General features: G+C 36.0%; 1 non-coding gene and 1 pseudogene across 1 annotated transcript; one reads left to right on the forward strand and one right to left on the reverse strand.

Annotated features, from left to right (window-relative positions):
• Nucleotides 1-78359: 78359 nt before the first annotated feature.
• Nucleotides 78360-78478, forward strand: LOC121443481. Its single transcript, XR_005973670.1, has one exon. It is a non-coding gene; the product is annotated as a 5S ribosomal RNA (ribosomal RNA).
• A 33196-nt stretch (nucleotides 78479-111674) lies between these two features.
• Nucleotides 111675-112796, reverse strand: LOC121443463 (annotated as a pseudogene).
• Nucleotides 112797-288358: the final 175562 nt, after the last annotated feature.

A 288358-nucleotide genomic window follows, 5' to 3' on the forward strand; every position in this document is an offset into this window, starting at 1 on the left:
AAGAAAATTGTGTTTTCTAATTCAATTTATGTGCCAGCAAATTGATGATGCCACTGTTTTTAATAAGTGAGAAATAATCTATTGTGTAAATGTAACACATTTTCTTTATCCATTCTTTGATTAAAAGAAATCGGGTTTTTTTTTCCAGGTTCTGGTTATTACAAATAAAACTGCTATGAACATAGTTTAGTAAGTGTCCTTGTCGAATGATAGAATGTATTTGGGTATATGCCCTAAAGTGGTATTATTGGGTTTTTAGGTAGATTGATTCCCAAATTTCTAAGAAACAACCATGTTGTACAATATTATTTTAAGGTGTGTTAGATTTGTTTGTGCCATGGGACATTTGTTTAATGACACAAAGATGTGTTCCATTCTTGTAGGTTGCATTTTTTTAATTCTGTGAATCTGTGTTACTTTACCTGATTGCTCTAATAAAGAGTTGAATGGCCAATAGGAAGGCAGGAGAAAGGATAGGCAGGGCTAACAGAGGGAATAAATGGGAGGAGAAATCTGGGAAGAAAAGATCTAGGATCAAGAGAAGGAGGAGGACTCCAGGGGTCAGCTACCCAGCTACATAGGAGTCATGGAGTAAGAAGCAAAGAAAGGTATATAGGATAAATATTTAAAGCCCAGAAATAAAAGATACATGGGGTAATTTAAGAAAATCTGACTAGGAACAAGCCAAGCTATGTCTGGGAATTAATAAACTGTGTGTGATTTATTTGGAAGCTTTGTGGTAGGCCCCCAAAAAGCAAAAGAGTAAAACATCAACAACAGTTTGGCATATCAATGTGAGTCTGTATGTCCAGAGGTTCTGAGGGGAAAATAAAAGAAATACATGGATCCTTTAACAAACTCTGTGGAGAGCAGAGTACTTTAACAGCCTTTTTCACATAAATTAGAAACAATAAGTAAAAAAAAATGCCTGCACTGTGCATGGCACTGGCATTTCAGAGTTAGGGGGTTGAATGCAATACCTAATTAAAGGAACCTCTGACTGGGCCATGAGCTCTAGGCTTGGCTCTCTTGAACCTAGAATGAGGTGGAACTGTTGATAGAGCCATGTGGAGGACCTAGTTGTTGCCTAGCAGTTTAAGGTTTGCTGACAAGTTCGAAAAAGTCTAAAAGATACACAGTAAAAGAGGTCTAGATAGAAGAACCTCTAAACAGGTTCCAGGATGTTTTACAATGTGTATAGGCTTAAGAAATAAAAAAATGGGTACAGAAGGTCATAGAAAGAAAGACATAATTAAAAATCAGTGTGGGATCATGGTCTGTATTCTGTCAATTATATTTTAAATAAATGCTGATTGGCCAGTAGCCAGGCAGGAAGTATAGTTGGGACAACCAGACAGGAGGTAGAGGCAGGTCAAGGAGAACAGGAAAATTCTGGGAAGAGGACACAGTCCTGGCCTGGTCACAAAAGAAGCAAGATGTGACTGCCTTGCTGAAAAAGATACCGAGTCATGTGGCTAACATATACTAGAATGAACTAATATAAGTTATAAGAGTTAATAAGAAGCCTGAGATAAAGGGCCAATCAGTTTATAGTTAATGTAGACCTGTGGGTGATTTCTTTGGGACTTAACAATTGCAGGAACCAGGCAGGACAGAAAACCCTGACAACAAAAAATAATAAAGTTAATTCTGTAAAGAGAGATTAAAAGTAGTATAAAATGCCACATAAGATAGGAAATATACCCAGAGTCTGTATCCTGTATTTTATTGTTGATTTTGAATTTTTTGAATGCTGATAAGCAAAAGAGAGCTGATGAAAGACATGGGATTGAAAGAGGGACTGTTGAGATAAACCAGTCGTATACTTTAGGTCTGTATTAACTTAAAAATGGAAGTCAAAAAGTATATTTGTGAAATGGAATTCAAAATTCTTTGGAGAAGAGAATTTGCTTTTGTTTCTACAGAAAACACGTGGTTGTGGATATGTTCTAGATTACTATAGATAAGGTTTGATCAATGGAGACCTCCTGAAACTTTACAGGAAATATTTATCAACAAAGGTTATGCTTGTCTTCCCAGGACTTGTCCATTATCTTGATTTAATCTGGGACTCCTAAAAATGTCTTCACCTACAGACAAGAAACAGTCTGGAAAACATGATGTCCAGATTCCCAAGAGATGGGGTGGGTGGTCTTTGGTTATTTGGTGTATTATAGATGTTTGTTATCATTTAGGAGAATATAGTATATTGATATAAATTTAAAGTTATTTTTGTTACATTATATATATGTTTCTACTATTATTTCAGATATTGTGTCTATACAGTTTATTTAAAAATGTAAAGTAAAATTCTAAGTTTTTGAATGTTATTATTAAAAATTATTTAGTATAATCAAAAAACATAGGTTAGTAGTTAGTCATCTATAACAATCAAATTTATAGATGTATTGTGCATGTTTTTAAGATTGTGCAGATATATTTCTAATAGATAAATGTTCTTCAAACACTTCAAAGCCCTATGTAATATGGCATTTAAAATGTTTTGTTAACTTAGGGCTTTTCATAACAATGAGGCACATCTTCTCCTGGCAGCACCAATTTACTCTGGAGACGATGATGGACATCACATAAATTCCTTATGGATATTGCTTTCAATTGACAAGGCTTGTCATTTGGGTAAAATATTACTATTGCTTAGACTGCTTGACAGTATGCTGTTTACATTTCCCTGTGAATCCTCTATGTAAAGTAAAATTCTAAGTTTTTGAATGTTATTACTACAAGCTATTTAAGAATTTTTTTGTAATTTAGTGTTTTTTTTTGACCAAGGACTTTATTTCTTCTATCATATCTTTAATTTCTGATATACTCTCTTTTATCTCCTATATTCTATTAGTAATGCTTGTATCTGTAGTTCTTGTTTGCTTACCCATTTCCAGAATTCCCTCCACTTATGTTTTTTTTATTGCTTCTATTTCCATTTTCAGGTCTTGAAAAATTCCCTTCAACTGTTTGTTTTTATTGGATTTCTTGTCATTCTTTAAGGGCTTTTTTATTTTTTCCATTTTTTGTTGTCTTTTCCTCAATTCCTTTAAGGGAGTTTTTTTCATTTTCTCTTTAAAATCCTCTATAATATTTATAAATTGGGTTTTAGGTTTTAGGGCATAATGGACCATACTAGTAAAAGCATGCAAGACACTGGCATTGAGAATGATGTAGATTATAATAGCCTGGCTCAAGAAGTTTCAGACAGAAAGAATATTATAAGTGGCCTATAGATTGTTCTTGTTATAGTTTTGCAAAGAATGTGTCTGCTTTCTGGCCTTGTCCAAAACAGTCTGTGTGTGGCTAAATTGAGGAGTTTTGGGTTAAGAACACTGACAGAGATTTCAAGACAGCCTAGTACTGACTGTGTCCTGTGGTTATTAGTGGTCCCTCTTATGCAATGTATAATGGAAAAGAGAAAGCTGAGCAAGAAAAATACAAATGTACAATTTTAAGAGAAAAGGAATACTAGGAAATGTAATATTGGAGCCAAGTCCAGTGCTTAAGGAGATTAAAAGTTTAAGGTAAAGCCTAATGTTAAATGGAATAAAGGGATCAGTGGCCTGAGGGCATGACCATATTCAGGTATGTTTCCAGCTTATAGAAAGGAATTAAATGAAAGCTTAAGTCATGAAGAAACCATCATCAACAGAATGGTGGTAGAAATGTATCTGAATGAGAGGGTCAAGGAAGCAGAAGAATATGGCAGCTTTAGCCGTGTGGTTTGGCTCTAGGGTCATGAATATAAGAAAGAGATTGTGTCATCTTCCTTTGCAAATAAGGGAAGCTGCTAAGTTTAAGCATGTATCAGAGGTTTTCCTGAATGGAGGCCCAGAGAGACTATCATGAAAAACTGAAGGTAAAGCCTGGATTGTGTTGGAAACACCACAATGTTGGAGATTCCAGAGTTGTGGGATACCTACTAAGGAAAGCTGCTAATAGGGAGTGGAACAAGCCCAAACGAGAGAAGTTTGTTTCAACCAACAATACTGAAAGAATTGGAGATCTGAAGACTGTTTTGACATAGACATAGAGATGCAGTGCTTGAAGTTTGCTTTGCTGGTTTTCAATCACAGTATTTTCTCAGTATGTTTTTTTCCCTTCTGTTTGGCATGGGAATGTATCCTGTTCCATTATATGTTAGAAGTATGTGATTTTGATTTTTATGGGGTTTACATTTAAGAGACTCTGAACTTCTGACTTTTAAATAGTATTGAGAATGTGAAAAAATGGGGACTTTTGAAGTTGGACTAAATGCATTTTGCATTATATTATGACTATAGTAAGCCAATAAGTCATAGGATGTGGAATGTGGTGATTTGAGTAAGAATTGCCACCAATAGGTTCATATATCTGAATGCTTAAACACCAAGAATTTGACATATTTGAAAGGATTAAAAGGAATAGATGTGATCTTATTAGAGGAAGTTCATCATTGGGGTGGGCTTTGAGGTTTTAAAAGCTCATGCCAAGCCTAGATTTGCTTTCTGCCTGTGGATCAGAATGCAAGACTCTGAGCTACTGCTCCAGTGCCATGCTTGCCACCATGTTCCCTGCCATGATGATAATAAACTAAGCCTCTGAAATTGTAAGCAAGCCGCCAGTTACACATTATTATTCATAACATTTGCCTTGGTCTTGGTGCTGCTTCAGGGCAATAGAACAGTGACTAAAGACAGTGGATCTTGGGTATCACCCATAACCCAAGTGTTAAAGACTTGTTATCCAGCCCATAATATTACAGGAATTGGAAGAAATTGTTAAGACATGAAGTTTATTGAAAGGAAGTTAAGTCATTGATTGGATCCATGTCAAGGGAACACTGTCTCTTCCTCCTCCTCTTGCTTTACTTTTCTACTATCATAAGCTAAGTAATGTGCAATTGCACATTTTCCACCATTATGTATTACTTTTGCACAGGCACAAAAGCAAAAGAGCCAACTGACCATGAATTGAAACCTCTATAACTCTTGAAAAAACAAACTTTTCGTCATCCAAAATTAATTATCTTGGGTATTTTATTACAGTAGTCAAAATTTATCACATGATAAAGGAAACACAAAGCTTTAAGTATGAATTATAGTTAACTTCAGTAAGACTGATACAAGAGGAAACACAATAAAGATCATTTCAATAAATTTTACTAAAGTGTGAACCACTAGTCATTCAGTAATGAAGGAATAAAACAGAAATAAAACATGGTATTACTACCCTTAAAATTATAATATAGGTAAATAATAGGACCAGACTTACAAAATCTTAAAGAACAATGCCATAGTCTTGTCTGTTTTCCTACTTTCCCATAGCCTGTCTGGCACTGAATAGAAAAGTCATTACTATTTTTATTCTATTATTGTTTTATATGCATGGGTATTTTTTTTACTTGCATATACCTATGCACATGCATTCCTGGTGCTAAAAAATGCCAGAAGATGGGTCTGGGCCCCTGTTATTAGAGTTACAGGCCGTTTAAGCCACCATGTGGATATTTGGAATTGAACTCAGGTACTCTGAAAGAACAGTCAGCGCTCTTAATCCAGCCAGTGATTACTGCTTTCTAAGTAAATAAATAGCTGAAAAATAAGAAGTATATACAGTATAATTTAACAAGGGAAAACCCAGTCCTTCTTGCAATAATCAGGCAATGATTCATGGAGAAAAAAATCAAATTAACTTTTATGGAGAATATTTAAAAAAATATTGTCAATGACAAATATGTTTAAAATATTGCCAATATTTAAAACAGTAAAGAAGGTAATTGGGGAGCAAATATATGTGCAGTAAGTATATGTATTAAGTACTTTTCTTAAAAGTTGTGACAAGATTCTTGACAAAACCTATGTGAAGAAGAAGGAGTTTATTGAGGATTACAGTTTAAGAAGGAATACAGTCTATAAGAGCAGCAAAATCATGGGGGAAATAGTAAAAGTTGTCTAGTCATATTGTATATATAGCTGGGAAGCAAGCATGCAGGAAGTATGGCCCAACTATCAAACCTCAAGGTCTGCCACTAATAACTCACTTCCTCCAGTGAATTGCTGCTGTCTAAACTCTCCAAAACCTTCCAAAATAGAGCCATCATCTGGATACAAGTTGTTTAGATAAATAAAATAGGGATAGATATTGCACTTTCAAACCAAGGAATTATACATAAGCATGTGTGTTTGGTATAGATAAAATTGACTCATAAGGCCACATGGTTTATTTGGGGATCAATCAGGATAAAAAAAAATTGTTGTGGTTACACGGTAGGAAGACCTAATGATATTCAGCAGAGCACTGGATCATGAGGTCAGGTATTGACTATTAATGACAGTTGAATAGTTTTTTGTCTAGCAAAAAATGATACCACAGAGTTAACTTAGAAGATGCATTTATTGTATATTCTGACACAGATTTCAAAGAGAGCGAAAGTGTGAAAAATAAATAGTGAATGTTCTGAAATCTTAGAAAGAGGAATAACACTCCTGAGTGTAGTAGTTCAGGAAAGTTTCACAGGATGAAAAAAGTTAATCTTAAAATGATACTCACTTACTGAAAAGGGGATTTTAAGATAAAGCTTCTCTATTGGTTTGCACTAAAGAAAAATAGTTTTTGTATGGAATAATTATAATTTGCAAATCTGAATACATAACAATATAACATTGTCATATAAAGGATTATTGTCAGTTATCATGCTTGTACTTTTGTGAAATAGACCACTCTTAAAATAGTCATAACAGTCAAGAAACTTTAGAGACTATAGCAATGCATATTTAGAAATGAAATATAATATACAGCAACAAGTGACTAAGTTGGTAACTTCCTCACTTTTTATATTACATCTCTTTCTGAAGGTCAGTAAACCTCCACTTAAGTATTTAGGTCATTGGTTGAAAGACTAATATTTCCGTCATGTTGTTTCTTTGAACCTTAAGTTAGGTGCACAAATTTGAAGGCAGTAACATTGGAAAATTACTAAATTATATGGCACTGGAGAGATATTACAAGGAAATTCTGATATTTCACTGCAAAATATTGCCAATTATGGTAGCTGTCAATTTAACAATAGGCTTATTCACTATGGTGTTTGACTAATGTGAAATTATTCAGTTGGCTACCTTGTAGTTGGCCTATTTTTGTGTCCAATTAGTATGCTAATAATGGTAATTATGTTTTATACTGCATGTCTCATCACCTAGAGGGTTTTTAAAATGATAAAATAATGAGAATAAACAAGCTGATGCTGACATTCAGTGGGCCATTCTAATTACTTACTGAGAGCACACTGGGGAATCAACACTCAACCAGAGAAAATGATTCTTGCTTACTTTGTTAAAACTACTCTTTCCAAAGAGCAGTTAGAGTTTGCTGCTGTTCCTGTTATCATTGAGCTATTTTACTTCCCATCTCTTTTTTGTTGTCTATGTTTATTTTCTGTACTCATTTTTGAAAAGATAATCATTTACAGTCAGTCTTTGTGACTAGTATCTCTGTTAGATGGCAGAAAACAAAAAATGATAAGTCCAATTGTATATTTTTAAACCCAATATCTATGATTTCCTTTCTAATTTTTTAGAAAAGAACAAACACACAGAAAAACAACATTTCTATCACAGCTATTTTTGTACTTACAATAATATGAGAGGATTATTTGTGAAAGCCCTCAAAAAGATAACTGAATTTGCTTATACACCAGAAAAACATACTTGTAAGTATATAAATATAAAATTCTACTTTAGAATAGCATGCTTTGATAGTTAATATAATAGCTCAGTGTATAAAGCTACTTGTGACAAGCTCTGATGACTGAGTTTAATCCATGGAATCCATATAATGGAAGAAGAGAACTGAATCCTGTAAGTCCTCTTCTGACCTGCAAATATATCATTGATCATATACATATTCCTGCCAATAAATGGATATAAGAGTAATAAAAATAAAATATCAAGTTTTTTAGATAGCTACAGGATTTTTAGTAGTCAGTCTGATAATTTTGCATATTATAATTACTGTAAAACTGTTTGTACATTTCAAATTATAATATATAAGTATTAAATGTGTAATTTATAAATCAAAATATATAAGATTATTCTTTATGCCACTCATCCTTTAACAATATTCTTATATGGAGCATGGAACTTAGTTCATTCTTTGAATTAGTTAAAGTTAAACTTGTTGTCGGGACAGCCATAAAAATAATAGTTGAATAACTTTCCAATTTCATTTAATTGTTTCTTGCAGTAAATCAAAGAGAATTTTATTTCTAGGCAGGTTCATGAAAAAATTCAATACTCATATAATGAGCAACTCTGTCATAGTGCTCATATTGATTCTGTTGCTTGAGTTTTAGACATTTCAACTACAAAAAACAGGGTATTGAGTAGTTTTAGAGCTTCTCATATGTTGTATATATTATATACAAAGTACTATTAGAATTTTATTGATGATGTTTTATGATTCAGTTTTGAAAATATTGAATTAACTCAGTATAAGGTTTTTATTTTTAAACAGGGGACTTCTTAGATTACTTAATATGCAAATGTGTTGCTGGAGAAAATGCTCGGTGGCTAAGAGCACTGACTACTAGTGCTAGATAGTTTTATGTCAACTAGACATAAACTGTAGTCATTTGAGATGAGGGAACATCAATTAAGAAAATGCTTCCATAAGATCTTGTTGTAAGCAAGCCTTTAAGACATTTTCTTAATTAGTGATTGATGGATCTGGGACTAGTCCCTTGTGGGTGATACTATCCCTGGACTGATGGTTGTGGATTCTGTAAAAAAGCAGGCTGAACAAGCCATGGGGAACAAGCCAGTGAGCAGCACCCTTCTGTAGCCTCTGCATCAATTCTTACCTTCATGTTCTTACCCTGTTTGAGTTGCTGTCCTCACTTCCCTGTATGATGAACCACTATGCAGAAGTGTAAGCCAAATAAACCCTTTCTTTGCCAACTAGCTTTTGATAATGGTGTGTTGACCAAGTTTCTGTATTGCCTGGTTTCTGTCCTCCCACCAAGTTCCACAGTCATTTAGCCCCAAAGAAAATCATACAGAGGTCTACATAAGTTATAAACTGTTTGTCACATTATCTCAGGCTTCTTATTAACTCTTATAACTTATATTAGTCCATTATTCTTATCTATGTTAGCCACATGGCTCGGTATCTTTTTCAGCGGGGTAGGTCACATCTTCCTTCTTCCATGGTCTGGGAAGGACTGCAGAGGAATGGGCTTCCTCCTTTCCAGAATTATCCTGTTCCCATTGACCCACCTCTACTTCCTGTCTGATTGTCCCAACTATAATTCCTACCTGGCTACTGGCCAAATAGTGTTTATTTAAAACATAATTGACAGAATATAGACAATTGTCCCACACCACTTCCCCCATTTTAAAAAAATACCAAGAACATCCATAGTCTTTTTTTGGGGAATATGGGCATAGTTTTTCTGGCTACTTCCTGCTGGTTGGCGGCACTGATAATCTTATGGAGACCTAAAGAAAATTTAGAATTGTGATCAAGTCCTGACTGGAGTATCCTATGAGGCTTGATCATCTCAGGCAGCAGACTTGAATCTGTTCTGGATGTAGAACTCAGACATCCATGTCATCTGTTCCTACTAGAGATTTTTCAGGTGGCCTTCCTTGATCAAACCTGATTTTTCTTAACTCAGAATAAATCCACAGCCTCTCATTTCCTGTGGAAACAAAAGAAAAATCTCTTCTCTAAAGTAACATACCTTTTGACTTCAATTTTGAAGCCAAGATATTTTCAAAATACCTATCTTGGTTTAATTCAGCAGCATTGATAAACAAATATTTTTTAGCAGCTGTTGCTCCTTCCTCAGCATTCAAACAATTCAAAGAGAAAATAATAGCATATAGTATGCAGAATCTTTGTATAGTTTTTAATATTATGTGGCTTTATTTTAACCCCTCTTTTATTTTTGCTTTTAATTTTTGGCTTCTTGAGACAGGTTCTCTGTGTATCTTTGGCTGTCCTGAAACTCCCTCTGTGACCAGGCTTTCCTTGAACTCACAGAGGTCTGCCTGCCTCTGTTTCCCAAGTGCTGGGATTAAAGGTATGTGCCACCACACCTTGAATTCACAGAGATATGTTTGCCTCTGCCTCCCAAGTGTTGTCATTAAAGGTGTATGCCACCAAACCTTGAACTGACAGAGGTCTGCCTGCCTCTGTCTCTTAAGTGTTAAGTTTAAAGATGTGTACCATCACAGCCAATTATTCTCTTTCTTTTACTATTTTAAGGACTTTAACCTTTTTCTTTACTCTCCCAACCTTTCATATGTTTTAACATATTGTAAACCATTTGGAGGTTTTCATTTCTTTTTTTTTTGAATCTCTCTTTACTGTATCTCTCTCTCTCTTATTTTGACCATGTGAGTTTAATTTGCTAAGAAATATGGAAAGAATTAAAGCCATGGCTTTGATGGCTGGATCCAGTCCATTCTTTAGCTTTCTGAAATTCCAGGCTCATGGCAGGGGTACCTGCTGGAGCCATGTTTATTGCTACAACTCTATGGCATTTCAAGGTCCTTGCCAGCAAGCAAGATGCAACAGTGTGTCCACAAACAACATTCAAATGCTCTCTCAGTAGCTGGACCTCCTGCCTCAAAGAGTCAAAGTTTGCATTGGCAGGAGAGTCCAGAAAGCTGGCATTTTAAAACAACACAGCTTTTTTTTCTACTATAGCTGAAAACCAAAAAGCATGTGGTCAGCTTTTATCAACACCATTTAAGTGTTTCATGGCTGGACCTCTTAAAGAACAACTAAATCGGAGTCAGGAAGCCTCTCTTAAATGAGAGCATTTGCCTCTACCAAGCAGAGCAGATCTGAGAAATTGCTGCTACCAAGAAGCCATGCTTTACTCTATTTTTTCTGTCTAGACCTTCTTCCCAAGCTCTTTCAGGCCTTATGTGGATGCAGTTGCCCACACGTTGGGCACCATTTGTAACATGAGGGCCTGCTTGTTGGAGTTTCTGTCCTGCCCACTTCCCACAGCCAGTAAGTCCCATAGAAATCATACAGAGGTCTATATTAATGATAAACTGATTGGACTATTATCTCAGGCTTCTTATTAGCTCTTATTACTTATATTAACCCATTATTCTAGTATATATTAGCCACATGGCTTGGTACCTTTTTCAGCAAGGCAGGTCATATCTTCCTTCTTCCATGGTCTGGGCAGGACTACAGAGGAATGGGCTTCCTCCTTTCCAGAATTCTCTTGTTCTCATTGAACCACCTCTACTTCCTGGTCTGGTTGTCCCACCTATACTTCCTGCCTGGCTACTGGCCAATCAGCATTTATTTAAAACATTGTTGACAGAATATAGACAATTGTCCCATACCAATGGTGTTTTGTCAAAGTAATAGAAACCCTAATTAAGACATACCCTTCCAGGAGGGCAGCATAACAACTGTCTAATCTGAATCTCTCTTCTGGTCTCTGTGGGCACTGTATGCACATGGTCTACAGATATACATTCAGAAAAACAAACACACAAAATTAAAAGATTTAGAAACTATTATTTTGTTTCATTTTTTTCTTCCTTAGCAGCTTGCTTAGCAAACTCCAGTACTAAGCAAGTTCATTCTCAAAGAAGAGACATTTAGTTCAGTTACTTATAAATTATTCTAAGTACAAAGTATATGGTGTATTCAGCAATAGAGTCTTTTTTATTTTAATTTTACTTATTTATTAAGGATTTCTGCCTCCTCCCCACCACCGCCTCCCATTTCCCTCCCCCTCCCCCGATCAAGTCCCCCTCCCTCATCAGTTCGAAGAGCAATCAGTGTTCCCTGACCTGTGGGAAGTCCAAGGACGACCCACCTTCATCCATGTTTAGTAAGGTGAGCATCCAAACTGCCTAGGCTCCCCTAAAGCCAGTACATGCAGTAGGATCAAAAACCTATTGCCATTGTTCTTGAGTTCTCAGTAGTCCTCATTGTCCGCTGTGTTCAGCAAGTCCGGTTTTATCCCATGCTTTTTCAGACCCAGGTCAGCTGGCCTTGGTGAGTTCCCCATAGAACATCCCCATAGAACACATTAGAAAAATTATCTATTATGATCAAGTAGGCTTCATCCCAGAGATGCAGGGCTGGTTCAACATACGAAAATCTATCAATGTAATCCATATAAATAAACTGAAAGAAAAAAACCATATGATCATTTCATTAGATGCTGAAAAAGCATTTCACAAAATTCAACACCCCTTTATGATAAAGGTCTTGGAGAGATTAGGGATACAAGGATCATACCTAAATATAATAAAAGCTATTGACAGCAAGTCGACAGCTTACATCAAATTAAACGAAGAGAAACTCAAAGCCATCCCACTAAAATCAGGAACACGACAAGGATGTCCACTCTCTCCATACCTCTTCAATATAGTGCTTGAAGTTCTAGCAATAGCAATAAGACAACATAAGGGGATCAAGGGGATTCGTATTGGAAAAGAAGAAGTTAAGCTTTCGTTATTTGCAGTTGATATGATAGTATACATAAGCGACCCCAAAAACTCTACCAAAGAACTCCGACAGCTGATAAACCCCTTTAATAATGTGGCAGGATACAAGATCAACTCCAAAAAATCAGTTGCCTTCCTATACACTAAGGATAAGGAAGCAGAGAGGGAAATCAGAGAAGCATCACCTTTCACGATAGCCACAAATAGCATAAAATATCTTGGGGTAACACTGACCAAGGAAGTGAAAGATCTATTTGACAAGAACTTTAAGTCTTTGAAGAAAGAAATTGAAGAGGACACCAGAAAATGGAAGGACCTCCCTTGCTCTTGGATTGGGAGGATCAACATAGTAAAAATGGCAATTCTACCAAAGGCAATTTATAGATTCAATGCAATCCCCATCAAGATCCCATCAAAATTCTTCACAGATCAGCAATAGGGTCTTGTTTTGAATTTCTGGGAGTCAATCAAGGATAATGACAACAGATCATATAGTTTTGCGACTCTCTTGGAACCCTGTGACTAAGAAGTCAAAAGGAAGTTTCTTAAACAATAGTTGGATGTACTCATGTTCAAGTATCTATTCTGTTCCACTGATTTACATATCTGTTCTTAGGGCAGTACCATGCTGTTTTTATTATTATAGTTATTTAATGTAGCTTGAAATCTGATATGGCAATCCTTTTCTCATTGCTATTTTTGATCATGATTTCTTTGACTATCCAGGGTCTTTTGTGCATCCATACAAATTTTAGGATATTTTTTTCTATTTCTGTAAAGAATGCCATGGGAATTTTGACTCATATTGCACTGAATCTGTAAATTGCTTACAATAAAGTCAATCAAGAGTTTTGAATTAGTTCATGTAGTACTCTGGAGATTTTTCACTCAAAATGTAGTCAGTGAGACAGAATTATGTCATTATTTAAGATCTTAAAGACTCAAATTCATGGGTTACACTGCAGATTTATTAAACTGTAACTGGTATTTTAACAAGATCACTTGGATGTTTTAAGTATTTGAAAATATGGTAAGCAAAGACAGTGCTGACTTTCACAAACTGTAGACCAAGAGACAACTGGGAGTTGTTAATTTCCTGCACTTTCAGGTGTCCTGTAGTGTCAAAATTATTTTAAAATAATGCTAAAGATTTAGTTGCTTTTATAAGTGTGGTGACAGTATAGATAGTAGAAATGCAAAAGAAGTATTGAGACAAAATTGTGATACAATCCATTATGTTCTTATACAAAGTCTAACAGAAGAAAAATAATTTCATTTGAGAATTCCTTTGGTGATGCAGGAATTTTTTTTCCAATTTTATCAGACTCCCATTTTGGAAATTCTCTGTGCTGAGTGTCCTGTTTGATGCAACCCCAACTAAAAATAAAATACATTTTTTTTTGTAAAAATGCACCATAATTACCACAAATATGATACATTTTGAACTAGTTCCAAGCTGAAATAACAACTTTGGGGCGTTCAAAACATCATTTCCACTTGAAGATATTATTGGAAAACTGGAAAACTATCTCCATCTTTGGATAAGGTGGTTCAATTTTAGAGTTCATTTCCCTAGAATAATTTTACCAAAGAACCATATAAATAACAGAAGAAATATTAGTGAAATCAGAATATATGGAAAGAATAGTACTTTTCAGAACAAAAAGCATAATAATTACTGGCTTAGATATTCACATTTGAATTTTTCAGCCATCCGCTTCAAATCCTAAACTCTTTGTTACTTCAGCAAAAGAAGAATGTAACAGTGCTTTGTTATAGGCATTTCAGTCTCCTCCCCCAAATAAACTATAGTACCGTTTGCAGGGAAAAAAAACATGGAATGTGTTTGCCAATGATAAAATTTGTATTTCAATGAAAGACTGAAATTTTGGGAAATGCACATCAGCTAGATAAGAGTCACAGTCTTCTGATAAGTGAATTGTCTGACAAGGTTCACTGAATTGTAGAATCAAATATTCTATATCTACAAAATTCAATGAACCAATAATATCTAAATAACCAATGAATGATGTTATGAAATCTTCCAGTAGTTGAAAGATCCACTCAAGTGCAACATAAACCAATGAATTTTAATGTGTTGAAATAGAGGATGTTTACTGATATGCTTTTAGATCCATGTTGCAACTGACAAGGCTAAAAGTAAATCTTTCACCATTTGCAAGAGCTTGCTATGGGACCAGAAGTACCATCCTTTCCTTTCTAGAAAGAAAAAAAAAACCTTCTCTTTTGATTAGCCAATACAAATTTCTACTCATTTAAACTTCATTGGAACTAGAAATAAGCATTTCTTATTATAGGAAGTTACTAAAAATATTCCTTATTAAAACATAATACCGACTGTAAACCCTTCCACCACTAAATTTTCTAATCCTTATGAAACTCTATTATTTCAGTTTGTTAAAAAAATCCAGAGCACTGGATTGGATCTACTGTATTTTGTGAATTACAAGGGGGGTAGTTAAGATCATGATGGGAAAACAAACCTTGTAGTAGCTTAGCTAGGGAGCCAGAACTGACATCTAGGGAGGCTGCATGAGACTGACTGAGGCCCTCTGCATATGGATGACAATTGTATAGCTTGGTATACTAGAGGGGCTCCTAATTGTGGGACCAGGATCTATCCCATGAGCTGGCTTTTTGAAACCTATTCACTATGGTAGATGCCCCACTCAGCCTTGATGTGGATGGAGGAGCATGGTCCTGCTTCACTTTTTTATACCATGCTTTCTTGACTCCCACTGGAGGCCTTTCCCTGTCTAAGGAGTGTATGGAGGTGGCTAGAAGGGAGTGGGGGAAGGAATGTGGGGAGAAGAGAGAGGGAAAACTGAGGTTGGTATGTAATATAAATCTTAAAAATTAATAAAATATTAATTTCCCATAAGATTATTAAAGTTACAAGTATAAATAATAGTGATTGCAAAGGAAGGAGGGACCAAATCTGCCATACCTCCAGGCTAAAACAGTCACCATGTTAAATGTTAAATTTGGCTCTGTGCTCTCTGAAAAGGTCAATATCAGATCTAACTTGCTCTTGGGTTTTACAAGGTCTGATGAACCTTGTGCCTAAAGGAGATGTCCACATGGAAAAACAGTGTTGTTTTCCTATGTTAAGAAATGACCAAGGCTACTAGAATTTCTACTGCAAGTTCTATACACATAATCCTCAGTTTCAAACCTGACAGATGTTGCTAATAGAAGAGGGAAAGCCTGGGACCTTTCAAGGTGAGCAGTACATTCAGGACTCATGAGACTTAGTGAAAAGCCTGCGAGGCAGAGGCAAGAGTGCACCTGAGCTGCTATTACAGAAACCTGTGGACAGTCATAAGAGTTGAGTCCTTTACCATCAATCCTCTGTTGCTGAATACTGCTTAACAAATCACTCCCCAAATTTCAGTGTAGTAATAGGGAGTGGTGGGGCTGCATCCCCAGCACCCCAGCCGCCTGCTAGCTTATGCCCGAAATAACAACACACAAACTATATTCATTTAAGCACTGCTTGGCCCATTTCTATCTAGCCTCTTCTAGGCTAATTCTCACATATTAATTTAGCCCATTTCTAATCATCTGATAGCACTGCTAGGTGCGCTTACCGGGAAGATTCTAGCCTACATCCATCCTGGGTCGGAGCTTCATCGCATGTGTCTGCCCGGGAGCGGAAGCATGGCGTCTCTGAGCTCACTTCCTCTTCCTCCCAGCATTCTGTTCTGTTTACTCCTCCCACCTATGTTTTAACCTATCAGTGCCAAGCAGTTTCTTTATTGCTTAACCAATGAAATCAACAGATTGATATATGACACTCCCACATCACTTCAGGTAATAAAAATAAATATTACTACTACTACTACTACTACTACTAATAATAATAATAATAATAATAATAATTACTGTCTCTTAAACGAGAAAGTAACTTTTCTTATTAAATGGATAATTTAATAAAATATGAAATTATACATATTTTTACATTTTAATGATAAATTAATAATTTCATATTTTATAATTTGGCAAGTTCTAAATGACTAATGTTAAGTATCCTCTAAGTATATTGTTTAATGTGACCAAGATATTTGGAAATACTTGTGTACAGTTGTTGAAGCCTGTGACAACCCTATCCATTACCTCTTTATTAACTAGAATAGGAAAAGTCCTCAGTATTCCTGAAGTATGCTTCTATGCACCAAAATATGTCGATATTTTTATAATGCCTAATTCCTTAGAGATGTAAAAAAGTTAATGATTAAATTTGATTTAATGGTCATCCAAGTAAAGACAGGATTTGTGTTTGTGTGTGTGTGTTGTGCGCGCGCACCTCTGTGTGTGGGTATGTCTATGTCTATACATGTGCTATGCTGTATGTGTGCATGGTATGGTATGCAGTTGTGTATATGTGTGGTATATGCATTTATTAATGTGAGTGTATGTAAATATATGTGCATGTATATATAAATGTGTATGAAATTCAGAAGTCAGTATCACATGTTTCCTTTCTGGGATTGTTCTCCACATTTACTACAGGAACTATGAAAACTCATAAAAAATTAACAACACAGACTTGAATGATGAGCTGGCACTGAATAAGTCAGTGAGGGTTTTTTTAAGTGTAGCATCAAAAGGAAATTATTACCAGAACATAAATCAAAATAAGAAAAATAAAAAATTTACAACTTCAGTATGACTACTACACTTGTGTGAACTTAACACAAAAATACTCAGCATAGAGACATTATAGCAGGGACTAGTGACAAAAGATCATTAGAACATAGTTTGAAAACCTATATTCCATTATATTAGAAAATGTAGAAACAATCAGCAATTTTCGAGATACATTTGGCCTATTAAAATTATACTAAGAAGACATAAACAACTCAGAGCTATATGGAGCATGAAGACTGAAGCAGCATGCACAATTTCCAAAATGAAAGGAAAAAGAATAAACTATGAGGAGCATATCTTGAAAAATTTAAAGACAAATGAACTGTTAATATATGCCAAAACAGTCTAAGGAAAGATAAGGAAGGAGCATAAGCAAACTGATTTTAAACAGTACTATCTTGTTTCCAAAATCAGATAAAGCCACAAGAAAAAAGGAAATGATAGGTAAATTTCCATAATTAACAGGTACTAAATTTTTTTAAAAAAAATATTTGCAATGTAAATTAAGAAACACATCAAAAATTTATTGCTCTTGCTCTCCGTTGTGGCAGGTAAGTCCCTTCAGACATAGGGCCAATAAAACCTGCCTTGGTACTGATTTTAAAACTTCCTTTTTCATGGTATCAGGTGTTATGAAAGCTTCCAAAGATGGGAGGCAAACAACAGTCCAAGCCAAGTATGACACCTTTGCTCTACAAAAACAGTCAGCATAGCACTATAACCCTAAGTGAGCTGTGGTGACATACTTATCTTGGCAGTAACCAAGAGTTCTATCATTATACTTAGGGCCCACTCAACAAGAGGGAAATTATGCTTGATAGTAGAAAACCAGCTAACTACGCAGACCTTTTGAAGTCATGGATCTTAGAAGAAAACATACAACCACCACTTTACTAAAACAGCATAGTTCTTAACTGCATTCTAATTAATTGCTATTTACTCAGAGATACATGTATTCCTCATCCCTCCTCAAAAGAAAACATATCTTTGCAATAGATGAAGTACATTATAGGAAACCACAACTAGTCAAACTGCAGAGTTGTGGAGCCCAGTCCCTATAGATAGTTCTACAAAACACCTCCCCCCCACACACACTTAAGGCTCACATATCATTGGGAAGAGGAGGTAGAAATATTAAAAGAGCTAATGTTGTTATACAATTCTGCTGAGTTTGCCTTTCTAAGTAGCTTTTTTTCTCTTTCAAGTTTCAGTGGTTTTTTTCTTTTTCTAGAAAAATAAAACTTTAACTATATTATGACATGGAAATATTCTTTCTTGTTCTGTTTTAATCTCTAAGCTATTTCGATTTCAGTGTACACACACTTATTTTTAAAATTTCATTGTTAATGACTTTATTTTTATTTATTTGTTTATTATTTGACTGAATTTTTTCACAGTTAATAATGCTATATCACTGCATTCTATCTCTGTTGTCTTGCCTTGATGTTGAGGTTTAGCCTATTAGTCTTGGTTAAAATTATTTTAAAGTTAGGATCTTGAATGATTACTGGCTTCAGTCTATAATATTCTTTCTACTACTTAATCTAGTCTGAGATACTTTCAACTCTTTCTTTTATTTAATTTCATTTCCAGTATTTTTACTTCTGTCTCTGCTTTATAGAATTCTAGTTTCTTTGGGAATGCTGAATTACTGTTGCAGGTCCTGAACTGACTTCCTCCTACAACCATCTGTGAATGTGAATTACTTTAAGGAAATTATTTTGGAAACTATAGTTCTGATTTATTTATCTGGCATTTCAACCATCTCAGTGTATTAGGTTCAGCTGAGTTATAATCAGTTTTGAGGAGCTACAGTTTCCTCAATTAACAAGTTTATTTAGTTTCTATGCTTTGATTTTTCAAGTCCATTGAGTTGGATACTACTTTGATTTTTACTAAAAATAATTTTTTTATAAAATATATCTTGACAAACATTTTCCCTCCCCTATCTCCTTATGCATCCTTTCTACCTCCTTACCCATCCAATCCCATATCTTCTTTCTGTCATCATCATGAATAAGCAAAAACTAGTATTTCTTCCTACTTGAGCAGAAATAAAATAAAGATAATACATAGTCCTCCAGACATTTAGTCTTAGCATTTATTTGCTGTGGGAATTAATGGGGGTATTGAGCCACTTTCTCCATGTAAGCCAAACAGGTTAGACTAGAAAATGTTTTTTGAAAGCTGAACTCTGTCCTGCTTTTCCTGCCAACTGTATCTTTTGCCAATTTATCTGCTAAATTCTTGCCGGTGTTTCTCTGCATGACGGAGTGCCAATGGTACGAATGAAGCAACTGTCCTGAAAATGCTCCCCACAACTGTCCAGAGGAACCTCAAGGTGGATACCTTCTCCTAACATAAACATTCTGCCGGTGCATGTTTAGAATGTAAAATTCACAAACAGAGGCTGTGTTTCTCTTCCTCAAATGTCCCTGGTCATTTAAGAATAAAAGAAACTGTCAGACCAAGGCCATTTGTACTGAATGAGACAAGACACAGGACAGTTAGCTATCTTATGTACCCCAACCATTCAATTTTCTGTTTTAACAGTAATATGTATGTTCACACACAGCTGATACCTCTTCTCTTTCCAGGTATCATGCTGGGTCTTTTCCCTATCCAGTGTGCATCTACATAGTGGCATGAACACTCACATGAATAGAACCACGTTTGAAAATCCATGTCAAAATCATAATCAACCTCTTATATATGTATTGGTTCTTAAGATAGTTGGACACATAGCCAGTGGACAGACGGTTTTGAAATTTGAAGACATAAAGATATGGTTTGTTTTACTATGTTGGTCTAAAGGGTTTCACTGAGAGACATAACTTAAGATGATTATCGACCTAAGAATGAGTAAGTAAGCTAGCACATATAACTAGCCACTTCTCCAAAGTCTTCTCACTCTTCTTGTCTCAGATTTTCTCCTGAAATTAAAATTTGAGGTTCACACAGCAGTTGCCAAGGTACTTTTTCTTTATGACATTGTCATAGGAAAGATCATGTTTTTACATTTATACCTGTTACATTATTTCAAGAGTTTGGGTGTATAATTTCTCTTAACTTTTCTTGGGCTTTGTGGTAATCCAACAACATCTATATACTGAAACAATAGTCATTACAGTTTGACTTTTATAGGCATTTTTTTTTCAGTGTACATACAGTCCAGAAAATGTTGACAAAGATTTTGGCAATTGAAGCCATTACATTGCTAGGATGTTATCAAAACATAATGGGTATATCCACAATTTAAAATCATAGGTGATCAACAATGAAGTAGAATTCTGTTTTCCAAGTCTGTTTCAGCTCTGTGAAGTACAAAAGAATACACTCCCTTTGGTCTGCATACCTCTGAGATTTGTCCAAATTCTAAGGTTTATTTTTGTTGATATATGCTAGAACTCTACTCCATCTCAGTGGAGGTATGGGCTGTTACCTGGAATGTGATAGCTTTATATATTCATTATGTGATATCTACCTAAAGGCATGGGCTTAGAGTTTCTGCCCAGTATTATGGTCCACTGTGGCAGAATCAGAATACAGGTATATGTATTCTAATTCCAACTCTCTACAAAGCACACTAGGATCTCCACTATAGATAGTGAAGACTTATAGTCTATATTTCCACTTACTTACTTTGTTTTTATCTGTTGATATAAAATACCTTGACATAAGCAACTGCAGGAGAGTCTATTTTGTTTCACACTTCCAAGTATAGCTCATTATGGCAGGAAAGATATAGTGACAGAAATTTGGTTTTACTGGTCACATTGCATTCCAATAAAGAAGCAGACAGTGATAAATGATGACTGCCAGTGAGTTTCTTCCTTTTTATGAAAAAGAAACAAAGATCATGTGCTACATGCTAAGGTATTCTTTTCTCTAAGGTAAAAGGAACAATAATATACGTGGAGAAAGGCTATCAGTATTAGAGCAAAGAGAAAAATAGATAAGGTGAAAGTAAATAGAAGCAGGCAAATGTATAGGAGAAAAGAACTGCGAGAAGGAAGCTCTTTTTCCTAATGGAAAGTGTAATGAGATGAGAAATGAAAGAAATGCAGACAAGCTAAAACTTACAAAACTCAGAAGCTGAGACATGGAAACTAATGTTCCTAGGACAGTACTTGTCCAGTGTGGTCAGGAGTGAGAAATGAGCAAGACAAAGCTGGTAGAGGGAATTATATATTAAATAAATGAAGTATAAATATGAAGAAAAGAGAACAGAAAAGGCAAAGCTGAGTTAAAATTGTTTATGTGTATGTTTGGAGAACTTTGTCTAATTTCATTACTTTGACACAACAGACTCTCAGGAAGACCCTAGTGGATGTCAGCTCCACTAGGGTCTGTAAATATTCTCTGTTCCCTGGAGATCCTTTCCATGAGTATCATGTGCTATCGCATCCATTAATCTTTAAGATTTTATCATATGGAATATATTCAACCTTTTAATGTGCATTATATTATTTCCATCAACATACATGAAACTAAAAGGCATTATACTAAGAAAAATAAGGACACGTGAGAAAGAAAAAATGCAACACGGCCTCACTTAAATGTGGAATCTGAAAAGAAGGAAATTTACAAAAACACATCGCCAGAGACAAGGCACTATGATTTCAATTTGTTTGGGTGTTTTAAGGAAATATTCATGTATAGGAATTTGTCTACTCCCACCCCACTCGATGATGTTGAGAGGTGGTAGAACTTTTCTTTGTGGTTTGGCATAATTATATGTGATAAAGAAATTGAGGGGACTGAGCTCAGATGGGATTAACATTTTTCTTGTGAAAATCTGGTTGTTTCACACAATTCTTTCATTTACAAAGCATCTCCAGAGGATGTCACATATAATTCTTCAATCTTGGCCTTTCAGTCTCAAAAATGTTGGTATATGTCAAGGAAATAGTAAGTATAACTACTAATACATTTCCTCAGCTTTTCCTGTTCTGTAAAAGTCTTTATTTCTCCTTCACATTTGAAATATACCTTCCTTGAAGAAATAATTATAGGTTAGTCAAAACTTTCCTCTAAGATTTTAAATATGAAATTCCATTATATTCTGTATTTCATAGTTTGGAAGAAAAAATTCTAATGTGATATATTTCCTTGTTTCATTTCTAGTAATTCCTTCTCATCCTTTAAAAAAAACTCTGTGTTTCTGTTTATCCATTATGTTATGTAGAATATTTTTGTATTAGAAACATCGTTATTGATGTAATAAGTTTAAATTCTTTTTGATTTTTATTGAGCTCTAATTTTTCTCTGCTCCCCTCCCTGCCTCACCCCTCCCCCTCAACCCTCTCCCAAAGTCCCCATGCTCCCAATTTACTCAGGAGATCTTGTCTTTTCCTACTTGCCATGTAGATTAGATCTATGTATGCCTTTCTTAGGGTCCTCATTGTTATCTAAGTTCTCTGGGGTCGTGATTTGTAGGCTATTTTTTTTTGCTTTATGTTTAAAAACCACCTATGAGTGAGTTAATGTGATAATTGACTTTGTGTCTGAGTTACCTCACTCAAAATGATGTTTTCTTGCTCTATCGATTTGCTTGCAAAATTCAAGATGTCATTATTTTTTTCCTGCTGTGTGGAACTCCATTAGGAAAATGTATCTCATTATCTTTATCCATTCTTCAGTGGAGAGGCATTCAGGTTATTTTCAGGTTCTAGCTAAGACAAACAATGCTGTCATGAACATAGTTGCACACATGTCCTTGTGGCATGATTAGGCATCCTTTGGATATATACCCAAAAGTGGCCTTACTGGGTCTTGAGGAATGTTGATTCCTAATTTTTTGAGAAATCACCACACTGAAATCCAAAGGGGCTGTACCAGCTTTCATTTCCACCAGCAATGCAGAAGTGTTTCCTTTACCCTACAACCTTTCCAGCATAAGTTGTTAACAGTGTTTTTGATCTTGGCCATTCATACAGGTATAAGATGGAATCTCAGAGTTTTTTAAGTTGTATTTCTCTGATAGGTAAAGATGTTGAACATTTCTTTAAGTATCATCAGCCATTTTATATTTTTCTGCTGAAGCAAAAAATCCCAAATGGAAAAAAGAAAGCATATTTAACAAATGATGCTGGCATAACTGAATATCAAATGTAGAAGAATGGAAATATAACCATATCTATCACCATGCACAAAACTTAAGTCCAAATGGATCAAAGACCTCAACATAAAGCCTGCCACATGGAACCTTATAAAAGAGAAAGTGAGAAGTACATTTGAATTCATTGACACAAGGGACTACTTCCTAAATATAACCCCAGGAGCACAGACACTGAGAGAAACAATTAATAAATGGGGCCTCCTGAAACTGAAAAGCTTCTGTAAAGCAAAGAATACAGTCAACAAGACAAAACAACAGCCTCCAGAATGGGAAAAGATCTTCACTAACTCCACATCAGACAGAGGTCTAATCTTTAAAATATACAAAGAACTCAAGAAATTTGTCATCAAAAGAACAAATAATCCAATAAAAGATGATGTACAGACCTAAACAAAGAACTCTCAACAGAGGAATCTAAAATTGCTGAACGTTTAAATTCTTTACACAATAATATCAAAATCTCTGATGAATCACAGCCTGATTTTTTTATAAATTTACTTATTTCTTTGGGAATTCATACAGCATAATTTTATCATATTATTTTGCATTTCCTAACTTCTCTCAGATTCGTCCCTTACTCACCCAACTTCATATTCCCCCTCTTAAAAAAAAAACCTAGAATTGAAAGACCCTCCAAGAGTGTCTTTCCTCTGGGGAGACCCTTCCCAAGGAACAATGAGACCACTTATACGGATGCAAACAGCAAGAGGTTTATTCAGATACACAGGTACCTGGGGTGACAAAGTCTCTCGGAGGACTTGTGCACCTTTAGGTCGGGGTAATGGGTTTATATATGTTTTGGGGAGCAAAAAGCGCAGTACAGAAGCGAGAAGCGTAGTTACAGGGTTTTCTTTGGTCAGTTTGAATGTGGCCGAGTTCAGGTCGGGACAAGGTCTCTAGTTCCCGAGAATTCAGATATGGGCTGCCTTGGCTCTTATCTAGGGCAGACTTCACCGTTCCTCCCTGCCTGGGACAGACAGAGCCTTGCCATATTCTCAGTATTCCCGTTCCTCCCCCGGCCCAGCCACAGGTGTCTCTAGCTCGTTTTGGCAGCTTTTAAACTGCCCTTTGTTCAAACCCTTAATATTCAGTACAAGCCTTGTAAAATGGCGTTACTGGTGCTAAGTTGTTTAACAAGCTGGGCGGGGAGTCTGTCAGAATCAGATTTGTGGTACCCAACTTCTGGAGTGTATTTGATATACCAAATATCACTCCATTGAAGAAAACTCACTTTCCTTTTGTGCCAGTTATTATTTGCAAATAGATTCTTGGCTAGTAGTGAGAATTTTACTCACTTCCCTGCTTGTATGCTTTGATTTTGTCTGGCTTAAAGTTGTATGAGTTTTCTGCATGTTGTCACAGTCTGTTAACTCAATAAGAATCTGCTCTATTATATCTAGAAATTGCTGTTAAAATCCACTGCCACCCCTGATTATTATAACCTTTTGTCCCCTATTCTGCATTAATCATCGAATCTTGAGGAGTTTGGTAAATTCCTCCCATTCATGGCTGAACACTCTGAAGCCTTTTACTCTCTGCATATTTTCTAGTTGTGGATATCTGGGTTAATGACCATATACTGGAAGAAGATTCTTTGTTGAGGTTTGAGTGATGCACTTATCTATTAATATAGTAATATTCCATTAAGTATCGCTTTACTTCTATGTTCCTATAGCAGATTATAAGTAATAGTAGGTTCCATGACCTTAAGTCTTAGGTTCTTGAACACTTTAGCGGTGTCACTCATAGATTGGCATTAAATCTAATCAACAAGTGGTTAATAATTTATCTAACATTTAAGCACAATTGCACCAGTGGGCATATCTTATAGGCAGATCCCTGTTATAGTGCTCAACATTGATTGATGGCTGAGATTGATGTCGACTTCTCCTCACCAGTGGCATGTATAACATCTAGCAGTATGAATGCTAGTCAACAGGAACAAAATTTCCATTTGAATGTCACATTAATTTCTTAGTGTCTGTGCCATAAAATGTGGTATCTTTAGCAGTACAGCCCTACTATGAAGCTGTGAAGAGTAAGTGATGGAGGAGGGTCATATTTTAATTGGTTAATAAAGAAACTGCTTGTCCTGATAGGGCAGAATTTAGATAGGCAGAGTAGACTGAAGAGAATTCTGGGAGAAAGAAGCAGATTCAGGCAGATGCCATAGCTCTCCTCTCTGAGATGGATGCAGGTTAAGAATATTCCTGGTAAGACACCACCTCGTGGTGCTACACTCATTAGAAATGGGTTAATCAAGATGTGAGAGTTAGCCAGTAAAAGGCTAGAGCTAATGGGCCAAACAGTCTTTAAAAGAATACAGTTTCCGTGCAATTATTTCGGGTAAAGCTAGCTGTGCCAGGAGCTAGGCAGGAACGCAGTCCGCCACTCCCTTCACTACAAGTAAGCAATAGTTGTAGTGTTTGGGTGGTCTATAGGAATGCTTTGGCCATTGACTCAAAAAGATATACTCTGTTCCTGTTATTAAAGTTTTATTTGGTAGCTTATGTTATTTAGTTGGGATATTGTTTCTCCCATTATATGACACTGCATTTAAGATTCTTTTATATGTGTATATATTTTTGGAAGTTAACACAGTACTAGATTTTTGTATGGCTCTTACAAAGGTCTTTATTGTTAGTTGTCCCTCCCTAAATTCACTCTTCTATTCTGTCTTCTCATCTTAATCACCCTTTAATGTTCCTGTTCTAATTTCTCCTCTATTACTTTATAACCCAATTTTTGTTATCTCCTACCTTAGAAGATTCCTCTTTCCTTATTTATACTAACTACCACCAACAACTGGGAGTATTCGAAATGAAACACATATCTCTAATGCATAAAATCTAAAATTCAGATTTAAGAGGAACTTGATATGTTTTTCTTTCTGGGTGTGGGTTACCTCATTCAGAATGATTATTTATAGAGCTACCCACTTACCTGCAATGTACCACATTTTCATTATCTATTCATCAGCTGATGGAGGTCTTGACTGTTTCCAAATTTTGCATATTATGAATAGAGTAGCAATGAATACAAATGTGAAAGTATCTTTTCAGTAAAATGTAATTTTGATTTTTGCTAATAAAATATATTTTGGCTTATATTTATGTATTTTTCTCTAAGTATTTATTATGTTCTAGAAACTGCACATGTTATAGGAAATCAAAGGAACCAAGGTAGACTAGACCTTAGTATCAAGTTATATATTTATCTTCTTGGAATTGTGCTTTATTTTTAACTTGTTTTACCTGAATATATCAGAAACTCAAATATTTTCCTTTGTTGAAGTTGTTTTGTGGCTCATATCTTGGGTATCTCCAGAATCTTATTTCAAATGTGAGAGTTGTAATTATTCCAGGTATAATCCTACTAAATAAATCATTACGATCTAGTTGTATGAATAGGAATAAAGGAAGAATTCTATAATCCATTCTGAATCTTTCAGAGGGTATATTTTATATTATGACTTTAACAACTGCTTTTAAGTCTACAGTATTACGTAACAGAGAACGTATAGAAAGTGCTAGAGTTAAGCATATTCCTCCCTTCCCTAAGGCTCTAAATAAACAAAGTTTTAGGTTCTCGTAGAATGATGTCCCTTAGATTATCATTTCATAGGAAGAAAGATGTTCTCTAGATATTGCAGGTTCCGATTTTTAAGCACTTGATTCTGGGCTGGTGGCCCTGTTTAGAGTGGTTATGCATTATTAGGAGGTCAAGCCTTGCTGACATTTATAGCCCTGGCCTACCTCCAGTTCACTCTGTGGTTGAAGATGTTATCTCTGAGATTCCACACTTCAGCCTCCTGCTGCCATGCCTCTGTCATTATTATGTACTCTCCCTCTGAAATCTCAAGGCAAAACAAACTCTTTCGTAAGTCATTTTGTTCATGGTGCTTTATCACAAAAATGAAATGTAACTAATACAGGAATATTTCAAAGTTTTTGTTTTCTCCCTTTTCAGCATAAGATCAGCGTAAGACTGTCTACTGACCATTACTATGGGAGGCTAATTCATCATTTGAGGTAACATTCATTAAAATAGAGAATTCTGAAGGCTGCCAAGATGGTTTAGCATTTAAGAACACTTGCTTCACTTTCATAGGTTCAGTTTTCAGTTCCTATCACACAAATGGCAGTCAACAACCATCCCTAACTCTAGTTCCAAGGGATATGATGCCCTTTCCTAACCTCCTTCATTGGACACTGTACACATGTGGTACATCCAAACACATAAAATCAATAAATCTAAAAAAAGTATTTTTAAAGGATTAGGGTTCCCGAAAGGATTCGGGAATTTTAATTTTTTAAGCACATTATATTTTAAAAGGTACAGATTACTGTGTTTCACTCCATTCCATGATCCAGAAACAGACTTTTCATTGTTTTTTGCTATAATTTTCTCTGATTATTGCTTGGAGCTATTTGGCTTAGTTTGGTAAAAAGTGACTCATTCTGTCACACCAAATTTGTTATGGTTCTAAGAAGTTTCCACAATTTTATTTTGTTCATGCTATCCTTTCAGGTAGAAAGAACACAATGATTTCTAATCTTATTCCTTACAACTTCATAAGACACTAAAATGAATTTTAATATCACTAAGTTGTATCATAACACTGTTTTTACAAACATTAAGAAATTTTGATATGCCATAATTTATTTTCATATAGTACAAATATTTAAATATATAGTGAGATTTTTAGGTCAAATTTTGTTCATTATCAATTTCAGTTAATTTTACCTACACTTAGAGATTTCAGACAATTATGTGATCATGATTTGTAGGGCTTACATTCTTACAATTCCATGAATATGCATTTTATGCTATATAGTGTGGACTAGTTGATCCATGTGAACTTCAGAAAATGTATTCTACTATGTTGAAGAGTGTTTGTTATAAACATTAACTAGACAAATATGAGTTACATTGACATTTACAAATTTCCTGACTGCTTATCTGTCAATTATTAACTCAGAGCACCTTAGTCATCAAATACATCGGCAGTTTTCTAGCCCCCTTTCAGTTATATAATATATGCTGCATGTATTTTGAACTCACTTTTGTTACAAGCATTCATGTAGAGAATTGCTATGTCTTTGTTTAAGTTTTATGCCAGTATTTCTGAGTGTCTATCTGCTGTCTGAAGTCTGATTGTTTGAAATCGCTACATCAACTCCAGCTTTCTTATTTTTTTGTTTTCTCATGAGTGCTTCTTTCAATTAGTTAAATATTGAAAGAAGTAGTTACATATTCAATGTTAAGATTTTGACAAAAAATCAATGCCAAGACTCAGCTACTGAGACTAATTAAAGAATTATTCATCAGTGAAATACTGTTTCATAATGAGTTGCTTGAAATTAAACTACACAATATAGTAATTGATATATAATTTGAAACATTAAAACTTTATTTTAAGTGTGTTCAGATATGCTGTATTTTAAGTGTCGTTTGTTGTTCTAACGAAGCAAATTCATTTTCCTAGAGTTTGATAAATGGTAGTCTATCATAAAATGCTAAATGGTATTTGTTATCATTATTGTTCCTTTATTTCTATTTTTAATTATAAATAGTAGGTAGGATGATATAATACTTTGGAGCCTTATTTGGGGCTGCTGATCATAATTCTTCATAAAAAAATGATACGTTTTGATTTTCTAATAAGAAAACTGAAAAGTTGAATAGAGCAAATATTTTCAACAAATTGCTTGTCATGATTTGTGACTTCTGGGGTCTATCTTGTTTGCTTGAATCTCTCTCTCTCTCTCTCTCTCTCTCTCTCTCTTTCTCCCTCTCTCTCTCTCTCTCTGAGTGTGTGTTTGCCTGATCTCACTTTTTAAAAAATATATATCTGCGTTTCCTTGTCAAGTTTTTATTTTCACGTAGAATAGAATAAGGTTTGTGTAGATCTGTGTGCATTATAATGAAGCAGATGATGTGTCTGCAAATAATCACGGGCTGAGGACACTAATAGCACCCCCTGTGTGACACATCCTCATGCAGAAATTCCTTCAGAGCCTCTAGGAAGGACTTCCTTGCCCTCACATCTGATTGAATCTGATTGAGAGGGAACAATGGATGCAGAATTGGAGTTTATGCTTCAGTCTTACCTGATAATGTTCTGCTAATTATGATTTGGATATTTTTTTGGAGACTTTTTTGTTGTTGTTTCGATATCTTTCTAACAAATATGTTTTTGTTTGTGTACCTTAGAAATACTCAAGTATGTACAGTTAAAATAGAGAGTGTAGGACATATATACTTTTTCCCCTGTTATTAATGTTTCATGTAAACATTTGGATACTCAGTTGTAACTATTAAAGTCTAACATAGGAAACAAATGCTAAATGAAAAGTGAAAAAAAGTTTCAGGCCAGGCAATGGTGGCTCATGCCTTTAAACCCAACACTTAGGAAGCAGAGACAGGAAGATATCTCAGTGAGCTTGAGGCCAACCTGGTCTACAAAGTGAGTTTCAGGAGAGCAAGGATTGTTACACAGAGAAACCCTGTCTTGCAAAACCAAGTGGGAAAAAAAGAAAGAAAGATTCGGGTGTAAGGCATTTTCTTAATTTGTGATCAATGTGGGGAGGCCTAACCCATTTAGGGTGGTGCTTTTCCTGTGCTGGTAGTCCTAGGTTTTATAAGTAGGCAGTCTGAGCAAGCAATTTGAAGCAAATAAGTAAATAGCACCCCTCCATGGCCTCCTGCCTCCAGGTTCTTGCCCTGCCTGAGTTCCTGTCCTGGCTTCCCTCAGTGATGAACTACAATGTGGAAGTGTAGGCCAAATAAATATTTCCAGCCTCTGAAAAAAACAATTATAATAAGCTTTTTCTAATTGTGTTCAACTTACGCATATTTAAAGTAATTGTTGATTTATTTGTGTATACACCATGCTTTACATATTTTCTATTCCTTGAATATTTTTTAACATTTATTAAAAATACTTTTTATCACATACTGTATCTGGATTATGGTTTATCTTCTGTCTACTCCTCTCAGTTCTTCCTCACTTTGCCTCATATCCAGATCCACCCCTTTCTGTCTCTCATTAGAAAACAAATAGCCTTCTGAGGAATAAAAATAAAATAAAATAAGATAAAACAAAAATTGACACACCAGACTTCAATAAAATAAACAAAAGGAAAAGAACCCAAGAGATGACACAAGAAACAGAGATCCACTCATTTGCACACTCAGGAATTCCATTAAAATGCTAAACTGAATCCAAAATAAATATATGCAAAGGAACTATAGGGTAAAGGGGGGAAAGAAAAGTACACATGTAAATAAAATAAATAATAATAAGATAAATTTAAAAATAAAAAAGACGATCCCTGACATGGATGTTGAGACAAGAAACTTCCATAGATACCACTGTGTTTGTTTTTCCCTTGGCTATCTAATGCTTCACATGCAGCCTACCCTTAAGAGCAATTTGTTTCTCCAGTGAGACTCCCTTGGATGAAGCTAAATTTTCATTTGCAAGTGGTTATCAATTGGAGATTGCTTCCAGGTTAGGAATGGGGGCATATTTCTATTCCATTCAGCTCTAAGAATACAGCTTGCGCAGACCCCTGTAAGTCCAGCACATGCTGCCACAGTCTCTGTGAGATCATTCATGTGTCTACCATGTTGATTCCGAGGGTCTTGTTTTCTTTCTTTCCTCCATCCCCTGTTAGTTTTACACTCTTTCTGCCTCCTCTTCTGAAGGTTTCCTGAGACCAGAGGGGAGAGTTTTAATGGCGATATCCATTAATGGATATCTGTATAATGTCTGTAGGTGGGTCTCTGTAATTGTCCCTATCTGTTGCAGGAAGAATCTTCTCTGATGATGGCTAAGCAAGGTACTGATATATGAGTATAGTAGACTATTGTTATAAGTTATTTCACTTCTATACTTTTTTTTTAATAACTGTGGTATTTGGTTTTACGCTAGTTCCCTGCACTATCTAGTCTCTGATTTTTGGTCATCCATTCAGTACTGGGTATAAGTTCCATCTCATGGAGTGGAACTTAAGTCAAATAGATGTTGGTTGTTTGCTCCCACAATTTGTCACAATTGCACTAGCCTTTTTGAGACAGAACACCATTGCAGATCAAAGCAGTTGCAAAGATATTAGCTTGAAGAATTAAAGGCTCTATGTAGGCAACATCTTACTCCTCCAAGTTCAATGAGTTGTGTATTTATTGTCTTCAGCATTGGGGCTTGGCTGTCAGTTTTTGGAGAGCAACCTATAGTTGGGGCAACAACTTGGGTTGTTTGTGGGTTCAGTTGTGATTCTTCTATACAAAACCTCAATTAGTTGTAATCCAGTCCTGGGACTGGAAGTTACATTTTATAGCAAGAGATGACTAGTTGGGGCTTTGACTCCCCCATTATTTAGTGATTTGATTTACATCACCTTCTTATTTGTACATATTTTGGTAAGCTTCTATTATATTAGGATTCCATACTAATGCTCATATGGCCTTTCATTTTAACTGTCTCTCTCTGAATTATTTATCTTGTGCCCTTTTCTCCCCACCTTTTTACTTGATACTCCCTTTCCAGTCTGCACTTACCCACTCATAATCATCTATTCTATTTCCCATTCTTCTTAAGAAGATCTATCTGGTTCCCATGCCCAAATATCTTACGTTCTACCTAACTTCTGTAGTTCTCAAAATTGTAGCTTGATTATCATTGACTTGATAGCAAAAACTACATTTAAGCAAATATATATATTATATTTGTCTTTCTGGGTATTGGTTAATTCAATCAGGATGTTTTTTTCTAGTTCAGTTCACTTGCCTGAGAATTTCATGGTTTCCTTTTTCCTTTTTAAATTGTTTTTATTGAGCTATATATTTTTCTCTATAACCCTCTCTTACCCTCCCTTTCTACAGTCTCCCATGACCCCAATTTACTCAGAAAATTTTCTACTCTCCATGTAGATTAGATCCATGTATGTCTCTCTTAGATTCCTCTTTGTTGTCTAGGTTCTTTGAGATTGTGAATTGTAGGCTTTTTTATGCTTGATGTCTAAAAGAGACTTATGAATGAGTACATATTATATTTTGTCTTTCTCTTCTATGTTACCTCACTCAATATGATTCTTTCTAATCTATTCATTTGCCCACAAATTTCAAGATGCCATTTTTTTCTGCTGTGTAGTAGTTCATTGTGTAAATGTAACACATCTTCTTTATCCACTCTTCAGTCAAGAGGCATTTAAGTTGTTTCCAGGTTCTGACTATGACAAATAATGCTGCTATAAACATAGTTGAGTACATGTCCTTGTGGTATGATTGAGCATACTTTGGGTATATATCCCAAAGTGGTATTGCTGAGTCTTGTGATAGGTTTTTTTCTAATTTTTGGAGAAATCACTGTACTGATTTCCAAAGTCTCTGTACCAGTTTGCACTATCACCAGCAACAGAGAAGTGTCCTGTTTACCGCACATCCTCTCCAGCATAAGTTGTCATCAGTGATTTTGATCTTGGCCATTCTTCCAGGTATAAGATGGAATCACAGAGTTGTTTTGATTTGCATTTCTCTGATGGCCAAGGATTTGTTTTTTCTTAATGATTGAGCTATACTTTATTGTGTAAATGTGCCACTTTTTCCTTTATTCTTCTTTTGAGGGACATTTATTTTGCTTCCAATCTGGCTATTATGAACATAGCAGCAATGGACATGCTTGAGCAAGTGTCTCTGTGGTAGGATTAAGGAAATTTGAGGTATATGACCAAGAGTGGAATAGCTGGATCTTAAGGTAGATTGATTCCCATTTTTCTGAGGAACTGATATTGATTTCAATATTTGCGGTATGAGTTTGCAGTCTCATAAGCATTGGATATGTGTTCGCCTTGTGCAACAGCCTTGACAACATAAACTGTCACTTATTGATCTTTGAATAAAATCTCTCTCAAAGTAGTTTTGATTTACATTTTGTTGATGACTAAGAATGTTGAACACTTAAGTGTTTCTCAGCCATTTGAGTTCTTCTATTGGGAACATTCTATTTAGATCTGCACCCACTTTTAGGAACTGGATTATTTGTTTTATTGACATCTATTTTTTTTAGTTCTTTATATATTTAGATATTAGCCCTCTGTCAAAGATGGTTAATTTCCTTTGCCATGCAGAAACTTTTCATTTAATGAGGTCCCATTAGTATTTAACTTAGTGCCAGTGTTAATGGTGTTCTGTTCAGAAAGTTTTTGGTAGGAGTCATTTTTACTATGTTAATCCTACCAGTCTATGAGAATGAAAGATTTTTCAATTGGATTACATTTATCAATGTATGTATATTGAAGAATACATATGGGATGATGCATACTTGATTATAGTCGATGATCTTTATGACGTTTCCATAGATTTGCTCTGCAAGTATTTTATTGAATAATGTTCATTTATATCCATAAGGAAAATTGGACTACAGTTCTACTTCTTTGGGTCTTTATGTGGATTGTGTATCAGGGTAACTGTGTAATCCTAAAAAGAATTGGGCAATCTTCTTCCTGTTTTGTTGCGGGAGGTCCTTCCGCTCCTCCAGCCAATAGCCCCTGAGATACCAGCCCATTGGGGCATGGTCTCTCTCCCTTTAAAAAAACCGGCTACTTCCCTTCTCGCTCTCTTTGTTTCCTGCTCCAGTTCCGGAGACTAGACTTCTTCCAGATTGCGCAGAGGGCTGTTGTCTGGGATGGTTATCTATAAGTTTTTTTCCCCTTTAAATAAATACCACCCTATTAATCATAATTCCAAACTGGTGTGGCATTGTTTGTGACTTACGCCTTCACTGTTTCTATTTTGTGGAATAATTTGAGGAGTGTTTGAATTAACTCTGCCTTAAAATGCTGGTATAATTCTGTGCTAATATCATCTGATTCTGAGCTTTGTCTCTTCAGATACTTTTAATAACTCCTTCTATCTGACTAAGGGTTATAGATTTGTTTATGTTGCTTAACTAATCTTTCTTTAATAAGTGACATATATCAAGGAAATTATTGATTTCTTTTAGATTTTTCAAATTTGAGACATAGAGGTTATTAATTAATTAATTTAACATGCAGATAGCAATTTCCCCTCGTGTTCCCAGACCCCCTCTCTTTCTGCTTCCCACCACTAGTCTCCTCACCCATTTCTAGTCAGAAAAGAGAAGGCCTCTCATGGTTATCAGTAAAACCTGACATTTTAGGTTGCAATAAGACCTAATACCTCCATTTGTTTTAATGCTGGTAAGGTGACTCAGTATGAGGAAGAGGGTCCAAAAATCCAGAAAAAGAGTCAAAGACAGCCCTTTTTCCCACTGTTAGGGAATCATACAAGAAGACCAAATTAGACAATTGCTATATATATATATATATATATATATATATATATATATATATATATATATAGAGAGAGAGAGAGAGAGAGAGAGAACGTATGTCAGTCTCATACAGGGTCCCTGGTTATTGGTTCAGTCTCTGTGAGCTCCTATGAGCCCAATTTAGTAGTTTCTGTGATTTTCTTGTGATGTCCTTGACCCCTCTGGGCTCTAAAATCCTTCTTCCCTCTCTTCATAAGATTTCCCTGAACTTGGTCTAATGTTTAGCTGTAGGTCTTTGCATCTATTTCTTTTTTTTATTGAAAATATTTCCGCCTCCCATTTCCCTCCCCCTCCCCCCACTTCTCTTTTCCTCCCCCTATCTCTCTCCCCCTTCCCCCACTCCTACCCTTCCTTTATCCCAACCATCCCATTCCCCCAAGCTCTCCCCATCCTCCCCTTCTCACTTTTTTCTCCCCATTCAGTTACTGGATGAAGCCTTTTTGATGACAACTGAGTAGTTACCAATCTATGAATACAGTGGATAATTATTTAGCATCATTATATTGACATTTTTTTATTCCAGTCCTTTTGGTTCTACATTAGGTCTCTGAGCTACCCAGCCTCTCTCCTGGCTTTCAAGGCAATACCAAGGTTGGGTTAATTCTCACATGGGTCTCAGGCTGGACCACTCATTGGTTGGCCACTCTCACAATCACTGCACCACCCTTACCCCAGCACATTCCATAGGCAGAATAGACTGTAGGTCTAAGACTGTGTAACTGGGTTGGTACCCCAATCACTTCACTGCGAGTCTTGCCTGGTCACAAGAGATGGCCAGTGCAGTGCAGGCTAAATATCCCCTTTTGCTAGGAGTCTTGTCTTGGGTCATTCTTGTAGATTTCTGGGAGTTTCTCTTGCACCAGGTTTGTACCTCACCCTGAAATGCTCTCTTCTTTCCACTCAGTCATCTCTTTCAAAATATGCTCAATCATACCACAAGGGCACTTGCTCAAATATTTTCATAGTAGCTTTATTTGTAATGTCCAGAACCTAGAAACAACCGAAATGTCCATCAACCAAAGAAAGTATAAAGAAAATGTACATTTACACAATGTAGCCGGGCGGTGGTGGCGCACGCCTTTAATCCCAGCACTCGGGAGGCAGAGGCAGGGGGATCTCTGTGAGTTCGAGACCAGCCTGGTCTACAAGAGCTAGTTCCAGGACAGGCTCCAAAGCCACAGAAAAACCCTGTCTCGAAAAACCAAAAAAAAAAAAAAAAAAAACACAATGGAGTATTGCTCAGAGGTTCAAAACGAGGACATCATGAAATTTGCAGAGAAATGGATAGGGCAAGAAAAAATTCATCCTGAGTGAGGTAACCCAGATCCTTCAAGATAAACACAATATGTACTCATTTATAAGTGGATATTAGCTCTAAAGTAAAGAATAACCATGCTATAATCCACAGAGCCAGAGAGGATAGGTAACAAGGAGGACTCAAGGACAAATGCTCAGATCTCCCTGGGAAGAGGAAAAAGAAGAGATTTTGTGGATTGACTGTGGGTGTATGGGGCTAGGAACATGAGGAATAATGTAGGGGAGAGATGATGGGAGAGTACAGAAGTATAGGTTTTAAAGTATATCCATACGAGTTTGTGGATTTCCTCAGTGTTATTATTTCTAGCCTATCAGTTCTAATTTTGTTCATTTAAATATTCTCTTCTCCTTTTAGTTATTTTAGATCAGGGTAGCTCAATTTTAATTATTATCTCACAAAACTAACTATTTAATTCATTGATACTTTGCTTTTTGGTTTGTTTCTATTTTATTGATTTCAACTCTGTGTTTATTTCATTTACTCCTTTCGGATGTGATTGCTTTTTTTGTTCTAGAACTTTCAGGTGTGAAGCTAAGTTACAAATAGATTGCTACAATTTTTTATGTAGTCACTTGTGTTTTTTTATTTGTTTGTTTGTTTGTTTTTTTCAAGACAGGGTTTTTCTATGTAATGGCCCTGGTGGTAATGGAACTCTTTTTGTAGACCAGGTTGTCACTGCCCTGCTTGGCACTTGGTTTTATGAACTTGCCTCTAGAACAGCCTTCCTTATGTCCTTTAACTTTGGGTATGTGATATATACATTTTCCTTCAATTATAGAATTATTTTTTTCTAATTTCTCACTTGGTCTACTTTACATTAAGTAGTGAGTTCTTCATTTTCCTTAAGTGTATAAACTTTCTTTATTTCTGTTGTTGATTTCTAGTTTTAATTTGTGGTGGTATGATAGGATTTAGGATATTATTTCAATTTTCTTCTATCTGTGGAAACTTTTTATGTCTAGTATGTAATCATTTTTGGATAAAGTTCCATGAGGTGTTAAGAAAAGGCTATGCTATTTTGTGTTTCAGTGTAACATGCTCTGTAAATATCTGTTAAGTATATTTGCTTTAAAAAGGTAGTTAGCGCCTGCACTTCTCTGTTCAGTTTTCTCTTCTTTTTTCTTTTTCTTTATGTTCAGGATGACCCGTATATTAGTGAGAGTGTGGTATTGAGTTCACCCACTATCAGTAAATAAGGTTCCATATGGGATTTAAGCTGTGGTATTTTGTTTATGAACTTGGGTCTTCTTGTGTTTGGTGCATAGATGTTAAGGACTGCAATATCCTCTTGGTGGATTTTTTCCTTTGATGAATATGCATTATCCTCTATCTTTTCACATTTGCATTAGTCAGGGTTCTCTAGAGCAGCAGAACTTACAGAATGAATCTCTATATACACATTTAAATTGAATTTATTGGAATGACTTAGAGTCTGCAGTCCATTTAATCTAATAATGGCTGGCTGTGAATTGAAAGTCCAAGAATCAAGTAGTTTCTCAGTTCATAGGACTCAGTGTCTCATCTAGTACTCAGTATATGCTGGAATTCTGAAGAAGTAGGCTCTAATGACAGTGAAGGAGTGAGTGCGCTAGCAAGGCAAGGACAAGCACGCAAAGAGTAAAAGCTTCCTTCTATATCCTTATAAAGACTTCAACCAGAAGGCAGAAGACTCAGGTTAATGGTATGTCTTCCTGTCAAGATTTGGATTAAAGGCATGTGTCTTCCTGTCTCAAAGGTCCAAATATCTTGGCCACAGTTTCCCATTTCTCCCTCTTCTCTCAGTCCCTCCTCTTCTCCAAGTCTCTCCCCTCTCCTCTGTTCTAAACCCCCATACACTCCTGCTTTGTTTCTGTTTAGGAAATGGCTGCTCTCCCACGAATATCAACAAAACATTCAATCTCAAGTTGCAGTAAAACTAATAAGAACCTCCCTATGTGTTAAGGCTTGACAAGGCGACCCAGTATTAGGAGTTGGGTCCCAAAAACCAGCAAAAGTGTCAGAGACAGTACCACAAGAGGATCAAGCTACATAAATGTAAACATATATGCTCAGTACCTAGGTCAGTCCCATGCAGGCTCGCTGGTCATCTTTTCAGTCTCTGTGAGTCCCTATGAGCCCAGGTTATTGGATTCAGGGAGTTTTATTGGCATCTTTGAACCTTCTCGATGTTACCATCCTTTCTTCCACTCTCCTTCAAGATTCCCTGAGCTCCATTTAATGTTTGACAGTGGGTGTACATCTATTCACATCAGTTACTGGGTGAAGTCTCTCTGATTACAACTGGAATAGGGACCAATCTGATCACAGGTGACCAGTTCAGGCCATGTATCTGCTATTGCTAGTAGTCTCTTTCAGTACTCTCCTCCCATACCCACTACACTCCCAGCCCCCTATTCCCAGATCACTTATGCATCCATCCCCATCTGCCCTTACTCAACCAACTCACAAAAACCCTCTCTATTTCCTCTTCTGAGGAAGATCTGAGCATTCCCCCATGAACCCCACTCGTTTGTATTTGAATTCTATTTTTAGAGTTTAAAATGGCCACACCAGCTTGTTTTTTAGTTCCATTTGCTTAAACTATTTTCTTCCATCCATTTACCCTCAGAACCTAAATGATGTCTGTATCTGATAACAAATTGTGTTTCTTGACTTCAGCAGAGAATCCTATTTTCACATTCATTCTGTTAACCTATGTCTTTTATTGGGGATTTGAGAACATTGATCCTGAGAGATACCATGAGCAGTGTTTGTTTATTTCTATTATTTTATTTATCCATGTGTGTGTGTGTGTGTGTGTGTGTGTGTGTGTGTGTGTGTATTTCAATTATTTTGATTTTCTGGTCTTGGATGATTTATTCCTTGTGTTTACTTGTGGGGTGGTTAACATCTTTAGACTGGATATTTCCTTACAGTACCGTTTGTATGGCTAGATTTGTAGGTAATTACTGGTCAGATGTATGCTTTATCATGTAAAATCTTGCTTTCTCCATTTATGGTGATTGAAAGTTTTGCAGGGCTTAGTAATCGGGTCACATCTGTGGTCTTTTAGAGTCTGTAGAGCATCTGTCTAGTACCTTCTGGCTTTCTTGGGAAATCAGGTGCTATTCTGTATGTTACCTGGTCTTTTGCTCTTACAGTCTTAATATTCTTTATTATTTCTGCATGTTAGTGTTTAAATTATTATGTGCCATGGGGAAATTCTTTTCTGATCTAGTATATTTTGCATTCTGCATGATTTTCATAACTTGATGGATACATCTTTCTTTAGGTTGCTAAAATTTTCTGGTATGATATTGGTTAAAGATATTTTCTTGTCTTTGACCTGAGTTTTCTCTCCTTCCTCTATTTTTATCTTCTTAGATTTGGTCTTTTCATAGTATTCCAGATTTTCTACATGTTTTGACATAATGTGTTTAGATTTAATATTTTTTTAGCTGAGATATCCATTTCATCCCTCATCTTTCATGTCTGAGATTCTTTCTTCCATTTCTTATATTCTGTTGATGAGGCTTGTTTCTGAGGTTTCTGTTCAAGTTTTTATTTTTTTTTTTAGGTTTCCCTCAGTTTGGGTTTACTTTATTGATTCTATCTCTACTTTCAGCTCATGAACTGTTTTATTCATTTTTGTTTACTATTTGCTTGCAGTTTAATAGATTTATTTAAGGGATTTATTTGTTTCCTTTTAAAAGACATTTATTATATTCATAAAGGTTATATTAATGTCTTTTTCTTATGTGTCATATATGTTACTATACTTAGAGAAATCTGTGAGAATGTTGCTGGTATCTGGTAGACATAGTGTACTACATTATTGATTATGTTATTACACTGGTGTCTAGCCATCTGAGTTAGGGAAGAATATATTTCTAGGTACTGATATCTAGTCTTATCTTTGGGGGGGGGTGGTCTATTCCTTGTTTTCTGTTGCTCTCTTTGTTTTTTAGAAGAGTGTAGCTGCTATGTGGGTTATCTATTAGTAAATTATTCTGGGATTCTGATAGAGGTTCCCACTTGGAGTTCCAGCTAAAATGTGTTACTAGGTTTGGAGAATTGAAATTTAAGAATGGGCATGGTTTAGCAATAAGACCAAGTGTATTTCCAGGAGAGAAGAAAACAATGCATTTTCTACCAGACTCTGCTTAGTCCCCTGGGAATAGAGTTAGGTAATGTGTTGAGGCCACAACAAGTAGTTGTTGGGGTCTAGCCTCAACGGTTTCATATATTCCAGGGTAGGGTAATGCGGATTAGAATTGTTAGACAGAAAAGGCAGAGTTACAAAAGAAAAGGGTAGAGACACACAGAATAGAGCTGGGAGAACAACACAGTGAATACTGAATTAGCCCACAATTATTTTTATATGCTTTATATACCATAATCCAAAAGGGAGGGAAGAACATAAGTCTTTTTTACCATGATACAAGCAAGGAACAAAAAAAAATAACTACCTCTTCAATATCGAAAACATCAAGTAACTATATACTGTGTTAAGTATATCATTGTTTAGGCGGGGCATTCAGGGATGGCAACATAGGCTAAGCATCCTGAAGGCAGCTACATCCTGGGGCAAATTTCCTGTCATAACTTTGAAGGAGCAAGAATAGGCCTGAACTCTCTGATCTTTGGTCAAGGTAGAATGAATCCATATCCATGGGCTTTGACATATTCCATCCTTTAAATTTATTTATTGAAGCCTGTACTTCTGTTACAAGAAGACAACTGTACCTGGCTTGAGTTGTCTTCTTCCACCTTCCAGACTTACCCATCACTGGCACATAATTTGTCATGCACGTCCTGTCTTAGATTGCCTGGAGGGAAAAAGATCTTGCCTCTCATTGACTAGCAATATCTATTGATAAAGGGATAGGGGAGAGTACATAGCTAGACACCATGCATATCTGAGCCAACTTTCCATCAAGAGAGTTCACAAATAAATAAATAATCATAAGCAAGCAGATAATGCTTTGTGATACACATGCCCTTAAAGTCACAATATCTCCTAATTTAAGAAGTAGAGATTTACCAAGATGGAAGGGCCTATTTAAATTTGTCTTGGATGTCTTTAACAATTTTTAGCTGCATCAAAATCCAAATTTGTTTCATAGAACATCAAATCTAAGGACTCATTGGCATCAAGTCAAATTTTTCTCAGATAAGCTCTAACCTTTTTTTAACCAGTAACATCTTCATAGTGAACCAAAGCAGCTACAAACATTAACAGGTCAATACCATAATTCTGGTATAAAAATTAGCAATAAACACACAATTTGCCAAATTAAAATTCCCATTTCTTTTTTTCTAATCAAACAACACAGAACATTTTCTATGATGGGTAAGCTATGAGCCTTTTTCCTCTCCTATAGTCCAATTGCATTTCTGTTTCTAACTCTCAAAGATAAGTTTGAGCTGTTACAGTACCATCGGTAAAGTTTTGTCCTATTCCTCCTCATCATTCTAAGGAGTATCTTCAGTACTCCAATGAGTTTTATTGTACTGAGGAGGCACTGCCTCTACAATAGTGTTCAATTATTTCAGTTAATCTTTTTCCCACAGAGGGGGAGTCTCTGAGGCACCTGATTTTCAGATTTTCCATTTCAACAGACGATGAATACTATACTGACAAAATGAATTCTGTGTACCAAGATATATTACAGATAAACTGCCAAACATTCAATCAACGTTCTTGGGCAAGCTCCAAAGTAAATTGGATTAACTAAGGTATGTAAATTGGTGTAGCAGGTCTATCACGAAGAAAAAAAAATCATCAAACACCCCCATGATTTCCTTTCCTTCTCAGACTACAGCATGATGACATCAGAGGGTTGAAAAACATGTTTAGCAATCTCTCATGAGAAGTCTTCTGAGAAGGCCTCAGCAGCTACTCTGCAATTAGGGCTTGCATGCCTCTGTTCCACAAATCAGACCAAGAGTTCATTAAGTCACCAAGCTTCATTCTCCCTTTGTGAAAAAACACAAACATGCCCTTGACCCCATATTAAAAGAGGGTTTAGTTGTTTTTTTATATAATCCAGTGCAAGGGTCTTTCCATTTTGCTTTAGCAAAGGTCTCTCTTGTGTAACCATGCCAAAATCTATCTGCAGAAGATTGCTCATGGTTATGCACATTCAAGAAATTTAGAACATAAAAGGCATGATTTAAGGCATTATGTGGAGACTGAGTTTATAACTCCCCTTTTTTTATTTTTTGAATTTGTATTTTCAAGGAGCCCTGGGGTGCCTCACAATTCCTTGTCCTTGAAAATTATGATGAATGTCTGTTCTATGCTCCACATTCCACTGGGAACAAAATTTCTGAAAATATATCTAGATCCATTATCAATTTTTATAATTTTAGAAATTCCCATATATGGAAAAATACTTTAGGCAATGAGTTATCACAATCTTAGTGGCCTCTCCAGTCTGTGCAGTAGCCATCAAGAAACCTGAATAGGTATCAATCGCCCCATGCATATATCTTAATTTGTCAAATTCTACTATATGAATAATATCCATTTGCCATAAATGATTAGGAAGCAGGCCTTAAGGATTTACTGTCAAATGGGGTACAGGTAAATAGTGTGTAAATGTATTATGATGTTTAACAATATGACAAACAATTTTTCTTATTAGTCCAAATTGTTTTTTTAAACTTTTACTATTTTGATGATGTAAAGCATGTGATCAATTAGCAAGGTCAAATTGAGATAAAGTGATCAATTTAATAAATTTATCAGCCAAAGCATTAACTTCAGCTAATGAGGCAGGAACATTTGAATGTGCGTAATATGACCCACAAAGCATGATAAATTTCTCCAATGAATGGCATCTAGTATTTGCTGGAACTGAACATAAATATTGCTAGTTCCAATGCAGGAACATAGACAGTTTCTTTGACCTGAACAGCTTTTAAATGTAAGACTGTCAGTGTATAGAGTTAAATGCATCATTTGTAAAAATTTGGAATACTACAGCAACAGATCAAATTTCAGTTGTCTGAGTTGAGGTCTGGTCTGTTTGTACTGCATATCCTTTACCATCAACAGCATATGATGCTCTTCTATTGGAAGAACCATCTGTAAAAATTAACATAACACCCTATAAGAGATATTCCATTACAATTTTTGGAAAAATAAAGGAATGTACTTGTATAAATTGCAGCAATTGATCAGCTGGAAAAAGATTATCAATTTGGCCTACAAACTGAGCAAACACAATTGACCAAGAATAATTATTTTGCAATAATCAATCAACCTGTTGCTTAGTATAAGGGACATTGATCACATTATTTTCCCTACCAAAATATTGCTTAGATCCCATCTGGATTTTCTGTACTAAAGCAAAGCTATCATTCTAATCCAAGCCGCAACATTCTCACTAGCTGATAGGCAGAAATTTACATTTTTACAAACTTATAGGTGGGCAGGGCAGCTCCCTGAGTCTGCAAGGTCACATTAACTCCTCTCAAATCCCACATCTATCTCCATTCTCCAGATTTCTTTCTAATCACAAAAGTAGGAGAATTCCAGCAGCCTCTCCTCTGCCCACACAGGCCATGCTGCCTCTGTCCATTCCATGCTGATGGTCTCTGGGGGCTTGGAGCTGGAGGCATAGCCTTATGTACTTTCCTGTCTCCTTCAGTCTGGCTCCATGGAGGTGACTGCTTGTGGAGCAGAGGAGTGCTCTCCATCCAGCCTGAGACCATGACCAGGAAGCTCTGGTTCACCCTGTTGGGCCTGGGCAGGGTGCAGACCATGCTTGGTGGTTGTGGTTCCCGCTGCAGATTAGAGATGGCATGTGGTGGCCGACACTGCTGTGGCTTCAAGACCAAGGTGCCCACGGACCTGGCCAGCTGGGATCTTAGACAGGCAGAGAGGCACTATTTTTAGTACCCATGTTTTCCTTTACATGATCTTGGGAGCAGACAGGTAGGGTCATGTCGCTTTCTGCCTGGCTAGGGTTGAGCAGCAGCTGCATGCCCTGCTCTCTGTTTGCTGGCTCCCTGGCTTGGTCAGTAGTGGCTGATGCTCCAAGACCACACATGGGCCAAGTTGCACCTTCACTTCCCTGAGTCCCTGAGGAATCCATAAATGGCAGCATGGGGGAGGGAGCAGTATATTTACACTATCTGTAGACTTTAAAAATCTATGCATTTATTTCTGCTCTACCCCAGATTCTCTGCCTATTAAAATACACCCAATAAAATGTACAGACAGCTGCCTGCTTTTCCTTGTCCCATATTTAGTTATATACAATTTTACTCCCGACAAATATTTTCACCATTTTCCACTTTTATTATCTATTTGAGTGCTCACTTCTAACCTCTACACCTGAAGTGTGATATTCATAAGTGACGTCCCTCAAGTTCTCCACTTGTACCACTGTACACACAGGTGCTGTCTGTTGGGGTCCCACATTGGGGTGACATCAGTGACAACCGTGGGGATCCAACCTTAATAGGTACATACATTCGAGGTAGGGTTGTGTGGATTAGAAATTTTAAGCAGGAAAAAACAGAAATACAAAAGAAAACGACAGACACAGGATAGAATTGAGAGGGCAACCCAGTGAATATTGAACTTTCCATACGTTCTGTATACCCCATCCACAAGGAGGGAAGAAGGCAAGACTTCTTTATCATGACACAAACAAGAAACAAACAAATTAATTACCTCTTCATTACCTGATACATCAAGCAACTATATCCTGAGTTAAGTATTTCATTGTTTAGGCAAGACATGCAAGTGACCACACTTGAGACGAAGAATCCTGAAGGCAGCCACACCCTGGGTCCAATCTCCCGTCATAACCTTGGAGGAGCTAGAATAGGCCTGACTGAACTCTCTGGCCATTGATCAAGAGAACGAATCCACATTCATGGGTTCTGACAAGTAGTCTGCATCAGAGTTCTTGATCAAACAGAGATACTGAATTTGAGGAGAGGAGGGTAAAGATCTGACACTCACCTAACTGCTTTGCTTGCCTTCTTGCTTCTCTGCCAGGCTTTGCTGTTAGGTTGCCAGAGAAAACATGCTGGAATTGGGGCCTGGAACAGGAGGTTGGGTGGTGAGGAATTTTGGAAAATATCTGCATGATCCATTGGAGATGGTGAAAGAGAGAACAGGAAAGCAGCAGGTAGCCTGTTGCAGAGATGGGAGTGAGACTTTAGATTTTGAGGAATAGAAGAAGATCTGTATATGTTATTTTATGTGCTTCCCTCTCCCAAGTAGCCTTTGGGTACCCAGCATCTTGAATTTGTGTGTGTGTCCTTCCATTCTTCAGCTTATTTTTCTTGAGGTTTTCTTTAAAAAATGAGATAAACTGAATGTGTTACATAAAACAAGTATTTGGTAGGATTTAATTTTCCACATTTCATCATATATTAGTCATACCTATTCAAATTATTTAGGGGCTACTTTGAGAATTGTGACACACATTTAAAAATGTAGAGATTAGCCTTCAAACATAATTATACCATTTCTTTAGTTGTGTGCATATCATTTGGGATGGTTTATGCAAATGCTTCCTACTATCCTTGGTCTTTCTCTAATTTCTTGTACTTTTTTGTAAGTTATAATAGCTCCAAATGTTCCTGCTAAACATACTTATTTTAAAAAGTAGATGTACTTAAATGTATCATTAATTAAAATTAAGACTATTTTATTCTTACTATTTTTGATGTACTGCATTCATATATGAAATTCTTAGTACTTATTTTTTTCTTTCTATTTGAAAGCAATGTTTTCTACTACTTGCAGAATTAGTTTTCAGGTGATGAAATTCTTCAGCTGTTGATTGTCTGAAATTTCATTTTCCTTCAAATTTTACATATGAACCAGAGTTTCCCCTCCCTCCATTCTTCCTGCTCCCTTCCACCTCCCAACCCATGCCCCATTCACTGCTCTGGTGTGGTGTCTTTTACAATCTTGTTAACCTTTTTTTTTTATTTTTCAGGTAAGATGTTTTATTGTACTTTTGATTCTTTGTGGTATTTGGTTTTCCTGAATCTAAGAATTGATATCTATTATTAACTTTGGAAAATTTGACCTGTTATTACTTCAATTTTCATTCACTTTTCTTCTTTTCGTAATAAAATTACATGTGTTAAAGATTTTGATAATAATTTGTTCTAAATACTGACAAATCATTTGGCTATATTTCATTTATAGCATAAACATCTACTTAGGCTAAATTTAATAGTAATGGACTAAATAATTTTGTTAGAGGATATTTCAAAACAGCATAATGCTCAGGGTATGGAATGGAGATTTCTGTTTTAACTCAGGCAGGTTTACAGTGAATATTCAGATTAAAAAATAAAGCAACAAGCTTATAGGTATGAGTCTATTTAAAACTGTTGACAACATAGATTTGGTTATGAGTCGCTATGATTGTTACAGATTAGTGCCTCTATGGCAAGTAATTGAGTTTTTATCACAGTAATAGAAGTGATATAATTTTGGGGATGCTATGCATTGATGACTTTATGATATGAGAAATAATAACTCATTTGAAACAAGTTTATTTAAACTCATTGAATAGACTAGCTGCAGGTGTGCACTTTTCTGAAAGGGTCAGCTAGAGTACAGTTTTCTAGACTCAGGCATGATGACATTTAGAAGTCACTTCATCTATAGCAAAAACTTCATGCAAATCAGGCATCAGAACCTGTCATGCATGTGATGCTTGTTTTGTAGGCATACTGAGCGCAAGAATGATTGTGTTGTGGAGGCTTTTGCAAAAGTATCAGAAAATAGCCTGTGAGGACAGACATTGTGTTCCAGTGTCAGATTGCAAGTAGAGATTTCTGCAGGAAGTTGATATCTGGATCTGTAAAGAAGAAATGTGAGTTGTGGTAAAGACTTCCCAGATGAGATGACAGGAATGTGGACCATGAATCAAAAAAAGCTTCTGTTATCAAGTAGATGTGGTTCAAGAAAGAGGCTGTTTGAAACAAATGGAAAAGACAGAAGGACATTGGAGATCAGGTTATGTCATTATGTGCTCTAGATACTAGACCTAGCACTATAGTGAATGATGTTTGCAATACTAGGCTTCAGTTTTGCTTTGATCAAATCTGTCCTAGTACCTCTTCTGTTCCTTTTGAAACAGAATTCCATGCCACAATGTACTGGAAGTATATAAGTTTTTTTTTTTTCCTATTTTAGGGATCATAGCTTAATTTTCTCTACCTTGGCAGTATTTGCTAGATTTTCAAAACAGTATTGGGATTATTTAAACTGTGGGTAAACAAAAAGCTATACTAAATACAGTTCAAAATATGAAATGATTATATGCCAAGAACTGAATGCTATAGTTTCAATTGCAGTGAACTCCAGTGGCTTGTGTGATTGAACATTTATTTCCCAGTTAACAGTATTCTTTGGGGAAATTATGAAATCCTTGAGATGCTGTGCCCACCTGGATGATACAGGATACTGTGGAAAGACCATTGTAAGTACAGCAGAGGAAATTTTGAAGTCTACTAGTTTCTACTTTCTGATCAAGGAAGATGAGAGAAGGGGCTGAAAGTTGATGAACTGTGTTGCTCCATTGTGCTTTCATCTTTATCTTAGTTAATTTTCTATTGATATGGTAGCATTCTGGCAAAAGCAGTGTGAGGGAAAAGAGTTTACTATGGATAACAGACAGAGAACAATCCATCATGCTAGAGAAGTCAAGGGATGAAGCTTGCTGCAATTGGTTATACTGTGTTTGTAGTCAGGAAGCTGGGAATATTTTGTGTTCTGATATAGTCTATTTCCTCCTTTATAGCAAGCCTAGGATCCAAGCCCAGGAAATAGTGCTGGTAATTTTGGGGTGGTTCTTCATACCTCAATTAACCTAATCAAAGTTTTCCCACGTGAGCATACACAGAGGCTTTTTTGCTAGGTGATTCTTGATCTTAACATGTTGGTAACACTAACAATCACATATTCTATGATAAACTGAAACAGTGAGCGAAAGTATGTCCTTCACTTTCTTTTTTCATTTAAAATATAATATGATAGTAAGGAGAATATACTTAATATATTCCCCATGATAACTTTTTTATTTAAAACATTTTAAATTTTACATACTATCCCCAGTTCCCAGTTCCCCTCCCTCCCCTTCTCCTACTCCCACCTCCCCCAACCAACCCCCCATCCACTCCTCAGAGGAGGTACAGTTGCTCTTGGGGAGTCAATAAGGTCTGGTATACCTAGTTGAGGAAGGACCAAGCTCCTCCCTACTGTATCAATGCTGAGAAATGTGTTCCACCATAGGTAATGGACTCCAAAAAGCCAGTTCCTGCACCCAGGATAAGTCCTGATCCCACTTCTAGCACCCCAACATAATAAGTAATAAAATTGTCACCCACAGTCAGAGTGCTTAGTTATTTCCCATGCAGGTTCTCCAGGTGTTAGTCCAGAATCCAAGTGCTCCCACTAACTTGTGTCAGCTGTCTCTGTGGTTTTCTCAATCATGGTCTTGATACCCTTTGCTCATATAATCCCTCCTCCCTCTCTTCAACTGAGCTTCAGGAGCTCATTCCAGTGCTTGGCTGTGGATTTCTGCATCTGCTTCCATCAGTTACTGGATGAAGGTTTTATGATTAAGAGTTAGGGTCATGACTAATCTGATTATAGAGGAAGGTATGTTCAGGCAACCTATCCAGTATATCTAAGAGACTTAACTGAGGCCATTATTGTGGATACCTGGAAATTTTTCTAGTACCTTGTTTCTGCATGACCAAATAATGTCTCCCTCTATCAAGATATCTCTTTCATTGTTCCCCCTGACCATCTTTCCTCCAGCGTGGGAATCTCAAGCCCTTATGTTACCATCCTGATCTATCTCTTATATTACCCATCCCAGTTTACCCAGGAGACCTTAACTACTTCCCTTTCCTGGGGCTCTCCATTTGTGTCTGTTAATTCCTCCTTTTTACCCAATTTTTCTAGAGATGTGGTTTGTAGGCATTGTATCCTTATATATAATATCCACTTATGAGTGAGGACAAACCATGTTTGTCTTTCTGGATCTGGGTTACCTCACTCAGGATAATTTTTTTTTCTAGTTCCAGTCCGTCCATTTGCGTATAAATGTCAAGATGTTATTGTTGTTTAATGCTGATTAATAATCCATTGTGTAAATGCCATTTGCCTGTAAATGTCAAGATGTCATTGTTATTTACAACTGAGTAGTATTCCATTGTGTAAATATACCACATTTTCTTTATCCATTCTTCTGTTGAGGGGCATCTTGATTTTAGGTTCTGAATATTACAAATCGTGCAGCTATGAACATAGTTGAGCAAATGTCTTTGTGGTATAATTGTGCATTCTTTGGATATATGCCCAGGAGTGGCATTGCTGGGTCTTGAGGTAGATTATTTCCGAATTTTCTGAGAAACTGACACACTGATTTCCAAAGTGGCTGTACAAGATTGTACTCCAACCAGCAGTGGAGAAGTAATCCCCTTACTCCACATCCATTCCAGCACAAGACTTCATCTGTAGACAGAGACTGTGCTTTCATTTTCCAGTCTACCAACCCTGAATAACCACACAGAAACTATATATTAATTGAAACACTGTTTGGCCAATGGCTTAGGCATATTCCTAGTTACCTTTTACTTCTCAAATTAATCCATTTCTATTAATCTATGTATCACCATGAGACTGTTTCTTATTAGTAATGTTCTGGCATCTTTATCCTTCAGGAGTTACATGGCATCTCTCTGACTTTGACTAGTTTCTTTATATATCTCTGTTTGGATTTCCCAATTGACTTTACTCTGCTAAGCCATTATCCAAAACAGCTTTATTCATCAATCAATTAAAGCAACACATATACAGAAGCACATCCCTCATCATCTCCCCTTTTCTGTCTAATTAAAAAGGAAGGCTTTAACTTTAACATAGTAAAATTACATATATAAAACAGTTATCAAGAAAAAATTATAATTACAATATTGGTCCATTTATATTTGACAAATTAAAGAAAATACACTATTTTATATCCTATCTTTGTGAATCTAAATTTTATACATAATTTATCTTTTATCATAAATAAGGAAAACAATAATTATAACTATCTACTCTTCAAATCCCTTGACGATATCAGAAGGATATATTATTACTTAAGTAAACAGGATATGCATTGTAAGCATATTTAAATAAAGACTTGTTTGCATGTAATTTAAATGCACTTCATTTTACATAAATAATAATGCATTGAGAGCAAGTAATAGTGAATGCAATAATTTTTTATACTTTTTTCATTAGAATCAATTTAATAAAAACTATTTATGTGTAAACATCTATGATCCTTAACAGTTATTAATAGGATGATTTCAAAGACTGACTCAACAATGCAAAATAAAGAACTAATGAATTTGAAGACAAGTGAATTGAAATTAGCCAATTAAATAAATAAAAATAAACAAGGATGCATATTCTGAAGTAGGTGTAGGGTATCCCTGAGAAGGGAAATATCATCAAACACGTGAATATGTGACACAGGAGTGTTTTAGAAAGGAGAGGAACAAAGGGAGGAACAGAGAAGGAGAGAAGCATATTTAAAGGAATATTAGATGGAAATATGAAAATATTAAAAGGGATATAAACATCCATATTCATGAATCTCAGTGGATCTCAAGTAAATACAATTTAAATAGTATGTGGAGACACATAGTAAGAAAATTGCCAAAAGTTAATAACAAAGAAATGTAATTCACAGCATCAAGAGGAAGAAGACTCACCAATTCCAAGTTAATTTTTTATAATTTGGCACATTTGTCAGCAAAAACTTTGCAGACTAAGTGGGAAAAAATTAAGAACTTCAAATTTGAATATTAAAAGGTCGGCTTAAAATACTGTACTGCAAAACTTAAAGAAAAGAAAATGAAATATAATTTCCCAGACAAGAAAAACTGAGGCTTTTCTCTCTTAGACTGTGTGTGACAATTACATGGGAAAGATATTTTAATAGAAGCAAAATGAAGATAACATCAGAAAAAAACATATGGAAGTACAAAACCCACTGGTAGAAGCAAACTCATATACAATCAGAATAGAAAGTTATTGTAATAGGTAAATCATCAGTATTTCTTGCATCAAATTAAAAATTAATATAGTGATGAATTATGATAGCTATATGTTTAAAAACATGTAATTTCAAATAAATGCAAAGAACCAACTCTTTGTTTCAATAATTCTTTGTGTCATTTTGTTTTCATTTCATTGTGACCTGATCTTTATAATTTCCTTCAATCTACTGATGCTGAATTTCATTTATTCATTTTTTTTAAATATAAGAGATTAAGGTGTCCTATTATTACTTATTTGAGATTTTTATGGTTCTTAAAACTCGTGTGTATGTGTGTGTGTGTGTGTGTGTGTGTGTGTGTGCATGTATGTTTATGCATTCCTGTGCCACAGCACACATATGGTGGTCTGAAGACAATTTGTTGTGATCATTTATCTCTATCTGCAATGTGCATACTAGGGATTGAACTCAGGTTGTAAAGTCTGTAAAAATTGTAAAGCCATTCCTTAAGTGTTGAACCATTCTCGTGGCCCTACTTGGATCTTTTAAGATAATCACTTGTAATTATAACCTTCTTTCTTAGAACAACTTTGATCATATCCTGAAAATTCTATGATGAATGTTCTCTTCTAATTTTATTCAATTATAGGCATGTTATTATTTCTTTTCTCACTTACTCGGGAACTAATTAACTATTTAATGGTTCTTTCTTCAATCCCCAAGTGGTTGTATACTTTCTCTAGTTCTTCCTATTTATTTTACTTTATTCCATTATGATTGACATTATTTCCATTTGCTTAAGTTTACTAAGATTTTCTTTGTGCCCAAGAATGGCAACCAACTTTGAAGGAGATCAATGGACTGCTGAGATGAGTGTATATATTGCATAGTTAGAATGGGGTATACTGTAAATATCTTTTAAGCCCATTTTACCCATCCATAATACTCTACTGAGACTCATATATATGTTTCTAAGGTTAGCATACATGCAAGAATTTCAAACATCCTGCACATTAGATATCCTATCATTTCTTTTGAAATGTCAGTAGAAACCACCATGATGCCATGAGCTTACATTCTACATTAAGAGATGGTTCCAAAGTCTGCCAACTATTGGAGTCATTGCTTTAAGGAGAATAACTGTACTGATTCAAATGGAAATATAGTTTTAGGGAAAATGGAAAACAATGATTTCTTAGATTAACCAAGAAGAAAAGAATGCCCCAGGGTGCTCCTCTCAAATATATGGGGCCTGGAGAGGTGGCTTAGAGATTAAAAATGAATGTCAATCTTGTGTAAAATTTGAGTTTCATTCCCAGACCCTATGCTGAGTGGTTGAAGATAACCTATCACTTTAGTTGATGAGGAAATTGACACTTCTGGCCTATGAAGAAACTCATGACTACACAAATTCTCATGTGTGTATGTGCATAATTAAAAAATATTCAAATAATTATATTCACAAATGCCTTTGAGGCACGTATTCACCTTTATACATCTATTTTATTTATTTTATTTTTGTTGAAATAAATTGATTCTCTTCTAATATAATATATATTGACCATTTTTATTTCCCTCTGCTTTTTGCAGGTTACCTCTACGTTCTCTTTCATCCAGATCCACTCCCCTTCTATTTCCCATCAGAAAAAAGCATGCTTCCCAGTGACAACAACCAAAGAGGACAAAACAAGATATAATATGACAAGGCAATAACCCTAATATTGAGGCTGGACAAGGGAACCAAATGGGAGGAAAAGAGTCCCAAGAAAAGGCAAAAGAGTCAGAGACATGCCCACTGTTAGGTGCCCTACAAACACACCAAGATGAACAACCACCACATATATGCAGAGGACCTGGTGAAGATCCCTGCAGGCTTTTTGCTTGCTGTTTCAGCCTCTGTGAGCCCAGATGAGACCTGCTTAGTTGATTCAGTGGGTCAGGTTCTCCTGGTATCCTCCATCACCTCTGATTTCTACAATCTTTCTGCTCCCTCTTCCACAGGATCCCCTGAGCTCCAAGGGGTGAGACCTGATGAGGACCTTCAATTTAGACTCTCTCTAAATAATGTCTGCAGTGAGTCTCTGCATCTGTTCCCATCTGGTATTGGAGGAAAACTCTCTGATGAAGACAGGACAAGGCACCAATATATTAGTAGAGCAGAGTATCATTAGAAATCATTCTATTGGCCCTGATCCTGTACCAGAAGATCTATCAGAGGGGTGAGTGAGTTCCTGACCCACAGCAGAAACCCGAGAAATGGAGCATGAACATTCCTCAACCCCCTAAACTTCCTGGTCATTCTGAAGGGGCTTCTCTCCCCAGCTACTGTCTCTCTCTTCCTATCCCATCCCAGCTTGCACCCAGGCACCTCCTCCCTTCTTCGGGGCCATAAGATCACCCAGCTCAGCCTGTTAGGGTGCTGGGATTGGGTGGTGAGTGCAACCGGGCAGGAGTTCCTTTGTTTCAATAGCCTGCTGGCAGCAAGGTAGGCCTTTTGTCTGTGAGGTCCCTGACCAGCAAGGGGATCTGATCCTGTACCAGAAGATCCATCAGAGAGCATTTGAAGCAAGAGATGGGCAGGTGCCAATGCAAGAATTCCTCCAACAATCTGAAAAACAACATGAAAACACCAGAAGGCAGCGAACTTACAACAGGAAAACTTGAACACCCTAATCCAGAAGAAGTAGAAAAAATTGACATTATGAAAGTGATAGAGTCCCTTAAACAGAATGTGAAAAACTCCCTTAAAGAAATGGATAAGAATAATAACAAAAAGTTTGAAGAAATGAGTAAATCTGTAAAAGATACCCTAGGAAACAAAGAAAAAAACAATCAAACAGATAATGGAAACAGTTCAAAATTTGAAAATTGAAATGGAGGCAATGAACAAAACACAAACCAAGGGCCAGCTGGATAGGGAAAATCTAGGTAAATGAACAGAGACTACAGAAAGAAGCATAATCAACAATACAAGAGATATAAGAAAAAATCTCAAGTGCTGAAGACACTATAGAGAAAATAACCGCACTGATCAAAGAAAACAGCAAATTCAACAAATTTTCATCACAAAACACTCAGGAAATCTGGGACACAATAAAAAGACCAAACCTAAGAATAATATGGGAGAAGAATTACAGCTCAAAGGACCAAAAAATATATATTCCCACAGGGCAGGGGACCTTGACTGCTCTTTGGACTGGAGAGAGAGGGGGAGGGGGAATAGGAAGGAGGGAGAGGGAAATAGGGGGGGTGAAAATTTGTAATAATAATCATAATCATAATCATTTTATTGATTCTTCTTCCATAGATTTTGGTTCCACCCAAGGTTTCTGGGCTATTCGGTTTCTACTTTCTAACCATCCATGGAGGATAGGGCATGGGCTTTCTCTCCTGGCAAGGCCTCAAGTTAAACTGGACATTGGTTGCCCGTTCCCAAAAGTTCTACACCATTACTCCAGTAAATCTTGCAGACAGGACAGATGGTAGGTGGATTATTTTAGGCGTGTGTTAGTGTCCAGATTTCTCTTGGCGTAGTTTTCAGAGTACCTTCCCATTCCAAAAAAAAAAAAAAATGCTAGAATATATGGACTGATGTGGGAGTAATTTCTTATTAATAAAGAAACTGCCTAGGCCCATTTGATAGGCCAACCCTTAGGTAGGCGGAGTAAACAGAATGGAATGCTGGGAGAAAGAAGCTGAGTCAGAGAGTTGCCATGATTCTCCCACTCCAGACAGACGCAGGTTAAGATCATTCCTGGTAAGCCAGCTCTTGGGCTACACAGATTAATAGAAATGGGTTAGATCAATATGTAAAAGCTAGCCAATAAGAAACTGAAACTAATGGGTCAGGCAGTGTTTAAAAGAATACAGTTTCCATGTAATTATTTTGGGTAAAGCTAGCCGGGTGGCGGGACACAGCCCGCCGCTTCGTATTTCAACAGAGTGGCTCCCAACGTGCTAATGAACTCCACGTAAAACCTGAGAGAGCTTAATTTTTATCACAGAAAAAAACAGAGTTTAACACAGCTTTTGGCTGTTTGTTGGTGGCTTGCTGTAGAGAGAGTTCCTGAATCAGCAACACCAGGAGAAAAAAAGCTGCGTCATTTTAAAGTGTGACTTTCTGGGCTGTGCCACCAATGTGATCTCTGTCTGGATCCTGAGGGAGACAGAGCTTTTGAATGGAGCATTTGGAGTAATGTGCTACGGCTTGGTTGATGGCAATGTGGACTGTTGTGTGCCTGGAACTGTGTGTGGCTCAGGGGCACCAAATGGCTCTGAGGCAGGAGCTGCTCGGCTCCGCCATGATGAACTGTGCTGGTCTCAGGCAGGTACTACCGTAATTACCATAAAAACAGCGCAGTTAAGGTTTCAACTGGGCAGGACACAGGCGGTACCTTATTACCTGTACATGGCACAACTTAAGTTTCTAAGAACTGCTTAACATTTTAAGAAATGCTCCTGGATAGTAAAAAAATGTTACAGATTCACAATAAAACAGATTCAGACATAAAAGACCACACTGTTGGATGAATGTACATAGGCTTGAGAGAGAGAAGAAAAAGAATATAGAAAATAAAGTTAATGGTTTGAAAAAAAAGGTAAAGTCTTTAAAGAGACAGAGTACAGATAGTTAAGAGATTAAAAGAAATAAAGAAAAATAAGCCACGTAAAAATGGACAATTCACAGAGAGTCTGGATTATGTACATTGTGTTTTCTTTAAAATTTTTGACTGTGAAGGAGCTAAGTACAGAGAGACATTTCATTCTATGGGCTGCCAAGTGGAACCAAAACGGATATCATGAGGGTATGACTTCAGAATTTGGGCCTAAGGATATGATGCTTTGGAAAGGGTCTTCTTTTGTTTTCACAGAGGACCAGACCCTATGGATTGCATCTATCCCGATATGGTATGATAGACCACGACCTCCCGAAAAGTTCCTGTGACCACCCTCAAAAAATTATTTCACTCAACTGCCAACTGAGATAAACCTGGCACACAGGTTACACCCTAAATGATCTGATTAACAGCACCTCCATTCAGCAGGAAGCAGTTTGGAGAGAAAAAACTGCGCCCATGTTCCCAAAATATTGTTTGTAAATGTTCTTTTACATTTAAAGGGGGAAATGATATAGGTATGAGTAATTTGCATTGGTGTGGATTTTACAGTCAATTTTGTTATATGTATATGTATTTCTGATCTTGATTAAGGTATTGTGATTGTGTAGTTCATTTAAAAATGTAATGTATAATTAAGAACTATAGGTTAATGGTTAATCATCAATAATAGTCAAGCTTGTAGTAATGTTAGTTAGATTTTCTAAATATATAGAGATACATTTCAGTTAGAGAGACATTCTTCATATCTTTCAAAGACTACAGGATATGGCATTTAATGTTTTAATAACTTAGGACTTTTCATGACAATGAGACATATCTGCTCCTGGTGGCACCAATCTACTTCGAGAGGAAGATGGGCATCGAAGAGGATCCTTATGGAGTTGGATAGCCATTTGGGCAAGAAACTGCTCTTGCCTGGACTGTTGCATAAAATGGACACAGAGAACCCGCAGAGAGAGGACTGCTAAACTTGCCTAAAGGTGAGACGGTCTTTTGGGGTTCATGACTCATGAAAGAGTCTGCGAGACATTCTGCAGGACACAGCAGATAGTGACTGAACTGTCTTTGAAATTTCCTGCTTCATGGAAATGTCTGCTGGATACTATGGGCCTGAAGGCTGAAGATGGATGCCCCAACCATACAAAAGAACTTTGGGTGACTGTCCAGGCAGCAAGATGTCTCTGTCATTTCTAGAGTTTTCTTATTTCTTGTTTACTTAGGTAGTATTATATCCTTCTGGAGTCTTTGATGGAGTTGAAGAATGATTAGATAGTTATAGTTTTCCTTAGTTATGATAAAAGATAAAATAGATATAAATATTGTAACTGTAATTCTTGCTTGATAACTGTTTTGCTATATGTAATTTTACTATGTTAAAGTTAAAGCCTTTCTTTTTTGTTTAAACAGAAAAAGGGGAAATGATGTGGGAGTAATTTCTTATTAATAAAGAAACTGCCTAGACCCATTTGATAGGCCAACCCTTAGGTAGGCGGAGTAAACAGAACGGAATGCTGGGAGAAAGAAGCTGAGTCAGAGAGTTGCCATGATTCTCCCACTCCAGACAGACGCAGGTTAAGATCATTCCTGGTAAGCCAGCTCTTGGGCTACACAGATTAATAGAAATGGGTTAGATCAATATGTAAAAGCTAGCCAATAAGAAACTGAAACTAATGGGTCAGGCAGTGTTTAAAAGAATACAGTTTCCGTGGAATTATTTTGGGTAAAACTAGCCGGGTGGCGGGACACAGCCCGCCGCTTCGTATTTCAACAATGGACAAAGACTTCATGCAAGCACCAGCTTTATCTCTCTGCTTCCAGTGAGCGATGTGAATAGAGCTTTGTGGATATTTTCCTTGGCAATAGGGTCCCACTGTCAATTTTCAGAGAGTAACCCTCTTTTCTAACATAAAAGTGCATTGTTTGGAAATCTCCATGGAACTCCAAGGCCAAAGCTCAATTAAATACAAACTGGAATTCTTTCTTGCCTGGCTACAAAAGATGACTAGTTCAGACTCCAGATCCCCCATTAGTAGGATTGCTCACTAGGGTCACACTCTCAGATCCAGCAAGTTTTCACTGCACTAGATTTCCATACTACCCCCAAATGACCTCCAGTTCTAGACATCTCTCCCTGTATGCTCTCCCTCCATCACTCCCCCATCAGGTCTTTACCTGATCCATCCTATTCCCATCCCCAGGAGCCCCCAGCCCATACACAAAACCTATTCTTTTTTCTCTTCTCAAAGATATCCATGATTACAACCTAGAGACATCTTCACCAAACCTCTCAGGTCTGTGAATTGTAACTTGATTATTATTTAATTAATAGCTAATATCTACTTAGAAGTGAGCACATACCACATTTGTCTTTCTTGGTCTTGGTTACCATACTCAGGATGATTTTCTTCTAGTTTTGTCAATTTGCCTGTAAATTTCAAGTTGTCATTTTTAAACAACTGAGTTATATTTCATTTTATAAATGCAATACATTTCTTATCTATTCGTCAGTTAAGGGTTATTTAGGTTGTTTTTTTTTGTTTCTGATTCTTATAAATGAAGTGTCAATGAACATAGTTGAGTGAGTGTTCTTGTGATAAACAGAGTGTCCTTTGAGTATATTCCCAACAGAGGTATAGCTGGGTATTGAGGTAGATCAATTCCCAAATTTTTAATGAATCAACATATTTATTTCCAAACTGGCTGTACAAGTTTGCATTTCCACAGCAATGTAGGAGTGTTACCATTTCCTCACATCATCCCCAGGATCCACTGTCACTTGTGGTTTTGATCTTAGCCGTTCTGACAGGTGTAATGTAGAATTTCAAGAATAGTTTTGATTTGAATTTCCCTGATGGATAAAGATGTTGAACATTTCTTTGTTTTTCAGTCATTTGAGTTTCATCTATTGAGAATTCTCTGTCTACATCTGTATCCTATTTTTTTTTAAAAACATATTATTTAGTTTTTTTGTTATGTAGTTTCTTGAATCCTTTATATTTTGGAAATTAGTCCTCTATCAAATTTGGAGTTTACAAGAATCTTTTCCCATTCTGTAGGCTGTGGCCTTGTCTGATTGATGGTGTCCTTTGCCTTAGAGAAGCTATTCATTTTCATGAGGCCTAATTTATGAAATGTTGATCTCAGTACCTGTGATATCAGTGTTCTGCTAAGTAAATCCACCTGTGCCAATGCATTCAGGTCTGCCTCCCACTTTCTGTTCTGTTAGGTTCAGTGTATCTGGCTTTCTGTTGAGGTATTTGATTCACTTGGACTTGATTTTTTTTTCAGGGTGATAAATATATATATTTTTTTGCATCCAGTTTGACCAGCACAATTTGGTGAAGATGCTGTCTTAGTTTCAGTGCATATTTCTGACTTATTTATAAAAAAATTGGGAGTCCATAGGTGTGTGGATTTATGATTCCAATGACTAATATACATTTTTATGTAAATAGCATGTGTTTATTTCTGTAGGTCTGTAGGAAAACTTGAAATCAGGGATGGTTATACCTCTTGAAGTTGTTTTATTGTTGGGGACTGTTTCAGATATCCTGAGTTTTTTTTTTTATATATAATGCATGAATTGATAACTGTCCTTTCAATGACTGAGAAAAATTACACTGAAATTTGATAGGTATTAAAATGAATCTGTAGATTGCTTTTAGTAAGATGACTATTTTCCTCTGTTAATTATTGGGGGAGAGGGAGCCACTTGTTCTTCCCGGCTGCCCAGCTAGCTTATACCTCACATAATCACACAGAAACTGTATTAATTGAATCACTGCTCGACCCATTAGTTCTAGCTTCTTTTTTTTTTTTTTTTAATAATTTTTTTTATTAAGAAAAGAAGAAAAAAAAACATAAACAAAAAACAAGTTTCCACCTCCTCCCAGCCTCCCATTTCCCTCCCCCTCCTCCCACCCTTCTCCCCCTCCTCCCACCCTTCTACCCCTCCCCCCACTCCTCTCCCCCTCCCTCTCCAGTCCACAGAGCAGTCCAGGTTCCCCGCCCTGTGGTAAGTCCTAGGTCCTCCCCCCTCCGTCCATATCTAGGAAGGTGAACATCCAAACTGGCTAGGCTTCCACAAAGCCAGCACATTAAGTAGGATCAAAACCCCGTGCCATTGTCCTTGGCGTCTCATCAGCCCTCATTGTTCGCCATGTTCAGAGAGTCCGGTTTTATCCCATGCTTTTTCGGTCACAGTCCAGCTGGTCTTGGTGAGCTCCCAGTAGATCAGCTCCACTGTCTCAGTGGGTGGGTGCACGCCTCGTGGTCCCGACTTCTTTGCTCATGTTCTCCCTCCTTCTGCTCCTCATTGGGACCTTGGGAGCTCAGTCCAGTGCTCCAGTGTGGGTCTCTGTCTCTGTCTCCATCCATCACCAGATGAAGGTTCTATGATGATATGCAAGATATTCGTCAGAATTGCTCTCGGATAGGGTCATTTCAGGTTCCCAATCCTCAGCTACCCAAGGAACTAACTGGGAACCTCATGTTGGGCACTTGGGAGCCCCTCTAGGGTCAAATCTCTTGCTCACCCTAAAGTGGTTCCCTTAACTAAGAATTGTGGTTCCGTGCTCCCCTATCCACCTTTCCTTTATCCCAATTCTCCTGATTCCCCAAATCCCCCCTCCTTCCCTTCTACCTTTTCTCTCCCCATCTCCCCTTACCCCCATCCCACCCCACCCCCAAGATCCTAATTTTCTCCCCGGCAATTGGGTCTACTTCCCTTAGCCAAGAGGATAACTATATGTTTTTCCTTGGGTTCACCTTCTTACTTAGCTTCTTTAGGTTCACCTATTGTAGACTCCGTGGCGCTAATTTATGGCTAGAAACCAATTATGAGCGAGTACATCCCATGTTCATCTTTTTGGTTCTGGGACACCTCACTCAGGATAGTGTTTTCTATTTCCATCCATTTGCCTGCAAAATTCGAGAAGTCATTGTTTTTTACCGCAGCATAGTACTCTAGCGTGTATATATTCCATACTTTCTTCATCCATTCTTCCATTGAAGGGCATCTAGGTTGTTTCCAGGTTCTGGCTATTACAAATAATACTGCTATGAACATAGTTGAACAAATGCTTTTGTCATATGATAGAGCATCTCTTGGGTATATTCCCAGGAGTGGTATTGCTGGGTCCAGGGGTAAGTTGATCCCGAATTTCCTGAGAAACCGAAACACTGACTTCCACAGTGGTTGCACAAGATGGCATTCCCACCAGCAATGGATGAGGGTACCCGTTCCTCCACAGCCTCTCCAGCAAAGGTTATCCTTGGTGTTTTTGACTTTAGCCATTCTGACAGGTGTAAGATGATATCTCAAAGTTGTTTTGATTTGCATTTCCCTGATTGCTAAGGAAGTTGAGCACGACTTTAAGTGTCTTTTGGCCATTTGAACTTCCTCTGCTGAGAATTCTCTGTTCAGTTCAGTGCCCCATTTTTTAATTGGGTTAATTAGCATTTTAAAGTCTAGTTTCTTGAGTTCCTTATATATTTTGGAGATCAGACCTTTGTCTGTTGTGGGGTTGATGAAGATCTTCTCCCAATCAGTAGGTTGCCTTTGTGTCTTATTGACTATGTCCTTTGCTTTACAGAAGCTTCTCATTTTAAGTAGGTCCCATTTATTCAATGTTGCCCTTAATGTCTGTGCTTCTGGGGTTATACATAGGAAGCGATCTCCTGTGCCCAGCTCCTGTAGGGTACTTCCCACTTTCTCTTCTATCAGGTTCAGTGTGTTCGGGCTGATATTGAGGTCTTTAATCCATTTGGACTTGAGTTTTGTGCACGGTGATAGATAAGGGTCTATTTTCATTCTTCTACAAGATGACATCCAGTTGTGCCAGCACCATTTGTTGAAGATGCTTTCTTTCTTCCATTTTATACTTTTAGCTCCTTTATCGAAAATCAGGTGTTCATAGGTTTGTGGGATAAAATCCGGGTCTTCTATACGATTCCATTGGTCGACTTCTCTGTTTTTATGCCAGTACCACACTGTTTTCATTACTGTAGCTCTGTAATAGAGTTTGAAGTCAGGGATGGTAATGCCTCCAGAAGATCCTTTATTGTATAGGATTGTTTTGGCTATCCTGGGTTTTTTGTTTTTCCATATAAAGTTGATTATTGTCCTCTCCAGATCTGTGAAGAATTTTGATGGGATCTTGATGGGGATTGCATTGAATCTATAAATAGCCTTTGGTAGAATTGCCATTTTTACTATGTTGATCCTACCAATCCAAGAGCAAGGGAGGTCCATCCATTTTTTGGTATCCTCTTCAATTTCTTTCTTCAATGCCTTAAAGTTCTTGTCAAATAGATCTTTCACTTCCTTGGTTAGATGTACCCCAAGATATTTTATGCTGTTTTTGGCTATTGTGAATGGTGAAGCTTCTCTGATTTCCCTCTCTGCTTCCATATCCTTTGTGTATAAGAGGGCGACTGATTTTTTGGAGTTGATCTTGTATCCTGCCACATTACTAAAGCTGTTTATCAGCTGTAGGAGTTCTTTGGTGGAGTTTTTGGGGTCCCTTATGTACACTATCATATCATCTGCAAATAACGAAAGTTTAACTTCTTCCTTTCCAATTCGAATCCCCTTGATTCAATTATGTTGTCTTATTGCTATTGCTAGAACTTCAAGCACTATATTGAAGAGGTATGGCGAGAGTGGACAGCCTTGCCGTGTTCCTGAGTTAAGTGGGATGGCTTTGAGTTTCTCTCCGTTTAATTTGATGTTAGCTGTCGGCTTGCTGTATATAGCTTTTATTATATTTAGGTATGACCCTTGTATCCCTAATCTCTCCAAGACTTTTAACATAAATGGATGTTGAATTTTGTCAAATGCTTTTTCAGCATCTAATGAAATGATCATATGGTTTTTTTCTTTCAGTTTATTTATATGCTGGATTACATTGATAGATTTTCGTATGTTGAACCAGCCCTGCATCTCAGGAATGAAGCCTACTTGATCATGATGGATAATTTTTCGGATGTGTTCTTGGATTCGATTTGCCAGTATTTTGTTGAGGATTTTTGCGTCGATATTCATGAGTGAGATTGGCCTGTAGTTCTCTTTCCTGGTTGAGTCTTTGAGTGGTTTTGGTATCAGAGTAATTGTGGCTTCATAAAAGGAGTTTGGTAATGACCCTTCTGTTTCTATCTTGTGGAATACATTAAGGAGTATAGGTATTAGATCTTCTTGGAAGATCTGGTAGAATTCCGCATTGAAACCATCTGGTCCTGGGCTTTTTTTGGTAGGGAGGTTTTTGATAACCTCTTCTAATTCTTCGCGACTAACAGGTCTATTTAGATTGTTCACCAGGTCCTGATTTAACTTTGGTATATGATATTTATCTAAAAAAGTATCCATTTCCTTTACATTTTCCAATTTTGTGGCATATAGGCTTTTGTAGTAAGATCTAATGATTCTCTGAATTTCCTCTGTGTCTGTGGTTATGTCCCCCTTTTCATTTCTGATCTTATTAATTTGCAAATTCTCTCTCTGCCGTTTGATTAGCTTGGATAGTGGTTTGTCAATCTTGTTGATTTTCTCCAGGAACCAGCTTTTTGTTTCATGGATTTTTTGTATTATTTTCTGTGTTTCTATTTTGTTGATTTCAGCCCTCATTTTGATTATTTCCAGTCTTCTACTGCTCCTAGGTGAGTCTGCTTCTTTTTTTTCTAGAGCTTTCAGGTGGGCTGTTAAGTCTCCAATGTGAGCTTTCTCTGTTTTCTTTAAGTGGGCACTTAGTGCTATGAACTTTCCTCTTAGGACTGCTTTCATAGTGTCCCATAAGTTTGAGTATGTTGTTTCTTTATTTTCATTGAATTCCAGGAAGACTTTAATTTCTTTCTTTATTTCTTCCTTAATCCAGCTATGGTTCAATAGTTGACTGTTCAGTTTCCATGACTTTGTATGCTTTCTGGGGGTAGCATTATTGTTGAATTCTAACTTTAATCCATGGTGATCTGATAAGACACAGGTGGTTACTAATATTTTTTTGTAATTGTGAATGTTTGCTTTGTTACCGACTATGTGGTCGATTTTCGAGAAGGTTCCATGAGCTGCAGAGAAGAAGGTATATTCTTTCCTATTTGGATGGAATGTTCTATAGATGTCTGTTAGGTCCATTTGATTCATTACCTCCACTAATTCTCTTATTTCTCTGTTAGGTTCCTGTCTGATTGACCTGTCCATTGGTGAGAGAGGAGTGTTGAAGTCTCCTACTATTAGTGTGTGCGGTTTGATGGCTGCCTTGAATTTTAGCAATGTTTCTTTTATGTACGTGGGTGCTTTTATATTAGGGGCATAGATGTTCAGGATTGAGACTTCATCCTGATGAACTGTTCCTGTTATGAGTATAAAATGCCCCTCTCCATCTCTTCTGATTGATTTAAGTTTAAAGTCAACTTTGTTAGAGATTAGTATGGCCACACCTGCCTGTTTCTTAGGTCCATTTGCTTGATAGGCCTTTTCCCAGCCCTTTACTCTGAGTAGGTGCCTGTCTTTGTGGTTGAGGTGTGTTTCTTGTAAACAGCAGAATGTTGGATCCTGTTTTCTTATCCAATCTCTTAGCCTGTGCCTTTTTATAGGTGAGTTGAGTCCATTGACATTAAGTGATATTAATGACCAGTGGTTGTTAACTCCGGTCATTTTTTTTTAGTCGTAGAGTTTGTGTGTTTCCCTTCTTTGTTTTGTGTTGGTGAAGGGTCTCTAGATGTCTGAGTTATTGTGGTCATTGTTGGACTCCTTGGTTAGTGATTTTCCTTCAATTACTTTCTGTAAGGCTGGATTTGTGGCTGCGTATTGTTTAAATTTGTTTTTATCCTGGAAAATTTTATTTTCTCCATTTATAGTGAATGAAAGCTTGGCTGGGTATAGTAATCTGGGCTTGCACCCATGGTCTCTCAGTTTCTGCAGTACATCTATCCAGGACCTTCTGGCTTTCATGGTTTCCATGGAGAAGTCAGGTGTAAGTCTGATAGGTTTACCTTTATAAGTAATTTGGCCTTTTTCCTTTGCAGCTCTTAATATTCTTTCCTTATTCTGTATGCTTTGTGTTTTGATAATTATATGGCGAGGGGATGTTTTTTTTTGATCCAGCCTATTCGGTGTTCTGTATGCTTCTTGCACCTTCATAGGAAAATCTTTCCTTAGGTTGGGAAAGTTTTCTTCTATAATTTTATTAAATAGATTTTCTGGACCATTGAGCTGCCCTTCTTCTCCTTCTTCTACTCCTATTATTCTTAGGTTTGGTCTCTTTATTGTGTCCCATATTTCCTGAATGTTTTGTGATGAGAGTTTGTTGGACTTGCTGTTTTCTTTGATCAGTGTGTTTATTTTCTCTATGGTATCTTCAGAATCCGAGAGTCTTTCTTCTATCTCTTGTATTCTGCTGGTTATGCTTGTTTCTGTAGTCTCTATTCGTTTACCTAGATTTTCCATGTCCAGACGGCCCTCTGTTTGTGTTTTCTTCTTTGCCTCCATTTCAGTTTTCAGGTCTTGAACTGTTTCCATTATCTGTTTGATTGTTTTTCCCTGGTTTTCTAGGGTATCATTCACTGATTTATTCAATTCTTCAAACTTTCTGTTATATTTCTCATCCATTTCTATAAGGGCGTTTTTTACATGCTGTTTAAGGGTGTCAATCACTTTCATGAAGTCAATCTTTTCTCCTTCCTCTTGATTAAGGGGTTCTTGTCCTGCTGTTGTGGGGTCGCTTGTTTCTGGTAGCTTCATGTTGCTTTTCAGCTTGTTGGGCGAATTCTTGCCTTGACGTCGGCCCATCTCTTCTTCCAAATGCTCCCTATGGATCTTCTTTTACCGGATTAGGTCTCCTTGCCTACCAAACGCTGTCTCTCCCCAATGTTGGCTCTCCCAATGCTGGGTCTCCTGGCGCCGAAAGATCAGGCCTCCGTGCTGGTTGGGCAGCTCGCAGACAAAGCGCCTACCCCGCTTGGTGCAGGCAGGCCACAGAAACAAGGGAACTGCTGCCCCCCGGGAGCCCCCGGTACTCGGACTCAGCGCCCAGATAGGCTGGGCTGGGCGATGCCACGCGCCAAAAGAGGGCAGTGGGGGCGAAGTGGGGAGGGCTCTGGACGGAAGCTGGGTGGGCCAGGAAGAAAGAGGCAGCACCCGGGGAGTAGAGGCCCTGCAGAGAGCCCAAGCAGGACAGGGGGCCAAGAAACCCCCGAGCTCCCCGTCCCAGGCTGGCGCCGTGGGCCAGAAACTCACCCCAATGCTAGGTCTCCTGGCGCCGAAAGATCAGGCCTCCGTGCTGGTTGGGCAGCTCGCAGACAAAGCGCCTACCCTGCTTGGTGCAGGCAGGCCACAGAAACAAAGGAACTGCTGCTCGCCCGGGAGCCCCGGGTACTCGGACCCAGCGCCCAGATAGGCTGCGCTGGGCGATGCCACGCGCCAAAAGAGGGTAGTGGGGGCGAAGTGGGGAGGGCTCTGGACGGAAGCTGGGTGGGCCAGGAAGAAAGAGGCAGCACCCGGGGAGTAGAGGCCCTGCAGAGAGCCCAAGCAGGACAGGGGGCCAAGAAACCCCCGAGCTCCCCGTCCCAGGCTGGCGCCGTGGGCCAGAAACTCACCCCAATGCTGGGTCTCCTGGCGCCGAAAGATCAGGCCTCCGTGCTGGTTGGGCAGCTCGCAGACCTAGTTCTAGCTTCTTATTGGATAACTCTTACATAACAAGCTGTGAGCCTTGTAGTAAAATTTAAATGAATAGAAATGGGTTAATTTAATTTGTAAGAACTAGTTAATAATAAGCCTGAGTTAATAGGTCAAACCATATGTAATTAATATTAAACCTCTGAGTGGTCATTTTAAAAGTACCTGCTGGAACAGGCAGGAGGAGAAACCTCCAGTTATATACCATAAATTTTTCATAATCTCTATTTGGATTTCAGGTTTTCTCAAGGTTCCCCAGTCCAAGTTTTCAGACTCCTCCCATGAACCAAATCAAAATGTTTCTCTACATCACCAATATAGTCAAAATAATATTGTAAATTCTTAGCATGGATTTTCTGTCCTGATTAATTTCAATAATCATGGCTGATTATTTCATATCTCGTGGATATCCAGGTTATCATATGGGACTAGGAAAGCCACTCACTTCTCAAAATATAGAACAAATGTCTGTCCCATATGTCCTCAAGTCTGAACATGACCTATATTTAAAGCTTCTATAGCCTCCTTGCAGAATCATTTCACACACAAAAATGGGCACTTGGAAATACATTCAAAATACTAACTATACCACTTTTAATTTTAGACTTCTCAACTCCCAGAACCATGAATTTCCTAAATTTCTTAATAGGTTTTGAAAACTTGATGAACAGCTACTCTCAGATTTTTCACTACATGACTTTTGACCTCTTTTATCTAGTTTAATAAGCAAGTATGAATACAATAAATAATCACATGTTTGCCAAATGAAAAAGAAAATTAAAAATTGCCAAATAAAAAAATCAAATGAAAATTTTTATCTGCTTGAACAAAATTATGTTTCTGATTGGAAAAAGCTTTAGCAGGTGTAATTTTCTTCTTACATTAAAAGAAACTTGCTGATTCAATTATTTTTGTGATGTTTTGTTTTTTCTGCTTATCAGACTTTAGTATCAAATTTATTTGTTGGATGTTAATAATCTAGTTGTATTTCATAGTTGAATTTCACTGATATGATATTCTTTTATTTCATTCTCATTATATTCTATTTTCTCAAATGATGTCATCTCCAAGTCTCATATATATATATATATATATATATATATATATATATATATATATTGCAGCACTATGATTTTCATTCTCATTTTATCACCATATTTTTGGTGTCATTGTCTACAATTAATGAATTAAAAACTGTTATATTTCTACCAGAATATAAAAATTAACCAATTTCCTTTCTTTATATATAACTGGGACACAAAGTAAACTATTATATTTTTCATAGAAAATAGCTCATCTTAGAAATTCAAGTTAATATTTAGTTATTGATTCACATGAAACATGCTGGAATATGATTTACTTGGAGAATAAGAATTTCTTTTTAATAAAATATTCTTGCAAAGGTAGATTTACTTTTTCTAATTATGATTCAGTGATTCATAAGACACATCAAGCTTAAAATATGAAAAAAAAAAACTCACAGAATGAGAGAAAGTATTTGCAAATCATGTTCTTGATAAGAACCTGGCAAATAAAATGCATAAGAAATTTCAAATCATAAATAAAATAAAGTTGCAATTAAGAATGGGAAAGGAATCTGTGCAGATATATCTACATGGAGTTTAAGATGTGGTGGTGCCCTTGTTATCACACTATGAAGGACACAAAAACAGGAGGATGGGCATTCAATGTCATTCTTGGTTAACCTTAAGTTCAAGGCCAGTGTGCACAATATGAAACTCTCTCAAAAATATAGATATTATAAAATAGAAAAAAATTAAAGCTTTTTTTCAGCCTCCCTACCTTTTTACAATTATTTATTCATTTATTTATTAATTGATTGATTGTTGTAGGCTCACTAACACATAAATGAAGAGAGACAAAAGACAACTTGTGGAAGTGATTCTCTTCTTCTACCACATGGACCATGGCAATAATCTCAGCTCTTCAACCTTGGTGAACCTTTACTAGCTGAGTCACCTTATTTCCCCAGAAAACATTTTTGTTTTGTTTTTCCAAATCAGGAAATCACACAAAATCAGATATTCAAAAATAAACTAAAATCACATTAAAATTTTCAGTATCACTAATTATCAAGTTTGTGTAAATCAAAACTATATTGAAATGTTAATCAGTACCCACTAACATGACTAGTAAAACAATGGGAATAGCAGGCTGATGAGATCTGATGTAGGAAATGGGGGAAACAGGAAGGATTTCTACTTAAGGACATGGAGGGAGATGAATACAGCAGAAGGGAGGGGGTCAACTAACTGTATGGGGTATCAGGAAAAGTTATAAGCAATCAAACTATTAAGTATCTATCTAAACAACCTTTACATATATATATATATGTGTGTGTGTGTGTGTGTGTGTGTGTGTGTGTGTGTCTGTGTGTGTGTCTGTGTCTGTGCATGTACGTGTGTGTTTCTAGTTTAAGTGAAATTTTCCCACCAGGTTTGACATTGCTTCTTCTTTTAACCAAAGATGGTTTAAACAATACCCCAACATCCTCTTTTAAATAGCCTTCTTTTGAATTGTCAGAAATTCCATAAAACACCATAGGCTATTGCTATTGCCTTTGGTTATCCTCCAGAAGTGGAAGGTAAAGTTCTAATTGCTCAAGACACCATGTATTTTAGACATAGGTCCTACAGGCTTCTGAAATGGAATCGAACCTGAACCTAAAGCTTCTTTTGTGAAGACTGTATGGAATGGGGCCAGAAAGTGCCATACAGGCTTCCAAAGCATAAAGACAACCAGTAGTCCTATTAGGTATGATGCCTATGAATGACAACAAAACCCAGCATGGGACAACAACCCTAAGTTCCAGTAGTGGCATGATACCTTGACAGTAACCAATAGCTCTCCAATTGTTCTTAAGACCTACTCAACAAGAGGGAAATCATGTCTTGCACTACAAACCAACTATGGAAGGTTAATGATGTCATGATTTTTGTAAAAGAAGCTTCAATTGCCACTTATTTAGCCAGCATAATCCCTAACTATATTCTAAATATTTGTCCATCTACCCACAGATAAGTGTAATTCTCACCTTCTATCTAGGAGACATTTTGCAACAAAAAGAGACCATTAGAGAAATCTTCAACATATCAAAATACAGAGTTGTGGAGTCCAGTCTCAACTGATACATCTCCTATATAGCTTCTGTACATAAGACTCAAGGATTGTTGTGGAAGAGAAGGGGAAAAGATTTTAAGAGCCAAAGAAACAGCATATTTGATATGGAATAGCATCTCCTAGTAATGTCAGATGCTTCATGTGTAAAATCTCACTAAACTTACTACTTAAATATGAGTTGAATAAGAAATACAGTAGTATATATAATAATGTGGAGAGGAGATGGCTCAGGAAGCAAAAATTTTCATACAAAGAACTATAGACAAGTAAGGAATGCAGAGCTCAGGTAATATAGCATTTTTTTAGGGAAGAATATACCCACTATTTATGCAAAAGAAAATCGTCTGCTCTGAAACATACCTACAAATTACAAGTAATATTATACAGAGCAACCATGGTGTAATTACATATTTAGCTGAAAAGTTTGGAGGAACAAAGAAAAACAGCACAGAGAACAAAAATACTCACAGGTGTGAGCCAGAAAATTCATCCAAGGAGAAGCAGACAAGAATGTCCACAATCCAGCATGCAGATATATTATACTACCCATGCAGGTTCAGGATCAGCTATAGTCCTTGCAAAAGCTTTGGCCCCTCACAACATAGGTGTAATATAAAAGGTAACCTGGAGAAATCCCAAGTAAGTTAAAGAAAAATTGCCAGAGGACTGATAAACAGTAGGTACAAAGATGGTCATGGCACCACAGACTGTAGAGACTGGAGCAGAAACATTACACAGGAGTCTGAAGCAGAAATTTTAACCCGGAGAGAGGAGGTTGAACCATATGTAGGAATAAATATTGTTGCCGATTTTTAGCCAAATATCAACGTAGGAAAATGAGAACTTGCTTCAATATTCTATGTTATCACAAGTGGAAGTGAGTTTTCTCAAACAAGTTCTGTGAGATGTTCATTAAAAAACTCAGATTCATGCAAAATAAACACAGTGTCAAAATGACATGCAGACAGGAATACACCTCACTTTTGCCTCAGATCCTCAGGCACTGAAAGCTAACAATAGGAAATAGGATCTCATTGTCATCAGAAGGAAAGATTGACTGGTAAGCAGGGGTCTCAGACTGAGAATCTAATACAAAAAGCTGAGTCCAAGAAAAAGAAAAGCCATATTAATCTAACTTATTTGGATAACTAAGACTAGCACTTGTATCGTCTCTCCATCTGCAGAGACAGTTGCAACAAAACCATCAAACAATAAAACCAAAAACCCATGACTTTCAAACCACAAACACACACTCTAAACATACATATGTGTGACTATGCGTACACAAACATGTAACACACACACATACACACACACACATACACACACACACACACACACACACACACACACACACACACTCACGTGGTAAAACCAAACCAGGAAGTTAGGCACACTAAGCTATGACATCTAAGTGGAAATAAAAAAAATACTAGAAAGAACAACCAAGGACTAGATGATGTACTACTAAATTCTACCACCCCTTTAATAAAAGAGACAAAACCCAGGCTTCTGAAACTATTCTACAAAACAGAAGAAAAGAAGCTTCAGTATAAATACATTCTACAGGGAAGAGTTTTACTCCGATACCAAAACTTGGTTAGGACAACAAAATAAAGAAAACTATGATTCATTTATTTGATAAAACACCTGACACAAGTGACTTAATGAAAGAAATGTTTCTTTTCACCCAGAGTTTGAAGATACAGTTAATTATGGCAGAGTGTCCTGAGGGAAGCTAGCTGGTTACATTCCATTAATAATCAGGGAGAAAGACATGAATACGAAGTCTCTGTGAGGTGGGATGGAACCACTCACATTCATGCTGAATCTTCCATCCTCTGATAAACCTTCTGGAAACATCATAAGAAACGCACCCAGAGGTATTTTTCCAGTGGTCCTAAATCTAGGGAAGTTTGCAATGAAGATTAACCATCCCAACTAAAGATACATTTTTTTCCTAACAAATACAGATTTTACTTTTCACAATAAAATACAGCCAGAAGAACAGGTCGTACCAGTCAGAAGATCAGACTACACTGCTCAGGAGCAGGCCGCACCAGTCAGAGCAGCCACAGGCCAGACCCTGCACCCAATCTCTGGGGACTATTGGCACTCAGATGTGGGCCACACCAGTCAGAAGAACAGAGATCCCCTGCTGTACTGAAGGCCAAGAAAGCTAACTGCCAAAAGGCCAACTCCCAACAAGTACAGAAACTCCCTACTATATTGGACATCATATAGGCTGCCAGAAATCCAGGCCACAAAGACTAGAAGACTAAAGACGAAACAGAAAAGAAGGATCAAAACACTCATTTCCATTCTTTTATACTTTACCACAAGGCTCATGGCCTACCAGCAAGGTTCTGACTGGCTACTCACATCTATTTCCTCTGGCAGCTCCATGGTTTCTTTCTGACCCCACCTTCTTTCTCCTAGCATTCAGCTTAGTTTTCCCCACCTATCAAAGACCCAAAACAGCTTCTTTATTAACCAATGGTATTCACAGCACACAAAAGGGAATCCCACATTACCTCACGTTTCATGTTAGGAACAGCAGTCTTAGTCTTAGTCTTAGTATGTATGCTTAGCATTTTAAGAAGCGCTTCTGGTCAGAAAATAATTAAAGACATGCAATAAAGACAAATCCAAATGGAAAAGACCAGTAAATTGGTTACAGTGTTGGATAAAATGGGCATAGGCTTGGGATAGCAAAGAAAAAGAGTATAGAGAGTTATAAAAAGTTATAAAAAGAAATAAATGGTTTTTAAAAAATAAAGTCTTTAAAGAGACAGAGTAAACTTGTAGCACAAGTAAAAGAAATAAAGAAAAATAAGCTGCGTAAAGATGGAATATACACAGAGAGTCTGGATTGTGAATATTTTTGTATTTTCTTTGAATTTTTTGATTGCAGAGAGACATTTGATTCTGGGAGCTGCTAAGCTAAACCAACACATATATTTTAAAGATTTCATGATTTGTAAAACTGAGTCTAAGGATATGTTGCTTTGGAAATGAGGTCCTGCTGTTATTTCCACAGAAGATGAGAACGTGTGGATTAATTTCAGACTCATGTGGTTTGATGGACCAAGATCCTGCAAAAGGTCACAGTGAACACCCCCAAAACTTAATTTGCCCAACAAAAAGCAGGAAGCAGCTTAGAGAGAACTAAGTCCAAATTCCCTAAAAGATTGTTTATAAATGTTTCTATGCTATAGAGATTTGCATTGGTATGGATCTTGCTCTATTGATAGAAATTTAAGGTCAAGTTTTATATGTGTATTTCTGCTCTTGATTAAGGTATTTTGTTTGTGCAGGTCATTTAAAAATGTAATGTCTAATTAATAAATATAGGTTAATGGAGTGTTATCTATAATAGTTAAGCTTATACTTATGTCAGTCAGGTTTTCTAGAAGTACAGATATGTATTTCAGATAATTAGATATTCTTCAGATCTTTCAAAGACTACAGAATATGACATTTAATATGTTTTAATAGCTTGGGATTTTTCATGACATGAGACATCTGTGCTCCTTGCAGCACCAATTACTTCAAGAGGAAAATGGGCATCAAAGAGTCTCCTTATGGAGTTTGCCAGGCATTTGGGCAAGAAACTGCTCTTTCCAGAACTGCTTGATGCTATTTGGTATGAACTGGAAATGGAGGAGCCACCGAGAAATGACTGCCGAACTTGCCTAAAGGTGAGACGATCCTTTGGAGTTCCTGCTTCTTGAAAGAGTCTGTCCGACATTTCGCATGACAAAGAAGAAAGTGACTGACAAACTGCCAATATAGGTAGAAATGTCTTTGTAATTTCCTGCTTCATGGGAAAGTCTTCTGAATACTATGGGCCTGTGGCTGAAGATTGGATGCCCCAACAATACAGAACTTTGGGTGACTGTTCAGACAGTGAAATATCTCTGTCAATCCTAGAGTTTTGGATGTTGCTTAAAATGCACTTTCTGTTTACTTAGGTAATCTTATATCTTTCTGGAGTCTTAGATGGAATTGAAGAATAGATAGCTGCTGCTATAGCTTTCCTTAGTTATTATATCAATTTGCAACTATAATTCTTGCTTGATACTTGTTATATGTAATTTTACTATGTTAAAGTTAAATCTTTCTTTTTTATTTAAACAGAAAAGGGGAAATAGTGTTGAAGGTCCGTCTGTTGCTTTTATTGGTTAATGAATAAAGAAACTGGTGTGGCTTGATAGGAAAGAGTACAGATAGACAGGGAAAACGAAACTGAATGACGAGAGAAAGGAGTCAGAATTAAAGAGAAGCCATGTAACCCCACTGGAGACAGATGCTGGAACTTTACCCAGTAAGCCACAGTGTGTGGCAATACACAAATTACTAGAAGTGGGTTAAATTAAGATGAAAGAGTTAGCCAATAAGCTAGAGCTAATGGGCCAAGCAGTGATTCAATTAATACAGTTTCTGTGTGATTATTTCAGTTCTGGAAAGCCAGGAACACACAAGTGACCTCCTACAACATTTATGCCACTGAGTTTCTTTCTCCTAAATGTTTCACAGCTTGCCAAAAGACATGTCACAATCTAAGGAATGAGCATTAAGACCAAGAACTCTAATGGTATATTTTACATTCAGACATTAACAAGCCACGGAAGGAGACAATGTCACCCATATAATACATAATTGGAAGATTAATAGAGACATTTAAAAATGTTTCCAAGTTTACTATACTAAAGATCATGATTGAGAGCAACTTGGAGAGCAAAAGGGCTATTTGGCTTACATATCCCAAGTCACAGTCAGTTGAGGGAACCAAGTCAAGAGTTTAAGCAGCAACCTGGAGAATCAAACTGAAACAAAGACCATGGAGGGTTGTTGCTTACTTGTTTGCTTAGTCTGTTTTATGATATCATTTAAAGTTAATTACCTTTGTCAGTTGCGAGGTTGGTGAAGATCTTCTCCCAGTCAGTGGGTTGCCTTTTTGTCTTAGTGACAGTGTCCTTTGCTTTATAGAAGCTTCTCAGTTTTAGTAGGTCCCATTTATTCAATGAGGCCCTTAATGTCTCTGCTGCTGGGGTTATACATAGGAAGCGATCTCCTGTGCCCATCTGTTGTAGGGTACTTACCACTTTCTCTTCTATCAAGTTCAGTGTGTTCGGACTGATATTGAGGTCTTTGATCCATTTGGACTTGAGTTTTGTGCATGGTGATAGATATGGTCTATTTTCATTCTTCTACAGATTGACATCCAGTTTTGCCAGCACAATTTGTTGAAGATGCTCTCTTTTTTCCATTGTATACTTTTAGCTCCTAGGCAGTTGGGATGCTCACTTTACTAAACCTGGTTGGAGGTGGCGGTCCTTGGACTTCCCACAGGGCAGGGAACCCTGATTGCTCTTTCAAGCTGATGAGGGAGAGGGACTTGATCGGGGGAGGGGGAGGGAAATGGGAAGTGGTTGCGGGGAGGAGGCAGAAATCCTTAATAAATAAATAAATTAAAAAAAATAAAATAAAATGTTGGTAAGAAAAAAAAATAAAGTTAATTACCAAGGGGTGGCACTGTCCCCAGTGAGCTGTTCCCTCTCACATCTAACAATAAACAATAAAATGCCCCACAGACTTGCTTATCAACCAGTCTGATTGAAACATTTTCTTAATTGAGATTTCCTCTTTTCAGAAAAATTTAGTTTTTATCAACGTGACCAAAAACTAGTAATTATTGTCTAGTTTTTGATGAAATATAAAATATTGACTGAATACAGAAAATAATATCTGTTAACTCTAAAAAGAAAATGATAGAAAGATAATGCAACTGACATAAAATATTAACAAATTTAAATTTTTCCCATTGGATATTATTCATATTGGCCTTATTTGGTGTTTGGAATTCTCAAGTTAACAAAAGATAAAGACAGGAATTGTTTTAGGTGCACGCGTGTCTCTCTGTTTCTCTCTCTCTCTCTCTCTCTCTCTCTCTTTCTCTCTCTCTCTCTCTCTCTCTCTCTCCTTTCTCTTTACCTTCTCGCTCTCTCCTTTAAGTAATAAATGTTCAGCTTTATGCCTATTTATTGTGCCTATGTGCCTTTTTACCAACCGCCTGTTCACACCTGCCCGCTTGGCTCTCCCAGCCGCATCGGGCCACTGATCATAAACTGCCCTGGGATCTTGCAGGGATTCATAACCATCTCTGCTGGGCTAAAGGCTGAGAACATGGGGATGTTCTATTGGGAACTCACCAAGGCCAGCTGGCCTGGGTCTGAAAAGCCTGGGATAAAACTGGACTCACTGAACATAGCGGACAATGAGGACTACTGAGAACTCAAGATCAAGGGCAATGGGTTTTTGATCCCACTGCACGTACTGGCTTTGTGGGAGCCTAGGCAGTTTGGATGCTCACCTTACTAGACCTGGATGGAGGTGGGTGGTCCTTGGACTCCCCACAGGGCAGGGAACCATGATTGATCTTTGGGCTGACAAGGGAGGGGGACTTGGTTGGGGGAGGGGGAGGGAAATGGGAAACGGTGGTGGGGAAGAGAGAAATATTTTTTTTTTTTTTTTTTTCGAGACAGGGTTTCTCTGTGGTTTTGGAGCCTGTCCTGGAACTAGCTCTTGTAGACCAGGCTGGTCTCGAACTCACAGAGATCCGCCTGCCTCTGCCTCCCGAGTGCTGGGATTAAAGGCGTGCACCACCACCGCCCGGCTAGAGAGAAATCTTTAAAAAATAAATAAATTAAAAAAATAAAAAATAGTTCTACAGCAAACCATGAATGCTGTAGTTATGATAATTTCTAGAATTTGTTAAATGATACTTACAGAAAATGAGCTATGATCCTGTACACAGTTCACCAGAGACTATCCTCTGCTTGGGTGTTATAATTGACAATTCACATGAGAATCAATGAGATCCACATTTGCAAATGAATTCTATGAATATTCCTTTGGAGAAAATTCAGCTATTTCTATACATATCAATGTTTTTGCAAAGATATTTTAGCTCAAAGTAGAAAATACCCTTTTTCAGTTTTTTTTTCAACAAGAAACTTTTTTTAATTAATGGAAGAATTTATGAGCATTCTACTTTATTTCCTGTGGAATATTATTTGAAGTATAATTGACCCAGCTGATGTGCAATTTTTAGAGAAATAAAATGCAGGCATGCATGTGTTCATGAGGGAAGCAAGGCTCAGCATAGTGAAGTAACTAGAAAGGCTAATAATGCACTTAATACTTCATTATCTCACCTTAAGAAAGATGAGTCTTCACTAGAAGATGATTAACTTAGAATCATAAGATGTGATTTGGGAAAAATTAGGACTAGAAAAATAACATCAGAAGACATGTGATGAAACATTCATAAATTATGAGACAAGCCATGCATTTTACAAAACTGTGTAATAAATTTATGAAAATTGTGGAATAATTTGTTTGTTACAACTAATATCAAATGTTTTCTTTTCTGTTATAAGAGAAAACACTTTGATACAACATTAAGAAATGTAGCTTATGATAAAATGTTTCTTAAAGAAAATTTACTATAGGAAGTATTATTCCATTTCTTGCTTCACTTTGACCTCTCAATTTTCTAGACAGCAATAGTTTCAAGAAATGAATAAGTTTGTAAAAATACAATCAATAGGAATAATCAGATCCTGTTCAATCTATAAGGCTTGAGATAAGTGGCATTAATGATAATGTTGATGACCTTAAACTCCACTCTTGGAACATATGGGATGCACTTTTCTTTGAGGCATAAATCATTAAAGCCTTTGCAGAAATTCCACAGTTACAAATTCAACAATTGTATATTGATTATGTTATTAAGCCTATGCATTTGGGCCCATGTCAGCTTCTAATTCTAGTACCTGATGATGAAGCAGGTTGACCTTCTGTGGCAAATTAACCTTTTCGTGTCACTAGGTATAACATTCAAACAAAAGAATAATGTGTACCAGTTTAAAAACTTCACATTTCAGATACTTTACTTGAATAATAAAATTCTCTCCTAGATGTGGAAAATGAATAATTGTAAGTAAGCTAAAATACACAACATGCTGGTCCATATGTATGCTTAGTACTTAATTATAAAATTAGAAACATTTTGTAACATATATTCTTTTAATACTCTGTTTTGTAAGACATTTCAAAATACCAAGGAAACATGGTCCTCTCAAAATGGGAAGTACTTTCATTTGGGAATGCACCAGGTATGACACTATTCTTAGCCGCTGTAGATCAACAGAATAGCATAAAGGACTAGAACAGAGCCAGATGGTATCTACTCCTGGAGATATTCGTTTTAATAATTTGCAGATACACTCTAACATCAATATTTTTTGTATTTCTCAAAACTGGTTGTGTTGATCAGGTAAATTTCAGAAAAAAAGATGATTAAGTCTAATTTAATCTGTAAAATCTATAAAAGCATAAAAAAGTAAACCAGGGAATCATTTGAATCCTATAACCAGATTTCTTTTTCTTTTTATCACTCTACATTAATTCCTATATACCTTTCCTTCCCTTCTTTCTATATGATTAACATTGATTGAAAACCTGGAGATTTGAGAAAGGTAAAGAGAATGGTGCAGTACATCTCTGTATGTTTCTAGAAGTTTTTCAAGGCTTAACTACAGACACTGAATATGAGCAGTGTCATAACACAAGTTGGTGAAAGGGGGCTGGAAGAAGACAGCTAGAACAGGTATTTTCCTTTTGTTCCACTTCCAGTATGTTATTAAGTGAGCAACTTGCCTGCTAATGCCTTCTTGTTGCCATGGAATTCTCTTCATCTTGGGCTCAAAGTAATTGAAACAGTTTACATTGGACTGAAAAATCCTCACTTTTAAACTTATATAGCTTAATTTTTTTGTTGAAAAGTTTAAAACAGCTGAATATAGTGTTAGAGAAAACAAATATTCATTGGTATCTGTAAAATCACAGTAAGTTACAATTACTTAACTCCCAATACAAAAAGAATGTAGAATACGGCCATACCACCCTGAACGTGCCCGATCTCATCTGACCTCGGAAGCTAAGCAGGGTTGGGCCTGGTTAGTACTTGGATGGGAGACCACCTGGGAATACCGGGTGCTGTTTGAGCCGGCTCGCAGGGCCGCCGTCACGTGACCCGAGCACCGGCGGAGGTGGGAGGGGAACAGAGACTGATCACGCTGTTACAGAGGCCACTGCCAATTTCAAACCGCTGGGGAGTGCTAGCTCTCCTGTCCCGCTTGATTCTCTAGCAAGCAGCAGGGAAAATCGAGTCGCTCAGAATCTCAGCTGTGTTCCCAGCCATAGTCGAGTCGGACCGGGTGAAAGGGTACAGTCTGTGTGCCCAAGGAGACAGCCTCTAGGAGCGGTGGTCCCAATAGACTACGATTTGGGCCGGGTCTCGGCAAAGCCCCACGTTGGGCGCCAAATGTATCGGCGTAAATAATTGCAAAGGCAGATATTAAAGAATATATATATAGTTTAAATATATAAACAAACTTAGAGAACCGAGGTTCCAGCGTGGAGCCATTTTCCCAGGAGGCAGGAAAAAAGGGAGGGCACAGCCTCCATGCACTTGATTTATCCGTCAACAATCGCCCGAGGCAAACCCCACCCCCTAAAGGGGCTGACTTAACCCTATAAGATTTTGTTCTGTACATCACTATGTAGTTGGAATTTAGAGCCAAGGAACAAGGTGGAGGTTAATGTATGCAAGATTATCTAAAGTAGATCTCTGAGGTAATTTAAAGGTGAATTGAAGTAGCATAACAACATTTTTATTTCAAAAGATTAAGGTGAGTAACTAGTATCTGTTCTTGGGTTAGTAAACAGCACCAGTTATGACTCCCATTTTTTGATGCAGGCCTTACTTAAAACTATTCAATCTCAGATAGTTAGCTATTGTGCCATAACTACACTAAATCATGGAGGTAACTGGGATCTATATTAAAATGGTAGGAGATATAGAAATGATTTTAGGAGAAAGTTTAGGAGGTCAAATTCTATTTCCACGAGCAAGCAGTTTCATTCCTTTATTTTTTGAAACAGATAAAGATTATTTCCTTCATCATTATGTCTAGCTTATTCCTTTGGACTGTTTGAACAATCTGTTGGGACTTAGAAATAAAGGACATTGACCAAGTGGTTTTAGAAATTAAGTATTTATAAACAGAGTTTAGTTTCTGAGACTATAAAGAAACCAATTTTATTGTATGGAATAACATATTGATTTAATTATAAGTTCAGTGAACATTTCATTGATTTTTTAATATTTGAAATCATTTTATGATAAACTCATTAAAGGATAGTTTTCAGAAATTAATAGACTTTTCTGATTTTTACTCACCATAAGATGTTCTAGAAAAGTCTCTGAATGTTCCATAAAGCAACAGATGTGAACAATACCTATAAATTCTTCTTCTCTAACGTATATTTGAAATTATGCATCTTTAAGCATACATATGTTGAATGAAAGCAACAAAACTGTTTTCATTGATTTTAATTCATAATATTAGGATTACATTAGGAAAAATTAATTCAACGAGTTGTAGGGAGATATTCAATGTAACTAGAAAATTCATGATGTAGCTCACTTTATTTGTAAATGATCAAACTTCATAAATTATAAGTGAAACTCAAACTATGGAAGTCTCTGCTTCTCAAAAAGTAATGAAAAAATATTATATTTGTAATATATCACTAATCAAAGTAAATATGCCATGGTTTCATTTTACTATTTTTTGCCTAAGTACAAAAGAACATAGATTGAAAATTTAAGATTTTAAAAGGCTGTTTTTTGGAATTTTTAATAAGGAATTTCAGAACATTTTGAAATATCTTCAGGAAATGATTCTAAGCCACAGCTTCATCTTCAAACTTCTTGAAAACCCTGCATATTTGAGTGAGTTCCTAGTTTCACAAAACCACACAAATACCTTAGATTAGTGGGCTTAACATGAAGTAAATTACTTTATCTATTTTCAAAATAGAACATGAATGTTGTTTACTAGAACAGATATTGTTCCAACATGAATTGATTTACATCAATAACTGTTCTTTAAGATTTACTGGTTATATAAGAAAATGTAACATTTTAGGCAAAGTCTTGGTAATATAATTGAGGATTTTATATACTAAATAATGAATAATTAAAAGAAAAATTAATTCTTACTGAATTTATTAAAATATATACCTTTAAAATATTGAAATACTGTTTCTGAATTATCAAGGGAATACATGACAAAATCTTCAATGTTTCTATTTTATTCACAAAGTATAATTTATCATCTTGCCATTTCTATAAAAATTTTAAGTGAAAAGAATGCTTATTTAAATCTAGAAAAAATAATGAATAAACAGAATTTTGCATAAAATTCATTATAAATTACCTCAGTTCATTTTGTTCCCTATAAATTACTGTTATGCTTAATGTTGTTCAGAATTTTTACTATTCCAAAAGTTTCTTTAATTTGAAATTACTTCCAAATTAAGCTCGCTCATGCACCAAGGATAGATCCTGGTCCTACTACCAGGGGCCCCTCAGATAGTCCAAGCTTCACCACTGTCTCTTGCATATGGAGGTTGTTGTTCAGTTACATGGAGGCTCCATGACCTTGGTTCATCTGTCTCTGTAGATTTTGCTATCATGATCTTAAACTCCATAAAACTTTTAAGAGTTTTTGCTTTAAGAATATCTTTCATCAAAAATCAATTTGGGAATATAACTATGTATAAATATTTTCAAAGCAAATTCCAAATGAAATAGCCACTATATGTGAATTCTGAAGGATTTTAAATGCTGACAATTGGATATTGGATAATAAATAATTATAATAATGATACAGTTGGCATTTCTGTAACATACAGTATTTTACCAAAGTCTTTAAAAGGAGAAAAAATTTAACTTTTCATCAGTATACCAAAAACTGAGGCTATTTTTAACGAAACTGTATATTTGAATCCATCCATTCTTAACCAGTTTTGCACATGCATTTATTTTCTCAAGAATCTTTCAAAATGCTCCGCTTTTTATATTCATCAGGTGTTTTTCATATTTTTTCTTACTCTATCTGGATATAACTAAAACAGTAATTTTACTTGCAGAATAAATTATTTCTTCTCTTAATAGAAAACATACTCTCATGCTTTAGATATTTCTTACTGAATATGTGCCCTAGTTTTCTTAGATATTATGCACCTAATTTTCTCTCTCTCTCTCTTTCTCTCCCTCTTTTGGTTTTTCGAGACAGGTTTCTTTGTAGATATCAAGACTGTCTGGAAGTAGGCCTTGTAGACCAGGCTGGCCTCAAACTCACTGGGATTAAAGGTGTGGGCCAACACCGCTTGGCTCCAAATTGTTTCTTTTGTTTATTGCAATGCTTTCAATTTTATACATTGAATAATTTTTATTAAGAATTTACTACATGAATATAACATGTGTTGATGAAATATATCCCATAATTTTTCTCCTCCAACTACTACACAGTTCCATCACTTCTCCCTCAGTATTTCATCTAATCTTTTTTACATGATCTGTTTATTTTTATATACATTGGTCTTCTGCCTGCATATGTATCTGTGTAAGGATATCAGAAACCCTGGACATGGAATAACAGATAATTTTGATCTGCCATGTGGGTGCTGGAAAGTGGGTCCCATGTAAGAGCAGCTAGTGCTTGTTTTTAAGCACTGAGCCATCTCTCCAAATCCTCATGTACTCTTGTTAAATGAACTGAATTGATTAAATGATGCCAGTATGTATATAGATGTAGGATTATCTTTTTATCATAGAGAGTCTACCAGTTTATACACCCTTAAAACTCTGACTGTCCTTTCCTTATATGTCATCAGCTGCCAGTACTTCAACAACTTTGGGTGGGACATCATGACCTCATCCTACATTGAACTGCACTTTTGGTTTTTAGGCAGGTCATCTACATGCACCCCCTACTGCTGTGAGTTTGTACATTCAGGAGACTTGTCATGTCTAGAAAACATCCTTTCTCAGGCATTGAATGCAACTTCTGGTTCTTGAAGTCTTTCTGTTGTCCCCCCACCCCGCCCGCCGCCAGACATGATCCCATACACATAGAAGAAAGGGTATGACACAGATGCCCCATTTATGGCTTATTGATCCCCACTCTCTCATTCTCTGCACTTTGACTACTTGACAGTTTATGTATTAATCACTGTCTAATGAAAAAAGAATATTCTCTGATGAGGATGGCGAGCATCATTAATTTGGAGTTATAGAAATACATATGTAGAGGACAGTTTGAAACTATGTCCATTTAACAAAATAATAATAGTAGGTTCTCTACTAGAATCTATGATGTACAGAGCAATGGGTTATTAGCTCTGTTAACAGCATCAGATATGAATTTGATCTTGTAAAGCAGGCATTAAATCCAGTCAGAGGTTAGTTGGTTATTTCTATAACATTCATGCCACTATCACACTAATGTGCATATCTTGCAAGACAGAGTAAGACAGTTGAATATACTATGCTTCTCCCTAAGTAACCTGCATAGCACCTTCTATCAAGATAGATGATCATTGGAAATTTCTATTAGGAACACTTGTCATAATGGAAAAAAGAATCAAAAAAGTTCATGCCCTAAAGTAATATAATTACTGAACTTCAATGTGTGATACATGATATTAAATAGAAAAAATATCCAAACAATAAATATTTAGGTTGCTTCTTATCAAAAAATCATTTGACAATGAACATGAGTATTTATTTCTGGGTTCTGTAGGTCATGATTTATTTACTCTAGGTTAATATGCAAAATAATGAAATTAATTATGACACTTTCATATATATAACATATATAAATATCAAACTATGCTTGTATTTATATCTTTTATTCTTTTCCATATTCCTCTCTTCCTATTGTTGTTTGATTTTAATTCACAAACAATACTACTTTTACCTTCATATGTGCATCTCTATGCACATTTTATATGAATACATATAAGAAATATAGATTTCTACTGTAAGAAAAACCTTATACAACTTCTGCTTATTTTCTAGGTATGACATATTATTCTCCAAATACACATTTTAAATTGCTTCCTTTTTCCTCATAGTGTCTCCTTCTTACATGTAATGCATGTATACAAATTTCAATTCCTTCTGAAAAATGTATTTGATTATTCACGTCATATTTTATTCATTTCAATATTCTTAAATTAGAGATATACAAGTTACATTTATTATCTTTTGAAGGAGGCATATTTTCTTGTCTTTTTCATGTATCTTTCTGTTAAGATTTTCATTGTAGGGATAAGCCCCGCCCCTTAGGGGGCGTGTTTGCCTCGGGCTAATGTCTGCCTATAAATTTGGCGAGCCTGCTCTGAGCTCTCTCTTCTGCTTTCCTGGTCTCCGCGGGAACGGTGGTTCTGTAAGTCTATTTCTACATTAAAACTATATATATTTTTACAATCTGTCTGCATTCGTTTATGCCGCTACATTTCATATTTGCTGGTTTGAATACTTTTATTGGTTTTATTTGCTGCTCACCTTAGGGTGCAACCTGTTCTTAAATGTTCATTCTCCAGTACCACTCAGAATGGACAAAGCAAAGTGCTATAAAAATGAAAATACAATTAAAATCAAGTATAGTTGATTGATATGGTACTAATAATCACTGTAAAGAAAACACTCAACATTATATAAAATACTATGACATTAAAAACATTTAGAGTAAATTATCATGTAGTTTCTTTTTATATCTGCTAATTTGATATGTAGCTTCTATTGATTTACAAAAGTTAAGTCATTACTGAATATCACAATTACAACCACCTTGGTCACTTTTTCGATGTGATCTGGGATTTACCTTGCCAGCGTTTTATCAATCCAATTTTCCTCTATATTAATCAGAATAATGTGTCTGTAATTGTGGAAATCTTCTGGAATTTAGTACTGCAACATAATGAGAGTGGAAGAGAGAAGTCACCGGGCCACCAAAGTCACGATAGCTCCTAAAAGGCTTTAATTCTGGGTCCAGTTTTGTAACATGAGGTCTGTCCTACCCAGTTCCCACAGCCAGTAACCCCCAAAGAAATTACACAGAGATCTATATTAATTATAAACTGATTGGCCCATTAGCTCAGGCTTCTTGCTAACTCTTATAACTTATATAAACCCATTATTCTTATCTATATTAGCCACATGGCTCGGTATCTTTTTCAGCGGGGTGAGTCACATCCTGATTCTGATCTGGGCAGGACTGCCGAGGGGGCTTCCTGCTTCCCAGAATTCTCCTATTCTTATTGTATCACCTCTACTTTCTGTCTTGTTTTCCCACCTATACTTCCTGTCTGGCTATTGGTCTATCAGCGTTTATTTAAAATATGATTGACAGAATACAGACAATTCTCCCGCACCACAGTTTATATTTTCACTTTAAACACAAGGTAGAGTGCGCTAGCAAGCAAGATGTTACATAAGCTCGATATGGCAGTCAGAAGGTTGTGAAGGACAATGACCTATTATTTCAGGTTGTATTCCTAATTTCCTGAGAAATTGCTATACTGATTTCCAAAGCAGCTATACAAGTTTGCACTCTCACTATCAATGCAGAAATGTTCCCTTTACCCTACATCTTCTCTAGCATAAGTTGTCATCAGTGTTTTTGATCTTGGGCATTCTGTCAGGTGTAAGATGGAATCTCAGAGTTGGTTGTTTTGACTTGCATTTTTCTAATGGCTAAGGAAATTGAACATTTCCTTAGGTGTCTTTCAGCCATTTGAGATTCTTCTCTTGGTAGTTCTCTGTTTAATTCTATATTACATTTTTATTCCATTATTTGTTCTTTCAATGTCAAATTTCTTGAATTCTTTGTATATTTTGGATATCAGTTTGCAGTCTGATGTATGGTTTGTGAATATCTTTCTCATTCTGCAGGCTGTCATTTTTGTCTTTTTGGTGGTGTCCTTTGCTTTACAGAAGCTTTTCAGCTTTAGGAGGTCCCATTTATTAATTGTTTCTCTCAGTGTCTGTGATACTGGGATTATATTTAGGAAGCTGTTTCCTGTACCAATGCATTCAAGTATATTTACCACTTTCTCTTCTATGAGATTCAATGTGGATGGTTTTATGTTGAGATTATCTCATAGGTTTGGTAACAAAATTGAAGTAGTGAATATTGGAAGAAATATTTACTATAGTTTATTGTGACTTCAATCATTTCATTTTATTTATAAACTGTATTTTTAATAGGACAGTTTTCCTTTGTGCTATCATACAGCTTTAATACCACTTGGGTGTCACAACAGAAATAAAATTAAAATCTATTTTAAGTGATAGTATATTTTATATAAAACCTCAATTGACAAGATCTTTTTTCTGCATTATGACTTGAATTAATTCTAATTATTTAAAATTATTTTCAGTATTATTGTATTGGCTTAAATGATAAATATACCCAGTAATCTTAAGCATTTGATTACTTGTTTCCCAGTTGGTGTCACTGTTTGGTGAAGTTTGAGATGATGTGTCCTTACTGGAGAAAGTATGTCAGTGTAATCAGGATTTAAGAGACTAAATTTTGTCACTATTTTCAGTTAAAGATAATCTCTCAGCTTGCTGCTCCTGTCCCTAAGCCTGCCTCTTGTTTCCATGCTTCCCTAACATCCTGGACTTTAGCTTCTTGTACCATAAACACAGATAGAGTCTTCATTCCATAAACTGCTTTAGTTAAAGTGTCTTATCACAGCAACAGAAAAGTAACTAATGCATTTATGGTACCACTCATATTTCTTAGTGGAAATAACTTCAGATTTTCTGTTATTTTTTTAAAGTAATTTTCTCATCTTCAGCATGATGACCTTGATATTGCTAGAATGTATATAAGATTTATCTCTGAAAGTTTAACATTCTGGAAACTTAGTTTACACTGTATTGATAAGGAATAGCAGTGGCTCTTTAAAATGAGAAAGCCAGTAGAATACAGCTTGGTTCATGACTGCAAGATCCTCCTTAAGGCTTAGTATTTATTATGCTGAATGGGATGAGTCTTGCAAGAGTGGATTATAGGTTTATTATGAAGGCCATATTGCAAAGTAAACAGCATAACTGCTTAAAATGTTCATAATGAAATATCATTTTCTAGAATGAATAGAGGCTAAGAATAAAAATAACAACTGTTAAAATATTCAGACCCTAGAAGTTAAGTTTGAATGTGACTTTAGAATGAAAAAGTTAGAAGAACATAGCAGCTATTGTAAGATTTGAGAACGGTGAAACAGATGCATCACTGTGTAATGTTCTGGTAATTTTGGAAAAAGAAGCCATGTGGTTTATGATCAATTTGAATTACAGGACAAAACTCAAGAGGTTAGATGATAACTTTTAGCGTAATTGACAAAGAAGATACATATATTTTATCTCATGTTAAAAATGACTGATACAGTATAATATGATACCATTTTACACTTTGAAATTTCCTACAGTGCAATAATAGAATTAATAGTAATTCCTCATTTCATTTAAATCAAACCAAACTTATCAGAGTGTCATGTTCAGAGAGTCATAACAGTTAAACATCCATTACTCTTACCTAAGTTTAAATTAAGGAATAGAAAACTGAGCTCTGTGATATTCAGCAAAGTCAGCCACAGATGTCTTCAGGAAGTGCATGATAAATTTGAGTGGGTTAGTGCGATGGAAGCAAAGGACAGAGGGGAAATAGAAAGTGCTCAAAGGTAAATGAATGTATGCCCAGGGGTTATGCATGCCATCCAGAAATAATTACAGTTGAGAGGGCTGGGAGTGGTGGGTTTTAAAGGCCAGAAAAGAGGAAGGGAAAAGTGCAAAAAGTAACCAAGCATGCAAAAACAGCATATACAGTTTAGAATCTATCAAATCGAGGGGCCAACTTCAGTGCTAAGTTAATGAAGTTGAAGGCAGCACAAGAATGATTTTTAAAAGCAACAAAGAAACAAAGAAATTTCACAACAGAAACTAAACATTTAAATAATGAAATTTTCAAAAGGTGCAAGAAGACTGATTCATATTGAATGATTGTTAACAAATAAGCTAGGGGAAAGAAAAATAGAGTTGTTTTCTTTCTGTGCATAAACAAAGAGAGAGAAGAGGAGACAATAAGGAAAACTCATGGTCTTTCTTTACAGAGAAAAGACAATTTTGAATATTTTTTTTTCTGAAGAAAGCAGAGCATAATAAAGTTTCTACAAAAATTGAAATGTCTTGGAAAAAGACACTTATTATTTCTATAGAGAAATAAAATATTTGTCCCACATTCTAAGTAGTTCTTGTCAATATAGTAACTCTCCCTTTCTCTTGGATGAAGAAAAAATGATAAGATTATATAATGAAAATTCTAAGACATTAAAATGAATTAGTTCTCCATATCCCCTTTAGCAGGGCTTATATGAGTAAAATCCAATTGCTTATATAGAGGGTACCATGGTGTACATACTTAGCAATTTGTATACAGATTGCCACAGTGAGATTACTGAGATTCTCAGTAATTTAGTATGTTAATCTATGATATAAAAAGACAGTAGTAATGTCAAGACATGTTATTTACTACTTGTTTGCATTTTACTACTTATATTCTCTCCAGTATGGAAAAGAGTGCTATTTTTTTCCTTTTTTTAGGGAAGGTGTTAAATTTCCATAACCATTTTCACACAGCTATTACTCCATCCTCCCCTTTTAGTCACAGGCATTTTATTGTGAGAGAGTTCACTGTGACTCTGCCTATACATTATATATGATATGTGGCTTTTTTTTTAAATTTATTTATTTATTAAGGATTTCTGCCTCGTCCCCACAACCGCTTCCCATTTCCCTCCCCCTCCCCCGATCAAGTCCCCCCCCCCATCTGCTCGAAGAGCAATCAGGGTTCCCTGACCTGTGGGAAGCCCAAGGACTGCCCACCTCTATCCAGGTCTCGTAAGGTGAGCATTCAAACTGCCTAGGCTCCCACAAAGCCAGTACGTGCAGTAGGATCAAAAACCCACTGCAATTGTTCTTGAGTTCTCAGTATTCCTCATTGTCCGCTATGTTCAGCTAGTCCAGATTTATCCCATGCTTTTTCAGACCTAGGCCAGCTGGCCTTGGTGAGATCCCAATAGAACATCCCCATTGTCTTAGTGTGTGGGTGCACCCCTCGTGGTCCTGAGTTCCTTGCTCGTGCTCCGTTTCCTTCTGCTCCTGATTTGGACCTTGAGATTTCTGTCCGGTGCTCCCGTGTGGGTCTCTGTCTCTGTCTCCTTTCATCGCCTGATGAAGGTTAATATTCCTGAGGATGGCTATGTGTTTGTCTTTGGATTCACCTTATTTAGCTTCTCTAGGAACATGAATTATAGGCTCTATGTTCATGGCAGCATTGTTTGTAATAGCCAGAACCTGGAAACAACCTAGATGCCCTTCAACGGAAGAATGGATGAAGAAAGTATGGAATATATACATATTAGAGTATTACTCAGCAGTAAAAAACAAGGACTTCTTGAATTTTGCATACAAATGGATGGAAATAGAAAACACTATCCTGAGTGAGGTAAGCCAGACCCAAAAAGAGGAACATGGGATGTACTCACTCATATTTGGTTTCTAGCCATAAATAAAGGACATTGATCCTATAATTGATGTGTGGCTTTTTTAAAAGAAACTTTTTCTAGGCTAAACAAAGGTCAAGATAAATCAACCTTTCCTAGCCAGTTTTCCCTTCCAGCATACTCCAGCTTTCTCCCACATGAGATTGTAAAGTGCTACCTACTTATTTCTGTATTTCATTCTTCTTTACCGTGATCTCTTTCTCTGTAGGCTTTTTTTAATTATTACTATTAATATTTCTTAAATGTTGTATTTTGAGACAGGGTTTCTCTGTATAAAAGCCTTGGCTTCCCTGAACTTGCTTTGCAGACCTGGTTGTCTTTAAACTCATAGAGATCCACCCGCCTCTACCTCCTCTTATTTTGTTACTCGTGTTCTAGTTTCTATTAAGTATTTCTTTCATTATTAGGAAGTTTGCATTCTCATTAATTCACATCATGAATCACTCTTTTATATAAATACAGCAGATACTTTGGTAATTATCTCACTTCTATATTTGGCTTCACACACTAAGTGAACATTTGTTAAATACCTTTATAGTGTCTTATTCTATATTAGCTACCAGCTATAACTTGGTTAAAAAGATATATTGGTATAATTATATGATTCAGTGAAGTGATGAGAGTAAGCAAGTCAGTCAGTTTTATGGGAGCAAAATGTATTATGATAAAAATCAATGATGATGATATTATATGAAGTTGTTGAGAACAGATTAATAAGATAAAGGTAGTGTTGTCTGACATGTTGACATATTAGTTGTCTTGGATGTGAGAGTACATAACTTCAATTTTTATTTCAAATAATGGGTGGCATTTTTCTGTACTTCAGAATACTAAATAAATGCAAATTAAGAAATTATTGCTTGTGTTTTATACTACACATATGTCCAACCATATATGGGCTATCTATCTACTAATTGTTTAAATTCAAAATTTTTTCAGCACAAAACTCAGATAAAATCACCTTTATATTAAGCAAAAAAATGGGAAGACCCTTATAAATCACCCAAAATGTTACTGTCAGATGAAATATAATGAAGATTTTTTTATCTGTATGTTCACATTTTTTCTTAAATCCATTAGAAATTAACTTTTTTTTTTTTTTTTTTTGTTTTCGAGACAGGGTTTCTCTGTGGTTTTGGAGCCTGTCCTGGAACTAGCTCTTGTAGACCAGGCTGGGCTTGACCTCACAGAGATCCGCCTGCCTCTGCCTCCCGAGTGCTGGGATTAAAGGCATGCGCCACCACCGCCCGGCTGAAATTAACCTTTTGTAAGCAATAAAAGAAGGGACTGATTTCATTTCTTGCATTAGAACAGTTTTTCAGGCTTTTTTTTTTCAATACAGACTACTCTTTCATTATGAATTGGTTTGGGTACTTTTTGTGAAGTCAATTGACATTTTATTTGATGAATTATCTATGATATCTCTATCTTTATTAAAATTTTGGAGATAAGATCAATAGGTTACCAAGAGGGGAGCATAAGTAGCAGAAACTATAGTGAGTTGCAGAAGTGGAATTTGACTGGAGTTTAAGGAGATTGGGGAGAATGTCAACATTTAACTGTGCTTTAAAATATTTAGATGCAGACAAAGCTGAGAGAATGAAGAAAACAGTGAGAAAGAAAGAAATTGAGAATAGAGACAATAAAATTAAGAATTTGCTTGTTAAATTATGGGAAATAGGCAAATTGTTTTACTAGCTAACTAAAAATATTGTTTGCTGTCTTGAGCATGGTATGTGGAGAGTTAAAGAAAAATTGAGCACTTGGTCTCTTAAGATGGATATTTTACATTATCCCAGGTTATACAATGCTTTATTTTTGTTTGTTTACATATACTTTTAAAACAGTGAAGTAATTATACTAATAATTTCATAAAATGTCCACATCATACAAGGTAAGCTATCACTGAAGTTTGAAAACTATCTTAATGTTCATTAGATAACAAAAACCCATTCATTGAAACTTTTCATTGCTTTGCAAGGTCTATATTTGATTGGGTTGCGTTGTGGAAGCTGTAGGGAAATAACTGGGGCTGATCTATTGGGAGCTCACCAAGGCCAGCTGGACTCTGAAAAGCATGGGATAAAACCTGACTCTCTGAACATGGCGAACAAGGAGGGCTGATGAGAAGCCAAGGACAATGGCACTGGGTTTTGATTCTACTTCATGTTCTGGCTTTGTGGGAGCCTAGACAGTTTGGATGTTCACCTTCCTAGATATGGACGGAGTGGGGAGGACCTAGGACTTACCACAGGGCAGGGAACCCTGACTGCTCTTTGGACTGGAGAGGGAGAGGGAGAGGAGTGGGGGGAGGAGGAGAAAGAGTGGGATTAGAAGGAGGGAAATGGGAGGCTGGGAGGAGGCGGAAATTTCTTTTTTGTTTCTTTCAATAAAAAAAAGAGTTAAAAGTGTTTATGTTTTTAAAAATGCAAATGTAAAATATAAAATTTCCAATATTAATTTTAAATTTTTATCATTCAAAGAATAGCTGGCTTCTCTTCAACAGAAATTTTTTTAACAGACTAATGTTGTAATCAATTACAAAATTTAAGTAATGCCACAAACTAGCATTTAATTCTTTTTTTACATTTATTATTTTTTCAAAAATATCTTCTCAGTTTACATATCAACGCCAGTTCCTACTCCTTACCCTCCTCCCACTCTCTCCATCTTCTCCACCACCCCCAATCCATTCCTCAAAAAAGATAAGGCTTCCCATGTGGAGTCAACAAAATCTACCATATCACTTTGAAACAGGACCAAGTCTGAGAAAGGTATCCTTCCCAAGAGAATGGGCTCCAAAAAGCCAGTGCAAGCTCTAGGGATAAATCCTAGTCCCACTGCTGTTGACCCCACACACTGCCATAGTCACACAACTATCACCCACATTCAGAGGACCTAGTTTGTTCCTATGCTGCTTCCCCACTGTCAGTCGAGAGACATTGAGCTCCCATTTGTGCAGGTAAGCTCTTTCAGTGGGTACCCCCATTATAGTATTGAGCCCTTTTGCTCATATTATCACTTCTCCCTCACTTTAACTGGACTTGGGTAGCTCAGCCCAGTGCCTCGTTGTGGATCTCTGCATCTGCTTCCATCAGTTGCTGGATGAAGGTTCTATGATGACAATTAAGGTAGTCATTATCTGATTTCAGGGAAAGACCAGTTCAGGCACCCTCTCCACTATTGCTTAGGGTCATAGCTGGAGTCATTCTTGTGGATTCCTGGAAATTTCTCTAGTGCCACGATTTTTGCTAGCCTTATAATTGCTCCCTCAATCAAGATATCTCTTTCTTTGCTCTCCCTCTCTGTCCAGCCCCATCTCTACCATCTTTTACCCTCATTTTCTCCGACTCCCATTCCCTTCTCCCCTCCTCCTTCCCTTCTGATCTCCCTTTACCCCTACTCCCATGTTCCTAATTTTCTCAGGAGACTTTGTATATTTCCTCTTCCCAGGGGGGATCCATGTAAATTTCTCTTAGGGTTCTCCTTGTTATGTAGATTTCATGGGGTTGTGGACTATAGGCTAGTTATTCTTTGCTTTACATCTAATATACTCTTATGAGTGAGTACATATCATATTTGTCTTTCTGGGTCAGGGATACCCTACTCAGGATCATTGTGTCTAGTTCCATCCATTTGCATGAAAATTTCACGGTATCATTGATTTTTACAGTTGAGTAGTACTTCATTGTATAAATATACCACATTTTCTTTATCCTTTTTTTTTTGGTTGAGGGACATCTAGGTTGTTTACAGGTTCTGGCTATTAGAAATAATACTGTTATGAATATAGTTAAGCAAATGACCTTGTAGTATGATTGAGTATCCTTTGGGTATGTGCCAAAGAATGATATTGTTGGGTTTTGAGGTAAGTTGATTCACAATTTTCTGAGAAACCACCATAGTGATTTCCAGTGTGCCTGTACAAGTTTTCATTCCCATCAGCAATGAAGGATTGTTCCTCTTACTCCATATCCTCTTCAACATAATAAGCATCTCTGTTTTTGTTCTTAGTCATTCTGACTGGTGTAAAATGGTATTCCAGAGTCATGTTGATGTGACTTTCCCTGATGGCTAGGGATGTGGAGCAGTTCCTTAATTATCTTTTGACCATTTGAGATTCTTCTGTTGAGAATTCTCTGTCTAGATCTGTACCTCATTTTTTTAATTGGCTTATTTGGTATTTTGATGTCTAATTTGTCTATATTTTGGAGATCAGTACTCTATTTTATGTGGGGTTGCTGAAGATATTTTTCCATTTAGTAAGATTCTGTTTTGTCTTATTTACTGTGTCCTTTGCCTTACAGTAGCTTCTCATTTTCAGAAGCTACCCATTTATTTATAGTTGCTCTCAGTGTCTGTGCTATAATGTCTAATAAGAAAATTTTACTTGGAAGCAAGCCTAATCATCTTTATAATCATAGAATCATTACATAATTTTCAGACACCCGCACTCATTTTTGACAAAATCAATTCAGGATCATTTTATTTGTTTATCACTGTGATTTAAGGATAGGTAACACATTTAAATTATCACATAAGGAAATTTTGCATTTAACCAATAAAACATTTTAAAATTGATAACTCATATCATATAGGACTAGGATAACCTACTTATTATTTAGCTTCTTGGGAAAATAAATGTGTTTCCTCTGCCTTACAAAGACATAATTAAGAAAATGATACAATTAAAAAAAACTACAACAACATTAGGTACAGTTTGTGAAACTAGTGTCATAATCACTGGCTATGGTTTTCTTTGTGTACTTTATATGTGAGAACAAGATACTCCAAAGCTTTGAAAATTTAATTTTATTTTATTTTAAATGTATTAAATGTGTGTTATATTTTATGTGAATCGGTGTTTTCCCTGCATGTGTGTATACACAGTATGTGCATGCCTAGTTCCCAACAGAGGTTAAAAAGGCATCAGACCCCGTGGAACTGGAGTGACAGATCACTGTGAACCACTATGTGAGAACTGGCTTCTGAACCCCAGTCCTCTGCAGAAGTGACAATTGCTCTTAGCCATTGAGACATCTCCCTAGTTTAAATATTTATTTTTTAAATACATTGCAGTTGTATATCAGGCACAGTGATGAATTGGCTCATTGTAAAAATAACACATAGGGAATAATTATTTTTCTATTTTAAGTGAAAAATCACATGAACAATGTCACTAGAAATGAACACTAACAACTTACAAGGTAAACTATTTTCATGTTGGCATTATCTATTAAAAGTCCAGATGCACAACTATCAGAATTCACCTTCTAGTGTGTTGTGAATACATAGGAGATGGCCGGAGCAAAATGTCATTATTCCTCTAATGTAGGTGATGAAGAGTCACAGCTGTTGGAGTGTCTGGTCTCAACCAGAGAAGTATTTTTCTCTGCTTCCTGCCCACATATTCACTGACTGGCAGTCAGCCAAATCAGGCTTAATCTGTGTCAAAGCCAGGTGTTCTATTCATGAGCATACATAGTATAAGGTTTTGAATATCTTCAACACAAAACTTGATAAAAAAGATACAGTCTTTATTCTTAAGGAAAAATAAAGAAAAGATAGAAATAGGGTCTATAATGGTAGGTGGTACTATAGAACTTTGTATGACCACAAGAGAAGGGTTCAAACTTCATTAATTAAACTAAAAGTCATTCTTTTCCTGCTAAGCCTCAATTTTACTGCAGGAAAGACATATTTAAGGGCTGTGGCCTGGCCCATCTTTCTCACATTTCACACCCACAATAGCAACCTCAAAGCCAAGTCTTGCCTTACTGGAATCAGCAACCACAGGGAATATTGGGCGTGTTAGAATTGCCATATATAGACAGAGACATTTATATATATTTTGTTTCTGTCAATTTCTTGCCCTTTACCAAGGTAATTGGGCATAATGTTTACACTGCTCATAACATGTTTGAGTTGAGAAAAAATTGGCGTTTTTGGTTTTATTTTCAACAGAACACATGAAAAACATAGAGAAAAATTTGAACAATTGTTATATCCCATGGAAGTGGGTAAGAGAAGCTGAGTAACTTGAGTCTTTGATTTGTTTAAGATGTTGTGGCAACCATTATAACCTAAGATTGCTCCTGTGTTCCTAGCCAGTAGACAGAAAGGCCTAAAATTTCAAGTTAGAGGCATATTTTCAAAGTTACACTTACTGGCTAGTTAAACTGATGCAGAATTGAATGGTTATTTCAGGGTACAGAGCTAAAAATGTACAAGAAAAAGCAAAGGAAAACACATCAAAGGACTTGCAGAAGCCTTTTGTTGGCTGTGGAGAATAGCAGAACTCCCAGCTGCAGTGTCAGCTTCCACAAATCTTATTACTATTCTAACTCAAAAGCTACCAAAAGCCTAGTAACTAACTGTCTTGCTTCACTAATAATGTTCTTTGGTTAAACTTGGCTATCTCTTCCTTGTACTATATTACTGACCAACTTTCCCAGGTTTTGATCTGCAATGATATAGAAAATTGTTTCTTTTGGTGAGAAGTGCAGTGTAAGAGGGTGCAAGAAGTGATTCTTTTGAGCTTTGCTATTCTCATTGGGTTTTGTGATTGGTTGCCTTACTTTTAGCCCTTTTGCTCTTTTCTCTTTTGGGGATCTCCCACCCTGCTCCCAAATAAATCACACACAGAGGTTATTATCACCTATAAATGCCCAGCCTTAGCTTGACTTGTTGCTACCCAGCTTTTCTTAAGTTGAATTATCCTGTCAACCTTTTGCCTCTGGAATTTTTCCTTTTCTTGCTTCTGCATATCTTACTTTCATTCTTACTCTGTGATTGGCTGGGTGGCTGGGTGTCTAGATGGCTGGTCCCTGATATTTTCCTCTCCTTGCTTCTTCATTCTGTTTCCTTCCGTTTCTATTTATACCCTCTGCTTACAAGCGCTGCTTATCCTTTCTTCTGCCAAACTATTGGTAATTGATCTCTTTATTAGAACATCAAGCGTTTTAGACAAGCAAAGGATAATAGCTTCAGAGAGTTAACTAAATACAGCATAGACAAAAACAATTCCCCTTAAAATAATATTCTACGTCATTTCCCCTTTTGTATAAATAAAAAGAAAGGTTTTAACTTTAACATAATAAAATAACATACAACAAAACAGTTATTAAGCAAGAATTACATTTACAATATTCTGTCTGTTTGTAGTTATCATATTCAGGAAAAATAATACAATATCTATTGTATCCTATTGAAGTCAAAGTTTTACACCAACTTTCTTTTATAATTTAAAGTTTCATGGTAGAGGAATACCATGAAACTTTAAATCTCTGAAGAAAGATATGAGGACACTAGAACATGGAAAGCCATCCCAAGCTTATAGATAGATAATCGATATTGTGAAAATCATCATTTTACCAAAACCTATTTATAGATTCAATGCAACCCAAATCAAAATTCACAACTCAGTCTTTACAGAAATAAAAAACATTATCCAGCAATTCACATAGAACCAAAGGAAAAAAAAAGACTCTGGATAGCCAAAGAAATCCTAAGATAAAAGAACAGTGCTGGAGGGATTATCATTCTAATGACTATACCCATACTATACATCAATCTCTGTGTAAGTTTGTATATATAGTTTAAATAAAAATATTCATCCTTGACTGTTGGTTCAGCATCCATGAGCTCCCAGGAGCTCAAGTCAGTTGTCTTTGTGGGTTCTCCCAAAATGACCCCACTGGCTAGTATTATCCCTCCTCCCTTTCTTCTACAAGACTCTTGGAGCTCAGTGCAGTACTTGTCTGTAGGTCTTTCCACTCATCTGTAAAAAAAATGCCCTCATAATGACCTAATGAAGTTTACAGGTAAATGGACAGACTAGAAAATATTCTGTGTGAGGTAACCCTTACCCAGAAAGACAAACATGGTATGTAACTCACTCATAAATGATTATTAGGAATAAAGGATGGGATAACCAACTTACAACCCATAGCTCCAGAAAGGCTAGATAACAAGGACGGCCCAAAGGGATTTCCCTGGGAAAGGAAACTAGAGGGAGCCGGTTAGTGGTTTGGGGTGTGGAAGGCAGGTTGGAGATAGGATAGAGGAAGAGTAACAAAAGAGATGTCTTGATAAGGGGCCCATATTGAGGTTAGGGAGAATCCTGGTGTCAGGGAAACCCCCAGGAACCCACAAGAATGACCCAAACTAAGACTCCTAGCAATGGGTAGAGAGTGTGCCTGAAGTGGCCATCTACTATATTCAGATTGGTGACTTCCCTAATTGTCATCAGAGACACTCTATCCAGTAACTGATGGAGGCAGAGGCCAAAAATAAACTTACGAGTAATGAGTGATTGTAGGTAATAAAAATGTAGCAGTATAGGTTGATCACTTCTAAATTTACATGCCATACTCACAATGATTAGGCAGAAAGTATGAGGTAAACCCCTTTACTTTGAGCTTATTTTTTCTGTGAAGATAAAATATCTCTAAAATTATATTTAAATTTATAAGAAAATGGAGAACTATATATTAACAGTGAGAAATGTCAGTGACACTAGCAACGAACAGAATATTTTTGTAAAACGCAAACATTAAATTTTGCCTTAATTTTATACAAAAGAAACGAATAGGGAAGACCTACATTAGTCAAACCACTAGAAATCACTTGCTGTCTCTCTCTTTGAGTAGTGAAGCATGAATTATTGTTTTAATTTTGCAGTGTATTCTTGAGTACAAAACTTTTTAAAGTTGAGGTCAGTAAATTATTTTATACTCTTTCACTAAATATATTGTGATTCTAGTGTGTTGTGAAGAATTTAACAACAGCTTCACTTCTGAATGAACCTAGAAAAATAGTGCAATAAACTTGGGTATTACTCAGATTTTAGAGTATTTTTTTTTTTAGAAAATCTCTCTCCAAGTGCCCCCTAAAATATTACCTAGTTTAAAAAGAAAATCTGACCAACTTCTTGAGTGCTTTATATATTTTGAAGATTAATACTCTGTCTGATATGGTGTTGGTGATAATCTTTTTCCATTCTGAAGGCTGCCATTTTGTCTTGTTGACCATGTCTTTTGCTTTCCAGAAGCTTTTCAGTTTCAGGAGGTTCCATTTATTAATTGTTTCTCTCAGTGTCTGTGCGACTGAGGTCATATTTAGGAAGTGGTCTCCTAGGCCAATGTGTTCAAATAATCCAATAAAAAATGGGGTACAGACCTAAACAGAGAACTCTCAATAGAGGTATCTAAAATGGCTGAAAGACATGCTCAACATGCTTAGCTATCAGAGAAATACAAATAAAAACAACTCTGAGATTCTTTCACCTGTAAGTATGGCCAAGATCAAAAACACTGATGACAACTTATGTTGAAGAGGTTGTGGGGTAAAGGGAACACCCCTGTATTGCTGGTGGGAATGCAAGCTGGGACTGCCTCTTTGGATAACAGTGTGACGATTTCTCAGAAAATTAGGAAAACAACCTTCCTTAAGATCCAGAACTACCACTTTTTGGTATATACCCAAAAAATGTTCAATCATACCACAAGAACATGTGCTCAACTATGTTAAAGAAGCATTGTTTGTCATATCCAGAACCTGGAAACAACCTAAATTCCCCTCAGCCGAAGAATGGACGAGGAAAATGTGGTACATTTACACAATGGAGTATTACACAGCAGAAAAATAAGGACATATTGAAATTTGCAGACAAATGGATGGATCTAGAAAACATCATATTGAGTGAGGTAACCCAGACTCAGAAAGACAAATATCATATGCACTCACTGATAAGTGTGTTTTAAACATAAAGCAAAGAAAACCGGCCTACAAATCACAATCCCAGAAAACTGAGACAACAGTAAGGACCCTAAGAAAGATATACATGGATCTAATCTACATGAGAAGTAGAAAAAGACAAGATCTCCTAAGTAAATTGGGAGCATAGGGAACGTGGGAGAGGGTTGAAGGGGAGGGGAGAAGGGAAGGGAGCAGAGAAGAATGTATAGCTTAATAAAATCAAAGAAAGGGAAGCTGTACCCATGAACTCTAAACAATATGGTTGCCACAACAAGATCAGTATGGCATCACTTAGCTGACTTTCCAAGACAGAGAAGATAAATTCCACATATTTACTCAGCAGCTGACTTCTATTTGATTCCTCCTGCTCTCTCTATATATCTCTGTTTGGATTTCCCACCTGGCTTTACTCTGACCAACACAGCTTTATTCATAAACCAAAAAAAGCAACACATATATAGAAGGGCATCCCACATCATCTCCTCTTTCATGTCTAATTAAAAAGGAACTCTCTGGTTCAGGGGCTCTGCTACCCTCCCGCTGCTTCCCTTCCCTATATATTCTAACCATTTTGGTTCCCTGACCTGTCCATCTATTCTTCCCCCTCTTGGCCTATTGGTTTAGTTTTCTCCTCTCCCTTCCCCCATTCCACATGGCCCAGATCAGTCTGGTCATGTCCACTCTTGATTCTCCCTGAAGTGTCTGCCTCTAGCTATGCTTTTCCTTATGTCTACAATAGACCATCTCCTCTACCATACATAGGAGTACTCATTTCCTTACTTTTTAAATTTCTTTTTCATTAATAGATCCTCTTTAATGTATCGATTGGCTTTTTTGTAAGTGGTTTCACTTACAAGAAGTTAATGATAGTCTGAAAATAGGAAATGAAAATTTAATAACTGATTTATGTTTAGATTCTGTACCTTCATAAGAATCATGATGAAATCTTGAGCTGTCTCAGTTATCTGATAAAGTCCAATATGATTTGCTCACTTACAGAGTATCATCATGCATACATCATTCATTTCATTCTATTCTATCATATAAAATTTCTGATTCCTTACAGACAGAAAGGCTAAACCAGTAAAGTAGGATATTTTGGGAGAGCTAAACCACACATCACACATATTTGTTTTATACATTTATATATACATATATATTCATTTTTATTTTATTTTTTAATCTCTTGTTATGCCTAATTTAAAAAATAAATAATACCCTTATCTTAGATACATAAAATATCACCTATAATTCTCTTCTACACGTAAAAATTATCATGTTTATGTTTAGTGCTATCCCCACATTCTGGAATTCATTGAAATTATTACAATTCCTTCTCTATGGATAGATGGAACATACAAAACTTCACATACCAAAAACCTAGTAGTTAAAAATATGTACTTAAAAATAATGAGTAGATTCAAAATTAGAGCATTAAACAAAGTAACAGAGAAGAGGTGATTTCAGTCTCCCCACTCTGGGGCTGCAACAACAGGAAACCTTTCCAGTAGCAAAATCTACAAAATTATAACTTGAGAGGGAAGTTGCGCTATAGGCCTGTGAATGAGGCACTTGGAAGGGACTTGTCATCTGCTTTCCAACCAGGCTGAGACTATGGGTGGTATGCATGGAACCTGCAATAAATATTATGTTGAAAAATGTTGCAAGAGTAATAATTTTTGCATTTGTCCTCATCATTGAGGAACATTATAATTTTCACTGTTATGTATAATGTGAACTGTGTGTTCTTAAATCTTTATTAAATTAATTTCTTTATTATATTGAACATTTTATAATGAATATTTCTTAGGTATTATCCGTGCTTTTATGCCACTATGGAAGTAAATATTTTTATTTATTTGATTCACATGGTTTTCTAAAGAATTGTCTTATATATTATATCTAAGAGTTATTTGGAAAAAATAAAGGGTAGATTCTAATCATATGTATAAAACTATCAAATTATGTCATAAAGACCTTCATATCAAGGAGAATACACTCCTTTTGTGGTTTTCTATTTATAATTTAGCTATAAATCCAAATTTCATGAAAAGAAAGAGTCTATGCTTAGTTTAGCCAATGTAAGTTCCTACCAATAATAGACTAAGTAATTACTTTGGTGAATTGAAGCACAATCAATCCTGTATAACAAAAAGAACATTTGAAATTATTCAGATACTAGTCAAGTGAAAGATCATTGAGATATTATAGAAATATATATTTTTTCATACTTTTGATTTTCAAAACCTGGACAAAAGTCTTTCAGAATAAATACCTTAGGTTCTTTCTCCATAATCTATTTTTAGACATTTGGGATGGGGAGAAAAAAATAAAAACTACAAAATGACCAACTTACTGCCTCAAAAGCTAGTAATTACTGCTAGCTTGAAATTGAGGTCAAAAGACATTATTACACTTTAAAACAGAGATTAATCAAAACAACTACAATTAGAGACTGAGAGGTGAAAAATCACAGTGATATAACAAAATCAATGTATCTGTTTCAACAGGCCACAAAATACATGTGGAAAACATGGGAAATGTAGTAAATGTACTTATATGGGAGACAATGACAGGCTTGAGAGCAATTTTGCAGTGCATTATCTGGGTCTCTGCCTAAGCAGGTAAGCACCAGATATCACATAATTCATCACTGTAATCCACTATATAAAACAATTCTTTATATTTTCAAAAATGTATGTATTTTGTCTTTCTTTATGAGTCTCATTTTCTTCTTGAATGAAACAAACAGTAGTAGATGAAGAAGCAAAAGGGAAGAGGGAATGGGAGGATTTATAGTGGGTTTCCTTTATATGTTCCAGTTTAAAGAAAGAGAGTACTACTGTTAAGGCAAAATCCCACATAGGTAATATAGCAACGTGTGAAAAGAAGCCCAAGGAATTTCCTTCACATAATAAGAGTCAGCAGCCAAATCTCTAGGAAATCTAATCCAAGGATTTGGCCAGATTCCATCTCAAGCAAGCAGAAGCACCTTTGACCACATAGCTCTGTCTGGATTTAAAATTAGGATACAGGAAAAAGAGGTTGTGGTATCTTCTTCCACACTTAACAAAAGCCGCTTGAATTAGGCTGTGGCAGAGTAGTCCCTGCATGGAGGACTGGTGAGGCCACTGCATGAGACTATTAAGGTGAAGTTTGCATTTAGATGGAAACTCCAACATGTTGGTGATGGTGCAGCCATGGGTTACCAACTAAAGAGAGATGCAGACAGGAAGAAAGAACCAACCCAGGAGAAAGAAATGTGTTGCAGTCCACAAAGCTAGAAGGAATGGGTGCTATAAAGAGCCATATAAGTCAGGATTCAGAATTTGCTCTACTCTGGTCTTGCTTTGGTCCAGTATTTTCTCACTGTGCCCCCTTTCATCCCCTTTGGAATGGTAATGTATGTTAGAAATATGCAATTTGCTTTTTGCTTGTAATTGGGATTACAGTTAAAAGATTGTCTTAAGTCTCAGAGAGACTTTAGACTTTGAGCATCTAAACAGTCTTGAGACTGAAATGACCATGAAGACTTTTGAAGTTGAACTAAATGCATTTTGCATTATGACATGGATGCACACCTATAGGGTCCAAGGACTGAAGTGATAGTTTGCATGAGAATGGTTGTCAGAGGCTCATGTTTGTTTTCCAGTTGGTATGGCTTTGTGGGGTATGCTGTGTCATTGGAGGTGTATTTTGAGGTTTCAAAAACCAATGTCTGGTCTATCTTCTCTCTCCTCCTCCTTCTCCTCCTCCTCCTTTTTCATTGTACTTAAACTGTAGGCACTCAGCTGCTGAGTAATATTATAATTTATGTAACTTAAATAAACAATATTTTAAGACAACTACTAACAAGAATTACACACCATCAAATAAACAACTTAAAATAAAGAGGTGCTTTCCTAGAAACAAACTATAAAGATCATATTAGGAAAAAAATACAAAATCTGAAAAAAATTAGTAAATAAGACCACAAATCAGTGGCTAAAAAGTTCAATAATATCATGAAAAGAAAATTCCTAATTATTTGACTATTATATCAATAATTAAGGGGATCAATTTAGACCTTTATAAAAATGACAAAAATGTAGTAAACTTATCTAAATATAATTTAGAATCCCAGCATTGCCAGATACATCTAAACTTATTTAGAATTCCAGCATTGATAGATACACTATGAGAAAAGAAAATCTCAGGTCAATATTTCTGGCATACATAGAAGTAAAAACACTCAACAAATCATGAGCAACCCAAAATAAATTACACATTAAAATGATAATAAATTAAGATCAAGTAAAATGTTCCTCTGGAATGCAAAAGTGATATGTAATATGTAAACAAATTTAAGTTACATCCCAAATTAACTGCCTGATGTATTAAAATGGCAATATAATCAAGGAATGAGAAAGGTATTTATTAAGATTTAGTAACTTTTGTGGTAAAGGTTCCCATCAAGAAGATAGATTTCAAGAAATATAATTCCATATTAGATATATGGGATCAATTTAAATTTATGTTTTCAACAGTGAAATTCTGAATGTTTATCCATTCAGATGATAAATAAGATAATGTTGCACACTTTATTTGACTGCATGTTGGAATATGGCTAGAGAAAATTAGCAGGAATATGTATAGATCAACCAACAAGGAAAGGTGCAAGTCTACTTGTTTTGGGGTTTTTCGTGTTGTTGTTGTCTATAAATACCATGATCTCATTTGTACAAAACTCCAAAAACTACACTTTAAAACTACTAGAATTGATAAAGAAATTTTAAAATTCGAGGGATACCAAATTATCTTTAAAATCAGTTTTATTTTATACAGTAGTCACAAAATACTCATAAAAACCTCTCAGGAGCTAAAAGTATACAATGGAAGAAAGAAAGCATCTTCAACAAATGGTGCTGGCACAACTGGATGTCAATCTGTAGAAGAATGAAAATAGACCCATATCTATCACCATGCACAAAACTCAAGTCCAAATGGATTAAAGACCTCAACATCAGTCTGAACACACTGAACCTGATAGAGGAGAAAGTGGGAAGTATCCTACAAGAGATGGGCACAGGATATCGCTTCCTAGGTATGACCCAGGCAGCACAGACATTAAGGGCAACATTGAATAAATGGGACCTACTAAAACTGAGAAGCTTCTGTAAAGCAAAGGACACTCTCACTAAGACAAAAAGGCAACCTACTGACTGGGAGAAGATCTTCACCAACCCCTCAACAGACAAAGGTCTGATCTCCAAAATATATAGAGAACTCAAGAAACTAGACTTTAAAATGCTAATTAATCCAATTAAAAATGGGGCACTGAACTGAACAGAGAATTCTCAACAGAAGAAGTTCAAATGTCTAAAAGACACTGAAGGTCATGTTCAACCTCCTTAGCAATCAGGGAAATGCAAATCAAAACAACTTTGAGATATCATCTTACACCTGTCAGAATGGCTAAAGTCAAAAGCACCAATGATAGCCTTTGTTGGAGAGGCTGTGGAGTAAGGGGTACACTCATCCATTGCTGGTGGGAATGCAATCTTGTGCAAACACTTTGGAAATCAGTGTTTCGGTTTCTCAGGAAATTCAGGATCAACCTACCCCTGGACCCAGCAATACCACTCTTGGGAATATACCCAAGAGATGTCCGATCATATGACAAAAGCATTTTTTTCAATTATGTTCATAGCAGTATTATTTGTAATAGCCAGAACCCGGAAATCACCTAGATATCCTTCAATGGAAGAATGGATGAAGAAAGTATGGAATATATACACATTAGAGTACTACGCTGTGGTAAAAAAAACAATGACTTCTCGAATTTTGCATGCAAATGAATGGAAATAGAAAACACTATCCTGACCCAAAAAGATGAACATGTGATGTACTTGCTCATAATTGGTTTCTAGCCATAAATAAGGGTCACGGAGTCTACAATTGGTGAACCTAGAGAAGCTAAATAAGAAGGTGAACCCAAGGGAAAACATACAGTTATCCTCTTGCCTATTTGGAAGTAGACAAAATTGCCGGGAGAAAAGTGGGATCTTGCGTGTGGGGTGGGATGGGGGTAAGGAGAGATGGGGAGAGAAAAGTGAGAAGGGGAGGATGGGGGGAACTGGGGGAAACAGGGTGATTGGGATAAAGGAAGGCTGGATAGGGGAGCATGGAAGCACAATTCTTAGTTAAGGGAGACACCTTAGGGCTGGCAAGAGACTTGAACCTTGAGTGGCTCCCAGTAGCCCAAGGCGATTTCCCCAGTTAGTTCCTTGGGCAGCTGAGGATAGGGATCCCTATCCTATAGCAATACTGACGAATATCTTGCATATCACCATAGAACCTTCATCTGGTGATGGATGAGGATAGAGACAGAGATCCACACTGGAGCACCAGACTGAGCTCCCAAGGTCCCAATGAGGAGTGGAAGGAGGCAGAAGATGAGCAAGGAAGTCAGAACCACGAGGGGTGCACCCACCCACTGAGACAGTGGGGCTGATCTATTTGGAGCTCACCAAGGCCAGCTGGACTATGACTGAAAAAGCATGGGATAAAACTGGACTCTCTGAACATGGTGAACAAGGAGGGCTGATGAGAAGCCAAGGATAATGGCACTGGGTTTTGATCCTACTTCATGTTCTGGCTTTGTGGGAGCCTAGTCAGTTTGGATGTTCACCTTCCTAGACATGGACAGAGTGGGGAGGACCTTGGACTTTCCATAGGGCAGGGAACCCTGACTGCTCTTTGGAATGGAGAGGGAGGGAGAGAGGAGTGGGAGGAGGGGGAGAAGGGTGGGATGAGGGGGAGGGAAATGGGAGGCTGGGAGGAGGGGGAAACTTTTTTTTCCTTGTCTCAATAAAAAAAAAAGCAAAAAAAAAAAGCAAAAAAAAAACCTCTCAGGAGAAGATATCACTTGAAGGAGTGACATGCTTAGGAATAAATTAAACTTTAAACTGAAATGAATAAAATTTTTACTAAAGACAGAAACACATAGAAAGAAATCAATTGATAATAATGAATGGTAAATCAGCACTGTTAAATGCCTTTACTTCTGAAAATAATTCATGCAGTCGATGTAATCTCTACCAAAATTCAAAGGATATTTTCAAAGGTATGGAGAAACAATCCAGAATTCACATGTAATCACAACTGGCTCAGGATAGCTAACCCAATCGTCAGGAAGATCAAAGTCAGAAATACTCAATTTCTTTTTTTCTAACATAGAACAAAGCCTTTGTAAATAAAAAAAATATCTGGCAATGGAATAACACTCAAATGTTCTGAGCAAACGTTGACAAGCATTCAAATAGTAATGGGTATTCTATTAAACAGTTCTGGGGAAATTGGAAACTCACATGGAAAAATATGTAAGATTTTATTGTGTCATTTATGAAAATTCCTATAAAATTTATTGAAACTTTAAATTAATGAGATCAAAAACCATGAATATGTTTAAAGAAAAAAGCAAAGTTCTTTGATAATTTTTTAGTGATTGCTTTTTGACAAACTACACAAGTACAGGGGGGAAAGTGAATGTAGGGACTAGAGAGATAGACTAGCAGTTAAGAGCACTTGTTTTTCCTGCAGGAGTCTCAGAGTCAGTATGCACCGCCCACATGCAAGTTAACAACCATCCATAACACCAGTTCCAGTGGATCTGCTGTTTTCTCCTGACCTTTTCTGACAGCAAAGAGGCATGTGGTACAAATGCAAACATAGAGGCAAGCATTCATTCAAGTAAAATAAAATAAACAATTCTAAAATTTTAAAGTAAAGGTAAATAAGTAATTACATACAAAACTAAAAATAAAGTTTCTAGAGAGCAAAAGATGAATCTATAATTAAGAAGGAGCAAAAGCAATTTGTGAAATGGAAAAAATGCAGACAAATCTTTATTCAATGGTAAAATACACTCCTGATTTTAAAAGGAACCAAAAAAGAACTAAACATATAAAATATTATAAAAAGAAAAAAAAGGAACAGATAACCACTGGGTTGCTTGTAGGTTGTCAAACTCAAATTTATTGCTTGAAGCTGATAAACATCACTTCAATCCCATTAGGCTAGCTATTATTAAAAAGTTGGCAATAACTGTTGGAAAGGATACAAAGAAGGAACAATGGCTCTTAACACACAGTAGCAAGGATGTAAATTGGTATAACTACTAAGGGAAAATGTACTACTTTCTAGAATATTAAAAATATCAGTAATATGTGAGTCAAATATTTCACTGCTGAGAATAAATCCAAAGAACATGAAGTAAATGTCAAAGACATCACTGCTTTCTTTTATTCCTTTAAGCATTTTTCATAAAAAGTAAGATTATATTTTATCTATGTTCCATTGATGGTAAATCAATAAAGAAAATGTGATAAACACACAAAGTGAAGTATTCTTTTACAAAATAAAATTTTTGCTTCTTTCAACAATGTGGATGAACATGAAATTCATTTCTGTAAGTCAAATAAGTCACATACACCAAAATAATATGTTATGATATTTATACATGAAATGGAAATAGTTTATCAGAACAAAGTCAGAGAAAAGAGTAATTTCCATATACTTTTGTGTAAGAAACAGGGATATTTTAGATGAGTAAGTTCTGGGGATCAAATGTGTAGGATAGTGATTTTACTTAATAATACTATATTAGTTAATTGATAGTTGCTAATTGATTAGATCTTAAGCTTCTTCACTGCCTCTCATAGAAGTAAAACTATATGTGCTGGTAGTGTGTTAATTTTACTAGCATAACCAATTCGAAGTTTGTACAAGTTATCAAATTATCACACTGTATAACTGGCATACATTTTTGTCAGTTATAATTCAGTAGAATTTGAACAATTATGATGTCTATTTAATGGGATTTGTGAATTTTTCTTGTTCTGAAATGAGTACTTACTATACATTAACTGCCATATTTAATTATATAATCTATAAAATTTCCTTATAGCATAGTTTTTAATGATAATTATCTCATGGCCCCAAAGAATATTCTCCTCATCTAACCTAATACAAGATTCACAGAATAATTTGGCAACACTGTATAAAACATTCCTTTTGGAGTGAGTATGTTATCCTAGGCTCAAATGGTTAACAAAAATTATGGCATCTGGATCTATAGAAACAGTAGTGTACTAGAATACATTAATAAGTCACATTATCAGAACCTCCCTCAAAAATCCTGCGCATCCCCTACAACGTTTTATAAAGTTATGATGCTGTTTTATGTGCATTCACAAAACTGAGATTTTCTGGGTGAATACAAGGTATAATTTTTCCAGGCATTTTCTTCATGTCTTCATTCTGTTTCATCAGTATAGGATGAAACTTGGTTATTTCTGCTGCAATTCTTTGTGAAGGATATGAAACCAGAGTAGATCTTTTACCATTAAATAAAAAATAGCCTCAATAAGACTCTAAGCAACAGTGGAGAGGTTGCATAAAACTTGCCTTCCCCTGTAATTAGATTGAAGACTGCCTTAATTATCTTCATCAATCCTCCAAACAGCAATTGATGGAAGCAGATACAGAGCTCTACAGGGAAGCTACCTGAGACCACTCCAAGAGAGGAAGGAACAATAACATGAGCAAAGGGGTCAAGACCATGATGGTGATACCCGCAGAAATAGTTGAACTGAGCTAGTAAGAGCTCACTGACTCTTTGGGACTGATAGCAGGGCAACTAGGCCCACTCAATGTGGGGGACAGTTGAGAGGCTTGGGCAGTTTGTGGGGCCACAGGCAGTGGAGTCAGGGTTTATCCCTAGTGCTTGAACTGGCAACTAGGAGCACATTTTATTTGGATATATGCCTTGCTCAGCCTAGATATAGTGGGAGGGCCCTGCACTTGTCTTGAAGTGAAGTATCAGACATTGTTGACTCCTCATGGGAAACCTTAACCTTTCTGAGGAATAAATGGGGGTGGGGTGGAGAGAGGAGTGGAATGGGAAGAGAGGAGGGAGTGGGAACAGGGATAGCTATTTAAAATAAAAAAAGATTATATTTAAAATTTCTTAACAAGAAAAGATGCTAACAAAAACATAGCCTCAAGTCCCAATCAATAACTGAAATTGTGCATGCCTACTCATCCCTTGGGCGAATCTTTATCTGCTGTGCTCTAATGATGCATCTTACATGTGTATTGCATTACACACAATATTCACTATAGTCTGTCAGAGGATATAATATTATCACACAATCTCCACCATATAGACACCTTATATTGAACCATAGTGGGAAATCTCTGAGAATCCTCATGGTTAGATGAGGAAAAAAAGTTCCTTGGTTTTCTTCCTTTCTTCTTTCCTTCCTTCTTTCCTTCCCTTCCTTCCTTCCTTTCTTCCTGTCTTTCTTTCTTTTATTCCTTCCTTCCTTCTTGGCTTTGTTTCTAATATTATCAGTTGTTTTATGTGACATGGAGAAAAACACTGAAATAAAGTTTTCATGTTTATCATGCATATTAATAACACAAAGCTACAAAAAGATGGATATTTGCGTGAGTTTTATGAAACAAGTAACCTTATATGCCTTTCCTTCTTTTTTTTATCTTTCACTGAAATAGTTTGTTTGTGATATGAAAAATTACATGCACTTCCTAGTGAAAAGACATGCAGTTGTACACATATCATGTAATTAAGGAATAGTTAATAATAATAATAATAATAATAATAATAATAATAATAATAATAATGTAAAAGAACAGAAAACCTTAAAGGACTAAAAGGTGAAGAAGATGAAGTAACTATTTATTTATTTATTTATTTATTTATTGTATTTTTGTAAGGTATCTGACTCTAGAACCTATTTCATTGCATGGCCTTTATTTTTCTTTATACACTCTTTCAGAGTTGGTAATAGACAATAATGCAATGAAATACAATGATGTTGGCTGAAAAAATATTTTAAGTGAAAAAGGAAATTAATAAGAATGCTATTCTTACCCTTTGTTGTCTTTCACTAAAAAGTAAAATTATAAATATTTATTATATATACATTATCTTAAAAGTCTGTTACTTTATAAGTTACACCATAGTTTAAGACATATGGGTACAATTGATGCATGATATATTAAAGTATAGAAATAGACAGCAGTATGCCACTCAACTGTACAGATATTGAAATGTAAGTAAAAGTAATGACTGGTTAGGTGGTTACTGTGGAATAACTTTTCCAATTTTTAGCCTATCTATCTATCTATCTATCTATCCTCCTACCTACCTATCGACCTACCTAGAGATAGGCTTACTAGGAAGCAACTAATGTTAAATGGGCTATTGTGGCAAATCAAAGATCCATTTATAGGATTAGAGTAATTTTTGAAACAAAATAGATTTCTCCCTCTCCAAATAAGGTGGAAAACATCTCCAAACCATAAAGATAGCTTTTTTCAAAGACTCCATCTTGCCAGAATATTAAACTTGGACATCTGGGTCTCCAGACAGAAAAGCAAACAAACAAAATCTTTGATAGTTTAGCCATCTAGTCTATTGTGTGGTAGGGAGAGGAGCACCCACCCCCAGCAACAAGCAGTGTTTGGTTAGGTTGGTCAGTATTACCACACCCTATGGATTTGCAAACTGAGGATATATTTCCCGTATGCCCCTTCCTTCCTATCACTTTCTCATGTTAGCCCTTAATATCTAGTAGTTTTATATTTTTGCCTGTTTGCTTGTTTTATAAAGTGAATGAGAAAGGGATTTAAGCAAGTGGGAGGATCTGAGACGTGTTGGGGAGAGGAAATTATGATCAGACTATATTGAATGAGAAATATTTATTTTCTACAAAATATGCATATTTAAAATGTATGCCTCTCTATAGGAGAGGCAAAGAAGCATAAATGTATGGAAGCCTTACCTTACAATATTTTGTACCCTTAAAATTTTAGATAATAGTCTACCATATGCCTGCCCACATAGTAAACTGCCTCTTAGTAAATGAAACCTTGAGGTTTCAATTTTGTAGACAAAAAGGCTATAATAATGCCATTCTATTATTTTAGTCAAGCTGATTCATATTGTTGCTGGCTCACATAAACATCAAATTTTATTTTTTTCAAATTTACAGATGAGACAAAAATATATACAGAGGCTTTGTAATTTGAACAGTCACATATTGAGAATATAAAATAGACAATCAGAAACTTTGATAGTTTAGAAATCCAGTCATCTAACACACACACATTAAGGAAGATATATATTAAGAAAATTATCTATTTATCTATCTGCCTATCTATTCATACATCTATCGATATGTTAAAAAAGAGGTTATGAGTTTGAAAGAGAGCAAGAGGGAGAGAGTACATGAGAGGGTTTTAAGGAATAAATGATTTAATTAATAAAAACTTCATAGAATAAGAGAATTTTTAATTAAAAATATCCAGTCGCAACAAACCAAAACATTTGAATTAGGCAACATGGAAATGAAAGAAAAAAATGACACTAACTACTAATAAGAGGAATTAAAAATTTAAGAAAAAAATCCCAATCTTCTTTCAACAGTTACATCAAAATGTGATAAAACCTCCCACACTTGAGGCTTTTGGAGAGACAGTTCATATTATAAATATGAAAACTTTGTCCTTCTGTTTCAAGTCTTTTTTGTGTGTGTCCAACTCAATCAACTTAAATGAGTTTTATTTACTTCCCACTAACAAATCTTTATTTCCATTCATGAGATCAGTAAGTCGACCATATTCAGCTTCCTTGCCCAGTAATTGAAAGGAAAAACTCAAAAAGATTAGTAAAGAAAAATGGAGGAATTAATACCCCCTAAATTTTTAAAACATATGTTTAAGGTTGAAAAATGTTTATAATTCCTAGTAGGAAAACATTATCTGAATGAAGACCCTAATGGCAAACCACTGTAAAATACTTCAGCCACATTTGATGCAGAAGGGTAGGGATAGTCTTCGAAGCACCCCAGCTCTCCTGATGAAGTCAGAGGTACACTGGTTTGTATTATTGCAACATCCAGTAAGTGAGCAGATTCATGACCTTTGGGTTGTTCTGATATTTTGACATATTTGCTTGGTTCTGGGCCACATCCTGGAAAGCCACCATGACTTCTGGATCCTGCATTGCTGCAAGAACCTCGGGGTTACTGAGGATTTCATTGAGTCCAGGCATTCCTCCCATTCCAGGCATGCCCCCTCCCATTTCAGCATTCCTTCAGGAAAATTACCAGGCATTCCCCCAGGAAAACCACCTGGAAAAGAGCCATACTGAGCCCCAGATTGTCTTCTGGCTTCTTCTTCCCTTTGGGCTCTTTCATGCTCTTCTCGAGCCTTCTTCACCCTTTCTATTCTTTCTTTTATCTCTCGCTCTTCACGTTTTCGCTCATATTTTCTCCAATGTTCAGCAATTTTTTGAGCCCGAGGTTGAACCTCTTTCAGCATTGCACTGGCATTTCGTCACAATCCAGTTTACAGGCAAGGGCTAGATCATGAACTGCTTCATCCCAGTGACCCAAGAGTCTGTGTGCTTTCCCTCGCCACTTGTATGGCTGAGCTGAATCAGGGTTTATTTCAATGGCTCTGTCACAGTCTCAGATAGCAGCATTTGGCTTCTGTAATTTGACAAACACACTGGCTCTCTTGGCATACAGAATAGCCAAGCGAGGATTTAGCTTGATGGCATCAGTGAACAAGTCAATTGCTTTCTGCAGCTCACCATACCATCATTTAGGGCTTCAATGGCAGCCCCCTTCTTTTCATTTGCTTGATCCATCATCTCCTCAGTTATCTCTGCATTTTCATCTCCCATCTCTTGAGGGGCATCAGTGTCTGGCTCAATTACACCTTCATTGTCAATTTCTAGATCACTCTCCTCACTTGATTGTTCATCCGTCTTTATGCTTTCCTCTGTCTTTTCATCTCTTTTTTTCTTCCTTGACATTTTCTTCTGATTTAGTTTTGTGAGTAGCAGGTGGTACTTTACCTCCCATGCTCTCCACCCACTCCCTCAGGAAACGCATTTCCTCGGTGTGCAGGACGCTCGGATCCTGCTTACACATCTTCACGAAGGCCCGAAGCTCGCTCACTTTGCAGGGATCCATGGTCGGAAGGCGGGAGGCATGGGGCGGCTGTGGAGGCCCGGGCACGGCTCATTGTGACCAAGTGGAACAAGGCCTCTGTTTCACGTCTTATGTGACTTTTGATCTTTTTGTTTTGATGGTCCATTTGGGCAGGACTTTTTATCTCTTAAGTTGTATCCATTCAGCATTCATTTCTCTAAACCATTGAAGAATGCTTCTCCTTTCTGGCCTCTTTCCTGTCTTTTCCTGCATTACATCTGCTTTGTTCATCTACATGCTCCCACCTTTACCATCCTGAGATTCAGTGACTATGTGTTGGGCTCTTCGAAATCACGTGCCAAAATAAAATCTTTCTCCCTTTCGTTATTCAAACCAAGTGTTTCTTCACAGTGTTACATGTTGAGCAACACACAAGGAAAATAATGAAATGGAAGAGTCCATTGAAACAGGTAAGCAAATACAAGGTACAGAGAAACCCTTTGTAGGAATATTAATTTATATGTGAACTTGACTGGAATGAACGATAGTTGATGAAATTTCATCTGCAATTGATAGATTGAGGGGAACTGTGTATTCTCACTTTTGTGGGAGGGCACTGTCTAATCAATTGATGGACAAAATAAAGAATGGAAGAAAGGCAAATATCATCCCTGCTTAAGATAGTAGCCATAGTTTCCTTTAAGTTGATATTGCTGTTAATGATTTTTAACATCTTAAGCTCAAAGTAATATAAAATTGTTCACCTAAGTGGCTTTAAGTTTAGAGTGAAGTTATACTACCATTCCCTTGGGCCACTAGCTTCAAGACTATAAGTCATGGGACGTATCAGTCTCCATAATGTTATAAAGAAAACGCCACAGTAAATCTCTGTCTACATTCCTATGTACATGGATTTTAGGATCTTTCCTATAAAATCTCCAGGGACTACACTTCAGCAAGTTATTTATGTTGTCCTAAGAGGTTCGTAACTAAGCTTAACAGACTCAAGAACCCAGAAGAAAACAGTCAAAACATTCAATTGAGCTAAAATCAATTCACTAAGCTGTGAACTGGTAAAAGTCTACAAAAAAGTTCAAGTGAAATAAAAAGTAATTAAATTTACTTATTTAATATTAACATGCTTGGAAAGGCCATTCTTTTATATTGGCTTAATGAGAGAATGCATGGAAATAAATATCATTGTATGTATTGTATATCTATTCAAACTTTAAAAATTACTCTGTCAGTTTCATACATGCATTTCTTTGGTTTTAGTTGTCCTCTCTCATTAGCTTCTGTAATTCCCGTTCCCTTTTCAGCTGAAACCTTTTTTTTTTTTTTATGGACACTGATAGCCTTTTATTTTCTTTTTTTTTTCTTTTTTTATTGAGAAAAGGAGAAAAAAAAACAAGTTTCCACCTCTTCCCAGCCTCCCATTTCCCTCCCCCTCCTCCCACCCTACGCCCCCTCCTCCCACCGTTCTCCCCCTCCCCCCACTCCTTTCCCCCTCCCTCTCCAGTCCAAAGAGCAGTCAGGGTTTTTTTTTTTTTATTGCGAAAAGAAGAAAAAAAACATAAACAAAAAACAAGTTTCCACCTCCTCCCAGCCTCCCATTTCCCTTCCCCTCCTCCCACCCTTCTCCCCCTCCTCCCACCCTTCTCCCCCTCCTCCCACCTTCACCCCCTCCCCCCACTCCTCTCCCCCTCCCTCTCCAGTCCACAGAGCAGTCCGGGTTCCCTGCCCTGTGTTAAGTCCTAGGTCCTCCCCGCTCCGTCCATATCTAGGAAGGTGAACATCCAAACTGGCTAGGCTCCCACAAAGCCAGCACATTCTGCCCTGTGGTAAGACCTAGGACCTCCCACCTCCGTCCATATCTAGGAAGGTGAACATCCAAACTGGCTGGGCTCCCACAAAGCCATCACATTACGTAGGATAAAACCCCCGTGCCATTGTCCTTTGCGTCTCATCAGCCCTCATTGTTCGCCATGTTCAGAGAGTCCAGTTATATCCCATGCTTTTTCAGTCACAGTCCAGCTGGTCTTGGTGAGCTCTCAATAGATCAGCTCCACTGTCTCAGTGGGTGGGTGCATCCCTCGTGGTCCCGACTTCTTTGCTCATGTTCTCCCTCCTTCTGCTCCTCATTGGGACTTTGGGAGCTCAGTCCAGTGCTCCAGTGTGGGTCTCTGTCTCTATCTCCATCCATCACCAGATGAAGGTTCTATGATGGTATGCAAGATATTCGTCAGTATTGCTCAAGGATAGGGTCATTTCAGGTTCCCTATTCTCAACTGCCCAAGGAACTAACTGGGGACCTCAGCTTGGGCACCTGGGAGCCCCTCTAGGGTCAGGACTCTTGCCAACCCTAAAATGGTTCCCTTAACTAAGAATTGTGGTTCCGTGCTCCCCTGTCCAACATTCCTTTATCCCAATCCTCCTGCTTTCCCAAGGCCCGACCTCTTTCCCTTCTACCTTTTCTCTCCCCATCTCCCTTTACCCCCAACCCACCCCACCCCAAGATCCCAATTTTCTCCCCGGCAATTTTGTCTACTTCCCTTAGCCAAGAGGATAACTATATGTTTTTCCTTGGGTTCCCATTCTTACTTAGCTTCTTTAGATTCACCTATTGTAGACTCCGTGACCCTTATCTATGGCTAGAAACCAATTATGAGTGAGTACATCCCATGTTTATCTTTTTGGGTCTGGGTTACCTCAGTCAGGATAGTGTTTTCTATTTCCATCCATTTGCATGCAAAATTCGAGAAGTCATTGTTTTTTTACCGCTGAGTAGTACTCTAATGAGTAGATATTCCATACTTTCTTCATCCATTCTTCCATTGAAGGGCATCTAGGTTTTTTCCAGGTTCTGGCTATTACAAATAATACTGCTATGAACATAGTTGAACAAATGCTTTTGTCATAAGATAGGGCATCTCTTGGGTATATTCCCAAGAGTGGTATTGCTGGGTCCAGGGGTAGGTTGATCCCGAATTTCCTAAGAAACCGAAACACTGACTTCCATAGTGGTTGCACAAGATTGCATTCCCACCAGCAATGGATGAGGGTACCCCTTCCTCCACAGCCTCTCCAGCAAAGGTTATCGTTGGTGTTTTTGACTTTAGCCATTCTGACAGGTGTAAGATGATATCTCAAAGTTGTTTTGATTTGCATTTCCCTGATTGATAAGGAAGTTGAGCATGACCTTAAGTGTCTTTTGTCCATTTGAACTTCTTCTGTTGAGAATTCTCTGTTCAGATCAGTGCCCCATTTTTTTAATTGGGTTAATTAGCATTTTAAAGTCTAGTTTCTTGAGTTCTCTATATATTTTGGAGATCAGACCTTTGTCTGTTGAGGGGTTGGTGAAGATCTTCTCTCAGTCAGTAGGTTGCCTTTTTGTCTTGGTGACAGTGTCCATTGCTTTGCAGAAGCTTCTCAGTTTTAGTAGGTCCCATTTATTCAATGTTGCTCTTAATGTCTGTTCTTCTGGGGTTATACATATGAAGCGATCTCCTGTGCCCATCTCTTGTAGGGTATTTCCCACTTTCTCTTCTATCCTTTATAGTGTGCTCGGGCTGATATTGAGGTCTTTAATCCATTTGGACTTGAGTTTTGTGCACGGTGAAAGATGTGGGTCTATTTTCATTCTTCTACAGGTTGACATCCAGTTGTGCCAGCACCATTTGTTGAAGATGCTTTCTTTCTTCCATTGTATACTTTTAGCTCCTTTATCAAAAATGAGGTGTTCATAGGTTTGTGGGTTAAAATCCGGGTCTTCTATACGATTCCATTGGTCGACTTCTCTGTTTTTATGTCAGTACCACACTGTTTTCATTAGTGTAGCTCTGTAATAGAGTTTGAAGTCAGGGATGGTAATGCCTCCAGAAGATCCTTTATTGTATAGGATTGTTTTGGCTATCCTGGGTTTTTTGTTTTTCCATATAAAGTTGATTATTGTCCTCTCCAGGTCTGTGAAGAATTTTGATGGGATCTTGATGGGGATTGCATTGAATCTATAAATTGCCTTAGGTAGAATTGCCATTTTTACTATGTTGATCCTCCCAATCCAAGAGCAAGGGAGATCCATCCATTTTTTGGTATCCTCTTCAATTTCTTTCTTCAATGCCTTAAAGTTCTTGTCAAATAGATCTTTCACTTCCTTGGTTAGATTTACCCCAAGATATTTTATGCTATTTGTGGCTATCGTGAATGGTGAAGCTTCTCTGATTTCCCTCTCTGCTTCCATACCCTTTGTGTATAAAAGGGCGACTGATTTTTTGGAGTTGATCTTGTATCCTGCCACATTACTAAAGCTGTTTATCAGCTGTAAAAGTTCTTTGGTGGAGTTTTGGGGGTCGCTTAATTACACTATCATATCATCTGCGAATAACGAAAGTTTAACTTCTTCCTTTCCAATTCAAATTCCCTTGATCCCATTATGTTGTCTTATTGCTATTCCTAGGACTTCAAGTACTATATTGAAGAGGTATGGAGAGAGTGGACATCCTTGTCGTGTTCCTGAGTTAAGCCGGATGGCATTGAGTTTCTCTCCATTTAATTTGATGTTAGCTGTCGGCTTGCTGTATATAGCTTTTATTATATTTTGGTATGACCCTTGTATCCCTAATCTGTCCAAGACCTTTATCGGGTGTTGAATATTGTCGAATGCTTTTTAAGCATCTAATGAAATGATCATATGGTTTTTTCTTTCAGTTTATTTATATGGTGGATTACATTGATAGATTTTCGTATGTTGAACCAGCCCTGCATCTCAGGAATGAAGCCTACTTGATCATAATGGATAATTTTCCTAATGTGTTCTTGGATTCGGTTTGCCAGTATTTTGTCGAGGATTTTTACGTCGATGTTCATGAGTGAGATTGGCCTGAAATTCTCTTTCCTGGTTGAGTCTTTGTGTGGTTTTGGTATCAGAGTAACTGTAGCTTCATAGAAGGAATTAGGTAATGACCCTTCTGTTTCTATATTGTGGAATACATTAAGGAGTATAGGTATTAGCTCTTCTTGGAAGTTCTGGTAGAATTCTGCATTGAAACCATCTGGTCCTGGGCTTGTTTTGGTAGGGAGGTTTTTGATAACAGCTTCTAATTCTTCGCTACAAACAGGTCTGTTTAGATTGTTCACCTGGTCCTGGTGTAACTTTGGTATATGGTATTTATCTAAAAAAGTGTCCATTTCTTTTACATTTTCCAGTTTCCTGTTATGCAGGCTTTTGTAATAAGATCTGATGATTCTCTGAATTTCTTCTGTGTCTGTGGTTATGTCCCCCTTTTCATTTCTGATCTTATTAATTTGCGTATTCTCTCTCTGCCGTTTGATTAGTTTGGATAGGGGTTTATCAATCTTGTTGATTTTCTCCAGGAACCAGCTTTTTGTTTCATTGATTATTTGGATTGTTTTCTGTGTTTCTATTTTGTTGATTTCAGCCCTCAGTTTGATTATTTCCAATCCCCTACTTCTCCTAGGTGAGTCTGCTTCTTTTTTTTTTTTTCTAGAGCTTTCAGTTGGGCTGTTAAGTCTTCAATATGTGCTTTCTCTGTTTTCTTTAAGTGGGCACATAGTGCGATGAACTTTCCTCTTAGCACTGCTTTCATAGTGTCCCAAAGTTCGAGTATGTTGTTTCTTTATTTTCATTGAATTCAAGGAAGACTTTAATTTCTTTCTTTATTTCTTCCTGAATCCAGGTATGGTTCAGTAGTTGACTGTTCAGTTTCCATGAGTTTGTAGGCTTTCTGGGGGTAGGATTGTTGTTGAATTCTAACTTTAATCCATGGTGATCTGATAAGACGCAGGTGGTTACAAATATTTTTTTGTAACTGTGTAAGTTAGCTTTGTTACTGAGTATGTGGTCAATTTTCGAGAAGGTTCCTTGAGCTGCAGAGAAGAAGGTATATTCTTTCCTCTTCGGGTGGAATAATATATCGATGTCTATTAAGTCCATTTGCTTCATTACCTCCATTAATTCTCTAATTTCTCTGTTAGGTTTCTGTTTGATTGACCTGTCCATTGGTGAGAGAGGAGTGTTGAAGTCTCCTACTATTAGTGTGTGTGGTTTGATGGCTGCCTTGAGTTTTAGTAATGTTTCTTTTACATACGTGGGTGCTTTTATATTAGGGGCATAGATATTCAGGATTGAGACTTCATCCTGATGAATTGTTCCTGTTATGAGTATAAAATGTCCCTCTCCATCTCTTCTGATTGATTTAAGTTTGAAGTCAACTTTGTTAGAAATTAGTATGGCCACACCTGCTTGTTTCTTAGGTCCATTTGCTTGATAAGACTTTTCCCAGCCCTTTACTCTGAGTTGGTGCCTGTCTTTGTGGTTGAGGTGTGTTTCTTGTAGACAGCAGAATGTTGGATCCTGTTTTCGTATCCAATCCCTTAGCCTGTGCCATTTTATAGGTGAGTTGAGCCCATTGACATTAAGTGATATTAATGACCAGTGGTTGTTAACTCCGGTCACTTTTTTAGTAGTAGGGTTTGTGTGTTTCCCTTCTTTGAGTTGCGCTGGTGAAAGGTCTCTAGATGACTGAGTTATTGTGGTCATTGTTGGACTCCTTGGTTAGTGATTTTCCTTCTATTATTTTCTGTAAGGCTGGATTTGTGGCTATGTATTGTTTAAATTTATTTTTATCCTGGAACATTTTGTTTTCTCCATTTATAGTGAACGAAAGGTTGGCTGGATATACTAGTCTGGGCTTGCATCCATGATCTCTTAGTTTTTGCAGTACATCTATCCAGGACCTTCTGGCTTTCATGGTTTCCATAGAGAAGTCAGGTGTAAGTCTGATAGGTTTACCTTTATAAGTAACTTGGCCTTTTTCCTTTGCGGCTCTTAATATTCTTCCTTTATTCTGTATATTTTGTGTTTTGATTATTATATGGCGAGGGGATGTTTTTTTTTGATCCAGCCTATTTGGTGTTCTGTGTGCTTCTTGAACCTTCATAGGTACCTCTTTCTTCAGGTTGGGAAAGTTTTCTTCTATAATTTTATTAAGTATATTTTCTGGACCGTTGAGCTGCACTTCTTCTCCTTCTTCTACTCCAATTATTCTTAGGTTTGGTCTTTTTATTGTGTCCCAAATTTCCTGAATGTTTTGTGATGAGTATTTGTTGGTTTTGCTGTTTTCTTTGATCAGTGTGTTTATTTTTTCTATTGTATCTTCAGTGTCTGATATTCTCTCTTCTATCTCTTGTAATCTGTTGTTAGTACTTGTCTCTGTCATTCCTGTTCGTTTACCCAGATTTTCCATCTCCATTCTTCCCTCAGTTTGTGCTTTCTTTATTGCTTCCATTTCATTCTTCATGTGTTGAACCGCTTCCCTAACCTGTTTGATTGCTTTTTCTTGTTTCTCTTGGTTTTCTTGCGTGTCTTTGAGCGATTTATTCATTTCCTCTACCGTTTTGTTTGTAATCTCTAATTGTTTATGGCAGTTTTTCACTTCCTGTTTAAGGTCCTCTATTATTTTCATATAGTTCACTTTTGAGTCAATTTCTTCTATTTCTTCAGGAGTAGGGTGTACAATTCTTCTTATTTTGGGATCCCTGGTTTCTGGTGGTGTCATGTTGCCTTTCAGGTTGTTGGAGGAATTCTTGTATTGGCGCCTTCCCATCTCTTCCTTCAAATGGAGCCAGGAGTGGCCTGGTCTCTTGGTCCAGTCTTTGCTGTGATTGACTCTCTGGGTATATCTCTTCAGTGTAGAAGCAGGAACCGTTCCCTTCCCAATGGGATTCCTCAGCAACCGTCCTGATGGGATTCCTCAGCAACTAAACAGGGCCGCCGGTAGCCCAATGATCCAGGGCCAACAGGATGAATGGAGCAAGGGGGGGGGTATCCAGGAGCGCACAGGAAGCCTGGCGCTGGAGCTGAAAGTGCCCGGCTCCCATACAGGGGACCCTGAGGCCTCCCCGGCAGGCAGGCACTCACTGCTCTGGGTGGGTCGCCTTAGTTTAGGAGCTTAAGACTGTAGTTGAGCACTGGTCCTAGCATACAGCAGGGCAGGGTTGGGGAGGGGTGCTGGGGGTGCTGGGTCGTGCGAGCTGAAACCTTTCTTAACAAGAATCCTTCCTCTAAATTTAACCAGAGTGATAGAACAGATATTTACACTTTATCACTCATTCCCTGTCATCCTAGTAAAAGCAAAGCCTTATGTTTCTAGAAACAAGTGGAGTAATGGTAAGGTAGGTCAAATAAGGCTTAGTAGCTAATAAAGAAAGAATTTGAATCACTCTGTTTAAAAATATTTAAAACATCTGAAACAAAATTAATGCATCACTCAGATTTTAGACAGTAAAAGGTGTATTTTGATTATAATATCTAACTATCATTCCTCTGGAACACTTATACATTCATTTTAGTGTACTTTCTTTTCATTGTCTTCCAATTCATTTACTAAGGACAATCAAAATCCTAATAAAGGCTCATTTCTCTCAGACTGCTCTACCAGACAGCGCTAATCAAAGATATTATCAGTCTCACCCCAAATCACCTAGAACCTATAATGCTGCAGTATGAAAACTTATAACCAATGTTGGGTTTGTGTTAAGTATGGAATCGTGTGATTATTTTTTTTTTATCAAGAATGTTTCCTAAAAATGAATTTAAATCTTCTGCATCAGATAGCAGCTTGGTATCATTTTCTCACATAATGAAAACTCATATAGTGAGCATGAGCCAAAATGTTGGGGGACAGATTTAGTTATATCCCATCTTACTAAAAACAACTTCTCTGACTCACATATGAAGAAGTAATAGGTTGGGGGAATAGGAAGTTCGCCTTCTAACTATTTCACACCTAGAATAAGAAAATGTGCCACAAGTTATAGTCATTAATATATTTGAAATAATTTAGTGAAATAATTATTACATGGACTGTGCAATTGGCTACTTTGGGTTAAATGGTTCAGAGACACTGAAGAAAAGAAAATGAGAAATCAATAACAATCAATCAATTGTCAATGTGTCAGTATGCAATCTGAAGTAGGCAGTAAGAGTTATTAACATACCTATTTTCTGCACTGAAAAGAAAACTATGCACAGGTATAAGGAGGAGGAACCATCCTTAATAATAAGATAGAGCTAGAGGCATTACAATTCATAGTCATTCAGGTCTATTAAAGTTACATTTGAAAATTGAGACCTTGATATATGAGAAGAAAATGTCCATATTATACCCTGAGGATATTGAATATGTATAATATCCGAGACCAAATGGCGTTGCTGATATTAAAGTCTCTCCCTATTTATGAGAGATTACTTTTATGGTAAGATAAAAAGATCACTATGCATAAATGTCAGACATCAGTTGTTTAATATAAACTTAGGCAAAGGGGTAAACTTTAATTTGTCAAAGACTGTTAGATAAATGACATTTAAGGAAATCAAAAATATCCATTTTTGAAGTAGAAATATATAAGATCTAAGTAATAAACAGTTATCACTAACATTTATTTTGATATGGATTATCAGGATAAATATATTCACTTCTTCAGTTTAATCCTTAGATATATCTAATATGTTGGGAAACTAATACTGAATTGCAAGTTGTGGAATTCACATTCTTGAAGAAAGGAATACCAAGTATAAATATTTGAAAATACACACATATATGACTAAAATGAAAAAAATTCACTATAATTAAGATATTGTTATTTTTAACATGTAGTAGGGTAAACTCAATTCAGAAAGACAAATATTACATCTCTCTGTAATATGCATAGCTTAGATTTTAGCATATAAGTGGATGTATTGTGTGTGTTCAGTTCACAAAACTGAAAAGAAACTATGAGGGAGAAAGAAGTCTTAGGAGATCTTGAAAATGTGATATAATATATATTATATGAAGGTGGAAAGGTAATTAATAGGAGTGTAAGAGCATGAGTAGAGAGTAACAAAGATGAGGAGAAGAGGAGGGGTGAAGTACCACCAACAACACATTATACATGGTAAGGTCATAATAAAAACCACTAGTTTATGTCAGTTAAAGATCAAAATTATTTTAAAGACATATAATCGCTGAATGTATTTGCAAACACAATACAGAATTATCCTGCCTACAGGGAATTTACCTTATATATAAAGACAAACATAGAGACTGAAATCTGAATGATGAAAAATTTCATTCACACAAATAGAACCTGAGAAGCAGTAGCAGTTACCTTCTACTTGACAAAATAGTCTTTAAAATAAATACAATAAGAGACAAAGCAAAGTTTAATGCATAATTATCAAAGGATTAGTTTATCAAGAAGATGTACAATAGTTTTTGGCAATTCCATCCACCTTTCTCATGCCCACTCATCAACTTCTTCCTTTGTACTTCTCAACATCCTTTCATTCTTTCAGCCTGGACCTCTGATTTTCATAATCTCATTTTATTGATTTCACATATGAGAATAAATATGGTATGACAAAAAGATCAATAAAAATTTTGTGTCTGGATCATTTACTTAATAGCATGATCATTGATTACATCAGTCTTTCCAACATGACATTGTCTCATTATTTTAGTGATTGAAAATCAATACACTAGCTGTACATGTGCATATTTTCTTCATCCATTACATGCTAGATGAACATGCAAATATATTCTACAGTTTATCATTTGTGAATAGTGCTACAACAAACAGGAGTATACAGATCCTATTGTTCACAATAAGTGAGTAGCTTTTGGTTTACACCTAGGAATGACATAGTTGAATCATATATCAATTATTTTTATAGTTTGAAAAAAACTTACACACTGTTTTTCAGAGTGACTGTAGTGGTTTACATTCCTAACAACAATCTATAGGAACACTTTTTCCCTTATATGCCTGTGAACATTAATTTTATACACATATGAATAGAGAGATGGATGTTCTATGTAGTTAAGACTGGAATATCCCTAATGCATAAAGTGATAATTAATTTTTATTGTTATCTTTATGTGATATAGAATAGTTTAGTAAGGATGCATCTAAAAACACATATAGAAGTATTTATACAAAAATTTAACCAAGAAGGAAAGCTCCACAAAGAGGATTTTGTGATCAGGGGTCCAACAATGAGCAGAGAGGATAAAATTGCTCTTTCCTAACTCTTGCTACATATAACCAGATGCTTCACAAACATGGGGCCCTACTTACCCCAAAATGATGGAATGTACCTTAGAAGTCTAAGTCAAAATGCCTTTTCTTCCATTAAGCTTATTGTGTTTTTGTCTTACACTTTGTTACAGTATAAGAAAAGCAAAGTGTAAAAGAAATTTGGAACCAAGGAGTAGGGTGGTACATTGTCTACATGATGGTAGTTTTACAGTCATTCACAATGACAGATTTACAGGTTGATCAACCACTTTACTGTAGTAATTAGGGGCAGCGGGGCTGCATCCCCAGCACCCCAGCTGCCTGCTCGGCTAGCTTATGCCCCGAAATAATTACACAGACACTGTATTCTTTTAAACACTGCTTGGCCCATTCTCTTCTAGGCTAATTCTCACATATTAATTTAGCTCATTTCTAATCATCTGTGTATAGCACCCCAAGGTGCGCTTACGGGGGGAGATTCTAGCCTATGTCCATCCTGGGTCGGAGCTTCATAGCGTGCGCGTGCCCCGGAGCAGGGCATGGTGTCTCTCTGAGGCGTCTGCTCCCGAGAGGAGAGCTGTCGAGTCTGACCTCACTTCCTCTTCCTCCCAGCGTTCTGTTCTGTTTACTCCTCCCACCTATCTTCTAACCAATAAAATGGGCCAAGGCAGTTCCTTTATTAGCCAATGACCTTCCTCCATCACTTTACCAAGGTTTATGAAAGTGTATAGGGCCAAACGATGGGGGAAGTTAGTTTGTTGCAAGGAGGACTTACATTGCCAATGTATGAAGTTATAAAGGTGATGCCGTATTGTATGGCATGTTCTTCAGAAGTGCAATATTTTCTCTAAACTGACATAATTGTCCCAAAATGGAACAGGAGGATAAAGAACTTCACATAGCAAACAAAATCTGTGAAAAATAGCAGCTTAGAAGATTTCTCAGCCTCTCCTTTTTAACATGTTAAAAGGAAGGAGGCAGATTCTGGACATGGAGACTGACTAACTAAACTAGAAAGAAGGAGATTTGACAGCGGAGCTGCTTGCAAGTTACAGAAATATCATTAGGGTTGCTGATTTTGGAATTTGCTAGACATATTGAGGTGATCATTCTGGTGATATACTGCTATGAAGCACATAACCCCTTACAAATATTCCTATTAGGAATCCCAATCACCATGTGGTGCTTGTATAATTTGAAAGGCTCTAAAGATCTTAGCAGCTCTTCCAGACAAAACCAAAGTTAATGAATTTTCACAAAAACTAAGCTGTCCTGAAAGAAAATACTGATCACTTCACTATGGAAGGGGAGGTTGGATGATGCTGGAGGATGATGCTAGTGGATTGACATGACAGTTAAGGAAGAAATGCCTGAGTCCTTGAGACACGAGGGGGGAGTTTTTGATCTTAAGTGATATTTAGGAGTGTCACAGTGAAAATGGGTAGACATAAGGCAGTTAATTGTCATTGTCAACTTAACTGGATTTATAATCTCTTTGAAATTATCTCTGGGCATGTCTGTAGAGACATTCCCAAAGAAGATTACATGAGAAAGAAAGACTCATCCTAAACATTGCCTGTAACATCTCATTAGCCTTGGTATGAAACTCAATAAAAAATGAGTTAAGAGGTAGAATTCTTTTCAAAAATTCTCTGACAAATGGCACAGAGCAAGTGAATTTCTGTAAGTAAATTGTGGTGTGTGTGTGTGTGTGTGTGTCTGTATGTGTCTTTCTGTACAAAAAACTACTCCAAATAGATAAGTGATCCTTTTTTGGAAACTGAATTTTTTTTATTTACACATTGATATAGTTTTAACAAAGAAAGAAAAATGTAAAGAATTTATAGAAAAATGGATTGATTTGGAAGAGCACATATTATAGTAAGTAAGCAAGACTCAAGAAAGCAAACATCACAGGATGGACTAGGCTAGAATCTCCCTGGTAAGTGCACCTTGGGGTGCTACACACAGATGATTAGAAATGGGCTCAATTAATATGTGAGAATTAGCCTAGAAGAGAAAGGGCCAAGCAATGCTTAAAAGAATACAGTGTTTGTGTAATTATTTTGGGGCATAAGCTAGCTGAGCAGGCGGCTGGGGTGTTGGGGACGCAGCCCCGCTGCCGCCCTTATTACGTCATTTGGCGCCCAGATGTGTCGACAGCTGAAACCCACTTCAAAAACCTGAGTAGGCTTAAAAATAAGGGAGAGAGAGTTTAACACAAATTTTCAGATTTTTGCTGTTTGTTGGTGGCGTGCTGTAGAGAGATTTCCTGATTCGGCAACAGAAGCAGAAAAAAACACTGTGTCATTTTAAAGTGCGACTTCCTGGGGCTGTGCCACCATTGCAATCTCTGTCTGGCTCCTGCGGGAGACAGAGCTTTTGAATAGAGCATTTTGAGTAAAGTGCTACGATTTGTTTGATGGCAACTAGACTCGCTGTGTTCTCGGGTCTGCTCTGCTTGTTAGATGCAAGCAAGCGCTTTCATCTAAGAGAGGCTTCCTGACTCAGCTTTAGCTACAGAACCCTGCAGCTCATTAAGAGGTCCTGCCACGAAACACTTAAATGGTGTTGACAAAAATCTAAACGCATGATTTTCGGTTTTCAGCCATAGCAGGAAAAAAGCTGAGCCGTTTAAAAATGCCAGCTTTCTGGGCCATCCTGCCAGGGCAAACTCTGACTGTTTGAGGCAGGAGAGCCGGCTACTGAGAGAGGACTTGAGTGTTGTCTGTTGTAGCTCACTTGTAGGCAGGGACCTTGAAATGCCATACAGTTGTTGCAGTAAACATAGCTACAGCCTGTATATCCGCCAGGGGCTGGAAAGCTAAGGAATTGACTGGATCTAGCTGGCAAAGCCACGCCTTTAGTCCTACTGAGATTGCTTGGTAAATTAAAGGCTCTTGTGGTCAGAAAAAGAGAGATATACAGTAAAGAGAGATTCAAAGACAAACAAAATTTCTAAATGGTTTACTGTGTGTTAAAAATATATGCAGACTAAAAGTTGAAGTTCTTAAAGTAAAAAACAAAAAAAGGAAGAGAGTTGTGTGTGGTAGCACATGCCTTTAATCCCAGTGCCTAGAAGGCAGAGACAAACAGATCTCTGTGAGTTCAAGGTGTAGTAGTGTCCACTTTTAATCCTGAATGCCTGGGAGGCAGAGACAGGCGGATCTCTTAGAGTTCAAAGACAGCCTGGTTTATAGAGTTACTTCAGGTCAAAGATACAGAGAACCTGTCCCAAAAAGCAATGAGTTAAAAGTAAAAATAAACAAAATAGAGGTTAAAACAAAGCTGTACAAAGATGGAAAATACACAGAGAATTTTGATACTGTATGCTATTATGCTCTCTTTGAATTGTTTGAATGCTGAGGAAAAAGCAAAATCTACTAAAAGATATTTGTTTATAAATGCTGCTGAACTAATCCAACATAGATATTTTGAAAATTCCTTGACTTTGGAATTTGGATCTAAGGACATGATGCTTTGGAAAGGAGTTTCTTATTTTGTTTTCACAGAAGATGAGACGCTGTTCATTTCTTCTATTCCGATTTGGTATGATGGACCACGCCCTCCTGAAGGGTTGCTGTGAACATCTTCAGAAAATTGCTTTGCTCAACTGCCAACTGAGATGAAACTAGCACACAGGTTATAGCATGAAAGACCTAATTAACAACGCCCCCATTCAGCAGGAAGCAGTTTGGAGAGAAATAACTGCGCCCATATTCCCAAATAATGTTTATAAATGTTCTTTTACATTTAAATGGGGATATGATATAGATATAAATAATTTGCATTAGTATAGATTTTGCTTTATTGATAGAGATTTAAGGTCAATTTTGTTATATGTATATGTATTTCTGATATTTATTAAGGTATTGTGATTGTGTAGTTCATTTAATAATGTAATGTATAGAGGTAGTTAATAGATAATCATAATAGTCAAGTTTGTAGTCATGTTAGTTAATATTTTCTAGATATATAGAGATATATTTTAGATAGACATTCTTCATGTCTTTCAAAAATTACAAAATCGGACATTTAATATTTTAATAACTGAGGACTTTTCATGACAATGAGACACTCTGCTCCTGGCAGCACCAATCTACTTCAAGAGGAAGATGGGCATCAAAGAGGATCCTTATGGAGTTTGATAGCCATTTGGAAAAGAAACTGCTCTTGCCTGGACTACTGCATACACTGGACACAGGGAACCCACAGAGAGAGGACTACTGAACTTGCCTGAGGTGAGATGATCTTTCGGGGTTCCTGATTCATGAAAGAGTCTGCGAGACATTCTGCAGGACACAGCAGATAGCGACTGAACTGACTTTGAATTTTCCTGCTTTATGGAAATGTCTGCTGGATACCATGGGCCTGAAGGCTGAAGATGGATGCCCCAGTGGTACAGAGGAACTTTGGGTGACTGTCCAGGCAGCGAGATGTCTCTGTCATTTTTAGAGTTTTAAAAGTTGCTTTTTTCTTGTTTGCTTAGGTAGTATTGTATCTTTCTGGAGTCTTTGATGGAGTTAAGAATAGTTAGTTATAGTTATAGTTTTCTTTAGTTATGATAAAGATTATTGTAACTTTTACTTGATAACTGTTTTGTTATATGTAATTTTGCTATGTTAAAGTTAAAGCCTTTTTTTTTGTTTTTACCGAAAAAGGGGAAATGATGGAGGAAGGTCATTGGCTAATAAAGGAACTGCCCTGGCCCATTTTATTGGTTAGTGGATAGGTGGGAGGAGTAAACAGAACAGAACGCTGGGAGGAAGAGGAAGTGAGGTCAGACTTGACAGCTCTCCTCTCGGGAGCAGACGCCTGAGAGAGACGCCATGCCCCACTCCCGGGATGAAGCTCCGACCCAGGATGGACATAGGCTAGAATCTTCTCGGTAAGCGCACCTTGGGGTGCTACACACAGATGATTAGAAATGGGCTAAATTAATATGTGAGAATTAGCCTAGAAGAGAAAGGGCCAAGCAATGCTTAAAAGAATACAGTGTTTGTGTAGTTATTTTGGGGCATAAGCTAGCCTAGCAGGCGGCTGGGGTGTTGGGGACGCAGCCCCGCCGCCACCCTTTTTACTTCAGGGAGCAAAGAGAATGTTAGTGATTCTAAGAGAATGCTAGAAATTCATAATAAATGCATAACTTATATATGCGTAGAATTTCCACAGTGAATCTTCTTAATTTGTGAAACTAATTAAAATTTATAGCAATTCACACATGATAATAAATCTAATTTTATACTCATAGGTCATTATAAATCCCTAGCCAATAGCTTATTTCTGAGACAAAATTATATTTATAAAAACTACTTTACAATTATAGACATTATATCTATAGTAATGACTTAAATGACACAATGCTTATGGATATGTACATATCTATTTAATTTTCTTATGGGTAAAGATGAGATAAATATGGACAAAAGATTCTTGACTACTGCATAAGCAAGTAAATAATAGCTCCCTTTATAATTATTCTGCCAGAAATATTATTGTTGCTAAAGAAGATTAATATAACTTTGTCAAATTGTAAATCAACATGGGGTTGGCAGATTCATTTTATTCTATCCTGAGTAAAAAGGATACAGAAACATTTTTAATTAATATGGAAATAAAAATAGTATTAATTCACATTTTGCCCCATGACTAATTTTTACTTTTTCATAGTCACCATTTTGAAACACTTTACACAACTTATATTTTATAGTATATCACACAAATCAATTCCTTTCATGATATAGTTCTCTTACGTTATATGAGACAGGTAGTATCAGTTCTGTTGTGATGACTTTCAGGGAACAAAGTATAAATACTATTGTGGTTCAGGGACTAAGAAATTTGGCAGTTATCTTAGAGAAACATCTATATGACATTATCTCTTAATTGAGAGACGAATTATTTCATCTTTTACCTTTTGCAATAAATAAATGAGAGAGGATGATAACTGAACTAAGGTCATATTTTATGATGAGATTTCTAAAAATTTCTCAGTCTTTCATTAACTTGGAAGCATGTATCCTCTTCAGTTCAGTTGCACTTTAAGTTGGCATTAAAAGATATTCCAGAAATGAAAATAAAATTGACTGACCTTAACGGTTTACTATTTACCTTTGACTAGCTTTTGGTGATATTCCCTCTTTTTTCACTATTAAAATGTATTTCATATCATATTTTGCCCTTGGTTCTTTCTGTGTAAAAACTACTGCTATATCATGCTCCTTTCCAGAAAAGGACAGTGTTTAAACTATCCTCTTTTGTTCACTAATTTCTGACCTCAGATTTTATGTTCTCTCTTTTGATATTTCTCTCTCTGCTGGGCTTCATACTTCTAACAAAAGAACTAACCTCTTTTCTGCAATTTTCCATACAAGATACCACCTAACTCATGTAAATATCTGGTTAGTGTGCTTCCCCACCATCACAAATCAAGGACTTGAAGGGAGTTCTTCTATTTCAGCTTCAGGTTTCTATATATGCTCTTTCTTCTTTCTAGCAAGTCTGTACTTTCTCACACATTGTCAGCTGCCTAGAATGTGGGCTATCTTTATGTAGTAATTGGAACTGCTGGGCTGCGTCCCCAGCACCCCGGCCGCCTGGCTAGCTTATGCCCCGAAATAATTACAAGGACACTGTATTCTTTTAAACACTGCTTAGCCCATTATATCTAGCCTCTTCTTGGTTAACTCTCGCACCTGGACTAGTCCATTTCCAATCATCTGTGTAGCACCCCAAGGTGCACTTTCCAGGAAGATTCTAGCCTATGTCAATCCCGGGTCAGAGCTGAATCGCGTCTGCCTGGGAGAGGGGAGCATGGCGTCTCTGCTCCAGAGAGTAGAGCTGTCGAGTCTGAGCTCACTTCCTCTTTCTCCCAGCATTCTGTTCTGTTTACTCCACCCACCTATGTTTTAACCTATGAGAGCCAAGCAGTTTCTTTATTATAATTAACCAATGACCTTCCTCCATCATCTTTATTGCAATGTGGATGACCTGTAAGTGCATAGTGTATATGCAATAGATATTCAATTAGAAATTCAAACCTAGTGTTTGAATCTTACTGAGTTGGTCTTTACATGGCTATAGATTCCATTGCCCAAACTTATTCTATCATATTAGCCTTGAGAAAACAAGATTTGGGATAGTTTAAGAGTTGACAGTGGCAGTAAGACTCTAATTCATAGATATCTTTAAAGTCACATGGGCTTATGGGCACCAATTTAAGGGATACTTGGAATATTTCAAATATTTCTGGATTTTCTTGAAAACTAGAAATATCTGTCAATTCTAAGTATAAAATTTTAATAATCACTGGGATGGTCCAACTTCTTGAATTTCATGACATGATACCTTTTTTTGTCATTTCATTACTTTAATTTGTCACTACCCTAGTCTAAACTTTTGGTTTTCTACTACTGGATTCCTCTAAATCAGTGGTCATCATCAATCTAAGGGTCATGAACCCTTTGGCAAGCCTCTATCTTCAAATATATTTCCATTAAGAATCAAAGCAGCAGCAAAATTACAGTCACATAGTAACAAAAAAATAATTTTATGGTTGGGGTCAGCGCAATGTAAGAAATTATATTACATGGTCACAGCATTTTAAAGGCTGAAAACCACTGCAAATCATCTGTAAGAATGCTAATATTACAAATACCTGTCTTAATATAGTCAAAGTCAGTTTTCTGAATTCTTTTCAAATGTGTTTCAGTAGTACTTTTCTCTGAGTGTAGTTTCTCAATGAGATGATGTAGAAGGAGCTCTGGCAGGACTGCTTTTTGTCCCACCTGCCTCCCGCTCGGCTAGCTTATCCCCAGAAATAACAACACACAAACTGTATTCATATAAACACTGCCTGGTCCATTATATCTAGCCTCTTATTGGCTAACTCTCATATCTTGCTTAATTTATATTTAGTAATCTGTGTAGCACCTCGAGGTGGTGTCTTACCAGGAAGATTCTAGTGTACGTCCATTTTGGGCTGGAGCTTCATCGCCTCTGACTTGGAGAGGAGCGGCATGGCATCTGAGCTCACTTCCCTTCTTCCCAGCATTCTGTTCTGTCTACTCTACCCACCTAAGAGCTGGCCTATCTAATGGGCCAAGGCAGTTTCTTTATTAACCATTGAAATCAACAGATTGACATATGACCTTCCCACGTCAAGATGATCTCTTTTTCCTCACTATGAGCTTTTTACTGTGGTTACTTTGAATGTGTCCACCATCCTTTCTCTTCTTTCACCTCTTACCTATAGTCTTCCTAGTTCCTCATTCTCATAGTTTGTGTTTTCACCATATATTCTATTACTTGGGCTCTGAGTTACCAAAATATTGTTTAACTCTTAATATTTTTTTCTTCAGCTAAGGGTTCTGAGAAACTTATTTTATAAGCCAAGCTACTGAGAGAAATACATTTTCATTCAATTAATATTATTGCTAATTTTGTGTTATCTTTCAGAATATCACTTGTTTGTTTCCAGAATCAATTGCCCAATCTTTAATAACATCTTTGCAAGTCACAGTATATTTCTAGAAGATAGATAATTTAAAGCTTGGGATATGTATAATTAAAATGATTTCTCTTCAACAATCTATGGTAGACATCAGTTCTTTATATCTTTCCAGAATTTATCTATCCATTGGTAAAATGTCTTAATCTGTCTGTAACACCACACCATATTTACAGTCTTAATATATTTGTTTTGAATGAGATTAATTCTATACTCCGACACAAGATTTCATATGACACGAACCTGGTTGATCACCGCATTCCATCTCTGTGACATAATTGAGCATGTGTGCAAGATGATTCATTCATATCCAGTTTTGGGACTTGTCCTGAATGTCTACCCTGTGCTGGGATCATTGTCTAATGGGAAGTAAAACTGGGCACTTCAAATACCATGTCTTTAGTAGGGCTTATTTTAGAATAGAGCACTCCCAAAACACAGTAGAGTGTGAGATAAAAGGAAACAGTGGAGGGAAGTCATATTTGTCTAACTTTTATTTTTTTATTGAAGTCATTCTTGAGTTTCCTGTCATTTAGAGTTCATAGTTATTTGCCTCATGCACAATTTTTAGTACTTTCAGATTTTTTACATCATACTATCGTAGTATTAATCCTTTCCATGATTCAAAAAATTTTCTTACCATGGTTTATTTTTATCTTATCCTAATAATCTCCACATGTACATTCAAATTTCATATTTTATTACCCACTAGTTACCCACTAGTTCTTCAACAAGTTACTGATTTCCTCCAGATGTTTTAGAGCATTTATGTCAGAGATAATTATCTATCTATCTATCTATCTATCTATCTATCTATCTATCTATATCTATCATCTCTATATATAATTTACATCTGTACCTTGAGATATTTATGAATAATTTTAGTGTCTAAACCTCCAATATTTTTGTAAGTTAAGTTCATTCAAAGTAATAGAAACTTCTCTCTATGGATCTCATTCTCAATGGCTATCCTTGGTACTCCAGTTTCAGAAAATACACATAAGATTGCTATGTAGAGACCAACTCAAATTAGCTGCCTTAAAACTGACTGGTAGAGTTAGAAAACATTCAATACACTATCATTCAACATTTGTTTAGTATTTTTACTTGATTTTTCTCTTTCTTGTTATAAACTGCTTAGTTTTTTTCAAAGTGTATGTGATCATCTTATTTATTAACCTTTATGTTTATCTTGAGATTATCTTTATGTGTAATAAATTGTTTTTTCTATTATAAATTTTCACAATAACATTCTTCTTTTCCAGATTCTCAGTCTTATTTTTCTTATACTTCTAATCCATAAAATATATTTTTACATTGATGTCGCCCAGCAATTCTGCAATTTATGCACATTGGGAGTTATGTCTTTATTACTTAATGACCCTTTGTATTGACTCCTGTGTTTTATGCTTCCTATGATTTATAATGTTCTTTATATCTGTCCTTTGCATCTTTATATAATGTTTCCTTTGACTTATACTGTTCTTTAAATCTTTATATTTGTCATATTCACTAACTAACTGTTTTGGCATTTTATTATCTTAGCTGTTTTTGCCTCAAAAAAAAAAAAACAATGTTTACATTGTAGTTTAACTTTGATTTGTATTGTTAATGATTCATTTTAATCTTAAAATTTTATTTCTTGAATATCAAAGGAGTTTTTCCACACATGTGATATATACAGTTTTACTTTGACATAACCAATCAAATTATCTGGTGCTCTTGAATATACATACAAATTAAATGTAAAACATAACAATTAACAGGTCTAATGAGTCTAAAAATTAATCCATAGATCAAAATTTTGAAAACATTATTTGTTCTCAAAAAAAATCTGCTCAAATTTTATGTACTACTTTACAAAATTGTCAATGCTCCAATATTTGAGTGCTTATTTTCTCTTTAAGTTGTTGGCAGTTTCTTGTCTGGTGGTAATTTCAACACAGGATTATCAAATTAGCAGAGCTCCTAGTGTGGAGGCTCAGCATGTGTGTGTTCAGGTGACTTGGAAGAAAACTCAAATTTCTAGATGTATAGAGAGTAAGGACAGGATACCTATCACCATATCAAATTAGTTATAACTTGCTATTAAGTCATAAAAACATCAGCTTTACTTTTATTAAAAGCTCATCCCATTCTTTAATTTATATATTTCAGCTTTTGAGAATTTCATACACTAGTATTACTGTCATTACTATGTTTATCTACAATTCCTCTTGTTTACCCCTCCACTTGAAAATTTATGAATTTTACTTATTACTGTCATGTATATACATGCACAGATGCACAGACACATGCAGATACACATATACAGACTCACATTACTGAGATCATTTAGAGTTGCCCATTTGTACTTGTGTTTAGGGATGAAACATTGGATAACCTCCCTTTGCATTTATATTTCCTACTCTCAGTAGCCAATGATTGCTTGTAGCTTCCTCTAGAAGCATAGCATTGTGAAATTTCCCTCATCCATATTCGCATGGCTGTCATTGTGTGATGTTGCTTAGTTAATCGCATTATTGAGATTTCACATGGGTGTCTACTGTGTCATGGGTAGAACACACCATCTTCTAGCTGACTTCTGGCCTTTTAACTCTTGAAATCTTTCTGTCCCCTCTTTGGTGATATTCCCTGAGCCTTTTTTGTAGGAGTTGCATGGGTTTGGAATATGGATCTAATTGTCAATTATTCTCTGTGTTTCTATCAGTTATATATCTCTGTAATATCATCATCATCTGCAAAAAGAACATTCTTTGATAAGGGATATATCTACACCTATCAGTGCATATAAGAGTAAATATTTAAAATATACTATGAAATTCTAGTTGCATTAGAAAATTGCAGTAATAGTTTCTTTTCAAGGGTGTATGACCTCTCTAGCTATGGAGAGACCAATCTTTCCTTCCTCCCATTATCTCGCTTGTCTAAGCTTTCTGTGGGCACTGACTATATAAATTCCCTATTTAGAGATCATTATTATCAATCAAATAAATTTTCTTTATTGTGATCATATGATTATTTTCTTCATTAGTAGCTAATAACATTACTTGATAATTGGCATTTGCTTGATACTTGGGAAGTTATAGGGATAATAAATGTGCATGTATTTTTACTTTTGTTCTGAAAAACTGATATTTTATAATCCTCTTAGATGTGTTTACATATTATTATGGTTCAGCCTATCACATAGTACAAAAAATATCTCAATGTGTCAATATTACTCTTGCTACTTAGTAGATGGTTAATGATAATGAATAAACTTTTTGTCCTTGAAGATAAACTAAGGCTGTTTTGAGATACATTTCATGCAGACGTTGCTTTAGACATGACAAATTATTTAAGTCATTAGGATGCGTGTGGAAAAATATAAATATTTATGTAACTTTAGTACATGATATGCTGGAATGACTACTTTTATTAAAGCTCAGTTTCCACTTTACATGTTACATAGAAGCAGATTATTTTGCTTCTACAATTGAACAGACTTGAACTTACATTTATCTTCAGTAAAACAACCTGGAAAAACATTACCATATTAATTTTAAGTGTTTCTTTCTCAGTCATAAAGCAATTTACTACAGAATTAAGGAGTCCAGAGCTTATTCATTCCCATGATAAAATCAGCTATTTATATTTTGGTTCTCTTGAATTATTAATATGTACTTAACTTATAGTTTTGAGTTTCTTACCATAATATTTATATTACTGTTGAAGTTCTAAACTACATATTCTTAATACAAATAACAAGAGTACAAGTGCAAGAAAGCAAGCATTTCTTAGCTAAGTAAGGCAGGGATTTTCTGAAATAATTTCCCGGAATGTCTACTTATATATCAATGGCCACCTGTCTTCACAATAAGCTTAAAATGTCAGGAAAATATTTTCTTCCTCCAAATTGGGGTTTCATTGTTAATGAAAAAAATGAGTTGATAATTTTAGCCAATTGTTAGTGTTTTCCATAATGATACATTTGAATAATGTGGTTATATGTTTACTTTCAAAAAAGATTATAATTTGATTTCCCTCTTTCAGTGAAAAATAGTATAATTTGTTTTTGTTCTCATTTGACCTATACTCTTCAACTATAGAACTGTTTTTGTTCATTTTGATTACTGTTTAGTTTCTGAACACCAACTCTATCCATGAAGATAAATTTTCTAAAAATATAAAATACTTGGAAAAGTCCTGAAGTTGTCATCATAAATTATAGTGTTAATGAGCTAGGATATAGCCTAGTAAACTATGTGCCTAGCAATCATGTCATCCTTGGTTCATTCTCCAATACTACAAAATAATCACATTAAGCAAAACTGGCATTACATTCATGTTTATAGACAAGAAATAGTAGGTACAATGTAGTTTGGGTCATTTAAGTATGTTGCCATAGCTTATTTTTATCAGTCTTAGAATATAAGACCTCCCTTCATCTGGTATATTCTGTGTATCTCCCATATACCTTTGTGAATGAAAATGTCTACATGGGAAAACACACAGGCATTCTAGCACACACCTAGAAAACACAATGGGCATGTACAAATGCAGGTGAGCCGCTTCCTTTTGATGGAAACTTCCATGATTCTCATTCTCCTTGTCTGCTGCCCAGGGATGGTAATACTCGAATTGTGGACTGACTATGAGAATTACATCGTCATCATTATCTGGGATAGTTTGACAGTAACAACTACAGTCCAACAGGAAAAGTGAACCGTGCCTTTTATGCTAGCATTCCAGAGACAGGGCTTAGATGGATCTTTAAATTTGAGGCCATGCTAGCCTACGGAGTGAGTTCTAGGAGATCCAAAGCTATATAGAGACCCAGACTCAAAAAAGAAGAGAGAGAGAGAGAGAGAGAGAGAGAGAGAGAGAGAGAGAAGGGAGGAAGGGAAGGAGGGAGGAATGGAAGGAGGGAGGGAGGGAGGGAGGGACTTCGAAAGACTTAAATGATTAAATGACAGGTAGAGATGTGACCAGTGTGCAGCACCAGCCTAGGATCTCCCACTGAGGGGCTAAGAGTGTGGCTCTGTAGTAGAACATACACCTAGCTTATCTTACAAGGTTTCCAAAGACTAAAATTCCTTTCATCAGTATTTTTTAGCTTTGCCCAATTCTCAGATGAAGTCTTTCTGATGACAGTTGGGTAGTCACCAATTTGATCACAGGATATGACCAGTTCAGGCTACTTAGCCACTACTGCTAGGAGTCTTAGTTGGGATCATGCTTATAGATTTGTGGGAACTTACCTTGCATTGGGTTTTTACTAGACTCCAAAATGTCACACCCTTTTTAGCCATCTCATTTAGCCTCCCCACCTTTCATCCACCCCACAACCCAATCCCTCAAGGTCCCATCCTGACCCACCTTCACTCTGCAGAAGATCTCTTCTATTACCCCTTCCAAGGGAGATTCATGTATTCTCCTTGGGCTCTCCTTGTTACCTAGACTCTATGGATCTGTAAATTGTAGCATAGTTTTCCTTTATTTTACAGACAATATTCACTTATTAGTGAATGAATACCATGATTCACTTTCTGGGCCTGAGTTACCTCACTCAAGATGATTTTTTTTCTAGTTCCATCTATTTGAATTCAAATTTCCTGATGTCATTGTTTTTAACAACTGAGTAATACACCACTGGATAAATTTAACTCATTTTCTTTATATATTCATTGGTTGAGGGTCATCTAGGTTGTTTCCAGGTTCTGGTTATTCTGAATAAACCTGCTATGAACATTATTGAGCAAGTATCCTTGTGGTATGATTGAACATCCTTTGGGTACATGACCAAGAGTGGTATCGCTGGGTCTTGAAGAAGACTGATTTCCAGTTATCTGAGAAATGACCATATTTATTTCCAAAGAGGCTGTACAAGTTTGTACTTTCACCAGAAATGGAGGAATGTTCCCCTTGCTCTACTTCCTCTTCAGAATAATCTGTCACTTGTGTTTTAATCTTAACCATTCTGACAGATATAAGATAAAATCTCAGAGTCAATGAATTTACATTTCCCTGATGTCTGAGAACATAGAATATTTCTTTAGATGTTTCTTGGTCATTTGAGATTCTTCTGTTGATAACCTATTTAGGTCTGTACCCAATTTTCTAAGTGAGTTGTTTGTTTGTTTTTTTTTTTGATGTCTAGCTTCTTGTGCTCTTTATATATTTTAGAGATCAGCCCTCTGTTGAATGTGGAGTTGGTGAAAATCTTTTCCCATTCTGTAGGCTGTTGTTTTGTCCTGTTGACAGTCTTTTGTCTTACAGATGCTTTTAAGTTTCATGAAGTCCATTCATTAATTGTGAATATTAGTGTCTGTGCTACTGGTTTTCTATTCAGGAAGTTGTTTCCTATGCCAGTGCACTTGTGGCTATTTCCTACTTTCTCTTCTATTAGGTTAGGTGTAACTTGATTTATATTGAGGTCTTTGATCCATATGAACTTGAGTTTTGTACGTGTTGGTAGATATAAAGAAAGGAATTAAAGGCTTCTGAGAATTCAAAGAAAATGAACACACATCATACCCAAACTTAAGGGACACAATGAAAGTAGTGCTAAGAGGAAAGTTCATAGTTCTAAGTGACTGCATAATAATTTGGAGGAATCTCATACTAGTGATTTAAAGCACACAAGAATATTCTTAAAAAAAAAACAACACAAACACACCAAAAAGGAGTATAAGGCAGAAAATAATCAAACTGAGTGCCAAAATCAATAAAATAGAAACAATACAAATAATCAGTGAAACAAAGAATTAGTTCTTTTAAAAAATCAGCAAGGTTGGAAAAACCCTTATGAAAAATAACTAAAAGGCAGGTATAGAATATTCAAAATTAATAAAATTAGAACCCAAAAGAGGGACATAACAACAGACACCAAGGAAATCTTACTTCACAAGATTGGAAAAGCTAAAAAATATGGACAAATTTCTTTTATCTTTTTTTGATTTTTCAAGACACTGTTTCTCTCTGTAGCTCTGAAACCTGTCGTGGAACTAGCTTTTGTAGACTAGGCTGGCCTCGAACTCAAAGAGTTCTGCCTTCCTCTGTCTCTTGAGTGCTGTGATTAAAGGCGTGTGCCACCACCACCCAGCTGACAAATTTCTTGATAGTTACCATAAACCAAATTAAACCATAATCAGATCAACAATTTAAAAAGGCCTATAACCGCTAAAAATATAGGGATAGTTATTAAAATCACCACCATCCCCCCAAAAAATCCCATGGCATCTATGTAGAATTCGGCTCGTCTTTAAAAGAAGAGTTAATAATAGTATTTCTCAAACAGAAACAGAGAGAACATTGTCAAATTCTTTTTATGAGGCCAGTCACCCTGATATCCAGTCCACACAAAGGCTCAAAAACAACAACAAAAAGAATTATAGATCAATTTCTCTCACAATTATTGATTCAAGAAAACTAAACAAAATGCTTACAAACCAAATCCAATAAAAATAAAAAAAAAGGTCATACACCATGGTCATGTGTGTTTTATCCCAGAGATACAGGGATGGCACAAAATATGAAAATCTGTCCATGTAATCCTTCAAATAAAGAATCTTAAAGAAAAACACATTATCATCTCATTAGATGCAGAAAAAGCTTTTAATAAAACTCTATACCCCTTCATGATGAAAATCTTGGAGATATCAGGGATACAAGGAACAAACCTAAATATAACAAAATTAATATGCACCAAGACAATTGCTGACATCAAATTAGATGGAGAAAAATTCAAAGCAATTCCAATAAGATCAGAAGCAAGACATAGGTGCCCACTCTCTCCATATCTATTCAATAGAGTAGTGGAAGTTTTTACTAGATAAATAAGATCACTAATGTAGATCAATAGGATACAAATTGGAAAGCAAAAAGTCAAAGTATTGCTATTCACAGATGATGTGACAGTTATACATAAGTGACCCCAAAACTTCTATCAGAGAACTCCTACAGCTGATAAATACCTTTCTGAAGTGGCTGGAGAGGTTGTGGGGTAAAGGGAACACTCCTGCATTGCTGGTAGGAATGCAAGTTAGTATAGCCCCTTTGGATGCCAGTGTGGTGATTTCTCAGAAAATTAGGAAACAATTTTCCTAATTTCAAGACCCAGTAAGACCACTTTTGGGTGTATATCCAAAGGATGCGCAATTGTGCCACAAGGACAAGTGTTCAACTATGTTCTTAGCAGCATTATTTGTCATAGACAGAACCTGGAAACAACCTAAATGCCTATCAACCAAAGAGTGGTAAGGCAAATGTGGTACATTTACACAATGAAGCACTACACAGCAAAAATAAATAAAAAATAAATAAAAAAATGACATCTTGAATTTTGCAGGCCAATGGATGGATCTAGAAAACATCATTCTGAGTGAGGTAACCCAGACCCAGAAAGACAATTGTCACATGTATTCACTCATAAGTGGTTTTTAAACATAAAGCAAAGAAAATCAGCCCCAAAAATCACAATCCCAGAGAACCTAGACAACAATGAAGACCCTAAGATAGACATACATAGATCTAATCTACGTGGGTAATAGCAAAAGACAAGATCTCCCGAGTAAATTGGGAGCATGAGAACCTTGGGAGAGGGTTGACCTGGAGGGGGGAGACAGGGAAGGGAACAGAGAAAAATGTAAAGCTCAATAAAAATGATTAATGAGAAAATAGTAATCCTCTTATATACAATTGATACAGGGACTGAGAAAGAAATCAGGGAAGATTGCCATTTGTGTTATGTTAATTCAACCTACCCAAGAGCATAAGATATATTTCCCTTTTCCTATGTCTTCTTCCGTTTCTTTCTTCAAAGATTTGCAGTTCTTGTCATACAGTTCTCCCGCTTGTTTGGTTAGAGTTACTCTGAGATATTTTATGGTTTCTGAAGGGTGATGTTTCTCTGATTTTTTTCTCAGCATGTTATTATCTCTGTAAAGGAGGGCTACTGATTTTTTGAATTAATCCTGTATCCTGCTACATTACTGGAAGTGTTAATGAGTTGTAAAAGTTCCTTCGTAGAATTTTTTGGGTCGCTTATGTAAACTATCATATCATCAGCAAATAGTGAGAGTTTGACTTATTCTTTTCTGATTTGTATTCCCATGATCTCCTTTTGTTGTCTTATTACTCTTGCTAGAACTTCAAGAACTATATTTAATAGATATGGAGAGAGTGAACAACCTTGTCTTATTCCTGAAGCCTTATGGTGATGACATGCTCTGTTCATAAAGTCATCTTATCAAGGAAGAGTTAACTGGGTAAAAAGTCTGTGGTATAAACTTTTGTGGTGCACTGTTGAATTTTGTAGATATTGTTTCAAGGATGCTATTATAAAAGTGCGGGTATCTAAGACAAATGGTAGCGAATACATAATTATCATAATAAATATGACACATTGCTCAAAGTTAGAAATAGTAGAAGTCGAAATGAGAGTTTCTGTATTAAATTACAGGATGTAGCAAGTACCATGATGCCTGACAGGCTGCTCCCTAGAAGCTTTGTCAACATTTCCTGGGGCAGACATTATCTCTTGCCAAATTTACAGACTGTTCCATAAAACACAAATCTGATTAAAAAGTCTGTCATTCAATGACCCTTGTGTAAGTATTTACACAATGAAAAACTTTGAAAGTTCAGTTTCTATGAATATTTCCCTCTCCCTGTGAGCTTCTTTTTCCTTTATCAGAATATTCCTTTTATTTCTCTTTAACTGTGATTGCCGTGACTCTCAGAGCTAAAACAATGGCTCAAAATCTCTCTTACCTTAACCATTTGGTATGCCTATGTTCTTTTATTTTAGCCTTTATTAATTTGCACATTAAAGCTTTATTAGCTTCTCATACTTGTTAAGATTACTTTTTTTTGTTTGTTTGTTTTTTCAAGACAGGGTTTCTCCATAGCTTTGGATCCTGTCCTGGAACTAGGTCTTGTAGACCAGGTTGGCATCAAACTCACAGAGATCTACCTGCCTCTGCCTCCCGAGTGTGCCACCACAGCCCTGCAGGACTACTTTTTCATTTTAAAAACCAAAGATATTTTATGACAAAAATGTATACATTTTTCATTACTTATTTTTAAATGAGCATTATTGATATATGAAGCAAGTAGATAATGTTCAGTAGAGAAATTAATTTTTCTAGGAATGATAGATAACTACTGCATTTTATTCAGGATACTTTAAAGGAGAAAAATGAAGAAACTTTTTTTTAATTTTTACTACAATAAACAGAAATTCACTTCTTAATCTTGGACACAGACAGGAAAATGACAAATCTCCATGTGCAGTAGAATTATCCAATTATTTCTATTATTTGATACAAATAGAACTTTATTAAGCCATAAATAAAGCAGAGATCATGACATTTTAGTAAAATAGACAGAGCTGAAAATCATTATGCTGAAAGAAATAAATTAGTTTAATAATAAATAATGCATGCTTTATTTTTATACAAATTCTAGACTGTGTATACATGCATGTTTGTATGTACACATACACATGTATGCATGTGCTGTCTGTGTATTGTGTGTGTGTGTGTGTGTGTGTGTGTGTGTGTGTGTGTATTATGGATTAGAAAAGGGACCATGAAATGGGAATAAGAGATGTTTATAGTATAGATGAGAAAGTGGTAGAACATATGTAGCAAAAGCAGATGGGGAGCTACAATGACATTTCATTTGTATTTTAACAAATAAATCTTGCCTGAGGATCAAAAAAGTAAAAGAGCCACACTGGCAAGCCTTATAGTCCAGGAAGTAATGACATACACCTTTAATCCCAGTAGCCACACTAGTTTTCCATAGAAACCAGGCAGTAGTTGTGTATGCCTTTAATCCCAGCTCTAGAGGATGAGATAACTCTCAGACACAGTCTCATTCTGAGATTCCTGGAGGCAGGAATGCCATTTCAACTGAGGTAGAGGTAAGGACTAGTTAGGCTGACTGCATTGCTTCTCTAACCTTCAGATTGAACCAAATTTCTGTCTCTGAATTTTTATTAATAGTGCTTCAGGAAGTATTTGGGAGGAGTTGGGAACCAGAATGAAAACGTAAGGACTGAAAATAAAACAGAGCATTAACCTGTTTTTAAGTGCTCAATCTCTGAATTAACTGCTTTAGCCTCCATTTTTAAATTAAAATTTAAGTAAGCATACAGAGTAAACTGATTTATTATGACATTTTCATATATATATATATATATATATATATATATATATATATATATATGGAGAGGGAGGGGAGAGGAGTGGGGGGAGGGGGAGAAGGGTAGGAGGAGGGGGAGAAGAGTGGGAGGAGGGGGAGGGAAATGGGAGGCTGGAAATAAAAAAAAAAAGAATGAACCTAGGTGCTCTGCACCTTGTACCATATATTCTGCAAAGAGTAACTTGTTCCCTCCATGGCACTCCTAACAGTGGGATCAGGGACATATTTTGATTCTTTTACTGTGCATTTAGGACATTAACTGGGTCGCCTTGACATGAATTAACATGAAGAGTATGTATTGACATGGGGAGGTGCTTAGTCTTACTGCAATTTAATGTATCGTGTTCTGTTGATACTAATGGGAAACCTGACATTACCTAAACAGAAATAGAGAAGTGGATTGAGTGGTGGCAACATAGGGGATGTGATGAGATGAGCTTGGAGAAGAAGAGGGAGAGGAAACAACAGCCAGGATATAAAATAAATATATTTTTAAACAACAAAAAAAAAGATTTATTTTTTCTAGGCCACCTCCGATTGAATCCTAATATTTTTGAAAGTACAAATTGAACTAAATGTGTAATATTGAGTCAATAATTTGACAAATAGTTTTAACAACATACTATTTTATGTCATTGTATTAGAAATTGATAGTATAATGTTACTAAATCAAATCAATGTCTTCTGTTTCTTATAGTATTCCTATTCTAATGTGATGAAGATAATAAATACACAGACATATGCATATTTTATATTCAAAAATGATAAAGACAAATATAATAATTAAACAAAGGAATGAGATTAATAGCAATGCAGAAGCTGATATGAACAGTGATCATATATTTGGTTAGAATTACCCCAAGATATTTTGTATTCGTGGCTATTGTAAAGGGTGATGTTTCTCTGAATTCTTTTTCAACCTGCTTATCATTTGTATATAGGTGGGCTACTTTTTTATGTTTTGTTTTTTGTTAATGTCGTATCCCACCTATTACTAAAACTGTTTATCAGCTTTAGGAATTCCCTGGTATAATTATTGTGGTCACTTATGTATTCTATCATGTCATTTGCTTTTTCAATTTGAGTTCTGTCTTTTAAATTTGATCTCCTTTAGATTCCTTATTGCTTTAGCAAGAACTTTGAGTACTATGTTGAATAGATATGGAGAAAGTAGACAGTCTTGTTTTGTTTCTGATTTTATTGGAATGGCTTTGCTTTTACCTCTATTTAATTTGATGTTGGGTATCAGCTTGCTGTATGTTTTTTTTTCTTATGTTTTAAAACTATGTTCTTTGAATCTCTGATCTCTCCAAGACCTTTATCATGAATGGATGTTAGATTTTGTTAAAAGTGTTTTTATCTTTCAGTTTGTTTATATTGTGGATTATATTAGTGATGCTCTTTGGTGAAGAGATAAGGTCTTGTAAGAGAGAATATATTACTGATGCAAGGCTTTCAGAATTTATAGTCTTGCTCCATATTCTTATCTTTCTCTTTAAATTCTTCATATATGTGGATGAAAATATAACCAGCAGCTTCCTGCTCCTGTCTACCATGTATTCCCCGCCTTTTGCCATGTCGTCTCAAAATGATGAGCTCTATCCAGCTGTAAACCATAATAAACAACTTTATCATCTAAATTGTTTTGTCCATGGTATTTTTATTACAATAAAACTGTAGCTAATAAAATTATAACATTTTTTCTTTTGTGAGAATATATATGGGCTATAAATGTATAAATATCCAAAGACATTGTAAACCCAAAAACACAAAAAATCAGTAATTCATGATACTATAATGCCAAATATCAAAATAAATTAGAAATTTGAAGTTACAAATTGTATTGGCATTAAAATAGATATCAACAAGGTAGAAAAATGTTTCTTCATAAAACCACATACTTGCAGTCAATTGACTTCAGACGAAGAACATTCATTGGAGAAAAGCTGGTCTTTTATGAAAGTGCTGCTTGAGAAAGTCAGTCTCTACATACAGAAGGATGGAGTTAGATCTTTCAATGGCTACAGAAGTCAACTTAAAAGATTCAGAATGTAACTAATTGGTAAAGTGCTTTTCTACCATAGGCAAAGACTTGAATTCAATTCCTAGCTCTGAAAAAAGAACTTAGAAAAGGAATAGTGGTCAAGGAAATTTTGTGCCAGACCTCAGAAATAAGAAACAAATGCAAATGTAAATAAATAGGATTATCAAAATAAATCATGTTTCTTTACAAAAAGGAAACATTTCACTATAGAAATAACATAGAGTGAGAAAATATGCTTTGAAAGTATCTATATGACAAAGAACTGATAATAAGATCCCATGAGGAACTTCAAAAAATAAATAGAAATATAGAAAAAATCAATTAAAAATAATAAATCTAACTGGACATTTCCTAAAAGAGAACATATAAGTGACCAGCAGATGAATGAAAAACTAATCAGTTTCACTACTTATTACAGAGCTGCTAATAAAAGCAACAATTAGATAATGTTTTATTCAATAATAGCTAAGAGAAAAATATTGTGATGCTGGCCTGAATGTAGAGCAAAGAGGGTATTTGTGCATTGTTGGAGATAAAAGATGTTAATGCATCTAATATGGAAAACAGTAGGTAAGCACCTCAAAAAATTAAATTAAAGCTATCACATGATATAGAAAGTGCACTCCTTGATATAAATACTAAGAAAATTAAACTAGTATGCCAAAGAACCATCTCCACAACCATTAGCAATTCACGGTAGCCAAGAAATGAAATTAGTCAGAATGTCTACCATCTGATAAACAAATAAATGAAATTACCAGGGAGAACTTCATAAGACCTCACATTTCCCAAAGAAGCTATTGACAGTGAACAGTTGGTGGAAGAGGGAAAAGTACTTTCTTCGGTGTTGTAGTCACTAGTAAGTAGTCCATGTACCACTAAATGACTTCCATACATCTTCATGTAAGCAACCCTAATTAAAATCAGTGATTCACAAAAAAAAAAAAACAAAACCCCACATGAAAGTAGATAGGGTCAGCCTAGAAGAAGGGGCCACCAAGGGAGACAAGAGAAGGTAATGGGAATGATATGTCAAAATACATTATACATGTGTCTTTTTTTTTAAGATTTATTTATTTATTATGTATACATTCTGCCTCTATGTATGCCCACACACCAGAAGAGGGCACCAGATCTCATTACAGATGGTTGTGAGCCACCATGTGGTTGCTAGGAATTGAACTCAGAACCTCTACAAGAGCAGCCAGTGCTCTTAACCACTGAGCCATCTCTCCAGCCCATTAGTTGGGGTTTTTATTGCTGTGAAGAGACACAATGTCTCTGGCAACTCTTATAAAGAAAAACATTTAGGTGGGGCTGGCTTCTAGGTTCAGAGCTTTAGCCTATTATTAGCATAGCAGGAAACACAGTAATGTGCAACGAGACATGGTGCTAGAAAAGGAGCTGAGAGTTCTACAACTGGATCCACAAGAAGCAGGCCAAGAGAGTGCTAGTTGACCTGTATTGGGCTTCCCAAATACCAAAGCCCATCGCCTTCTGACCTACTTCCTCCAACAAAACCACACCTTTTCCAACAAGGCTTCCTAATAGTGCCACTCTTTAAGAGCCCAAAGAGGCCATTTTCATTCAAACCATTACAACATGTATGACATTGTCACAAATAAAGTAAAAGTGAAAATGTGGTGTGTATTTTTAACAGAATGTTATAAAACCATAGAAAATGAATGGAACTTTAGCATATGAAGCATTAATCAAGGTGACAATTATTTTATTAAGATAAATAATCCAATACACAAAACTGTGTCCTATGAGATCTAACTAAAATGGAATTTTAAAAATATTTACTTCATAATAGTTGAGAATAAAATTGTTTTCTTGATTCTAGAGATATTAAGTATAAAATAGAAATGTAGATTATTTGGTCATTGGATATTATATACCAATTACATAGAACAAGAGATTCCAGTGTCCCATTATAAATAAGGGTTAACAGATACAGACTGTAGAGCTACTGTGATAGTTAAATTTAGTTGTGATCTTGGTTAAATCTAGAATCACCTAGTATATGGATCTTTAGGTATTTCTGTGAAGGATTATCTTGATTAGGTTATTCGTTTTTAAGACCCTCCAATTGTGGGCAGAAACTATTATGTTAGAATTCTTAGCTTCATAAAAAGAAAAAACTAAAGTAAAGATGAGTTACTGCTTTTTCTTTTTTGACTGGGGAGACAATAGAAACAATTTCCTCAAGCTCCTGTCACAGTGCCTTCCCTAACATGATGGACTAGATCCTTATTCAGCTAGAATAAAACCCCTTCTTAACTGGCTTTTTTCATAGTACTTTATCATAACAATAGGAAAATAAACTGACTGGGTCAACATGCTGTATAATAAGGAAACAAGAAAGGATTTTGAATGATATCACTATGGCAAGCTGATGAACATTTGAAAACACACATGTGTTCAACCATGCTATACAATGTCCCATGTATTGAGGCATTACATGGTATCTCATTACTATCCTTTATATGTTTATATATCAATTTTAAAAGGAATTTTGGTTAAAAACATCAACAATGTACTTGAATAAATTATTCCAAAAGAGGACAACAGTGGACAAATAAATTAAGGCAAAAATTTCAAACTTACTAACCATCAGATAACAGCCAATCAAAATCAAAATCAGGTGTAAGCTAATATTCCTAGCAACACATGTCAAAAAGACAATTAGAGATGACAAGATGGCTCAATAGGGAAAAGTGCATGCTGCAAAATTGTGAAAACTTGAGTTTCATCCTAAGAATCCACAGCAGGAGAGAACCATCTCTTGAAAGCTGACCTGTGATTTCCATATACATATCATGGTATACTTGTGTCTGCATTCACATGCACACAGTCTCTGTTTATATATATATATATATATATATATATATATATATATATATATATATTTATATATATATATGCACATAATAATAAAAAGTACCTTTTAAAAAGAAGTAATTGATAGCAGGTTCTGATGAGGTTGTTTAGAAAAGTGTAACCCTTATGCATACACTTATAGTGAAAATATAAATCAAGATATACATTATGGAGATTAGAAGTTTTCATAAAAATAAAATGAAAATTTCCTGCATGTTTCTGTAATTTCACTTCTGCATATATAGCTAGAGGAAAATAAATGACCCTTTTGATATCTTCATTGTTAAATGTACTAAAACATTATTCATAATATTCAATATGAACTGAACTTAAATGCTGATCAAAAGATTAACTGTCTTAGTTGGTGTCATCCTTGTAGAGATTTTCTTGGGGATCATCCTTGAGAGATTCCCTAGCATTGGGATTTTACCTGACCTGAAATGCCTTCCCTATCCAAAAGTCTCAGTACTCTACATACTACATACTGCCCCCGCACAACCTGATTGTTCATGTTCACAACCCCACCCATCCACAGTCAAACCACAAAATCTCTTCTACTTCCCCTTCCCAGGGACCTCTTTGTTATCTAGTCTCTCTGGATCTGAGAAATACAGCCCTTTATTTTACAGCTAGCATTCACTTATGATTGAGTACATGCCATGTTTGCAGATACACAGACTGAACTGGCCATCACCTGTATCCACACAACACTTCTGGTGGAGGGAGTGGGACACCATATCAGCCACATAATTTCAACTTATCATCTGCCCTGGGACACCATATCAGCTACATAATTTTCAACTTATCATCTGCCCTACCTATGGTATTTGCTGGAATTGGTGCCTAGCCCAATTGTCATCAACAAAGTTTCTTTCAGGAAATGGTGGAAACAGAAGCCGATCCACAGCTGAACATTAGGCAGAAACTCGGGGAATCTTGCAGAAGTGGGGGAGAAAGGATTGTTTGTATATTCATTTATTTGAATGATTGATACTGCATATCTCAGAGAACAACAAGCAGGAACTGGTTCTCTCCATCCATGGGGAGTTTGGGGGTAACAATAGTGCATTAAATGTGACTGTCTCAGTTGCTGTTGCTGTGATGAAACACCATGACCAAAGCAACTTTGGGAGGAAAGCGTTTATTTGGCTCTGTTTTCACATTACTATCCATCATTAAAGGAAGTCAGGATAGGAACTCAAACATGGAAGGAACCTCGAATTTGAAGCTGATGCAAAGGCCATGGAGAAGTACTGTTTACTGGCTTGTTCTTTGTGACTGGTTCATCCTGTTTCCTCATAGAACCCACCATGCACCATCCTAAGAGAGACATCACCCACAGTGGGCTGGGCCTTCCTGCATCAATCACGAATTAAGAAAATGCCTTATAGACAAATCTTATTGGAGGCATGTTGAATTATCTCAGGTCAAGAAATAACCAGGCTATTTAAAAACAATTATAAAGGACAAACTCACGAAACAGGAATGAGAAGTCCAAGCTCAGCTGTGCTCTGAGGGAACCACAGAGAGAGAGAGCACCTGTGTGGCTAAGTGTTTTTCTCCGGGTCTCAGAAAGCCACACCCTTAAAGATAATTGGTTGACAAAGATATCCCATCACCTCCCCCTTTTCTCTAAATAGAGCTATCCAAACCCAATACAAAATTATTTACAATAGGAGCAGATATCAAGTATAAAGTTACAACCAACAAAAACAATATTAAACAATGAACACATGATAAATGTTTTAGTTTTTATTTTTTTAGAAACTCCATATGATTTAATATACTTGGTATACCTTGAATGTACTTACACATCTGAAATATACACAGATTAAGTATAAATTCATGAAGAATTCAGTTACTAAGATAATAAACCATGCTGTCATGGAAATTGGGTTTCTTTCACATCAATGTGAGGTTAGTATGGAAATGGAACTAGTATTCATGTGTTAAAAATAAGGAGTGGTGGAAAGAGCCTGAGGTCTGTGGAATGACACAGATGATAAAGGTTCCTGGCACCAAACTTGACTATCTGAGCATATTTTTGAAACCTACAAAGACAGAATAGTGTGTAAGACAGTTACTGTCCATGTAGTGCAAACAATGTACAACATTACCCTTTGGATACTGACTGAATTAGCATTGTTGGATTCTTGTTGAGGGGATGCCGATAAATGTATCAGATACAGTAACCTAAATTCCACATTTATATTCTGTAGACATTTATAGTAACTTTTCTAGTTCAGAGTTTAGTCATTTTCAGTTTTTTGAGTTTCTTAATGGTGTTAATGAAGCGATCACATTAGAACCATACCATCTTGAGCCATGACATTACCATGGTAATGGAAGTCATGTACACAGAAGTAGAAAAGTGTAAGGAGAGATTTTGTAACATTATTTGGATAACATATTATACTCTCAATGATCATTAAAGTAATGATTAAAATAAGGAACAAAAGAAGTAGATTTGAACCTGTGTTACAAAGAAATTGTTTCTCTTTACCCTTTAAAGAACTGTTGTGACTTCATTGTCAGAAAAGTGTGATTTAAATCAGAACCATTTTACTAGTTGAATAGTATAACAGTGATTAGACATTCTGGATAGTTGCCCTGAAATAAGAAAATGGAAGGGAGGTTAGTAGGAACACATTGGAGATCAGGAGAGAATAATTAGATCAAAACAATGGACACTGATGAAATGTTAGAACTTAATTACTGTCACAAATACTAGTTATAAACGCTGTACATTTTAGCTTTAAATGATACTCTTTTCTAAGCATTTAATCTTTGAAAAATTTCATCTTCCTTTATTTTCCCAATATGCATTTCAGAGTATCTTCCTTTCTGGATTTTTTTCTTTATATCCAACAGTGTCCACCTTGGCGAACCAATGAACTTATGGGGATTGCTTTCTATGTATGGATGAAGGGTTAGTGATAAGATCGGGGACCCAAAAGCAGATACTCTGCAAAGTCTCCATCCAGCATCGATAATGACTTCCCATAGTTTCATAAGTGACTCTCCCTATCCTTAGTCTTAACCAGTCTATACACACTAGCTCCTCCCCAAACCATGAGGGCACATATGTTGTGATTGCAGAAAACTGACTTTAAGAAAGGCTGGATATTCAGAATGAGGGTACAATTATTTATCCCTCCTTCTATGAAGGAACATCAACACTTAAAAAACTCAGCTGTGTTTGGTTCTACACTAGATTTCTGTGCTAATCAATCCCCAGTTCCTGGTTATCCAGATAGTGTCAGGCATAGGCTCCCTCTCTTGGTGTGGGCCTCACATAAACCAGATATCAGTTGGGCACTCCCAACAAATTCTGCACCACCATTGCCCCAGCATATCTTGCAGGCTGGACAGATTGTAGATAAAAGGTTTTGTGGCTGGCTGGCTGTTCAGGTTTCTCTTTCAGTAGACTTAAGAATACCTTCCAACACCAAAGATACTAGAATGTTGGGAAGAAGGCCCCATGCCAGCTCCATCTTCTCCTCTCTAAGTCCAATGAGCTTTGTAGTGCTGTCCTCAGCAATGGGGGCCCACTGTCAGTTTTCAAAGAGCAACCCTCTGCCATAGCATCATTGAGGGACATTTGGAGATGTCCATGGGAATTCAACCAAATTCAGCCAAGAATTCAACCAAATTCAACCCTGACCCATCACTGGAAGCCTTGCCTTGTTATGAAAGATGGGTGATTCATTCTGCTTCCTTCATTACTAAGCACAACTGATCAAAAAATTAGTGAAATTATTCTTAATTATATTTATCTATACTTATTGATGAGGCCTTGTCCAGTCATTATCATAAAGGCTTCCTTCAGCAACAGATGGGAATCAGTATAGACACACAGCCAGACATTATGCAGAGAGAGTGTATAAGTTGGAGGTCTTCATTGGGTCCCTCCCCTAGAAGATTGGAAGAGAGGGAAGAAAGAGAGGGAAGAAAGATTGAAGGAGTTAAAGGGCGTGAAAAACACCAAGAGAACTTGGGCCACTGAATCAATGAAGGCCTCATATGGAGTCTCAGAGACTGAAGCAACAAGCTTGGGGATTCAATGGTTCTGTACAGGTCCTCTGTTTATGTTATTGCTGTGTGTCTTTTGTGGGATTCTTTATAGTAGGAGCAGATGTGTCTCTGACTCTTTTGCCTGCTTTTGGACTCTTTTCCTCCAATTTGGTTGCCTTGGCCATCCTAGACATGAGGGCTTTTGCATTGTCTTAATGTACTTTGTTTTAACATGTTTGGTCTGCACCTTTCTGAAGGGAAAAGGACAGGGAGTGGATCTGGAAGAGAGGGGAAGTGGGGAAGCTGGTAAGAGTAGAGGTAGGGAAAACTGTTTGGCATGTATCTTATGAGAGAAGAATGTATTTTCAGCAAGAACGAAAACACTCAGCTGTGATCAACTTTTCAAACAGGCAGAGTTGATATTATGTAAATAGTATTTGTTTGGCTTAGGGCAATCCTGTGTCATATTACCTTAATAAAAGAACACTGAATAGAAACTATATACTAAGACAATGAAATAAATTAATATTACCTGTGTATATACTTTTAAATTATGAGATTGTAAGAGTGCCCAGGTAAATCTTATAGAAAACACAAAAAAAAATCTTTAAATAATATATAGACTCACTACCATATCTGTGCCTTGGGTTTTAAATGAATGTGTGGAGCAGATACAAAGAAACAATAAACATTTAACAAAGCATCAAACTGGTGTTTATAGATTCCAATGGAGCCCTATTAAGTAATCCTTGTTAAATCTATGATGCTGGAGTTATTATTGAGATCTCTTTAGACAGAGGGTCCTCACTATCTTCTCCATAATGAACATCCCTTTAGCTGGTTTTACTAAGGACATCATTATATTATAATATACATAAAAGTACTGTGGGTATATGCATATACATTATGTATACACACACATACATACATATGTATATATATGAACCTATAGGTCTACATCAGGCAAGAGACTTGCTGTAGAGTTCAGTGACAACTTGTTGAACATAAAGCACCTGTCTTTCTTTTAATCTGTACAGATTTGTTCAGAGAACTATTGCCATCTTTTGTATTGTGCACTTGGAACAGAGATTAATAAGAGATAGTAATGTCTATATTAGATTCATGTACCAAACATAAATTTTGTTTCAAAGGGTTACTCTGATATCTTTGGCATAGATGAGTGGCAGTTAGCAACTATTACAAGGATCATCAAACTGTCAGTAATGTCTTCCTTTCCAAATATCAAGACTTGCACCCTCCCTGGTTAGACTTGGGGTGAACATCATCCACAGTCTGATTAGGTGTATCTGTAAATGGAGATAGAAAACCTAAAAAAAAGCAAATAAATACCCTCCTTCCTGTACAGAGATCTAGTTTTAGAAAAATATTAATACTCTATTTTTCTTAGAGGCCACATTTTATCCTCTAGTTTATATTCAGGCCAAGCTGTATACAGAAAAAATAAAAAAATATTCCTGTCTCGAGGCACATGGATAGAAGAAATACAAATGGGCAATGATACAGAGAGAATGAGTCTTTACTGAAAACCACTTATCTGTAAGACAAAAGAAGATGTATTGGAATATCTTCCCTATTTTTATTATCTACCTCTCAGAAAGTCTTCAGGAGAGTTCCTAGCTCCTGTTCTTTGTCTCACTAGTGGCCTAGAGAAAAAGAGACACCTATTAGATTAATTGCTTTACTGATATGACACTGTTACCTGTACACCCCCTTTTCATTAGCAACCATGAAGAAAGCAGAATGTGTTTTCAGTATACAAGCCTACAATTATGACTCTTTAATACCTTATGAGTTTAAAGAATTCTCTTTCTATTTTGTCTGGATTATATTAACCTGTATGTTTTGGATCCTTATCCAGCAAAACTCTGGAAATACATACATATATACACACATACATACGCATACATATATACACACATGAACATACATATACACATATGTAATAAAAATATGATTATATAATATAAATATTTGTGCAAAATACAATATATATTCTATAATAAAATATAAAATATTATATATTATACAATATACTATATAGTATATACAATTATACATAAAATATGTATCTATATATGTATATATTTTTACATCACATACAATCTTGGATTAACTATACATAATTTATAATAATTCATAATTCATAGGAAACATCTAAGATAACTTGGAAAGAGATAAGAACATTATTTTTCCTAATGCTCTTTATATGTTAACAATTGGAATTTGAAAATAAAATCAATGTTTCCCAGGGCATATTGTTGCAGAAATGAATGAACTTCAAGCACAGAGCAAAAGAGTTTTGGGTATATTAGAGAAAAAGAGCCTTGAAGACTCCATGCAGAAAAAGCAGGCCTTAAGACCAGCATATTAAGCATCTTCAGCCTCTTGCACAAACAAATGGATTTATCTTTGTCTCCAGCTTCTGCAGTAAGTTATCTATTACTGTGAAATATATTGTTTCGGTTCCTCTTGGAACCAACACTTTCGCAAGACTCTGATTTGGACTAAGATAAATTCACATGTGCTTTCAAATCTGATCATTTCATAGTGTCAGCTTCTTAAAGGACCTTACTAATGTGGAGGCGCATGGCTATGAAAACTTAAAAATCTGCTCTAGAAATTAAAAAAAAGTGTAAAACAATGAGTTATAATTAAGATAAACAATACAAAACAAAAACCTCAAACAAGCACCTTGGGTGTATTGGTGTTACCTCCTTTGTATAATATAAAAGGGATAATCCCCTAAGGGCTAAGTGACACAGGGAAGGTCATGAGTACTGCTATCATGGTTTATGCCATATCATTACATTAACCAGGATGGTGACGAAGTTAATTGGCACCATGATCAGCAAAAATAGTGGCAAACCACATGATTAGTTTTGGCTCATGGACTGGACTACTTGGTAAAGTTATGCTATCCTCTATCAACAAACAAGACACTGTGGGATCCACAGATTAAATGGGGACAGTTTCACCTATTTTTTACAATGGTACTATATTTAAGTTAACATGGCTGTAAAAGGAGATGCTATCTATGGTGTAGGCAGGTAGGCCCAAAATGGCAAAAGAAAAAAGAGGAAGGAATTCCATGGTCTCAAAGCAATAAAGTTGAATTTGTAAATTTTAAGACACAAACTAAAACCGTGGACACCAAGCACTGTCACCTGGATCTTGAAACAATTTCCCCTCACTCCCTAGACACTAGATATTGCACTTAGTGCCTTTTTATTCTAGTCAAGCATGGCATGGACTGAGATTATATAGATCTGAGATGCTTCATGTTGCCTGGAATTAAAGCCTTAGTAGCCTTGTGTAGTGTTTTACACAGTTGAAAAAGCAGCTTCTGGAAGGCATCACCTACCACAGTCAAACTTCACCTCACTAAGAGACTGCGTTCATTCCTTTCACCAAACCTGATCCAAAGTTTCCACGTTATCTGAGGAAACTACTTGGAGAGGTAAAGAAGTGAAAATCCCAAGGCCAGAGAGAATATTAAACTTAAGTGAAGCCACGCGTTGTTTCATTGCTCCTTAGTCAGGGCAGGTATAGTTATTTTAAAAGTGAGGGGACCTCTGAGTCAGCTACAGGAATTGCATCCTTCCCCCATTTGAAAAAATATTTCCTTGCTTTTGACAATTTTTTCCCCAAGACTGTAAAACTCTTTTTGCCTAGGTTTCTTCACCATTTTAATTTATCTTAAGCTCAAGGCCCCTTCATGGATGTTTCTCAAACACTGAGTTTCATGTCAAAAATACGTCTCAAGTCCCAAGTAGATCTGACACCCAGGGGAATACTTGATGTTTCCCACAGCAATGTTTATCTTTGGTGTGTGTAGTATACTCATGGTCCACATAGCAATTGCTTTGATCCAGCACTCCCAGAATTGGAGACTTCCAAACTCCAGGTTTTTTGCTGACCTAGAGTGGTACTAGAGGTTCAGCACTTAGGTACCATGCCCACTCCGAGATAAAGAAGTTGTGTGATGTGTATCCCTTAGGAAAGGGAATGAGGCAGTCATTCAGATGAGGTATCTTCTCAGACTGAGGCCCCAAATTCTTAAAAATACGTTTGGGGTCCCAAAGAAAGAGACCACCACACTCATTCAAGTGTCTAAATAAGAAAATATTTGCTCTTGATCAAGAGAATGTGCTCAGGAGAGTGAACACACCTCTTTACCTTTTTTTTGCAAAAGCATAACTTGAAATGAAAGTACCCTTTTTTTACAAAAGCCTAACTTGAAATGAAAGTTCATTTAAGGTTACACTGAGAAGAAATAATAAAATGTATACAAGAAGTTTTTGTAGATCAAATTTGAGTGAGATGATGATATATGCTTTTCTTGATATGCATTGCTGAAATATAACATCTCAGAACCTAGAATGTGATTAGGATTAATTCATTCATTTGGGAGGTAGAGAAGAAAATCATTCTTACCTTAGATGTTTTTTTCAGGGCTTTCTTTAAGATCAATAAGCTCTCTAAAGTTCTACAAATTGGAAATATTATCACATGTTTAAAGGAAGAAGAAAGTCACTATCTCCTCTGATTTATTTGCTCAGAAAGGATGTGAGTCATTAGCAGTTCTCTAATCTTGTGTGTGTAATAGTTAAGAGAGGTTAGTCTATAGGCATATTGTTTAGCTTAAGATGCTGATCAGCCATTCATTATGATTTAAATCTGTGAGGCAATAATATAATCACCAATCTTGATTTCATCACCTATAAAATGGAGATGTGAAACTGTCAAATTCATAACTCATTGTAAAAAATCAAAAGTTTAAGTTGAATACAGTGGCACACACCTTATCCCTAATAAACTTGGTATTGGAAAAGGAAGATTATAATTCAAGGCTGGTAAGGGCTTAAAGTTAGCCTCTACTTCCAATAAATAAATCGACATAAAGAAATAAACAGAATAGCCGGGTGGTGGTGGCGCACGCCTTTAAACCCAGCACTCGGGAGGCAGAGGCAGGCGGATCTCTGTGAGTTCGAGACCAGCCTGGTCTACAAGAGCTAGTTCCAGGACAGGCTCCAAAACCACAGAGAAACCCTGTCTCGAAAAACCAAAAAAAAAAAAAAAAAAAAAAAACAAACAAACAAAAACAAAACAAAACAGAAAAACAAAAAAAAGAAATAAACAGAAAAAGAACATCAAATATCATATCACTTGCAGAATAAATTTCTTCTCACCAACGAAGCTAGTGATTTTGGGGCCTATCTATCAATGGATGTGTGATGAACTAGAAGGTTGACAAATTCTTAGGTGATTCTACAATGGATATTTCCTAGAAACATTTCAAAATATAACCTTAACTGTTGCATAATTTGTGCATTCCCGGTTAAACTTAATTCAGTGACTCTAAATAAAGCATCATTAATTTCTATACCTCTATTTAATTATTTAAAATTACTAAGTAAACATTTATTAAACCTCTCCTGCAACAAGTACTTTGACATGCCCTTGTAATATATAATTGTTACAATAAAGTTATTAAACCATGATTTTTATGGTCCTGTATAAAAACAAAAAATGTGAAGATGAATTATGAATTATGAATTGATTACTGTGAATGTGGTTCAGAAGTAAAGTTATTTGGCAAAGCAGAATATTAAAACTGATGCTACAATCATAAGAAATGGTAAACTTAAGATTTGGATATCACATGCCTGTTCCCCAGACACGATTCAATTCAGAGTTGCTGCTAGACTACTTCCATGTACATAGAATTTAAATACAAAAAAATTCACTTGTGACAACATTTCTCTAATACTTTAGCCCAAAAAAATACAAACTTGGCTGTTACTTTCTTCAGGAATTCCCCCCATTTCCAATTTTTTATGTTCCATCTTTGTCCTTTATTGTTGACTTAATATAATTTCTATTTTTATCTAGCTCTGACTTCCTATTTTCCACTTCATTGTGGTATTTAAAAATCTTGCAATTTTCTGATTATGTGCTTATTGAAGACCTTGAAAGTTTTTTGGAATAACAGATTTTGTTTATTTTCTTCCCTTTATTTTCATAGCACCTCTTTGAATATCTATATCATAGTTGCCTGTTCAATACATACAAAATAAATGAATCAATGAAAGAAGAGTTGGAAGACAGTACACAAAAGTAGGTTATTATTCTTCTAGTTTAAACCTATAGATGTAGTTATCCCACTTATTTATACAGGATGAGGAAATTTCCACACTGTGTTCATTTGCTCCCTTATAACAATACTTTTTCATCTTGTTATAACTAATTCCACAGAGGCAGCCCTTATTTCAGGAAATTTATAATTTTCTAACATCCATAATAAGAAATTGTCTAACTACTCACAGATGTCCAATCTTCATTTGTAAGAAAAGTACAGAAGCATGATCTTTCAACATATTAAAATGACACTTGTAATCAATTATATTAACTTAAAACAGTAGTAAAGTTTTGTAGCAGAGTAACTAAAAGCTTCGGGTTGTGATTTTCTGTCACACTATATGGAAAATTTCTTAATGTATATTTTTCCAGATTTTAGGTTTTCAATTTTAGGAAAAATTTCTGCTTATATAATAAATATTGTAGGGCTTCTATATTTTTTTCTTTTACATTTTCTTCTTTTTATCTAAGAACTTATCCTACAAATTTGCTTCAGTTAAAAGACCAACATAAATTTGCTATGAGATGACTAAAAAAGTTGTGCTATTGGCAAATGCTTCAAATAAATTTAAATAAGTTGAAATGCCCTTACTGAGGATGAGAAGGATATCTACAACAAATAATTTTAGACACTGAAGAAAATATTGAACAGTGAAGGAGACCCTTTTCATGCTTTTGAATTAGAACTTATTAAAACACAAATAACTATATCATTAAAAATTGTCTACAATCTCAATGCAATTCCCATCAAATTTCCAAAGATATTTTCCACAGAACAATAAAATTCACATGGAATTAAAAAAATTGATCCTAAGTATTCAAATGAATCCTCAGAAAAGGAACAATGATACATGCATAACAGTTTTTGACTTTAAAAGTGATGATGACAAAGCTAGCATGTTAATGACATAAAAACACATGTGGTCCAGTTGAAAAAGATGTGGGAATACAATACAGCTATAGACACCTATTTTTTGACAAAGACATCAAAATATATACTAGTATGAAAGAGAATCTATTCAACAAATGATGTTGGGAAAACTCAAAATCCACAAATAGGAGAATGATATTAGATCCATATTCTTTAACTTGTACAAAATCAATTTGTAATGAATCAAAGATGCAAATAAAAATATGAATTGCCAAATTTGAAAAAGGAAAACTTTCAAGAACCACCTCCAGATATAGATAATTTTTTTGAAAACTAGTAAAAAAGCAGAAGACATAAGAAGACATATCCCCTAGAATTGTCAAACAGAATACAATGAAAACTAAAAAAGATCCTCATATACCAAGTGTAGTAACTATGTAGATGAAGAAAAAGCCTAAACAATGGGAGTAATCTTTGCTAGCTTTCATCACTAAGAAAATCAATATACAGACTATATAGGGAACTAGAAAACTAAATATCATATCTTTTAACTCAACATTCCAATAAATAAATATAGTAGCAAGAAAAATTGTTTTTACAAGACAAATTATTCATTATCAGTGATCCATAATCATATGAAAAATATTATTAGCTGTCTTTGTCACTGCTCTATTGCTGTGAAGATATACCTTGACTGCAACAGCTCTTATAAAATAAAGTGTTTAATTGAGACTGGTTAACAGTTCAGAGGTTTAGTTCATTATCATCATTTTAGGAAGCATGGTGGCACACAGGTAGATGTGGTGTTGGAGATGTAACTGAGACTTCTACATCTGGACCCATAGGCAACTAAAAGAAAGAATCACTGATAGTAGCTTGAGGATAGAAGAACTCAAAGCTCACCTCCCCCAGTGAATTACTTCCACCAATAATACCACACCTACTACAACATGTCCACACCTACTAATCCTTCTGATGTAGTGTTAGCCCTTGATGACTAAGCATTCAAATACAGGAGCCTCAGAGGAGTCATTCTTTTTTATTTAAGCTTCTTTTTTGTTTTTAATTAATAATTTATTTATAAAAACTTTCCATCTCCCCTCCTCCCATTTCCCTCCCACTCCCCCCACTCCATCTCCCTCTCCCTCTCCAGCCCTAAGAGCAGTCAGGGTTTCCTGCCCTGTAGGAAGTCCAAGGTCCTCCCCCTTCCATCCAGGTCTAGGAAGATGAGCATCCCAACAGACTAGTCTCCCACAAGGCTAGTCCATGCAGTAAAATCAAAACTCAGTGCCATTGTCCTTGGCTTCTCAGTCAGTCCTCATTGTCAGCCACATTCAGAGAGTCCAGTTTGACCACATGCTCCATCAGTCCCAGTCCAGCTGGCCTTGGTGAGCTCCCATTAGATCAGTCCCATTGTCTCAGTGGGTAGACGCACCCCTCGTGGTCCTGACTTTCTTGCTAATGTTCTCCATCCTTCTGCTCTTCATTTGGACCTTAGGAACTCAGTCCAGTGTTCCAATGTGGGTCTCTGTCTCTACCTCCATCCATTGCCGAATGAAGGTTCTATGGTGATATGCAAGATATTCATCAGTGTGGCTATAGGATAAGGCCAGTACAGGCACCCTCTCCTCTGCTCCCCACAGACCTAGCTGGGAAAATCCCCTTGGCCACTTGGGAACCTCTCTAGAGCCAAGACTCTAGCCAAACTTAAAATGGATCCCTTGGTTAGGATAACTTCTTCCCTGCTCCCATATCCACCCTTCCTCCATCTCAATTATCCCATTCCCCCAAGCTCTCCCCAATCCTCCTCTTCTCCCTTCTCTCTCCACATCTCCCCTTCCCCCCAATCCACCCCCAGCCCCCTGCTCCCAACTTTTGTCTGATGATCTTGTCAACTTCCAATATCCAGGAGGATAAATTTATGTTTGGTACTGAAGTGAACAGAGAATTCTCAACAGAAGAAGTTCAAATGGCCAAAAGACACTTAAGGTCATGCTCAACCTCCTTAGTGATCAGGGAAATGCAAATCAAAACAACTTTTAGATACCATCTTACTCCTATCAGAATGGCTAAAATCAAAAACACCAATGATAGCCTATGCTGGAGAGGTTGTGGAGTAAGGGAAACACAAATTCATTGCTGGTGGGAATGCAAACTTGTGCAACCACTTTGGAAATCAGTGTGGCAGTTTCTAAGGAAACTGGGAGTTAACCTACCTCAATGTCCAGCAATTCCACTCTTGGGAATATACCCAAGAGATGCCCAAACATACTACAAATGCATAAGTTCAAATATGTTCATAGCAGCACTATTTGTAATAGCCAGAACCTGTAAACAACCTAGGTGCTCCTCAATAGAAGAATGGACAAAGAAGGTGAGGCACATATATACTTTAGAGTTCTACTCAGTGGTAAAAAACAATGATATTGAGTCCGTTTTTATCCCATGCTTTTTCAGACCCAGGCCAGCTGGCCTTGGTGAGTTCCCGATAGAACATCCCCATTGTCTCAGTGTGTGGGTGCACCCCTCGCGGTCCTGAGTTCCTTGCTCATGTTCTCTCTCCTTCTGCTCCTGATTTGCTCCTTGGGGTTTCAGTCCGGTGCTCCAATGCGGAACTCTGTCTCCTTTCATTGCCTGATGAAGGTTAATATCCAGGAGGATGACAATATGTTTTTCTTTGGGTTCGCTGCTGAGAACTCAAGAACAATGGCACTGGGTTTTGATCCTACTGCACATACTGGTTTTGTGGGAGTCTAGGCTGTTTGGATGTTCACCTTACTAGACCTGGAAGGAGGTGGGAGGTCCTTGGACTCCCCAGAGGGCAGGGAACCCTGACTGCTCTTTGGGGTGATGAGAGAGGGGGAGTTAATTGGGGGAGGGGAAGAGAAATGGGAGGCAGTGACAGGGAGGAGACAGAAATCTTTAATAAAATAATTAATTAATTAATTAATTAATTAATTAAAAAAACAACGATATCTTGAACTTTGCATGCAAATGGATGGAAATAGAAAACACTATCCTGAGTGAGGTAACCCAGACCCAAAAGGAGGAATATGGTATGTACTCACTCATAAGTGGATTCTCGCCATAAACAAAGGACATTGAGCCTATAGTTTGTGATCCTAGAGAAGCTAAATCAGAGGAGTCATTCTATTATTATTATTATTATTATTATTATTACCTCAAATTTTCACCTCCTGTCCTCCTCCCATTTCCGTCCCCCTCTCCCATTCCCCCTCCTCTCCCTCTCCAGTTCAAAGAGCAGTTAGGGTTACCTGCCCTGTGGGAAGTCCAAGGTCCTCCCCCCTCCATCCAGGTCTAGGAAAGTTAGCATCCAAACAGACTAGTCTTCCACAAAGCCAGTATGTGCAGTAGAATCAAAACCCAGTGCCATTGTCCTTGGCTTCTAAGTCAGCCCTCCTTGTCAGGCACGTTCAGAGAGTTCAGTTTGATCACATGCTTTATCAGTCCCAGTCCAACTGGCCTTGGTGAGTTCCCACTAGATCAGCCCCACTGTCACAGTGGGTGGGCACACCCCTCATGGTCCTGACTTCCTTGCTCATGTTCTCTCTTCTTCTGCTCCTCATTTGGACCTTGGGATCTCAGTCCAGTGCTACAATGTGAGTCTCTATTTCTACCTCCATCCATCGCCAAATGAAGGTTCTATGGTGATATACAAGATATTCATCAGTGTGGCTTTAGGATAGGGCCGGTTCAGGTACCCACTCCTCAGCTGCTCAAGGAACAAGTTGGAGATATCTCCTTGGACCCCTAGGAACCCCTCTAGAATCCAGTTTCTTGCCAACCCTGAAATGGCTCCCTTAATTAAGATATATACTTCCCTGCTCCCATATCCACTCTTCCTCTATCCCAACCATCCCTTTTCTCAAAGCTCTTCCCATCCCCCCCTTCTCACTTCTCTCTCTCCATCTCCCCTTACCCCCACCCCACCCCCAAGCTCTCAATTTTTGCCTGGCAATCTTGTCTACTTCCAATATCCAGGAGGATAACTACATGCTTTTCTTTGGGTTCTCCTTCCTATATAGCTTCTCTAGGATCATGAATTATAGGCTCAATGTACTTTATTTATGACTAGAAGACTTGAAAACTGAAATGGAGGCAATGAAGAAAACACAAACTGAGGGCCGACTGGATATGGAAAATCTAGCTAAACAAATAAAGACTACAGAAACAGTCATAACCAACAGAATAAAAAAGATAGAAGAAAGAATCTCAGATGCTAAAGACACCATAGAGAAAATAAATGCACTGATCAAAGAAAACAGCAAATCCAACAAATTCTCATTACAAACATTCAGGAAATCTGGGACACAATAAAAAGACCAAACCTAAGAATAATAGGGGTAGAAGAAGGAGAAGAATTACAGCTCAAATACCCAGAAAATATATTCAACAAAATTATAGAAGAAAACTGGAGTAATATTTAACTGTAATGAAGAATGAAATTCTGTCTTTTGACTGAGAGTGGGTACAACTGAAAGCATCATATTTTGCCAAATTAAGAAAGGTAAATAACACATCACTAACCCACATCAGACCTTGTAATCTACAAGTCCCACTTTACACCCCAAAGCACCCACCCCCCATGACCTCAGCAGCTCCCTGGGACACAGAAACCAACTGCAGCAATAGGACCAAGAGCAACTCTGTGAGACACAGACACCTACTGAACTGAGCACACCAAGAGGTACAGATACTGCCTTCATGAATTGGAGGAAGAGATGAGTACTACCAGTGCAAGAATACTTTCAACAAACCTAAAAACAATATGTCACCATCAGAACCTAGTGGTTCTACAACAGCAAGACCCGAACATCCCAACACAGAAGAAGCAGAAGAAAATGACTTTAAAATAACTTTATGAAGATGATAGGGACCTTTAAAAAGAAAATGAAAAATTTTCTTAAAGAAATTGAGAAAAAGACAGGCAAATATTTGGAAGAAATTGATAAATCTGTTAAAGAAAATCAAGAAAAAGCAATAAAACACATAAAGGAAGCAGTTAAAGACTAGATACCTAAAGTAATACAAACCAGGGGAATTTTGGAAATGAAAAATCTGGGTAAATAAACAGAAACTACAGGTTCAAGCATAACAAACAGAATGAAAGAAATAGAAAATATAATCTAAGGCATTGAACATATGATAGAGAAAATAGATTCATTGTTCATATAAAATACTAAATCCAGCAAAGTCATACAACATAGTGTCCAAGCAATCTGGGACACCATGAAAAGACCAATTCTAAGAATAATAAGGGTAGAACAAGGAGAAGAATGTCACTTAAAAGGCACAGAAAATATAGTCAACAAAATCATAGAAGAAAACTTTCCCAACCTAGAAAGGGAAACTTCTATGAAGATACAAGAAGCTTACAGAACATCAAATAGACTGGACCAAAAAAAAAAGTCCCCTTGCCAAATAGTAATTAGAATATTAAATATAAATATATAGAATAAAGAAACAATATTATGTGATGAAAAGGAAAAGGGCCCAGTAACATATTAAAGCAGACCCATCATAATGACACCTTACTTTTCAATGGAGACTGAAATCACAAGGTCCTGGCCAGACATTATGCAGACACTAAGAGACCACAGGTGCCAGCCCAGACTACTATACCCAGCAAAACTTTCAATCACCACAGATGGAGAAAACAAATTGTTCAATGGAAAAAAAAACAAATTTAAACAACACCTATACACAAGTAGAACCCTACAGAAAGCACTAGAGGGGAAACTCCAACTCAAGGAAGTTACTGAACCCACAAAAAAACAGGCAATAGATAATCCGCCAAATACAGAAATTAATAATCACTGTTGAAGTGGGATTCCCCTCTGTATGCTGTGAATACCGTTGGTTAATTAAGAAGCTGGTTTGTGCTTGTGATAGGGTAGAGCAGAGCTAGGCAGGGAAAACTAAACTGAGTTCTGGGAGAAAAGAGGCAGAGTGAGGAGAAGCCTCTGAGCTGCTGCCAGAGACAGACATGTTGGAACATTGCTGGTAGGCCACGAGCTTCAAGGTAAAATATAAAATAATGGAGATGGGTTAATTCTAGATGTAAGATCTAGCTAGAAATATGCTTAAGTAACTGGCCAAGCAGTGATTTAATTAATACAATTTCTTTGTGATTATTTCAGGAGTCTGTGTAGCCAGAAAAGAAACAATTGGAGGGTGGCTAGGAAGATACTAGCAACCTCACACAACACACTGGTCATTAATATCCCTTAATATCAGTGCATTCAATTTGCCTATAAAAGACACAGGATAATAAAATGGATATAAAAACAGGATACATCCTTCTGCTGCATATAAGAAACACATCTCAACTTCAAAGACAGACAAGGGTTGGGAAAAGACTTTCCATTCAAATGGACACTAGAAGCAAGATGGGGTAGCTATCCTAATATCTAACAAAAATTGTCTTCAAACTAAAGATAACCCAAAGAGATGAAGAAGGATATTTCATATTCTTCACAGGAAAATTCCATCAAGATAAACTCTCAATTCTGAAAATTTATGACCAAAATACAAGGGCACTGACATTTTCAAAAGAAACATTAATAAAGCTTAAATTGAAAAACAAACCCCACACACTAAGAGTGGGAAATGTCAACACCCAACTCTTACCAATGAATAAGTATGCCAGACAGAAATTACGAAGGAAATAAAGGAAGTAACAGATGCTATGACTTAAATAGTCTTATGGAACAAACAAATGCTAGTACTCAAACAGACATCTATAGAAGATTCCACCCATAAACAAAAGAATATGCCTTTTTTTCAGCACCTCATTGAACCTTCTCTAAAATTGACCACATACTTAATAACAAAGCAAATCTCAGCAGATAAAAAAAAATGGAATAAACCCCTGTATCTTACTGAATTGTCCTGGATCAAAGTTAGAAATCAACAACAACACAAATTATAGAAATCCTACAAACTCATAGAAACCAAATAATGCTCAATTGAAACACCAATGGGTCAATGAAGAAATAAGAAAGAAATTAAAGACTTCCTAGAAGTCAATGACATATCTATAACTTAAGGATACATATCCATACATATTTCATAAATTATTATGAAATCAATACTAAGAGAAAAGTTCATAGCATTAAATTCCTACATAAAGAAGTTGGAGAAATCTCAAACTATGGATTTAACAGCAAAAACAAAAAATCCAGCATATTCAAACAATCCTGTATGATAGAGGAACTTTAGGAGGCATAACCACCCTAGAGATCAAGCTCTAATATAGACCTACAGTAGAGAAAACAGATTGGTATTGGCAAAAACAAGACAGACAAGTGGGTCGATGGAATCAAATTAGAGATCCTGATATTAATTTACATACTTATGAACACTTGATTTCTGACAAAAAAGTTAAAACTATACAACAATTAAAAGAAAGCATCTTCGACAAATGGTGCTGGCATAACTAGATGTCAAAATGTAGAAGATAGACCATATCTCTCCCCATGGGGAAAAAAACCTCAAGTTCAAATCAATCAAACACCTCAATATAAATCCAGCCACACTGAACCTCATAGAAGAGAAAGTGGGAAGTAGCCGAGAACACATGGATACAGGAGACTACTTTCTAAGTATAATGTCAAAAGCACAGACACTGAGAGAAACAATAAATAAATGGAACTTCCTGAAAATGAGAAGTTTCTGCAAGGCAAAGAACACAGTCAACAAGAGAAAACAGCAGCCTACTGAATGGGAAAAGATCTTCACCAGCCCCACAATCACACAGAGGACTGATCTCCAAAATATATAAAGAACTCAGGAAAATAGATATCAAAATACCAAATAATCAAATTTTAAAAATGGTGTACAGAACTAAATACAGAATTCTCAATGGAAAAATCTTAAATGGCCAAAAGTCACTTAAAGAACTGTTCAACTTCCTTAGCTATCAGGGAAATGCAAATCAAAATGACTCTGAGATACCATCTTATACCAGTCAGAATGGCTAAGATCAAAAACACCAATATTAGCTTATGCTGGTGAGGATGCAGAGTAAAGGGAACACTCCTACATTGCTGGTGGGAGTGCAAACTTGTATAACCACTTTGGAAATCAGTATGGTGGTTTCTCAGAAAATTGGGAATGCACCTACCTCAAGACCCAGCAATATCACTCTTAGGCATATATCCAAAGGATGCTCAATTATATTACAACTACATTTGCTCAACTATGCTTGTAGCAGTGTTATTTGTAATAGGCAGTACATGAAAAAAAAAAAACCTAAATCCCCTTCAACCAAAGAATGACTAAAAATGTGATACATTTACACATTGGAGTATTACTCAGCAATAAAAATCAATGACCTCTTGAAATCTGCATGTGTATGGATGGAATTAGATAAAACATCCTGAGTGAGGTCACTCAAACCCAGAAAGACTAACATGGTTTATACTCACTCATAAGTAGATTTTAGACATAAAGCAAAGGATAACCAACCTATAGTCCACAACCCCAGAGAAGCTAAGTAACAAGGAGAACCCTAAGTGAAACATACATGGATCTCCTTGGGAAGGGGGATAGACAATATCTCCTGAGAAAATTGGGAGCATAGGAGTGGGGGAAGAATGAAGGGTGAAAGGGGAGGATGAGGGGAGAAGGAGAGGTGGGAGGGGAACATAAGGAAACAGAATGACAGAGATGGGGGAAGAGCAGAGATGGAGAGCGAGGAAAGAGATATCTTGAGTGAGGGAGACATTATGGGGAAAGTAAGAAACCTGGCACTAGGGAAATTCTCAGTAGTCCATAAGCATGATCCCATCTAAGACCCCAAGCAATAGTAGATAAGGTGCCTGAACTGGCCTTCTCTTGTGATCAGATTGATGACTGACTACCTTAATTGTTATCATTGACTCTTTATCCAGTAACTGATGGAAGCAGATGCAGAGATCCACACTAAAACACTGGGATGAGCTCCCAAAATTCAGTTAAAGAGAGGGAGGAGCAATAATATGAGCAAAGCAGTTAAGACTATGATGGGGATACCCACTAAAACAGCTTACCTGAGCTAATGGGAGATCACTGACTTCAGACTGACAGTTGTGGAACCAGAATAGGACCAAACTAGGCCCTCTGATTATGTGGGAAAGTTATATGGCTGGGACAATCTGAGGAGCCACTGGCAGTGGGGCCAGGATTTAACTCTATTGCTTGAACTGGCTTTTTGGAACCCATTCTCTTTGGATAGAATCCAGCCCTTGCTAGATATAGTCCGGACATCCTTGGTCTTGTCTCAAAGGAATGTGCTAGACTTTGTTAACTCCCCATGGGAATCCTTATCCTTTCTGAGGAATGGATGGGGGTGGGTTGGGGGAAAGATGGACAGAAAGGAAGAAGGAGAGGAAGTGGAAACTGGGATTGGTATCTAAAATTTCAATTAAATAATAAAAAACAATTAAACAGAAAAGGTCATTAACAAGCAAATGAAAACACTGTTAACTACAATTGAACAGAAAAAATACAAACCAGCTGGAAATGGGTGAAAGGCATGACCAGATAGATATCTTTCCACAGAAAATACATAAATGACAAACACATGAGTTTATTTTCAGATTTACATGTTACAGAAACGTAAACTATAAACATAGCTAAAGAAAGTTCACACTGATTAGATTGCTATAATTTAAAATACAAAATAAATATTAGTGATGATGTTTAAATATTGGAATCTCTTAATTTGAATGTAATTGACCCCCCCCCATAAGCTCTTGGGGAGTGGCCTATTTGGAGGTGTGGCTTTGTTAGAGTAGGTATGTCCTCATTGCAGGAAATGTATCACTGTAGGGATAGTCTTTATGGTCTCCATGTATGCTCAAGATATGTCGAGTGTCTCAGACCACTCCCTACTGCCTGCAGATCAAGATATAGGACACTCAGTTCCATCTCCAGCACCATACCTGCCTCCATATCACCATGTCTCACTATGATGATCATGAACTAACCCTCTGAAAATGTAAGCTACCCACTTAAATGATTCTCCTTTACAAGAGTTGCCATGGTCATAGTGTTTTTTTTTTTTTTTTGACAACTATGGAAACCTTAACTAAAACAGAATATTAATGCTTTATTTATGGGAATTATTTACAGGAATGTAAAAATGGCAATTGACATGGAAAAAAAAGATTTGAATGTTTTCCAAGGCTAACTGTATAATTGGCATATGACTCACCAATTTACTTTCTAGGTCTAAACATTTTAGATATTGAAAATAATCTCTCAAATAGATCTTTCAAAAGCAGTGCTCAATGATGTATTTTTTTATAACATCCAAAGGATGAACCAGCTAAAACTGGAATGCAACTATAGAGGCACAAAGAAAGTGTGGTGTTTCATAAAATTGATTATGAAATGAAATTCTAGTACATGATATAGCATAGATGAACAATGAAACAAATGAGCATTTATTATTCCCCTTCATGAGGTTTCTAAAACAGACTATATCATAGAGAAATAAAATAGGTTGCATATTTCCAAGAGATTGGTACAGAGCAAGATGAGAGTCCTTCCTTAATGAGGGCAGAGATGTGTTTGGAATAATATTAAAAAAATTTTGAAACATAGAATTGTAATATTTGTATGAATTTGTGAAATGTTGCATTCCTTAACTCCACTCTCAAATAATTAATTTTTTTATTTTAAACTCCTTTTTCACTGTTTATCTTATAACCTGAAAATATGACATGTATCCATTATGCCAGTCTTCCAAAATTTGTCTTCCATCATGTCAGTATGTCCAAATACATTTATGAAAGACAAAAAAATTAAGGGTTCTTTTAAAGTGGATAATAAAAATTATATAATTTCTTACATTTGAAATTTCATCCATTAATGTAGTGGCATTTCATTTCTATTTTAATAAATAAAGCATGTCTAAAGATCAGAGAGTAAAACAGCCCCACTGGTCAGCCTTATAAACCAGACAGTGATAACATACACCGTTAATTCCAGTAGCCACAGTAGTTGTCATAGAAACTAGGTGATGCATGATTTTAATCTCAGTGGTACATGCCTTTACTCCCAGTCCTATAGAGTATTATAAAGCAGAAGGAGACATTCTGCAAACACAGTCTTATTCTGAGATTCCTGGAGGCAGAATCATCATTTCTGACTGCAGTCAAGGTAAGAGTCCATGGCTGGCTGTTTTATTTTTCTGGTATTCAGATTAAACCCCAATTTTTCTCTGTGAGTTTTATTAATAGTGCTTCATTTGATGCCTGACTAGCTCAGTTGGTAGAACATGTGATTCTTAATCTCACAGGCATGGGTTCAAGCCCCATGTTGAGTGCCATTATGTAAAGGGAATTTTTTTTTCTGCCCAGTCCTGCAGCCATGAGTCTGTTTTTCATTTCCTGGCCACCCAGACCCAAATAATCACAAAAACTATATAAATTACAGCACTGTTTGGTCCATGGCTCAGGAACATTCCTAGCTAGCTCTTACATCTTAGATTAACCTATAATTCTTCTCTATCTTTAGCTACATAGCTAGGTACCTTTTATCAGTGAGCCATTCTCTTCTTGCTTCCTGTGCATCTGGCTGGTGACTGGAGACTGAGCCTTTCCTCTTCTGAAAATTCTCCTAATCTGACTGCCCTACCTTTACTTCCTGCCTGGCTACTGACACACCAGCATTGTATTAAACCAATACAAGTGAAAAATCTTTACAGGGTACAAGATCCCACAACACATTTCCCCTTTTTTTCATTTCAAAACAAGAACTCTGAACTAATCTCCTTTGTTTTGCTGATTTCCTAACCATTATTCCTAACAACTTATAACCAAGACTCCAGACAAAGACAAATATCCATAAATCTTTTCAGAGGGAATGTGGGCACAGTTTTCTAGCACAGTTCCTGCTGATTGGGGGCACTGATAATCTTATGGGGACCCAAAGAAAATTTAGGATTATGATCAAGCGCTAACTGGAGAACTCTTTGAGGCTGAAACATCTCATTCAATAGTCTTGAAGCTGTTCTGGATGCAGAACCCAGAAGAAACTGCAGCAGAAGTGCTCTGAAAACTTCGATCATTCGGACCATCTTTCTCCATTAGAAATTTTTCAGGGGGTCCTTATCAATCAAGCTTTATTTTGCTTAACCAAGAATGAACCCACAACCTCTCAATTCCTATGGAAACATAGGCAAAATGTCTTCTCCAAAGTAACATATCTTTTTACTTAAATTTTGAAGTCAAAGCATTTTCAAAATCTGTATGTTGGATTAATCTATCACCATTTATAATCAAATGTCTTTTAGCAGTTGTTGCTTCTTCCTCAGCAGTTAAACAATTCAAAGACAACCACAATAACATACAGTATCCAGATTCTTTGCATATTTTCCATCTTTCCTTGGCTTTAAATTTTTTCACTCTCTTTCTTTTATTTTTATCATTAATATTTGCTTTTTGAGACAAGGTTTCTCTGTGTAACTTTGGCTGTCCTGGAACAAACTTGTAGACCAGGTTGTCCTTGAACTCAAAGAGATCAACTTACCACTGCCTCTCAAGTACTGGAATTAAAGGCACATGCCACCATGCACAGGCACAGAGATCTGTCTGCCTCTGCGTCCCAAGTCCTGGGAATAAAGGTGTATGCCATCACACCTGACTATTATTTTTTGGAGTTTTGCAGCAATATATTTATTTCAGAATTTTTCTTTTTATTTATTTATTTAAAATTTCCACCTCCTCCCTTTCCTCCCATTTCCCTCCCACTCCCCACACTCCCCCTCTCCCTTGCTCTCCAGACATATGAGAAGTCAGGATGCCCTGCCTTGTGGGAAGTCCAAGCACCCTCCTCCCTCCAGGTCTAGGAAGGTGAGCATCCAAACAGACTAGGCTCCCAAAAATCCAGTACATGCAGTAGAATCAAAATCCAGTGTCATTATCATTGGCTTCTCAGTCAACACTCATTGTCAGCCAAATTCAGAGAGTCCGGTTTGATCACATGCTTATTCAGACCCAGTCCAGCTGGCCTTGGTGCGCTCCCATTAGATCAGTCCCACCGTCTCCGTGGATGGATGCATTCCTCGTGGTCCTGACTTTTTTGCTCATGTTTTCCCTCCTTCTACTCTTCATCTGGGCTTTGGGAGCTCAGTCCAGTGCTCCAATGTGGTTCTCTGTCTCTATCTCCATTCATCGATATGCAAGATATATGGGAGAAAGCCAGTTCAGGCACCCTCTCCTCTGCTGCCTATGGACCTAGCTGGGTAAATTCCCTTGGACACCTGGGAACTCCTCTAGAGGCAAGACTCTAGCCCACCCTAAAATGGCTACCTTAGTTAAGATATTTTCTTCCCTGCTCCCATATCGATCCTTCCTCCAATAACCATCCCATTCCCTCAAGTTCTCCCCAATTCTCCCAACTGACCATATTTTTTAAAGGGATTTCTCTATCCTTCTTTTCTCTCCCAAGCATATGTATATTTTTAAACACATTGTAAACCATTTAGAGTTTTTTTTTTCTCCTCTGAATCTGTCTTTACTGTATATCTTTTTCTGATCCCATGAATCTTTAGTATGCTAAGGCACATGACTAGGAATAAGGCCATTGCTTCAGCAACTGGAACTGCCCCACTCCTTGGCTTCCTAAGAGATTAGCTTCATGGTAATAGTACTGGCAGGAGTCATGCTTTTTTTTTACCACAACTCTGTGAAATTTCTAGGTCCATGCCACCACCAATAAATAGGCAACCAGAAACTCATAAATACCATTTAAGTGTTCAATGGCAGGGCCTCTTAAAAAGGCTGCTCAGTTTTGCAGCTAATGCTGAGTCAGGAAGCCTCTCTTAAAGGAGATGTGTCTCTGCTTACCAGCAGCAAATAGAGCCCACCCGAAACAATGCTCCTACCAAGAAACCATGCTTGACTCTGTTCTTTTCTCTCTAGACTCCTTTTTTAAGCTTTCTCAGGCTTTATGTACAATTTATTGCTAAACTTTTGGGCACCATTAAGTGGACAAAAGTTTCTATTCTGCCCAGTCCTGCAGCCATGTAACTGCTTATTCATTTCCTGGCCACCCAGACCTAGTAATCACACAAAACTGTACCAATTGCAACAGTTTAGCCAATGGCTCAGGCATATTCCTAGCTAGATCTTACATCATAAATTAACTCATAATTCTTGTCTATGTTTAGTCTTGTTGTTTGGTACCTTTTATCAGTGAGGCACTCTCATCTTGCTTCCTGTACATCTGGCTGGTGACTGCAGATTGAATCTTTCCTCTTCCAAGGATTCTCCTAGTCTGGCTGCCCTGCCTATACTTCCTGTCTGACTACTGGCCAATCAGCATTTTATTAAACCAATACAATTGATAAATCTTTACAGGGTACAACAGCATGATCCCACAACACATTGCCAATTAAATGGGCATAATTTGTAACTGTTTCAGAACTATTCTTTAGGTCTTTCTAGTTTAAATGAATCTTATACCATTTATAAACTGCTGAGTGTGCAAATAAAACAGTCAATAAATCTTTCAGAAATTTTAGAACTTTTTGTTCATATGTATCATCTTAGGAGGAACCAGGAATGAACTAGAGGAGACAGATATTATTTCATGTGAGAATAGTTCTCCTGATTTGCATTTGTTTTATTCATGAAGAATAACCATGAAGCTTCTAATCCAAAGGAGGAAAAGGAATTGTGTCAAAGAGGAAAAAAACTTTAGATTTAAAATTTTTAAGAAATCCATTACTTTCATTCCATATCATACAGGTAAGTCATTTCATCTATTTGAGTTTCAGATTCTTTATCAAAATATACTAATACTAAATGGCTTTTTACAGCACAGAAGACATTAACTGAGATATTACATAACCAGTTCAATAAACATTCTGTTCTTAGGTACTATCAATTAGTAGGCTTTGTCCTTGCTTGTCAGAACAAGAAGAATAATAACTGGCTTCAGGTTACCTATTTTACTGATTATGTAGAGAATGAATAATCAAGATTTTCTAATGTGTAGCTTGAAAGTGACAGTGGTTGTGTTGAGAATGCATTGGAGACATGGTTAAGACTATCACTGTTAATAGCATATACCATTTATAATTTTAGGCAGAATAACTTGAATAGAGGTTTATAAAAGACTAATATGATAATATTTGCTAATAATAATCTATGCATTTCAAAATAACTTGAAAATTTAAAATTACTCAATATAAAACTTTTAAATAACACGATATATATATGTCAACTAACTTTATATAATATTTGCACAATGTATGCATTATATGTTTTTATTCACCAATTAAAAATAGTGATGAAACTAATTTAAAAATATTAGTGTCATGTTGCTGATTTTTATAATTTAAAGTATAAATTATTATTTTAAATAACTTTTAGAAATTGTACCCCATTCTTACTGAATAATATCTTATAGATACATGATTATTTTCAAGATTCTTTTTTTTACATACACCTTTCAACTTTGCCTATATGCTCTCTTGGTCACTTAAATTAAAATGATTTTCTGCCTCTGTTGCAGATTTTGGCATAGTTTTTGTCAGAGGAGATATTTCTATATTTGAGTCTATCTGCATGCTTGATCAGGATTTCATTAAGACAGAAGTGACTCTCGGGCATTTCATGTTACCTAGATAACACCTAAGATAATGATAATATTTGCTGCATATTAGGCAGTTAGAAATCTTGTAGCCTGTCTCTGTTGTTCAGTTATAAATGCAGCTCAATTGTATTATGAATTTGCTTTTTTTGTCTAAATTCTTCCATTATTTGGAATTCTGAAGTGTTAGAACAATTTAAGTAGCCAAGTAGTCACCAATCTCATGTCATTTATCATCATTGCAAAACTCTTTACAGTTACAAGAAAAGGTTATTATTATATTATCATTATCATCATCTTCATCATCATTTGTTCTCTGCATGATCTACTTAGTGAATTTACATCACATTTTTATATATTCAAACAGCCCAAAAGTCAAATTATTTCTTGCTATGTTTCAAAACCCTGTGTGAAGGTTTGTTACTGTACTTTTTCATATCCAGGCATAAGTTATGGATATAACAGAGAAGACAATTTCTTTGTGTTTTTCATTGGTTTCAGTTCACTGCCTTAAACATACTGAGTCAAGGCCATGTTTTCATGCCATAGACATGCTATTCAAATACCAGTGTGACCACATTTGAAAAGCCACTCTGTACCACTTCATTGCCACAGATGTCTTTTACATCTGGCAAGGACCGTTTCTCTGCATGTCAACAGTAATTCAGTTTAACAGCTGTCTCTTTTGACAAGCTTAGTGTCAGACTCTAAAATGACAGGGTGACAGTTTTCCTTTTCTTGAACAGAGCATACTGCAAACTAACTATTTGAATACGGGATCATTGAATGGATTTTGAGCACTTTTTTCTGTATAAGCTGAATAGGCTTTGGGATCTTATTTAGATGATTACATGGTCTACAAAGCCATTGATGCTGATGATTTAACGGACTTTTCAGCGTGCTTCAATCTGTACCTGTTATCTTCTTACATATAACTAAAAATTAAATGAAGGAAAAACAATTATTTTATAGAGATCAGGGAATTTGAGAAGTGGCAGGATAAATATTTGAATTGCACTGTCCAAACTTACCAGAGTTCTCTGAGGATTCAGCGTATACAATCTGAATTTGTTAATAAGCCAGATGATGGTATCATATACTAAAATTTGTTTGAACTTTTCACAGTATTCTCATTATGTTATTTAAGTAAAACTATGCACCTGAGCTAGAATATAGCAACCCTTTGCTTGTGCTTTCTTTTCTTGCATGTGTTATTCTCTTCCTTCCGTTTCCTGCCTGTCTATAAAAAGACTTGGAATCCTGATTGTATTGCCTCCTTTTTGTTGTTTTGTGCTAATCATGCTAAGTTAATAACTAAATTTGTTAGGCTCTAAATTATATACCAAGCTTATATTTATGTCTCAATAATAAGATCCATAGCTCAAATAAGAAAGATTCATTTTCAAACACTACTGTTGGGTTAGTACAATTAGTCACCAAGAGCTCTGATTGAGATGTATGATGAGATTGTTCACATGTCTGATGATTTAGCATTTTTCAAAAGAACCATGAATAAGTGGTAATTTTATATTTTAAGTCATTTAAAACAAAATACAATGGATTATTCAGTACCTAGCACAGAGATATGCCCTTCTGAATAAACTAGCAAATGTAAGCAGGAGATTTTCAGGAAAGTATTCATAATTCAAGATCTAATTCATGAAAGAAAATCAGAATATTAAGTACTGTTATAGAGATGTTTCAAAGAAATGTTGAACATTTATGAATTTAAGGCTTAAGTGAAATCATAACCACAATTGTGATCAAAATGACATTTTAAATAAAAGTGGAGTCTGAATGTGTAGCTTAATTGCATGTGTTTCATGATTAAACTTAAATTGAAGAATTGCTGTTTATGGATGAGCCAAGATAATATTGTTTTAAGATGGGAACCACTGTTGATAAAAATTCCAGTAGTGTCAAAATGATAGAATTGAAGTAGTACATAATTTTTGTTGATCAAACTGTGGAGTGTTTTGAAAAGATTAACTCTAACTCTCAAAGTTTTTCTGGGCTAAATGCCATAAAACATTGCCAAATAAACCTGAAACTCTTTTGATAAAGGAAAACTTTATCAATTATATCCTACTTCATCAAATTTCCATACTTATCTCAAACCAAAGCAACCATGACTTTGATAAGTTAATAACCAAAATTTAAAAAAAAGGATTTTCCAACTTTAAAAGAGTACAACTCAATGTGTTTCCAGTATATACCTAGTATTATTCAGGAGAATTGTACTGTTAAATTAAGATATACATGTTTTATGTACATGATTTCATACATTTTATACACCATTGTACAGTACAGACAAATTTTTATGTCCACTACATTCACTTTATTTGATATTTGGTATTTATTTGAAATAATATGATGGTGATCTTAGATGAAATACTCAGTATCTCTAAGATATGTGTGTGCCATTGTATGTATGGAGGTTAGAGACAAATATTGCTAGTTGGTTATCTCATTCTACTAAAGGATCAGGGGGTTGAAGTCATGTCATCAAGATATGGCAAATGTTTTTACTCACTGAGATATTTTGCTGGTGCTGCTTCTAATATTTTTCATAGACTTTCTAGGATTCTCTGTATATGAGATCACGTCACCTGTAAACATTGATACTATAGTTTATTTTTCAAATTTTGATATCGTTTGGTTTTTTTCTGGCTTGCTAGCTTTTCTAAGACATAATCATATATTTAATAAAATATTACTGGAGCTTTTGTAAATTCTAAAGTCAGTAGCAGAATGTCTTTGTGCTTTGTTGTTTTTACTTCAAAATTAGTGTGTCAGTGTCCCTTTAGTCTCCATATGAATTCTAAAATGGCTTTCTTCTTTTCTTTATGATCACAAAATTACTATTTCATTGAATCCAAAGGCCATTGTGATAATATTAATCTCTTAATAGCATTTCTTTCTTTTTGTTTTGTTTTTTGAGACAGTGTTTCTCTGTGGCTTTGGAGCCTGTCCTGGAACTAGCTCTGTAGACCAGGCTGGCCTTGAACTCACAGAGATCCACCTGTCTCTGCCACCTGAGTGCTGGGATTAAAGGCGTGCGCAACCACCGCCCTGCTTCTTAATAGCATTTCTAATCAATTGAACAATCTATGTTTTTTCAAATTCCTTGGTTTACATTATTCTGAACTTTTCAAATTGTACAGTTTAATCTTATTGGTTTACATTTGAATAGTTTATTATTTTGTTACTATTATAAATAGAACGATTGTAAGCATTTTTTACGGATATTATCCATTGTTCAAAGATGTCTGATTTTTGAGAGTTCATTCGCTGTACTTTAAACTGTACTAGCCCGATGGTTAGATTCATTTGTGAATAGGCTTTATATATTTTGCCTCTTCTAATTGGAATGCCATTTTTTATTTTCTGTATTTTTATTGCTTTATAAATAATTATATTTTTCCACCTCCTCCCCTCTTCCCATTTTCCTCCTGCTCCCCCACTCACTCTTCCCTCCCCCTTGAGTCCAAAGTGAGGGCAGGGTACCCTGCCCTTTGGAAGTCCAAGGCCCTCCCCACCTCCATCCAGGCCTAGGAAGGTGAACATCCAAACAGACTAGGCTCCCAAAAAGCCAGTCCATGCACTAGAATCAAATCCCAGTGCATTATCATTGGCTTCTCAGTCAGCCCCCATTGTCAGCCACATTCAGAGAGTCTGGTTTCCCACTTTCATTTTATTTTGTTGAAAGCAGGAACTTTTACATTTTAAACTTTTCAAATTTATTAGAATTTCTTTTGTATTCTGTGTCTGTGTACTGTCTTTCTTATTTAATTTTAGTCCTGAAATTGTAACATTGAAGTGCACAGCTGGCCTTTGGTTATATATCCAAAGAAAATTAAATCAATATTTAAGGATATATATATATATATATATATATATATATATATATATATATATATTCATAGTTTTCAAACCTCAAAAAAAAAAGTATGGAAGTGGCCTGAGTATTCATTGGTGGACTACTGATTAATAAACATTTTACATAAATCTTCAAACGTCATTGACTCAATGCAGTACTAATGCCAATTAAACAAAAAGGAAACGTTGCATTTGTGAAAATAAGGATATTCCTGAAAGATGTTATTTTATGTGAAATGAGCCAGAGATAAAGTGTAAATACTCAGTAATGTCATGTGGAATCCAAACAAGACAAACGGTGTAAAACGTAGAATGCTTTTTAAAAGAAGGTATGGGTGGACAAATGGTGACATAGAATTTCAATAATGAGATGAACATGCCCCAAAAATATAAGGTACAGCATGACTGTTACAATTAATAATTATGCACTTCATTAAGGATAGATCTCACTCCAATAACTATATACAGTGAAGCAGTTATTTGAATTATAACCTACCATTCAGATATACTTATATCAAAACATCCCTTTGTATTATTAATTATAATTATAAATTCATCTTTTCCTATCATACTTCAATAAAACTGGGATGAAAAGTATCGTCTATTGAAACATTGAAATACTATTAAATAATATTCTCTCTCCATATCCATGCCTTTTTCCATATACTCTGGAGCCTTGCTGTGTGCATTTGTATTTATAATTGTTATGTTTTCTAATGAATCAATCCTTTTGCTAATAGTATTTCTTATTTAACCTTGTGATGTTTTATTATTTAGATTTATTTTATCTCATATTACAAGATACACATGAACTTGCTTTGTTTTCTATTTTAGTAGAATGACCTCTTGCTTAACCCCCAGTAGCCCTTAGTATCTAAGGTAAGTAGTTCATATTATGTTCAATATGTATTTGGGTCATATTTTCTTTGTCCTTCTCTTCTATTATTTATTTATTGAATAAATCTAATTACCTTTGCATTTGGCTTTTGTAATATTGTAGGCTTTTAAAAACTCAATTTCTCTATTCCCTCATTTATTTTTTGTAGCTGTCATATTTTTACTTCATTTCATTTTATTTGTGTATGTTCTCTAGGTTATTTTAATTATGTTTACATTGAGATTGTGTATATATAGTCTTTACATTATGACAACTTATTTTTCCTTATAGACTTGTAGACTCCGTGGTCCTTATTTATGGCTAGAAACCAATTATGAGTGAGTACATCCCATATTCATCTTTTTGGGTCTGGGACACCTCACTCAGGATAGTGTTTTCTATTTCCATCCATTTGCATGCAAAATTTGAGAAGTCATTGTTTTTTACCGAGCGTAGTACTCTAGCATGTATATATTCCATAGTCTCTTCATCCATTCTTCCATTGAAGGGCATCTAGGTTGTTTCCAGGTTCTGGCTATTACAAATAATACTGCTATGAACATAGTTGAACAAATGCTTTTGTCATATGATAGAGCATCTCTTGGGTATATTCCCAGGAGGGGTATTGCAGGGTCCAGGGGTAAGTTGATCCCAAATTTCCTGAGAAACCGAAACACTGACTTCCACAGTGGTTGCACAAGATTGCATTCCCACCAGCAATGGATGAGGGTACCCCTTCCTCCACAGCCTCTCCAGCAAAGGTTATCCTTGGTGTTTTTGACTTTAGCCATTCTGACAGGTGTAAGATGATATCTCAAAGTTGTTTTGATTTGTATTTCCCTGATTGCTAAGGAAGTTGAGCACGACCTTAAGTGTCTTTTGGCCATTTGAACTTCTTCTGTTGAGAATTCTCTGTTCAGTTCAGTGCCCCATTTTTTAATTGGGTTAATTAGCATTTTAAAGTCTAGTTTCTTGAGTTCTCTATATATTTTGGAGATCAGATCTTTGTCTGTTGCGGGGTTGGTGAAGATCTTCTCCCAGTCAGTAGGTTGCCTTTGTGTCTTAGTGACAATGTCCTTTGCTTTACTGAAGCTTCTCTGTTTAAGTAGGTCCCATTTATTCAATGTTGCCCTTAATGTCTGTGCTTCTGGCGTTATACATAGGAAGCGAACTCCTGTGCCCATGTCTTGTAGGGTATTTCCCACTTTCTCGTCTATCAGGTTCAGTGTGTTCAGGCTGATATTGAGGTCTTTAATCCATTTGGACTAATTTTTGTGCACGGTGATAGATATGGGTCTATTTTCATTCTTCTACAGGTTGACATCCAGTTGTGCCAGAACCATTTGTTGAAGATGCTTTCTTTCTTCCATTGTATACTTTTAGCTCCTTTATCAAAAATGAGGTGTTCATAGGTTTGTGGGATAAAATCTGGGTCTTCTATATGATTCCATTGGTCGACTTCTCTGTTTTTATGCCAGTACCACACTGTTTTCATCATTGTAGCTCTGTAATAGAGTTTGAAGTCAGGGATGGTAATGCCTCCAGAAGATCCGTTATTGTATAGGATTGTTTTGGCTATCCTGGGTTTTTTGTTTTTCCATATAAAGTTGATTATTGTCCTCTCAAGATCTGTGAAGAATTTTGATGGGACCTTGATGGGGATTGCATTGAATCTATAAATTGCCTTTGGTAGAATTGCCATTTTTACTATGTTGATCCTCCCAATCCAAGAGCAAGGGAGGTCCTTCCATTTTCTGGTATACTCCTCAGTTTCTGTCTTCAATGCCTTAAAGTTCTTGTCAAATAGATCTTTCACTTCCTTGGTTAGATTTACCCCCAAGATATTTTATGCTATTTGTGGCTATCGTGAATGGTGAAGCTTCTCTGATTTCCCTCTCTGCTTCCATATCCTTTGTTTATAAGTGGGCGACTGATTTTTTGGAGTTGATATTGTATCCTGCCACATTACTAAAGCTGTTTATCAGCTGTAAAAGTTCTTTGCTGGAGTTTTGGGGGTCGCTTATGTACACTATCATATCATTTGCAAATAACGAAAATTTAACTTCTTCCTTTCCGATTCGAATCCCCTTGATCCCATTATGTTGTCTTATTGCTATTGCTAGAACTTCAAGCACTATATTGAAGAGGTATGGCAAGAGTGGACAGCCTTGTCGTGTTCCTGAGTTAAGTGGGATGGCTTTGAGTTTCTATCCATTTAATTTGATGTTAGCTGTCGGCTTGCTGTATATAGCTTTTATTATATTTAGGTATGACCTTTGTATCCCTAATCTCTCCAAGACTTTTAACATAAATGGATGTTGAATTTTGTCAAATGCTTTTTCAGCATGTAATGAAATGATCATATGGTTTTTTTCTTTCAGTTTATTTATATGCTGGATTACATTGATAGATTTGCATATGTTGAACCAGCCCTGCATCTCAGGAATGAAGCCTACTTGATCATAATGGATAATTTTTCTAATGTGTTCTTGGATTCGATTTGCCAGTATTTTGTTGAGGATTTTTGCGTTGATATTCATTAGTGAGATTGGCCTGTAGTTCTCTTTCCTGGTTGAGTCTTTGAGTGGTTTTGGTATCAGAGTAATTGTGGCTTCATAGAAGGAATTAGGTAATGACCCTTCTGTTTCTATATTGTGGAATACATTAAGGAGTATAGGTATTAGGTCTTCTTGGAAGTTCTGGTAGAATTCTGCATTGAAAACATCTGGTCCTGGGCTTTTTTTGGTAGGGAGGTTTTTGATAACAGCTTCTAATTCTTCGCGACTCACAGGTCTGTTTAGATTGTTCACCTGGTCCTGGTGTAACTTTGGTATATGGTATTTATCTAAAAACGTGTCCATTTCTTTTACGTTTTCCAGTTTTGTGGCATACATGTTTTTGTAGTAAGATCTAATGACTCTCTGAATTTCCTCTGTGTCTGTGGTTATGTCCCCCTTTTCATTTCTGATCTTATTAATTTGCGTGTTCTCTCTCTGTCGTTTGATTAGTTTGGATAGAGGTTTATCAATCTTGTTGATTTTCTCCAGGAACCAGCTTTTTGTTTCATTGATTCTTTGGATTGTTTTCTGTGTTTCTATTTTGTTGATTTCAGCCCTCAGTTTGATTATTTCCAGTCTTCTACTCCTCCTAGGTGAGTCTGCTTCTTTTTTTTCTACAGCTTTCAAGTGGGCTGTTAAGTCTCCAATATGTGCTTTCTCTGTTTTCTTTAGGTGGGCACTTAGTGCTATGAACTTTCCGCTCAGGACTGCTTTCATAGTGTCCCATAAGTTCGAGTATGTAGTTTCTTTATTTTCATTGAATTCAAGGAAGACTTTAATTTCTTTCTTTAATTCTTCCTTAATCCAGGTATGGTTCAGTAGTTGACTGTTCAGTTTCCATGAGTTTGTAGGCTTTCTGGGGGTAGCATTGTTGTTGAATTCTAACTTTAATCCATGGTTATCTGATAAGACACAGGTGGTTACTAATATTTTCTTGTAACTGTGTAAGTTAGCTTTGTTACCGAGTATGTGGTCAATTTTCGAGAAGGTTCCATGAGCTGCAGAGAAGAAGGTATATTCTTTCCTCTTTGGGTGGAATAATCTATAGATGTCTGTTAAGTCCATTTGCTTCATTACCTCCATTAATTCTCTAGTTTCTCTGTTAGGTTTCTGTCTGATTGACCTGTCCATTGGTGAGAGAGGAGTGTTGAAGTCTCCTACTATTAGTGTGTGTGGTTTGATGGCTGCCTTGAGTTTTAGTAATGTTTCTTTTACATACGTGGGTGCTTTTATATTAGGGGCATAGATATTCAGGATTGAGACTTCTTCCTGATGAATTGTTCCTGTTATGAGTATAAAATGTCCCTCTCCATCTCTTCTGATTGATTTAAGTTTGAAGTCAACTTTGTTAGAAATTAGTATGGCCACACCTGCTTGTTTCTTAGGTCCATTTGCTTGATAAGCCTTTTCCCAGCCCTTTACTCTAAGTAGGTGCCTGTCTTTGTGGGTGAGGTGTGTTTCTTGTAGACAGCAGAATGTTGGATCCTGTTTTCTTATCCAATCTCTTAGCCTGTGCCTTTTTATAGGTGAGTTGAGCCCATTGATATTAAGTGATATTAATGACCAGTGGTTGTTAACTCCAGTCACTTTTTTAGTAGTAGGGTTTGTGTGTTTTCCTTCTTTGATTTGCGCTGGTGAAGGGTCTCTAGATGTCTGAGTTATTGTGGTCATTGTTGGACTGCTTGGTTAGTGATTTTCCTTCTATTATTTTCTGTAAGGCTGGATTTGTGGCTACGTATTGTTTAAATTTGTTTTTATCCTGGAACATTTTGTTTTCTCCATTTATAGTGAATGAAAGTTTGGCTGGATATAGTAGTCTGGGCTTGCATCCGTGGTCTCTTAGTTTTTGGAGTACATCTATCCAGGACCTTCTGGCTTTCATGGTTTCCATAGAGAAGTCAGGTGTAAGTCTGATAGGTTTACCTTTATAAGTAACTTGGCCTTTTTCCTTTGTGGCTCTTAATATTCTTCCTTTATTCTGTATATTTTGTGTTTTGATTATTATATGGCGAGGGGATGTTTTCTTTTGATCCAGCCTATTTGGTGTTCTGTATGCTTCTTGAACCTTCATAGGTACATCTGTCTTCAGGTTGGGAAAGTTTTCTTCTATAATTTTATTAAGTATATTTTCTGGACCATTGAGCTGCACTTCTTCTCCTTCTTCTACTCAAATTATCCTTAGGTTTGTTCTTTTTATTGTGTCCCATATTTCCTGAATGTTTTGTGATGAGAGTTTGTTGGACTTGCTGTTTTCTTTGATCAGAGCGTTTATTTTCTCTATGTTATCCTCAGAATCTGAGATCCTTTCTTGTAGTAATAGGGGAGGCGGGGCTGCGTCCCCAGCACCCCGGCTGCCTGCTTGGCTAGCTTATGCCCGAAATAACAACACACAAACTGTATTCATTTAAACACTGCTTGGCCCATTCTCTTCTAGGCTAATTCTCACATATTAATTTAGCCCATTTCTAATCATCTGTGTATGGCACCCCAAGGTGCACTTACCAAGAAGATTCTAGCCTATGTCCATCCTGGGTTGGAGATTCATAGCATGCGTCTGCCCAGGAGCCAGGAGCATGGCGTCTCTCTCAGGCGTCTTCTCCCAAGAGGAGAGCGGTCGAGTCTCTTAGCTCACTTCCTCTTCCTCCCAGCATTTTGTTCTGTTTACTCCTCCCACCTATCCTCTAACCATTAAAATGGGCCAGGGCAGTGCCTTTATTAGCCAATGACCTTCCTCCATCACTTTCTTCTATCTCTTCTATTCTGCTGCTTATGCTTGATTCTGTAGTCTCTATTCGTTTACCTAGATTTTCCATGTCCAGCCGGCCCTCTGTTTGTGTTTTCTTCTTTGCCTCCATTTCAGTTTTCAAGTCATGAACTGTTTCCATTATCTGCTTGATTGTTTTTCCTTGGTTTCCTAGGGTATCATTCACTGATTTACTCAATTCCTCGAACTTTCTGTTATACTTCTCATCCATTTCTATAAGGGCGTTTTTTATATGCTGTTTAAGGGTGTCAATCACTTTCATGACGTCAGTTTTTTCTACTTCTTCTTGATTAAGGTGTTCATGTCGTCCTGTTGTGAGGTCACTGGCTTCTGGTGGTTTCATGTTGTTTTTCAGATTGTTGGGAGAATTCCTGCATTGGTGTCTGCCCATCTCTTCCTCCCAATACTCCCCTTTAGATCTTCTTTTACAGGATCAGGTCTTCTTGCCCACTGATGTACCTTCCCAGTGATGTCACTCCCCAGAGATGTTTCTCCACAATGATGTTTCACTTGGGGCCCAGATCGAAACTCCGCGCTGCTTGGTTAGCTAGCGAACAAAGGGTCCACCCTGCTCGGTGCGGGCAGGCTATGGGAACAAAGGAGCTACAGGCCACCCCTTTGTCCTCCTGGTTTGGGTTCGGTCCCAGCGCCCTAGGAGGCTGAGCAGGGAGGCGCTATGCCACCAAAGAAGGGAGGGAGGGAGGGAGACAGGGGGTGGGAGGGATCTGGATGCAAGCTGGATGGAATAGGAAGAGAGAGGAGGTATGGGCAGTATAGCCCCTGTAGGATGGCCAGGAAGTGTGGGCGGGCTGAGGTAAGTTCCCAGCTGCCGCAGCACTCACTCACCACAATGATGTTTCTCTCGGTGCCCAGATCGAAACTCCGCGCTGCTTGGTTAGCTCGCGAACAAAGGGCAAAATTCATAGCCCTTTTAATTTCTTCTTTTAATAATTATTCTCAAAACCATAGCCCATTTTTCACTTTAGTCAATTTTTTTTTTACTTTTTTTAGTTATTTATATTTTCTGGATAATAATTCTCCTTCAGATGTACAACTGACAAATATTCTATCTCAGTCTATGGCCTTCCTTTTTAATTTGGTTGATGGTTTTCTTTGCCAAATATAACCTTTCTAGTTTTATGATGTGCAATTTGTTAATTGTGAGCCTTAATTCCTGAGTAAATGAATTTCTATTAAGAAGCCTCTCTTATACCTATATCAAGTATGATACTACCAATATTTCCTTCTAGCTGTTTCACTGTTTTAGGTTTCACTCTAAAGTCTTTGATGCATTTGTAGTTGTTTTTATGTAGGATAATATAGGTCTTCTATGTGAGAATATTCAGTTTTCTCATCATCCTTTGTTGAAGATGCTGTCTTTCCTCCAGTGTATATATTTGTCAAATATCAAATCCCTATGCTTATATTTTCTCATGTTATAATTTACTATTTACTCTCATTTGTCTACATGTATATTTTGTGCCAATGTCACAACATTTTTGTCGTTATAGATCTGTAATATATCTTGAGATCTGGAACAAATACTTCCAACATTGTTTTTTGGCTCGGGATTGCTTTGGCTCCCCAGAATCTTTTCTGGTTCTACAGAAATATTTGGATGTTTTCTCATACTTATGGGAATAATTTTATAGATATGTCATTATGACTTCATTTAATCAGTAAATTATTTTTAGTATGGTTATAATTTTTCACAGTATAAATTTTACTATCCCATAATCATGCGAGATCTTTTATTTTCTACTGACTTCCTCAATCTTTGAGAGTTGTAAAATTTTTGTTAAAAAGGCCTTTTACCTTCTTAGTTAGATTGATTTTAAGATATTCTTGAGACTTGTGAATGTGAGTGTGGGGTGTCTCTTTATCAGTACTTCTGTTGTCATATGGAAGTCCTGATGTTTGAAGTTTAATTTGTATTCTGTTATGCTGCTAAACCCATTGATAATGTCTAGAAATTCTTTGGAGGATTTGTGGAATCTCTCATGAATAATATTCCATCATCTGTAAATAAGGATAATTTAATGTGTTCTTTTTGTATCTGTATCAATTTCATTTGCTTCTCTTGTATTATTACTACAGCTAGTGCTTCAAATAGTATATTGAAAATAAGTGGAGCTAGAGGAGAGCCTTGTCTCATTTTTTATTTCAACGAGATCGTTTTGAGGTTTTCTCTATTTAAGATGATATTGATTGCAGTATCTCATATGTTTTTATACATTAAGATACATTCTCCAGACCAACTTTCTTTATGACTTTTATAATGGATGTATATTGGATTTTGTCAAACCTTTTATACATCCATTGATATGGATTTGTCTTTAAGATAACTTATATAATTTATTAAACTTATTGACATATGTATGTTGAACCATTTCTCTGGAATGGTATCAACTCAAGATTATGATAGATAATCTTCTGATGCATGTATGCATTAAATTTGCAAGTATTTTTTTGGAAATTTATGAATTTATGTTTATCAGAGATTTTGGTCATTGATTTCTTTCTTATGTTGTTTATGTCTTTACCAATTTGATTATTAGAAATAAAACTACCTCTGAAGAAGTTTGGTTTGATCCTTCTGTTTCATCTACTTATTCTGTTATTTATTTATTTAGTACAAATTAAGAAAGATTGACTGTAGACCTTCTTTAAAAGTTTTGTGGATGTCTCTTTTGAAACCATCTGGGCCAGAGCTTTTTTTTATTAGAAGGCATTTTAATAGCTGTTTTATCCTCTGTATATGTTATGGATCTATTTAGATTGCTGATCTGTCCATGTCTTAAATTTTGTGGTTTTGATGAATCTAAAATTTAATACCCTTCTTTTAGATTTGTCAAATTAATAGTGTACAACTTTTACAGTATTCTCTTATAACGATATGAATTTATTTGCTGTCTATTGTAATGTTTTATTGCTTATCTCTGATAGTTAATTTAGACAATCTCTTTCTTCCTGTGTTTAATTGAGACAAGGTTGTCTCTTGTTTGTCTTACCTAAAAAGCAGCTCTTAGATTAATTATTAATTTGTACATTTTGTTGTTGCTGTTTCTATTTCATTAATCTTTGGCCTACATTTTGTGACATTTTGCCACTAGACTTGGATTTGGTTTATTATTTTTTTATATTCTAAGCATTACATCATTTATTTGTGCTTTCTTATTTTTTAATGAAGGAACTTAGCAATAAATTTCCCTGACAGGACTGCTTTTAATGTTTCATATAGGGTTTTGTTTTTCTGTTTTATTTTAATTATTGCCTATTTTCAAGAATTTTTTTATTTCTTTTTGGATTGCTTTTGTAGCCCATTCATAATTCAGCATTGAGATATTCAGTCTCTATGAGTGTTTGTACTTATGAGATATTTGTTTGATTTTAAGTTTTATTTCATTTTGATAATATAGGATGCATGCGTTGTTTCCATTGTTTCTACATTTGTTAATATAAATTTTGTGTTTTATATTGTTCTTTTTAGTTCAGCTTCCATATGCTGCTGGGTAGAATGCATTTTTGTTGTTAGGGTGAAATATACTCTGGATATCTGTTAGGGCCACTTGATGTATGATGTTGGTAAATGCTGCTGTTTTTCTGCAATTAGTGTATAGACAAGCTGTCTTTTGGAGAAAAGTGAGGTATTAAAGTCACTTCTATTGTTAGGTTGGTGTTAATTTGGTGTCTTTAATTCTAGTAGTTAAGGTTTTATGGAATTGTGTGCACCAGAGTTTGGTTATCGTTTCTTCATATAAGTTCCCTGCCTTATCATCTGTTCTTCTGGATTATAATAGTGCTCCACTGGGCCATTTGAATATCATACACATATTTGGGCTATGTTCATTTGTCTTCATATCTCATTTTTTCTGCTTTCTAGACATATTATCTTCCATTTTTCCTATTCAAATCTCATGATTCTTTTATCTGTTCACATCTAATTTTTGACAACATGCAAATTTAAATTTTCTGTTAGTGAACATTTCATTTGGAGAATTTGTGTTTGGTTCTTTTCTTTAAATAATTCTGTTTTTTGGTATCCTCATTTTGTTCTGATTTTTAGCTTCTTTTATTGTTAAAACATATTTAATAGAGGAGTTGTAAATTTTTCACCTAATAACAATGATATCTCATCTTCATCAATATACATATTATTTATGCACATGTTAAAGTAAATATATATGTGCATGTATTTGTGTGTGATCTCAAATGAGAACTTTTCATGATTCTTTGCTTTCTTGTTTATTTTTCAGAACATTTGACATTTTGTCTGTATATTTTTATAAGTTATAAAATCCTTTTCTTCACATTTTTCAGAGTTACATGGGGTATTTTTGTTTTGAAGATCGCAACACTTAATCATGGTTTAGATATTATATGTACAGTAGATGATAATGAACTAAAAAGTTTTATTGCCAGTTGATGGGCCTTTTGGAAAAGAATGTTTCATTAGAACACAAATCTTAATAATGAATTCAGTTACTTATAAGTTTATAGCATCACAGACTCCTAGGAGACACAGCCTAGTTGGTGGAGACATCTCATTGAGAGCATAAATCTAAAAGGTCTGTCTTGTTTAGAGATTCTTCCTGTTACCCCCCGAGTGTGTGTGTGTGTGTGTGTGTGTGTGCGCACGCACTATGTGTGTGTCTGTATGTGTGTGTTGGCCATTATGAGCTGAAGAGTACTTCTCATTCATAGTTTTCTTTTCTTTTTTTCTTTTTTCTTTATTATTAAAAAGAAATTTCTGCCTCCTCCCAGCCTCCCATTTCCCTCCCCCTCCTCTCACTCCTCTCCCCCTCCTTCTCCAGTCCGAAGAGCAGTCAGGGTTCCCTGCCCTGTGGAAAGTCCTAGGTCCTCCCCCCTCCGTCCATATCTAGGAAGGTGAACATCCAAACTGGCTAGGCTCCCACAAAGCCAGCACATTAAGTAGGATCAAAACCCCATGCCATTGTCCTTGGCTTCTCATCAGCCCTCATTGTTCACCATGTTCAGAGAGTCCGGTTTTATCCCATGCTTTTTCAGTCACAGTCCAGCTGGCCTTGGTGAGCTCCCAATAGATCAGCCCCACTGTCTCAGTGGGTGGGTGCATCCCTCATGGTCCTGACTTCCTTGCTCATGTTCTCCCTCCTTCTGCTCCTCATTGAAACCTTGGCTTCACCTGAGTAAAGGAAGCAAAAGAATCAAGCAATGACAGCATGAGTGGAAATATCTGAGTCTAGGAGCACAAATCAGTCTTTTCTTTTTTAAAGTTGTTGTCCTCTAGTATTTTGTCACAACAATGCAAAGTTGATTGACCGATGAGCCATGCCCAATATAGTTTTCAGACAGCACTGTTTGCTGTGATTTTTCAGTGAAATTTATCTTCCTTTAATATATATTTAGGTATACATTGTGAATATTTCTTGAATACTGGATTAAGAAATAAATAATATCAGTTAATGTTTTTTATTTTCAAGCATAGTAATTAGTAATTTGATTGTTATTGTTTTATGATAAAGACTCATACTTACTATATAGAAAGTAATCAATAGTAGATAAATATAATACAAACTTTTCTTACATTTTGAAAATAGCTTCTTTTAGGATGTAGTTAGGGATTATACTTTTAGTGGCAGGTGTAGTTTATTATCCAAGATCCATGGCTTCACTAGTTCTGAGTAGTTTCCAATAACAGGCGTGATTTCCTTCATGTTGAGCAAGTCTTAAGTGCAAGTAGAGGTCTTTTCATTACCATCAAGGTATCCATACAAAGTTCACCCATAAAGTCTTACCAACATAGCAGCCTAAACATGAGGCAAAGAAGGAAAACGCCAATAAAAATTGTAAGATGGAAGTGGGGAAGCTCACAATGCCTCAACTCTACACAAAGAACAGTAGGCCAATAAGGAATGTTGAGAGTTGGGGAAAATGTCTACCCAGGAAATAGCACACACATTGTTTATGCAATACAAAATGTTGATCTCTGAAAACATATATATATAAATAAAGATATACAGTCTAATAAAATTTATTTATATACATAAATACATGTTATAATATATGTACACATAACAATGAATAAAAAGGGGATATGAAAAAGAAAATAGCATATCTTAGTTTGGGTATTTTCTTAGTTTTACTAGTCTGGCTTTTGAGCTCTGATAAAATTGTTTACATAATTTCATTTCTTTTATAAGAAAAGAGTAATCAATTTCCATGTTTCAATTTTACTAACATAATGCCCAATGGCAAGATTGTCTAAATTAGGATTTCATGCATCATATGAATTTTCATACAAATGTGTAATTGTATGTATTATCAGTCACTCACCTGGAATAAATTTTAGTTTCATGTAACTATTTTGAATATCGGAGGTAAAGGGTAAAAGCCAGATGTAGTTCCATGTACAACTTAGAATGAACTATATATAAATTATTTTTAAAAATCAATTTAATTGTATGTATCTGTCAGGGATAAACTGTAATGTATCATGTTTGTTTGATATATTATATCATTTATGACTTCAGGCTTTATTTAGGTCTAATTTTAGTAAGAAACATTAATAAGAATATCAATTGTCATTTACTGAGCTCTTACTATGTACAAGAAGCTTATCAAATGCTGTTATATGCTTGTTTCATTATTTAATGCTCCTAATCTGAAGAGAGTTATTTCATTTTTACTCTATCTGTTGAGACCTGCTTTGTGTTCAAGTTGTGGTCAATTTTGGAGAGTGTTCAGTGAGATGCTGAGAAGAAGGTATTTATTCTTTCTTTAAGTGGAAATTTCTATAATATTGGTTAGGTCTATTGGTTTATAACATCTATTATCTCCAGAATTTCTTCTTTTAGTTTTTCTAGATAAATTGTACATTGGTGAGAGTGGGGTACTGAATTCATCCACAATCAGTGTGTGAGGATAGGTATGTGAAATAAGCTGTGGTGATGTTTCTTCTACAAAAGTGGGCATCCTTGTGTTTGGGATATAGATGTTAAGAATTGAAATGTCATCCTGATGGATTTTTTTTATTTAATATATAGTATTCATCCACATGTCTTTTGATTAATTTTGTTTTAAAGTCTATTTTATTAGAAATTAACATGTCTACACCAACTTGCTTCTTAGGTCCATTTGCTTAGAATATCTCTATAATTTAACCATGAGGTAATGCCTAGTCATGACATTGAGGTGTGTTTCTTTTATGCAGGAGGATGGATCCTATTTTCATTCCCATTCTGTTAATTTGTCTCTTTATTTGGGAGTTGGGACAATTGATATTGAGAGATATTAATGACTAATGATAATTAAGTCCTGTTAATTTGGTGGTGTTAGTAGTGTGTGGGCAATTGCTTTCGTTTTGCTGGTGTGAAATTATTTATCTCCCAAGGTTTCATGTTTGTAGTTAACCTGCTTGGTTTAAATTTTTCCTTCCAGTACTTTCTGTAGCCTGGATTTATAAACATACACTGTTTAAATTTGACTTTATCATGAATATCTTATTTTCTCTGGGTTTATTAACCTGGGCTGGCATCTGTAGTCTCTCAGAGTCTGCAACACATCTGCCAAAACCCTTCAGCTTTTTATTCTCCATTGAGAACTCAGGTGTAATTTTAGTATGTCTCCTTTTATATGTTACTTGCTCTTTTTCCTTTGTACCTTTTAATAATCTTTCTTTATTCTGTATGATTAGTATTTTTATTATCTGTCGTCTCTCAGTGTCTGCAACACATCTACCAAAGCCCTTCTGCCTTTTGTCTCCATTAAGAAGTCAGGTATAATTCTAATAGGTCTGTCTTTATACATTACTTGGTCTTTTTCCTTTGCACCTTTTAATATTCTTTCTTTATTCTGTAGGATTAGTATTTTTATTATTATGTGGTGATGGGATTTCTTTTCTGCTCCAAACTATTTGAAGTTATGTATCCTTCTTGTACCTTTATAGGCATCTCTTTTTTGTAATAGGAAAATTTCCTTCTATGACTTTGTTGAAAATATTCTTTGGGCCTTTAAGCTAGGTTTCTTCTTCTTCTATTTCTATTCTTACTAGGCTTGAAGAAAATTTCATCACCCTGCACAAAATTCTTGTCCCAGTGGATCAAATACCTCAACAGAAAGCCATCAACCTTATAGAAGAATATCTTAAATGAATTGGCACAGGTGACAATTCCTGAATTGAACACAAGTAGCAGAGGCACTAAGATCAACAATTAATAATTAGGATCTTATGAAACTGAAAACCTTCTAAAAGGCACAAGACACAGTCAGTGTAGGCCTATAGAAGTGGCAGCCTATAGAATGGGAAAAGATTTTTAGCAACTCCACATTTCAGGCAATTAGATCTAGAAAAATTCATCCTGAGTGAAGTAACCTAGACTCAGAAAAAAAGATATGGTATGTATTCACTTATAAGTAGATATTAGTTTTTAATTAAATGATAATCAAGCTAAACGCCACAGGCCCAGAGAGGTTAGGTAAAGAGTATGGCTCTAGGGAGGCTGATCTAACTCCCTGGGAAGGGTGAATCAAATAAATTTTGTTGGTGGATTTGAAGGTGGGTAAGTATGGGTGCAGGAAGGAACAGGTTGAAATTGGGTGGAGTGGTTGTGAACACAGTGTGATTGTACTGGAGAGAGGATTCACACACTTCTCAGTGAGAATTGACACTGTGAGGTTGTTGTATTTTTTTTTTAGATTTTATCACATTACTCAAAATTATATGCAAATTATAATTTAGTGTTTATTCATTATTCATGTATTTTCAACTGCACATTTTCAGGTCACTTTAAACATTGAAAGCAAGACTCTGAGGAAAGATCAACTAATTGAACTTTTTACAAAATTATACTCCTAAATTAAAACTTTTTATTGGTTAATACATTCATTTAGGTTGCATCAAAGTAGACATGGTTGTAATAGGCCAAAGTGTCAACCTCATTGAACAAATATGTTAATTGTTGCTTACGGAAGTTAAATAATTTCTAAAAGTCCATCAATTCAGTGATGTGGAATTTCCCTCTGTATTCTCTAATTACAATTGATTAATAAAGAAAACTGCGCTGGACCTATAGCAGGGCAGAACTTAGGTAGGTGGAGAAGACTGGACTGAATTCTGGGAGAAAGAAGGGCTAAGTCAGAGAGAAGTTATGTAGCCGCGCTGGAGCCAGACAGTACTTTACCCGGTAAGCCACAGCCACGTGGCATTACACAGATTAACAGAAATGGGTTAAATTAATATGTAAGAGTTAGCCAATAAGAAGCTAGAGCTAATGGGTCAAGCATTGATTTAATTAATACAGTTTCTGTGTGATTATTTCGGGAGTCTGGACAGCCAAAAAACAAACAAGCATCTTCCTCCTATAATTCTGTGTATTGAATGAGGAATTTTTCTTCAAGTGTTCATATCTTAGAAACTTTGTTCCTGGTATGGTGATGTTTCAAGGTTTTGGACACCTTTAAAAATTGGGCCTAAGTGGGAAGTGGTGGTGTACTTCTATAATGCCAGCACATGAGAAACAGGAGTAGGTGAATCACTGTGAGTTCAAGTTCAGCCTGATCTACATTGCAAGATTTAAAACACTCAGGACTACATATAGAGACCTTGTCTCAAAACAAAACCAAATGAAACAAAGCCAAAAAGAAAAAGAAGTAAAAAGTGGTGCCTGGGTGAGATATCTTGACATCATTGAAGGCATTGTTATTGAAAGATATAAAATAATCCTACAGGATCTATGAGATATTTATCAAAGTAAGGGTGTTATATAATGAACAGCCATGGCCCTATCCATTTCTCCAATTTATTTTCTAGTGATATAAATGATCACTCACATATACTTCACTATAATGCCATCTATTACTAGGCATTCTCAAAGCACTGAGCCAGGAAGGCTCCCTGTAGTACGAATTCTACAAAAACCCAGAGTCAGATATTACGAGGTAAAAACTGAAAGGTCAGAGAAACAGAGCAGCCAGCCCCATATCCCTTCCCATCTCCACCTCCCTAGTGTTGGAATTAAAGGTGTGTGACTCCAATGTACTAGGTTTAAAAGTTTGATCCACCACCAACTGGTTCTCACACTCTTTTAGACTGGATAAATCTTGTAGCCCAGGGTGACCTTGAATATACAGGGATCTGTCTGTCTCTGACTCCTAAGTGCTGGGATTAAGGTATACACCACCACAGCCTGGCCTCTATGGCTAACTAGTGGCTAGCTCTGTAATCTGATTTTAGGCAAGCTTTATTCATTAGATCACAAACAAAATATCACCTCAACTATTCAATCACGGATTTTCACTTTCAAATCAGTGAAGTAAATAAAATTATTTTCTTTATAAAGTTTATAAACCTTGATTATTTTTATCCAGTAACAAATTTCAGACTAAGAGAGTTAGCAAATATCATAGCAGGTAATGGAATTTGTACTTATTGTATATGAAAGAAAAAAATATTAGCCGTTCTATTATGACAATATAAACCATCAAACACAATACCAATAAGAAAAATGTATATGAGCCCTCAATTAGTCTGAGCATACTGAGTTTCTATTCATGTTCTCTTTATATTAACAAGGAAACATTTTCCTGTATTAAACTGTCATGTCTATTCTACTGGAACTTTTGAAACAGGATTTAAATCTACTAATCGTTTTATATAGTGACTCCCTTTGTTTCTTTAATCATTCGTGAAATAAATCTCAGGATATATATATATATCTTTATTGTTGTATATAGTACAAGTACATTGGTTTACTGTTGTATATAGTAGAAGTACATTAGTTTATTTACATTTATCATTACTATGCTAGTAGGAAGCTTAGTACCAAATGTGTTTACAATATAAGTAGAATTATGGCAATTAGTCATTAATGATAAGTGATTTGAGGATTGCCACAATGTTTATACTCATATATCCCATCATATTTTATTTTCCTAGTGCTTGTTGTTCCTCACAATGACAGTAATCTTCTGAGATGAAGTATATTAAAATCTCCTTTGAAAACTATCCTAGACCAGACATGCAGAAATATGAGATCCAAATGCATATTTTCCATCAATCATTGTTTACATTGGAAACAGTGTTGTAGCTTTGAAACCTCACTTTCTTCTAAATAGATTAATGGTTTAGACTAGATAAAAGTCTAAGAAAAGGTGGCTATAGAGATAAGTCAGTGGTTAGTAGTGACTTCCTAGCTTTCCAGAGAAATCAAGTTCAGTTCCAGAAACCCACAGTAGACAGCTTATAACTGACTGTAACCCCTATTTTCTTCTGACACTAGTTGGTATTCATGCAACTATGCATAGACACAAGCTCAAACAGATATATAAAAGGTAACACAAATGCTTTTATAAAACACATATTTCTTTAAAATAATCTAACAAAGAAAATTCCAAAATTAGATGAATTCACTGGTGAATTTTTTGAAACCTTTAAAGGGAAGTTAAATTCAATCCTCTTCTACCTATTTAAGAAATTTGAAGTAGAAGGAAGATATTATTAGGTAAGCCTTACCTTGACAGTAAAGTAAAAACATAAGACAAATAAAAGTCATTGGGTGGTGGTGGTGCACACCTTTAATCCCAGCACTTGGGAGGCAGAGGTAGGTTGATTTCTGTGAGTCTGAGATCAGAATGGTCTACAGAGTGAGTTCCAGAACAGACTCAAAAGTTACACAAAGATACTTTGTCGAGAGAGAGAGAGAGAGAGAGAGAGAGAGAGAGAGAGAAAGAGAGAGAGGGAAAGAAAGAAAGAAAGAGAGAGAGAGAGAGAGAGAGAGAGAGAGAGAGAAAGCAAGCTTACAACAGGGCATCTCCTATCTCTCATAGGTGTCATATTTCCTTCCTGACCAGTATCCAACACCTGCATCCATGTAAATTTTTCATGTCCATCTGCAGAATATATGCCAATGAGTCTTTCTGACCCTCACTGTCTACAAAACCTCTCTAAGCCTCTAGATCTAGTCTAGATAATGCATCTAGTATCTATTGTTCCCTTGTCACCCTGGCTTTATGATAATAAGTCTCTGCCTTCTACCAGGACCCTGTCTACCTAATAATATCCTCCAAACCCTCCTCTATCCCACATCCCACCTTTCTGCTTAACCATATATACTCTGAAATTCAAGGCTTGAACCAGGGAGCACATCCTGTATACCAGTCCAGTATCTTGTGCCCACCTGACTTTATTCCATCCGATCCATTTCTAACTTATAAGCTCAACATACCTACCCATTCGTTCTTCTGATCCAAATTGTTCTGTGCATATCAGACTTAGAACTAACAAAAGAAGTCCACATGCCCATAACCCATTGAAAATATTACAAACCAAATGAAATATTGATATAGTTTTTCTCTCCAAATCCAACAAGTCTTATAGAAATGTTTGCCAATGAGAATTACCTAGATGAACCCACACACATAGAGTTTAAGAGAACAGTCAAAACCTTCATCAAAGAATTCAAATAGTCTAAAGAAGACACAAAGAAACAGTGCAGCGAAACTAAGAGAAAAATGCCTGAGTGATGCCCAAGGAAACACAAACAAGGACCAAAGAAAAATAACAAAGACAATTCAGGACTTGAGTATATAATTAAATAAGGACATAGAAATTTAAGTGGATTCAATCTGAAATGAAGATGTAATTAAAAATACAATGACTCAAATATACAGCTCAAAGGAAAGCCTTACAAGTCGAATGAATGAAACAGAAAATTGACTATTAGAACTTGAAAATAAAGGACCTAGACCAAGTAGGAAAAAAATAGTAAATATTTAAAAAACACACAGAACAGAAACTTGCAGAAAATTTGAGACACCATAAAAAACAAAACTTTTGGATTATAGTTATAGATGAAGGAGAAGTCAATAGCATAGGCCACATCTTCAGAAAGATTATAGAAGAAAACTTTCCCAAACATACATGTGCAAGAAGCACACAGGATACTAAATAGAGAGAAAATACACTTATCATATTATAATCAAAACATGATTAAGAAAGTGCATTTAAAGTTGCAAGTAAAAAAAAATGCAAGTCATATATAAAGGTAATCCCATCAGAATAACAGATGATTTCTCACTGGAAATGTTAAAAACCAGAAAAGTCTAGAGTAAAACATTCAAATTCCTAAAAGGCTGTGAATGCCAGCCTAAACTAATAAACCCAGAAAAATATCAATTATAACTAAAGGAGAAAATTTTTCCATGATAGAAGCAGTCTCAAAAGCTTTACAACCAACAAAGGAAAGTTAACGAAAATGCAGGACTGAAGAGAGGAATGAACTAAAGAGAGACCGTGGAAAGAAACACAAGGCTATAACTATTATAATACACTGAGAACATAAAAACACCACCAAAACTCAATAATAATACCAATAATTAAAATTAACCCATGCATTTCAATATTAACTGTAAATACCAATGGGCTCAATTCTCCAGTCAAAAGACACAGGTTGACAATGGATTGCTAGGAAAACCTATCAGTTTTCTACCAGAAACCTATCTTCATTTAAAGATAGGCACCACTTTTGAGTAAAAGAATGGACAAAGGCACTTAAATCATAGGGAACCAGCAAACAAGCAGCTATCATTATCTTACAAACTGTTGAACATAAAATAAAAAGCAATCAGAAGAGATAAAGAATTTAACTTCATTATAATTAGGAAAAGTGTCAACCAAGAAGACATTAGTATCCCAAATGTATGTGAGCCAAACTCTGGTGCACCCAATTTGATTTAAAAATAAAATTTATAGAGACAGTAACATCAATCCATAAAACAGAGTTATTTTGAATTTTTCACTTTCTATAATAGGTGGGTCATCTGGATGAAAAATAAACAAAGAAGCACCAGAATTAACTAATAACATACATCAAATTGATTGGACAGGTATCTAGAGAACAGTCCAATCAAACTCCAAATAATGGATATTGAAATAACTTCCTGTATCCTATCTGATCACAATTCAATAAAACTTGAAACTGGCAGCAAAGACATCACTAGTAAACATAAAACTCATCAAGATCAAGCACCTTATTACTGATTGATGAATGGGTCAAAGAAGTAATTGATTAAGAATTTTTATGTTGATCCTCCCTCTCCAAGATCATGGGAGATGTTTCCATTTTCTGATATCTTCTTCAGTTTCTTTCTTCAAAGACATAATGTTCTTGTCATATAGGTATTTCACTTCTTAGGTCAGTGTTACCCCAAGATAATTTATGTTATTTGTATCTATTGTAGAGGGTAATGATTCTGTGTTTTCTTTCTCAGGGTTTTATCATTTGTACATAGAAGGGCTACTGATATTTTTAGGTGAGCTTGTATCCTGCTACATTAATGATGGAGTTTATCAGCTGAAGGAATTCCCTGGCAAAAATTTTGAAGTCACTGATGTATAATATCATGTCATATGCAAATACTGAAAGTTTGATTTCTTCCTTTCCAAATTGTATCCCTTTGGTTTCCTTTTGTTGCCTTATTGCTGTAGCTAGAACTTTGAGTACTATATTGAATAGATATGAAGAGAGTCGTCAGCCTTGTCTTGTTCCCGATTTTAGTGGAATCACTTTGAGTTTCTTTCCATTTAATTTGGATATTGGCTGTTGGCTTGTTGTATATTGCTTTTATGAAGTGTAGATACATTTATTGCTTTAATTAAATTTAGATACATAATAAAAATGGCAATTTTACCAAAAACAATCTACAGACTCAAAGCAAACTCCATCAAAATCAAACACAATTCTTCATGTAACTCAGAAGAACAATACTCAACTTCATATGGAAAAACAAAAAAAAAAACCTAAAATAGCCAAAACAATCCTGTACAATAAAGGAACTTCTCATGACATCACCATCCCTGACATCAAGCTCTATTATAGAGCTACAATATGAAAACAACTTGGTATTGATATAAGAACAGATGTGGATGGATGTGATTGAATCAAAGAATGCGATATTAATACACATACCTATTAACACCTGATTTTTGACAAGGAAGCTAAAATTTTATAATGGAAAAAAGAAAGTATCTTCAACAAATGGTTCTGGCATAACTTAATGTCAAGATGTAGAAGAATGCAAATATATCCATATCTAATCCCATGAACGGAATCAAGTCCAAATGGATCATAAACCGCAACATAAATCCAGCCACACTGAAACTGATAGAAAAGAAAGTAGGAAGTAACCTTTAGCACATGGACACAAGAGACAAATTCTTAAATATACCACCAGTAGCACAGACACTGAGAGCAACAATAAATAAATAGGACCTTCTGTAACTGTGAAGCTTCTCCAAGGCAAAGGACACAATCAATAAGACAAAATGGCAGCCAACTGGATTGGTAAAGATCTTCACCAAGCCCATATTGGACAGAGAACTAATCTCCAAAATATATGAAGAACTCACGAAACTAGATTCAAAATATCAAATAATATAGTTAAAAACAGTATACAGAACTAAACAGAGAATTCTCAACAGAAGAATCCCAAATGGCCATAAGTAACTTAAGGAATGTTAGACATCCTTAGCCATCAGGAAAATGAAAATCAATATGACTGAGATACCGTCTTATACCAGTCACAATGGCTCAGAACAAAATCACCAATGATAATGAATGCTGGAGAAGATGCTGAGTAAGTAGAACACACTCCTTTATTGCTGGTGGGATTGCAAACTTGTACAATGACTCTGGAAATCAGCATGGCAGTTTCTCAGAAAAGTGGGAATCAACCTACCTCAGGACACAGCAATACCGCTTTTGGGCATATACCCAAAGGATGCTCAACCATACTATAAGGACATTTGACAGTTGTATGGCTGGGGCATGCTGAGGGCCCACTGAGGGCACCAGGTATTAACAGACGTACCTCAACTATATTAACAGTTCTTTAGTTGAATTTAAAGATCATGAAGTGATGGATCTTGGGGCAGAACCGATAACCACTTTACTAAACCAGGACCCTCTCTAACTGCAATCTCAATATTTGTCCTTAAAAACACAGACAAGTGTAGCTCACCTCCTTCATCAAGGAAACTTCTCTTTGCATTAGTGAATATAATGACAGAAAAGCATAACCAACCAAATGCAGAATTGTGGAGCCCAGTACCAATGGAAAAATTGTCAAAACATTGCCACATACCACAGGCTAAGAGAACATTGCAGAATATCGGGTGGAATGATTGTAAGAGCTGGAGTCTTAGGGAGTTTGCTGTGAGGTTGTGACTCCTAATAATATCAGAAATTATACTCATAAAACTTCACTGACGTTATTGCCCAAATGTGATATGATTCCTATAAACATGCCAAACTGAAAGCCCAGAAGGCCTCAATGCTGTAAAAAGAACTGTAGACAACTGAAGAAAGCTGGGAATTGGAGGGACAGTCGTTCTTGGTAAAGAGAAAACCAATTGGTTGTCCAGTTTTCCAAAGATCAGCCCTAAAAAATACATACAGATAGCATTACTTGAATCATCAACATCATAATCATCATCATAATAATAACAAAATGAACAGGTTATATTTAGAAATACATGTATGTACATATATACATATGCATATATATATATATATATATATATATATATATATATATACAATAACATTTGGTGAAGAAATTGCTTGTGAATTTGAAGAAGAATAGGGTATGTGGGAGGGTAAGGAGGGCAGAAAGGGAAGGAAGAAATGTTGTAATTAAATTACAACATTAAAAATAAAAAATGTAAATAATATAAATAATAAAAAGACAAAATCCTAAACTGAAGAAATCTGTTGTTCATTGACGGCTACTATGTAGGAAAATGTTTCCCCAAGATCATCTCTAGTTGTTAGTACAACTTGGTACTGTCTTCCACGTATTATCGATTTTGCAGGAAGGGAAGATACAAGACTATTGGGATCAAGAAGTCCTGTTCTGTTGTTACAAAGAAGAGGTATTGCCAGGAAATGTATAGCCAGGCTCGAGTTCCTTCAAGGATGTCCTGAGAGGCCATTGTATGAAGCTGTGATGATGAAGCCTAAATTGCAGTGGAGGCACTGGAGGATTGTAGATGCCAGGAACAGGAGACATATGCAGGAATAGAGTGTTCCCATACTAAGAGAGAAATTGCACTAGAGTTAGCAGAGTTGGGATTATAAATATGCCTTACCTTTATAGAGACCAGCTAATTTCATCATGAGCCTCAGAGGCTGGCCATGAATCAGTAAGATTGGTTATTTACCCATAAAGTTGCATTTACCAGTGTATTTTATAGTACCAAGATAAAACATAACTAACTTGCTGTCTGAAGTGAAAAATGAATTTAATGCATTGCTATCAAAATAATAAAACTTTCAAAGAATTATTGGAAGCCCAGGAAAAAGATAGATACTAAAAATCGAATACATTTCATTGAAAATCAAAGACTAAAATAAATATACACCCAAGAAGTAAATAATGTAGAAAATAGACAGTAAATACACTAGACAATAATAGAAAACAGATATGAATGAAATTTGGAGAGGGCACAAGGGGCAGGAAAAGGACATTATCAAAAGTACAAAAATCACAGAAATATCATTGATTGGTTAGCATATGTGTCGGCCACTAGTTTTAATCCCCAGCACCACAAATAAAACTCACAACTACTCCCCAAATATCTTCCATACAAATTATATAAGAAAATAGCTATCAAAAAACTGAAGTTAGAAAATTTAGTAGAAAAAACCATTGGAGAGAAATTAGATTAGTTATTGCCAAGAGTTGAGAAGAAATGATAATGGAAATTTACTACTGACAGGCACAGAATCTTTTCTTTGGTGGTAAACTACACCTCTGAAAAGATAGTGGCACAACTCTTTAACATAATAAAGTGAATAACAACCTCTTGAAGTTCATATTTCCTTATGTGTGAATCATAATTAAGTAGATTTTATTAAAGTAATGTCAATGGAAAAAGAAAGAGAATTATCTGATCAAATCAAGTTTTCCAAAGTCACTCTTAACACCACCATTGCTGCACTTATCATGGTTGTCTCTTGATATCTATGAAATTAGTTATAAATTGGAAAAGAAAGCTGTGTCACTATAATTATTTCCTAATATTTGCATGCCCATGATATTCTCTGTGAAAGCATATGGTGACAGAGAGAGGTCTCAGTGTTTATTCTTTCTATTTTTTGACATTGTAGAACTGAATTTTATTGGTGGAACTCCATCACCAGAACTAAAAGTTAGATTTTTAAATATACAATATATTTTTTCGGCATAATTTTTTGTTTTAGTTCTCCAGAGTCTGCATTACATGAAACTAAGGGTAAAGTGATTATTGTCTGAGGATTACAATATTCAGTGCCCTTCGTGGAAATTCTTTCTAGGAACGGGCAATCCGCAATATCAATAATGAGAAAAAGTTATCCATCAGTGTAAACATCTAGGGGGAAAGGATTCCAGGCAGTGGGAAGAGGATGACTGAGAAACTTGAGATAGCTACTTTTCTTGGCTTACATTCAGAAAGAAAACTTTTGTATTTTTATCTGCATTGATAATTTTCTTTCATTAACTCTTTGTACTACATTCAGAAAATGTAGTGTGGTCTATCTTCAAATTTAATAAATGTGTCTTTAGCAATGTGTAATTTTTCTAATGGTTTTAAAAATATTCTCAAATATGTTTTCATTCCTGCCATTTCTATTTGGCATGTTTTCAAATATTTAGGTAATTTTTAATAAAATCATGTTCCTTGTGGGGTTTTATTTCATTAAGCATAAGCTAACATGTTTATTTTCTAATCTGTCTCATAAATTAAATGTTTGAAAGACATATAAATGTTTTTATTGTCTTCTATTTTGTTATTTCTGACTCATTGTCATTTTCCTGGATCCAATTATTTTGAACAGGTGATATGTGTTTTCCTTGCAAAATAGCTTATAAAAAATTGTAATTTAGTATGAAATTTCTTCTCTCCAGATAGAATGTATTCTTAATGTTACCATATGCTTAACTATACTACCACTTTATTTTCGATATACTTATTGGCAGATATCTTTGATCAGCTTATGCTATATGAAGCTAGGTTATTATTCCACAGGAGGGAGTAACTTGTACATATAATATATTAGAAATAAAATTTACAAACATATCAACCTACTCACATGTTTTACAAGCAAAATTTTAAACCAGCATGGAAAGTACAAAATGAATTTTTCTGCCAAGAACTTTAACTTCTAAAATATAGTAGATTACAAAAAAACAATTTTGATGTTCAATTTCATTGGTAGAGGTTCTCTTGTTAGATTCCCTCACTAACAAGATTCTGTGATCAAATTTATTAAGAATGATAAATCATTCAGTAGGGAAAATAGATTCAGTGTTGCAATTTATTTTCTGGATTACTACTGTAATAAGATGTTGGGCTCTTCTTCTGTGATCTTTTCTGCTATTAATATTTTAAGATATTTTAAAACATACCTTATTATAACCATCTATATTCTTTATTGCCCTGAATGACATCATTATCACTCACTAAAACTAACTTGGTGCTAATTATTTTATGTTAAGCCAATGAGCCAACAATTTAGCATTAAGATAATTATCTCTTGGAAGAATATAGTTTTATTTACCTATAATTTCAGAATTCAGGAGATAGAAGTAGAGTTATAGGGTATTTGAGGCCATCTGGGTTATTGAGTCAGATAATGAGAAAAAAATACAATAATTTAAGGTTTATTTATTTGGGAGATTTCCCAAAGTACTTTTCAAAATGTTATTTGTTCCTTTACAATGGCACTGGGTTTTGATCCTACTGCACGTACTGGCCTTTTGGGAGCCTAGGCTGTTTGGATGTGCACCTTCCTAGATTTGGACAGAGGGGGGAGGTCCTTGGACTCCTCACAGGGCAGGGAACCCTGACTGCTCTTTGGGCTGGTGGGGGAGGGGGAGGTGATTGGGGGAGGGGGAGGGAAGTGAGAGGCGGTGATGGGGAGGAGACAGAAATCTTTAATAAATAAATAAATAATAAAAATTAAAAAATAGCTGTGGAACTTATCTTGTGGTACTCCAGATCCTACAAAAATACTTGAAGGTATCATCCAAAGCACAGTTTTTAATCATTTCAATACTTTCACTTTTACTCATTCAATATTATCCTATTGCTTATTTGGTAACGTTCAAAATAATGATGGGTTATGGCCTTCCAAGATGTTCATGATCAGGCCAATTATTCAAGTCTCATCTTTTGTTTCTTCCTCTTACTTTGTCCCATGAGTACTATTTCTTTTTCCAAGGAAATGTCTTTCTTTTCAAGGGTCTTGAGAAATACTATATCCATTGCCTACAATAAACTCTGTACTGCCTTACTTCATGTTAACATCAGCTATGGATCTTAAGCTCTGCATGTTGATTCCTTGTGGAACTCTTTCTTTCTTAACTATCTCAGTCTAAATTTTACATAATCATATATTTCCATTTGCAATTTCAAAAGCAATTGAATCTTTATTGAGATAATTTGATCAGGTCTATATTCCTTATCAAATTGCAAGGTTCCTAAAGACATAGGCAGTATTTTGATCATTAATAGACTTAAAACAACTTCACTTTACCTTTTGCACATCACATTACCTGTGTGTGAACTCTTCCTCTTATAGCCTACTACTTTGATGACTCAGTTTAAATTTTAGTTCCACTCTCTTCCAACTGTCTTAACTCCTTTTCACTCAGACAGGAAACTATACTGATATCACATTGGTGATTAGAGTGTTTCAACTCACAAAAATAATTTCTATTTTTACATTGTAGCTATGAAATCATATATAGAAGATAAGACCCCCTTATCAAAGTTTCATCTTAATTTGGAAATCTGAATCTTTTACAAACTTTCAGAGTTTTTAAATCATTTTCTCTTAAATCAACTAAAACATTTTAAATAATATTTATCAGCAGAAATTGTAGTTATCTTTGCAGTCTATTTCTATATGGAAGAAATTTCCAACCCTTTAGGTATCGAATGATCTAGTTTCTTTTCTCATAAATTGTCTTTAATACTTCTTTACAATAATTAACTAGCCACAAGGTGGGCGGTGGTGGCACACACCTTTAATCCCAGCACTCGGGAGGCAGAGGCAGGCGGATCTCTGTGAGTTTGAGGTCAGCCTGGTCTACAAGAGCTAGTTCCAGGACAGGAACCAAAAAAAAGCTACGGAGAAACCCTGTCTCGAAAAAAAAAAAAAAAAAAAAAAAAAAACTAGCCACAGGAGTACTCTTTCTAAAATACAATAAAATGAATATGTTATGTAGACAAATTAAATAAGTTAAATTGAATTCAAACTGACTAGCCACATCTAGACATAACAAAATTGTGAGAAGTCTATAACATTTCTAAATTTTTGTTTTCAATGCTCATTTGTATTTTTCCATGAGCCAATAACTTTATTGACATTTGTTATCCACCAAATAGCACAGATAGAAAGTATTTAATCGTCACATTTAAAAAAACTGTACTTGCACATGAATCATCTGGGGACCTTATTGACACACAGGTTCTAATAGTTCTGAAGTTCCATGGGAAGTTTGTCATTTCTCTCAAGTTACCAGCCTAAAATATATACTATAGACAATTAAAAGTTAGTAGCTATTAGGAAAGTGAAGATAGAAAAGAAGTGGTTTGAAGTGGGAATGAGAATAATGGAGAAAAGGGGTAAAGTAAAATAGAGGATGAAAGACAGGCTAGAGGAAAGTGTGAAGGTAGAATAAATAATACTTAAGACTTTTAAAAAGTTATATGAAAACCTACTATTGTATAAGCTTCCTGTATTTTATGCAAATATGTATTTAAAAATAATTTAAATTTATTTACTTTACAACAAGGAACAATAACAAGACAATTATTGGAAATTAAATAAAAAGCCAAGTGCCAGAAATGGATTCCTTCTTTTAGGACTGTTGGTTGGTGAGGTCCATAGGCCACCAAATATTATGAACTATTGTCATTGCCCTTGGTTATCCTCCATATTTTAATATTAAGACACTATTACTGAGAGTACAACATAATTGATTCATCAAACATGGAGAAATCAAGCTAATACTGACTTTGCATTCATGGTTCAAGAAGGGGCTGTGTATGCTACTACGAGAGAAAAGTAATTGTCACTCTTTCCTACCTATGGACCCCATGAGCTATGACAACAGATCCCTAGACAAAACATTCCCACTGCTGTAATGGTCACATCAATGTTAGAGGAGCAACAAATCACTTTATGATTGGATTTAAGATTCTCTCTCCAAGATGATTCTTGACACCATTAAGAGGCCAAGAACCTGACCATTACTATGTGTAGGCAGGGTTTTTTTTTTATTTTTTGTCGATACCACCAGCTCCCCAATAACCTCACAGAGACTTAGTAATTATAAATGTTTGACTGATAGCTTCGGCTTGTTACTAACTAGCTCTTTCAACTTATATTAACCCATATGTCTTATCTAAAAAATGAATTACCAGAATTCCTACAACCTCATTGGAACTCTGAAACACAGCTTGCTCCAATAGTGAGAGGAATTAAGAGATGAATAAACAGTCACAGGTGGGACACCCCACTTTCTAGGACCTCTACGGTGGGTCAAAACCCCAGGCCCCTTCCCTAAGTTGCTTGGCTTTTCTAGCCAGCCAGCAGGGAGTTGCTTGTGGCTAGGATCCCCCAACCCCAAACCCATCCAGTTGCCATCCAAATTACTGTCTACACCCCGCCCCCCAACACGCCTATCCTTCTGCAACCTCAGTAGAACTCTGAAACACAGCATGCTCTAAAATTAAGGGGGCTTAAGAGGTGAGTGAACAATCACACTCCAGCAGAACGACCCACTTTCTAGAACCTTCCCAGTGAGAAAAAAAACCCAGGGCCCCTTCCCTAAGTCCCTCAGCTTTTCTAATCAGCCAGCAGGGAGTTTCCCATGGCTCGAATCCCCCCAAACCCAAACCAATCCAGCTGCCATCCAAACTACTAGTCACACCCTGCCCCCAAACCTGTCTATCCTCCTGGAACCTTGGTGGAACTCTGAAACACAGTTTGCTCCAATACTGAGGGGACATAAGAGGGACCAAGGACTTGTTACAAAAGGATTAAGAGAGTGCCCAAGAGAGAAAACCAGGAGAGAAGACCAAGAGAGCAGGCTTATAGAGACCTCAGAGGCTTTCTGAGACAGACATTGACAGTTCAGAGCAGACCAAGAAAAACTCCCAAACACGCAGACAGCCACAGCAAAGATTGGACCAAGACACAAAGACACTGCCAGCCTCATTTGAAGAAAGAGATGGGTGGGCGCCAATGCAAGAATCCCGCCAACAACCTAAAAAGCAACATGGTAACACCAGAACCCAGTGGTTGCACAGCAGGAAAAGTTAATCATCCTAATCCAAACAAAGAAGAAAGAAAAAAAAAACGATTTTAATTGTGACTTTTGGAAAATGATGGTGACCTTTAAAGAGGAAATGAAAAATGCCTTTAAAGAAATGGAAGAGAAGACGAACAACAAATTGGAAGAAATTAATAAATTCCTCAAAGAAACACAAGAAAAAACAATCAAAGAAGTGAAGGAAACAGTTCAAGACTTGAAGACTGAAATAGAGGTAATAAAGAAAACACAAACTGAGGGAATTCTGTATATCGAAAATCTGGGTAAACAAACAAGAACTACAGAGACAAGTATAACCAAAAGAATACAAGAGATAGAAGAAAGAATCTCAGGCACTGAAGATACTATAGAGGAAACAGACTCATTGGTCAAAGAAAACATAAAATCTAACAATTTTTAACACACACACACACAAAAAAAAAATCCAGAAAATCTGGGACACCATGAAAAGACCAAATCTAAGACTAATAGGAATAGAAGAGAGAGAATAACTTCAGCTCAAAGGCACAGAAAATATATTCAACAAAATCATAGAAAACTTTCACAAACTAAAGAAGGATATCCCTATGAAGGTATCAGAAACTTACAGAACATCAAATAGTCTGGATCAAAAAAATCCCCTTTCCATATCATAATCAAAACAAAAACCATACAGAATAAAGAAAGAAAATTAAGATCTGCAAAGGAAAAAAAGTCAAGTAACATATAAATGAAAACCTATCAGAATTACACCTGACTTCTCAATGGAAACCATGAAAGCCAAAAAGTCCTGGATAGATGTGCTGCTAAGAGACCACGGATACAAGCCCAGACTACTATACCCAGCAACGCTTTCATTCCCCATAGATGGAGAAAACAATATATTCTATGACAAAAACACATTTAAACAATAAGTATTCACAAACCCAGCCTTACAGAAAGTACTAGAAGGAAAACTCCAACCCAAGGAAGCCAACTGAACCCCACAAAAAACAAGCATCTGATAACCCCCACCAGAATAACCCAAAGAATGAAAACATGCAAACACTATTACCAAAAAGTAACCAGTATTAACAAACACTGGCCATTAATATTTGTTAATATCAATGGACTCAATTCATCTATTAATAAAAAACAGGCTAAGAGAATGGATACAACCTTCTTCTATACACCAGACAATGGCACGGGGTTTTGATCCTACTTAATGTGCTGGCTTTGTGGGAGCCTAGCCAGTTTGGATGTTCACTTTCCTAGATATGGACGGAGGAGGGAGGACCTAGGACTTACCACAGGGCAGGGAACCCGGACTGCTCTGTGGACTGGAGAGGGAGGGGGAGAGGAGTGGGGGGAGGGGGAGAAGGGTGGGAGGAAGGGGAGAAGGGTGGGAGGAGGGGGAGGGAAATGGAAGGCTGGGAGGAGGTGGAAACTTGTTTTTTGTTTATGTTTTTTTTTCTTCTTTTCTCAATAAAAAAAAGAAATATTAAAAAAAAGAAATACACCTTAACCTCAAAGACAGACACTACCTCACAGTAAGGTTTGGGGAAAGTTTTTATAATCAAATGGACCTAAGAAACAAACAGGTGTAGCCATCCTAATATCTAACAAATTTTTTTTCAAAATAAATTAATTCAGAAGAAATGGAGAAGGACACTTTATACTCATAATAGGAATAATTCATCAAGATTCAGTCTGAATCCTGAATATCTATGCCCCTAACACAAGAGCACCTACATATGTAAAAGAAACATTACTAAAACTTCAACCACACGTCAAACCCCACACTCTAATAGTAGGAGACTTCAATACTCCACTCTCACCAATGGACAGGTCAACCAGACAGAAATGTAACAGAGAAATAAGAGAACTAACAGATGTTATGAATCAAATGGACTCAGCAGTCATCTATGGAACATTCCACCCAAACACAAAAGAATATACCCTCTTCTCAGCACCTCATGGAACCTTCTCTAAAATTGATCACCTACTCAGTAATAAAGCAAACCTCCACAAATCCAAAATTATTGGAGTAAACGCCTGCATCTTATTGTATAACCAGGGATTAAAGTTAGAATATAACAACAATACCACTCTCAGAGAGGCTACAAACTCATAGAAATTGAACAGTGAACAACTGAACCACCCCTGAGTCAAGGAAGAAATAAGAAAGAAATTAAAGACTTCCTTGAATTCAGCAAAAATTAAGGCACAACAAATTCATACCTATGAGACACCATGAAAGCAGTGCTAAGAGAAAAGTTCATAGCACTAAGTGCCCACATAAAGAAAATGGAGAAAGCTCATATTAGAGACTTAACAGTACACCTGAAAGTTCTAGAAAAGAAAGAAGCAGACTCACCCAGGAGGAGTAGAAGACTGGAAATAATCAAACTGAGGGCTGAAATCAACAAAATAGAAGCACAGAAAACAATCTAAAGAATCGATGAAACAAAAAGCTAGTTCTTTGACAAAATCAACAAGATAGACAAATCCTTATCCAAACTAATCAAAATGCAGTGAGAGAATATCCAAATTAACAAAATCAGAAATTAAAAGGGGTACATAACAACAGACACTAGAGAAATTCAGAGAATCATTGGGTCACACTACAAAAAACTGTACTCCACAAAATTGGAAATAAACATTTTTTTAGATAAATACTATATACCTAAATTGAACCAAGACCAGGTGAGCAATTTAAATAGACCTAGAAACTTCAAGGAAATAGAAGCAGCCATCAAAAACCTCCCAACAACAACAACAATAACAAAAACCCAGGGCCAGATGGTTTTAGTGCAAAATTCTACCAAAACTTCCAAGAAGAGCTAATATCTATACCCCTCATAGTGTTCCACATAATAGAAACAGAAGGTACATTTCCAAACTCTTTTAATGATGCTATAGTTACCCTGATACCAAAATCACATAAAGACTCAAACAAGAAAGATAATTACAGATCAATCTCTCGACGAATATATATGCAAAGATACTCAATAAAATACTGGCAAACCGAATCCAAAAACATATCAAAAATCATTAATTATGATCAAGGTGGCTTCATCCCTAAGATGCAGGGCTGATTCAACATTTGAAAATCTATCAATGTAATACATCATATAAATAAACTGAAAGAAAAAAAACATATAATCATTTCATTAGATGCTGAAAAAAGCATTTGACAAAATCTAACACCCCTTTGCAATAAAGGTCTTGGAGAGTTCAGGGATACAAGGAACATATCTAAATATAATAAAAGCAATATACAGTAAGCTGATAGCCAATATAAAAACAAATGGAGAGAATCTCAAAGTGCTTCAATTAAAATTGGGAACAAGACAAGACTGTCCACTCTCTCCATATCTCTTCAACATAATTCTTCATGATTTATCAATAGCAATAAGACAACAAAAGGAGATCAAGTGGATTCAAATTGGAAAGGAAGAAGTCAAACTTTCCTTATTTGCAGAGGATATCATACTGTACATAAGTGACCCCAAGAACTCTATCAGAGAAATCCTACAGCTGATAAATACCTTCAGTGATGTGGTAGGATACAAGATCAGCTGAAAAAAATCAGTAGCCTTCCTATACACAAATGATAAAGAAGCTGAGAGGGAAATCTAAGAAACGTCATCTATCACAAATAATATAAAATATCTTGGGGTAACACTAACCAAAGAAGTGAAAGACCTATTTGACGAGAACTTTAAGTCTTTGAAGAAAGAAATTGACTAAGAAACTAGAATATGCAAAGATTTTCCATGTTTTTGGATAAGTAGGATCAGCATAATAAAAATGGCAAGCCTACCAAAAGCAATCTATAGATTTGATGCAATCCCTATCAAAATCCAACACAATTTTTCATAGACATTGAAAGAACAATTCTCAACTTCATATGGAAGAACTTCCAGAGGCATCACCATCCCTGACATCAAGATCTATTACAGAACTACAGTAATAAAAACAGGTTGATATTGGCATAAAAACAGAGAGATTGACCAATGGAATTGAATCAAAGACCCAAATATTAATTCACACACCTATGAACACCTGACGATTGACAAAGAAGCTAAAATTATACAATGGAGAAAAGAAAGTATCTTCAACAAATGGTGCTGGCAATAACTGGAGGTCAACATGTAGAAGAATGGAAATAGGTCCATATCTATCACCATGCACCAAACTCAAACTCAAAGCGAAATGGATTAAAATCTCAATATAAATATGACCACACTGAACATGATAGAAGAGAAAGTGGGAAGTAGCCTTCAATGCATGGTAACAGAAGACCACTTCCTAAATATAACCCCAGTAGCACAAGGCACTAAGAGCAACAATAAATAAATGGGACCTCTTGAAACTGAGAATCTTCTGTAAAACAAAGGACACAGTCAATAAGAGAAACTGGCAGCCTAGTGAATGGGAAAAGATGTTCACCAACCCCACATTTGACAAAGGACTGATTTCCAAAATTTATAAAGAACTCAAGAAATTAGACATTAAAATTCTAAATAACACAATTTAAAAAATAGGGTACTGAACAAAACATAGAATTTTTAACAGAAAAATCCCAAATGGTCAAAAGATAATTGAGGAAATGTATAACATCCTTAGCTATCAGTGAAATGCAAATGAAAACAGCTCTTAGATACCATATTATACCTGTCAGAATGGCTAAGAACTAAAACACTAATGTTAGCTTATGCTGGAGAGGATATGGAGTAAGGGGAACACTCATCCATTGCTGGTGGGAATGCAAACTTGTGCAACCAATTTGGAAAACAGTATGGCAGTTTCTCAGAAAATTGGGAATCAACCTACCTCAGGACCCAACAATACCACCTTCAGCATATTCCCAAAAGTTGCTCAATCATACTACAAAATCATTTGTTCAATTAAGTTTATAACAGCATTATTTGTAATAGCCAGAACCTGGAAATAATCTAGATACCCTGCAACCAAAGAATGGATAAAGAAAATGTGGGGTTTTACACATTGGAGTTCTAGTCAGCGTTAAAATCATGACATCTTGAATTTTGCATGTATATGGATAGAATTAGAAAACACTGTTCTGAGTGAGATAACCCAGAGCCAAAATGATGAATATGCTATGTTCTCACTCATAAGTGGATACTAGCAATAAAAAAAAAGAATATTGAGTCTATAGTCCATGATCCTAGAGAACTAAGTAATAGGGTGTACCCAAAGAAAAAATATAGAGAGACCCCCTGGAAATTGGAAACAAACAGGATTGACTGTCAGGGTTAGGAGCATGGGAGTGGGGGGAGAGAGGAGGGTAGAATAAGAAGCAGTGGGGAGAGGGGAAGAGGAGAGAATAACTTGAGGGAATGGAAGGGTTGAGGTGGAGGAAGGACAGAGATGAGAGTAAGGAGAGAGATATCTTGATTGAACCAGCCATTATAGGATTAGCAGAAACCTGTCTCTAGAGAAAAGATGACCCCATTTAGTACCCTGAGCAATAGACGAGAGGTGGCCCAATTTGACTTGTTCTGTAGTTAGACTGATATTAAATATCACCATAGAACTTTCATTCAGCAACATGGAGGCAGAGACCGACAGAGGCAGAGATCGGAGCCCTAGACTGAGCTCCCAAAGTCAAGCTGAAGAGTAGAAGGAATGAGAATATGAGCAAGGAGGTCAAGACCATGATGGGCTCACCCACTGAAACAGTCTACCTGAGCTAAGGAGAGCTCACCAAGTCCAGAAGGACTGGGGAGGAACAATCATAGGACCAAACTAGTTCCTCTGAATGGGTTTGAAAGTTGCATGGCTGGTGCAGACTGGGGACACTGGCAGTGGCACCAGAATTTATCCCCACTACATCTTCTGTCTTTTTAAGATCCTATTCTCTTTGGATGGATACCTTACTCAGCCTAGATTTAGTAGGGAGGGCCTTGGACCTTTAAGAAGGCAATGTGCCTTACCCTCTCTGAGGATTAGATGGGGGTGGGATGGAAGGTTGTGTGGAGGGAAGAAAGTGGAAACTTGGATTGGTATTTAAAAAAAAATCTAATAAATTTAAAAAGTGAATTACTGCAAAAAGTTTTAAAAGATTCACAAAATTTCCTGTCTGTTGCACAACATTTCCAGGGAAGATACAGGAAAAAAAATCATTCAACCACAAAGTACATGAACAAAATACCAAAGAATTGTTTCTAATCAAATTTATTTTGGTGAACTAATGAGATTATTGTGATTATTTTTGGAAGTATGGGCTACTTAAAAAAAAAAAACCGTATCACCATAATGTCCTATCCAAAAGTAGTGATGACTTATGATAAAGAATACAGTATTAGAGTTACTGCTTATATATACTCACTGAGAGAGGTGTCTTTTGATTTTTATAAGTTTCTTCTTGAGCTTCCATAGCCCCATAATTTTCGTGCAATTTCTGAGATTTAAAAGGCTTCTTATGCCCTCTTGCAAGAATTAATTTAATGAGAAGGAAATAGGTACCCAACAAAGGTACCAATTTTACACATTGTAAAACTCTGAAATGTCATAAATTGCTATTTTATCATTTATTCAATATACCCAAACCCATTAAACAAGCAGTGAATTCCTTGGATATATACAATACACTGATTCTCTGATGTTGAATAGACACTCATCATCAAACAATTAATTGTTTTAATACAATATTTAGCCAGCTGTCATTTGAACAGATGTTAGTTTTAAATTTGTTTTCTATTTCACTATGTTGACTACAATGACTACATTGACTTGGAAAACTGACAATATGAGCAAAATAGCATGAGCTTGAAGAATTCTGAGCAGCCAGAAGACAACCTCCATGAAAACTATTCTGGGCATTCTCTTAATAAGTTTAGTAAGTTATTATCTTCTAAATGTGACATATTACAAAGTTTGTGACTCATGTCACTCTCACCAAGAGTTTCTATTTTACATAAAATTTTTCTTAACAAATTGTAATTCATTGGTTTTAGCTATCAAAAAGTTTGTAAAATAACTAAATAAGTCTCCTCTATTTTCACATAATACAGTCAAAATCAAATATGAGTATGCCACATAAATTAACCCATTCTTTAAGTCCTAACAAATGGCATTCATTTTAAAATGGGAAAGGAATAAATAAAATACTTTGTATTCAATAAGGCTGTGTAAACCCATCAATAGTTTAAATGACAATATCTTATGGTTGCATACTTTTTGGAGGTGTTGCATAAGAGCTTCTTTCATCCTTGATACCATGGAACTTCTATATATTTTCTTTGATGGGAAAGTTTTGAACCTCTCTTTACCAAGAAATATCACAGGTACTAAAAATAGAACTATAGAATCGTTACTGTCAACAAAACCAAGACATAGATCATCACACAGGACAAACATGGTGTTTATTGTTGATGGATAAAAAATCACACTTTTGTTACTTCTGACATTTATGGTAGCATTTTATGTAATGTGTTGTAAGATCAATAGACAGGACTTTTGGCTCCTTCACAGAAATGAGAGTGAGGCAACTGCTGTGAATATGCAGTCAAAAATGTTAATTGGAAGGAAAGCTTCAACTTTAGCCATCTTAAGCTCAAACAGAAGGAATATTCAAAAAATACTGCTTGAAAAAGAAGTCAGATTGCTTTTCTAACCATGGTAAAGACAAAGTTTCCACTGGGTTTTTAACATATATTAGTTACTTTACTGTTACTTTTTTGTTCAACTTCATGTAACTTGTCAGGACTTGGGAAGAAAGCATATTGATGCTTTAACAAATTATCACACACAAGGTTTTTAGGTGGTTGTTAAGAGAACACTTGTTTTATCTAAAAACTAACAAGTTAGGCCTCCACCATAAGCATTGTCCTAAGTACTACAGTCTTTCAGGAGCATTTTATAAATGCATTAAGTAAGCTCTACCTGTAGCATTCACCTTTCTAGTCTCAATTTCAAGTCTTTCATGTTCCTCTGGAAAAAATATCATGGTAAGTTCTTCATAGCTTCAGTCACACTCTTCGGTACTACCTAAAATATTGTTATTTTTGTTGTTGTGACAAAAGATTACAATCAAAAGTGGCTTGTGGACAAAATAGTTTATTTTGTTTCTAGTCCCAGAGGGTTAGATTCTATAATGGGGAGGGAAGCACAACAGCAGGCAGTCAAAGCAGAAAACCTGAAAGATCACATCTCCAACCACAAACAAAGCAGAGAGAGTAAACTAGAAGTGAACTGAGGCTATGAACTCTCAAAGCCTATCCTCAGTGAAACAGTTTTTCTGCTGAGACTCTACCTCGTTAAGGTTTCATAAGCCAGTTCCTCAAGTAGTACTGGAAGGAATATTTCAATCTGAAGAGGAAGGTGAATACACCTGTATGGATCACTTAACAGTTCCAGAACATTTCATTAAAAGAGAACTAAGACAATACCATTAAAACATTAAAGTGGCAGGAATTAATAATTACTGTTAGTTAATACTTCTTGCTATTAATGGTTTTTCCCAATAAGAAGATGCAAACTACCATATTTTGCTGGTGATCACTAACATGCTTAGAACCAATGATAAACTTGACTTAATGACCTAAGGGGGGAAAGTTGGTGCCTTAGTTTGCTTTGACTTGCTGTGATGAATATAGTGTCAAAAAGTCTTGCTAAAGAATGGACTTATTTGGCTTACTTGTTTCCATCAGAGTCGATCGTTGAGAGTTATCAGAACTTGAACTCAAGGTAAAGAACTGGAGTCAAGAATTGAAGCAAAGACCATGGAGGAATTCTACCCTGCTTGCTTCCCCGTCTTGTTCAGTTTGTTTTCTAATACAAGCCGGGATCACCTACCCTGGACTAGTGCTATTCCCCACCTCAGGAGGAAGAAACCCACAGAGTAATTTACAGTTCAGTCTGATGGAGGCATTTTCTCAGTTGCCATTCCATCTTCTTAGATTACTCTACTTTCTCTCAAGTTGGCAGAAAACTAACCACAACAATTGATTACTTGTCAATTTTACACAAAATATATCACTATTAAATTCTGTTTCATCTCTTGCTTTTCCCTAAATTCTCCTGTTAATGTCACAAGAAAAAGCACAGAATAACTTTAAAAATACCACAGTCTTTGAAATGTTCAGTAATTTAACCTACCCATAGTTTCTTTAAAAGTACAAAATCTTGAACTGTGGTCTCCTGTAAAATAAAATTGCATACTTCTTGATACATGTAGGAAGATCCAGGGTACAGTAGCAATCAAATCAATGCACAACAAACATCCACCAGTGTACTTCATATCTTACAGACAAGTAAAGGCTATCTGGATTCACTCTCTATACACTGGACTCCAAAAAGCTTAGGAGCTGCCCTTTCCCAGATCTGCCATCCTCAGCACACACAGCTCTGCCGGTAGGCTTACTCCACATCTGTTTCTCTACTTGCCAGCTGTCCCATAATAATGGCACCTCCAGTATCCTGGTATCTCCATTGCAACAGAGTCTGAACTTTTACCAGTAACCTCAACTGCCATTTCTTCTGGCAGACTATAATCTTGCCACACAGTTCCTAGCCTGAGACACATTTCATGACCCCTTATTAACTTCAAACTCAGTACCATGTGAGGAGACTCTCACACATTACCAAGTTCATCTACCAACATTACATACAGCCTTGCCACCTGCACCCCTACACTGAATCATAGTTTCTATATGAGGACCGCAAGGAAAATTCATGTCAATGATGGCAATCTCTTATTAATGGCAGCTGATTTCTCAGTCCTGGATCACTATCATTAATCGACCTAGTAAAGCAGAGGTTTTGCTTTAGTAATGCTAGTCTCTTGTTAGTACCAGCTATTGCTTCAGCCTCAGCTAACTAAAACCCAGATTGTCTTTTTTGTTTTCTTTTTTATATTATTTTATTACTTCAAAAAATACCAATATAAATTCCCACTTCCTCCCCTACTTCCACTCCCTCCAAACACTCTCCCCACATTTCCCCTCCAATCTTAAGAAAAGGCAAGGCATCCTGCCCTGTGGAAAGTCCAAGGTCCTCCCCTCTACATTCAGGTTGAGCAAGGTATACATCCAAAGAGAACAGGATCCCAAAAAGCCAGTACATGCAGTAGAGACAAATCCCAGTTCCATTGTCATTGGCCCCTCAGTCTGCAACAACTATCAGTCACATTCAGAGGGACTATTTTGATCCCATGCTCGTTCATTCCCAGTCCAGTTGGAGTTGGTGAACTCCCATTGGCTCCAGCACATTGTCTCAGTGGGTGAACCCCTCATGGTCCTCACTTTCTTGCTCATACTCTCCCTCCTTCCACTCTTCAACTGGAACTTGGGGGCTCAGTCCAGTGCTCTGATGTGGGTCTCTGTCTCTGTTTCCATCTGTTGCTTGACAAAGGCTTTATGGTGATATTTAAGATAATAGATAATAATAGTCTGACTACAGGGCAAGGCCAATTCAGGCACCCTCTCTATTGCTTATGGTCTTAGCTGGGTCATCCTTGTGGATTCCTTGGAAATTTTCTAGAGTCAGGTTTCTTGATAACCCCAAATAGCTCCCTCAATCAAGATAGCTCATGATCCTAAAGAAGCTAAGTAATAAAGTGAACCTAAAGAAAAACATATATAGATCCACCTGGAAATTGGAAGCAGACAAGATCTGCTGACAAAATTTGGGAACATGGGAGTAGAGGTAGAAGGAAGGGGAGAAGGAGAAGAGGAGGGGAAAAGGGGAAGGTTGGGGAGAGCTTGAGGGAATGGGATAGTTGAGATGGATGAAGGACAGAGGAAAACCCAGATTTTCGATTCACATAAATCACACAAACAGCCCTAATAGTCTTCCCTTCATTTTGAAACTTCATAAGTCTAGCCTCCATCACATGTATTTATATATATAATATATATATATATATATATATATATATATATTATCTAAGCTCCCACAGAACAGTTAAACTTTGAGCCCTCAATGGCTTTTCCAAAACCAATGTTCTAAACACGTGTATAAAACTCTCAAACAGCGTATTTAGCTCTCTCATAGCAAAATCCCATAATCCTGGAAAAAATTCCTGTTCTATCTAGGCTCATGAATCACTGTTATAAAATGCTGACTAAACTAATTTGGGACATGAAGAGTTTTGGGATGTTGCTGTTGTTTGTTTGCATTATATAGCTTACAGTCAAGAAATAAGAGAACTCAGAGCAGCAGCTCAAGGTAGAAACCTGGAGTTAGGAACTGAAACAGAGACTGTGGAAAAGAATTCTTGCTGTGATCCATAGAAATCTTGCAGTGTGATTTCAGCTGATAGAGCAGAAGACTAACCCAACAGAACTAATGTATTCTGATGGAGATAAACCCAGATTTGCAAAGTGCTGGCCCTACAACCTTTTGTATAGCGGCTGATTCTTACAGTAGATCACTTATGATACCATAAGTACTCTCCCATAGTGCAAGATTCAGCAGAGTATGGATTATTGGGCACAATTCTTTCTTATGTACTGATTAATAGATCACTCCCAACTCAGGTTCTGTGGGACCTCCAGTGGGAAATTTAGTCACCCAGTCAACAACCTTGGTTCCCACAGTTGAATATCTGCTTTGTTCCCTGAGATACACATTAGAAGCTACCTCACTGCAATTATTATCCATTTGGCAGGACATACAGTCAGGAAAGGAGTCTTTCATATAGATCACATTTGAGACCTTTAAAGATAAAGAAATGTCCAAGCTCAGAGAATTGTGTTTATATATAAACTGGAAACTTTACAGAATAAAAGGAGAACAGCAGGAGACAAATAAAGAAACTAATGGAGAAAAGTACAAAGTGGAGAGTTCACTTTGCCCTCAGATCTAAGTTCTGAGTTTGATATAAGTCTTCTTCTGAGCCCTGAAGATGACACTGAGCCTGGCACTCAGAGGTCCCCATAACTTCTCAGTTTTTTGTTTTCCTTCCTCCCTGCTTGCTCAGTTTGTTTTCTTATACAAACATAGAACCATATGCCCAGTTCTGGTACTACCCACAGTAGCCTGTGCCTTTTCACATCAATTATTAACAAAAGGATGCCCCCACTTGCTTACAGGTCAATCTGATAGAAGTCTTCTTTTAATGCATGATTCTCCCTTCCTGGATGACACTATCTTGTCAAAAATCTAAGCAGAACAAATAGAACCACAGATGTATTCTGAATGAATGATCTAAAAATCAAGCATACATATATTCTTACACCTAACAAAATAGTGTTTAAACCAAAACTACTCAAAAGATTACAGTGTTAATTGCCAACATAAAATGACTAAATAGCTCTCAAATTAAAAACTTAAAGACTTAGTGGTTTACCTCAAGGTCTTTGAAAAACAAAAATAAATTCCCAAGACAGAAAAAGGAATGAGATAATAAAATAAAAAACAGAAATTAAATGAAAAATTGTTTTTTTAAAAGACTAACAAAATTGACAAAACTTTAATAAAATTAAAAGAAAGGAAGAGAAATAACATTCAAATTAATAACATTAGAGATGAGAAGGGAGATTTTAAAACAGACACTAAGGAAGTTCTGAGAATTTTAAAGAATTCTCATGATTAATAAAGACATTTAAGAATTTCATACTTCACTGAATTTAAAAAAAACAAAGAAATGGATTAATGTTTGGATATATATGATCTACCAAGTTTAAATTAAAATTAAATTATTTAGAGACCCATAACAACCAAGGAAATAGAAACAATCTTTAAAAATTCCTGATCTATAAAATGCCCCATATACCAATGATAAATGTAGCAAGGAATCAATCATTCAAGCAATCCAATTCACTGTAGCCTTTAAAAATATCTTGGAACAAATATACAAAGGAAATGGAATATTTGGACAATGAAATCTTTAGGTTATTGGAGAAAGTCAGGCATAGTGTTGCATGACTTTAATCCCAGCATTTTGGCTACAGAGGCAGGTGGACCTTTGTGAGTTTGACAACAGCCTAATCTACATAATGAGTTCCAGAAGAACATACAGCTACATAGAGCGACCCTATCTCAAGCAAACAAACAAAAAGCTCATCACTAGCAACAATAAAGGGATACTGAAGAAAGAAGATAAAGAAGATTCTAAAAGATAGAAAGACTTCTAATGTACACAGATTGATAAGTATATTATTGGTGAAATAGCCAACTGTCAAAAGCAATCTTTAACTTCGATGTGATCCTCATAAAATGTCCAATGCAATTATTTAGACAAAATGAAAGAATATTCTTAAAATTCATATGGAACTACAAAAGATCCAAGATGGCCATAACAATACTGAGCAATAGAAACACTGCTGGTAGGGCTGGGGATACAGCTCAGCTGCCAAAGGCTATTATTAACAATCAAACCCCTGCTGGAAGTATCATTATCTCAATTATTTTAAGTTATATTATAGAGCTATAGTAATAAAAGCACTATGATACTGGCATAAAAAACAGGCACATTTGACTAATGGAATAGAACTAGAGAGCCAAATATAAGCCTACACAACTATGACAGCCTCCTTTTTTTATAAGAACATCCAAAATGCACATGGGAGAAAGGGACAAAATCTTCAAAAAATGCTGCAGGTTAAATTAAATAATTACATGTAGAAGAATGAAACTAGATCCTTATATCTCATCATGTACAAAACTCGAATTCAAATGAATCAAGAACATCAAACTAACACCTGTTAGCCTGAATCAGTTAGAGTATAAAGTAGGGAAAACACTTCAACTCATAGACACAGAAAGTGACTTTATGAATCGGACACAAGTAGTTCAGGCATAAAAACCATCCACTGATAAATGGATGCCAAGAAACTGAAAAGCTTCTGTACAACAACAAAAAAGACATCGTTATTCAAGTGAAGAGACAACTTGTAGAATGAGAAAGGAATTCTTTCTGGTTGTATACATACACATATTTATATCTGACGGATGACCCAAGTATAGAATATGCAAAGAAATAAAAGGATCTAAACACCAGGAAAGAAAGCAACTCAGTTAAAATCTGGTACATAGACGTAAACAGAGACTTCTAAGAAAAAGAGCAAAAAGAAATACAAATGTCTGAGAAGTTTTTTTTTTTTTAATATTAACTTTCCTGGCCTTCACAGAATGCATATTAAAACTACTTTGAGATTTCATGTTATTCCAGTAAGATTGGCTAAGATTAAATGTAGGAATAAGTCCCGCCCCTTGGGGGGGCGTGTTCGCCTCGGGCTAATGTTGGCCTATAAATTTGGCAAGTGTGCTCCCAGCTATCCATTTCTGCTTTCCTGGTCTCCGCGGGAACGGTGGTTCTGTACGTCTATTTCGCCATTAAAGCTATATATATTTTTACAATCTGTCTGCATTCATTTACGCCGCTACATTTTGGCACCCAACATGGGGCTCGAACCCACAACCCTGAGATTAAGAGTCTCATGCTCTACTGACTGAGCTAGCTGGGTTACCCGCTTGAGTTGGGGGCAAAATAGCCCACATTGGACGCCGGTTTTGGTGGCGCATGCCGGTAGGATTTGCTGAAGGAGGCAGAGGCAGGAGGATCACGAGTTTGAGGCCGGCCAGGCATTGGTAGTGCACGCCTTTAATCCCAGCACTAGGGAAGCAGAGGCAGGTGGATCTCTGTGAATTTGAGACCGGCCAGGCGGTGGTAGCACAAGCCTTTAATCCCAGCACTCGGGAGGCAGAGACAGGCAGATCTCTGTGAGTTCGAGGCCAGCCTGGTCTAAAAGAGCTAGTTCTAGGACAGGCTCCAAAAACACAGAGACCACCACTGGCAGGAACCGACAATTGCAAGTAAAAAATTTTTCTTTTATAAATAAAATCTCTGAACATATTAGTATTCAAGAATTTAACAGTTTTTTTAATTGTAACATGTAGGAGATTTTACAAGAGGTGTCTATCACCCCACATCTATGGATCCTTCTGGGATTCGTAATTTTCATTGTCCCTAAATGGTTTGATAATAGAAATATGATAATCTTTACGAGACGAATCCAGGATTCTTAAGGCAGAGATTGAACGCTTAAAAACAATTAAGAATGACAACAATCTTCTCAAGAATCAGTTTGAAGTTCTCCCGGCTGATGTTAAGGAGAAATTCACTACTATGGAAGAGGGAACAGCTGATCTGGATGGTAAGCTTCAGTCCCTTTCTGTAGGAAATGAAACATTAACTGAGAGAATCAAAACTGCTGAATGTGACAATTGGATTTTGTCTAAAGCTTATGACAGATTGACAGAAAGATTGTCAATACAAGAAGGCACAGTTTATGCCATAAAAATTATGGCCAAAGATGAGATGTGATCTCTAATGGACAAACTTCATACTTTAGAATCCTCAATGAAGGCTTTGGAACATAATTCTGGACAGGAGATTCAGACATTGCAGAAGGCAATGGTGAATAGAATTGAAAAGATTGAGGAACTTTTAAATTCTGATGAAGAAGAGCAAAGGGTAGAAAGGCAAATTTTAACTACATCTGTGGGTAAATCTCTCTGGGACAATTTCCACAAAGCTCTACCTACAGCTCTACCTGCCTTTCCAGTAATAACAACAGAGAAGGTGATTGGTTCCAGAAACCCTAGGTTCATCAAGGAGGATACATGGGAGCCTGTCCATATGAATGATATCAAGGAAATAAAACAGGCTTTCATGACTTTTGGGATGCAAGCCTCTTTTGTTAAAGACATGCTAAGAACTTGGGCCACGACAAGCAGAGCAACCCCATTGAACTGGCTCCAGCTGAGCTCTGCTGTACTTGAGAGTGGACCGCAATTGAAATGGAAATGCTTATTCAGGCAAGATTCTAGACTTTTAGAACAGCAGGAAAAAGCGAAGGGAATTGACATTTCCCTAGATAAAATTCTAGGTGAAGGGCTCTTTTCCGACCCTCAAGAACAAGCTAATTTGGATGAAAAAATACTCTCCATGTGTACTACAGCAGCCTTAAGGGCTTGGGACAGGGTACAAGACCCAGGACAGAGAATGGAATCATTTGTCAGAGTTAAACAGGGTCAGAGAGAACACTTTAGTGACTTTTTACAAAGATTAACTAAGGCTGTACAAATAGGGATATCTGACCCAGAAGCAAGACGTATAATGATTGAGTCTTTGGCTTATGAAAATGCAAATGCGGAATGCAAAAGGATTTTGGGTCCTTTAAAGCTCAGATCAGCGCCCTTGGAAGAATGGGTCTTGCATACACTCAATGTTGATACATTTGATTATGGCACTAAAGCATGGGTAGAAGAAGCAATTTCCAATGGTAAAAGGAGACTCCAGAATAGCAAATGTTTTAATTGTGGCAAAATGGGTCATATGAAAAGGAATTGCAGACAATGGATTTTCAGAAATAATAATAATAATAATAATAATAATAATAATAATGCATCTTTCAGAAATAATAATAATAATGCATCTTCTAGAAATAACAGAAATAGGAGGACTCAGCCTTCAGGTTTATGTAGAAGATGTGGAAAAGGCAGACATTGGACGAATGAATGCAGGTCTACAGCAGATAGACAAGGCAACCTGATACAGTCGGGAAACGTGAGAGGTGGGGCCTCACAGGCCCCCATGGCAAACATGGTTCAGTCATTTCCAGTTTCTGCAGAGAACATGCCTCATCAGGACAATTAGGAAGCCCCATGCCTACTGTTACAAGCAATAATGATCAGAAAAATAAGTTACGTGTGTTTTGGCAAACCTCTATAAATGATCAAAGACCTAAACTGAGAGTGTGTGTAAATGGCATTTTTATTACTGGCCTGCTGAAAACAGGTGCTTATGTAAGTATCATTACCCCAGAATCTTGGCATCTGTATTGGCCTCTTCAGAATGTAAATGTTCAGCTCCTGGGAATTGGAACCCTATCTCAAGTAAGGCAGAGCACGAGATGGGTTGAATGTATAGGGCCAGAGGGACAAATAGGAAAATTAAGGCCATATGTAGCCAATATCGCAATGAATTTATGGGGTCGTGACCTATTACAACAATGGAATACCGAAATTAACATTCCTGCTACTTCTAGAGCCTATATTTCTGAGAATAATATTAAAAGATATTACAAACGGAGAAAACCAGCCATTTGGGCAGTACAAGAACAAGCAATTGATGTCCCTTCAGAGATACCAACAGCCTTGCCTCTAAAATGGTTGACTGAGAAACCAATATAAAAGCAATGGCCTTTAGCTGAGGAAAAGTTTCAGGCTTTAGAACAGCTGATACAAGAACAATTAGATGCTGGACATATAGAAGAATCTACCAGCCCTTGGAATTCTCCTGTATTTGTGGTTAAGAAAAAATCAGGTAAATGGAGAATGGTGACAGATCTCAGGGCCATCAACAAGGTTATTCAACCTATGGGTCCTCTGCAATCTGGAATTGCTTTGCCCTCTTTATTACCAAAAGGATGGCCTCTCATAGTTATTGATTTAAAGGATTGTTTTTTCACTATACCTTTCCAAAAAGAAGATAGAGAAAAATTTGCCTTCACAGTGCCTACTTATAACAATTCTCAATCTTCGAGGAGGAACCACTGGACCGTCCTCTCCCAGGGTATGTTAAATAGCCCCTCCCTGTGTAAATATTTTGTGAACCAACCATTGCAAATAATACGCAAAAAAATTCCCAAATCTATAGTATACCATTACATGGACGACATTTTGTTATCCTATTCAAACATGGATATCTCGAACAGATTGTTTGAAGAAATAAAGATACTTTTACCTAAATGGGGATTGCAAATCGCTCCTGAAAAGATTCAGAAGGGAGATTCTGTTAATTATTTAGGTTATAAAATAGGTTTGCAAAAAATTAAGACACAAAAAGCACAAATTAGGAGAGATCACCTATGGACTCTTAATGACTTTCAAAGACTGTTAGGAGACATTTCCAGTCTACGACCAGCTATTGGAATAACACCTGATCTAATAATTCATTTGAACAAAACTTTGGATGGTGATAAAGATTTAAACAGTCCCAGAGAATTAACAGCTGAAGCAGAAAAGGAACTGACAATGATTGAAGAAAAATTACAACAGGCACATGTGGACAGGATGAATCCAGAGCTCGATTGTATTCTTGTCATATTACCTTCAAAAATTTCTCCTACAGGAATTTTAATGCAGAGAGATGATATTATTTTGGAATGGATCTTTTTACCACATAAACCAAGTAAGAAACTGAAAACTTTTGTGGAGAATGTCTCTGAGTTAATTATAAAAGGCAAGCTGAGACTTCGTCAACTAGCAGGCATAGACCTAGCAGAAATTATAGTGCCTTTCACTGCTGATGAACTAAAGAAATTATGGGAAGACAATGAACCATGGCAAAGAGCTTGTGCTAATTTTTTGGGAGACATTAATAACAACTATCCAAAAAGCAAGAGGCTTAACTTCATAAAGAGAACTTCTTGGATTCTTCCTCGAATCGTCCGTGATGCTCCAATAACTGGATTCTGTACATTCCATACTGATGCCAATGAATCAGGGAAGGCAGGTTACAAATCAGAAGACTTGGGTAAGGTGGAACAAAGTCCGTATAATTCTGTCCAGACGGTGGAATTATATGCCATTCTTATGGTGCTAAGGGATTTTAAAGAACCTATTAATATAGTCACTGATTCACAATACACAGAAAGAGTTATTTTATATATTGAAACTGCTGAATTTATACCTGATGATACAGAACTAACCTCATTGTTTCTCCAGGTTCAAGATTTGATCAGGAACAGGCTTTGCCCTATGTATATAACACATATCCAATCCCATACGGGTCTGCCAGGTCCTCTAGCACAAGGTAATGCAGAAATTGATCAATTATTGTTTGGCAGTGTGCTGCAAGCCTCTGAATTTCATAAAAAACATCATGTTAATAGCAAAGGTTTGAAGAAAGAGTTTTCTATTACATGGCAACAAGCTAAGGAGATTGACGCCACTGCCTGCAGGTGCTCATCCAAAGGGCACCCAAAGGAATGAAATCTGGCAGATGGATGTGTTCCACTTTGCAGAATTTGACGAATTAAAATATGTTCATCACACCATTAACACTTATTCAGGCTTTCAGTGGGCAACTGCTTTAAGTTCAGAAAAAGCTGATTCAGTAATCACTCATTTATTAGAAGTCATGGCTATCATGGGTATACCTACACAAATAAAGACAGATAATGGTCCTGCTTATGTCTCTAGGAAAATGAAATGGATCTTTGATTATTACAATATCAAACATGTTACAGGTATACCATACACCCTACAGGTCAAGCAGTCATAGAAAGATAAAATCGAACTATAAAGGATAAGTTGAACAAACAGAAAGGGGTGGAAAACACCCCCAGAAATAGGTAACATAATGCTTTGTTAACCTTGAATTTTTTCAACGCTAATGAGAAGGGAACAACGGCTGCAGAAAGACATTGGATAATGGAAAAGTCTACTGAAATAAATCAACCAGTTTATTTCAAGGATGTGCTGACCTCACAATGGAAGCCAGGAGATGTGCTACGTTGGGGAAGGGGTTTTGCTCTTATCTCCACAGGTGAGGAACAATTGTGGATATCGTCAAAATTAATAAAGGTTTGGTTTGAAGAAGAGAAGCCACTTGGAAAAGATAAATAGCAATTCATTCACAAGGATGGTGAGCATACTGACGGTAAGAAATACAGATAGGTTGGGGGCAGGGTTCTTTTCTTATCTCCACAGGAAAATACTCATCTTCAAAGAAATTGAGGGACCCTGAATATTTAATTACTGATGGATGGACACATTTTGTAAGTATTAATTTATATATATATATATATATATATGTCTTATTAAACATTTCTTTATAAATATATAGAGCTGGTTTTGAAGTTGGACTCTGGCTCATTCCCTCTCCAATTCCAAGTCTGTTAGTAAGAGAAAAACCCAGAGTTTCTGGAGTTTCTGTCTCATGTCAAGAGCCATGATATGGGACAGAAAGAAATATGAGTTTAGGAAACATCTTTGCTTTTCTTCATATCTAACATACTTTTCATTGAATATATCTATCATGCCTTTCATTGAATATATATGTATGTCTATATATGTCTATATGATTAATGTTTAAGTTTTTCACAATGAACAATGAGTTTTTCCTGAATTGACATTTGAAGTTTCCAGGAAGAAGATGGGGCCCCACAACAACAACTCTACCTGGTTGATATGACGTCATGATACTGATAGCTCTACTACAAGACCTGTTTTGGATACCAGCTGCAAAAGACGATCCCAACTTGGTTAGCTGAAATGGTGCACATCTTGTACAACATTCTGGCCAGACCTCCACAAAATACTCAGAGACTATTTGCAATTTTAAAAGACATTGATCTTGAAATTTAACCATCATTTTACTTTCACAGGATCCCCCAGAAAGAACATCGCCCCCATGACAGCTGGAAGTAATTCTAGAGGACGACGTTCCCTCTCCCAGTACAGTTTACCCCTGGGTTAGGGACATTATTTAGGGGTTGGGAGGTTGGGGGAGGAATTTTATAAGCTGAGGGATCATTTTGAAAAAAAAAAGAGGTAATGATGGGATAATAGATTTATAATTGTGAGTTACTGCTTTTAGACAAATATATTGGTATAGATTCTTGTATATTGATGCAAAGTTAAATTATATTGACTATTGTATGCATGCATGTTTCTATGTCTGTTTAAAACATTTTTATGTATTGACATATATTGTATTGATATATATATATATTGTCTATATTTACCATATTGCAGTGTACATTTATACCTCTGATTAAGATACTTATATAATGTTTGTGTATGGATATATATTTGCCATATTGCAATGTATATTTGTACAGTGTTTATATTTGGATGTCATTATCCTCATTTGTTACACAGTTGTTTATTGTCTTAGTCTTGAAGTTAGATAGATATTGAGAATTATATAGATTAATAGTCATCTAAGTTTGTCATTTATAATTAGACTAATCAGGTTCTCTAGATAAATAGAGATTATACTCAGTATAGATAGATAATCTTCAACCTCTTCAAAGAACTGTAGAAAATGGCCTTTAATCTAACTCAGAGTTTCGTGATAGTGAGACACTATTGCTCCTGGCAACACCACTCTATTCCTGAGAGAATGTTGAGCACCAAAGACACTCCACCTGGAGCCTTTCTATTTGGCAGAACTGGCCTTGGGGCAAAGAAATGCCCATACCTCAACCACTGACAGAGATACAGGGTGTGCATCAATGCCTAAAACAGGACTGTCATATACTGCCAAGACAGGGTAAGATAGTTTTGAAAAGTTCCTTGCCTTTAATAATGGTATGTCAGTTATGTTAGGCCTTAGCCAAAATTGGTTGACTCAACGTTGCAAACGAGACTTTGGGTGATTGCCCAGGTAGTCAGTTGTCTCTGTCAATTGTTGCACATTTTGAATATATCTCGTATGTTGAGTAGTGATTATTCCCTTCTCAGATCTTTGATGGAGTTGAAGATTATATAATTGTAGTTACTCTCTGCATTATTTGGACTCCTTGAGATAGAATGTTTAGCAAAGCTTTCGTTCTCAATATTGTTTGTTATGTCTATTATTTGTTGTTATTTTATATAGTTGTATTTGGTTTAGTTCTGTCTTATTTAGACAAAAAGGGGAGATGTAGGGATAAGTCCCGCCCCTTGGGGGGCGTGTTCACCTCGGGCTAATGTTGGCCTATAAATTTGGCAAGTGTGCTCCCAGCCGTCCCTTTCTGCTTTCCTGGTCTCTGCGGGAACGGTGGTTCTGTAAGTCTATTTCGCCATTAAAGCTATATATATTTTTACAATCTGTCTGCATTCGTTTACGCCATTACAATTAAAATATAAAGAGTCAGCAAATACTGGCATGAGTGTGTGGAAAAGAGAAAACTTCATCACACTTAGTGGAAGTCTAAGCTGGTATAGCCCCTACAGACATCAGTGTGGAGGTTCCTCAGAAATCTTTAAATAGACCTATTATAGAAGCCAGCAGTACTTCTCTGGAGTACATTCCTTAAGTATTCTATACTCTACTACAGGGATTGTTGCTTCTGTTTGTTTTTGTTCTGTTAATAATAGCCAGGAAATGGAAATAACCTAGATGTTGTTTATGAACTGATGAATGGATAATGAAAGTGTGGTGCATATACACAATATTATATTGTTCAGCTGCAAAAAAGCATGAAACTATAAAGTTTTCAGGTAAACAAATGGAGTCAGAAATAATCATGAGTGAGGCAACCCAACCTTAGAAAGATATATGTTACATGTTGTCTCTCCTATATGGATGGTAGTTTTGAATCATTAGTCATATATATTTAAGTTACATACCATCTTACACCTGTCAGAATGGCTAAAATCAAAAACACCAATGATAGTCTTTGCTGGAGAGGCTGTGGAGTAAGGGGTACACTCATCCATTGCTGGTGGGAATGCAAACTTGTTCAACCACTTTGGAAATCAGTGTGGCGATTTCTCCGGAAATTTGGGATCAACCTACCCCAAGATCCAGTAATACCAACTTTGGGCATATACCCAAGAGATGCCCTATCATATGTCAAAAGCATTTGTTCAACTATGTTCATAGCAGCATTATTTGTAATAGCCAGAACCTGGAAACAAACTAGATGCCTCTCATTTGAAGACTGGATAAAGAAAATGTGGTACATTTTCACAATGGAGTATTACTATTGAGAGTAAAAATCAATGACATTTTGAAATTTGCATGCAGATGGATGGAACTAGAATAAAACATCCTGAGCTAACTAACCCAGACCCAGAAAGATGACCATAATATAGATGAACATGGTATGTACTCACTCATAAGTCGATACTAGCTGTAAAGCAAAGGATGAGTCCTTAGAGAAGCTAAGTGACAAGGTGAACCATAGAGAAACATAAATAGATCCACCTGGGAAATGGAAATATACAAGATTGCCTGACAAAGTTGGGAACATGGGGATGGGGGAAGAAGGGAGTGTGGAAAGGGAAGAAGAGGCAATAAAGGGAGGGGGCAGGAGAATTTAAGGGAACAGGATAGTTGAGATGGAGGAATGACAGAGATGAGATCAAGGAAAGAGATATTTTGATTGAGTGATCAATTATTTGATTAGCAAAATACCTGACACTAAAATCCCAAGGAATTTACTGTCTTTGGCTGCCAACATATATGGATTTTATGAAAAATTGCTGTCTGTTGTGATAGGGAGCTGCGGGCTGTGTCCCAGCACTTGGCCGCCCGCATGGCTAGCTTATGCCCCGAAATAATTAAACGGAAACTGTATTCTTTTAAACACTGCCTGGCCCATTAGTTCCAGCCTCTTATTGGCTAGCTCTTACATATTGACCTAAACAATTTCTAATAATCTGTGTAGCCCACGAGCTGGCTTACCAGGGAAGATCTTAACCTGCATCTGCCTGGAGTGGAAGAATCATGGCGACTCACTGACTCAGCTTCTTTCTCCCAGCATTCTGTTCTGTTTACTCCACCTACCTAATTTTCTGTCCTATTAAAGGGCCAGGGCAGTCTCTTTATTTAACCAATGAAATTAACACAAAACAGAAGAGTCTCCCCCATTAGCTGTCACCCAAAACACTAAAACTTTTGCACTTTTTGTTATTCAATAAATTATGATAATGTGGAAAGACAAAAAAGTGTTCATTTTTGTCTTTGGCATTTATAAATTAAGTTAGATTTAATTTTGAAATAAAATTTAGATCCCCCTCACTGAGTTCATAAGGATAATTGCAGTTGTTTGACTGTTCCATTAGCAGATTTACATAGAGTAATGATGATTATAAAAAAATGTTAAACTTTCCAAATAGTAAAATACTCACATTTAAATTGAATCAATTCTGAAATGTCAAAATCTGTATTGACTGCTTAATATGTTTAAGGGCCACATACAATGTCAACTACATAAAAGCATTTATTTTTACTTTGTTTGTAAATATATCTACCTTTAACTCTTTAAACTTTCCCATAAAATTTAGACATTATTCAGGCATGTATGTCTGTGTATAGACAGACAAGACAGCAAACAATTTAATCATCTAAAATCGTCATTTATTTGAACAGTGTTGTTATCCAACTCTTCTTTTGGTTTAAATTAAGTCATAAAGTTCTGTTCAGAAGGCTTCAAAACAAGCAGAATAGAAAACAAACAAAAATTTTAACTCGATGAAGTTTCAGTTCTTTATTTAAAAAATACATATTGTGCCTTAACTAATCAAAAGTTTAAAAGGTTTTCAGAAAACAAGTACAAACATTTATTTACAAAGAACACAAGTCTGGACTTTCTGATAATTACTGGGATCAGATAAAAACTTAAGAAGACTTTGCTATTGTAAATGTATGAGTTTTCATTTGTTGAATTAGTACAATTAATGTCAGCCTGACAAAATTCTTTAAATCATTAATTAATTCATATAAACTTTTCTAGGATTTTCTTCCAAAAGTCTGTGATTCACTCAATTTTGAATTTTGTAATCTTACTGTGGGTCCTATCTTGACTTTTTCCCACTTAACATAGTTGAGTCCTTTTCCTTAAGGAGAACTATCCTATTTATTTATAAAATGACACTTTCCTCTTTAGCCTATCTTACCAAAACATATTCCATTTCTGTAGTTTTCTTATATCTTTCTTTTCTATTTACTATTTAGTTTTAACATGCTTAAATTTATATTTTAAAATAGACCTTAAAAATTTTCTGAATTTGTACAAAATACTCCCATTTAAATAAAAATTTTTCATACTTTTTTTAAAAGATTTCTCACAAAAGCCTGATTTATTTTTTTATTCATCACACATAGAATTACACAAGTTAATGAGAATTGTAAACTTTAGTAATATTATATTTTAATGACAACACATGAAGAAAGCAACTTTGCAAATTTCCAACTATTTACTCATTAACTGGTCAATAATGATACATTTTACATTAATTCTTTAACATTTATAATGATCATAATCTATAAACAGTATTAAAGTTATTATGAAATGGAGAAAATGACTGTTAATGAATTAAATAGGTTGAATGAGACCATGCAATTGATTATTAAGTAGCTTGGTCAATATTTGGAAATGGTGCACTATACAGTTGCAGGGTACTGTGCAGCTGTTGTAGATGTTACGATGCTTTGAGGAAGATCTTTAAAGCTGTGAAAAGGAACAGATAGAAGTGGTAAATTATGTCTCTGAAACCTCAAATCCATTTCAAACAAATACATATGTTTATCCCTTTTATTTATCATGGAGTTACTTAAAACGTTTTATTTGAACAATGAACAAACAGGTATTTAAAATCACTTTTATTGTATGGAGAACATTACAAGAAGTCAGAGTTTTGGGTTTCAATTTTGTATTCTCCACTTACTTGCTATAATTCTGTCTCTTTTCTTTAGAAGATTAGTAGGAGCATCAAATGAGATGATAAGCATAACAAATACCTTTTGATATTTCTCTGGCTGACTCTATATGTGAGCAGAATAGGGGGCCTCTACGTAATAGGTTGGTGATCTTGGTGATGGGAAGATGGCTTACTGCTTCTAGTAAGTCTCCTCAACACCATGTAAAATGCCAAGAGGGTGTGAAAGGTTTCTAGCTTTGGAAGGTGAGTACTGGGGAACCCTAAAGTAAGGTAGCTAGCTAGAGTAGGCATATCAACAAGATATGGGTTTGACTGAGAGACACTGACTCAATGAATAGTGTAGAAGAGAGATATAGGATGATTCCTGGCCCATCCCCAGTTTTACATGCACCTGTGAACACAAATGTGCTCACCCCACCTACCCACCCCTCCCCCACACTTCTATTAACCCATAATAGCATAAAATAAAAAATTTTTTCCTATTAACCTGCTATCTGAAATTCCTATAACAAAAATTTTCACTGTTACTTACCCTTTTGGACAAAGGGAATGGTTAAAATGCACTGGCAAAAGGTCCTAAGGGGTAAATTAAACCAGAACTACCAACTAATGTACTTATATGAAACGATTTATTATATTAACAAATTGTGATCCACGTAAAGGAATATGGTCCATGTTGGTGAATATAAATAAAAGATTTGAGACAGAATAAGAATTCTTTTGATCACTTTTTTTGTACTGATTCAGATTCCAAAGTATTTCATTTTTCAGGTATTTAATATTTATAAGTAAACAGAAATGTTGAAATTTGAAAGTCTTGATCCACAAGTGTTGTAGGAACTCATTTTGCTAATAGCCTTGGGGTACCAACCCTAAGGTATGGCATTTTGTCTGCAGATGTGACCACATATTAGAAGAGAGAGGAAGGTCACAGTCTCACTTGGATGGTGAAGACCAGGTCAGATGGTATGAAGCTGCATCTGGAGAGTTCACAGCTCCCTTTGGCAAAAGAGAAGGACTCTGAAACGGGTTACACATTGTGTTGTACCCATGAGTCCATTCCCCCATCGCACCCCTTAATAAATAAGTATATGTGTATAAATTTTATTATATTTGAAAATATAATAATTTGATATAAGTATTTTTGAGTCAGGAAATTTTATTTGAATATTATAAAGCAATTATGTTTTAGATGTTACTTAAAAGTACTAGACAGGAGTAACAAAATTAAATGTTTCTAAATTACAAATTTAACTCAAGGAGCGGTTTAATAAAAGAAGAAGATAACCCCTCCCAAAAGAAGTGTGACACACACATTTTGAAGAAACCCCAGTGTTTCTTGCAATGGTAGGCAATATGTAAAAAAACCACCCAAACCGACACATTTCTACACCAATCTCATCCCAAAAGTCCTCCAGTCAATCTGTACATCCGAATGCAACCAGAAACCTACACCTACAAGGCGTTATTACTGTTATATATACTTATTGACCCACCCTTATTTTTTAAATAATTTCTTATTTAAAGCCTTTATTGAAACACCCCCCAAAAGATGTAAGACTAACTTGGGGGGAGGGAGAAAAAGATAATCACTTTAGACATTCAGTTAAAATGTAATTTATCTAAATCTCCACATGTTTAATAAAAGAAATATCTTCTTCATTTAAGACTTTGCTTGCTAACTGTACAGTAAAATGCATTATAGAGAGTACACATCTATTTTCTTCCTGTATTTTCTTTGGATGGAATTAAGATATAACTGGTTAATTTTAAGATAAATAAATGAGGTTGATCCAACTAAGATTAAGGTGACAGAAGATATATCCCATGCAGAATTTAATAGTTTTTAATTTTGTTTTTAAAAAAAGATGCAGTTGAATGAAGGAATGACCAAAAACAGGTCAAAAAGAACCCATGTTCAATATATAAAAATGTCCCACAATAGAACAACAATGGCAGTAAAAATAAGAAAACAATAATCTTTCTGGAACATCATTTTTCAATAGCATAGAAACGTCAAGTGCCAGGAAGATTTCTACTCATGGAATCTTAGCATCCAATTTTCTCTCTAGTTCCTTTGTTGAAACAAATGCCTTTCCTGAAAAATCTATACTAATGTGAAAATTGACTAGACACCTGAGATAACCTGGAACTTAGGATCAGTTTCTCTTTCATGAGGATGGAACTTGCTTGAGAATTCCTATCCTATATTCACATACCATTCCTAGTGAATAATGAATATGAATCTGGCAAAAATAGGTCATATATCAGCCATACAGAAGACATTGGTTGGTATCCCTAATGTAATGATTAAGGAAAAGAAAAGAAAAGGAAGAAAAACTGAATTTGGAGTAATCTGACAAACTCTGTCAGCTCCTAAAATAAAAAATGCAACACCTAAGGATATCTGATAATGTTAAAAAAATAAGATTTTGAAAATTTAGCAGATAAATAAATATTTTAAACTAAATATGAGAAATTATTTTCGATGCATAAATTTCTGAATTGCAATTTGAATAATGATTTGCCTTTTGTGTATTAATATAATACTAAACTAAAAACACATATGTAATTTTTACATAAATATCCAAATACATTTTATAACATTAAACATATGATATTTAATGCTGTTTGTGCCCCTAAAGATTGAAGGAGAAAGAATATGAAAACACTGCTGCTTAATAAATAATTACAAAGTAATCCACTGGTATAAAGAAAAGGCAAGAAAGGTTAAATAAATAAAAATTTCTGTACATACAATCTTTTTCACATTAACTTTCTGTACCTAGAGAACACAATTTATGGGTGTTATATTTGATTTTCTGATCTGGGCATTAAATATTTACTTCTAATTATAGCCTTATGTGAGACACAAACAAAAACTAATTTACATTATTAATGATGCAAGAAATGTGTTGTTTAGTCTCAAGATTGGTAATAAAAGAAAAAACATGGCACAGTTTTACTTTACCCCGTTTTTCCTTTTAAAATCAAGTTAAAATGATAAAAACTATTTAATTAACTATTTAGGAATTACATGTTTCTGCCAACTAGAAAATAAAGAGGGCATATTGTCTGAGATAGATCTGGAACTACAAAGGTTCCATTTGCAGTCCTAGTGTCTCAAGGGGGAAATCAAAGGGTTCTTTTCTTTCAATAGTTTGGGTGAGATGATATTTTGAGATGTTGACAGCTGCCAAAGTGCAAAAACAGTAAAGGAATTCCCTCCCGCCAGCGAAATTTTTGGTTTTTATCTACCAAAATGTGTCTGCTTTTTTTTTGCCCTTTATTTTTATCATGACTTTTTTTCTTAAAAGAGATGTCTTTCTAAGAATGTTTGCAATTCCTCTAGCCATAAAAGAATAAACGAGTATTTTCAGTAACATTCACCAGGTATGCTTTCCTTGAATGTCTTTTTTTGCATGTAGTTATAGCTGAATGACTATGGGTAGCCCAATACTAACTAGCTTGAAAGTCTAATTTTCATGCAAATGAAAGAAAGATCACAGAATAAATAACTCACTACATTAATCTAGTGGGATGAGATTTTTCTATAAGTAGTTCTACTGTGTTATTTAATGACACATTGCACTATCCAAAGTATTTACACTCTGATTGTAGACCCTAGAAGATACTATGCCTTGATACAAAGTTAAGAAGAAGATCTAAATATTGGTTCTTACTGGTGATTGAATGTTTGAAATATTACAATACTTTATGTAATAGAATATTAAAACACAATATATAGTAATCTTTTTTGGTGATTATTCATCTATTTAGAATCAGCTTAGTAAGTTTGGGATTGTTGAAATTCAGGAACAGTAAATATAGTAAGAATTTGGTGCATATTCCAGCAGAATTTATTAGATGTGACTGCTGGATCAATGATTTATAATCACTACATCTTGATTACTTTACCTGTAAAATATAAACAATAATATCATTTGCTTCATATCATTCTCAACATCAAATTAAAAACATGTCAAATATAAATTATATTAACTTTAACACTATACCTGATGAATAAATGATTATCATTTCTGTTCCTTTGTTATAATTCTATAGATAGCCATAGAGTTTCCTATAATTGATTGTTTAAAACTGATCAACTCTAAAAACATATGTGTAAAAGCAACAGTAAATAAAATAAGTAGATTATATTTATATAGTTATTCATTTAAATATATGTAGCAATAATGTTTTTAAATAAGTCAAGAATTTCCCAAGGAGAGGGGCACAAGAAGGGCTGAGGAGTGAGAGGGAATAGAAAGAGGAGAAAATGCAGTATGCATATATGAAAATTTAATTTCAAAATAACTACAATCACTTAAAACTTGATTCCTGATTTTTCATTCTTTATTGGATAAATAGAAAGATCTTTCCCCTTTGATTATTAGTCTTATTCTGTTGACTTTAACATATATTTTACCTGCTTTTGATATGGAAATTGGAAAAAGACAAAGTTGAATTTTTGTTTGAAAGCAACATGTTTCTGCAGTGATGACTCTTATAAAGGAGATCTCTAAGTGCTGGCATATAATTTGAGGTATTTCTCAACTACTAAGCACAGGAAAGCAAATTTTAGCTAAAGTTGGCAATGTGAGTTTTATGTTTTCCCTGGGCGAAAGGGATTTAAATGGCAAGAAGGTAGGAGTGATGGAGTTAGCTTGAATATTAGCAAATATTAGAATAATATAAGTTATAAGTTAATATAATATAAGTTATTTATAAGTAATAAATATTAGAAGAATGATGTTTTAAAGTTGACATGAGTTCTCAAGCCTCTGGAAAGCAACTTTATTTAGTAGTCCCAATTATTTCAAAATGTATTTAAGAGCACACATGTTTTGCTGTTTCTGTTACTTTTAGTTTTGAAATAATCTAAGACACAGAAATTGGACTAAAATCTAACATCATCTATGATAACATTAGAACAATAAATCAAGATGCGAACATTTATAGACTAATCTACAGAACTTATTCAAGTTTTCTAACTGCCGCTTCAATTTTTGTATGGATTCTAGTATCAAATCTTGTATTATAAATCATCATGACTCTTTACTTTCCTTCTGTCTTGGTTGATCTCCCAGTATTTCTTTTCTTTCATGGCGTCAACAAATTTAAGGAAGACATGCTAGTCTTTTTCATTTTGTGTAATGGTTCCTAGTGATGGAATTCAGTTTGTGCATCTGTTATTGTTACGTCTAGTTAATCTTTAACATTTGGTTAATATAGTATCTGTTAGGTTTGTGGGGTGTAACTTTTTTATTTTTTATCTTGTTTATGTATCACTTCTTTAAAATAAAACTGTTTCACAGCAGGCTTCCTGGTATTGTGGTTATTACAATCTTCCCATCCTCTCTTTCATAAAGTTCCCCGAATTTTAGATTGAAGAGCTGAAATGCATATGCATCCATTTAGGTATAGATTTCTATGATCTATTGATATCTATATTGTGTTTGGTTGTGGTTTTCTGTAATTGTCTCCATTTGCTATAAAGAAACACATCTTGTATGAGGAGTGGTAGTTACACTTACTTGTAAGTAATAAGGATAAGATTTAGAATGTAGTAATTAATTATGCTGGTCTAGCAAACAGAGGCTGTAGATTCTTTTTCTATGAGCCATGGCCTCAATAGCCAGGAGAAGTTAGATGGGTTTCCAGTACCAGGCATGATTTCTGTCCTGTTGAGTGAATCCTAGAAATGGCTGCAGAAACAAGACAAGAAAAATGTCAATATCAGTGGACATGTTGATGTGAAAAGGGGAAAATTTTGGGGGACCTATCCCTAGACAAAGCACTGCAGGCCACTAATGACAGTTGGTAGAATGAGATTTAGAAATAAACTCTGTTATTAAAATCATATACACACAAACATCAAAAAGTCTCACAGGTTGTATATATATATATATATATATATATATATATATATATATATATAATTGTACATACATACATGCATATGTAAGAGCAGTAATAGGAGAAAAAAAGCAAAAAAATTAAGAACGGGGGAACATGGGATGGGATCAAAAGAGGATAGCTAGGAGGGCAGGAGGGAGGAAAGAAGGGAGAGAAATAATATGATTCAATTTCAATTAAAAAATTTTTAAAAAGAAGAAACACAAATATTCTATTTATCTTCTGTGATTGTCAATCATCTTTTAGGATCCATTGAAGCCACAAAAGCATTTATTTCTCATAATAGAGTTGCTACTAATTTTTATTATATATTAATGATACTTGAATTAAGAATTAATCAGTTAAGAATCGTGCCATTTAGCAATGATGATATCTCTTTGAATCATCCATTCATTACACACTGTTTCTAACAATACTGAAAATATACTTCTCATTTTCCATTTTCTTACCTATTAAGCTGTTCATTCAGATAGCATATACACATTATTTTATTGTATGAATTATAATGTATATTATTAACATTTTTCTATTTTTTTCTTTTTAGATTGATTACCAATTTTAATAGGACACACAAGACTGATCTCAGTATTATTTACCATTATTTTTTTTAAAAAAAAGAGTCTTATTGAACAGCATTAAAATGTAGGCAAATTCATTTGTGTTTAGGAGTTACAAATGAGAAGGGATGTTATTAATTATGAGCCACAAAGCCAGGAATCCCTTTGTATCTTAGTTGATAATATACTCGCAATAAGCTATTCTTATTCATTTATCTTAACAGAGAAAGCATTAATAGAATGGTGATGGGTATATTTTGAGTTCCTGCTCAAAAATTATGTAATAAAATATAGATCTGGATTTTAAATATTTTTATATACCAGTTAAATCAATTTAAAAGAATGCACTTTAAGCAAGTTTGATATTGTTTTGTAACAATATAATGTTGCTTGCAGATTTGTGTTTATTTCACAATAAAAATACCATTATTTGAATTAATAATTTGTCAACTTAAAGAAAAGTACCATCCTATTAACCTACAAAACCCTTTCTTTACTACTAAATTAAGAATAACACTTTAAATGTATGGCTAAAAATAAAAACTGATATTTTACTTTTGTTAAAATCCCTTATACTAGTAATTAATTCTTTATTCCTTACCAGAAAGTGCATACACACTCAATTTATAGATTACTTTTATGGATTTAAATGACAAGATAAATGGCAATATCAATTTTTAATTAAACAACATTCTGCAATATTTCTCCATATGGTTGTGAATTTAGTGTATTATTTTCTGCTGTCAGTTAATTTCTGAAAATTTTCATGAAAACTAAAATATTTAATTAAGTGCTATTTTTTGTACAATGTTGACTTTGCTAGAATATATGGACAGAATCATTAATAAGCTTTCTTGACATAAGAGTAATTTTACTATTGAAACAAAGGTGTTGCTCATGTACAATCAAATTTTCATTTATATTTTGTAGGAAATTTGAACTCATACCCATGTCTGCTCATGAAATGGATTGATAATATAGGGTTTGGAATTATTTCAAAAGCTATGTGCCCCACCCTGGATTTCTAATGGAATTTAAATTGTTTCAATTCTCAGTGTTTTCAAGAACTTTAATTTAGCATAGAAAACACTGTTTCCACTAGCTGTTTTCATTTTCACATGCTGAGTACCAGATTTACAGAAACAGATCGTGTACATTTGCCAGGGTTTAGCCCAGTGTTAGATTAGATTTTAATTTGTTCTTCATCTAAATTGATACTAATTCATGGACACACTGGCTAAGCAGAAATATTTTGACCTCCAAGAGTTTGCAGTATAAAAAATAATTGATAAGCCATATGCAAAGTTTTTAAAATTTGTTGCCTATATTCAAATGCAGATGTCAAATTGTAAGTAGCCCACCACACATTTTCTATATTGAAAACAGCATCTGGACCCCAGGAAAGAGAAGAAGGAAGTTATTTGCATCTGGCTCAGGCAATTCAATATGAATGACTAGTACATGCAAGAGTAGTGGCAAGCTGTATATTGTCAGCAATGAGGAAAACAAGAAATGAGCATGTGTAGTCCATTTTACATACTTTATACTCTCCGCTTTCCTTGTGAGCCAAGATTCCTGTGGGCTAAGGAAGCTTCCCATTTTCCAATCATGGTGACTAAGACATGGGTTTATTTCAAGTATTTCTTCATATTTTCTTGTATTAAATGAGAAATAGATCTGTACTTCATAGATATCCTGAGGAAATCTTTTTTTTTTTTTTGGTGCTACTGTATATTTTATTTATTTTTTGGATTTCTTTTTTTTTTGTTTATGTTATTTTTTTTTAGTTGTTGCAAAAAAAAAATTCTGCCTCCTCCCCGTTTCCCATTTTCCTCCCCCTCCTCGCACACATCGTCCACTTCCCCCACTGCCCTACCCCTCTCCCCGTCCCCCCACTCCATTCCCCCTCCCTCTCTAGAATGAAGAGCAGTCCAGATTCCTGGGGAAATCTTTTGAGAGGGTAAGGAAGAACAATGTAAAGACTGACATGACAGAATTTTTGACAGCTGTTCAGCAGGTGTATCAAGAAAGTCTGAATTATGAGATCTGTGGCTAGCAATCCTTCATCCTTTGACGTCATTCTGCTTCCTGGAAACTCTGAAGGCTTCTTAGTACATAAATAGGGAAACAAGAGTAATCATTTTTAGAACAGATGAAAAATATTTGAAAGAGCTCAAAATCGTATTTATGCTTTGAAATAAATTCCAATCCAATTTTTTGGCCTGGGTTTTCCCATGCTACTCTGATCCAAATGTCTAAGCCCTCCTGGAACTTATTACTAATTTTACCCCTTATTGTGATGAAGACAGTCACATTACCTTAAAGCAAATTGTTTTTTTCTAGATTTCTATGTTTGTATTATTTAAAATGTTACATCTTTACATTTCTATCTCACCACAGTAGACTCCTTGAGATAATGTTTCTCATGCATATGAGTACCTCTTCTAAGAGTTACTGAATAATCTTTGTATCTAGAAACTATTTTGACTGATTGAGGAAAATAAGAAATTAAATATGGAAAGTACCAAAAAGAAAAGACTTTTTGGATATTCTAATGGCACTGAGTTAGTAAAATACACTAACGTACATAACATAAAGGTATGGCCTTTAGGGTATCTACTTGATTACTTTCTTAAATATGTTTTCATTTTTAGTTACCAGTGTTAATTATTACCACATTCAATTTTAATTTAAAAGTTAGTTTCCTCTGGCAGTGACCCTGAAGCAAGTCAAGCAATCCGCTAATTGATTCTAAACTCTATTTTAATTATCCTCGTCTTCTTTTCTTCAAACCACAGCAACATGTTAAATATTCTGCCATATGAGTGAACTTTTTTCTACATCCATTATTTTAGGTATTTAAAAATTGGTCGAGATAACTTTCCTTTGTTAGATAAAATTCTCAAACAAAAAGTCTGTATTTTTTTTTAAATATCCCCTTTTAACAGTTATCTTCACTTTGGGGGCAAAGAATATTAATGTCAAAATAAAATTCAATAAACTGTAATATTCACCACTAAAGAAGAAGCAATATCTATGCCATCTTAAAATTTGTTTTATAATTGCATATATAATTTTATATGTAAAGTTTTTTTGATAATTGTCTGATGAACTGGTTACTCTTAATCCATTTCAAAATGAAAATCTGAGCACAGGACAAGAGCATTATATATTTGTATAGCTAGGATTCAGATTTGTCTTCTTAATTAAAGACTCAAAAACCTTAAATACTTAAGTCACACAAAAATGAATCACACACAAGCCGGGCATTGGTGGCACACGCCTTTAATCCCAGCACTCGGGAGGCAGAGGCAGGCGGATCTCTGTGAGTTTGAGGCCAGCCTGGTCTACAAGAGCTAGTTCCAGGACAGAAGCCAAAAAGCTACGGAGAAACCCTGTCTCGAAAAATCAAAAAAAAAAAAAAAAATGAATCACACGAAGGTGACTGTCATTTGACCTTACTAATGAATCATAGGGTATGACAGAATCAAAGATATTATGTTCAGCAGGGCAAAGACAGGAAACCAGACAAAACAATACAGGGATAAATGTTGGTTGAAAGATTGATAGAAAATATGGACTCAAATGTAGGAGCTAAGTTAATCTAGTTTAAATGCCAGAAACTTGCCAATATAAAGAAATAGAACTTGAGGAAAATAAAAATACTTACCTCAGACCTGAACTGATGCCTATTAATTTAGTACCTTGAAAATTCATGCACTTGACCTTGACACATGTATATCACTCTATGTTATCAATTATTAGTCATTATTATTAATTAAATGTTGTTAATTATACTTACATAACAAAGATATGGGGCTCAATTTGCCATAAAAATCTGAAATCTTGTCAGATAATAAGCTTTAAAAGTTTATGTCAGAAGATAGTAGGATCTGAGACTCTTAACGTTCAGAGGTCAAAGTTAAACACATTCAAATGAGTAAGTTAGGACATTTTATTAAATCAGCAAATAAAAGATTTATACATAGAAAATGAATACAGGGTCCAGTTAACAAAATTTAGGAACAATTGGCACCAAATAAAATGGTTTGCTCCATAACAATTCTTTATAGGTCTATCATATATTGATCCAAGATTGCTCTAAGGCACTGGGACAGGGGACAGAGGACAGGGGACAGAAGGTGATTTAATGTGTTAATTGAGTCCTAGTTTCACAAGTACAGAGGTACCAAGGCTAGGCATTAACAAAATAGTCCTTTTTTAAACTTTTCAAGTACACCTAATCTCTGTGTTCTACCACAGTCCAAATTAATAAGCTAAATCTGAGTTGAAGGAATACACAGTTAGTGAAAATTACAAAACAAATGTCATGACAGCTCTTATAACGTTCTGTATGAATAGAAGATGGGCACCTTCAGCTGTTACTCTTAATGCTTGTCAAATATACAATATGTTGAGAAGTCAGGATGCAGTATCAAAAGACAGCTCAAGCTAGACCCAGAATAGACAACTACAAGATTGGATAGGAGAATCGTGGTTTATCAGTACAAAGAGAGACTGGAAGATCTGAACCCATACATGAGAGGCATTCTGTGAGCACAAATTTTCTTAAATTGGAGTTTTTTTTAAATGGTACTGAAGACTAAAAGTAAGCAGGAAATGTAGTTACAGGCTAGTGAAAATTTGATTAAACAAAAATTAGTATGAAGTGTCAATTTGACTCTTGAGGAGCTAGCTATAGCAGGTGATATTACAAAAAAATAATGATCTTGTATTTGACAGATTAAGCGATTTTTCTTCAAAGAGAAATTGGAGTTAACATAACTCTCTGAAGATGAAATAAGTACCTTCTTTTTTTCTTTAAGGAGAAAAGCAAGCTGATTAATAAATAAAGTGGAGAGAAGATCACGAGTCCAGAGTTTTAATTTCATCTTTTCTATAATGCTGTGATTTTTGTATAAAACATATAACTTCCATTTTCCTATTAAAAGAATAATATTTAAGTCCTTACTCCTATTGCAGGAGATTATTTGCAAGTAAAAAAATAGTATATGTATAGTTAATTTCTAAAGAAAATGTAAGCCTGAAGGAAACAAACAAAAAAACATTAAAATTTTTATAATTGTACAAGTTGTGGTATAGGTAAATGAGAAAAGAATCATAATATTGACTCTATTTTTGCACCATTGTCTGCAATAAAAGTGTAAACAAAAAAAGTACTGTATAAATTTCCTAATAAATACACACATACATATATACATGTATACATACACACATACATAGTAAAAAGGGGGTCAAAATGGAATTACCCTTAAACAGGATAGCTGAAAATGTGTATCCTTAAATTGGACATATATATGCATCCCCTTTTTCCAAGATTTGGTGATTATTGCAGAAGAGGGTACATAAGGAATATGAGAGACAAATATGTTGGATGACTACAAGGAAAAAGAATCTTCTTGGAAGCACAGAACACTTGAACATCTGAATTCACAGTGGCTGTGATGCCATGCAAAAGCCTGGTTCTCACCTAAAGAAGACAGACCAAATCCCAGAGAGTGGAACTAGGCATGAAATCTGATAAATACCCCACCCCCAACCTTGGCTGAGGATCTATTGACAAATCCTAGCCACTGGAAAAGGATCAGCTTTCTCTACAAGTACAGCTCCTGATAAACTGTCCATGCTCCAGTGGAAGACCACATATTCATAACAGCTTGGGTGGAAAAAGAATGGCCTATATGGGGGGTAAAAGGGATACAAAGTTAGGTGGAAATGGAGGGAATGGGTTCTGAAAAGAGTTATGAAGGGAAGGCTAATATGATAAAAATCACATTGTAGAAAATTCTCAAAGAACTAAATTTTAAAAAGAAAAAATCTTCAGTGGTCAACGATGCACTCAAATGCAAGAAGTTTCAGGTGAAATAACTCAGGAGGAAAAAATCGAGAATTTGAACAGTAACTAATTTTGGCCTTATTGGGTAAGGAATCTTTCCTATCAAAATACTTGACTTGAAGTCAATCCCTTCACTTGCTGTGCAGCAGATTAACTACATCATGAGTCAAGAATTATTGGGAAAAATGAGAATGAGCCATGGGCTTTGGTGACCATCTGATAACAAGAATAATTTTGCTTTACTATACTCAATTGGAAGAGCTGAATTTATAAACTCACAAGTCCACTGATGAATCTGATATGTGAGAGTCATGCGCAGCTGTAGATATTCATATGAAGTCTTTCAAGAAATATAGGTGGAAAAATTAAATACTTTTATTATTCAAACTTTTGTATAATACTAAAATATTATATTTTGAAAATCCTAAAACATTATCATAAAGTAAAACATAAATGCTAAGTAATAAACACTGTATATATTCTCCATATATGGTGATGAGCTTAGCTTAGAACTTTCTCATACTGATGCCAAGCTTCAGGAATGCATAAATGGAAGGCACATAGGATAGGCTAACCCAGAGTCTACCTTAATGAGGACTACAGAGTGGGGGAAAAAGTTTTTCCAAGGAAACATATAAAAAAGTCTGAAAAACTTGTTTAAGGACAGTGGACAAGTATAGGATGAGAGAAATGATATACATCAGCTCTTCTAACATAGGCTCAGGAAATATTATGATAAAAGGAACACAAAAATTTTAAGTGACAGAGGACATGTAGCTGTGGTACTCTGAATAAAAGTGGCCACCATAGGCTCATAGGAAGTGGCACTATTAGGAGGTTTGGTCTTGATGGACTAGGATTAGCCTTGTTGAAAGAAGTGTGTCACCGGTGGTGGGCTCTGCTGTTTCTTTTTTTTTTTTATTTTTCAACTTCACTTTATTGTGATTTTTTTTTTCTTTTTTATAAATTATTTTTAAAAGAAAACAAACTACCTTTTTTTTTCATTTTATGTACCAGTCTGTTTCTGATGCTCACATCAAGCTGAGAGTCACTTTTTCTTCCTTCTGCCTGCCAATACAAAGAATTTTCAGCTACATCTCCAGTACCAAGTCTGCCTGTGTGCCACAATACTCCCTATGATGATAAATAATAGACTAAATCTCTAAAACTGTAAGCCAACACCAATTAAATGGTTTTCTCTATAAGAGTTGCCATGGTTATGGTGCTTCTTCACAGAAATAGAAACCCTGAGACAGAAGTTGATGGCAGGGACTGAGGTATGGCTGAGATAGGCTGGACCTTGCTTTTCTTTGGAGTAATATAGAAATGTTATATATAAATATAGAAAATATTTTTATATCTATAAATATAGAAAATATCGAAATGGGACTTTGAGTTAGAAAAGTAGTTGAATGCTTTAAGCAGATTTAATGAAATGTGATTCTGAATGGTGTGCGACATTAAGTGTTCATAGAAGCCACTCCAAGGAAATGATCTCAGTGAAGCACAGCCAGGCCAACAGAAAATACAAAAGCCAAAGAAGTAAGTATGTGTTTGAATAAAAGCAAGAAATCTCTGTTGCAGGCATACTGTGTGTGAGATGGAAAGCAGGAATGGAAGAGATTAGAAAGGTAAGCAAAGGTCAAAATGTGAAGAGCTATGATATGCTGCCTATATCTAATTCTAGATGCAAAAGTTTGAGTTTCACAGGGTTTAAGTAGAAAAATGCATTTTTGAACAATGGACTAAATTCTATGTGAAGAAGAGACTGGACAAACACTAGAAAAGTATGAACAATCCTTTAAATTATTTTGGTAGTCATGGAGATAATGTAAAGTTTTAAATATTTAGTAGATTATAGTTTTATTCCCTTTGAGCTGCTAGAGTAGCTTAAGGCAGGTAACATAAGTAACAGAATTTTCCTTTTAGATTCAGATAACAAGAAGTTTATGATCAATATGCTAATAACGTCAATATGTGGTAGGAACACATGTGCTACTTTCAGTTCCCAGTGACAACTTCCAGCTGTGTCCTCACATGGTAAAAGGCAAAGAGTCTTCCTCTGAACCTTCACTTTAACCAAAACTATTAAGTATAATATTTTTAGTATAATGTGACACATGTATGCATTGTACAATAGTCTAGCAAAACAGACATCCTACATATTCATTGAAATTTTTTATAAGATAACTTAAAATATAATCAACTTTGTTAGAGTATTTTCTCATTGCTTTCTGTTACATTCTTCATTAACTTGTTGAAATATTTGAAAGACACAACTTGAAGAATTTCTTTAATAAAATATTTAATGTTTTCATTATAATATGCTATCATTTACCTCTTCCATTTTATCTTTGTAAATTTTCCCAGGTATCCTGCTTTCTTGCTTTCTTTAAAGTTCATGGGCTGTTTTTCTTTAATTGTGTTATTGGAAGGGGAGGTAGAGGTAGTGTGTGTGTTTCTATGTGTATGTATTTCTAAATATATAAATTCAATCTGCTCAATTTGTATCCTGATCATTATCTGTATGTACATACTTTGAGGCATGAATAATTGATATTTGACAACCAGTTTGTATATGTATTCTACACCCAGTATTCTTTAGTTGCCTATAGTTCCTTTTCTAAGGTTAAGTCTTTCTGAACTTTTGATTCATGGTTTGAGAGAGTACAGTCTAGCATGGGAAAGAAAGCATAGGAGTACAAGTGAATCATGACTGGCGCAGTAGAAGAATGAGGCAACTGACTGGTATATGACATTGACCAGTAAACAATGAACCTGGGATACAGGCCTGACCAGTTCCTAGGGACTTACTTACTCAAGTAGGGTCCCATCTCCCAAATATTCCACAACATTCCAAAACAATGTTACCTGTTAGAGACTGAAAGTTGAAACATGTAAGTCTGTATGAGCTTTTCATACCCAAACTGTAATAATAATAACCACAATCAGTATTCCATGCAAGAAATAACTCAAAGAAATACTTGTTAACTGAAACCTTGTACTTTATGAGTAGTATGCTCCCTTTCGCTATTTATCAACATCTAAAACCTCTCCCACCAGTCAATACTCAGAAAGCCAATGCCATGTTTTACTTTTTCTGTAAGTTTAAATTTTTTAGATCATGTATATCTTTGAGATCACACAGTAGTTTTCTTTTTCTGCCTAGATTATTTGTTCAGCATAAAATTCTTTAGCCTTATCCATGTTGTTGCAACATAATCTAAATTTGTTTCAGAGTTTCTGATGTTTTCTTACCAATTAACACCAATAGATCCACAATAAACTCACGAGAATAAACACATTCTTACTTAGAGAAGAATAACATTAGCAGAATGTTTTGGCATCAGTGTCCCTCCTTTAATTTAATACTGGCTTTGTAAAAAGGATAGAGGTATTTGGTACTTGTCACTCTAACTTGTTTATTCTGAGATATCTCACTAAAATGCCTCCACTTCCTATGTAGTGGTTCCAGGCCTGGGTGGATCCCAAGTGTTCTTTCACCTGGTTTCTACATCTCACAAGGAAAAAGTAAATGTTTTGGAGGAAGTACAAGTTCTTGAAGATACACCTTGCTGACACATCTTTGTTAAGGCTAGAGAGCCTCTAATTATATCTCTAGCCATTTATGTACCTTCTTTTCTGTTTCTCTATATGTTTTGGCCATACTTTCAAGTAACAGTGTGTAGTATCTTATTTGTAATTTTATTATATAAATTGTAATATCAAAATATTGGTCTGCCCCTTAATACTTATAGATGCCAGTATACATTTTAGTAAACAATATTCATCAAAAGGCAGTATGGTTGATGCAGCAGGGTGCAGGATGTTCCAGAATGCAGTTGATCTGGAATCTATTTCTGGTTCTCTTGCATCCTACACATCTTTTAAGCATACCCTTACTATGTCTTAACTCTTCCTATTTGTAAAATGAAGGTGTTAATCCTAATTATCTCTTAGCTTTCTTTCACTTCAGAGTTTATTTCATTTTTATCAAAATAAATGTGAGGCACATTTAATCTCCAAGTGAAAATTATGAATTCAAAAACTTTTAAACTGAACTTGAGTGACTTCTACCAAAATTTTAAGCTGGACTTGTTATCAGATGGAGGAATTTGATGAGGGCATTGTGAGTAAAATGATGCAAACATGATTACCAGGGGCATATTTATCCCCGTTAGAAGAACAAACTGTTTTCAAGCACTTTTGAAGCATGCATTTACATACAAATCCATTTACATACAAATTCCTGATGACAAATAATTCTCAATTCATTACACTAGCTCCCAGAGGCCCTCTACTTGGCAACACTTTGTTAGTCTGGTTTGGGTTGCTGTAGCTCCTTGACTGTAATAAAATTGCCTTTCAAATATTCTATCATTTTTTTAATTAAAATTTTTTTAATTAAAAAAATTATTCAGGCCCCCAATTAGACTGAATTAGCAAGGTTTTGAGTTACCACATTTTTGTTCATTAAGCTCTGCCAAAGCTCTTGCCACTGAATACCAATCTCCAGCTGCGCCCTGGCCTCTTCTCCAACTTACAGAGTATGAGAAGCACTGTCACTCCCTGGATACCCACTGTGCCAGCGACAAGCACATGGATCTAATCAGAAAGGGCCTGCTCTTGCCCTCCTCAAATCTTTTCTTCCCTTGGTATCTATTAATCCTTCCTATGTATCCTGGCTGACTTCATGGGAATCATTCCCAGACTTTTCTTCTCATGGGTGTGACAGTTGGTTTGGGAGGAGCTTGGAGAGACATGGAAAAATAATCCTGAAAACCACCATAGTCCCAAAAGGTAATTAGAGAGCTTCTAGTCCACAGTATCTCCAAATGCAGTCTCCAAATCACTTACGTCAATACTGACTAAAATACTTGTTTTAAATTTATATTCTTGGAAACACTGCTAGAACAATTGAATCAGAATAGTTGTATGCTAACCAAAGGTACATTGTATATGTTCTTTAGATGATTCTGGCACACATATTGAACTATTGGAATCACTGTCTATCATGAGAAGCAGAGTAGGCCATTAGGAAACTGGGAAGAAAAAGTAACAGGGAAACTACTGGGTTAGACAATTCTAGTATTCATCATAGCAGTGGAGTCCTCTCAGCACTCAAACAAGTTGCAACCATTATGTATACCAGTAGCAATTGGTCATAACAAACAATTTCAGAGTACCTATCAGGTTCCAGGCATTTTAAGTGCATCATCATTCTTACTGGTATTAAGTACAATTTCAATAGCTCATTTAAACTTTTACCAGTTTTACCTCACTAAATTTTCCCAATAATCTTGTAAACAAGATACTATTATTAGTCCCATTTCAGATGAGAAATTGAATCACAGAGGAAGATAATAAGTGGTTTTTCTAATGCTTGATACCTAGTAATGAATCAAAGCCTAGAAGTAGGGTGTCCCCTTATAGTAAAAGGAGTTCCAGAAAGGGAAGAACAAAATTTAATTTGACTATGATACCTATTACTCATTCTGAAACAAGCACAAGACAGGAACTTATCTATGATTGAACTGACCTGGTGCTCAGAATGTCCTTCAAAGCAGAGGCATGGATTGTGTCATCTAGGATAGGACAATAGAAATAACCAAAGCCCTTAGGCCTAATTGCCACCATAAACAACCTAAAAATTTCATACTCAAGTATTGTGGTTGTCAAAACTTTTGTCTAATCCTCTTTCCTTTCGGTTTTATGACCATATGACCACACTGCAAATCTATTTTTACTTTTCTTTTCTTTTCTTTTTATTGAGACAGGGTTTCTTGGTTGGAAAGACATGACTTTCCAGGATCTCACTTAATGTATCAAGCTGGCCTTGAACTCATAGAGATCTGCCTGTTCCTGCATGTGTCACTACTGCCTGGACAACGTTTCTACATATATTGTTCTACATACTAAGTGGTTTCAATCTCCACGTGTAAGGTGTCTATCTGACTCAACTAAGACATTTTCTCCATTTACCTATTTTGTTGGTTAGGTTTTCTCAACTTGACACAAACTAGAGACACTCAGGAAGAGGGAATCTCAACTGAGGGAATGCTTTCATCAGATTTTCATGTAGGCAAGTCTGTGAAGGTATTTTTTAATTTATTTATTTAGATATTTTATATCATGACCTCAGTTTCTTCTCCCTCCTTCTCTCCAAGTTCCTTTCCCTCCACCTCCTTCTATTCTGATTCCCCAATTCACTCTTCTTTCATTTCTATTCAGGAAAAATCAGTTTTCCCATGAATATCAACAAAACATAGCACATCAAGTTGCAGTAAAATGAAGTACCTACCCATGTGATGATGAACGCTTAAAACACCACACTAGCTCAAAATTGAGTATAATAGAGGGTTATTTATTTATGGGTAGACTCAAAGTACATAATCCTTTGCACAAACGGGGAACAGGCACTGAATCAAACAACCAGACACGTCCTTTACATGAGCATATATAGTATAAGAGGTCACGGCCAAACGGGTGGGTAACTTTTTTTAATTTATTTATTTATAAAAAAATTTCCACCTCCTCCCATTTCCCTTCCATTCTCCCTCCTTCTCTCCCCCACCCTCTCCAGTCCTAAGAGAAGTCAGGGTGCCCTGCCCTGTGGGAAGTCCAAGGCCCTCCCTGCTACATCCAGGTCTAGGAAGGTGTACTTCCAAACAGACTAGGCTCCCCAAAAAAACTACTACATGCAGTAGGATCAAAACCCAGTGCCCTTATCATTGGCTTCTCAGTCAGCCCTCATTGTCAGCCACATTCAGAGAGTCCGATGTGATCACATGCTCGTTCAGTCCCAGTCCAGCTGGCCTTGGTGAGCTCCCATTAGATCAGTCCCACCGTCTCAGTGGGTGGACGCACTTTCTCATGTTCTCCCTCCTTCTGCTCTTCATCTAGACCTTGGAAGCTCAGTCTAGTGCTCCAGTGTGGTTTTTGTCTCTATCTCCATCCATTGCCGGATGAAGGTTCTATGGTGATATGCAATATATTGATCAGTGTGGCTATGGGAGAAGGACAGTTCAGGCACCCTCTCCTCTGTTGCCCAAGGACCTAGCTGGGGACATCGCCTTCGTCACCTGGGAAACCCTCTAGAGCCAAGCCTCTAGTCAACCCTAAAATGGCTCCCTTAATTAAGATATCTTCTTCCCTGCTCCCATATCCACTCTTCCTCCATCTCAACCATCCCATTCCCCCAAGCTCTCCCCTCTCCTCCCCTTCTTCCTTCTCTCTCCCCCTCTCCTTTTCCTCCCACCCCACCACCTCCGTGCTTCCCACTTTTGTCAGGCAATCTTGTCTACTTCCAATATCCAGGATGTATATGTTTGTCTTTGTGTTCACCTTCATATTTCGCTTCTCTAGGATCACGAATTATAGGCTCAATGTCCTTTGTTTATGGCTAGAATCCACTTCTGAGTGAGTACATACCATATTCATCTTTTTGGGTCTGGTAGAATCCCAGTAGCACAGATAATAAGAGCAACAATGAATAAATGGGACCTCCTCAAACTGAGAAGCTTCTGTAAAGCAAAGGACACTGTCATTAAGACAAAAAGGCAGCCTACTGAATGGGAGAAGATCTTCACCAACCCCGCATCAGACAAAGGTCTGATCTCCAAATTGTATAAAAAACTCAAGAAACTAGGCATTAAAACTCTAATTAACCCAATTAAAAATGGGGTACTGAACTGAACAAAGAATTCTCAACAGAAGAAGTTCAAATGGCTAAAAGACACTTAAGGTCATGTTCAACCTCCTTAGTGATCAGGGAAATGCAAATAAAAACAACTTTGAGATACCATCTTACACCTGTCAGAATGGCTAAAATCAAAAACACCAATGATAGCCTTTGCTGGAAAGGTTGTGGAGGAAGGGGTACCCTCATTCATTGATGGTGGGAATGCAAACTTGTGCAACCACTTTGGAAACCAGTGTGGCAATTTCTCAGAAAACTGGAAGTCAACCTACCTCAGGATCCAGCAATTCCACTCTTGGGAATATATCCAAGTGATGCCCAATCATACTACAAAGGCATTTGTTCAACTATGTTCATAGCAGCACTATTTGTAATAGCCAGAACCTGGAAACAACCTAGGTGCCCCTCAATGAAAGAATGGGTAAAGAAGGTGTGGCACACATACATATTAGAGTTCTACTCAGCGGTAAAAATCAATGACATCTTGAATTTTGCATGCAAGTAGTGGGTGGGTAACTTAAAGGCTACTGATGGTGGAAATTCCTACAGCACCTCCCCCTTTTGTTTAAATAAGATAATTCTAACCCTAATACAAAATTATATACAATAAAAACAAATGTCAAGCATAAAAATTAAAATTACAATGAGCATAAAAATATCAAACAAGAAACATATGATAAATGTTTCAATAATTATAGTGTCCTAAGTAGTTTAAGTCTTATATTATGAATAACTTGGACAAGTCATGATGGGAAAGTAACTACAACTATCTAGTTTTCAACCCCATCAAATACCTGAGAAGGGAAATAATATCACTTTATTAAGCAGGAAGATTAATCAAGCAGCTTCCAAAATGTGTAACAAGTGACAGAGACAACAGGCTACCTGGACAATGACCCAAATTCTCATTTGCAACTTTGGAGAAACCAACTTTGGCTAAGGCCTAGAGTAACTGACAGAGCATTTTCAGAGGCAGGAAATTTTTCAATACTGTCTAACCCTGTCTTGGCAAGATTTGACAATCTTTTTCTTGTATCCTGCTTAGGCTGTCCAGACTTTGTACATTTTGTCAGTTCTTTGCCCAAAGGCTAGTTTTGCCAAGAAGAAAACAAGCTCCAAGTGGAGTGTCTTCAGTGCTCAACAATCTCTCAGGAATAGATAGGTGCTGCCAGGAGCAATCATGTCTCATGTCTACAGAGCCCTAAGTTATTTAAATGCCATATTCTACAGTTCTTTGAAGTGGTTGAAGATTACCTATTTATGCAGAATCCAATCTCTATGTATCTAAATAGCCTGATTAGTCTAACTGTAATATGACAACCATGGATGACTATCAACCTATAAATCTTAATACCTGTATAACTTTAAGACTTCATATTAGAGTATTAAACAATCTTTAAACAATTATGCAATAAATGAGGACAATGACCTCAAAATTTAAACAATATATAAGTATCTTGATCAGAGGCAGAAATGTATATTGCAATATGATAAATATATTCTAAAATTATATTAATATACAAAATGTCTTAAGCAGAGGTAGAAGCATGCATGTATACAATATGACAAAATAACTTTGCCTAGGTATACAAATATTGTAGACAAAAATAGGAACATATTCAATATAATTTAAGCTTGTACCACTATACAAGAATCAATACAAATTAAATTGCCTACAAAAATAGCCCTCAATTATTCACTTTATTACTCATTATTATTAGTGTGAGTAATCTCACAATAACCTATTACCCCATCCAATTTCCTTTTTTTAAAGAGATCCCTGAACTTATAAAATTTCCCCCCAACACCCAACCCTATAACAGTTATAATCAACCCCTAATTGATGTCCCTAACCCTGAGGACAAACTTTGTTAGGAAAGGAGACATCATCTTCTAGCATTACTTCCAGCTGTCATGGGGCAATGTTTTTTCTATGGGATACTGTGAAAGTAAAATGATGGTTAAGTTTCAAAATTACTCTCTGGTATAATTGCAGATAGTCTCTGAGTATTCAATAAGGTTTTTCTGAGGTTCCTATTTGGAGTTATGGACAAAATGTAAAAAGGGTGCACCATTTAAGCTAACCAAATTGGAAGCGTCTTGAGCATTTGGTACTTATAGTAGTGCTATCAACATCATGACATCCTATCAACCAGATAGAGTTGTTGTTGTGGGGCCCCATCTTCCTGGAAACTTCAAATATTACTGCATGAAAATTCATTGTTCATTGTGGATAACTTAAACATTATTTATACAGGCATATATATTCAATGCAAGGTACAATAGAGACAAACATAGGTATGAAGAAAGGTAAAATATTTTCTAAATTCTTTCTGTCCCATACCGGATGTCTCCTGACATGACAAAGAAACTCTGAAATTTTCTTTTAACAACATACTTAGATTTTGATTTTTAAGTGAATCATGACTATGATTAAATTTAGTATTCAGAGATTCTTACCCTCAGATGATATGTCCTTACAAGTGATAAATTTTCTTTGTTTGGTGATCCTATATCAATAATTATCTTATCTTCTTTAGACATCTATATGTCCAGGGTCTCTTAACTTTTTGAAGACGAGTATTTTCCTGCAAAGACAAGAACAGAACCCTTCCCCAACCCTTATGAAACTTCCTTACCACCCGATTGGTTGTTGTTTCAGCTGATGAGCTGTTATTTCTCTTTCTCAAGAGATTTTTCTTTTTCAAACAGAATCTTTATTAATTTTGATGGTATCTATAACTTTTCTTCTCCTGTTGAAACAAGAGCAAAATGCCTTCCCCAATGTAACACATCTCCTGGCTTCCATTGTGAGATCAACACATCCTTGAAATACACTAACTGCTTTATCATTATTTGTATTTGTGCAGATGTAGAGAAATAGTCTATCTGCTAACCTATCATAACCTTTTAACAAAAGTCGATTGTCAAATTTAACAGTATAAATTCTTTTAGATAATTTCTCAGTACCCTTTGACGTGGATTCAATTTTGTCAGTCAAATTAATGTTATCCTTTTCAATAGTATTAATTTTTTCAGGTAACTTTTGATTTTGATTATATATATCCTGTCAGCTAGGATATATTAATCCTGTCATTATTAGTCTGTAAAGACTGTATTATTTATAAAAAATGTCTGATTCTTGGCTCTGTTATCAAGCCATTTTCTTAAGGATATAATATGAAGAAAAAAACTGAGTCCCAATATCCAATAAATGGATGTATCACAAAAACCATATAAGCCTTGCATAATACAATCCATAGTATTAGCAAAAATGTTAACTAAAATTCTCTAAGGTAATATTGTCCGCCATTATATAACTTTCAGGTTTATTGATTTACTAATTAATAAAATATTTACCTAGTATGAGGTTCAGTAATTGTTTTAGTTGTAATAATCTTTATTGTCAAGCGGTGCAATTGGTGGCGACACAAATGGTCCTGATCCACCTTGGTGCTGGTTAAATACGGAGAATTATGCTTTGCTTGGCAAATTAAAAGCAATTAAATTAATTCCGTACATGGAGCAAGAAGCCCAGAGCTTAGGAGCCGGGAGTACAAACTGGAAGCTGCACAAGTTGCCACAAGGCAGGGAAAGTTGCAGGGGGCGGGGGTATTCATGAGCTTGGGGTATTTCCAAGTGTCCACATACAGTCAGCTTAGCTGTGGTTTTACAAAAAAAAAAAAAAAAAGCAAGCTTAGTATAAAAGCAAGGCAAGTGGGCAGGGCAGGGGTGGGAAACTTTCTGGGTTGTGGACTGGTTAGTCCTTTAAGCCTGTCCACCTGATAGGTGTGGAGTTTGGATCTACGCGTGGTTCCAGATGACAATGGACGCTTAAAAGAAATCCCACAGAGTAGCTCAGTTAATAGAGCGTTATTTATTTAGGGCTAGATTCACTGATAACAATCTTCTGCATGAAAGGAGAACAGGAACCAAATCATGCCATCAGATGTGCACATTACATCTGCATATACAGTATAAGAGGCCACACCCAAGTGGGTGGGTAACTTAAAGGCTACTGGCAGTAGGAATTCCTATAGCACCCATGTATTAAGACTGGGAAAGGAGACCCATCATGAAGAATAGGATCCTAAAAGCCACTAAAGAGGATGTTTTCTTGATTAATGACTGATGTGAGAGGACCTATCCCACTTCTGGGCTGGTAGTCCTGAATGGTATAAGAAAGTAGGCTGAGCAAGGTATGGATGGAGAAAATCCATGAACCTGTAAGGAGCATTACTTCCTCTCTGGACTCTGCTGTAGTTGCTGCCCCCAGGTTCCTGACTTGAGTTCTTATACTAACTTCCCTTTATGCTAGACTGTAAATTACTATGGTGAAGCAAATCTTTTCATTTATCAGCTACTTTGGGTCAGTGTCAAAATATATATAAAAGAAAAATGGCTTTTCTTTTATATAGATTGTGGAAAGCACCTTAAAATGGAAATTCAAGTATTCTTTTTTCACAATTCAGGAATTTATAGCCACAAATTTCACTTCACATACATCAACGACACTCCATTTTGTTTGCACTCAGTTGAAAATTTTAATTTTCCTTAATATTTTATAAGATACCATATAAATATTATTGTTTATTATATTATCTTATTTTTCCTAGACTTTTTATATTTTAGTATTTTGATATTATGATCAATCAAGCATTCAATAATGAACTGAAAATGTGATTACATCAAAGTAAAAGCTCCTGAGATTGTTTTGGTGTTGTTTTTTTATGCTGAAGATCAGACTTAGAATCTTATACACTTTCTGCTACTGAACTATAGGCCTAAAACAAACTAAAAATATCTCTAAGGAAAATGAAAGACGAAAAGAGTGAAGGCACAAACTGCAAAATTGGAGAAAATGTTTGTGAACCTATATATAATGAGGGATTAATACCTAAATTATTTAAAGAACTCAAGTAACTCAAAAGCAGAAAGCAAATACGAGTTCAAAGCTAGCAAACTAGGAAAAAGTCATGAATAAATATTGTTCAGATAATATTTATATATGACAAAAAATTGTTTGATGGGGGTCTCATCTTTACTGATTGTCATGGTTTGATTTAAAATATCCTTCCAGACATATGTGTTTGAACATTGGGTACTTACTTTATGGCACTGTTTTAAACTTTTGTGGTGCCATTGGAAGAAATGAATCTCATGGATTTTGAAGTTCATAGCATGTGACTTCTTCTAGGTCCACTGAAATGTGAGCAAACAATTGTTATATATCCATACTACCACAGGGCCATCAAACAACATGCATTTCAAATTACAAACCAAAATAAAATTCCTCCCATAAGTTGTCATTTGACAGTTGCTTTATAGCACCATTGTGGAAATAATCCAATACACAGGTTATAAGGGAAACAGTAATTAGAAGCATAATGGGATATCACACCACACACCATAATTTTTGAATGATTATTGTGAAGTAAGCAAACAAGAAAGAAAGATTTTTTTCATTGTTTTTATGAATAGAAATGACATTGTACTCATTCACAGCTTTGGTTATAAATTTTCTTTCTCCTCTTCTGAAATGCCCCCTGATCCTTGGAAGGGAGGGATGTAATATTGATGCCCCATTAGGACTCAGCATTCCATCATCTCTTATTATCTATGCCTTCACCAACTGTTAGTCTCTATGTTAATCATTAGCTACTGCTCTAAGAAGTCCCTCTGAGGAAAGTTGTAAAATGCACTAACCTGAAAATAATGATAAATCATTAGGGTTCAAATTAACACTATACTTATATATCATATTAATTGTAGTAAATTTTCTCCTAGAGTCTAGAACCTATCTACAGACCTTGATAATGGTGCTAAGTATGATTTTTAACTGGTGGAATGGGTTCTAAATGCAATTTGAAATTGCTTGTTAATTCTCATTATATTTGGGCCACTATTGAACCACTGGTCCTACCTTCCAAGGTTGATACTTAATGTAGCTTTCAGAATTCACTGCTGGAAAAGACTGGTGATTCTTTATAGCCCATATAACACCTTTCAGCATTATAAAAGTTACTCAGTAGGAATGAAGCTTCCAGAGTACAAACTTGATTTTCTCCATGTCTTATGACTCAAGCATGTGGTGTCTTCAGCAAGTTCTAGCAGTTAAGACATGAGCTTACAGTACTTGTGATGGCAAAAAGAAGATAAGTTTCTAGAGTCTTTAATGGAGTTGAAGAATAGTTATAGTTTTTTCCAGTTATGATAAAAGATAAAGTTAGTATAAATATTGTAATTGTAATTCTTGCGTGATACCTGTCTGGTTATATGTAATTTTACTCTGTTAAAGTTAAAACCTTCCTTTTTATTTAAACAGAAAATGGGAAATGGTGTGGGAAGTTCTTATGTATATGTTTTGCTTTTATTGATTAATCAAGAAAGCTGTTTCAGGCAGTGGCTTAGCAGAATAGTCTTAGGCAGGAAAATAAACTGAATGCTGGGAGAAATAAGGCAGAGTCAGTGAGATGTCATGTAGCTGCCAGTGGAGGAGACAGATTCTGAAAGTTTGCCAGTAGGGTGCACAGATTGATGGAGATGGGTTTGTTTAGGATATAAGAGCTACGGACTAGCTGAACATAGCGGACAATGAGGACTACTGAGAACTCAAGAACAATGGCAATGGGTTTTTGATCCTACTGCACATACTGGCTTTCGGGGAGTCTAGGCAGTTTGGATGCTCACCTTAAAAGACCTGGATGGAGGTGGGTGGTCCTTAAACTTCCCACAGGTCAGGGAACCCTGATTGCTCTTCGGGCTGATGAGGGAGGGGGACTTGATTGGGGAAGGGAGAGGGAAATGGGAGGCAGTGGTGGGGAGGAGGTAGAATTCTTTTTTTTATTATTTTTTAACTTTTTTTTGAGAAAAGGAGAAAAAAAAACCAAATTTCCTCCTCCTCCCAGCCTCCTATTTCCCTTCCCCTTCTCCCACCCTTCTCCCCCTCCTCCCACCCTTCTCCCCCTCCCCCCACTCCTCTCCCCCTCCCTCTCCAGCCCAAAGAGCAGTCAGGGTTCCCTGCCCTGTGGTAAGTCCTAGGTCCTCCCCACTCCGTCCATTTCTAGGAAGGTGAACATCCAAACTGGCTAGGCTCCCACAAAGCCAGCCCATTATGTAGGTTCAATACCCCGTGCCATTGTCCTTGGGTTCTCATCAGCCCTCATTGTTCGCCATGCTCAGAGACTCCAGTGAAAGATCTATTTGACAAGAACTTTAAGGCATTGAAGAAAGAAACTGAGGATTATACCAGAAAATGGAAGGACCTCCCTTGCTCTTGGATTGGGAGGATCAACATAGTAAAAATGGCAATTCTACCAAAGGCAATTTATAGATTCAATGCAATCCCCATGAGGGTCCCATCAAAATTCTTCACAGATCTTGAGAGGACAATAATCAACTTTATATGGAAAAAAAACCCAGGATAGCCAAAACAATCCTATACAATAAAGGATTGTCTGGAGGCATTACCATCCCTGACTTCAAACTCTATTACAGAATTCTTTAAATAAAAAAATAAAATAAATAAATAAATAAATAAGAGCTACCTAGAAATACGCTTAAGCTATTGGCCAAACAGTATTGCAAATAATAGTTTCTGTGTGATTATTTTGCGTCTGAGCAGCCAGGACAAAATGAGCAGCCTCCTGCCAACACAATTCTTTTTTTTTTAATATTTTTCTTTTTTTTAATTAGGAGTTTTTAATACGTTCCTTTTCCAGTTTACATAGCTATCCCCTTCCCACTCCCTCCCCTTCTTCCATTCCACCCTTCTCTCCATCCCACCCTCCATCCACTTCTCAGAAAGGGTAAGGCTTTCCATAAGGGATCAATAAAGTCTGACACTTCAATATGAAGAAAGATCAAAGCCCTCCCCCATATAATATCTAGGCTGAGCAAGGTATCCCTTCAAAGACAATGTGTTTTTAGATGCCATTTCAAGCACTAGGGTTCAATCCTGGTCCCACTGCCAGTGGCCCCACAAACTGACCAAGACTCACAACTGTCCCCCACATTCAGTGGGTCTAGATAGGTCCCATGCAAGGTTCCCCTGTTATCAGTCCAGAGTCAGTGAGCTCTCACTAGCTCAGGTCAGCTGTTTCTGTGGGTATCACCATCAGATAACCGCTTTGTTCATATTAACTCTTCTCCTTCTCTTGGACTAGTCTCTGGTAGCTCAGCCCAGTTCTTCGCTGTAGATCTCTGTATCTACTTCCACAAGTAGCTAGTTGAAAATTCTATGAAGACAATTAAGGTAGTCATTAATCAAATTACAGGGGAAGGCCAGTTTATGCATCCTCTCCACTGTTGCTTAGAGTCTTAGCTGGGTTCATCCTTCTGGATACCTGGGAATTTCCCTAGTGTTATTTTTTTCACTAGTTTTTAATGGCTCCCTCAATCAAGATAGCCTTTTCCTTTTTCTCCCTCACTGTCCTTCCCCCTTCTTGAGCATCCCATTCCCTCATGCATTTTATAGACGTTGAAAGAACAATATTAAACTCCATATGGAATGTCAAAATTCTAGGATAGCTAAAACAATCCTGTTCAATAGAAGAACTTCCTGCGGTATCACCATTGCCGATTTCAAGCTCTACTATGAATAATAGCAATACAAACCACGTGGTATTAAAATAAAAACAGAGTTGTTCAATGGAATTAAATTGAAGACACAGAAGTAAATCCACTCACCTATGGACACTTGACTTTTGACAAAGAAGCCAAAATTATACAATGGAAAACAGAAAGTATCTTCAACAAATGGTGCTGGCCTTCTTGGACATGTGCATGTAGAAGAATGCAAATAGATCCATATCTATTACTTTTAAGAAAACTCAATTCCAAGTGGATCATAGACATCAACATAAAACCAGAAACACTGAGCCTGGAAGAGAAAATGGGGAATAACTTAGAGTATATTGGCACAATAAACAACTTCTTCAACAGAATACCAAGAGTGCAGCAACTAAGATTTTCAATAAATGCAAACTTAGCAGCTGGAAAAAATGGCTCAGCAGTTAGGAGGAGCCTAACTGTACTGCCAAAGAACCACAATTATTTCTTAGCACCCACCTGACAGCTCACAACCCTCTGGAACTCTAGGGGACTTGACATTCACACACAGACATGCATACAGGCAAAACCGGAATGCACATAAACTAAAAGTAAATAAATCATTAAAAAAATCTAAAATGGGACCTCATGGAACTGAAAAGTTTCTGTAAGGCCAAGGACACCACCATTAGGACAAAAAATAGCCTACAGAATGGGAAAAGATTTTCATCAACTCTACATATGACAGAAGGCTGATATCAAAATATGTAAAAAAATCAATAAACTAGACATCAACAAACCAAAAATCCAATTAAAAGTGGGGCACAAATCTAAATAGAGAAAAATTTCCTCAGCAGAAGAAATTCAAATGGCTGAGAAATAGTTAAAGAAATATTCAACATTCTTATCCATTAGGGAAATGCAAATCAAATGACTTTGAGATTATATCTTATACCTTATAGAATGGCTAAGATCAATAACATAAGTGACAGTCATGCTGGTCAGGATGTAGATGAAGGGGGGCACTCTTCCACTTCTGGTGGGAATGGAAACTTGTATAATTACTTAAGGAAACCACTACAGTGGTTATTCAGAAAGTTGGGAATTGATCCACTTTTAAGACTGAGCTATATCTCTCCTTGTCATATATCCAAATAATGTTCTATCTTATGTATCACAAGGATACTTGCTCAACCATGTTCATAGCAGCTTTATTCATAATACCCAGAAATTGGAACCAAACTAGATGTACCTCAGCTGAAGAATGGAAAAAGAAAATGTGATGTATTTGCATAATCCAGTAATAGTCAATTGTTAAAAAACAATGACGTTATTAAATTTGTGGGCAAATGGATGGAAATAGAAAAAAATATATATCCTGAGTGAGTGAGGTCAGAAAGACATACATGGTATGTACTCACTTATAGGTAAATATTATCTGTAAAATAACAGATCGTTATGTTAACATCCACAGACCTTGAAAGGTAAAGTAACAAAGGACAGACACAAGGATCTCCCTGGGAAGGAAAAGTAGAATAGACTTTGCTAGTGGACTGGAGGGTGGTTGGGTTGAGAACAGGAGGGATAAATTTGGGGAGAACACTGGGGAAAATGACTGGCATTTCAGCGCATTCTGGGGGTGAGGTGGAAACCTAGTGCAACGGAAACTCCATGGAATCTATGAGAGTGACCTTAGCAAAGACTCTTAGTAATAAGGGACACAGAGCCTGAACCATGTATCTTCTATAATAAGGAAAGTACTCAAGTGGAGGAATTGGGGTACCAATCCAGTCACAAAATCTTTGACCTACAGTTTGTCCTACCTATAGTGTTTTCTGGACCAAAAACCTAGCAGAAGCCTTATCAAAGACACCAGAGAGACTTCATACAGCAACCAAATAGGAGCAGATGCAGAGTCCCACAGCAAACATTAGGAGGATCTTAGAGAGTCCTGAGGAGTAGGGGAAGAAGGATAGGAGGAACCAGAGCTGTCAGGGACATGAAGAGAACTTGACCCACAGAATCAATTGACCAGTACTCTTGGAGGCTCAAGAGATTAGGGAGTATGTAGTGGTCTGACCAAAGTCCTCTGCATATATATTATGGATAATTAGCTTGGTCTTCTTATGGGGTTCATAATAGTGGAAGATGGGGCACTGACTGGCTCTTTTGCCTACTTACAGCATCCTTTTCCTCCTACTGAGGTGCCTTGCTGTTATGGTATGTACCTGGTCATGTAGCATATTATGCAATATTTTATTGATGTCCTTTTGAGGCCTTGCTCTTTTCTGAGGGGAGATGGGGGGACATAGATCTGGGGGATAGAGGAGATGAGTGAAAAAGATTGGGGGAGGTGAGGTAGGGGAAACCGCAGTTGGGATTTAATGTATGAGAAAGTAATAATAGTAATAAATGTACCACTCTGGTGTCAGTATTTATCTTAGAGTTTTTATTGTTGTAAAGAGGCATGATGATCATAGCAACATTTATAAAGAAAACATTTAAGTGGGGGCTGTCTTACAATTCAGAGGTTTAGTTCACTATCATCAACACTTTCTACTGAACAGTGATTTGACTTAAATAAGGTAAGACAAGGAGACATTATAGAAATAGGTAGTGCTCTGACAAAGTTAAGGGAGGGAAATATTTTAAAGTGATTTGATGTGGTTGTGTGTTAACTAATTTCCTATATTTGTTACTAAATATCCAAGATAAATAAGCTTAAAGGATAAAATGTTTATTTAACCCAGTTTCCAAAACCTCAGCTCTTGTTCACTTTTTACTTATTTGCCTGCCTATAATGAAACTAAGCATCATATTGGGGAGTTCATAGTGACATGAATCTATTCAATTCATGCAATACAGGAAGCAAAAATAATTCTATCTTAAAGCCTTTTTCTTAGAACTTGTTAATAAATGATGCCATACATCTTTCAACTCACTTATAAAGACATATCCCTCATGAGCTAAAAAACTCCCTAAAATCCTGTCTTTAAAACTCTTTTGCTTTAAACATATGAGACATTTAACATCCAAACGACAATGAGTTACATAGGAATATGTAATATGTTTAAGTATCTTAAGACACATACATTATTAGAATATATTTCAAATGTACAAATTAAAAGAGAAGCTCCCACTATTCAAAAGAAAAATGACAAAGGATGCAAAGGTACCAACTGTTTTTAGTTGAACTGATGATCAGCATAAAATCATCTAACAATTTGACAAAAATATGTTCTTCACAGCTGTATACTGGCACATAAAGATGAAATTGGTGGTATAAGACTTTTGAACTTTGGAATGCCATATATGAGACCACTGTGAAGAAAATTGATTCCTGTCACATTATGATATTCTGTAAATATGTATAATCTTTATGAAAATAATGTCAAGCCCCACTAATAAAAGTAAAATTCCCATGATTCAGTGGTACCACTGTTGGGTATTAAAAGAAAATTAAATATGTATTTTGAACAAGATACCTGCAGTTCCATGCTATAGCACCATTATTTACAATAGCTGACATGTGTCATAAACTTAAATGTACAAAACAGATGAGTTAATAGAAAATATCCTAATCTGATATAACACTGGAACAAATGGAAGCAATGTCATTTGCAGTCACATGAAGGAGCTTCTAGGATATAACATATTTCTGTTTACTTGAGGCACCATGGAATTAATCCTAAATGCATTGAAGCTGAGTCTAAAAAATTGTGACAGAATATATGTGGCATTTAACCTTTTACTCTCTTAGATGTCTACTTTTGGAAACTGAATAAATATCCAGACTGTATTGTAATACCTCCGTACTCATGCTATTTTTTTGTAACTCACCCTTCCACTTTAATTTCTGTCTGTTTCTTTATCTGTGTCTGTCTCTCTGTATGTGTGTGTATATGTCCATGTGTACACATATATGTAAGTCTAGTGAAGGTAACCATAGCTGCTGTATGTTCATGATTTGTAAGGAACTTGTCATTTAAAAAAAAAACAGCATTCAATAGCTTCTTCTCCATCCTCTGATTCTATATCCTTCTGTAATTTTTTTTCTTGGACTTTGGAGTGGGTGAAATAGATGCAACATTTAAGGTTCAGTCCTCAGTAGTCACTTACCCTCTCCCTCTGACCAGTTATGAGTTTCTGCATTCACTATTTTCCACTTCAAGAAAAAGCTTCCCTGACCTAATATGAGAGTGGCACAGGAATGTAGAGCTCAACCTACTAGTTCATTTAGTACATTCTCCCCCATGTCTCATGTCTGTGGTGTCTTCAGAAATACAGTTTACCATCTAGTTGTTGTGAATAGCTACAAGCAGGGACAATAGCGTATATTGTTTTGGAAGCCTCTGAGTCCTTTCCAGTTAAAAACTCAAATGAACTTACAACACATCTGACACTGAGATTTTCATTTAGAAATGTATGACTTCTGAAGAAAATATTATAAACTCATGCAGATTTCTTGCATTTGCAATTCTTGTTTTCCAAGTTATATAATGCCAGAAAAAAAATATTTAAGACTCTTACTTTTGAAAAAGGTCAATGTCTACTTTGAATGCAAAAACAGATAAATGACATAATGAAGCCAATTCAAAATATAGACAGAAAAGTTAACAAAATTGATGAAATGGTCATCAATTTAAAGTGATAAAATTATGGGGGAAATTTGGCAAGTAAACTTATAATCCAAAAAAATCAAATACCAAAATAAAATACCCAAGACTAAAGCATGAACATAGTAAATCACAGTAATATAGTAGGAAGATATCTTAAAAGAAGGGTGCTAAAGAAGCTAAGTAGAGTAAACTGAGCCTAAAATTACAAAAGGAAACAAAAGAAATGCTGGCTCTCAAACAAATTAAATAATATATAGGACACACATAGAAAAAATAGAGGAAGTAAAACTTGGATTTCTCTCACAAAATTCTAATAAACAAGTAAATCCCTAGCTAGATTTTATATATATATATATATATATATATATATATATATATATATATATGCCTTTTTCTTTTCCTGTTTCTTTTTGTTTAATAGTAACTCTTTTTTATCTATAATGGAGAAGTATAAGCTTGAGAACTTTCAGACACTTTGGTATTGGACTTCTCTTTATCTGGAACAGACACAAACAGGCACACACAAACACATGCACACACATATAGAGTACATATATAATCACAAATTAAAGAGAAAAGGATATAACTGATGTTAGAAAATTAGGAAACAACCTTCCTCAAGACCTAATAATACCTCTTTGGGGTATATATACAAAGGATGCTCAATTGTGCATCCAAAGGACATGTGCTCAACTATGTTCATAGCAGCATTGTTTGTCAAAGCCAGAACCTGGAAACAACCTAAATGCCCCTCAACCAAAGAATGAATAAGGAAAACGTGGTACATTTACAAAATGGGAGTATTACAGCAGGAAAAAATAATGACATCTTGAAATTTGCAGGCAAATGGATGGAGCTTGAAAATATCATTTTGAGTGAGGTAACCCAGACACAGAAAGACAATTATTATGTGTACTCACTCATAAGTGCGTTTTAAACATAGAGCAAAGAAAACCAGCCTAAAATCATAATCACAGAAAACTTAGACAACAATGAGGACACTAAGAGAGACATACATAGATCTAATCTACATGGGAAGTAGAAAAAGACAAGATCTCCTGAGTAAACTGGGAGCATGGAAACCTGGGGGAGGGTTGAAGTGGTGGGGTGAGGCAGGGAGGGGAGCAGAGAAAAATGTAGAGCTTAATAAAAATCAATAAAAAGCAAAAAAGATTATGAATTTCTACTATGAAAAATAACAAATAAAAATACACAGCTTAGAAAAAGGATCATTTTCCTATAAAGATAATTGCAAAGAATAAATCATGAGTATGAGATCATAAAAACCTTCTATCTAGTAAAGGACTTGAACAAAAACAAATCAAAAGTTAGCCACAATGGAAGTTTTGATACCATATAATTTTACTTGCAAATTCTACAATTTAAAAAATACACAATGCCAATTCTTCTCAAAATGTGTATCCTGCCCCATCATGTCTTGTTATGGCAAACTGTAAGAATATGGTCATCTATAAATTAAAAAGGTCTTTTCACTGTTGTAGCGACTGAGAAGTCCAATTACAGGGTGTTGGAAAATTCTCAACCTTACTCCATCCCATTGTAGACAAAAAGTAGTTAAATAAAAAAAATTAGAGAAGCAGAAAGCTTAACTATCTTTTATAACTTGCTCATGATCACATTATGTAACATACTCTAAAGGTAGCATTAATCCATTCATCAAGGTGGCATTTCTTCTCATTAGGTTCTACCTTCTAACACTATTGTTGTATTGGGAATAATATTTCAGGCCCACAAACTCACAGACAATGACATTGTTCCAAAATAATTAAAGAAGATGAATTACCAGATTCATTTCATAGGGCCACTCACAGAAAACAATGATAAATAAGAAAGGAAGATGTCAGTATCACTGCTGAATAAGGAGGGTATCATCTAAACCTGAACACTAATAAACCAAATTTATCAGCATATTAATAAAAGTCATATTCCCCATTATCAAATTAGATAAAAACTTCATTTCATGAAAACTATATCACATTTATAGATTAAGAGATAAAATCCACATGATAATGCAAATGCACACAAAATAAATATTTTGACAAAATTCCACAATCTCCATGATAAAAAATACACAATAACTATGAATAGGAGAAAATAACTTCTATGTAAAAAATTGTGTATATGAGAAGCACAAATATAATGGCATACAAAATGGTGAAGAAAACCTGGTCTTTTCTACTAAGAACTAAAACGAAGTTGCCAACATTTTTGCTTAATAAAGTACTGAAATGTTTAATCTAAGCAATTAACAAAGAAAATAAAACATCTAAATCAGAGAAAAAGTTTTCAGGCCATAGATAAAAACTCACTGGTGAAAGCACTTGCCTGATGATCCAAGTTTGATTTCCAGAAACTACAGGAGAAGAAAAGAATCAGCTCCCAAAAGTTGTCTCCTGACTTCCATATGGGTGCCATGGTACATGCACCCACATCCAACCACATTTACATACATTATAGAGAAGTATTAACACAATAATTTTAATAATAATAGCAATAAATAATAATACATATTTTGAAAAATCAATAGTATTTTCTCTTGTCTGTAAGATGATATTTGATCTTAGAAATCAATATTCTTAAGTATACAACGAAATTGATTAAAACTAGTAAATGGTCCAACCAGGTTGTGGGATAAAAGAATCAACATTCAATGATCATTTATATTTTTATATACTGTAGCAATGGATAATCTAGAAAAAGTCAAGAGATAACCAATATAATATAACATGAAAAAGAATAGAATACACTATTATAACTGTAACTATGGAGATAAACATCTTGTACAATGAAAAAGTACAAACCACAGCTTAAATAAATTAAACTAGATTATATACCATATTCATAAATTGGGATTCAATATTGTTAAAATGTTCCTCCCTACAAAGATATATACAGATTCAAAGAACTCTCTTTCAGAATTTTTGGAATTTCTAGAGAAGTGGAAAAAATCCTAAAAAATCATAATAAATATGGAATAATCAGAATAACTTTGGCAAACAAGAAATTTATAATTCATATTTCCCAATTTTAAAATTACTATAAACATCAATTAATCAAGATATATTACATGGTCATAAATATGCAAATATAGTAGAATAGAACGAAATATACAGCCTGGAAATATACTCACAGATATGTAGGTAAATAATCTTCAGCAAATTATAAAGACAATGTACAATAAGAAAAGAATATTCTGCATATAAAAGTAATGAATTCCTTAAACCATAATGGTACTTGCTTTGTAGTGATGGAAAAAAAATAAGACATAAATTTAGTGCAGAGTTCTAGGCATGAAAGACAAAAAAGTAGTAGAGATTTGCTGTATAACATTAGCTTATAGCTCACATTTATTGAGATTATCTCTAATATTATCACTTTTTTTTCTCATCCACAAGAAAACAAATAAATAGGTTAAAAAAACTCTGGCAACCAAACTCTCCTAGAAATATACATTCCAATATACAAACAACTCATGTTTGAATTAATTTCTATAATATAGGAAAACAATAATCTATCATGGGCAAATATATTTTGTTCAAGGAATACAATGCTAACTTAATATAAAAAATCTACAATCTCAGAATGAAAAATATATGGATATTATAATATGTGTAGTACTACCTTTTAGTAACTGTCAAATTTATTTCATGATACAACCTTGTTAAACAGGCCATAAATGAAAAGGAATCTTCTAACATATTTTAATTATGAAAAATACCCCCAAATCATTGTTAATAATGACATTTGGAATATTTTCAAATTGAGATATTAAAGAAGGTAAGAAAACATTGAACAAAATATTCTAGCAAGCACAATAAATTCAAAAAGTGTTTAATTTAGCAGAGATAACATATGACAATTAAAGTGAAACACCATTTCTGGAGTGATATTATATGAATAAGAAGTGATGAATAATTATTTTTTTCTTTCTCCCCCAAATGTGATTTTCTAATGCTTACTGTTAGATAAATCTGGTGTAAAGTCTGTTTAAGAATAAGAAATATTCTACTAAGTGGTTCAGTCTCAGTACTACAGATCAGAGTAAAGGAGGAAAATTGAAATCGAGAAACAGTTACTTAATAGGTGGCATAAAATAAAAGGTAGAGCCGGGCAGAGGTGGTGGATGCCTTTAATCCCAGCACTCAGAAGGGAGAAGCAGGAGGATCTCTGTGAGTTGGAGGCCAGCCTGGCCTGCAAGCACTAATTCCAGGACAGGCTCCAAAGCTATAGAGAGACCCTGTCTTGAAAAACAACAAATAAATAATTAATTAAAAAATAAAACAATACAAGGTAGAGTAGAGAGGGTACCAAAACTGGCATCAGATTGCTGACTACCTTAATTATCATCATAGAGGCTTCATCCAGCAACTGATAGAGGCAGATGCAGAAATACACTGCTCAGCACTGAGGCAAGCTCCCAGAGTCCAGTCAAAGACAGGGAGGAATGAAAATATGAGCAAAGGGGTGAAGACTCTGATGTGAATACCCACAGAAACACCTGACCTAAGATAATGGGTGCTCACTGACCCTGGACTGAGAGTGGGGGAACCTGCATAGGATCAATCTAAGCCCTATGAATGTGGGTGAAGGTTGTGTGGCAATTGAAGAGACCAGTTTAGCCTACAATTCACCAGATATCCCTTAATGTTTTCGATAATTATCTAATTGACAATTAAAACCATTATATACTGGTATACATCCACAATGTTTATTAAACTTTAAAACTCTGAAAATTTTAAATATTGGATCTAAGTTTGAAAGATGAGAAATCTCAATTGCTAAATGAGTATAGAATTATATGATTGTTAATTGACATATAAGTTTTGAAAATAATTTGCTTTAACTTAAGCTGGCATATAATTGAACAATTAAGTCATATATATATATATATATTACATGAATATAATTTTTGTATACTAAAACCATATACAGCAATGTTATATTAATATATTAGTTATTATTTTTCATAGACAAAACCAACATATATATCCAACATTAATAAAAAAGAGCTAAATAAATGCTACTATGTTCAAACAATTTTTGGACTGGTGAGAGAGCTCAGTGGGTAAAAGCACCCACTGCTAAACCTGATAACTTGATTAACCTGCATTTAATACTCAAATGGTGGAAGGAGAGTGCTGAATCTGACCCCACATGCACACACACACACACGCACACACACACACAAACAAACAATACATAAAATAGAAGTTTTCAAATTATTATGGCAACACTAATGCATATTCTACAACTAATACTGACATATGGATGAAACTGATATACAGTAATACACAAACTAGCACAAGTATAAAATACTGATTGATATTGATAAAATTGAACCTTGTCATTTAGGAATTACTGAAACCCAAATCAAAAACATCAGAAGAATAGTTCTTAGTGGGAATAAAAGATTCATTTTTTTAAAGTGCACTGAACTTTTATGGGGCTGATGATACTTTCTCCATGGAGCAAGTAAAATCCTGAATCAATGTGTACTATTTGACATGGGCAAGAGTCTGTCAAGGATTCAGTGCCTTTGATACATGACAATGGCAAAGCCACTTCTATCCCTTGCAAGGCCCAGAGAAATGGCAAAATCTCTCTCAGTTTTTTTGTGAATGTCAAAGCTTATGAAGAAAATTTCCATCTTAACTTTCATCCCCACAACTCATTTGTTATGGTTTGAAAACTGCTTCCTACAAGTACTACTCCTACACCTACATGGATTAGCTAAACCTACATCCTAGTTCAGATATATGTAATTATGCTGCATCATCTACACATGCAGTGAAATCCCCATCAACATTCCAAGACAAGTTTTTATAGAAATAGATAAAAGCTATCTTAAAACTCTTGTGGAAACATACAGACAGACACACACACAGAGGGAAAAAGAAAAAATGGGATATCTAAAACAATTCTGAATAATAAAAGAACTGTTGAGGGTATCACCATCACAGACTTCAAGCTTTATTAAAGAACTATAGTAATATCAATAGCATGATATTAGCATAAAATGAAACATACTCATCAACAGAATGAAATTGAAGACCCAGGCATAATTCCACATACCTAGGGACATCAGATTAAAAAAAAAAAGGCAAAAATACACCCTGGAAAAAATACAGCATCTTCAGCAAATGGTGCTCATCAAAGTGGATATCTACATGAAGAAAAATGGAAATAAATTTGCATCTATCAACCTACACATAACCCAACTACACCTGGATATAAAATCTCAACATAAGACTTGATACCATGAAGGAGGTGGGAGGTCCTTGGACTTTCCACAGGGCAGGGAACCAGGTCTGCTCTTCAGGCTGATGAGAGAGGGGGAGTTGATTGGGGGAGGGGGGATATTGGAGGCGGGGGCGGGGAAGAGACAGAAATCTTAAATAAATAAATAAATAAATAAATAAATAAATAAATAAATAAAAAGACTTGATACCGTGATTCTGATACAAGAGAAAGTAGGGGAAAGGCTTGAACTCATTGACACAGGAAAGGACATTCTGGACATGATAGGCATAGCACAGGAACTAAGATTAATTAAGAAATGAGAAATAATGAATCCGAAAAGCTTCTGTGCAGCAAAAAATACCATCATTCAGACAATACAGTAACTTAGAGAATGTGAAAATAAAATATTTAGCAACTATACATCAGATAGGGAGTTAATATATAGAAATATTACAAAGAACTTTACAAGACTGAAAATCAAAAACAAAATAATTCAATCAATAATGGGGTATAAAAGTAAACAGAGAGTTCCCAAAAAAGATGAACACAAATGGCTGTGGAACATTCTTTTAAATGTTCAGTATCCTATCTGACAGGAAATGAAAGTTAAAAACTACTTTGAGAATTCATCTTACTCCAGTAAGAATGCCCAAGATCAAGTACAACAAATGCAAGCTTGTTCTGGCAAGGATGTGACAAATGAGGAACGCTTATTCATTACTGGGAGGAGTGAAAACTGGTGCAGCCACTATGGAATTAGGTGTGGGAGTTTGTGTGTGTGTGTGTGTGTGTGTGTGTGTTTATTTATTTATTTATTAATTAAAGATTTTGGTCTCTTCCCTGCCACCGCCTCCCATTTCCCTCGCCCTCCCCCAACCAAGCCCCCCTCCCTCACCAGCAATCAGGGTTCCCTGCCCTGTGGGAAGTTCATCTCCATTCAGGTCTAGTAAGGTGAGCATCCAAACTGCCTAGGCTCCCACAAAGCCAGTATGTGCAGTAGAATCAAAAACCCATTGCCATTGTTCTTGAGTTCTCAGCAGTCCTCATTGTCCACTATGTTCAGCGAGTCTGGTTTTATCCCAGGCTTTTTCAGACCCAGTGGAGAAAGGGGTACGCTCATCCATTGCTGGTGGGAATGCAAACTTGTGCAACCACTTTGGAAAGCAGTGTGGCGGTTTCTCAGGAAATTCGGGATAAACCTACCCCTGGACCCAGCAATACCACTCTTGGGAATATACCCAAGAGATGCCCTATCATACAACAAAAGTATATGCTCAACTATGTTCATAGCAGCATTGTTTGTAATAGCCAGAACCTGGAAACAACCTAGATGCCCTTCAATGGAAGAATAGGTGTGGGAGTTTTTAAAAAGTGAAAAATCAATCCATCCCAAGATCCAGCTATACCACTGTGGTATTTGAATAGGAATGGTTCCTATAGGCTCATAAATTTGAATGATTGGTCACTAGGGAATAGCACTATTAAGAGGTATGGCCTTGTTGGAGTAAGTGTGGCCTTGGAGGATGTATGTCACTTGGTATGGGCTTTCAAGTTTTGAATGCTCAAACCAGGTCTAGTGCCTCTCTCTTCCTCCTATGTGTACATCCAGATGTCTGCTGTGAGGGGCTATGCTTCCTGCCATGATTATAATGTCCTAAACATCTGAAACTGCAAACCAACCCCAATTAAAGTTTCCCTTTTAAAGAGTTGCCATGGTCATGGTGTCTCTTCACAGCAACAGAACACTGACTAAGACAGGACTTGGTACCAGGAGTCGGGGGAATTACTGTGTTAGACCTGACTTCACTTTTGTTCAGAGGAATGAGGATTCTGGGAATTTGGCTTAGGAAAGCAGTTGAATGGTTTAAGTGGGACTTAATGGACAATACTAACAGGAACATGGAAGCTAGTGGTGTAGAGGGTGATTTGAACTGTGGGGGCCTGCCTGAAAAAATTTCAGAGGAGAAGATTTGCATGTGGCCTAGAGATTGTTCTTGTGATGTTTTCATGAAGCATGTAACTACTTTCTACTATTGTCCAAAAAATCTCCCAAAGGATAAATTGAAATTTATGAAATTGAAAGCTTTGGGAGAGGAGATTGTCAGAGAGTTTAGTATTTACTATGTTCACTGCTTATTACTACCACACTTAAGCAGATCTATAATGAGAAGGAGCAAGCTAAGTAAGGAAAAATAAAAAAATAGACAGTTTGAGGGGAAAGGAAGCACAAGGAAATATAATGTTGTCAAGTCCAGTGCTCAGGGAGACAAGTGTTTTAAAAAATTCTTAATGCTGAATAGAATAAAGGGAGTGGTGACCTCAGGGGAAGATCCCATCCAGGTAAGCTTCCCATTTGAGAAAATAAATTAAACAAAATTTAAGACAAGGTGCTGTAGTAGCATTTCAATTGTATTTTAATAAATAAAGCTTGCCTGAAGATCAGAAAGTAAAACAGCCCTACTGGCCAGTCTTATAGACCAGATAGTTGTAACACACACCTTTAATCCCAATAGCCACACTAGTTTGCCATTAAAAACTGGGTGATGCATTCCTTTAATCCAAGTCCTGTACACCTTTAATCCCAGCCCTAGAGAGGATTATAAAACAGGAGGAAACAGCTCTCAGACACAGTCTCATTCTAAGATTCCTGGAGGCAGGATTGCCATTTCAGACTGAGGTCGAGGTAAGAACCAGTGACTGGCTGTACTGCTTTTCAGATCTTCAGGTTTAACCCGAATTTCAGTCTCTGAGACTTATTAATCATACTTCAAGATGTGGTGGTGCAAGACTTTAATTCAAGCATTCCAGTAGTAGAAGCAGGTCTCTAAGTTTGAGACCAGCCTGATCTACAGAGCAAAGTTCCAAGATAGCTAAGCTTAGGCATTGAAGTGCAGGCAGATGTTTTGTCAGGAGCATCAGCTCCACAATAATGGCATGGAGACTTATTATTAATTATGAAAGCTTGGCCTTATCTTAGGCTTGTTTCTAACTAGTTATTTTTCTGGGCAGGTGATGGGGGAAAGTCTTCTCTTTTGTGTTAATTTCATTGGTTAAATAAAGAGACTGCCTTGGCCCTTTAATAGGACATAAAATTAGGTAGGCAGGGTAAACAGAACAGAATGCTGGGAGAAAGAAGCTGAGTCAAGGAGTCGCCATGATTCTCCCACTCCAGACAGACGCAGGTTAAGATCTTTCCTGGTAAGCCAGCTTGTGGAGCTACACAGATTATTAGAAATGGGTTAGATCGATATGTAAGAGCTAGCCAATAAGAAACTGAAACTAATGGGCCAGGCATTGTTTAAAAGAATACAGTTTCCATGTAATTATTTTGGGGCATAAGCTAGCCAGGTGGCAGGATGCAGCCCAGCCCACTGCTCCTATTACAACAGGCAGGGGGTGGCAGGGTTAAAGCTTTGGGTTCTGTTCTGTAGCTAGCTTTTGCAGGCCAGACTGTTCTTGAACTCACAGAGATCCACTTGTCTCTGCCTCCCAAGTGTTGGGATTAAAAGCATGTGCCACAACTGCCCCGCTCTAACTAGCTCTTATAACTTATAGATTTTTATCTATGTTCTTTCATGTGGCTCAATTATATTTACTCTGGGTGACAATTGTAGGTGGATTTTTCTTTGGGGCTACCAGCTTACAAAAAATGACTTGGAGACTTATTAATTGTAAATTCTTGGCCATAGCTTATGCTTGTTTCTAAATAGCTCTTATAACTTAAATTAACCCATTTAATTTTCATATATGTTATTCCACAAACTCACTACCTCTTCTCCATTATGCCCATCGTGGTAATTCTCTGTCTAGTTGTTGTCTCCTCATTTCTTCTTCCCAGAGTCTTCTGTCCCCAGAAGTCCCACCTAACCTCTTCCTGCCTGACTAATAGCCATTCAGTTTTTTATTAAACCAATCAGAGTGACACATATAGCACAGTTTAAAGGAGTATTCTGCAACAGTGAAGGAAACCAATGAAAATAAAAAGCTGACAAACACATATTGGAACAAGGGGCCAGCAAGCAACAAAACTTGGCAGCTTCACCTACATGGTTCTAGTTTTAGATACAAATATGTAAGGAAGGCTTTATAGAACATCCCTCTAGTACTAAAGAAAGTTGCTGAAGCCAGGCATGTATCAGGGACGTCTCCACATGGAAGCTCAGAGGAGCCATTTCATGGAGCTATGAATATGAAACCTGGAATATGTTGGAGACACCAGAGTCATGGAATACCTCCCACTAACAGGGTGTGGAACCAGCCTGAGAGAGAAGTGTGTTGCATTCAACAAATCTGAAAGGAGTTAAAGATCTGAAGCACCCTTTGACATCAGACATGGAGATGCAGAGTTTGACATTTTGCCCAACTGGATTTCAGACTGGTTTGGGTGAAGTATTTCCTTACTATGCTTTCTTTCCATATGTTGGGAATGGTAATATATTCTATGCAGTTTATGTTGAAAGTATGTTAATTTTCATTTTTTTATTTATTTTTTTATAATTTTTTTATTAAGAAAAGAAGAAAAAAAACATAAACAAAAAACAAGTTTCCACCTCCTCCCAGCCTCCCATTTCCCTCCCCCTCCTCCCACCCTTCTCCCCCTCCTCCCACCCTTCTCCCCCTCCCCCCACTCCTCTCCCCCTCCCTCTCCAGTCCACAGAGCAGTCCGGGTTCCCTGCCCTGTGGTAAGTCCCAGGTCCTCCCCCCTCCGTCCATATCCAGGAAGGTGAACATCCAAACTGGCTAGGCTTCCACAAAGCCAGCACATTAAGTAGGATCAAAACCCCGTGCCATTGTCCTTGGCGTCTCATCAGCCCTCATTGTTCGCCATGTTCAGAGAGTCTGGCCCTATCCCATGCCCTTTCGGTCACAGTCCAGCTGGCCTTGGTGAGCTCATAGCAGATCAGCTCCACTGTCTCAGTTGGTGGGTGCAAGCCTCGTGGTCCCGACCTCCCCGCTCATGCTCTCCCTCCTTCCACTCCTCACCGGGACCCTGGGAGTTCAGTCCAGCGCTCATGTGTGGGTCTCTGTCTCTATCTCCATCCATCACCAGATGAAGGTTCTATGATGATATGCAAGATATTCGTCAGTATAGCTCTAGGATAGGGTCATTTCAGGTTCCCAATCATCAGCTGCCCAAGGAACTAACTGGGAACCTCATGTTGGGCACTTGGGAGCCCCTCTAGGGTCAAATCTCTTGCTCACCCTAAAGTGGTTCCCTTAACTAAGAATTGTGGTTCCATGCTCCCCTATCCACCTTTCCTTTATCCCAATTCTCCTGATTCCCCAAGTCCCCCCTCCTTCCCTTCTACCTTTTCTCTCCCTATCTCCCGTTACCCCCATCCCACCCCACCCCCAAGATCCTAATTTTCTCCCCGGCAATTTGGTCTACTTCCCTTAGCCAAGAGGATAACTATATGTTTTTCCTTGGGTTCACTTTCTTACTTAGCTTCTTTAGGTTCACCTATTGTAGACTCTGTGGCCCTTATTTATGGCTAGAAACCAATAATGAGCGAGTACATCTCATGTTCATCTTTTTGGGTCTGGGACACCTCACTCAGGATAGTGTTCTCCACCTCCATCCATTTGCATGCAAAATTCGAGAAGTCATTGTTTTTTACCGCAGCGTAGTACTCTAGCGTGTATATATTCCATACTTTCTTCATCCATTCTTCCATTGAAGGGCATCTAGGTTGTTTCCAGGTTCTGGCTATTACAAATAATACTGCTATGAACATAATTGAACAAATGCTTTTGTCATATGATAGAGCATCTCTTGGGTATATTCCCAGGAGTGGTATTGCTGGGTCCAGGGGTATGTTGATCCCGAATTTCCTGAGAAACCGAAACACTGACTTCCACAGTGGTTGCACAAGATTGCATTCCCACCAGCAATGGATGAGGGTACCCGTTCCTCCACAGCCTCTCCAGCAACGGTTATCCTTGGTGTTTTTGACTTTAGCCATTCTGACTGGTGTAAGATGATATCTCAAATTTGTTTTGATTTGCATTTCCCTGATTGCTAAGGAAGTTGAGCATGACTTTAAGTGTCTTTTGGCCATTTGAACTTCTTCTGCTGAGAATTCTCTGTTCAGTTCAGTGCCCCATTTTTTAATTGGGTTAATTAGCATTTTAATGTCTAGTTTCTTGAGTTCTTTATATATTTTGGAGATCAGACCTTTGTCTGTTTTGGGGTTGGTGAAGATCTTCTCCCAGTCTGTAGGTTGCCTTTGTGTCTTAGTGACTATGTCCTTTGCTTTACAGAAGCTTCTCAGTTTAAGTAGGTCCCATTTATTCAATGTTGCCCTTAATGTCTGTGCTTCTGGGGTTATACATAGGAAGCGATCTCCTGTGCCCATCTCCTGTAGGGTACTTCCCACTTTCTCTTCTATCAGGTTCAGTGTGTTCGGGCTGATATTGAGGTCTTTAATCCATTTGGACTTGAGTTTTGTGCACGGTGATAGATAAGGGTCTATTTTCATTCTTCTACAGGATGACATCCAGTTGTGCCACGACCATTTGTTGAAGATGCTTTCTTTCTTCCATTGTATACTTTTAGCTCCTTTATCAAAAATGAGGTGTTCATAGGTTTTTGGGTAAAATCCGGGTCTTCTATACGATTCCATTGGTCGACTTCTCTGTTTTTATGCCAGTACCACACTGTTTTCATTACTGTAGCTCTGTAATAGAGTTTGAAGTCAGGGATGGTAATGCCTCCAGAAGATCCTTTATTGTATAGGATTGTTTTGGCTATCCTGGGTTTTTTGTTTTTCCATATAAAGTTGATTATTGTCCTCTCCAGATCTGTGAAGAATTTTGATGGGATCTTGCTGGGGATTGCATTGAATCTATAAATTGCCTTTGGTAGAATTGCCATTTTTACTATGTTGATCCTCCCAATCCAAGAGCAAGGGACGTCCATCCATTTTTTGGTATCCTCTTCAATTTCTTTCTTCAATGCCGTAAAGTTCTTGTCAAATAGATCTTTCACTTCCTTGCTTAGATGTACCCCAAGATATTTTATGCCGTTTTTGGCTGTTGTGAATGGTGAAGCTCCTCTGATTTCCCTCTCTGCTTCCATATCCTTTGTGTATATGAGGGCGACTGATTTTTTGGAGTTGATCTTGTATCCTGCCACATTACTAAAGCTGTTTATCAGCTGTAAAAGTTCTTTGGTGGAGTTTTTGGGGTTGCTATGTACACTATCATATCATCTGCAAATAACGAAAGTTTAACTTCTTCCTTTCCAATTCGAATCCCCTTGATTCCATTATGTTGTCTTATTGCTATTGCTAGAACTTCAAGCACTATATTGAAGAGGTATGGTGAGAGTGGACAGCCTTGTCATGTTCCTGAGTTAAGTGGGATGGCTTTGAGTTTCTCTCCGTTTAATTTGATGCTAGCTGTCGGCTTGCTGTATATAGCTTTTATTATATTTAGGTATGACCCTTGTATCCCTAATCTCTCCAAGACTTTTAACATAAATGGGTGTTGAATTTTGTCAAATGCTTTTTCAGCATCTAATGAAATGATCATCTGGTTTTTTTCTTTCAGTTTATTTATATGCTGGATTACATTGATAGATTTTCGTATGTTGAACCAGCCCTGCATCTCAGGAATGAAGCCTACTTGATCATAATGGATAATTTTTCGGATGTGTTCTTGGATTCAATTTGCCAGTATTTTGTTGAGGATTTTTGCATCGATATTCATGAGTGAGATTGGCCTGTAGTTCTCTTTCCTGGTTGAGTCTTTGAGTGGTTTTGGTATCAGAGTAATTGTGGCTTCATAAAAGGAGTTTGGTAATGACCCTTCTGTTTCTATCTTGTGGAATACATTAAGGAGTATAGGTATTAGATCTTCTTGGAAGATCTGGTAGAATTCCGCATTGAAACCATCTGGTCCTGGGCTTTTTTTGGTAGGGAGGTTTTTGATAACCTCTTCTAATTCTTCGCGACTAACAGGTCTATTTAGATTGTTCACCAGGTCCTGATTTAACTTTGGTATATGGTATTTAATCAAGATGTGAGAGTTAGCCAAAAAGAGGCTATAGCTAATGGGCCAGGCAGTGTTTAAATGAATACAGTTTCCATGTAATTATTTTAGGGCTAAGCTACAGGCAGGACGAAAAGCAGGCCTGCTCACCTCATCTCTATAGAGTGGCACTCCAATGTGGTAATGAACTCCACGTAAAACCTGAGAGAGCTTAATTTTAAACACAGAAAAAACAGAGTTTAACAGGTTTTTGCTGTTTGCTAGGGCTTGCTGTAGAGAGATTTCCTGATTCACCAAAGCAACAGAAAAAAAGCTGCACCATTTTAAAACATGGCTTCCTGGGCCCTGCCACTGGTGCGAACTCCGGCTATGGTGCATTTCTGGCCTCTGACGTTTGGGTGCCTACTTGGGGTCGGGAACAAAGTAGCTGAGACCATACCCATGGCTCGGCTCTTCCTGCCTGGGTAGGCAGTGGGATCAGGTCTACTAGAAAGTGGCAGTTTTGAAATACCTGTTTCTGGGCTGTGCCACCATCATGATCTCTGTCTGGCTCCTGCAGGAGAAAGAGCTTTTGAATAGAGCATTTGGAAAAAAGTGCTATGATTTGTTTGATGGCAACTAGACTCGCTGTGTGCTTGGAACTGTGCACGGCTCAGAGGCACCAAATGGCTCTGAGGCAGGAGCAGCTCCCCCATGCTGAACTGTGCTGATCTCAGGCAGGAAGTGTCATCATTATCATAACAGCGCAGTTAAGGTTTAGACTTTGCCAGAAATAGGCGGTACATTATTACCTCTACATGGCACAAGCTAAGGCTTTAAGAAGCTCTGAGCATTTTAAGAAGTGTTCCTGGACAGTAAAAATATTACAGATTCACAATAGGACAGATTCAGACATAAAAGACCTCTAAATGCAGAGGCAGGCGGATCTCTGTGAGTTCGAGACCAGCCTGATCTACAGAGCTAGTTCCAGGACAGGCTCCAAAACCACAGAGAAACCCTGTTTCGAAAAACCAAAAAAAAAAAAAAAAGACCTCTAAATGGATCACAATGTTGGATGAGTGTATGTTGGCTTGGGAGAGCGAAGAAAAAGGATATAGAGAATAAAGTTAATGCCTTAAAAGGGGGGGGGGGTGGTAAAGTCTTTAAAGGGACAGAATAAAGTAAAGTGATAGAGTAAAAATAAGCCACGTAAAAATGGAAAATTAACAGAGGGTCTGGATTATGTATTTTATTGTGTTTTCTTTAAAACTTTTGACTGTGAAGGAGCTAAGTACTAAAAAACTTTTCATTAAATGGGTTGCTAAACTGAACCTGTATATATGTTCTAAAGGTATCTTGACTTCAGAATTTGGATCTAAAGATATCATGCTTTGGAAAAGAGTTTCTTCTTTAGTTTTCATAGAGGATGAGACCCTGTGGATTGCTTCTATCCCAATATGGTATGATAGACCACGCCCTCCTAAAAGATCACCGTGAACAACTTCAGAAAATTACTTTGCTCAGCTGCCAACTGAGATGAACCTAGCAGACATGTTATACCATGAAAGACCGAAATAACAGTGCCCCCATTCAGCATGAAGCAGTTTGGAGAGAAAAAAAAACTGTGCCCATATGCCCAAATACTGTTTATAAATGTTCTTTTACATTTAAAAGGGGATATTATATAGATATGAATAATTTGCATTGGCTACAAGTCTATGGGGGTCAGCGAGTAGAATATAGTAGTTTGAATAGAAATGGTGCCCATTGGCTTATAGATTTGAATGCTTGCTCACAGGGGAAAAGGCCTCGTTATTTATCATATCGACCTAATTCTCAACAATGTGGCCGTGTAGTAGCTGTGCCCTTGCTAGAGGAACTGAGTCACTGGAGGAGAACTTTGAGGTTTTAAAGGTTCAAGTTAGGCCCAGTGTCTCTCTTCCTGCTGCCAGCCAATCTAGAGATAGAACTCTCAATCACCCCTCTAGCAACATGTCTGCAAGCATGCCACCATGATTATCTCCATGATGAAAATAGACTAAACCCCTGAAGCTGTAAGCCAGCCTCAATTAGAATTTTTTGCTTGCAAGGGTTACCATGGTCATGGTGTCTCCTCACAGCAATAGAACATTGACTAAGACAACCACTCTTGGGAATATAACCAAAGGACTGTACATATTACTACAGAGATACTTGCTCAACCATGTTTATTGCTATCTTAGTCATAATATCTAAAAATTAGAAACCATATAGGTGTCCATAAGTTGATGAACAGATAATGAAAATGTGATACATTTATGCAATGGGATATTTTTCAGCTTTTAAGAAAAATGATATTAGGAAATCTGTAGTCCATTTGGATGGAACTAGAAATAATTATCTTGTGTGAAGTAACTCAGATGCAAAAAGTTAAGTATCATATGTTTTCTCTTATATTCCTTTTAAAGCTTTAGAAATGTGTGCTTCAATCAGAACAACCACAGAGTTTAGGTAGCTCATAAAGTAGCAGGTGGGAGGAGAGGATTTTCTGAGGATAAAGAAATTGTATTATAAAAAGACAGAGTAAACTGGTATGGGAGAAGTAAATTAGGAGAGAATCAGAACACAGGATAAAGTAGGAACAGCTAACACTAAAAGCTTTTGGAAATGTCATATGGAAACCTACTACTGTAGAAGTCACTATATATATATATATATATATATATATATATATATATATTATAATGGAAAAAGACAATGTCCCAACTAAGACACCTTATGTCACCAAATAAATTCTCCACTGCTTGGAATGAATTACATTTTTTGAGTCACAGATAAAAGAGACCCAAATAGGTCTCCTGACATCATAGGCTATTACAAAGGTTATTGGTTGCTTTCCAAAACTAGATGATAAGGCCCTATTGCTGAAGACATCACTATTTTATGTCTTTAACATAGAGAAATCGAGCAAATGCCCAACTGGGACTTTCACTTCTACTGACTAGCATTCATGGTTCTTGAGAATGCTACAGGAGGACAAATGTAACCATCAAAATTACTCAACTTCAAATCCAATAATCTACAACAGTGATCTACCTGCCTACAAGATATACTAGTACCGTGGTGACATAAATGTTATGCAAGTCACTGTCCATGTACAGGCTATTTTTGTGGGTCAACTTTACAAAAGCTGGAGTCACCAGAGAAAGGAGTCTCAGTTAAGGAAATGACTCGAGGAATCCAGCTGTTAGGCATTTTCTCATTTAGTGACTAATGGGGATGGATTCTCTTAGTTGTGATGAAACTCCATGGCCAAAGGGCCAATTGGGAAGAAAGGGATTATGGCTTAGACTTCAGCATTGCTGTTCATCACTGAAGGAAGTCAGGACAGGAACTCAAGTAGGGCAGGATCCTAAAGGCAGGAGCTGATGCAGAGGTATGGAGGGGGAGCTGCTAACTGACTTGCTTCCCATGGCTTTCTAAGCCCACCTTTTTATAGAACCCAGGACCAACAGCTCAGGGATGGCACCACTTACTAAGAGAATGCACATATTTTTAATTGGAGTTATGGACCACTACATGAGTTGTAACCCATACCTGACACTGCTAATTTGAAATGATCAACACCTAAGACTAACATCTAGGAAGCATTAGAAGGAAAAGAATATTATCAAAATATATTGTATTAAATAATTTTAAGTAGAAGCAATTATTATAATAATAACCCTGCCTGCTTTTTATATGTATGTAATAACTCTGACTCTGTTTTCAACTGTATGCAATAATCCCACTTCCATTTTCAGCCATAAATAATATATATGCTAACTTTCCAGGCTTCTGAAGCTTCTCTATCAGAGACCCATATCCACCGAGTCTCAGATTTTTGGGTCTCTGTGTTTGTCATTTGTCTTTTTTTCTTTGTTATATTTTGTTTTTTCTATTTGTTGTTTGTATTATATTTCAAAGCAGGGTTTCTTTGTGTAGACCCTTGTTGTCCTAGAATTTTCTTTGTACATCTGGCTGGCCTCAAACGCAGAAAGCTGTATGCTTCTACCTCTGGAGTCCTGGGATTAAAGGTCTGTGCTGCGATGTCTGGCATTTGTTGGTTTGTTTGTTTGCATTTCTTTTTTGTTTGTTTTGTTTTCTTTTACTTCCATCACTACCCTACCCACATTTAGATCAATCCATGGGGCTGGGCAGAACATGCGGTTTCTTCCTTCCTTTCTTTCTTCTTTCCTTCCTTCCTGTCTTTATTCTCTTTAAATTAATAAACACAAATATATAGTCTTACAATGTACCATGTGATTCTTTGATGTATGTATAAATGATATACCATTAAATCAAAATATGTGTCTCAATATATTGAAATATTTGTGATGAAAGCATTAAAAATTGATGAATTGTTGTCCTCTAGCAAAGAAAAATGTCATACACTGTCATTTTCTATATTCACCCACTGTTTGGTTATGGTTTTCACTAACTATAACTTAATATCCATTCACTGTTTTATCTTATTTCCCTTCCAACTACACTCTTGACCATCTTGCAAACACTATCATACTTTTAACTCTTTAACAATACAATTTGAGATTATACAAGAGTAAGATCATGTGATATTTGCCTTTCTAAGCTAGATATATATATATATATATATGTCTAGCATATTTACCTTGCATAATAAATATATAGTATATTATATATATATATATATATTGCATGATATCCTCCACTTTTATCTATTGTCTTAAATAATATAATTTTATTATTATTGAATGACTATCATTCCATTCTATGTGAATGCTAAATTTATCTATCCATCCTCTTATGGATGGTTTTGTTTATTACATTTTTCCTTTTGTGTATAGTGCTACAATGAACATGATACTACAAATGTTGCTTCAATATTCTAATTTCATCTCCACTGGACATGCTAGGTAGTAGAATTGCTGGGTTTCACAGTAGTTTTTATTTATTCTTTCATTTATTCATTTATTTAGTGTTTGTGTGCATGAGAGAGAGAAAGAGAGAGAGCTATAAAGAGAGAATATCTGGAAGTCAGGGGATGACTTATAGTAGGTAGTGCTCTCCTTCTGTCATGTGGGATCTGGGAACTGAACTCAAGACATCAAGTTTGGCAGCAAACACCTTTACTTGATGAACCACCTTTCTGGCATGGTATGGTAGCTGTATTTCTTCTTTTTCTTTGAGTAGTTTCTGCTTTGGTTTAATTGTTGTAACTAATTTACATATCTACTAATGTTTAACAACAGTGCTTATTTTTGTACATCTGCATCTGTATTTTTATCATTTTTACTGTGATCTTTCTGAGTTGACATACTATCTCACTGTGATTTTGATTTGGATTTTTCTGACACTTAGTGATATTGAATTTTCTTATATACCTAATAGCTGTTTGTATTTCTTCTTTCCACAATATTTTCTATCTTGAGGAATTACACACAGGAGTTACTTTACAATTACTTTGAATTTGTACAATCACTATATATATGCACATCTTCATATATATTATATGTGAGTTTAATTCATGACAAAAATGTAAATAGAAGTTCTGTGATTTGTTAAAATAAATACAGTTTGCAAAATCTATAAACAGAAGTTTATGACAACATTTGGACCGGAAACCATAGGCACTTCTCTTATATTTCTGATCCTCCATTTTTTCATCTGTAAACAGAAATTATTATGTCTGAGCTTTCTAAAATGTCAAAAAAACTTAGATATGAATGAATATTATATCCTGTAAATCATACTGCAGATTCCTGACATTATTGAGCATGTGTGTGACTGGTGGGGGCCATATCAGAGTTGTTTTTTTTTTTAATAAAGCAGATTAAAGGAAGGAAGGAAAGAAAATAGGCAGAACATCACTATGGGCAGGTATTTTAAAAATATGAAGAAAAGTCAGGTAAAGATCTGGAAAAACTTAACTTGGAACAATTTAGGGAATGGGACAAACTGCAACTTTTAACACACCCTTTGCCCGAGGACATCACCATGTGACAGCAGAATCCTTGGGATTTTAAGCATTATTAAGAAGCACTTCTCTAAAAAATAAAAAAAAAGGAAGCGTGTCCCTTGTGTTCACTATCATTTTCTCAAAAATTAAGAATATAATAAAAATATTTCCATTCAAATCACTAAATTTTGAGATTCTTTTGTCATTTACAGGTGAAATTGCTATCAAGCACAAACTTGCCAATAGTTACATTAATAATATTGATAATAAATTTTCACTGAGTAAGGTACCATACAAGTTCAGTTCTAGAGAAACTGCCCAGGTATGATTTGTTACTAATGATGCTAGAGATTGAAAGGCATTTATTTAGCCCAAAAAGTAAAGAAAAATTTAAGCCCTGATATAATCCATTCTACGCTCCTATTTTATAATACTAAATTATATCAATATTACAATAAAATAAGGTTCTTGAAGAGCACCCAGGTTCAATTCCTAGCACCCATATGGTAGCTTGCAACAATCTATAATTCCTGTTTCAGAGAACCTAATACCCTCTCTTGATACCTGCAGGCACCAAGCATGTACATGATACATAGGCATACATAAGAGAAAACACTTATATACATAAACAAATAAATCTTTAAAAAATAGCAATGCTGTGACTATTTGTGGCGAGAAGTAACAATGTCAACCACTCTGATAAACATTTTTGTAGATGCTGACAGTTTTCCCAGTAATTTCAGGAGAGGTAGTCAAATGCCATCCTTGTTTCCTAAAGATGAGTTAAAATCTCCTACTTAGTAAGTGGCAGGACTGAGACATAAACCTAGCTCTGAACATCACTCATTTAATTTCTCTCTGTGCAGTCTGTGAAGGTTTCCACATTTATGTCCTAAGGTTTGTTGGGAATGGTCCAGCAATTCAATATACACACAATATTTACTAGAAAGTAAGGAACTCCATGATTCACTTTTCAAACAAGGCAAAGGTCAGGAAATTGTTCTTTTAACAAAGCTTGTCTGTATTTATGGTTTCTTTGGGTATCCCTGCTTTCAGCTATACCGCCTACCAGTTTGACTGATTGCATTTTACCCAAGGATAGAATCCAGTTTAGAGCCTCT

This window comes from Microtus oregoni, unplaced genomic scaffold (genome assembly GCF_018167655.1).
Source record: "Microtus oregoni isolate MIOR12 unplaced genomic scaffold, Mior012 000107F_ref0000227, whole genome shotgun sequence".
NCBI lineage: Eukaryota > Metazoa > Chordata > Mammalia > Rodentia > Cricetidae > Microtus > Microtus oregoni.